Genomic DNA, 288,358 nt, shown 5'->3' on the forward strand with positions numbered 1-288,358 from the left:
AGTTGACTAAATAGTTTAATTGGGGCGAGTTGACTAAATAGTTTAATTGGGGCGAGTTGACTAAATAGTTTAATTGTGGCGAGTTGACCAACCGCTGGGGCGAGTTGACCAGCTTCTTTTTTAAACGCGACGGCATGTTTTTACTATTAGAGTAGTTTTTGATCATTGAAAATGTATCAAACATTATTCCAGGCGCATGTACACAGGGAGGGTTTCGCTGATTGAAATCCCTCCCTGCTCAAGCAGACTTTCATTTTACTCAATATATTTTCATGGAGAGCATGACTCGATCCCCCTATAGACATCGGTCGCCACAGTCTATCAGTTTTCATGAAGAGCATGACTCGATCCCCCTATAGACATCTGTCGCCACAGTCTATCAATTTTCATGAAGAGCCTGACTCGACCCCCCTATAGACATCGGTCGCCACAGTCTATCGATTTTCATGAAGAGCACGACTCGATCCCCCTATAGACATCGGTCGCCACAGTCTGTCAATTTTCATGGAGAGCACAACTCGATCCCCCTATAGACATCGGTCGCCACAGTCTATCAGTGTTCATGGGGTTCAAACCAGTGACGGATTTATAAGAGGGCAAAGGGGGCAATTGCCCCGGACCCCCCTGCCAGAGCAACCCCCCCCCCCCCACCCCGATTAAGGACTTCCTTTATTTAAAAAAAAAGTGCCCCGGGCTCCCCCAAGGTCCAAATCCGGTCCTGGTTCAAACTAAGGTTTGCAACTTTAATTACATTTTCATTTATTTAACCGGCCCGTAGTAATTATCGGTATAGTGGGTGTGGTGGGGGCGCAAGTCAATTTTAAAAATCTTTTGACACTTTCGTCTTTCCTACGGGCATTCAATGGTTTTCTAATGGTACTAAGTTCAAAATTTGATATGTTTGATATGAGGGATTTTTTTTTTTTTTAGCTTACATGGTATTTATATGCAAATTCACCGTTTCCCCTCTGTAGCCTACAAGAAATTCTAAGTCAGGCCCATAAATAGCATTTCGAGTGGGAGGGTTCGACTAGGTATTTACTGAGGCATATTCCCTGGAAAATTTGAAATCTCCGAAAGCCTAAAACGCATTTTCCTGGCATCTGGAACTTAAAAAATTATAATTTAAAACAACGATTTTTTTACTATTTTGTAGATTGTAGGCCTATTTTTGTTATTACGGCTATTTATTTATTTTTGTATTATACAAGATAATGAAATTCTACCACACAACAGTTCAGCGTATTGACCCGAAGTATATTTTAAATATTTTCGGCAATTGCTTATTATAACCTTAGTAATAGAAAAGGTACGTGTACACCAGAAATATGATCAGTTCCTTTAATAAGGAACATATTTGTGAAAAACGAAACACATTACATTTTAAAAAATTGTATCATCACGAATCACCGCCAACACATGAAGCCCGTGTTAAGAGTAGGTCTACAGGTGTAGTCCCCAAACGTGTTCAGCAAAAAGTATTGCATCCCATTTCATTTGAGTCACCGATTCGTCATATCATCAAAGTGGCATCTACATGTTGATCATAAAACATTTTGAAATACTTGTCAATAACCGACATGATAAAGCAACGTCTATGCCAAAATGACAGTAGAATATTGCTTGGTATATATGGAAGCCAGTGTCGACTTGAATCTCTATATAAAGATAAGGAGTTTTTGGCAGAAGCTACCTTTTGATCAACCTATTAGCTTCATTTTCAATTTTGACGAACCATTCTAAATTATGCGTCCACATTTAGAGGCTTCCATCTCACCCAGCACATCAACAAATCCAAGAGCGAACAAAAAACCGTTTAAAATGAAGCAGCATAAACCATCTTGCCAGACAGCTTGGACACACATACTCCGATATCCTACCAAGGACACACGAAGAACAGGAACCCTTGATAGATGTAGAGGATTGGATATCATCATTAAAAGACATAATCATTGTAGAGGATGTTCCAGGAATCACCAGGAATGGAGAACAGTCAGATGCCATCCAAAAGTATCTCCAACTGGAAATGCATCAAGACAAGTACAACATCTCACAGTGGACCCAGGTCTACACAGATGGCTCAGCTCAAGAGACAGTAAAGAATGCTGGTAGTGGTGTCCGCGTAAGATTTCCTGATGGACGAGTAACTTCCAGATCATACCCAGCAGGAAACAGTCAACATACTTCAGAGCAGAAACAAATGCCCTTCTTGAAGCCACCAGAATCATCAATTTGGAGAATCCACTTCCATCAGATGTTATGTTCCTGACAGATTGCAAATCCATCACTCTGAGCATACAGTCACCTGAAGAAAACCTAGTAATACAAGTTCAACAGGGGCTGGCTGACCTTTCTTTACACATGCAAGTTGTAGTCCAGAGGGTTCCAGCACACTGTGGTATTGCAAGGAATGAACATGCTGACAGGCTGGCAAAGGAGGGAAGCACAATCGAACACTCAAATCATCCAATCTCCTTCAGATAGACAAAAACTATAATTAAGAGAAAGTTCCGACACACCCATGCTACAACCAAGGATCCAATCCATCATCTGGAAAGATACCAAGAGACAACCATTTTCAGGCTAAGAACCGGTCAATGCCATCTCAGATCCCATATGTACCGCCTGAAACTGGCAGACACTGATGAATGTCCATGTCAAACAGGACCACAGTCCCCAGAGCACACCCTGCAATTCTGCCCCCTCTACGATGAAGCCAGGATAAAGCACTGGCCGAACAGAGCTTTCAAGCTTTTAACACCACAACCAGACTCCAAATCTAAAGCATTATCTTGTTTTAACTTTGCTCCAGGGTACTAGTAAAGAAGTATATTGTGTTTAATGATACCACTAGAGCACATTGATTTATTAATCATCAGCTATCTGATGTAAAACATTTGGTAATTCGGACAGTCTTACAGAGGAAACTCTTTCCATTAGTATCAAGGGATCTTTTGTATGTACCGTCTCACAGACCAGATAGCACATAACACCTTTGATGTACAAGTTGTGGTGCACTGGCTGACAAGAATAACCCAATAGGGCCAACTGATGGGGAATGATCCCAGGCCAACTGATGGGGAATGATCCCAGGCCAACTGATGGGGAATGATCCCAGGCCAACTGATGGGGAATGATCCCAGGCCAACTGATGGGGAATGATCCCAGGCCAACTGATGGGGAATGATCCCAGACCAACTGATGGGGAATGATCCCAGACCAACTGCACATCAGGTGGTCACATAACTACTGGGCTATGCCCCCCACCCCTGTACTATTACAACATAAACAAACACAAACCAGTAACAAAGATGTTTTATTGTCAGTGTGAAAGATGATAAACGTGATAATTAACAACATGGACATGACAGCCATAATGTGTTTTTTTAACAAAGCAAGTAGGGGGGATCTTTAAAATTGAAATTACTAGTATACAAACTTTCGGTCATCATACATATTTCAAGCATGATACAATTAATGTCTGCTATGTTTGAAAATATGAATAATTGTTATGTGAATTAATAACTGTATTTAAAAAGTTGAAAATTGAGTTTTTATATATACAATTTTATTCAACAGCATATATAAATTATAATTGTACATTATATTCAATAAATATATATTAAAACGGTTTTGCATTGTCCAACATTTTGATAATATATTATATATCTCCTTGTGGTGCAACAAACATGTTTATAATTTTTCAAAGTTTCATTATGAATTAAAAATAAATAATTCATTACGAAATACAGTATAAAAAATGAAATATTTACTATATAAGCAGCCCACATGAATTGAAATAAGATTTTAGTGTTTATCCTGAACCAGTAAGATTTGCCCAGAAACAATAAATGTCACTACAAATATTATGGAGGGAGGACAACACCCCCCCCCCAAAAAAACCCCAAAACAAACCCACAACCCCCCCCCCAAAAAAAACCCCCAACAACAACAAAACAAATCAGACCTCTATAAACAAAAATAAATATATAATACCCCCACCCCTGCAAAAAAAATTAAAAAATTATTATTATTATTATAATTTACAATCAAAGTATCCTGATTCCAAGAGGCGTTTATGACATTCTGTTGGTAAATTCTACCTAAATGAACTATAGAAATGTTTTAATATTTCTTTCTTTCTTTCTTTCTTTCTTTCTTCAGCCTCACCCATATGTTAGTAAAACGTCAATGTGTTTCAATTAACATACCGGTAAAAATTCACTTGAAATGTGTTTTAATTAACACACTGGTAAAAAATCACTTCAAATGTGTTTTAATTAACATACTGATAAAAATTCATTTCAAATGTATTTTAATTAACACACCAATAAAAAACCCCAACAAAACCCCACAACACCCCCCCCCCCCCCCCCCCACTTCATATGCATTTTAATAATAATTAACAAGCTTGTAAAAAAAAAAAATCAACTGGGAATGTCTGAATTCATAAACTGGTAAAAGTTCGCAAAACCAAATGTGCTTACAAAATACAGGACAAGCATAATACATGTAATGACAAAATAAACACTTTTATAAATAATGAAAATCGTCTCAATACGCTATAGGTATAAAATGAGTTAAGACCACTAGAATAAAAGCAGCACCAAGGCCGGAGGTATATCGTAATAACGTAGCTCTTCTGCATCGACTGCAAGCTAGCTAACACTAGAGCATGTATATAATAAAACATTAAAGAGACGGTCCATAAGTTAGCTGCCATTGTAACATGTCTGGCGTGTTGGCGCACCTCAACAAATACCGATTAACATAGACTGATACAGTCCTTAGCTTATCAAAAATCATGGCCAGTGAAAAAATTGCACACTTCAAAATGCTTAGGCGAGTAAAAAAATCAGACTCATCAAAATGCTAAGGCTAGTGAAAACCAAGCGTAATAAAGTTATGAAGTAATGTGCGATGTTTTTCGTACTCGCCAGATTGAAATTGTGTGCGCTGTACCAGTGCGAAAGCACTCGCACACCTTAAAAGACAAGGTCTGCTAACATTTTCCATATTAAAAAACACATGTGTTAAATATATTTTCTTATTTAGAATATCAGTGTCTTTACACGGAAGGTGTTTCTGGTCGTTGAAATGTTTATAACTAGCCCAAAATGGATTTTACCAGGCTCCCAATATAATTTAGTTTTTTCAATAAAGATAATTTCAAAGTAAAAGTTAAAAGTTGCAGTCCGTAGTTTCAACCCATGAAAATGGACACTAAGTCTGAATAAAGTTACAATAGACTGAAACTAAGAGTCTGTGATGTTGAAACTAAGAGTCTGTGATGTTGAAACTAAGAGTCTGTGATACTGAAACTAAGAGTGTGATGTTGAAACTAAGAGTCTGCGATGTTGAAACTAAGAGTCTGTGATGTTGAAACTAAGACTCTGTGATACTGAAACTAAGAGTCTGTGATGTTGAAACTAAGAGTCTGTGATGTTGAAACTAAGAGTCTGTGATGTTGAAACTAAGAGTCTGTGATACTGAAACTAAGAGTGTGATGTTGAAACTAAGAGTCTGTGATGTTGAAACTAAGACTGTGATACTGAAACTAAGAGTGTGATGTTGAAACTAAGAGTCTGTGATGTTGAAACTAAGAGTCTGTGATACTGAAACTAAGAGTCTGTGATGTTGAAACTAAGAGTCTGTGATACTGAAACTAAGAGTCTGTGATACTGAAACTAAGAGTCTGTGATACTGAAACTAAGAGTCTGTGATGTTGAAACTAAGAGTCTGTGATCCTGAAACTAAGAGTCTGTGATGTTGAAACCTAAGAGTCTGTGATGTTGAAACTAAGAGTTTGTGATACTGAAACTAAGAGTGTGATGTTGAAACTAAGAGTCTGTGATGTCGAAACTAAGAGTCTGTGATATTGAAACAGGGAATAGGGAAATACACTTAAAATATAGACTGGAGCTCATCTTCATAACCTTTAATTCTCAGAGATACATGTACATGTTTTTGTAAAAAAAGAAAAAAAGAAGCACATTGTGGTATTTTTTAAAAAACACACCAGTATGACCAGAAACACTTCAGATGTACGGAAACTGATCATCTAAACAATAAAATCTAAGTAATGTCTGATTTGAATGATAAAAACCAGCTCAAGTAACGAAAAATATGTTGAGTGTTTAAAAACCAGGGTCCGTCACTTTAATAAATAATTTTAGCAGCAAGCTGCCATTATGCAACTTTAAGATGACACATTCAACAATGGCAGCAAACTGAGGATCTCGTCTCTTTAAAAACTAGCTCACACGACAGCTGACCTACTAATGACAGACAGCTGACCTACTAATGACAGTGTCGCTCAGACCTCGTCACTTTAAATGTACACATTGTATGCTGTTATTAAGCCAACACTCACTACCGTAGGGCCTTTAAAAAAGTGTTTTAGGGAACTGGCAGACATTTTCTTTTAGGGTTGGGTAGGTAATTTTAGACAATAAAATAAAGTAAATTTTGTTTTGTTTAACAACTCCACTAGAGCCCATTGATTTATTAATCATCGGCTATTGGAAGTCAAACATTTTGTAATTTTTTACTTACAGCCTTAGAAGAAACCCATGCACTTTCACATAGACAGGACAGCACATACCATGGCCTTTGACATACCAGTCATGGAACAATGGTTGGGACAAAACAAACCCCAGGGCATCTAGATTATGGTAGCCCCACTCCCATGGCTAGTGATATTCAGTTTTGACTTAGTAAATAACTACTAACTCCATGCCCGATGGTTAGTGGAAAAAGAAGTTGCTCAATTCTGCATTTAAGTCTATTTTGTAAAAAGGAATATCCTGCACCCCTCTTCCCTCAATTTAATGGTTTTTAAGCTCTATCCCCATCTTTAGGTGACATATCTGATTATTCCTATTAAAAAAATTGTATTTACTTATAGTAGGACTAGTGAATTTTTAATTGTGGCTAGTACATTTTTTAAATCACTGATCCCATGGCTATAAAATTTTTATTAAAATTTAGAAGCCCTGACTTAACCCCCAAAGCCTGAGAACTGGCCCACTGAGGTGGTTCAATCCAACGACACCAGCACCTCAGGCGAGCACTCTATCCACTCAGCTGGATCCCGCCCCATTGAGGCAATAGGTCATTTAGCAAGTCAGCTGTCATGTGACACTACTTTTAAGTTAAGTACCTTCTACAGTTGTGTCTTGTAGTAAATCGTTTGTAATATACTATCAAATTGTATTTGAGAAGGCTTAATCAAAACAATTTGAACTGTCCACTACAAAGAAAACATATTGTGACAGAGGCAAAACCATTACAATAAAAGCATGTTTTAATGTTGTATGACTAATCCAGATGCCTTGTCCAATCAAATCAAGTGTAACAAATTATTGCAAGTCTAATTGTACGAATGTACTTTAACATCACTAGAATAACATGGCACCAATGCCAGAGGTATATTATATACAAATAGCTCTTTTGCATCATCAGCAAGCAAGCTATACACTAGAAAAATATAATAAATATTATATATGAGTAGGTTCTTTTATAAATATGTGTGTGTGTATATATATATATATATATATATATATATATATATATATACACGTCTAACATTTGTTTCCTGCAATCCGATTGGAATCCAAGTACATTTGTTACCTTTATTTGCACCCATAGACCGTCATTACAAATTATATGTGTATATGGAAATAAGAATAGTTTAAAAGTTGGAAAAAGTACAAAATAAATGTAACGTTTTAAAGCCCAGTTGGTTACATTTTAATACACCATTACGGCTCGAACTAAGAATTTGTCTCCTACGGCAATACTTAAAAAACACTGTGGCCCACCGATGGCAATTGTTGGTTTTTTCAAAGTTACTTTTGCAGCAAATCAACATCACTGAAAGGTTATTTTGCACTTCAAAAGCACAAATGTTAAATACTAGCAGATAATAGACACCAGGTATATACAGTTTGCCACCATTGACGAACTTTACCAATGGAATAAATTTTTAACCAGTGGAACAAAAGTGTCATTGGTGATGCTCTTGGCAAACAGCAATTTATATCGCAACGATGGCAATTGCCATCGGTTCTGTCGTTAAGTTTCAGCCCTGCACCATTGGAACCCAAATAAATGCTACAGAGTTGATTAAATTTAAATAATTACATGTATATTTTTAATCACATAAATATTAACGGTAGGATTGGTCGGCTTTTAATACACCTAAGTTTATTACACTGCTGGTTAATGCTGTTTTATATATAATGTAATTACAAAATATTGTTTCTCCAAAAATGTGTAGAGTTGGCTAAAAATGATTAACTTCATCCAAAATTATACATTTAATAATACATGTTCAGTTAAACCCCTTAAAACATCATTGTCAGGTAAACCGGAATTCCCTCAAAACCAGATGGTTTTCAGTCCCTCTTTGGGTATCAGTACAGAATGTAACCTCTCTACACTGGATACCCATTAAAACTGTACTTTTTACTTGATCCTGTGGGTGTCCGGTTTACAGGGGTTTCACTGTACATCCATACAAAAAATAACAGAAGAAATAACATGCCAAAACGAAAAACCAGTAACAAAAACATATATGTAGGCCTACATACATAAAGAGTAAAATGGAATGTTATGCATGAAAGAATATTAAATAAAATACTAGTACATGTATAATGAATAAATTAATCATAAATAATTATGACAGTTCACAGAATTGAACAAATGCATTTAAAGAAACCAAAACAATTACCAGGATGTTACAACCTGGCTGTGTCAACAACTACACAGAAGCACCAATATATCCCCAAACACTACACCATGGACCAAATAAATAAATGGAAAAAAAAATTAATTAAAAAAACAAAAAACTACAACATCTACCACCAAACAGTTCCGACAAAAGCAACAAAATGTTGAAATATCAGATATTTGATTATGCCATAATTATTGTCTTGGCACCCATGTTATAACAGGGATCGAAATAATGCTGTCCCAATTGGTTTTGTACCGGTCAACATAATCACTGACTGGTAGATTTTATTGCCCGTCACACCAGCAGTTATTTTATGTTGATATTCACAGATTAGTTTGAGTCTCATGTTTGGTGTGGCAGATTTAGATTCGGCCTGGCAGAACTGGTAGCCTGCCGAACCAAATATCCGGCGAACCGAATATCCGGCAGGAATTTTAGCCAAATTTCGACCCCTGCTATAAGATATCCAATGCTAGGGTAAGCATTAAATTGAAAATAAATGTACAATACGACAGGCAACACAAAATAATATAACAACAAAAAGTAATAACTATGAAAAATAAGTTATAATAAAGTTTTATGCTTAATATGCATGCATGCAAGAAACATGCTTAACACACATGCATGTACATTACACGACAATTGCACAGCGAGGCAAGGTTGTGAGAAAATATCCACTATTCTTTGACTAGTACTACCAGAAAGTATCGGACACCAATACATATTTCCTTATTATATATCCTTATTATATTACATATTACTGACATTGTTACCTAGTATTATTATATTATATACCAACATTATATATTGACGAGACATACTGGTGTTATGCAACATCAGCATTATGTGATATATTTTATGCTTTGTTAAATATTGATTTCTCATTATGTTACATAAATGTACAACAGTGTATAGTGAAGGAGAGAAAATTAGGAATCACATAAATAGCAAATAGTTTCTGCAACCAAAACCACAATCCAGTGTCAGGAATTTAACCTTGTTATTAATAGTTAATCCCATATTACTGATATTTAATCCCATATTACCATATTACTGATATTTAATCCCATATTACTGATATTCAATCCCATATTATTGATATTCAATCCCATATTACTGATATTCAATCCCATATTACATCTTTCTTTTATACAGACAAATGTATTACTGAGCATGTAGTGAATTAAATTCCGTCTACAACACAATGTGTTTCCTTATTTTCTTCCATCAGTATATTCATTCTGATTATATGTTATACTTAAAGGTTCAGAGTGGAGCAGGGGGGCTGGGGGCTCTATTAAAAATATTACTGATAGTAAATCTTAAGGCAGAGATGAATTTTACTTGTAGAATGCAGGAAATTGCATTTCAAGAAATCTATTTTTCAAACGTTTATGGGGGAGCATTGCCCCTGAACCCCCTAGAAACTGTTCTTCAGTCAGCCCCCCCCCCTCCCCCTCCCCAATGTCTACTTGCTTCCCTGTGCTTGAGGTTGTTAATAAGTTATGTGTTGACACTTTATATAGTGATATTATACACACTGTTATTAAGTTTCATGTTACATATCAGTGTTATATGCTAATAGTATGCTACATACTGACATATGCGTACAGTTACATGTTTGTTACGGCTATTACTGTTATTAAGTTTCATGTTACATACTAATGGTATGTTACTGTTAGTTACTAACATTATGCTACATTTAAGGATGTTACCATATTTCATTCATATAATTATGTCGATTTACAACTGTAGATGAAGATGACGTTACTGTTAGTTACTAACATTATGCTACATTTAAGGATGTTACGGTATGTCACATATATTCATATAATTATCTAGATTTACAACTGTAGATGAAAATGATGTCCATGCTGATAAAACTACTACAACAATGTCACCAGAACCAGTTTTCATGTCAGTTTCCAGAGGAGGATCCAGGGGGTGGAAGGGACTAGGGGGGACAGGTGACCCCAAGAAACATTCAAGAAGCCCATTTTTTTTCTTTATCAATCGGGATGCCCGTTGACGAGTTGATCCATATGCCCTTTCCCCCGTTAGTTTCCCCCCACCCCACTGCAATATATTTTCTGGATCCTCCCCTGGTTCACAAATTGATATAAAACAATAATCTGAAGTAACGTGAGCAGTAGGGTATGGGAATTTGTTTCTCAAAGATTGAGCATATTTGTAAATCACAGAATCTTTTAAATATTTCCACTCATTTTCAAGTCATATATAAATATATACAGGAATTTGGGTTATTTGATGATGAAACTGCCGACTTAGAAACAAATGGATGTGAAAAAAGTTACATAATGTTCAAAAGATAAAACAGCCCTCGTAATGTAGCAGTGCTGCTGTAAAAAGCTCTTGCAAAACTGATTTGCATATTGACGCTTGTATCGCTACGACGTATTTACTCTGTTATTATTTTAGGGCTAACTCTGAACATCAAAAAGGCGCAGAAACCTGGTTGTTGTAAAAAAAACATCAATTATTACTTGAAATTATTTCGCCATATTAAAATAAAATTAGCAAATTTGTCAAGTGCCAGAGCTGTAATAATCTGAAGCACATGTAAACTGTCGTCGCAAGGTTCGTCTGAGGGATGCTGAAATGTGGTTCCCTGCAGAGTGTGATAAATGTTAAAGAATGAAACGTTTGTCTTCTTACTTTCTTTTTGAGGGGAGCGGGAGAAAAACAGGTTCAATCTTACAGTGAATTGGCTAGTATGTGAACTTGTTACACATTTTATTTTGAAGAAAAAGAAGAAGAAACAGATTATTACCCATATGGTTAAAAATACCTAGGACGCCAAGTGGGACATAACACTTCTACATCATGCGATGACGTTCAGTTGAGTGATATAAATTAAGACTGATTATGGGTAATAAATAGGATGTTAAACTCGCTTTAATTTTGTATCATGTTTATGTCCCTTGTAAAGCTTGTAACAATTGAAAATTATTTCATTCGGGACATAAACATGATATGAAATGAAAGCTCATTTAATATCATACAATACGAAAAGTACTAACTAGGTAATAAATAGAATTGTGCCAGTTATATGATGCTATACTAATTTTCCAGTTAATTAGTAAAATGACTGAAATATTTGGCCAATTTGTAAAAAATTACCTGAGTGAATTACTCAATTTACTGATTTTAGGCATTGACTGTAAAGAATATCACCTCCAGAAACAAACTAAAAACATGAATATAGCACCTGTTGGCTCTAACTAGGTGGATACGTAACACAGTGAATTTGTATTGGTGAACAGCAAGAAGCAAAAGTTAATTAAAACTTGTCATAATGAAGCTAAGATGTAATTTAACCTATCACAATTTTATTTCAAAAATCAAAATGTTTATCACATGTTTTCTTGTTAACAATAGTAAAACAGTGGAATGTACATGTATAAGACTAAACACTCATCAACAATATACAACTTAAAGAGCCTAATTCTTATTTCTTTGTGTGAACGATGGGATTTAGATCTGATGATTGTGCTGGCAACTGTGGAAGTTATCTGGAACAATAAGTTTAGGACCGTGTCTTGTTATTCAACATTTGGATTGCAATATGACAAAAGTGCAATATTTCTGTCTCTTGGTTTTTTTTCTCCAAAACAACATGATAAAAGTGTAATATTTTATTTCCATGACATTTGATGAGTACAATTTTTGTCACTCTGTTGGAGTTTTCAAAACCGAAAGTCTTATGTATTATTTCAAAATCTTGTTTTGTTATGTGAATTACATCTGTGAGTATCCTATCCTAAAAGATTATGGTCCTGTGATTCAATTATTCAATCCAAATTCATTAAAAAATAAACAGATTTTCGATTTGATTACCGATATACGTACACATGTACTTTTAATTTACCAGATACTGTAACCACTTGGTGGTTTGTGTGATTTTACAACAGACACAATAAGGGTGAATCTAGTTCAATAAATGGTTTTAAAATGATGATTATTTCATGAGTGAATCAGTTGCTAATTAATATTTGCTCCATAAAATAATTAAAACAAACAATGGAAATGTAAGCAAGAAATCAACTTTTGCACATGTATTTGCTTAATATCTATTCTCTAACTCTAAACAGGTAATAAACTTGCATTCTGATATATTTATATATATATCGTGGTTACTTATGCAATAAATATAATATGTACAGCTCAACAATAAGTAAATATAAATATCAATATGGACCTATTTACAAATTTATGCAAATATAAATATTTGATACCAATATATACATTAATATTATGTTACAATAAGTTAAAATAACTTGCATGTAGCACCAGAAATGAATACCATTATGTAACATTTCAGGCACACAAAAAATATTTAAAAAGAAAATAAATTTAGGGGTCATTCATAATTTATTAATATTTTCCCCACGAGCATGCAGACCATACTCTCTCTCTTTTTTTACAATCTCTTCCTCCTCCTGGAAGCGTGAATGTAAAAAGTTGATTTTTTTTAAGGAATACTTAATCACAATTTGTGTTTGTTTTAAAAGCACCTGACATATGGTTTGTACATTCATGAAAATTTTCATTGTTGTGATACATTGTTCTGTTAATAGTATCACAACAACTAAGCTACAAAGGTCTACATTTTTTGTCTGTTTTAAATCATTTCTCATTTTACTGATGAATTTAACTATTTACAACATTAACCGTCATAAATTGTATGAAATCGTGTAGTGTCAAGAAAGTGACAATCGTACATCACTCACACCCCACGACACCCTGCCCTAAGTTCATAATTTTCTCTAACAGGCATATAAAGATTAAAGGGTTCGACGAATACACTAGCCCTTGGTCCCGGCTACTGAAGGTTTGGTCTTGGCCAGTGGAAATTAACAAATGTGTTACTGTATTACAATCAAAACTTCTGTAAGGGCTAGCTTAGTGACCTTCTCAAACACTGATAGCGATACAGTGAGTGTAAACACATTGAGAAATTCGTTGTTGTGGATATAAATAATACATATCACTTTAATCAGTGGTATTGTCAGGGCAGTGCACATGCTTTTCCCCATCTGACCGGGAACAAATTATTTCAAAGAAACACACACTAGGTGTTTGTTTCTAAAACAAAACATTAATCTAGGCTACTGAATGTGTGTCTCTCTCCTTTTCTTTTTAATGTATGCATATACATATGCTTCTTTATCAGTGTCTCTCTCTCTCGGTCTCTCCTGGCCTTTATGTAGGAAGGTGTCTAGTAGACTGTGATGAATGACATTTTAAAAGAGGGGGGGGGGGGGGATCGATTCATGCTCCCACAGAAAATACATTGAAAAAAAAAGAATAAAATTTGCTTGGAACAGGTGTGGGTTTCGACCCCCAAAACTCCCCACCTCTGCTCTCTCACTCTGTCTTTGCACTCTCGACTCACTCCTTACCTCTCTTCTCATTATCTCTCTCTCTCTCTCTCTCTTCTCATTATCTCTCTCTCTCTCTCTCTCTCTCTCTCTCTCTCTCCTTCCCTTCTGGCTCAGCCACTGCTATATTATACACACACACACACACAGATATAGATATATATATATATATATATATATATAACTACAACCTAATCCATGATGTTTTCTTCCTGTAAAGCTGCCTCTGGACTCGGGCTGTCAGCTCCCATAGGTTCGTCATTACGTGGACTCTCGGTCCCCGTGGGCTCGTTACTGAACGACGAGTCATTGCTGGGGTCGATGATGGCCAGGCTCCCGTCCATTGTGGCCGCGAAGTGCAGCTTGAAATGCTTGTTCAGCTCGTACTTGCGGACAAAGTCTTTCCCGCACAGCGAGCACGAGTGAGGCTTGGCCCCGCTGTGGATGCTCTGGATGTGCCGCTTCAGGTGGTCGGAACGGGAGAAGTGCTTGCTACAGATGTCGCAGCGGTGCGGTTTCGTTCCCGTGTGGATCTGTAGGTGACGCTTCAGGTGGATGTTCTTGGCGAACGAGACGCCGCAGGTGGGGCAGGGAAACGGCTTCTCGCCTGTAATAATGATGATAAGTTTTAGGTAAATAATATCTAAAGAAATTTAATTTCTTCAATAGTGTGGATCTAGACTAGGCCTATTTCGATGTTGGAGTCTGGAGATGATAAAACAATTTCATACCAGGGCTAGCTCTGGCACATGCCAAATTTGCCAATTGCGAATTGGTAATGTAGTTGGCAAATTTTATTTTAATTTGGCGAAAAAAATTCATGTAACAATTTAAAAATTTTTACAAAATAACTGTTGATTTCTGCAATTTTAAGTTTAATAGACAACTTAGCAAAATTCAGAGCTAGCCCTGCATACATACCCTTTCATTGGGGTATAAAGCATGCACACACCGTGTGAATTTGTGAAGTCGTTCACACAAGATATTTAGTTTTTGAAATTAATTAATTCAAATTTTTATAATATTTTAGATCTGTTAATATTGATTAAAATTAGGAAAACAAATCTATTTGTGGCCAGATGTCAAGTATTTATGTCCATTATTCCCAATGGCTACGATTCATATCCCAATATCTGCTGACTTTTGTTGTTGGTCAAATTTATTATCAAATTAGCTGTCACAATTAGCTATTGATTCCTGAATTTGACCGCAATGTTCCTCCACTGTTGTCAAGTGAAAATACTCAAAAGTGTTGTATGCAAAACGGCGGGAAATATGAATTGAGGAATGTACTGTATACAGTGTACAGTATGTTGACTTGTGTGACGTCGAGCGACATATCTCACCTGTAGTATCCAGAAGGTTAAAAGATATTATACTAGTATATTATACTATACAGGCCTGCGCAAATTAAAAATTTGCATAACCGGAAAAGGGGTTATGCCAAAAAGATTTTGCATAATCTATTTTGGTTTGCATAACCTGGTTTTTTTCTTTATAATTAAAAAAAATATATACTTAATTTTGAGAAACAAGAGACTGGCAATGTATATGTATACAAATGTTTAAGAAATTAAAAAAAAAAAAAAATGATTAGAACTATTGTAATAAATTACCAAAACATAGTGAATGTCAGGCTTGATCTATTATATAAAACTCATCGTCATGTGTGCATAACTACGTGTGAATTAATAAGAATTCATTGCAAGGCAATTGCTTACCATTAATTTTATAATATTAGTCTTTTATGTGTATATAATGTCATGACATTCAGTCGTGAGTGGAAGACTCTGTGCCATCTTCCTCATTTGAGCAACAGTGGATACTGATACTGTCACTGTCATTATCACTGACGCCGTCGTCATCGTCACTATCCGATTCGGAATTACAGTTAATAAGAGGGTCACTGTGACTCTGGTTTACCCTGGTTGCTGATCCAGTTTGAGATTGTAATGACCATCACAATATCGACATTTTTGATTGGTTAAATTCGGCTATAATGCCTTCCAACAAGCAATAGGAATGCACCTACTTCGCAAGATATTTATACAAACTTGACTGGTTACGTTACACGCTACGAAAAAGCACTGCGCCAGGAAAGAGTCTAATGTTTGTACTCGCGATAAAAATATGTTGGTACGTTGCCTAGATTAATCATTCAGTAAATTTTACACGAAAGGTAAATCGGTTATGCCAAATAAAATTGCATAACCGATGCACAAACGAAACGGTCGTTTGTGCAATTTGTGCAGGCCTGCTATACATATGCATATGTGCAGCTTTAAATTTCAGGCTACCAAAAACATGTTGCTGGGCTACCGGAACATGTTGCTGGACTACCGGAACATGTTGCTGGACTACCAGAACATGTTGCTGGGCTTCCACATTTTAACGTAATTTTAACGATAATCTCTATCAAGAAATGAACAAAACTCCCATTGCTATGACTGGACCAATCAAGAGAAGTTCTGCCAGAGGTTATGAAGAGTAAAATTACGTACCCTAGAATCGTGGTAATTAATGGATATAAAAAAATTCTAAAGATTACAGTAAGACAACTGGGCCCAGATTGTTTAAGCTGTCTTAGTGCAACGATATCTTAAAACAGTTGTGGGCTATGGCATGCATTGTACTATTGTAGTGATGGCATAGCTTACAACGGTTTTACAATATCTTAAACTAAAATTGCTTCAAAAATCTGTTGCCTGATGTTTAAATTAAAGTTCATGAAGGAAGAAAATGGTTTATTTCACGACACACTCAACACATTTTATGTACGGTTATATGGTGTCGGACATGTGATTAAGGACCACACAGATATTGAGAAAGGAAACCCGCTGTTGCCACTTCATGGGCTACTCTTTTTGATTAGCAGCAAGGGATCTTTTATATGCACCATCCAACTGATAGGACAGCACATACCAGTTGTGGTGCACTGGCTGGAACAAGAAATAGTCCAATAAGCCCACCGACAGGGATTGATCCTACACTGACCATGCATAAAGCAAGTGCTTTACCCCTGGGCTACGTCCCATACCTTTGAAGCACATGAAATGTAGTTTTCAGTTTCAAAAGATTTCAAACTCATAACGATGTAGATGGGGTACTTATGATCTGTTTTGTTTCTATTACCTACCCTCAAATTATTTTTCTCGCGGAAAGCCTGATTTTAACCGTAATCAATGTAACAGAGATTTAATAATTTCCACGTACCTGTGTGAGTTCTGATGTGAACCTTGAGCACGCAGTAACTGACGAAACCTTTTCCGCAGAACTCACAATTGTACGGTTTTTCGCCCGAGTGTATCCTCATGTGACCTTGAAGATTGGACTTGGTGCTGTACTTCTTGTAGCAGACCTCACACTCGAACCCGAACTGGGAGTGAATCTTTATGTGCTTCCCCAAGTTCTTCTTGCATGGGAAATGCTTCCCGCAGATTGGGCACGGAAATCCCTGGAATGGCAAATCGGAATGCTTCGGAGATCCGTCGCATCGGAGGTAGTTTGGTTTGCTGGAGAAAATGTTTGTTGTATTCGCGACTGAGTTTGCTGTCGTCGTCGTGGTGTTAGTGTTTGTGGTGGGGAATTCTGGGATGTCTGCTGGGGCGGAGGAGGGCACGGAATCCTCACACTCCTGCCGGTGGATGTTGAGCTCGGTCTGAGAATCGAAAATCTCGCCACAGATCGTACAGATGATCGTCAAGCCGATGGGAATGCTCAGCCCATTCGTCGGCACATAGCTGTCGTCCAAGTGGTTCGCGTAATGTTTCGGCAGTGGGCTGTTGGAATGTCGGTAAGTCGGACTGTCCAAGTAGGACAGCGGGCTATCCATGGTCTTTGATGGAGAATTGTCGTCGTGGTTCGAAATGGCAGGACTGGCGGCATTGCAATCTAATGAAACAAAACAAATATGAAGAGTAAAGAATTTGTATTTTTTTATTTTGTAGGTATATATATTTTGTATTAATAATCTCAACAAGCCAGTGCACCACAACTTGTACATCAAAGGCCGTGGTATGTGCTATCCTGTCTGTGTGATGGTGCATATAAAATATCAATTGCTACTGATGGAAAAATTTAACGGGTTTCCTCTGAGAATATATGTCAAAGATTACCAAATGTTTGACATCCATTAGCTGATGATTAATAAAGCAATGTGCTCTAGTAGTGTCGTTAAACAAAACAAACTTTATCTTATGACACAATTTGACCAATATTCTTGGATTTTCTGTTACTATTTTTGGTTTGTTAAGTACTAAATGACTAAAAGATCAATTGCTACTGATGAAATTTTTTAGCTGGTTTCCTCTCTGAGAATATGTCAAAGATTACCAAAATGTTTGAAATCCAATAGCCGATGATTAATAAATCAATGTGCTCTAGTGGTGTCATTAAACAAAACAAACTTTATCTTATGACACAATTTGACCAATATTCTTGGATTTTCTTTTTGTATTTTTGGTTTGTTAAGTAGTAAAAATATTTTTAAAATATGTTAAAAGCACAAAATAGCAGTAACAGGGTTCGACAAATCCACTATCCCTTGGTCCCGGCTAGTGAATATTCGGTCTGTGCTAGTGGAAATTATCAACTGTTATCTATAATGCATAGGGCACTAGCCAAAGCTTCTGTGAGGACTAGTGACTTTCTCAAACATTAGTCGAACACTGAGTAACTGGCTGCATTTTACTCCATGAATAACAAAGAGTACTGGTGAGGTACATGATACAACCGTCATGAGCTTGATGAAAAGTAGGTCACAGTGACCTAGTTATAGCACATATGGGACAAATCACCCTCCCAAGTTGTACTTGCTATACATGTTTTGATGATCCTATAAGAAAGATATGTCATGTAAACAAAAAGTTTATATATAGACAGACGTATCAAAATGAGATGTTTCTGAAAATGTTACGTAATGTTACCTGACAAATATCCCTTCCCTCCCCTTGTAACATTTTAAAATTGATACCATGATACCCACTCCCTCTAAGACTGTGGCTTGTGTTTGGACATATAAAACCATATTATGCTAAAATTATTTCATTGCGGCTGGCCTCATGCATTTTATAGACACGCACAAAGACGCTCACAAAGAAACTAATGTATTTCAATTTGTTTTAGTCGAACACATACATGCCGCATCCAGTGTGTATGAGCCTTTACATAAATTTTGAATAGCTCCCGATGGTACCCCAGCTGAGTTTGACCCTGTGACCCAAGCACTTCAGACAAGTACCCTACTGAATAAGCTAAACTGCACCATTGCATATTAAAACGTATTCATTTCTTTGAATGTGTGTTAAAAATAAATAACAAATTTAACCACAAGTAACCAATTAACTCACCTTCCATGTTTAAAGACATCAGCAAATCTTCAGGTAGAAATTCTTTTAACTTGTCGACAAGTTTTGGAAAGTAGTATGCTATCTACAAAACAACATATTCTAATTACATGAAAAGAAATAATATTTGACTAAGTTTATTAACAAAAAGTATTCACAGCTCACCCTGTCAGGGCCGTACCCTCCAGGGGTGCAGGAGGGGCAATTGCCCCCCTAAGAGTCTCACTTCTTTTTTTTAATTCTAGAAAACAGCATACACATCTAAAGGTTTAATCTGTATAGTGTTTCATTTGCTTATAAAAAGTAGTGCCCCCTACTCCTAGGATTTTGATCAGGGTACAACCCTACCTGTACATGGCCAAATTCGTCATTTGCTGTTTTGGCTAATAAAATAGCTCTTAAATTAACCACATTTTAATAATTTTCAAGGAAATACTTGACATACATGCACATATCTGAAAACTGGCTAAACCAAAATTTGTTCCAGTGTAAGCCCTGATACATGATGTGTGTGTATTTACATTTAGGATACTTCCCTCAAATCCCCCGACCCAAAAATATACCCCATCTATCATTCCATTAGGGATTACAACATTCCATCAAAACTAACTACCATACCTCACCGGTACTTTGTCATGTAGACGTTAACCTAAAACTGATTACTTTCTGATGCATAATCGCAAGTTAGTATCCATTAGATACCATGTATCTTACATTTTGTTTGAAAATATATTCAACTTGCTTTTATTCATTAGATATGTTTTAAAGATATGTGGTGGACTTAAGCCAGTCTAGCGAAAGAGTGGCTGTTAGATGCTATCTATCTATACTGCAGGGGATGTGAGAGCTATGCGGAAACGCGTAAATGCGCTTTTCCATTTCGTCTAAAAAACTAAAACTTGATGTTCAATACTGGTGACCACACAAAGTTCATTTGCTTGTTTTCACGGTTTCAAGTTTATGATGTGTGCCTTATATTATAAGTTATAACTAATTTAGATTTGTTAGCATTGAATGCAATTTTTGGCAGTTCCAGGGGTTGCAAACAACAATTTTCCTTCAGGGGCCCTTCAGTGGTCCCTGGACCCTGGCCACAGTAAGCTTTTTTATTCCAGCCCCTCTCACATCCTTGAGACTGTCACAGGGCTCGAACTTAAGAATTTACCACCCACAGCATTTTTTTTTTAACTGCCGTAGGTAAAACGGCCCACCGACAGCAATTTTTAGCCTACCTCTAGTAACTTTTAATCAGTATTTTTTTCAGGAAATAAATAAGACTGAACGATTATTTTGTTGCATGTAGACATATTTCAAATTTATGTTAAATACTGGCAGATAATGTACACCATTTATTAGCATTTTGCTGTTGTTGAGGAGTTTTGCCGACGGCAGTATTTTTTTATCCAGCGGCACACAATTGCCACCTATGATGCTCCCGACCCACAGCAAATTATATCTCAACGACGGCAATTGCCGTCAGTTCCATCGTTAAGTTCGAGCCCTGCTGTCACAGGTCCTTATGTGGTATTCTCTATATTATATGGGTGCATAAATACATTACATAATATATGGCATATTTTCGAAGGCATTATCAAGAAAGTGATTTAATTTTTATAAACGTTGAAGAACTAAATATATGCAATGGTACAAATGTACCTCTGGTGCAAACTTCTGTCTATCTTCTGTCTGGTGTTCCACCCACTTCCTGAGAGCACCTATGACCTGGGTGTTGTCTAAAATTTCTTCCTGAAGACACGATAAAGACTGTGACACACTATAGATCGGCAACTCCAGGAAGGAATCTTCTGCTAAAATCTGAAAAAGATGCACATCACAGATGAAAATAACTGGACAAATGTAGGGGCTCTATATTTATCGCTTTACCTCTAGTACAATCAAAATATACCTAAATATAAAGGTTTTTACCTCATCAAAATGTTTCTGAATGTTAGTTGGGGCACAGTATTTATTGCCGTAACTCTATAGTCTAGTGCAATCAAAAATATACCTGAATATGAAGGTTTTTACCACATCGTAATGTTTCTGAATGTATGTTCAGGCTTTGTATTTATTGCAATCAAAAATATACCTCTTTTTTTTCTTTTCTTTTTTTTAAATAGTTTATTGTCCCAGAAATATGTTATGATAGTGTCAGTGTTGGGGCCCTGATTTCACTACCTTACAAAGTACATAGCAAACAATATATATATATATATATATAAAAAGGAGCAGTAACAAAAGTGGAAAAAAGCTTGAAAAGAGAAAACTTAAAATGAAGTTATTGATATACTTTCAAACTGGCGTCATACTTAAAATTATACACATAACAAAAGTATTAAGTGTCTCAGTTGTGGCCTTCTAGAACTTTTAACCATGGTCCCCAATTGTCGTCGAATTCTGTATGTAAAAAGTTTTTATAATATATGTATTTTTCTATTTGTAACTTATCTTTAATAAAATTGTTGATACCAGTTTCATTTAGTGTACTCTTTTGTAATTTTGATTTGTATATGTAATATTTTACGTTAACAATTAACCAGTTTACAAATATATGTTTACTATTTATAATTCCAAATAAAACTGTGTTCCTATTCAACTGGGTATAATCACCTTTTTGTAATGACCATTTCTCTATATTACTCCAGAGTTCAAAGACTTTAGGACAGTCATAAAATAGATGCTGCAGTGTTTCTGGTTCATGTGAACAAAAGTTACACATACTAGAATCAATCAGTTTTATTTTATGTAAAAAGGTATCAAAAATATACCTTAATATGAAGGTTTTTACCTCATTGAAATGTTTCTGAATGTATGTTCGGGCTCTATATTTATTGCAATCAAAATGTTGAGGGTCTATATTTATCATAGGCATCAGGGGTAGGGGGGGGCTTATTAAATGAGAGTTCATATTGTGCCCCCCCCCCAGTTTTAAAGTTGGGGAGTTGGCCCCCCTGTTTCCTTCGCCTGTTTATTGTAATCAAAATATACCTGAATATGAAGGTTGTTACCTCATCAAAATTGTTTCTGCATGTACATTGGGGAGATGCCCCCCCCCCCCCCCCCCCCCCCCCCCCCCCGTTTCCGATGCCTATATTTATTGCAATCAAAATATACCTGACTATAAAGGTTGTTACCTCATCAAAACTGTTTCTGAATGTTTGTTGGGGCTCTACATTTATTGCAATCAAAATATACCTGAATATGAAGGATTTTTTTTACCTCATCGAAATGTTTCTGAATGTACGCAGCACTCTCCTGCTCGAGATCGTGACACGCACACTGCACTGCCACCTGGTGGATGATCAGGCAGTTCTTCACGTGGAGCTGTGACACGAGAAAGTCACAGCACAGGTTACTAATCTCGTCGAGCTGGAACGTGAATGCCGTCGGCAGCAACATCAACACGTTCTCCTCCGTGATGGAGATCGCCGATGTGTAACAGAACTCGATGATGTTCTTCGTCGCCTCCCCGTCAATGTCGCTGAGGATAACCTCTGCCGGTCGGTTCGCCCGCGGTTTGTCATCGAGGAGGGAATGGAAATACGGCATGCACGCCGACAGGATGAGTCGGTGAGCCGGGATTCGGTAGTCTCCCACAATGATGAGAACGTCGCAGAGCTGTTCGTTTCTCCGCAGTTTGTTGATTTCTCCGATGAGGCAGTCGGCATGGTTCACCGACGTGTAATGCAACAAGCTGTCCATCTTCTCGTGTAGGTAGCTTTCACTTCATACAGCCCTAAAGATTATATATATATAAAGAAAACGGTTTAGTCCATCTTCTTGCGTAGGTAGCTTTCACTTCACACAGCCCTAAAAATTATATATAAAGAAAACGGTTTAGTCCATCTTCTCGTGTAGGTAGCTTTCACTTCATACAGTCCTAAAGATTATATATAAAGAAAACGGTTTAGTCCATCTTCTCGTGTAGGTAGCTTTCACTTCATACAACCCTAAAGATTATATATCAATTAAACGGTTTAGTCCATCTTCTTGTGTAGGTAGCTTTCACTTCATACAGCCCTAAAGATTATATATAAAGAAAACGGTTTAGTCCATCTTCTTGTGTAGGTAGCAGTGTTCGAGATTGACAGTATCCCGATATCCCAGGGATACCAGAATTTGATTTTGGATACCAGACTTCAAGAACCCAGTATCCCACCGGGATGCCATATAATGTTGTTTTTGTTTTTTTAATCCTGCGTTTTTAATTTTCACTAAAAAAAATGTAAGTCGTCATTTTCTGGTAAGTAAACGTATTTTCGAGCTTGTACCCAGTCTAATGCTATGCCATAACAATGCCCCCCCCCACCCCACCCCAACTTGTACCCAGTCTAATGCTACGCTGGAGCAATAGCGGTGTAGCAATAGACTGGGAACTGCTAAGTCGCTATTGTTTTTGTTGGATGTTTTCTCACTTCAAATTTTATTTGAGGTATCGATTCCGCATCTGCAGAAAATTGATACAGGTATGTTTATCATCAGTAATGTCAGAAACACTTATAGATTACTGCTAAATATTAATTTATATCCAAATTACTCAAAAATAAATGCAGCAAATCTTTTTGCTAATTCCGGTTGATTGCTAATGTCACAAATTCCGTGCTTTTGATTGCGATGTAGCAATAGACTGGGAACGAGGACATTGTTGTCCAAGTTTGTTATGATGTTATTTATGAATTTCATTTATGTGGAATACTAAATTCTCAGGTGGGTTACCAGATTTTGAAATGTTAGTATCCAACTGGGATACTGCCCAAAATGTTTAATCTCGAACACTGGGTTGCTTTCACTTCATACAGCCCTAAAGATTATATATAAAGAAAACGGTTTAGTCCATCTTCTTGTGTAGGTAGCTTTCACTTCATACAGCCCTAAAGATTATATATAAAGAAAATGGTTTAGAAGATAATTAATCAAACAAAAGAAAGGAATGTTAGTGAAATTTTGTTTTGTTTAGCAACACCACTAGAGCACTTTGATTTATTAATCATCGGCTGTTGGATGTCAAACATTTGATAATTTTGACAGTCTTAGAGAGGAAACCCACTCCATTTTGTTTCCATTAGTAACATGGGATCTTTTTTTAATGCACCATCCCACAGACAGAATAGCACATACCACAGCTTTTGATATACCAGTCGTGGTGCACTGGCTGGAACGAGAAATCAGGGCTTGACCTTAGCAGTAGCCAGGGGTGTTTTGGCTACCAATATGTTGCTGGGGCTACCTAGTATTTAAACCCAGTAGTCTGCTGGGCTATTAGATTTTTTTTGGTACATCCAGTTACTCCGCAATCAACAAGACACTAAAATCCTTAAAACACCCACCTAAAACAACATGATTATATAAAAATAAATGATTTTGCTTTTTACTCTTTTTCTTTTAATTTATTAAAATTATGGGGCTACCATTTTTTACTGAGGGCTACCAGATTTTATAACCTGGCAGACTGGTGGGCTACCACTGCAAAAAGTTATGGTCACAGCCTGGAAATAGCCCAATGGGCCCACCAACAGGGATCAATCCCAGACTGACTCTGCATCAGCCATGCTAAAATACTAAACCATTCAAACAAACTGTTCAGAATGATGATGAAATAGTTCAAATATGCAATTCATGTACCGCATTGACGAATTCAGAGTTCCGAACTGCACAAGTGTAACATTCCGAAAACGGGTTATAACGAAACCAGAACTGTACCAAAATGGCACCAAACTGGACAAAAATCTATGGCTATATGACTTAACGGAACCAGAAATTTTAAAATGTCTGGCTGAAACAGCATTACAAGTTGTGGATGATGATATCTTCAATGAAACAACAGCCGTATTAATCATTTATTTCTTTGTAACACTGTTTTTCCTAATACATTGAAATGCAGTTATATTTATACCAGTCCATCCCATCATCCAACACAAATGTTTTTTTGTAAATAATTTCAGTTTGATTTGATGCAAGAAGGAACTAAAAGTTTTTTGGTAATAGCAAAAATATACTTTTTTGTGTGCAATTTAGAAAACAATTGGCTCAGAAATAAATACATCAATCTTGATGAACTAAGAAATAAATAACTTGTAGTAAAAATTAAAATTCCATAGTATGAAAAAAGGCGATCCTTGGGACGCACTATAATTATTTTTTTTTAAAGAAAAGAAAAAAGGTACCATTTTCACCTAATCTCTTCCGTTTTGGCCAACTAAAATGGTTCTGTTTTAGCCTCATTCCCCAAAAACAGAGCCGGTCAAAGGTCAATAGTTCCTAAATAGTATTTGTTCAAAAGCATGTGGTCAGTGTGTTTATAATAGATTCTTCTGTTAAATACTTGCGGGATGTCACTTGAATTTAGAAATCTACATGAAACAAATGTGAAAAAGTTAGTCTTTACCAGAATATTTCAAAATTTTATGATTTGTCAATCAAGGTTTGGGTTTGATTTCGTTCATTTGCCATGTTATGTTGATCACTTACCAAGCATCTTTAATAATATTTTTGCCATATATATATATATATTCTAGCCAGTGCACCACGACTGGTATATCAAAAGCCATGATATGTGCTATCCTGTCTGTGGGATGGTGTACATATAAAACATCCCTTGCTACTAATGGCAAAATGTGTGTGTGTGTGTGTGTGTGTGTGTGTGTGTGCGTACATGCGTGTGTGTGTGTGTGTTAACAGTAATATATTGTTCTATACTATAAGCTGGCAGACTGGTAGAAATTCTGGCGGGTTAATAAATTTTAGTTGACTCTGGTCCGACGGGCTAGTGAAATATTTTCCATAAATTCTGCACCCCTGTTTTGGGTTTTGGGGTGGGGGTGGGTGGGGGGGGGGGGGGGGGGGGGGGTTGTTTCATTAAAATATGACTACCCAATGTTATTACCTTCTTTTTTTTTTGATGCTAGGAAATTGTGTTTTGACAATCCCACAGCCCAACCCCCAATTCTAAATATATCAACAACAGGAAATAAGCTACATGGGCAATCATCCTTTTGATTTCATTGACAGTTTGTAAAGAACAATAAACACAACAATGTAACACTAATACATTAACATTCTGTAAATTCAATATATATTATCACATTTATTCGATAAAATATGCCTAAAGTAAAACCATAGCAACAGTAGATTTCCATTAATCAGGAAATGTGAACATACCTGCCACGTCTTATAAACAAACATATTTCCTCAGATTATCAACAAAATCGGGAGGGGGCATTTACCCTTCTCCGATCGTTTTTTCTTTGGTATTTACAGCTGTAAAATGATTTTTTTACCGAAATGTTCTCCCGACTAATAATAATTTGCTGGTAGATATAATTTCGAACAAAATGGCTGAATGTTTTACCTGTACGGGAGGATCGCGGCGGATATGCTTCATTTAGTGGGCGAGGAGGATATCCCGTTTGCGTTCTACGTCATCAATTTTGTAGGTCGAGAGAAAGTGTTTTGTTCAAAACAAAATAGAAATCTATGGAATACCAGCGGTAACATGTTAATAGCAAATTTTTGAAAGTTAAACTTTATTTTGTTTAACGACACCACTAGAACACAGTGAATGATTTATTAATCATCGGCTATTGGATGTCAAACATTTAATAATTTTAACATATAATCATAGAGAGGAAACCCGTTACATTTTAGCGAACAGTAGCAATTAGGCCTAAGGGATATTTTATATGCACCATCCCAGATAGAATAGGATATAACATGGCCTTTGATATACAAGCAGGGTTGGAAATTAACATGAAAACCGTGATCACCAGCAGGACCAGTTCAAGAAAAATCTTACTGGCCCTTCTCAAATTCAACTAGCCTTCCATTTATCGCATTGAAATTTAACTGCATAGCCAAAATCAAAACGAATGTTTTTTGTTGAATAATAAACACGTGCTCACCGTATATAGTGCGTTTGCGTTAAAAGAAAATCGGTGAACCCATACCAACTTAAATAAAAAATTTAAAAAGAAATCCCCAGTAAATGATTTCCTCGGGAGTGGCTGTTCTTCTGTAGACGAGGCACTAGATGGAATCATCCACCATTTTGCCAAATACCCATTCGACTCTGCGTTACGCAGAGATACGGCCTTGATCGTGTATTACGGTTTTGTCATTCAGATTATCTTGGATGTTCCATCAATTGCCTTAAAACCTGTATCAGAAAAAAAGAGTTAACCTATGCAGTTTGATGATAATTTGTAAAGAAAATGTGTTTTAATTTACACTGAACTTTAACCCTGAATCAAATGTTATTTGAGATGGTATGGGCTTAAAACTTAATAAATGAATATTTCCATATGAATTTTATCTTTATTCATTATTTTGGCACTGTCAAAATATAGAACCTGTTCTGTGTCTTCTGTAGTGTGTTTTGTCACATTCGATTTAGTATCAGTGTGTTTCTTTTCTTTAACTAGTACCATACTCGCCAGACTAACATCGATGGTAGCCCAACGGACTATACCTTTGTAAAATACTTGGGGGGAGGGGGTATAGGGGCCTCGAACTCCCTGCTACAAGAAAATTTTCTTTTTTTAAATGTATTTTCTGGGGAAGTATGACCTGACTTCCCTAAAAACCCTCGCTCATCACAATCTAACCCGCCCCCAACCCCAGCACAATTTCTTGCACACGCGCAGCTAGACATTTAAAAAAAAAAAAAAAAAAAAATTATTTGCCCAACATAGATTTTAAACCTAATTTGGAGATGCTCAAATAATTTTTTTTTTTTTTTAAATGTTGTCCATCTGAGAAATTTCATTTTGTTCAAAATGGCCAAAAACAAAATGGCGGACAATTTTTTAATAAGTATTTAATGGTATCCCAAGGATCATTTTAGGATTTTTTATAGTGTTAACATATATGTGTAGACATTTAATTTATAAAAATCTATGTTGAAAAATAATAAAAATCTGATAATTTATAGTTTTATGGACATAAAATAGACATCCATGTCTTATGAAGGGCATTATTTACGTATATAAATGCGACAAAGTATTAAAGAATACCATATAAATAAAATGAGTCCAGCGTATAGGCCTATGTGTGACATGATCCAAGATGACCACTAGTCTAAATCATAATTATTTGTATTGGGGGAAAGGTATCTTTCAAAACATAATCTGTTTAATAATATATTATTGTACCTACATTTGATTTTTATTCCATCAAATATGATGCTAGAATTTACTGAAAGCAACAAAGTAAAACAAAAAGAAAGTTTGTTTTGTTTAACAACACCACTAGAGCACATTGATTTTGTTAATCATCGGCTATTGGATGTCAAACATTGTGACACAGCCATAGAGAGAAAATCCGCTACATTTTTCCATTAGTAGCAAGGAATATTTTATATGCACCATCCCACAGAAAGAATAGCACATACTACAGACTTTGATATGCCAGTCACACTGGCTGGAACGAGAAATGGCCCAATGGGCCCACCGGCGGGGATCGATCTCAAACCGACCGCGCAGATTGATTTATTAATTATCGGCTATTGATGTCAAATATTTGGTAATTGTTAAACATAGTCTTAGAGAGAGGACACCCGCTACATTTGTTTCCATTAGTAGCAAGGGATCTTTTATATGCACCATCCCACAGACAGGATAGCACATACCACGGCCTTTAATATACCGGTCGTAGTACACTGGTTGACACGAAAAATGGCCCAAATGAGCCCACCGACCCTAGACCGACAGCGTATCAGGCATATGTTTGGTCCTGAAGGTTTTGATTTGGACCGGCACAATTTGTATACGCTTACCGGACCTAATATCCCACAAACCCAGTGGTATATATATATATATAGCTATCGCTGTCTAAGACAGATCTCCGTCGGTGGAGCTATTGGACTATTTTCGTTCCACGACTGGTATATCAAAAACCGTGGTACATCCTGTCTGTGGGGTAAAAAATATTCCTTGCTACTAATGAAAAAATAGCGGGTTTCTTCTCCAAGACTATAGGGCCTATGTCACAACTATCCGAAATGTTTGACATCCAATAGCCGATGATTAATACATCTTCTCGTCTCCAGCAACAGATGTAATATATAGGCCTAGTAATTTAATAGAACATAGATGTTTTTAGTTTTATGATAAAAACACCAAAATTGTTTCATGTTCGGACACTGCAATTTGCCCCGTAGTTGGAGAATCACAGAGCACTAATGAACTACAATACAACTAATAGGAAACTAATCACGTGTATACAATTGTCATCAAGCTATTGCGTGCATGTTTATGTGTGTGTTCATTTGCTGCTTTTTTTTGCTTTTTTTTTTTTTTTTGCTTTTTTTTTGGATGTTATTACTATCTTACTTCTTCTGCGTTCAAGGTATAGTTGATCATGCTTTACATTTGGAGTCCGGCTGTAGCGATAAAAACCGTTATCTCTGTCAAGTCTTCTTTGGAACCCCAAAGCTTGACCGCCAGTGTTACTCCGTCCGGCCAGTGCTTTATCCTGGCTTCATCGTAGAGGGGTTAGAATTCCAGAATTGAAGGGTGTGCTCTGGGGGCTGTAGTCCTGTTTGACATGGACATTTATCAGTGTCTGCCAGTTTCAGGCGGTAAATATAAAATTTGAGATGGCAGTGACCGGTTCTTAGCCAAAAATGGTTGTCTCTTGGTATCTCTCCAAATAATGGATTGGATGCTTGGTTGTAGCGTAGGTGCATCGGAACTTTCTCTTAATTATAGTTTTTGTCTATCTGAACGAGATTGGATGATTTGGCTGTTCCACTGTGCTTCCCTCCTTTGCCAGCCTGTCACGTTCATTCCCTGCAATACCACAATGTGCAGGAATCCACTGGACTACAACTTGCATGTGTAAAAAAAAAAAAAAGGTCAGCCAGCCCCTGTTGAACTTGTATTACTAGGTTTTCTTCAGGTGACTGTATGCTCTGAGTGAGGGATTTGCAATCGGTCGGAAACACAACATGTGATTGAAGTGGATTCTTCAAACTGATGATTCTGGTCGCTTCAAGAAGGGCATTTGTTTCTGCTCTGAAGTTTGTTGACGGTTTTCCTGCTGGGTATGATCTGGAAGTTACTCGTCCATCAGGAAATCTTACGTGGACACCACTACCAGCATTCTTTACTACCTCTTCAGCTGAGCCATCTGTGTAGACATGGGTCCACTGTGAGATGTTGTGCTTGTCTTGAAGCATTTCCAGTGTGAGAGACTTTAGGAAGACATCTGACTGTTTTCTCTTCCAGGTGATTCCTGGTACATTCCATACGATGGTTATGTCTTTTGATGATGTTGTCCAATCCTCTGCATCTATCAAGGATATCAAAGTATATGTGTCCAAGCTGTCTGGCAAGATGGTTTATGCTTCTTCGTTTTAAGGTTTTTGTGTTTTTTTGTTGTTGTTAGGGGGGGGGGGGGGGATTCTTCTTCTTTTTCTTTTTTTGAGGGGGGGGGGGGGTGTTTGTTCTTGGAATTGTTGATGTGCTGGGTGAGATGGAAGCCTCTTTAGTTTCCCGGCCGTGATTAAGATTTTCTCCTCACATCGTGTGTCTTGTGGCAGCAGTCCTGTTGTTTGTTCCAGTGCACTAGCTGACTGGAGTGGTTTTCATGCCACCTGTTATAAGGCGGTCAGTCTGTTGGTGTTTGTCTTTGCAGCGGTTGCCCAGGCTGATGATCCGTATCCCATAACAGGTCTGACAGTCCCTGTGTACACTTGTTGTAGTATCTTGCTGTTTTTCCCCCGATTTGGTGCCTGCCAACTTTTTCATGAGAGAGACTTTTCTTGTGGCTCTGTTCTCAACCTCCTTTCTGTTCCACGTTAACCGTTTGTCTAGCTTGACTCCGAGATAATAGCCGATATGTATTTTTGTGCTGGGGTGTCAAACATTCATTCATTCATTCTGAGATAAGTTAGGGTGTTCTCCTGGGGTAGATCTTTTCCACTGACATTCAACTTGAAGGTTTACTGTCCTGTTTTACTTCATATCTCTCTCTCTCTCTCTCTCTCTCTCTCTCTCTCTCTCTCTATATATATATATATATATATATATATATATATATATATATATATATATCTATCACATACGTAATTAATATTATTTATGTTCAACATTATTTGTAAGATATTGATTCAAATCAAATCAAATCATTTATTTATATATGAATCATATAAACATGGCATGGTATACATTGGACAACATACGTAACTAGGATATAAAATGGTAAGATCAGACACATAGTAATAGTAATGATGACAATGATTATATACGTGTAATAGTTGTAAATGTGTGCAGTGTGTATCTGTGTTTATTCAAGTTGATGTTGTAGTAGAGGGTCTGGTAAGTTCATTTTGACTATGGTTGAACATTTCATAACAGAATTGGCCAACAGTTGGGAGTTACTTGTTCTGGGCTGTCAAGAAGGAAAACACATTTTTCCAGTTCAGACAGAAATGTGAACTCAGAACATATTTGACCGACTTTATAATATAGTATTTTTCTTAAATGCATATTTATTGGACACCGAGTCAAAAACTTAATCTCATCTTCTGGTTCTTTTTGGCACAGCCGGCATATACGGTCATGTCTATGGATATTCCTATAACGTCCTATCTCTATTTCCAGTCTGTGAGCACATAAACGTCGTTTTGTGAGAGCTTGTCTAAAATCGGTGTGTTTTTAAAAATATATTTCAAGTAATTTGCCATTTCATATTTGTTTTTATAATACGTTTAAATATTTGCAGCTTTTCAGAGTTCTGTAGCTTAATTTTAAATTGTTCCTAATATCTGTCATCAAGGATTTTGTTTACGTAGCTAGAGTGGTTTTGGGTGAATTTTAGCGTTAGTTAACAGACTTTTGTCAATGTTGTTACTATCAAGCATATCTTGTAAATAAGTATGCCAGCCTATATTGTGTTTTGTTTGTAGCTCTTTGCTACAGGATACTGCATCATATAATATAGATCTTGATTCTTCTACATTTTCTAGGTACATAAAATATTTACAAATATTTGTATGTATGTTATTTATAAGTGGGTAGCGCCCCAGTTCACTCCTGCAGGCAATGTTAAAACTGTTTCGTGGGACTTGAAGATTAATTTTACAGAATTTTATATGTAACTTTTCAAAGGGTTCAGACTCTAATATGTCAAAGAATTTGTGTTGGTTGTGTTTCTTTAGTTTGTCATGCAGTTCCGTGCCTCATACTTCCGAGTTATAGAGTAGAATAGGTTTAATTAGTGTATCAAACAGTTGATTATATATATGTGGGGGTGGATTGACACCCGAGAAAGCTTGGTGTAATCTGAAGAGTGCTTTTGATCCCTTATAACTGAGTACAGTTTTAGTTTCAGTAAAGTTTCCAGCTGAGTTTATAGTGCAACCCAAATACGTGTATGCATTTGTTTGAGAAATTGTACTGTTATCTAGGTAGAGTTTAGTAGTTGTGGGGCTTTTCCCTTTTAGTATGATCATAAAATTTGATTTTGAATGGGTTATTCACTATCGTGGAGAAACGTTTTCCTAGACAGCTTGTTATAGTTATTCCTCGGTAATTTGTCGGGTCCATTTTGCATCCTTTAGTCCAATAGTTTGGAAATATGCCAGTTTTGTACCCCGCAATAAACAATTTAACAAGAGAAGAAAGTAATACTGATTTTCCAAATTTTATCATTTCATTAGATATTAGATCAAGCCCGCAAGAATTGTTATTTTTTAGGCATGTAATAGCTAGTAAGACTTCTTGGGTTGTAATATGGCCGTCAAGGTCAGGGAATATTTTTTGTTCATTTTCCCGTTTACGAAGTTCTTCTTTGAGTAATTGTGGTTTTTCATCCGTGTGAGAATTGGTGTCATTGTTTAAGGATTGGAAGTGATTTGTCATACGTTTTACAAGTTCGTTAGGGAGATCGATGTCATCTTTGTTTTTGTTAATAATGTTGTTAATAATAGACCAGTATTCTTTTGGGTTATTATTTTGTATGTCCTCCATTTTGTTATATAATTTTTCTTTTAGGTCCCTCTCTACCTGTTTGTTGGCTTTATGTATTTTTTTCTTTGTACTCATTAATCTTGTTCGCAGGTTAGCATTAAATGGATCTGGTTTTAGTTGCCTAGCTAGGTCCCTGAATTGTGTTTGGAGTCTAGAAGTTGTGATTTTATGGGTTTTCTTTTGGGTCCTTTTAGAATGATTAATTTTGTTGGCGACATTCTACACGCTGCAGTAAGCACGATATCATTTAATGAGCCAACAGCTTGGTTAATGTTATGGACAGATATTTCAGTATCCATAAAGTTTTGTATTTTGCTAAGCGAGTCAGGTGATAAAAGTTCTTGTTGATACATTGTACTGTTGTCATCATTGATTTTATGTTTGTGTTGCATTGGATGCAATATCGTCTCTTCTGTTAGTATTGGCATTTGTTTGCATTTCATAATCACAGATAATTGGGCAGTGGATGGAATGGGGAGACATAGCCTTAACATTTAAACTTATAATATCGCAACGTCCCTTTTCTTCACAGATGACATAGTCAACAGCGCTTGTTCCTTGTGCATTAAAGCATGTTAATTTACCTAAATAGTCACCAGGACTTCTCCCATTCAGAGGTGGAGGCTTGTTGTGCATAAGTTTATGAGATGTCTGCCATGTGAGTTAATAGACGTGTCTTGTGAGTTTCGTTTTTTTTATATAAAATCTGGAGTATATCCTTCAGGAAGGGGTAGGAAGTCATCTGTATCATGCGGTATATAGTCTTTAAGAACTGTGTTTGCATCAGCAGTACGAGCATTAAAGGGACATTCCTGATTTTGCTGCATTGTAAAATGTTTTCGACTAATAAAATATTTCTACAATAAAATATACATATTAAATATATTTTCTTGTTTAGAATATCAGTGTCTGTATATTCAATGTGTTTCTGGTCGTCTTAATATTTGTAAAAAGCCCAAACTGGATTTTGTCTTCAAATAATTTCGTACGTACGAAAAACAAATATTTTAGGAAATAAATGAAATTTAATCTAGTACGATCGGAAACCAATCTAATTAAAATTAGCTCCACTAATAGTGGAGCTAATTTTAATTAGATTGGATCGGAAACACGTTTAATATACAGCCACTAATATTCTATGCAGAAAACTATATTTGATATGTAATTACAATCGTTAAAGGCATACTGTCACGGATTTAAGGACCTTATTTCTCTTAAAATGGATAATAACTAGAAATTACATTAATTGTTGGAAACCAAATCTAGCTATTGCATCACCTTAACTGAACCATGATGGAGTGAAATCCATATCAACCCTCTCGGCAATTTTAGTTTTTGAATTATGGACCTTTGCCATAATTCAATTATTTTTTACAAAATATCATTAATAAATGGAGTATGGTGGTTATGAAGATGGTTGAATAAAGTGCATTTTGGGACAAATCAAATTATGTTTGTTCAGGTAATACTTTGTTAGACCATTAAATAGGTTAGTGGTCTGTGACAATATGCCTTTAAAACGTCTCTGTTAGTCGATAACATCTTACAAATTGCAGCAAACTCAGGAATGTCCCTTTAATATCTCTCATTATTAGTACAGTGCATCCCTGACATTATCGACATTCCTGGGCCAATAATTTTTTTTAACTATTTAAAAAATAAAAAATAAAAATTAAATGCATGTGTTCAAAGTTGAAACTAAGTCTTAGACAAAATAATGCCTATGCCCTATAATAATGTTGAAAGAGGACCGCGGTTTTATTATTGTCCGTTTTCAATTATGATGTTTTTTATTTTTTTATGATGGTCCTATCAATAATCTAGTTCCAAATAAGGCAGCGAATGGGTTTTCCTCGTGATGTCACAGGTTTTTCAGATCGAGGCTATTAGGGAATCGCCGTATTTGTTGAGTAGTGTCACCGTGTGTGTACTTAAGTTCTCAACATCTGTTTAAACTGCTGCACACGCCGAACCAGTAACAATGCAGGTAAGAACAATAAAACAACCCGGTCGCATTATAACAAAAAATGGTCATGAAACGTATAATATTAACGCCAAAGGGAATTGGTGATTAATTAAAGGGAAGGAGGAGTGAAAAATGATGCTTTGATTCTTGGTAGTCGGTGACCGAAAACCAGTCGTACTTGTATGTTTTGTTTAGTTTACAAAAGCAGCCCACGCTGTGGTTTTTTGAAATTTAATGTATGATATATATTATTTGTGTGCTATTCCTTTGTGTTTGTGGACGACTTGTTAATTCTGTAGATCGATCCTTCGATGGAGCTGCGAATTCCAATATTTGCAAGAAAATAGACTGATCATCAATTTCGTTCCACTGTCTATCAGGCTACTTAATGTATCATCAGGATTACTGAATTATGAATACTGTTGTTTGAAATAAGTACAGCCCCCACCACCACTTGAGGCTCAAACATTTACAGCTTTTTTGCTAATTATAATATATATACTGTTATAAATAAAAAATAAAATATGCTTGTGCCCCCCCCCCCCCCCCCCCCCCCCCCCCCACCACCACCACCACTTGAAACACTGAAAATTGATTAGCAACATCTGTGTTATGTTTTAAAATTGTGTAGTGGTCTCTGAAACTTGCATAGCGAATCGCGACATAATATTGAACAAAATGTCACTTGTAGATGAATGCATACTGAAAATATAAAATAACTGGATGTATGGACATGTTACATGTATTTATCATATAATATCTTACATTTTCAGTGCAATCAAAGTATGTGATATTTTTAAGATCACATACTAAGAATTTGATAACTTTGCAAATTAGATGTAAATTAATCGAGGTCACGGCACTAGGTTTATAGACATTTAAGCAAACGTACTTGTGTGACACCATAATTGATGTATGCATAAAAACATTTCAATGGCAATTTGACACTGAAAGCTGTTCAGCGTTCAGAAAACAAAAACATGTTAAGCCCTAGTTTGTTTCCATTCAAAAATACACCACGCCACATATTCTTACGTCATTTGAATATCTAGTAATGGCGGACTGGAATTAAAGTTGCGTGTACAGTTTACAAAAACACGTTGTATTAAGCTTGAGATTATATGATAAAGAGATTATTACCCTCGTGTATTTTGGTATCGTCAATATCATATATTAGGAATAAAAATAATGTATTATGCTCGCCAGAGGCTCGCAAAACACGAGGGTAATAACCTCTATGTACATTGCAGGGCATAAAATTTGGCACGAACGATTTTGTTGTTCGTCTGTCGGTTATGCAGAACCAATATCGACTCGAACGACGGATCGTTCGTGCAAAAACTATAACCGCTCGTCATTAGAAGTGTCAATAACATTTAGTAACATAGTCACATGTTCTCTTTGATCATTTCGCTACGTGCGGAAAACGATACGCGGTTTGGAAATTAAAGCGGTTTATGAGTATTTATTAAACATGACATCACCTTAGCCCAGCATTTAGTTATAGAGTTGTAAAATGTCAGGACCTAATGCGAAAATATGCAAAAAGGACACCGTTAGTGAAAAAAACATTAAAAAAATTGTGGTTTTCCGACTATTTCGCAGTTAATACAAACGAGAATGGTGATGTATGTAAAGTTATAAGCAACGTACATACAGAGCATTGAACAGCAGTTTAAAATACATTGTTGATATGTATATATATATTTTTTTTTTTTAAGGTATGTAATAAATACCGAACCTCACATACGTTATTTTTGCTTCCTATTTATTGCACACGTTTATTGTGAGCAAGAACATACCACGAGGCCGGTAAATATTCTTGCGCACAATAAACTTGTGCAATAAATAGGAAGTGAAAAAAACATATGAAGTTCTTTATATTTATTTACTTTTTGACACTTGTGTGGTTACGTTGAAATATATGCATTAATTCTGAAACGTGTATTAATGAAAACCAGTACAACCCTTGCTAAATCAATTTATTAAAATATGACATACACAGCGAAGAAAATAGTACGTTTAATAAGGGACTTAAAAATAACGAAGTGGAAATTAGAACATGATGAAACACTGAGTTGCAGCATCGATTGGATCGATCGAGGATTTGCAGAACTTCGGTTTTTCCGTTCAGACCCGGAAGCTCAAAGCTTCCGGGAAATCCCCATTTCATTCAGACTATTGTTTGGCGCCAACAAGTACTCCCCTGTAACAGAACGATAGGGTAGTGTGCTGAAATGTAAATGGCAGCTTTCAAGTTAGTCCCAGCATACCAAATCATAATTTAGTATTTATGATAAGAATTTGGAGAAAAGCTACGAAAATCGCCCATCTTAGATTCTCATTTGATTACCTTTTCATTTGTATCTGAACCACTGGAGAAAATCGTTAGTGCAAACACTAAAACCACACGAACGACATATCGTTTGTATGAACAAATAAAATTTTATGCCCAGTGTTGGGAGATTTGCTAATTGAAATTAGGTAGCAGCATACATGTAGCTCCCTTTTGTACCCGGGTGCGCAAAGAGTTCGCTTGTCGGTTTTGCACAAATCCATGTTTGAAGCCTAATTATTTGGAAAAAATAATAGGAAATAAATTCTTAAGCTTAGTGATAGCCAAGGAGTTACTTTTTTATTTGGAGACTGATAACTAACACTTTGTCTTACTTTACCCCCTTCTATTACATGATAATGGTTTCACTAACAAAACTGCGGTATGTTTTTAACAGGATCCAAATGAGGACACAGAGTGGAATGATGTTCTGCGAGCGAGAGGAGTTATCCCCCCTAAGGAGGTGGAGGTTAATGAGGAGGACATTGTTAACATGGTGGAACAGTCCATTGAGGATAAGAGTCAAGGTACACGTCGGTGGGTCCACTGTGCCTATGTCCCCCGTCCCAGTCAGTGCACCACGACTGGTATATAAATCAAAGGCTGTGGTACATGTATAGATCTGCTAGTCTGTGGGATGGTGCATATAAAAGATTCCTTGCTACTAGTGATAAAACCCTTTCCTATTTGACGGACCATTCAAAAATGTGCCCAATTTCCTTCATTCAAATTGCGTACCTTTTTTCCTTTGGCATTAATCCTACAGGACATTCCAAATTCTATAGCACTGACCCCCCCCCCCCCCCACACACACACACACACACACCTGTTACCAACTCTGGTCAGGCTGCTGGCACTCTCTTGCACCTGCCAGTGCAGGTGGTCCCCTCTCCCACCTACCCCAACCCTGTCGTGTCCTAGACGGAGGAGCTGGCTAAGGCCAGCGCTGTGCCCATGACAGGTGTGCGCTACAACAGCTTGCTCTGAATGTGGACATAAAACCCTCTAAGCTGACCAGTGGTTCCAGCAAGAGCTAAAACTTGGCCAACGAAGTCAAATAATTCAAAAAGCTCCAAATTACTTTTGATGCATCGTTCCAAATTATGCACCAAAATTACCTCACAAAATTATGCAAACTAATTAATTTTTGGACTCTGTTTCACACGAAGTGCAGGCGGCCCCCTCTTCAATATGGCACTAGCTGATGATTAAAGGGACAGACCCTAGTTTCACGCGAAGTGCAGGCGGTCCCCTCTTCAATATGGCACTAGCTGATGATTAAAGGGACAGACCCTAGTTTCACGCGAAGTGCAGGCGGTCCCCTCTTCAATATGGCACTAGCTGATGATTAAAGGGACAGACCCTAGTTTCACGCGAAGTGCAGGCGGCCCCCTCTTCAATATGGCACTAGCTGATGATTAAAGGGACAGACCCTAGTTTCACACGAAGTGCAGGCGGCCCCCTCTTCAATATGGCACTAGCTGATGATTAAAGGGACAGACCCTAGTTTCACGCGAAGTGCAGGCGGCCCCCTCTTCAATATGGCACTAGCTGATGATTAAAGGGACAGACCCTAGTTTCACGCGAAGTGCAGGCGGCCCCCTCTTCAATATGGCACTAGCTGATGATTAAAGGGACAGACCCTAGTTTCACGCGAAGTGCAGGCGGTCCCCTCTTCAATATGGCACTAGCTGATGATTAAAGGGACAGACCCTAGTTTCACGCGAAGTGCAGGCGGTCCCCTCTTCAATATGGCACTAGCTGATGATTAAAGGGACAGACCCTAGTTTCACACGAAGTGCAGGCGGTCCCCTCTTCAATATGGCACTAGCTGATGATTAAAGGGACAGACCCTAGTTTCACACACGAAGTGCAGGCGGTCCCCTCTTCAATATGGCACTAGCTGATGATTAAAGGGACAGACCCTAGTTTCACACGAAGTGCAGGCGGTCCCCTCTTCAATATGGCACTAGCTGATGATTAAAGGGACAGACCCTAGTTTCACACGAAGTGCAGGCGGCCCCCTCTTCAATATGGCACTAGCTGATGATTAAAGGGACAGACCCTAGTTTCACACGAAGTGCAGGCGGTCCCCTCTTCAATATGGCACTAGCTGATGATTAAAGGGACAGACCCTAGTTTCAACCCGTGAAAATTAACACTAACTTTATTTAATCTACAAATCTGTGACACATTTGGATAAAGTTGTAATTGAGTGAAACACGAGTCTATGACTTTGAAATGGTGAAATGCGTTTTTAAAAATATGATAAATGCATTTTGTGATGTTAAAAACACCAAGAAGACCAAAAACACTAAAGTAAAGTATGATTTCAATATGCCTTAGTGTTTAAAACCTAGGGTATGTCCCTTTAATAAAACAATGTGCTCGAAGAGGAGTGTGACAAATGTTAAAACATTGCCAATATCAATATCAAGCAGTATTATCAGTAGACTCGACTTTAAATGTATGCCTGAGCAGGGCTTCTAGATTATGGTATCCCCACTCACATGGCTAGTGATATCCAATGTTGGGCTAGTAAATAACTAATATCGCCATGCCCGACGGCTAGTGAAAAAACAACAACAAATTTTGCAGTTAAGTCTATTTTGTAAATGTGAATATCCTGCCCCCAACCCCCAAATGTTAGTGTTTTTAAGTTTTATCTCTCTCTTTTGGTGTCACATTTGATTATTACTAGTATTTAGTCAAATTGTATTAACTTAAAGTAAAGTAAGGCTAGTGAATTTTTAATCATGGCTAGTAAATATTTTAAATCACTGATCCCATGGCTAGTGGATTTTATAAAACTTCTAGAACTCGTCTGATTTATATCCAACCTATTTTGCGTTCGTTAGATATATTGTTAGTGCTTTACTAAATGGTGGGAAACATTTTTTAATACCAAAAGTTTGCTATTTTGAAATTTGTTCGGTATGGTAAATTGGTATTGACATGATACCAATACCAAATGGTATACCGCCCAGCTCTAATAATTAAGTAATAATCTACTTCAGGTCGAAGTCTTGACGAGATGACACTTCAGGAATTAGATGAAAATGAAGACAGCGTTGATGAAGAAGAGGAGAGGTTATTCGAGGAATACAGGTCAGAGTTTGAGAGAGTTATCTCCCTTTTTAAAGGAAAAATTCAGCCATTGCATTGCACCAGCACTAAATATTCTTAAGCACAGAACCAACCTGGCTTAATTTAACTGGGTCTGAGGGGTAGTGAAGTATGTCCCGAGTAAAATAATGTTCAGTTGTCAAAGCTTTAGCAAGTGACAATGAAAATAATTTCACGAGGGACATAAACATGATACGAAATTTATATATATTAATTTATATCACTCAACACGTTTGGTTGGCATTCCTGTGAGGTTGTAGTGCACCAGTCCATGACATGATCGTGTGATGTTGTCAAAGTTTACGTCTCACTTGGCGTTCTAGTGGGATGTATCACTTTGATATGTACCAAGATATTTTTAACCATATGGGTAATAATATAGCTTTTAACTATTCAACATTATTAATTGTATTGTCTCTAAAACTTGTTCTAGGATCGATCCCCATCGGTGGATCCATTGGGCTATTTCTCATTCCAGCTAGTGCTCCACAACTGTGTAACAAAGGCCGTGGTACGCACTATCCTGTCTGTAGGATGGTGCATATAAAAGATCCCTTGCTGCTAATCGAAAAGTGTAGCCCATGAAGTGGTGACAGGCGGATTTCCTCACTCAATATCTGTGTGGTCCTTAACCATATGTCTGATGCCATATAACCAAAAATAAAATGTAGACAAAACTCCAACAAGAGCCTTATGTGTTGGAAAGATGCATACCCGGACCACCAACACACACTTACACTTTAACAAATGAAAAACGCGTAATTTTAGAATTAATAAAAAAACATGATTATTCCTGCTAACTGGGGGCAGCCATTTTGTTTTGTTTCTGTGATATCCGGTGGTATAGCTTGGGGCGAAGTGACGTCAGCTCAGGTCCAACTTCTCTATTATGCACAGTGTAAACAAAAGCTCTAATCTACGACAAGGCGCTTCGCTTTCATCAACCTGACTTGTAAAACAACATAAATGACTGGATAGTATAATAAACTATTTAACTAAATATATTTTAGTTTGCATCAGTATAACGAAATGGAGTTATAGTATTTTTTTCTTTTAAAAAATCCAAAGAAAAAATGCATATTATTAGGCCTATTGGTAGGATACGTTCGAGCAAAAGCAAAAACAACCACTCATGATACCCAAGTGATAATTTTCTTTTCTTTGGGACTACATAATTGGTCAGTTTTGTGATTTTAGATGGAAAAGTCTACTTAATTAAGGGTTTTACAGAATTACTTACAGTAATAAAGCAAAACGGCTGGTAAAGTCTATTACGATTTGAGGTTATCACACAATACCCTGTGATCTTAATAAAAGAGGCACGTCTTTTTAGTGTGTCTAGACACAGTGTCTGGGGACCGTCTAAATATACACCTGCCAATCAAGAACCACAGTTACAGGCCACGGAAAAAAAAAACCCAGTTAATTAAGAAAACACTCCGACTATTATTTCAGTATGTGGGTTAATTTATATACAAAATATAATACAGTTATTTCAACACTTTGACAATGGTGGTTTATTTTGTATTGAAAAATAAACCACATATACATGTTGCTGTTACTGGGATTGATATTACTACAGAACATTGCGATGCATCCGCAAAAATCAGGTATGTTTTGGTTCTTCAGTTCGAAGACTAATTCTTGACGTGACACGTTAGGTGTTACGTAACCATCAGCTCGCCAGAGGGCGTATTCACTGGGATGGTACAAAATGGCTGCGCCCGTTATATATAATAGCCGTCACATTTAACCGTTTTATTAATTAACTATATGATTATACTTGTTTATATTAAGCAGTAATGTGCATTATGTATCGTTGAATATGCATACCAGTCCAAAAGCCTTGCTTTAGCATTCCTTTAAGTGCATCGTTAAATAAAACATTTCCTTCCTTCCTGAAACTTGTGTAGCAATTAAAGACGCAATACTGATCAGAGTGTTCACAGACTGTATGCGTGTGATGTTTGCTTTCAGACGTAAGAGGATAGAGGAGCTACACGAAGCTCAGAGGAAGGCGAACTATGGCAGCGTGGTGGAAATCTCTAAAGCAGACTGGGTGACACAGGTGAACGAGGCGGGGAGCGGGGTGTGGGTCGTCATCCACATCTATAAACAAGGGTCAGTATAGACATGGATGGATGGATGGATGGGTGACACAGGTGAACGAGGCAGGGAGAGGGGTGTGGGTTGTCATCCACATCTATAAACAAGGGTCAGTATAGACATGGATGGATGGATGGGTGGATAGATGGGTGACACCGGTAAATAAGGCAGGAACCGGTTTGTGGGCCGTCATCCACATCTATAAACAAGGGTCAATATAGACAGGGGTGGGTGGGTGGGTGGATGGGTGGATGGATGGGTTGGTTGATAGATGGGTGACACCGGTAAATAAGGCAGGAACCGGTTTGTGTGCCATCATCCACATCTATAAACAAGGGTCAATATAGACAGGGGTGGGTCGGTGGGTGGGTGGATGGATGGGTTGGTTGATAGATGGGTGACACCGGTAAATAAGGCAGGAACCGGTTTGTGGGCCGTCAAATCTATAAACAAGGCAGGAACATGGGTTGGATGGATGGATAGCCGTCATCCACATCTATAAACAAGGGTCAGTATAGACGATGTATGGGTGTGGTGATGATGGACAGATGAGTGGATGGATGGATAACNGGTGTGGGTCCTCATCCACATCTATAAACAAGGGTCAGTATAGATGTCGATGTATGGGTGTGTGGCCATTTTTAGATGGATGGACAGATGAGTGGATGGATGACACAGGTGAACTAGGCGGGATGTGGGTCCTCATCCACATCTATAAACAAGGGTCAGTATAGATGGGTGGGTGGATGGATGGATGGGTGGATGGATAGGTGTGGGATCCTCATCCACATCTATAAACAAGGGTCAATATAGACAGGGGTGGGTGGGTGGATGGATGGATGGGTGGATGGATATAGGTGTGGGTCCTCATCCACATATATAAACAAGGGTCAGTATAGACGGGTGGATGGGTGGGTGGATGGATGGATGGATAGGTGTGGGATCCTCATCCACATCTATAAACAAGGGTCAGTATAGACGGGTGAATGGGTGGGTGGATGGAAGGATGGGTGGATGGATAGGTGTGGGATCGTCATCTACATCTATAAACAAGGGTCAGTATAGACGGGTGGATGGGTGGATGGATAGGTGTGGGATCGTCATCCACATCTATAAACAAGGGTCAGTATAGACGGGTGGATGGATAGATGGATGGATGGATAGGTGTGGGTCCTCATCCACATCTATAAACAAGGGTCAGTATAGACGGGTGGATGGATGGATGGGTAGATGGATGGATGGATAGGTGTGGGTCCTCATCCACATCTAGATGGATGGTCAGTATGAGTGGATGGATGGATGGATGACACAGGTGAACTAGGCGGGGTGTGGGTCCTCATCCACATCTATAAACAAGGGTCAATATAGATGGATGGGTGGATGGATAGGTGGGGATCGTCATCCACATCTATAAACAAGGGTCAATATAGACAGGGTGTGGGTCCTCATCCACATGGATGGATGGTCAATATAGATGGATGGGTGGATGGATAGGTGTGGGATCGTCATCCACATCTATAAACAAGGGTCAATATAGACAGGGGTGGGTGGGTGGATGGATGGGTAGATGGATGGATGGATAGGTGTGGGATCGTCATCCACATCTATAAACAAGGGTCAATATAGACAGGGGTGGGTGGGTGGATGGATGGATAGGTGTGGGTCCTCATCCACATCTATAAACAAGGGTCAGTATAGACTGGTGGATGGATAGGTGTGGGTCCTCATCCACATCTATAAACAAGGGTCAGTATAGACGGGTGGATGGGTGGGTGGATGGATGGATGGATAGTTGTGGGTCCTCATCCACATCTATAAACAAGGGTCAGTGTCGATGTATGGGTGGGTGGGCATTTTTGGATGGATGGGTGAACGAGGCGGGGTGTGGGTCATCATTCACATCTATAAACAAGGGTCAGTGTAGACAGGGATGGAAGAATGCAAGGATGCACAAATATATGCATGGAAGGTTTGGTTGGTTTGTGTGAATAGATGTATGGATGGATAAACAAACAGTTCAATGGATTGATGGATTGATTGATGGATAGACGGATGGATGCATGAATGGATGAATATATAGATGAGTGTATGGACAGTTTGGTGGGTCTGTTGGTGGGTCTTGGGTGAATGGATGGATCAGATTGATGGACAGACAAATGCACAGTTCAACATTGAATTTATTTGTTTATATTCTTATATTATTATTATTTCTTTTTTCTTTTACAGCATTCCACTGTGTACATTACTGAACCAATACCTCTCGATCCTAGCAAGAAAATTCCCAGCTACAAAGTTCCTCAAAAGTGTCTCCACAGTATGCATACCGAACTACCCCGACAAAAATCTACCAACAATATTTATCTACTACGAGTCTGACCTCAAAAAGCAGTTTGTTGGACCTCTTGTGTTTGGTGGAACAAACATAAAACAGGATGGTGAGTGTTGTGTTATTTCCCTCTTTTGGTGGGGGGATCCCTAGCTTAGTACAGTGCTCGACCGAGCTGCTTTGGTGGGTTTCATCTTTAAGATTATATGTTAAAAGTACCAAATGTTTGAGTAGCCAATTATTAATAAATCAGTATCTCTAGTGGTGTTGTTAAACAAAACAAACCTTGGCCTATCCATTTGCTGTTTGGGTTTTTTCCCCTGACACAACCAATGTTGTTAAAAAAAAGTTGGCATATTCAATCACTTTTTTTGGTGGTGGGGGGGGGGGGTTCTTAACCCAACCAGTTCCCCACAACTGGTTTATCAAAGGCCATGGTAAGTGCTGTGTTGTCATGGAAAGTGCATATAAAAGACCCCATGTGCATCTAATTTTCCATGAGGACTGTGAAGACTACAATTATCAAATATCATCAATAAAGTTATTTTTGTTTACGACACCACTTGTGCACATTGATTTATTAATCATATGCTATTGGATGTCAAACATTAGCTAATTCTGACATATGATCTTAAAGATGAAACCCACTACATTTTTTTCATTAATCTTCAGAGGAAACCTGCTACATTTTTCCCTCAGCAGCAAGGGATTTTTTGTTACATGCATTCTCCCACAGACAAGACGGCACATACCACAATTTTTTATATGCTTGTCATTAAAGATAAATCTTGTTTCGTTTAATGTCACGTCTGGAGCACCTGTTTATTTTCCTCTTCACCGTCAGAAATATAATAACCATATGCAGAGACAGTCATAAGGGATGTAAAATGCATACAGGACTTTTATTTTGAAGGGGTGCGATTGCAGCTCCATATTTTAACTTTAGAAGTGCAATACATTGTCCCCATCTTTCGTGCATCCAGCTTCTAAAATTGAATTTGACTACCAGGGTTTGACCTTAGTGGTAGTCCGGGCTGTTTTGGCTACCAGTTTATCGCTAGGGCTACCAAATGTCTAAACCCTGTAATCCGCCGGGCTACTAAATTGCTATAAATGTAGTTTTCATACGTGTATATTTCACAATATACTGCTCATGATTTAAAACAAAAACACCCTAAAACTAAATGTTTTAATTAAAAAAAAAAAAAAAAAAATTATTACAATTATGGGCTATAAATGTTTACTGAGGAATACCAGATTTTACAACCCGGTTTCCCTGTGGGCTACCACTAAAAACAGTTACGGTCAAGGCCAGACTACATTTAATTGATTTGACTGTATATAATCGAAGTCATTATTTTTTCATTTTGGTAATATTTGTTTCTGTTTTCAGAACTGGAGTGGATGTTGTCACAAGCTGGTGCTGTTAAGACGGAGTTGGAGGCTCCACCTAAGAAAGAGATCAAAGACGTTATGAACATTGCTATCCGACAGAGCGCAATAAATCAGGGCGATAGTGACGATGACGACTAAACAATTTTTTTTAATTTTTTTAAAAACACTTGATGCAGTTTTATTAATGTTTTTAAAATCAGGAAGCCAGATAAGGTTTTGAGGTATTTCATCAGAATGCCAAAAATCAGAGACGCGGTTGCTATGACTACACGAAGCTGCTGGCGACCGCAAGTCATTTAGAACCTTTTATCATCAATTTTACCCATGAAAGGACCAAGTTTCCTGGCAGCTCGTTTGAAATCGCATATGAAGTACAAATACATTTGCAGAATGATTTGCAAAGTTCCGTCACTCTTTACTGCTTAAAATGTTTGTCAGACCGTAACAGCAGGTCAGAAATGGACATTAGTTTGGCATTATTATTCTGTTGGTCAGGGGAGATAATCATAAGTGTCAGGGGAGATAGGGAGATAATCATAAGTGTCAGGGGAGATAATCATAAGTGTCAGGGGAGATAGGGAGATAATCATAAGTGTCAGGGGAGATAATCATAACGTTTCAAGGGAGGTAATAATAACATGTTTCAAGGGAGGTAATCACAAGTGTCTGGGGAGGTAATAATGTAATTCGAGGACTGTTTATTCAATGTAAATTATTGGACATGTTTATTGTTTATTGTAATATTTTGAGATTATGCGGTGAAAAAGGGAGATAATTATACATGCATGTTATGTGATAATCGGAGTAGTCCGGCAAAGGAATTGGTTATGTTGGTCAAGGGACGTAATCATAAATGTGCAGGGGAAAGAAGATAGAATATTTTAATTGTTTTTTGTTGTAATTTTATATTCTCTTGCGATTATCTTCTATCATGCATTCATGGAAGACGGTCGTACATGAAATTCAAGGGAGACAACTAATGGAGTCAGATGTTGTCATAGGCACATGAAGCAATAGGATTTTTTTAAAAACTGCTTGTAATATCAAGGGAAGGATAACATGCATGTTGTGGAGAATAACTGTAATCATGTTTATGTCATTTATTCAGTCTATGGTGGTAAAACTATTTATTACAGTCGTACTTTAGAATGTAATCATTCAAGAAAGCTCATTAATTTGGTGAACATCAAGATTCAACATATGGTGGTTTGAGAAAGCTCATAACTTGATGAATATTGTGTTTTAGCTTTCAACTGATTTTCTTTGTATATTCATGTTTGCCTTTAATCATTCAACAGTACCGTAGCACGATTCACAATGGAATGAATTTACTGTTAGTCAATGTTTTTTTGATATGTGAAGTATTTCATTGAACATGATTGAAAAAAAAGCTAATTTATACAAAGTTTTATTAGCTAACTACTGAATGTTGTAGCCATTTTGTATAAAAATTAACAGTTTGGAGGCTAATTTGGCAGTGGGCAGGGTGAACCCTGCTCTAGCTTTGAAAACTTTGGTGGTGCTATTATTAAGCCATCACAGATAAGGTTGGGAAGTGTGGGGTTCGAATCTCAGTACTGGTTCCAGCCCAGAGTAATTGTTGATGGCTCAGTGTGGAGACGTAATACTTTACCAGAGCTAGCTGTGCCGCTTGCAAAATTCGCCTGTCACGCATTTTTAAGAACAGTTGGCGAATTTAACAACTGGCGAATTTTATTTTAATTTGGCGACAAAAATAAATAAATTCCAACGCCATATAACCGTAAATAAAATGTGTTGAGTACATCGTTAAATAAAACATTTCCTTCCTTGGCATGGAAAATAATTATGTAATGACTGATATTTTGTTTTAAAAATAACATTAGGTTTTACATTTTTGAGATAATTTGGTGAAAATGTCTCGTCACCCAGAGCTAGCCCTGTTTTACATGAACTGTCCTTCCATTCAAATGTCAGTTACCCAACTTTAAATTCATACAAACTGCCAGTCATGTGAACTCTCTCTTACACTTTCTCAAATTAAAAGTTAAAAACTTAAATTTCATTAGAAATTTGTTTTGTATAATCGGTTACCTAGGTAGAAATCATTGGGATATGGTAAAGAAATATTTTGAAATGTTGTCTCCATTGTAAGGCAACTAAATAACTGACCAACTTTATTATCGACATGGTTCAACATAACCTAGGTAATAAAAGCCATACAAAGCACACATGAAATAACAAGTGTTATGACGTAAGTTTGGGAAGCAACGTCATAACCCAGTCGCTATGCATAAATTAGTGAATGGAAACTGTCACAAATACTGTTTACAATAGGAATAGTTTTGTTTTATTATCCATATGGTTCAACATAACCGAGTTTAATAATAATCATACGAAGCACACAAGTAATAACAAGTGTAATGACGTAATTGTGGGAAGCGACGTCGTAACATTATTCTTCCACAAGACTAGCTCAGACTGTGCATGTGAAATATGATGTAATTTTGTTGTCTCTTTCTAGTTGTGGTTGAAACATTTTGTTATTCATAAAAAAAAAAAAAATGAATATGAATAATAATAAAATTATTACACTCGCGTGTGAATCATACTGATTTTACGAAACTTGTGTCAGGATTCATGTATTGTCTGAGCGAGAGCAAAAGTCCTGACACTAGTTTCGTAAAATCAGTAGTACGACACACAAGCTTGTATAATAATCTCTATTAATGACATAATTTTGGGAAGTAACATCATAACAGTCCCCAGTACTAGTTTAGACTGTGCATGTGAAATATATTGTCATTTCATCGTCTCTTTGTAGTTGCGTTTGAAACATTTTGAGACGGCCCTTTTTATTCATAAAAAAAAAAACAACAGTAATAATATGAATAATAAAAAAATTATAACACTTGCCTGTGAGTCGTACTGATTTTATGAAACTTGTGTCAGGATTCATGTATTAACATCACTCTCGTTCGAGCAATACAAGAATGCCGACACTCGTTTCGTAAAATCAGCACAAGACAAAAGCTTGTATAATAATCTGTTATCTACCAGACCAAGAAGATAGCTGAAATGAGTGCCTGGACAATATGTGCTATAATCACGTAAATAAAACCGAATGATGAGATCATAATTAACTAGTCTTTGGCAATCTTATATACGAGTATATATGACGTTTGTTACAGACTATGTAATGTTTCCAAGTTGGGAAATATTAAAACTGGGTTGAAATCACATACTGTCATCTCGAATGTTTAGGTTTTTGTTGTGTGTTTACACTTTTACTATATACTGCTCCCCCTACCCTCCCCCCCCACCCTGCACGGCCCTCCCCCACCTTAATTAAACTGCCAGCAAACATTCCACATTGACGACACCGAGTGGAAAACTCAATTCAGAGTACATAATTACTTACAAACTTGTTTGGCATTCCATAAGCCAAATTTTTCACATCTTACCAGGAGACCAGGTGTTTAAACCATACATACTACACAAAGAGAATAGTACATGAGTGGCCGGTAGATACCATTTAAAACCTATTTAACAAGTGAAAGCGAGTCGGATATACATTTTTAAACCGGTAAGATAAATAGAATGTAGTATTCTATTTCTTACATCTACTAAAAAAAACCCAGTTTTATAATAATTTTAAAATGCCTTTTTCAAATAAAACATATTGAGCACTTGTAGTTAATTTATGCATCATAGACCAGTCAGTTTCAAGTTAACTTATATGTCAGTGATTGATTGTGCTTTTTTTCATTGGATGGTTTGGCATTGGTGACCTGGTCATCATATGTATATGTGTTAACAGTATGGGTTATAAAACAAATAATCAATGATCTTCTCACCAACAGGTGTGTAAGAAAAACAAATGTTGTGGACTATTTACCTTTAAAATTTTCAAAGCTATCTTCCAAAATTTCTGTTACAGAAGTTCTGTGGTGCATCAGTTTAAGCATTGTAGTGCATCAATGAAACGTGCGTATGTCATAAAGCATATTGTAAAAAATATGCTTCTGATGTAATGAATTTGATGCTACAACAAGAATTATATCTGATCAGAAACGCATTGAATACAAGGACACGAATATTCTGAACCAATATATATATATATATATATATATATATGTGTGTAATTTTAGTAATTCAAGAGGCTTTATAAGTAGGAAACATTTTATGGTATCAACAAACTCAGAAAGTTTCTTTGCCAATAGCTTTATTATTAATATTGTTATATAGCAATAGTATTACTTGAAGGTACAGCACTTAGTCTTTATGAACACCTCTGAAAACTGAAAATCGTGGAAACATTTTTCAAATAACCCATTTTATTTTGTGTAACATACATTTACAACAACCATGTCAGTGTTCAACAAATGTTTGAGAAAGTTACTAGTCCTCACAAGCTTTGGCTAGTGCCCTATGTATACTCTTCAAAAAAAAGTAGGGAAACTCTAATAAGAATTTACAATGGCCAAAATTGTACAGTATATTAGCTGTGTGGAATGGTTATATGATAATAGTGAATTAATTGGGCAAACATTACAACCGGTAGTTCAGTATTACAGTAGGTTTTATGACAACCAAATATCTTGAAGGACGATTGGGGTCAGAAGTCAAATTTGAAAGTTCAAAGAATAAAAATGACTAAAAACAAAACAGTAACAACTGTATGATCAATAGAATGAAAAAGATTGACAGAAATAATGTTAAACAGTGATTAATGGACCTTCCTGGAAATTGTCAAAATCGAGAGTGACACCTCACACACGTGTACGGGGCAACTGCGTGATGCATGTGCAAATTATGGAATGTCTTTCGGTGTGTTGGTAAACAGACCTGAATGTTCGTTATTAGGATGTCTGTGGTCTAATAGTTGATATTAATATTTTAGGTTCCCCTACTTTTTTTGAAGAGTATATTATAGTAATTCAGTAATTCACTACCCCAGAGCAAAAATCCACTAGCCGGGACCAACGGCTTAGTGGATTTGTCGAACCCTGGGTGTAAACGGGGCTTTAGATCTCACTAATTTGGGGGCAATAGATTTGGGTTTTTTGTCATTTCTTCTGAGCACAGTGACGTCTTTTTAACAGTAATGTTATTAACAACTGTTGAATAATTGTGGATATTCAGAAATGCTTTCCAAAGTATTATAATTTTATTAAAGTTTAACATTTCAGTGGTTTTGAAGTATAAACATTTTGAGGTCTGCAAGTTTTTACTTAATTTGGGCACAAATTAGTTTTGGCATACGTATTTTTGTGTTCAACATTTGTTGCCTTAAATATGGTGCAATCTATAGTACTAGTAAATCATGAGTTTAATACACACACAAAAAAAAAAAGTTATGCAAAATTAGACTTGTACAAGCGATATACAGATGGAATGATTGTTCGAACTATTTTTAGAGACCTGCACTACAGTGTATGTCATCATAGACTTTCGATGTAACCTCTACCAAACACTTGTATATCACCATGTATTAATTTGTGTATCATCAGCCAATGCTTGTATACAATTAAACGGTTTTTTTACCATCTTACCCGATGCTTGTTATATATTTTACAGGGGCGTTGGAAGTGGTACAGCCAGTACGACCATGGCGGTACCACTTTTTGGGCCAGAAACCTTTTTTGCTCATCATATACATTGCTTTCATGGCCGTACCAAGTTTTAATTGCTTCCGACGCTCCTGTTTTACCAAATGCTTCTTGTATACTTTACATAAAGCTTGTTTTATTAGCTGATTGTGTATCATAGAATCACAGTCTATGATCAGGGTGGGTGGAGGCAAGCTGATTTTTGCTTGAATTGAACAAAAATGTCTTAAATCTGGATAACAACGTTAATTCATATTTGCATTACTACGTTACTGTTATATGACTTCAGACTTGGTCGAGGACCACACAGATAATGAGAGGAAACCTCTAGCTGCCATTGTTTTGTTTTTAATTAGCAGCATTAACAGAATAGTACATACCACAGCCTTTTGTTACACCAGTTGTGGACCACCGACTGGAAGTAGACATTTAAGGATTTTTTATTATTTCTTTTAACGACACCACTAAAGCACATTGATTTATTACTCATCATCTATTGGATGTTGACCATTCTTAGAGAGGAAACCCATTACATTTTTCTATTTCCCACAGACAGGATAGCACATAACACAGCCTTTGATATACCAGTCGTTGACACTGGCTAGAGAGAGAGGAAGGAGAAATGGCCCAATGGGTCCACCGACGGGGATTGAACCTGGACCGATTGTGCATCGGGTGAGTGTTTCACCACTGGGCTATATCCTTTCTCAGATAAAGAGTGAAGAATTTCACTGCTGCCATATCTACGAATAAAACCGCAAGGAATATTTCAAATGCATTATGCATAAACAAAACAATACATACCTTGGCCTTTGATGTACCAATTGTGGGGCACTGGTTGAAATAGATTAGTTGACTGGTTGAACCTCAGGCCAGCACCCTACCACTGAGATCAATGAACCCATCAAGGGTTATGGACAGGATACCAAGTGATGTCACAGTTTGAAATTGAATTGCATTTTTATATTGACAAACAACTGGCTACTTTACTGAATAGCATTGAAAACGCACTACCAAGAAATGTTTGGATTTCGAAAAGAATATGTTTTGTGTTGTGTTTTTGTGTGTGTGTGTGTGTGTGTGTGTGTGTGTGTGTGTGTGTGTGTGTGTGTGTGTGTGAACAGCAATAGATGGATGATTGATAATGACAACAAACAAAAAAGGATGCACAACCATTTATTAGTTTTATTTCATCTACGTATGAAAGACACGTGGGGTCACAATGAAAAGTCAATAGCGCGTATGACCACCATCTGTAAGCAACACAAGCCATGCAACGTCTTCTCATTGATCTGATAAGTCTGCGAATAGTGTTCTGGGGGATAGCATTCCACTCATGCTGTAGTGCGTTTTCCAGTTCTCTAAGGTTATTCATTGGTGAACGACGTGAGATGCTTTGACCAAGGTAATCCCAAAGATGCTCTATTGGCGATAAATCAGGGGACAGTATTGGCCATTCAAGCAAAGGGACATTATTGTTCGCTAGATACTGTGTTGTAACACGTGCTGTGTGCCTCCGGCGTTGTCTTGCTGAAATGTGTGTATATCCCGATGCTGATGAAAGAAGGGAATGACGTGATTTTGCAAGACGTTATCCCGGTAGTAAATGGCATTCATTCTGCCACGGCTGTTCGGTGATGATAACTGATCCCGCCTCGCACCATGACACTCCTTCCACCCCATCGATCCGTCTGGACAAGGCAGTCATTATGGTAAAGTTTTCTACGCCTACGCCACACACACGCAACCGACCATCAGCATTCCTTAAATGGAAACGGGATTCGTCAGAGAATAGCACACCATGGCAACGTTGTAATCTCCATTGACGATACCTTCTAGCCAAACGTCGGCGCTCATTTCGATGTTGATCAGTCAGGATAGGTCCAACATATGGTCGTTGAACACGCAGCCCAGCAGGGCGAAGACGGCGAGTCACAGTGTCTGCGCTGATAACCCCTCGTCGACCTTGAACAGTTGGTGCAGTCCTGATAGTTGGCACCGTTCGATCACGAATATGGAGGCGAACAATATGGCGATCTTGTCGTGGTGTCGTAACACGTCGCTGGCCTGGACGTGGACGGTCCCTGGTGGTTCCTGTCTACTGGTATTCCTGTGGAGTCTAGTGATTGTTGAATGGTGGCATCCAAACCGCTGTGATATGATTCTAGTTGAAATGCCGACTTGAAGCATACCTAAGGCACGTTCACGTTCCTCAGCTGTCAACCTTGCCATCACTTGTTTGACATTCCCTCAAAGACTACTTCATAAATGAATGTGGCTTTTCAGAGACCATCTTTTATAGCCTCAAGCAGCATGATTTGCAGATTCAATTTACGTTTTTCATGCTATGCATGCAATATGTTGTGTTTTGGTGTTGTGTTTCATGGAGTGTTCAGGCAATCGTTTCTGTAAGTTATTCGTCGTCATTGATATTTTTAATGCTGATATACGCCCCATTCACATTTGTTATCATCAACCGGTGGTGCGTTTTCAATGCTGTTCAGTATATTTTAATGGAGGAATGGGATTTATCTCAGTCGGTTGAGTGCTCGCCTTAGGTGATTGCGTCGCAGGGTCGAACCACCTTGGTGGATCCATTCAACTGATTGGTTGTTTTTCTCATTACAACCAGTGCACCACAATTGGTCACGGCTGGGGTACGTGCTTCCCTGTCTTTAAGAAAGTGCATATAAAAGATCCCTTGCTACTAATGAAACAATGTAGCAGATTTCCTCTTCAGGGTGTATACTACCAAATCAAATCCCATAGACGACAATAGTAACATATGTGGCTAAAACTCCTACCTGCAACGTATCAACCGACATAAACGCCACGGATATAAATACTACCACCCCTCACACTTAAAGTGAATCAGAAAAAAATGGGGGTCAAGCTGCTCGTTTCTGAGATAACGGGTAGCGTCTATGACTACCCTAGTTTCGCACAAAATTTTAGTACTTTTTTTTACAGGTACCCCATACATGTTTCAAGCACAAGGCTACTTGACACATTGGTACTAGATGAAATACAATTGCACATTTATTTTACCCAGATGAAACTATTTTTTTTTTACAACCAACACACTCACATTTATAACCAATCACAGGACTTGTGGTGTTCACTTCTCTATCAAAAGTTGGGTGCACTTCGAACTTTGACCCAGCCGGAAGTTATTTGGTATAGTACTACCTTCAGACTGTCAGAGTTACCAAATGTTTGACATCCACATAACCGATGACTGATTAATCCGTGTGCTCGTGTTGTCGTGAAACAAAATAAACAAAGAAACTAGTTTAATGGATATGCAATAAAGACATATGCAATTTATATTTTTCACTGAAAATTCTCAAAGAAACAATTTGAATATTCAAATAGATTAGCAACTGAAACATGACACTTTCAAATTTGAGAATTTATCTTTAAACGTCCTTCAACAATGGTTAAATTTTGTTTTGTTTAAAGACACGACTGGAGCACACTTATTTAATAATCAATGACAATTGGATGTCAAACATTTTATAATTCTGACACATCTTCAGAGGAAACTTGCTACAATTTCTCCCCATTAGTAGCAATGGATCTCCAATTAAGGTTTAAGCACGCTGTCCATAGCACAAACCTCAGCTATCTGGGTTGTCTGTCCATGACAGTGGGTTAGTGGTTAGTGAGAGTTAAGAGGGTGTAGTGGTTTTATACCTACCCATTGAGTCGTTAAAACTCGCTCTAGGAGGGAGCCGGTACCGGGCTGCGAACCCTGTACCTACCAGCCTTATGTCCGATGCAGCAAATTCATGGTAGTGTGAGTGCGAATAATTTTAACATGCCACTAGAGTTTCGAGCATGTCCGTCCCGGGGCCTGTCTCTGGATAGCCAGTGACTTGCTCCGGGACAACAAAATTAAGGGGATAATTTTGAAATTTACATCCAAAAATTAAATAGTGGGAATTCATGGTGGTGTGTAACCTAAATGGTACCAAGGGAGATAACTAATATCCCCAGAATTCAATAAACAAAATGTCAGCGTCCATTGTTTACGGCGGCTAGCATTATCTGGATATTATTTCGATTTGTAGTTTTACTTGGTAATTTGTTGTATTTAAAGGCTGATCAAATAATAAAATTATAGTCTACTTTTGTTGAATTCATCCTCTTATTTTAATCCATAGCATGGTTGTCACGGTAACAAAATTGCAATCGCGTACAAAATATATTGTCGAGTATTGTAACTTCGAGTGTATTGTAAATTCGATTTTCACAATATTCGGGAAGATCTTTACATTCTTCGAGTTAGTTTTTAATCAGAATATTACATAACAGGTAAATAATTTTACAAACAAGTTTAACCACCAAGTAACTCTTATAAACAGTATTGTCAATAACCACCAAAATCGCGCATTCCTCCAAACAACAAACGTTACAATTTAAAACGTATAGTGACAGCCCGTCCCACTTGCAAGAATTTTTAGGTTTATTTTGGTAAATAATTTCATTTTGGTCTGACGTAAGCAAAAATATAAATGTGTTTTTGGAAATAAAAAAACCCACAAACCCAAACTATTTTTGTATGCAATTTAGAACAATCGTCTCAGAAATACATAGCTTCTAGTAAATTCCATAGAATAATTAAAAAAAAGACGTTTCCTTTGGGAAGGACTATAAATGATAGTATAAGTATCTTTATTTGTGTATGGATGTTGAAGAAAAATATTTGTATAAATAAAATCAGAAGCAGGTTGTTGGGAGGTGAGATTTGTGTTCTTAAAGTAATAAGTATAAATCATTAAATTAATTATTCTAGGCTGTATGAACTGTGCATGAGGAGACATTGAAGTGGGGGGGGGGGGGGGGGGGGGGGCTGGGTTTGAGTGAGGAGTGTCCAAGATGAAAATAAAGTATATATATTAATTGTTTCAGCCTGTGTGAATTACAGATTGGGGGGTGGGGGAATGTTATTTATTAGTGTTGAGGCTATTTAGACTATGGGGGGTAGGGGTGGTGTGGGGTGAAGATGTAGAGTCAAATAAACCTTAAAAGGACTAGTATAATTAATTATTTCAAGGTGTATAAACTACACACTGTGATGAATGAAAAGTTACATGTGTGTTTGTGCTGGGGCAGGTACATGAAGATGCTATTCACAAAATGAAAATAATTATTTATTTTCAGATTGTGTGAACTTTATGGATGACGAGGAGGCAGAAGTGGGTGCGTCGGGGCAGGTGGAGTCTGGGTTCAAACCCCGTGAAGATCTCATCGAAATAATCATGACTCTCGGATTTAGTCGGAATGCAGCTATCAAGGTAGATTCATGCAGTGATTAAAATGTGGTTAATTTGAGGATAATTTGATGCACCAAATACTAAATGTAGAAACTTTGTTTAAAAATTATATGTTTTTCACTGTCCCTTTTTAAGGACATAATCTAGATCTAAATTGAATACCCCTCTTCTTCTTCTTCTTTTCGTTCCTTCTTGTAATGATATCACAGGGAGATGTTTGCTGTCAGGATGAATCTCACGGTGATACAGAGGGATTCTTGGTTTCCATAAAGGGTTTTTTTCTGTGATTTTCGGTGTTGGCCAGTGAGCATCTCTGAGTTGACTGTGTTGTTGGCAGTATTGTAGGATGTGTTCAACAGTTTCTGCGGCTTGTTCACAGGGACAGATTGGACAGGGGACAAGGTTAATCCTGATAAGGTGGGAACGCAGTCTGCAGTGTTCTGTGCGCTGTCTGAAGATTGTAACTTGTTCCCCTCAGCTGAGATTATTGCTTGTCTGTTGGATTGAAGTTTGGGTGCTCGCTTTGACATTTTATAATTGGATTTTTTACTTGGTCCCATTGGTTTTTGCTGTATTAAACAGTTTTTCTCAATTTCTCACCAAGACTCTGTGTTAGAACACTCATCTATGATGACTTGAGGTGCAATATATCATACATGAATGATCTCAACTCAAGGTGGGTGGTTTTTTCCCTTCCTTCCAAACCAGTGCCTCTGAACAGGTATAACAGGTGGGACCTAGCCCAGAGAAGAAGAAGTTTGTTTTGTTTAAAGACACCACTAGAACACATTGATTTATTAATCATCAACTATTGGATGTCAAACATTTGATAATTTGACATATAGTCTTACAGAGGAAACCGGCTACATTTTTCCATTAGTAGCAAGGGATCTTTTATGTGCACCATTCCACAGACAGGATAGCACATATCACAGCCTTTGATATACCAGTCGTGGTGCACTGGATGGAAAGACAAATAGCCATAGACGGGGATAGATCACAAACCGACCGCACATGAAGCAAGCGCTTTACCACTGGGCTACGTCCCGTCGCCTAGTCCAGAGATAAACTGCTAGCCTGATGCACGATCAGTCTAGGCCCATATGGTATTTATCGTTCTAGCCAGCGCACCATGACTGGTATATCAACGAATCAAAGGTTGTGGTTTGTGCTGTTCTGTCAGTGGGATGTTACATATAAAAGATCCCTTGCTACTAATGAAAAAATGTAGCAGGTTTCCTCTCAAAGACTATATGTCAATAATTAATTAATAATTAATCAACTTGCTCTAGTGTTGTTGTTAAACAAAGCAAACTGTTTATTTACAGGGTTTTTTCTACACAGGTAACTTCAATGTATAACTTTAACGACAGGTATATAAAAAAAACTGGTATGTGCTGTCTTGTCTGTCTACATATCTGAATTACAATAGCCTATAATAAATCCACTTGCTCTAGTGGTGTCGTTAAAGCGCTAAGATCACCTTAAAGCCGCACACCCTAGTTCCATCCAGCGAAAATAAATAATAATTTGGTTAATCTACAAACCTGTAACACACTTAGATCACGTTTTATCAAATGGAGTGAAAAAGCAGGTTTTATATCGATAAATACCATGGGAATCCCCATGTCCCAATTGCTTGAAATAATTTTGAAAGTTAGTATTCTGATGTCACCGGTAGATGTCGCTCGAAGCACAACAATGCCTACGTCACGACAAATTTCACAGACTTGGGGTGCGTTCGTTTCACCTCTCCTGGACATGTTCCAACTGTTCTGTCCTGGTTGTATCCCCTCTCCAGATATCGTAAGACTTAGCAAAATTATTGGTTTTAAGGGTTTGTAACGTTTTGTATTGAGACACTTACTGGTCTGAACTTTATTGTTACTGAAAATGTTCACGAACTGTGAAGAAAAATCTCACAAATGAACAACAACAAATCGGATGTTGATTGCGCGAACCGTGCACGAGAAAACAAACCGAACCAAAATGATAACGGTCACGTGATATACCAACGTCTGTGACATTGAAATGGAAATATCCCCTCTAAAAATAGATTGGACCTCGCTTGCTTAACGTTTTTTTCTCGACAACACGTCTTGTGAAAAAATGCAAAAAATGCATTTCGTGGTTTTACAAACATCAGGATTACCAAAAAGCACTTCAGGTGAATGGAAATGTGTATTCTAAATAATAAAATGTAAGTAAAGTGCAATTTTATTTGTGAAAAATGGGGTTTAATAGCAAAAACAACACCGTATTGGTTAACAAATAAACGTAACTAGGGTGTGTCCCTTTAAACACAACACGCTATGTTTATTTCCAGGGTCTGTTCTACACAGGTAACTTCAATGCGGAGCTGGCGGCCGGGTGGCTGTTTGAAAACCAGGACAAGAATCTCGATGGGCCGTTGGAGGTGAGGCTATGTTAGACGTACAGATAAATAGCAGGCCAAAACAAATACTAGTATATCCTGCTAAGAAAAAACATGGTCTGCCGAAAATATGACAGCACTGTGTGAGAGAATGGTTTTCAGGGCCATATTTTTTAAGGGCCACATTTTAAGTATGTAACCTCCTTGAAATGACTGCAAAATGGTATTTCAGATTCTCTAGCTCTCACTTGATGTGCAGTTGGTTTGGGATCGATCCCCATCGGTGGGCCCATTGGGCTATTTCTTGTTCCAGCCAGTGCATCACGACTGGTATATCAAAGGCCGTGGTATGTGCTATCCTGTCTGTGGCAAAGTGCATATAAAAGATCCCTTGCTGCATTAGGAAAAATGTAGCAGGTTTTCTGTCTATGACAGAGTCAAAATGACCATGTGTGTCATTCAATAGCTGATGATTAATAAATCAGTATGCTCTAGTGGTGTCGTTATTCAAAACAAACTTCAGATTCTCTAGATTTCAAAATTTCCTGGTAGCATGCCCCTGGATCCCGTAGTGTCTTGAACTGTCCATGCTTGTTCTAAGAATTCCCCACCACCACCCCCCACAAAAAACCCCATCTTAGCTATGGCCTGGATTTGGATGATATGTGAAAGATTAGGACATTTGGAATGTATTTTAGAGCATTGTACAATTAAAATATAACGAACCACAAGCTAAACAGCAGATGAGATAATCTAACATACAACTCTCTTGAATGGGAAATAGCCGATGATAAGATAAAAAAATCAATGTGCTCTAGTGGCGTTGTTAAATAAAACAAACTTTACTTGAATGGGAAGGAAGGAAATGTTTTATTTAACGATGCACTCAACACATTTTATTTACGGTTACATGGCGTCAGACATATGGTTAAGGACCACACAGATGTAGAGGAAATCCGCTGTCGCCACGACATGGACTACTCTTTTTGATTAGCAGCAAGGGATCGGTTATATGCACCATCCCACAGACAGGATAACACATATCACAGCCTTTTGATATACCAGTCGTGGTGCACTGGCTGGAGCAAGAAATAACGCAATGGGCCCACCGATGGGGATCGATCCCAGACCGAACGCGCATCAAGTGAACACTTTACCACTGAGCTACGTCCCGCCCGTCTCTTGAATAGTGACATCAACTTGAGAAATGAGCAACCCACTGCAGCAGGTTTCCTCTCTCAATATCTGTGTGGTCCATAACCATATGTCCGACACTATATAACCGTAATTAAAATGTGTGGAGTGTGTCATTAAATAAATTCTTTCTTAAACTTGAGATTTGGGGGGGGGCAGGTGCAGAAGATACATTTCTACTGCTTTTCACAAGCCACAATTTTGAGCCCTAAAAGTTTATTTAAACCATCTACAAACATAGAGAGAAAACAATTGCCGAGTACCTACCAGGTATAAAATAACATTGATGCTCTCGCTTCTTACCGTACCGTAATTCTTTGTTCTTCAATTGTCGTTTCATATCAGGATGACCTTGAGGGTTCGGAGGATGATAGTGACATTGAGTACATGGGTTCGGGAGACTTCTACAAGATGGTGTTTGTCGTGAACTGCCAGCTCGAGATGGGCGTCGGGAAGATAGCGGCACAGGTCGCGCACGCGGCCCTGAACCTGCATCGTAAACTTCTCAGCAACCAGCAGACGTATGGACAGATGCTGCTCAGCTGGGAACAGTATGGGTGAGTTCTGTTGTCACTAACAGTATGGGTTAGTTCTGTTGTCACAAACAGTACGGGTTAGTTATTTTTTATCTCTAACAGTACCGAATGAATGAATTAAATTGAATGTTTAACGACACTCCAGCACTTACAGAATAAAATTAATATCTTGAGCCAATAATTGGTTATTCCCTACATGTATGAATGAATTAAGCTGTAACTTGATGATGTCGTGACATAGATTTAATAAACAAGCATTCATTAGAACACCAAGATGTTTTCTTTTCAATAACAGTGTTCGACACAGTTTTGAGAAAGTCCCTTGCCCTCACAGAAGCTTTAGCTAGTGCTGTATGTATTATAGTAATAGTTGATGACTTGCCAAACCTTGCAATAATCTAATTATAATATCTGTATTAAGGGAAACAAAGATTGTCCTAAAGGGAGAGAACTCAGCTCAGTTGGCCGATCTCGCTGCAGTTGCGGCTGCCAGTGAAGTTCCTTACTACATCGTGGAGGATGCAGGCAAAACTCAGGTAAAACGAGAATAATATAGTAATTTTACAAACAATTTTTTATACGCCCATCTATGATGGGTCATATTATGGTATGGCATTGTCTGTCCGTCAACTTTTTCTTGTCTGGACCATATCTTACATACAGATGTATACAGGATAATCAAACCTAACATGCAGGAACAACCTGGGATGGCAGTGTCACATACTATTACTAGCTCACTGTGACCTACTTTTCACGGTCTACTGCACATAACAGTAAATCCTTGTCCAGACCATATCTTGCATACAGGACCATCAAACCTTACATGTAGGAACAACTTGGGATGATGATCTGTCACATACAATTACTAGGTCTTTGTGTTACAAATAAATCAAATAATCTATCTCTATTCTGAACATCATACGGTTTTCCATAAAACTCCTGACGGGAGTATCATGTACCTCACTGATACTATTGTTACACATATAATGAAGATATTTTGTCATTAAACATCGCAATTTGACTGGTAACCTATAAAAGACAACCCAAAATATATGTCCCTGTATGAAGTGTCTGTTTATGACATTTAAAATTACTGAATTGTACTTAAAGGTGCAGTCCCTAGTTTGAGCCCGTGAAAATTAACACTAAATTTAGTTATAATCTACAAACCTGTAACACATCTGGATACAGTTATAACAGAGAGAAGCTAAAGTCTGTGATGTTTCAATAGGAAAATACAGTCTAAAAATAGACTAGAGCTAGTCTCGATAACCATTACCAAAGGCATTTGGGCGTATTACCAAAAACTCGGATGACCAGAACCATTTGAGGTGTACGAAAATGAATATTCTAAATAATAAAATGTAGGTACTTTTAATTTAAATTATCAAACACAGCTTTTATTGTGGAAAATGTGTCGTGGTGTTTCAAACTAGGGTTAGTCATTTTAAAAGGTGTCTCTCTTAAAGAGAAATGTACAGAGGATATTTCATGGTTTTTTGGGTTAAATATGATTTATATCTTATCTCGTGAAGTTTGAAATCATATCTCATGAGTCGCGCAATATGATTGCAAACTTCATGAGATGAGATATAAATCATATTTGACAAAAAACATGACATTTTTTATTTATTTTATGTAAGTTTTAGCAATTTACCTTTATTTTTAAAATGCCAGCAGCAAAATAGTTCCAGCTATTTTACAGTGAAGATAACACTTTCTACAGTGACAATAACACATTTTAGAGTGAAATTTTCACTCTAAAATGTGTTATCGTCACTGAGTGACTGATAACACTTTTATTTCACCGATATTTTAAGATATTTCACTAAATGTTATATAATAAAATATGCTTCCATCATCCCCGATTCCATGTTTTATTTATTACAATTTCTTAATTCTGAAGATTTTTTATTTGCCCTGCAAAAGTTACATGGCAACAATAACTCACTTTGTTTTTTTTTTGCTCAACATCAAGTTTTAAAATTTATCTCCATTTCTCACAAACTATAAATCTTATTTTTCATAGCTTGGCATTAACAATGCTTCCATTTTTTTGTTTCTAAAATAGCTGGTTAATCGTTTGTACAAATGGTCCCAAAATATATCATTATACAAGTTCTTGTATATATGGGTTTATGACTTTGCATACAATAAAAGAATTGGGGGGTGGGGGGGGGGGGGGGGGGGGGGGGAGGTAAAAAAACAAAAATGAGAACTTTTAATTCTTCATTTTCAGATAGCACCCGGATCAACCACAGTGCTAGGCATCATGGGAAAAGTGGAAGCAGTTGACCAAATCACTGGAAAACTAAAACTGTTGTAGCAAAAAAGAAAAGAAAGTAGGAGGACAAACATTAGAGAAGTTGAAGTCGGCCATTCATTGTGTACAGGTTTTTTTAATGCAGGGTGGTGCTTATTGGGTTGGGGTGGGCTTGCTATCATTTTTGCTCAAAGCTGATTTTCATTTACTTACACAACAAACAATTTTTATTTTAGGATATACATGGAAAATAAATTATTTTTCTGAATTTGCAGGGCTTGCTCTGGGCGATCAAAAATTATTGTCAAATTATCCCAAAAATCCAAAACCTATAGTTATTTTCCAACAAAATACCAATTATTGTTTTCTGACAAATTGAAATAAAATTCGACCATTGTTCTTAAAATTGGCGAATTTGCGGGGTAGCAGAGCTAGCCCGGATTAAGTAAAACTTGAAAATGAAAACTTGAAAATGAAAACTTGAAAATGAAAGTTATCATGAGCAAGAGAGACTAGTATGCAGTTGAAAACACACTAGTAGTAATATAAACGAGAATAGTATTTATTATAATGCACTAAAACAGAAATGTTATTATTACTTCATGATCTCTCAGCATAGTGTAACATGAAATATGTGTACGATTCATTGTGTGTGTGTGAGAGAGAGCGAGATTATTATTGGTGTAATATTAAATGTGTACGATCATTATGATGCACTATTTTAATTGTGAGAGAATATAATGGAGAGAGAGAGAGAGATGCTATTTGTGCCTAGTGTAAAACAATGTGACTCTGAAACGTATATCAGCCTGGGGGTGGGGATGTGTGGGTGCATTGAAGCATTGTACCGACGTATGTCAGCCTGGGGTGTGGGGGTGTGTGGGTGCATTGAAGCATTGTACAGACGTATGTCAGCTTGGGGGTGGGGGGTGTGGGTGCATTGAAGCATTGTACTGACGTATGTCAGCCTGGGGTGTGGGTGTGTGTGGGTGCATTGAAGCATTGTACAGACGTATGTCAGCCTGGGGGTGGGGGTGTGTGGGTGCATTGAAGCATTGTACTGACGTATGTCAGCCTGGGGGTGGGTGTGTGTGGGTGCATTGAAGCATTGTACAGACGTATGTCAGGCTGGGGGTGGGGGTGTGTGGGTGCATTGAAGCATTGTACAGATGTATATCACATTGTATTTTGTTTGTGTATGTTACTATGTTGACTGTTTATGGCCTGCTATCAATGTATGCACTGCAGTGTCTCGATATCTTGTTATTTTCCATGTGTTCGAAAACAAAACATCCATCAGTACAGAAGTTTGTCATATGCGTCACATTATACAGAATTTCCTGATGCTTGCTGGAAACACTTGTTAAAATCCATATATGGAAATTTAATTTTTTTTTAATTTACTAAAACAAACCTTGTAATAGAAATTTTAAATAAAGTGTTAACAGTTTTGAAAGTCCAATTATTAAAACGTATTCATAAATTTGCTAAAAACTATTTTGAAAATGCATGGATGGAGATGTATATTTTTTGAAGTTTTGTTGTATAAAACAATGCATGGATGGAAATATTAATTTTTGTGTGTAGAAACATGTACATGGGAAGTGGGTCAGTTGTAGAACAAATGTTTGTGTATAACATTGTTTTAAGATGTTTTCACAGCAGGCATCATCTGTCATGCGGTGTATAGCATACTTTTTGGGGGGTTAAATTGGTGTATAGTGTACTCCTTTTTTTAAAATTGGTGTATAGCGTAAAAAAAATTGTTAATCGGTGCATAACGTACATTTTTTTTTAATCAGTGTACAGCGTACTTTTTTTTTTTAATTGGTGCATAACGTACTTTTTTTTTTAATAGGTGTATAGCGTACAATTTTTTTTTAATCGGTGCATAACATACTTTTTTTTTAAATCGGTGTATAGTGTAAAACATTTTTTAAATTGGTGTATAGCATACTTTTTTTTTTTAATCGGTGTTTAGCGTAAAAAACCCACAAAAAAACGGTGTATAGCATACTCTTTGTTTTTAATCACTCACATGATATTCAACATAGTCGTTCTGATGTTATTAAGACTCGGGTTTAAAAGATGAAAACACCAACAACATTAACACACACATGCAGCATAGTCGTTCTGATGTTATTAAGACTCGGGTTTAAAAGATGAAAACACATCATTAACACACACATGCAGCATAGTCGTTCTGATGTTATTAAGACTCGGGTTTAAAAGATGAAAACACATCATTAACACACACATGCAGCATAGTCGTTCTGATGTTATTAAGACTGGTTTAAAAGATGAAAACACAACAACATTAACACACACATGCACACTTTGCTTACATATATGCCGAGCACTTAAATTTGTAATTTTATATTTCGCTACTGTGTTTTTATTTTGTTCATAATTGTTCTTTGTTAGTCATAGTCGGAGGAAGACGCCAGCAATAGATGAGTGAGGGGAGGGGGGGGGGAAGGACTAACTCTGGGTGAGCAGAACATTTCGCCAAATCATCTATTTCAACTTCAAAAATGACAAAACCCCAGTTATTTTGTAATAAATAACAATTATTTCATGAAATTTATTAGTCAAATTAAAATAAAATTCGCCAATTGTTTTTGAAATTCGCATTTGGCGCGAGTGCCAGAGTTAGCCCTGGTCAGGGGCAGCTGTGTATCATCGGCTTTTAGCCTCTCACTCCACTCTCGGGCGTCGACCTGTATGTTGGCTATTTCAGTCAGTTATTTATAGGTTAAAATGTCCATTCTTTCACATCATAAAATGTGAAATAAAACCATATTTCATTTAGCATCTTGTTATTTCTTTCTTTAGAACCCTTGGATGAAATTAATGTTTGTTTAACCCTTATACATCCAACTGGGACCTACATGCCACGTAATAACTTTATTTACAAAATGTAAAATTTATAAACATTTTCCGGAAGGAAGTAAGTTAATGTTTTATTTAATGATGCACTCGGCACATTTTATTTATGGACATATGGTTAAGCACAACACAGATATTGAAAGACGAAAACCTGCAGTCGCCATTTCATGGGTTACTCTTTTTGATTAGCAGCAAGGGATCTTTTATATGCACCATCCCACAGACAACATAGTACATACCATGGCCTTTGATGTACCAGTCGTGGTGCACTGGCTGGAGCGAGCAATAGCCCAATGGGTCCACTGACGGGGATCGATCCCAAACAGACTGCACATCGAGTGAGCGCTTTACCACTGGGCTACATCTCGCCCTTGTTCTTTAGAAAAACATTTCACTTCATAATGGACATAACCATGCAGAGGTGGGCGTTTTTTAAAAACATTTCACTTCATAATGGACATAACCATGCAGAGGTGGGCGTTTTTTAAAAACATTTCACTTCATAATGGACATAACCATGCAGAGGTGGGCGTTTTTTAAAAACATTTCACTTCATAATGGACATAACCATGCAGAGGTGGGCGTTTTTTAAAAACATTTCACTTCATAATGGACATAACCATGCAGAGGTGGGTGTTTTTTTTACAAACATTTCACTTCATAATGGACATAACCATGCAGAGGTAGGCGTTTTTTTACAAACATTTCACTTCATAATGGACATAACCATGCAGAGGTGGGCATTTTTTAAAAGCATTTCACTTCATAATGGACATAACCATGCAGAGGTGGGCGTTTTTTAAAAGAAATGTTGCATTTGCAGACATTCAATGGAAAATAATACCCACAAATCTTGAAACTGTGTGGTTATCTCCTAAATGACAAACAAATTTGTTTAATGACACCACTAGAGCATATTAATTTATTCATCTTTGGATGTCAAACATTTGGTAATTTTGATTGTCTTAGAGGAAATCTGCTACATTTTTCCATTACTAGCAAGGGATCTTTTATATGCACTATCCCAGACAGGACAGCACATACCACGGCCTTTGATACACCAGTCATGGTGCACTGGCTTCAACGATTTAATAGTCCAATGGGCCCACCGATGGGCATCGATCCCATGCTGACCTCACATCACTTCTAAATGACAAATGCAAAACCACAAAAATTATCAGAAAACCAAGGTATATGTTAATATTTATCATTTATTTGTCCTGCAATGTTCATCATGCATAGCACTGGTCATTTTAGCATTCTCGTACATGCAATGCAGAATGCATATTCTAGTATATTATAGTACACAATAAATACATGAAACCTACATCAAACCTAGATAAAACCTAAATTTGTATGCACAGGAAATAGGAAATGCAACAGTTCAGTGTACCAGACTTCAATTCATACCCATCATCCTGTTCACAATATGGAACTAATCTACTTGTAACCTCCATATAACGTCCACCTGTCTATAGAGACCACCTTGACTAGAGACTACTTTGCCACACATCTTCTTAGTTCTGACCACCCCGGACATCACTAATATAATACGACAATTAAAATGCTCTTGTGCTGTTATTCTGATCACAGCTGTGTTTATGTTATGAAGTATGGCTTTTAAAATCGGGTTACTTGGACAGTCGAGGCAGATTAAGGCAGACAGTAAGTAGAAATGGTCGAGGCAGACAGTAAGTAGAAATTGTTGATGCACAGTAAGTAGAAATAGTTGAGGGAGACAGTAAGTAATAATGGGTGAGGCAGATAGTAAGTAGAAATGGTTGATGCAGACAGTAAGAAGAAATAGTTGATGCAGACAGTAAGTAGAAATGGTCGAGGCAGACGGTAAGTATAAATGGGTGAGGCAGACGGTAAGTAGAAATGGTCGAGGCAGACGGTAAGTAGAAATGGTTGAGGCAGACAGTAAGTAGAAATGGCTGATGCAGATAGTAAGTGGAAATGGTCGAGGAAGACAGTAAGTGGAAATGGTCAAGACAGTAAGTAGAAATGGGTGAGGCAGACAGTAAGTAGAAACAGTTGGGGCAGACGGTAAGTACAAATGGTCAAGGCAGACATTAAGTAGACTGGAGAAACAGCTGAGGCAGACGGGAAATGGTTGAGGCAGACAGGGTTGATGAAGACAGTAAGTAGAAATGGCCAAGGCAGACAGTAAGTAGAAATGGCCAAGGCAGACAGTAAGTAGAAATGGTTGATGCAGACAGTAAGTAGAAATAGTTCAGGCAGACAGTAAGTAGAAATGGTTGAGGCAGATATGAGATACAGCCGAGGCAGGTCATATAGCAAGTCCTATCTTGTTCAGCTGGACCCGGCACAGCTTGAGAAAATACATTTTGAACCGAGACGACTGGCTGAAAGGTGCTTACTCTCTTCTGTGTGCTCGTTTCTGCCATACAGTGAAGTACAGTCAAACATCTCTAACACGATGTTCAAAGGAATGAACCTAATAGCATAATGTAAGCAAAACCGTTGTTAATAAAAATCATGCCATGGGAGCTTTTCTAGACCTTGAAATGGCCTGGTGCGACGAGATAACCGAGTTGAGATTCAGACATCCAACTGTATATAAATATTTTCAAATGGTGAACGCGGATTATTCAGTAGTAATCGGAAGAGTCGTCCAAAGACAAGACGTTCTTAAACTTCTGTAAGTTGACCATGTCAATCGGAGAATCGTCCGTTTTTGACGAGGTGAAAGAGTCGACAGGAGTGTGTGAGGTGTCTTTTCGGTTGTCCGAAGCCGTGTTGCCGTGGAATTCTGAAACAGAAAAAACCCCTCGTCTCTGCTATTATGTCTTACTATAAAGGAAATGTCAAGCAGTAAGTGTATTACAATGGGTATCGCACCCTTCCACACCAAATACAAACGGCTGTTCTACAAGTGATCATCTACACTGGACAAATCCTCACCTCCAGGCCATTCTAAAATAACAAAGCATTGTTACATGCTATAATTAGGCCATTGTCACATGTCAGTCAGGCCATTGTTACATGTCAGTCAGGCCATTGCTACATGTCAGTTGGGCCATTGTTACATATCACTGTTAAGCCACTGTTAGATATCTCTATTAGGTCATTGTTATATATCAGTTAGGCCATTGTTACATGTCACAATTAGGCCATTGTTACATATCAGTTAGGCCATTGCTACGTGTCACAGTTAGGCCATTGTTAGATATTAGTTTGGCCACTGTTCGATATCAGTAAGGCCATTGATAGATATCACAGTTAGGTCACTGTTACATATCACAGGTCATTGTTTTATATTAGTGAGGCCATTGTTATATATACAATCACAGTTAGGCAAATATTATATACCACCATTTTCACAAGTTACACACCACGGTTATGCAACTGTTACAAACCAGTTATGTCAATATTACACACCACTGGTGGGCAATTGTTACACCCCACAATGTGGCTATTTGTGACAAAGAAAGAAATGTTTTATTTAACGACGTACTCAAAACATTTTTTATTTACGGTTATATGGCGTCAGACATATGGTTAAGGACCACACAGATTTTGAGAGGAAACCCGCTGTCGCCACTACATGGGCTACTCTTCCGATTAGCAGCAAGGGATTTTTTATTTGCGCTTCCCACAGGCAGGATAGCACAAACCATGGCCTTTGTTGAACCAGTTATGGATCACTGGTCGGTGCAAGTGGTTTACACCTACCCATTGAGCCTTGCGGAGCACTCACTCAGGGTTTGGAGTCGGTATCTGGATTAAAAATCCCATGCCTCGACTGGGATCCGAACCCAGTACCTACCAGCCTGTAGACCGATCGCCTACCACGACGCCGGTCATTTGTGACAAATAATAACAGGCATAAATGACATACATTTAGGCTAACCGTTACCTACCACAGTTAGGCAGTACTTGTGACCACTTGTAGAGCGAGATGTGAATGGGCTGATTGACCCACGCGTTGCGTTCAGCATCGCGCACTGTGGCTCGACACACCGGGTCGGGGTGGAGTAACCAGGAAATCAGAAACATCAACGCTAAAAAAAACAAAAAAACTTAACTCAAGACAAAACATGCAGTTTGAAAAATAAAAAGAGTTAAAATAGGAATTTCAGACAATTAAAAGTCTTGGTTATCATAAAGTGGTCTGCTGTTGCTCATAGATGCATAGATGTTGTTCATCTCAAAGCAAGGAAAGATCAAATAAAGTTTATTAAATTTAAAAAAAAAGAGGTTTTAAACTGTTCACATGATCTGCAGACTTTAAACAGTGGATTAGTGTTAACTAAATATGATACTAAATTAAACGGTAGATTTAGTGTTAACTAAATATAAGCCTAAATTAAACGGTAGATTTAGTTTAAATAAAACCAAATATGAGTCTAAATTAAACAGTGGATTTACTGTTAACTAAATATGAGCCTAAATTAAATGGAGGATTTAGTGTTAACTAAATATGATATTAAATTAAACGGTGGATTTAGTGTTGACCAAATATAAGCCTAAATTAAATGGTGGATTTAGTGTTAACTAAATATGATATTAAATTAAACCGTGGATTTAGTGTTGACCAAATATAAGCCTAAATTAAATGGTGGATTTAGTGTTAACTAAATATGATATTAAATTAAACGGTGGATTTAGTGTTGACCAAATATAAGCCTAAATTAAATGGTGGATTTAGTGCTAACTAAATATGATATTAAATTAAACGGTGGATTTAGTGTTGACCAAATATGAGCCTAAATTAAATTAAACAGTGGATTTGGTGTTGACCAAATATGATACTAAATTAAACGGTGGATTTAGTGTTAAGTGAAACGAATTAATTACTTTAAATAGTGGATTCTGTGTTAGTAAACTCACATCTGGACACTTTAAACTTTAAACAGTAGACTCTGTGTTAACTAAAAGTAAACTCACATATGAACACTTTTAAATGGTGGATTCTGTGTTAACTAAAAGTAAACAACTCACATCTGGACACTTTAAACGGTGGATTCAGCGTGCCCTGTATCGTCTCCTCGATATCAAAGAACGGGTTCTCACCAAACACCAGGGTATATAGCGTCACACCCATTGACCACACCTCCAGTTCCGGCCCTTTGTACCTGTAAACAAGGGAGATAAATCAATATACAGCGTCACACCCATTGACCATGCCTCCCGTTCTGGCCCTTTGTACCGGTAACCACCAAGGGAGATAAATCAATATACAGAGTCACACCCATTGATCACGCCTCCCGTTCCGGCCCTTTGTACCTGTAAACAAGGGAGATAAATCAATATACAGCATCACACCCATTGACCACACCTCTCCCGTTCCGGCCCTTTGTACCTGTAAACAAGGGAGATAAATCAATATACAGCGTCACACCCATTGACCATGCCTCCCGTTCTGGCCCTTTGTACCTGTAACCACCAAGGGAGATAAATCAATATACAGAGTCACACCCATTGATCACGCCTCCCGTTCTGGCCCTTTGTACCTGTAAACAAGGGAGATAAATCAATATACAGCGTCACACCCATTGACCACACCTCTCCCGTTCCGGCCCTTTGTACCTGTAAACAAGGGAGATAAATCAATATACAGCGTCACACCCATTGACCACACCTCCAGTTCGGGCCATTTGTACCTGTAACCAAGGGAGATAAATCAATATACAGCATCACACCCATTGACCACACCTCCAGTTCCTGCCATTTTTACCTGTAACCAAGGGAGATAAATCAACATACAGCGTCACACCCATTGACCACACCTCCAGTTCCTGCCATTTTTACCTGTAACCAAGGGAGATAAATCAATATACAGCGTCACACCCATTGACCACACCTCCAGCTCCAGTGGAAACCGCCATCATTGAGACATAAATTGCTGTAGGCAGAGAGCCTCACCAACTGCATATTTGTGCCATCGGTAAAGCTCCTCGACAATGGCAAAATGTATACACCTACAGTCCGTCCCACATGTAACGCCCTTTTCAATACTGTGCAATTTGCTACAAGTTATCTATGTCTGAGCCGATTAACTTGTAAATTGCACACACAAATAGTATATTTTTGTTATTTCCAAAACCTGTTTGTTTTTCTTCTTATGTCAAACCAATCTGAAATTATTTACAAAAAACATGTTTAGTGTACATTATCTGCCAATATTTAACATTTGCACATTTTAAATAAGTCTACATACAGCAAAATAACATTTCAGTCATGTTTATTTGCTGAAAATGTCACTTTAAAAAACAAATTGCCATAGGCAGGCTTAAAATTGTAGTTGGTGAGCTATTTTGTGGGAGACAAATTCTTAAGTTCGAGTCCTGATTAGATTTCTTTAGTCTAGACATAAACGAAGCCAACGTACTTGTTTCCCAGGAGCACCTCCGGGCTGCAGTACTCAATGGTCCCACAGAACGTAGCAAACAGCTTGCCCGGTTTCAGGTAGGTGGCAGCACCGAAGTCAATCAGCTTGATGTTGAACTTCTCCGACACGATGATGTTTTCATCCTTGATGTCGCGGTGCACGATGTTTTTAGAGTGGAGATACACTACCGCCGACACCATCTAGTGGTAGTGGAGGAGACGAGGAAGAAAATCAGAAATCAGGAGTCAATTTCATAAAGCATCGTAAATTTACGTCTGCGACTGGCAGTTATACCAGTGGTTAGTTTACATGTTTGGCATCAATTTCAGAGAAAATTACATCATTATGAAAGATGGAGCATTTAAAGGATAAAAGAAAATGAAATATGGGTATTTCAAACAGATTTTCTTCAAGCAGTCAGGTGCATTAGTAATTTTTTAAAATGTAACTACAGTTTCATCAAATAGTGAGGCATGAGTGGGTAGATAAAATGTGGGCGAAGGGGGATTATCATGAAATACTCAGGGGTTTTTTCAGGGGTGGAGGTTTTTAAGAAGTGTCTACTAAACCTGTTTGAACATGTAACCAAACAGAGCATTGTGAATTAACAGATCACAGTTAGGCTTTGGAGGCATAGGGTGATGGGGGAGATCTAAACGTATACTGAGTCTTAGTATAGAAATGGACAGATGAAGAGTGGGGGAGATTTTAAAAACAGGTAGACACAGGGGGAGATTTCAGCAAGTACTGGGTATCGGTTGAGGGGGTGGACAGATGGATAGGGAAGGGAAATTTTTAAGTGAATGGTTACCAACCTGCCTGAACATGAAGCTGCATAGATGTTCATCAAGTAGCGCCCCTTGGTCAGGTATGAGGGTGGGTAGAGAGATGGGGAGAGATTTCAGAGAGTACAGGGTTGAGGGGGTGCACCGATGGATATAAGGGGTGGGTGGGTGAGCTTTTAAATGAATGAAGCTACACAGAGCTTTGTCAAGCAGTGGTCCTCAGTCAGGTAGGGAGGGTAGGTAGAGAGATGGGGGAGATTTCAGTGAGTACTGGGTCTGGGTTCTGGGGGTGGACAGATGGATGGGCAGGGGATTAAGGGGTTACCAACCTGTCTGAACATGAAGCTACACAGAGCTTCATCAAGTAGTCCTCAGTCGGGTAGGGAGGGTAGATAGAGAGATGGGGGAGATTTCAGTGAGTACTGGGTCTGGTTTCAGGGAGTGGACAGATGGATGGGCAGGGGATTGAGAGGTTACCAACCTGTCTGAACATGTAGCTACACAGAGCTTCGTCAAGCAGTGGTCCTCGGTCGATAAACTCAAACAGATCCATCCCACTCCCGTGTTTTTCCATCACCATCTGTATGAAGTCGGTGTTCTGATACACGTCGAGAACCTGCCGAGAAAAAACAATGTCCGTTTAACACAGAGCTCAGTACAATTTAGCCAGCAGGTCTGGCCTGCAGGAAATAGAGCAGCAGAGACGATGGGAAGGTCTAGGGTGGTGTGTGAGAAATTAGGACCTCTGCGGGCATCATGGAATTAACATATGACACAATCACAAGCTAAATAGCAGATGAGATAATAGATCACAATTCTGTCTCCGGAAAATAACCCAAGATCAGGGTTTGACAAATCCTCTAGGCCTCGGTTCCGGAGAGTGCATTTTTGCTCTGCGCTAGTGGAAATTACCAACTGTATCACTATAATACATAGGGCACTAGCCGAAGCTTCTGTGAGGGCTAGTGGAAATTATCAACTGTGTCACTATAATATGTAGGGCACTAGCCGAAGCTTCTGTGAGGGCTAGTGGAAATTATCAACTGTATCACTATAATACATAGGGCACTAGCCGAAGTTTCTGTGAGGGCTAGTGGAAATTATCAACTGTCACTATAATACATAGGGCACTAGCCGAAGTTTCTGTGAGGGCTAGTGGAAATTATCAACTGTATTACTGTAATACATAGGACACTAGCCGAAGCTTCTGTGAGGGCTAGTGGAAATTATCAACTGTATCACTATAATACATAGGACACTAGCCGAAGCTTCTGTGAGGGCTAGTGGAAATTATCAACTGTCACTATAATACATAGGGCACTAGCCGAAGCTTCTGTGAGGGCGAGTGGAAATTATCAACTGTCACTATAATACATAGGGCACTAGCCGAAGCTTCTGTGAGGGCTAGTGGAAATTATCAACTGTGTCACTATAATACATAGGGCACTAGCCGAACCTTCTGTGAGGGCTAGTGGAAATTATCAACTGTATTACTGTAATACATAGGGCACTAGCCGAAGCTTCTGTGAGGGCTAGTGGAAATTATCAACTGTATCACTATAATACATAGGGCACTAGCCGAAGCTTCTGTGAGGGCGAGTGGAAATTATCAACTGTATCACTATAATACATAGGGCACTAGCCGAAGCTTCTGTGAGGGCTAGTGGAAATTATCAACTGTATCACTATAATACATAGGGCACTAGCCGAAGCTTCTGTGAGGGCTAGTGGAAATTATCAACTGTATCACTATAATACATAGGGCACTAGCCGAAGCTTCTGTGAGGGCTAGTGGAAATTATCAACTGTATCACTATAATACATAGGGCACTAGCCGAAGCTTCTGTGAGGGCTAGTGGAAATTATCAACTGTATCACTAGTAATACATAGGGCACTAGCCGAAGCTTCTGTGAGGGCTAGTGGAAATTATCACTACTGTATTCTGTGACAACTGTATTACTAATACATAGGGCACTAGCTGAAGCTTCTGTGAGGGCGAGTGGAAATTATCAACTGTATAACTGTAATACATAGGACACTAGCCGAAGCTTCTGTGAGGGCTAGTGGAAATTATCAACTGTATCACTATAATACATAGGGCACTAGCCGAAGCTTCTGTGAGGGCTAGTGGAAATTATCAACTGTATCACTATAATACATAGGGCACTAGCCGAAGCTTCTGTGAGGGCTAGTGGAAATTATCAACTGTATCACTATAATACATAGGGCACTAGCCGAAGCTTCTGTGAGGGCTAGTGGAAATTATCAACTGTCACTATAATACATAGGGCACTAGCCGAAGCTTCTGTGAGGGCGAGTGGAAATTATCAACTGTATTACTGTAATACATAGGACACTAGCCGAAGCTTCTGTGAGGGCTAGTGGAAATTATCAACTGTATCACTATAATACATAGGGCACTAGCTGAAGCTTCTGTGAGGGCTAGTGGAAATTATCAACTGTATCACTATAATACATAGGGCACTAGCCGAAGCTTCTGTGAGGGCGAGTGGAAATTATCAACTGTGTCACTATAATACGTAGGGCACTAGCCAAAGCTTCTGTGAAGACTATTGGAAATTATCAACTGTGTCACTATAATACATAGGGCACTAGCCGAAGCTTCTGTGAGGGCTAGTGGAAATTATCAACTGTATTACTATAATACATAGGGCTTCTGTGAGGGCGAGTGGAAATTATCAACTGTGTCACTATAATACATAGGGCACTAGCCGAAGCTTCTGTGAGGGCTAGTGGAAATTATCAACTGTGTCAATATAATACATAGGGCACTAGCCGAAGCTTCTGTAAGGACTAGTGACTTTCTCAGACATTTGTCGAACACTGCCAAGATTGTTTAGGACGCACAGCTACCTCTAGCACTCGCTAATTTTTGCAAATATTTAAAAACAATTGGCAAATTTTATTTTAATTTGGCAAAAATAATTTCATGTAATAACTGATATTTTGTTAAGAAATAACAGGGTTTTTACAATTTTTGAAGTTGAAAGGATGATTTGGCGAAATGTTCTGCTCACCCAGAGTTAGTCCTGGGGAGAGGTTCAGCAGGTCAATTTTAATTTTACCTGCTAGGTAAAAAAAACATGGAAAATATTTTGCATTCGAAGATCGCTATTTTGAGCCCTGAATACGTTGTGGTGAACTTTGCAACCTGCTTGCTTATCAACCCCACTTTCCTTACAAAATCCAGTTTGAGCCCTGAATACGTTGTGGTGAACTTTGCAACCTGCTTGCTTATCAACCCCACTTTCCTTACAAAATCCAGGTAAATTAACAACCTCAGTTGCCTAAGCAAACCCCATTTGTGCTTCAATGTTGAAGAAGAAAAATACCCATCATTCACTCTAACAGTGTTTAGATGACCGAGGGCGAGATAACGTTTGGATGACTGAGGGCAAGAAAATGTTTTGATGACTGAGGGCAAGATAATGTTTGGATGACTGAGGGCGAGAAACAGTCCGACTTACTCTGACAATGTTTGGATGACTGAGGGCGAGAAACAGTCCGACTTACTCTGACAATGTTTGGATGACTGAGGGTGAGAAACAGTCCGACTTACTCTGACAATGTTTGGATGACTGAGGGCGAGAAACAGTCCGACTTACTCTGACTGAGGGCGAGAAACAGTCCGACTTACTCTGACAATGTTTGGATGACTGAGGGCGAGAAACAGTCCGACTTACTCTGATAATGTTTGGATGACTGAGGGCGAGAAACAGTCTGACAATGTTTGGATGACTGAGGGCGAGAAACAGTCTGACTTACTCTGACAATGTTTGGATGACTGAGGGCGAGGACTTACTCTGACAATGTTTGGATGACTGAAGGTGAGGACTTACTCTCACAATGTTTGGATGACTGAGGGCGAGAAACAGTCCGACTTACTCTGACAATGTCTGGATGACTGAGGGCGAGGACTTACTCTCACAATGTTTGGATGACTGAGGCGAGGACTTACTCTGACAATGTTTGGATGACTGAGTGCGAGAAACAGTCCGACTTACTCTGACAATGTTTGGATGACTGAGGGCGAGGACTTACTCTGACAATGTTTGGATGACTGAGGGCGAGGACTTACTCTGACTTACTCTGACAATGTTTGGATGACTGAGGGCGAGACTTACTCTGACAATGTCCTGACTTACTCTGACAATGTTTGGATGACTGAGGGCGAGAAACAGTCCGACTTACTCTGACAATGTTTGGATGACTGAGGGCGAGAAACAGTCCGACTTACTCTGACAATGTTTGGATGACTGAGGGTGAGGACTTACTCTCACAATGTTTGGATGACTGAGGGCGAGAAACAGTCCGACTTACTCTGACAATGTTTGGATGACTGAAGGCGAGGACTTACTCTCACAATGTTTGGATGACTGAGTGCGAGAAACAGTCCGACTTACTCTGACAATGTTTGGATGACTGAGGGTGAGGACTTACTCTGACAATGTTTGGATGACTGAGTGCGAGAAACAGTCCGACTTACTCTGACAATGTTTGGATGACTGAGTGCGAGAAACAGTCTGACTTACTCTGACAATGTTTGGATGACTGAGGGCGAGAAACAGTCCGACTTACTCTGACAATGTTTGGATGACTGAGGGCGAGAAACAGTCCGACTTACTCTGACAATGTTTGGATGACTGAGGGCGAGCAAGAGTCCGACTTACTCTGACAATGTTTAGATGACTGAGTGCGAGAAACAGTCCGACTTACTCTGACAATGTTTGGATGACTGAGGGCGAGGACTTACTCTGACAATGTTTGGATGACTGAGGGCGAGGACTTACTCTGACAATGTTTGGATGACTGAAGGTGAGGACTTACTCTCACAATGTTTGGATGACTGAGTGCGAGAAACAGTCCGACTTACTCTGACAATGTTTGGATGACTGAGGGCGAGAAACAGTCCGACTTACTCTGACAATGTTTGGATGACTGAGGGTGAGGACTTACTCTCACAATGTTTGGATGACTGAGGGCGAGAAACAGTCCGACTTACTCTGACAATGTTTGGATGACTGAGTGCGAGAAACAGTCTGACTTACTCTGACAATGTTTGGATGACTGAGGGCGAGAAACAGTCAGACTTACTCTGACAATGTTTGGATGACTGAGGGCGAGAAACAGTCAGACTTACTCTGACAATGTTTGGATGACTGAGGGCGAGCAAGAGTCCGACTTACTCTGACAATGTTTAGATGACTGAGGGTGAGGACTTACTCTGACAATGTTTGGATGACTGAGGGTGAGAAACAGTCCGACTTACTCTGACAATGTTTGGATGACTGAGGGCGAGGACTTACTCTGACAATGTTTAGATGACTGAGGGTGAGGACTTACTCTGACAATGTTTGGATGACTGAAGGCGAGGACTTACTCTGACAATGTTTGGATGACTGAGGGCGAGGACTTACTCTGACAATGTTTGGATGACTGAGGGTGAGGACTTACTCTGACAATGTTTGGATGACTGAGGGCGAGAAACAGTCCGACTTACTCTGACAATGTTTGGATGACTGAGTGCGAGAAACAGTCTGACTTACTCTGACAATGTTTGGATGACTGAGGGCGAGAAACAGTCCGACTTACTCTGACAATGTTTGGATGACTGAGGGCGAGAAACAGTCAGACTTACTCTGACAATGTTTGGATGACTGAGGTGAGGACTTACTCTCACAATGTTTGGATGACTGAGGGCGAGGACTTACTCTGACAATGTTTGGATGACTGAGGGCGAGGACTTACTCTGACAATGTTTGGATGACTGAGTGCGAGAAACAGTCCGACTTACTCTGACAATGTTTGGATGACTGAGGGCGAGGACTTACTCTGACAATGTTTGGATGACTGAGGGCGAGGACTTACTCTGACAATGTTTGGATGACTGAAGGTGAGGACTTACTCTCACAATGTTTGGATGACTGAGTGCGAGAAACAGTCCGACTTACTCTGACAATGTTTGGATGACTGAGGGTGAGAAACAGTCCGACTTACTCTGACAATGTTTGGATGACTGAGGGCGAGAAACAGTCCGACTTACTCTGACAATGTTTGGATGACTGAGGGTGAGGACTTACTCTCACAATGTTTGGATGACTGAGGGCGAGAAACAGTCCGACTTACTCTGACAATGTTTGGATGACTGAGTGCGAGAAACAGTCTGACTTACTCTGACAATGTTTGGATGACTGAGGGCGAGAAACAGTCCGACTTACTCTGACAATGTTTGGATGACTGAGGGCGAGAAACAGTCAGACTTACTCTGACAATGTTTGGATGACTGAGGGCGAGCTTCCGACTCTGACAATGTTTGGATGACTGAGGGCGAGCAAGAGTCAATGTTTGGATGACTGAGGGCGAGCAAGAGTCCAACTTACTCTGACAATGTTTAGATGACTGAGGGTGAGGACTTACTCTGACAATGTTTGGATGACTGAGGGTGAGAAACAGTCCGACTTACTCTGACAATGTTTGGATGACTGAGGGCGAGGACTTACTCTGACAATGTTTAGATGACTGAGGGTGAGGACTTACTCTGACAATGTTTGGATGACTGAAGGCGAGGACTTACTCTGACAATGTTTGGATGACTGAGGGCGAGGACTTACTCTGACAATGTTTGGATGACTGAGGGTGAGAAACAGTCCGACTTACTCTGACAATGTTTGGATGACTGAGGGCGAGAAGCAGCCCGACTTCGAGTGGTATCTTGCCATACTCGTCGTGGTCCACCCAGCACAGCGACAGAACCTTGGCACGACGGATGAACTTGACGACAACCTGAAACAAACGTTTACCTCAATAACATGTTGTCAAGTGTCTTAGCTCAGTACAAAATCTTTAATCAGAGGTAATTCACAGAACTGTGTTCATCTGCCTAAAGTAGGTCAAACTTGTAACAAAGAAGAAAAATGATTTTATCTTGTAAAGAAAATTGCAATACTTTTTAAATTTTGCAATTGGGACTAGGCATTAAAATGTTATGGTAGTGTTGACAGTCAAAATACATGACTATTTTTATACAACTGCTTTAGAAAAAGAAAGAAAGAAATGTTTAACAACGCACTCAACACATTTTATTTACGGTTATATAGCGTTGGACATATAGTAAAGGACCACACAGGAAACCCGCTTTTCGATTAGCAGCAAGGGATCTTTTATATGAACCATCCCACGGCCTTTGAAATACCAGTCGTGGTGCACTGGCTGGAACGAGAAATAGCCCAATTGGCCCACCGAACGGGATCGATCCCAGACCGACTGCGCATCGAGCGAGTACTTTACCACTGGGATATGACCTGCCCCAATATAACTACATTAGAGCCTTTTGGACAACCAGGTACACTGGTTCACACCAACTGTTGGTTTACAGGACATATATCAATCAATGGAAGTAGAATGAAAGAGGCATGTCAGACTAATTTTTCATGCTGAATACAATGACGATAATCTTATGCCGAACATTTCAATTTCGTAATTGTCGAATTAGCTTAATTTATGCAAATTTAGACAATATTTTCAAACATTTGGCCATGACTTAATTTAAATCATTGCTGATGCAACAAATTAAGTTTTCTTTTTGGGGGAAAACAAACCCAGACTGGAATTGAGGGTAGCATGTGTAAAAATGCTTCCCTGAAATTCAAGATGGTCGACAATTACACTTCCGTCCCCAAATTTAAACCAAATTGGAAATGACTGTAGCATACGAAAAAGAAAACAGGGTACCCGAAATTTCTACTGTTCCAGTAATTAAGACTTTCCTACCTCTTCACAGTCGGATTTGCGCCGTCCGAGTTTGACGAAGCCGAACGCCCCCTTTCCGATGGAGTCAAGTGTCATATAATTCTCGTTGTATTCGCCTTTACCGGGATCATCTGCAGCGTCAACAACGCACGGCGTCGGTCTCGGCTCCTCCGGTTCCTCCAACTTCGACTCAGAGTTCGCCTTGTCAGCCAACAGCTGAAATATTAAACAAACATTTAAGACACGTTTAAGATAATAAGAACAGTGCCATGACTAAATAACAAGCATAAGTGTATCTGTAGACTGCATAAACCTACAGCAGCTGAGGGAGACTACCTGGACAACTACAACAACTCTCCAGAAAAAGCTGTATGGCACAAGATATATATATATATATATATATACACTGACCTCTCCGAGACTGACTGATGATTTGTCTAAGGTGCTGTTGAGACTTGACGCCAGCGTCAGGTTCGCGAACGACCTTCCCCCTTCTCCCGGTTCCTCCGGGTCACGTGATATCCACATACAATACATGATGCTGCCATCCTCCAGTTCAACCGGTTTTACCTGGAAGATGATTGCTGGAAAGGAAAAAACCAAAATAAAAACAAACCCTGGTGCAAATCATAAAAAAAACTAAAACCTGTTGACACATGCTGCTAAAAAAAAAAAAAATAATAATTACAAGAGCATGTTGTTGAAGTCTACATCATAAAAATTATAAGAAAACCCCCCACTAGTCAATGTTATTAAAATTAAAAGGAAAAACACCCTCACTAAATTAAATGCAGAGAGAAAAAACTGAATTAATTAATTTTACATAACAAAGAAAGTACCAAAGTGTGTTATATTATGCTGAAAATTATGCTTTATGCAAACAAAAAGGGCTAAGTAAAAACAATTTGCATTATATTAACTCATTAATGAGCTATGCAAATTTTGAATTAGTGCAGGCCTGCTCAAAATTCCAAATACTGGCATCAATCAATTTTACTTCAGGACTGCTAACAGCTGAATTGAATTATTACAGTGGTCAGTTTCTACTTACGTAAACGTTGTCCATCTCTGTGGCGACAGAAACCAGAGAAGCTTCCACCGGGGAACTTGTGCGACTGTTGTGGTTGTGTGTGCGACGTCTGAGTTCCTGACGGCCGCACGCCAGACTCCGTTACGTTGCTATCAGCCCCGTCACCCCCTGACTGAACATCGTTCGCATACGCAGAGTCTGAACTGTAGCAGGACTTATCGGCGTGACACGGCCGGGACGTATTTCCCGAAGAACTAGAATCAGCACAGGGGTAGGAATCCAACTCGTCTCGACTGAAGTAACTCGACTCGTCATGGATAAGTGGGTCACTCGTTGAATGTATTGCAAAACTGTGATTATTATTTGAAAATAACGGAAGGAGATTTGTCGCTTTTTCGCCGAAACACGCAAACGACCCTTCTCCAGAATCTGAACTAGTTTCCACACAATTGACTAAATTATTATGCATCACTTGTTTGTGGAAGTCAACAGATGTTTTCTGTTTTCTATTTTTATCCGTCAAATCTGCAGCCAACGTTCTAGCATCGCTGGTGCTGTCGTCGCTGCTGATGTCAGCATTTATACCGTCCTGGCCAGAATTTACGTCATCCGAATCGGTACAACTTTTCTGACTTGACGAGTCTTCCAGTTTGATAGATGACATAAACAATTCGTCGGTACCGGTACTGACATTCGACTGGTCAAGGACAGAGTCCTGGGAACTATCTGCGTTCGAGTCTTCTTTGTCGGCGTCGATCTCGCGTGAAAGTCTTTCAAAGAAGCGTTCATTGTTTGCTTGCGTACACAGGGCCTGGGAAGAGTTCTCACATTCTGAGTTCTCACTGAGGATATTAATAACTGAAACTCTACATTCAGAGTTCTCACTGGGAATACTGTTTTCTGAAACTCTACATTCAGTTATGGGATCTTTGGTTTGATCTTCTATCAGCTGTTGAGGAACTGGCTGTTTTTTATCATCAAATCTGAAAGAATAAAGACTCCTGTAATCAGACACACTGTAACAGATAAACAAACTGTTCAGAGTTTGCTGCCATTGTTGAGATGTTGCAGATTTACAGGTGTTATAATGACTAAAATTACATAAATACATTTCATCTACATAAAATATTATTTCGTACGTACGAAAAAATTGTAGTGTTTTTTTTAGGAAATAAATGAAATTTAACATAGTACAAATATTAGAATGATCAGAAACAAGTTTAATATACAGCCACTAATATTTTATGCACAAAAGTATATTTGATATGTAATTACAGTCGTTAAAAAATCTCTGTTAGTCTATAACATCTTAAAAATTGCAGCAAACTCAGGAATGTCCCTTTAAACTTGCATAGTGAATTGCAATGTGATATGGAACAAAATGTTTCCTGGGTAACGTCACCGACCATTCTCGATTTATTTCGATGCAGTTAATATATTTTAAAGAAGGACCCTCCTCCTCAGTGTGAACAATGTCAGTTTAAACTGACTGTGCGCCACGTTTTGGTGGAGTGTGATCATCTCAAGCTGACGAGAAATGATATATTTGGCAACAGAAATATTTTTGAATCATTTAAATTCCACCTAGAATTAATTTTGAAGTTTTTAAAAAACTCTGATTTCTATACAAAGTTTTAGAATATACTTACCTCGATTTATGTAGTGTATAATACTTTTCACCACAGCTCCTTACACTATGGTTTTACATAATTATATATAAATAATATTTTCATATACACATGTACTTACCATTTGTGACACCCAATAGCCGATATGTATTTTTGGTGCTGGGGTGTTGTCATGCATTCATATTTCGAGGAGGTGAGACGTAGCCCAGTGGTAAAGTGCTCGCTTGATGTGCGGTCGGTGTGGGATTGATCCCAGTCGGTGGACCCATTGGGCTATTTCTCGCTCCAGCCAGTGCACCACGACTGGTACATCAAAGGCATGGTATGAGCTATCCTATTTATGGGACAGTGCATATAAAAGATCCCTTGTTGTTAATCGAAAAGAGTAGCCCATGAAGTGGCGACAGCGGATTTCATCTCTCAATATCTGTGTGGTCCTTAACCATATGTCTGATGCCATATAACCGTAAATAAAATGTGTTGAGTGCATCGTTAAATAAACCATTTCCTTCCTTCATATTTCGACGTTTGACTAACTGACCTGCTATGTGAAGAGACTCTAGATCTTGGGGTGGATGTCACCTCGGGGGAGTCTAAATTCAGTTCTTGAAGTTCTTTCAAGACTCCATGGTGATCATCCAGCAGTTCATCACCTGAAACAGAAACACAGCTCACAGAAGACTCAACCACAATAACGGACCATGTCAAATTTGAATAGTAAAGGAAAGGAATGTTTCTTTTAAAGTGACAGAACCTATAGTCCTTCCCACAGGGAACGCCTTTTTTATACTATGGAATGATTTGTTTTCTTTTTTAAACCCAATGAACGTAAAAGAAATAACAATCCTCAAATGAACATGTTTCTGCAGAGTTGGTTTGGGTTTTCAAACCCAGCAATATATATTACCAAAAGCTGTTTTGTTTTTCTTCTTTCAACATTATCCAAATAAGTAAAATGCCTGCCATAATGAAATACCGTTGACGTTTGTTGTTACAATTTCATCACCGAGGGGAGGGAGTGGCATGTCATCATCTTCGAGATCCAGAATGTCGTAGAAGTCAGGAATAAGTGTTGAAATATCCTGCAAGAAAGACAAGTTTTATTTCAGAAATGTTACTCATGTTATCATTTGTGTAACAAAATATCAACAAATCACATAAGTTTGACATGGTTCTTTTTAACTACCAAACACTATTAGGTTACATTTCATTGGCAACATTTAACCTGGCAATTTCTCTCATCAAAACTGTTCTCTTTTTGTCGTGGAGCATACCTTTATGCATGAAACTGGTGATAAATATCTTTCACTCATGGAATGGAATACCTTTATGCATGAAACTGGTGATAAATATCTTTCAATCATGAAATGGAATACCTTTATTCATGAAACTGGCGATAAATATCTTTTACTCATGAAAAGGAATACCTTTCTTCATGAAATTGGTGATAAATACCTTTCACTCTTGAAATGGAATACCTTTATTCATCAAACAAAAGTACTAGCTTTATTCATAAAACTGGTGATAAATACATTTTACTTGTGAACAGCCTTCACTATGACCCCCTTAGGATGTGAATTTATATAGTATCAATATAGTAATATCTTAAATGGCACCTCATAATCTAAGTCAAAAGAACTAGCTTTATTCATAAAACTGGTGATAAATACATTTTACTTGTGAACAGCCTTCACTATGACCCCCTTAGGATGTGAATTTATATAGTATCAATATAGTAATATCTTAAATGGCACCTCATAATCCAAGTAAAAAGACCAATTAATCACTCTCCCTGAATTGTTTTCATGGGGAGGTCTGCTTGAAACAAAAGAGCTAGCTTTATTCATGAACTTGGGTATAAATACTTTTACTCATGAAACAAAATAGTTAGCTTTATTCATGAACTTGGGTATAAACACTTTTACTCATGAAACAAAATAGTTAGCTTTATTCATGAACTTGGGTATAAACACTTTTACTCATGAAACAAAATAGTTAGCTTTATTCATGAACTTGGGTATAAACACTTTTACTCATGAAACAAAATAGTTAGCTTTATTAGTGAAATTGGTGATAAATACATTTTACTCATGAATGGAATAGAAACCTTTATTCATAAAACTGGTTACTCGTGAAGCAAAACAGCCAACTTTATTCATGAAAATAGGACAGTGAAACATGTCTAAACAGGACACTGAACAAGCTGGAATCCTGTCACAACCAGTCAAGTTTCACAGTTCCGAATTGTCTAAATTCTAAAAACATGACCCTTTGAACACCGGATCCTGTCTAAATCGGATACACATTAGGTCCCCGACATGATCCGGTTTATCCAGGTTTCACTGACTGCACCTACCTTTCCGACCAGCTCGTCCTTGTTGAAGCCAAACAGCATCCTGGAGAAGTTCTCGTTGACGTTGTGGATGGTGCCGTCCGGCAGGAACGTTATCATGCCGCTGATGTTGGCAAACACCCAGATCATGCCCACAAACACCTCATCGGGCTCATGTGACTTCAGTATCGACTCTGTAGTGTCAAATAACAACCAGAGGTCAATCATTATCATCTCTGTAGTGTCAAATTACAATCCGAGGTCAATTATTATCATCTCTTTAGTGTCAAATAACAATCTGAGGTCAATTATTATCTCTATAGTGTCAAATAACAATCAGTGGTTAATCATTATCATCTCTATAGTGTCAAATAACAATCCAAGGTCAATTTTTATCAACATTGTAGTGTCAAATAACAATGAGGTCAATTATTACCAATTCTAGTGTCAAATAACAATCAGGTCAATTATTACCAATTATGTAGTGTCAAATAACAATCAGGTCAAGTATTACCAATTATGTAGTGTCAAATAACAATCAGGTCAAGTATTGTCAAGTATTATCAATTCTGTTGTCAAATTTGAAATAATCAGGTCAATTATTAAAAATTATAGTGTCAAATAACAATAGGTCAATTATTACCAATTCTGTAGTGTCTAACTTGTAATCAAAGGTCAATTATTATCAAATCTGTAGTGTTAAATACAAATCGGAGATCATTTATTATCATCTCTGTTGTATCAAATAACAGTCTGAGGTCAACTATTACCAACTGTACTGCCAAATAACATTTGGGAGTTCAATTGTAATAAATTTTGTAGTGTTAAATAACAGTCAGAGGTCTATTATCAACTCTATAATGTGGTGCACTGACTGGAACGAAAAATAGCCCAATGGGCCAAATGATGGGGATCAATCCTAGCCCGAATGCACATCAGGCTGGTGCTTTACCACTGGGCTACTGGACAATAAGAATGAGAGAAAGTAAAAACCTGTATCTGGAGGGGACAATAAGAATGAGAGAAAGTAAAAACCTGTATCTGGAGGGGACAATAAGAATGAGAGAAAGTAAAAACTGGTATCTGGAGGGGAAAATACGAATGAGAGAAAGTAAAACCCTGTATCTGGAGGGGAAAATACGAATGAGAGAAAGTAAAAACTATCTGGAGGAGACAATAAGAATGAGAGAAAGTAAAAACCTGTATCTGGAGGGGACAATAAGAATGAGAGAAAGTAAAACCCTGTATCTGGAGGGGACAATAAGAATGAGAGAAAGTAACAACCTGTATCTGGAGGGGACAATAAGAATGAGAGAAAGTAACAACCTGTATCTGGAGGGGACAATAAGAATGAGAGAAAGTAACAACCTGTATCTGGAGGGGACAATAAGAATGAGAGAAAGTAAAACCCTGTATCTGGAGGGGAAAATACAAATGAGAGAAAGTAAAACCCTGTATCTGGAGGGACAATAAGAATGAGAGAAAGTAACAACCTGTATCTGGAGGGGACAATAAGAATGAGAGAAAGTAAAACCCTGTATCTGGAGGGGAAAATACAAATGAGAGAAAGTAAAACCCTGTATCTGGAGGGACAATAAGAATGAGAGAAAGTAACAACCTGTATCTGGAGGGGACAATAAGAATGAGAGAAAGTAACAACCTGTATCTGGAGGGACAATAAGAATGAGAGAAAGTAACAACCTGTATCTGGAGGGGACAATAAGAATGAGAGAAAGTAAAAACCTGTATCTGGAGGGGACAATAAGAATGAGAGAAAGTAACAACCTGTATCTGGAGGGGAAAATACAAATGAGAGAAAGTAAAACCCTGTATCTGGAGGGGACAATAAGAATGAGAGAAAGTAACAACCTGTATCTGGAGGGGAAAATATGAATGAGAGAAAGTAAAACCCTGTATCTGGAGGGGACAATTAGAATGAGAGAAAGTAACAACCTGTATCTGGAGGGGACAATAAGAATGAGAGAAAGTAAAAACCTGTATCTGGAGGGGACAATAAGAATGAGAGAAAGTAAAAACCTGTATCTGGAGGGGACAATAAGAATGAGAGAAAGTAACAACCTGTATCTGGAGGGCACAATAAGAATGAGAGAAAGTAACACCCTGTATCTGGAGGAGACAATAAGAATGAGAGAAAGTAACAACCTGTATCTGGAGGGGACAATAAGAATGAGAGAAAGTAACAACCTGTATCTGGAGGGGACAATAAGAATGAGAGAAAGTAAAACCCTGTATCTGGAGGGGAAAATACAAATGAGAGAAAGTAAAACCCTGTATCTGGAGGGACAATAAGAATGAGAGAAAGTAAAACCCTGTATCTGGAGGGGACAATAAGAATGAGAGAAAGTAAAACCCTGTATCTGGAGGGGACAATAAGAATGAGAGAAAGTAAAACCCTGTATCTGGAGGGGACAATAAGAATGAGAGAAAGTAACAACCTGTATCTGGAGGGGACAATAAGAATGAGAGAAAGTAACAACCTGTATCTGGAGGGGACAATAAGAATGAGAGAAAGTAAAAACCAGTATCTGGAGGGGATAATAAGCATGAGAGAAAGTAAAAACCAGTATCTGGAGGGGATAATAAGAATGAGAGAAAGTAAAAACCGGTATTTGGAAAGGACAATAAGAATGAGAGAAAGTAACAACCTGTATCTGGAGGAATGTTGCGCATGTCCTTTGACTCGTCCGCCAGGCTCACCATGATACTGAGAGGAAACAAAGCGCCGGATTTAGTCTTCCCCGTCGCCTGCTGTTTCTTCACGTCCTAGAGAAAAAAGGAAAGGAATATTTGTTTAACGACACTTGAGCATATTAATAACTTAGGATATTTGGAGTTTAACATATCATTATTGGCCTAGACAGTGAGGAAAACAAAGAAATTGTTGACAACGCTTCAGCAGATTTTAAAACTAAGGCAATCTTGTGTTCTGTATATTATATATCGAGACTGAGGAAAGGAAAGACTGCTTGAATGATGCTACAAAGACAACTATACATACACACATACATACATATATACACACATACATACATACATACACACATACACTGTCAACCTAGACATACATACAATATATAGATATTCATCCATCAATACATACATACATCAATACATAGTCAACCTCGACATACATACAATATAGATATTCATACATCAATACATACATACATACATCAATATATCAATACATACATACATACATACATACAATATATAGATATTCATACATCAATACATACTAGCCAGTGCCAGGTCTGCCCACTGTTTCATGCACGTAAGCGGAATCGACCGCATAACTTGTAGACCTCATGCATATAGTTGAGTTAAAGAGCATCCTTTTTATGGATGTCTCAATAGCTCAAAAGGTATCGCGGCAAGTCTGCAAAGTTGTGGGCGATTCGGTGCCATAGGTTCGAGTCCCAGCAACGGCACGGGGGAATTTGTGAGGCCAGAAAGGATTTGATTATCCCCTGCGCCAGTGCGTTAATATCTATGCATGTAACAGTCAACCGTGAAATACATACAATATATAGATATTCATACATCAATACATACATACATACATAGAGGATTCGTCACGATTATTTTTTAATATGGGAAATATCAACCGAGGCTTCGTTAATCTGTATTTGTCGAGGCTCTGCCAGACAAATACAGATTAACAGGCCGAGGTTGATATTTCCCATATTAAAAAATACTCGTGACGAATTCTATTTATCATATCACTGTCAATTTTGTTTATTTTCCACTTAAATGATTAATAAACAAAACCCCAACACTCGGACGTAACAATCTGTTATGACGTATGAATACATGTACATGTCAATCACTCAGCTGATAATCGGTTTGTCAATACACCTTGAAGGTTATCTATGCTTTCTGAAACTAGGTTAAAAGCGGAAACAAAGATTGTAGCTATTTAAACAATTTAATACTAATTTAACAGTTTTATATATAAACAATGAAATTGTAATAAAATAATTGACAATAGACAAATTTTTCAAAATAACTTTTCGCGGCATTTTGCTGAGTACTACGTCATTGTCAGACATAGGCCCATCTACGTCACTGACCTATTTAAGGGCTTCATCAAGTTCAGTCTGAGTCTGAATCACTGTCGAAAATGATTCTTCATCATTTTAGGGGGACAACAGGACTTTTAGGCTGAGCCACATTTATTACGATGTTGCCCCCACTGACATTGCCTCCAAACATGGTGTTCACACCGCCGTAAATATTGATGATGTTTGATTGTTTAGAATTTAAGTGTTGTCGGATTTCCTTCGAAGACGAACACACGGGAACCAAACTTGAGTATTCACCAGATGTAGATGGCGCTGACAGAATGTGCGACAGTTCTTTGTGTTGGTCGTGATTTATATGGCAGTATGCATTAACTGAATGGATATTTTTGTGTCCTGTTATCTGCATGATTTGATGAGCAGGAACGTGATTGTCGTTCAGTTTTTGGACCAGATATTTGCGCGCAGAGTGGTTCGTCAGGCGTTTAGTGGTACAAATATTACCACTCGAACACATGGTTTTTATCAGTCCAGCAAGTTTATTTCTACCAATGCATTGCCTGAGGAACCACTGTTCTCCTGCTTTTGGCATACCGAGTGTGTGTGTAGCAATGTAGAATGGGTCGTCAGCTTCACAGAAGTTTCGCGGTCGCTTTGAAGAATAAAACTTGAAAACTTCAACGGGACATCGAAGGGGATTTTGTGTGTTTGCCCACATTTTTGGAACAACGTCTCTGCAATCGCGGGGATTTTCGCCAGGGCGGTTTATTCCCTGCCTCATGGACAGCTGTAAATATTCGTGACCATCATCGTCATGCAAAATTGAAACGTCACCCCAACGCATGTTATAGTAATCGTTCACTCCCCGGAGGCCAAAATGGATGGCATTGAAAAGCCAGAGACAGTTTATTACACTCATAGGCTTGTTAATACCAATGACACCATTTTCCCACAACTGTTCAATCTCGTTGTCATTAAGTGGGTCGGCATGCAGAGACAGATTGCCCAGTCCGGATTTCTTCAATTCAATTTTTCGGGATTTTAGGACCTCTCTGGACTGAAAATTCAATGGATGATGTTATTGAAAATCCATATCGCCTACGTTTCAATGTTCTTTCGATACTGCTTTGGAAAGAGGTAAGACTGTTCGGTTCGTAATGTCCCCCGGTTTCTTTTCGTACACTGATGAAAAACTTGCACAGAATTACATCGAGTTCTTTGGGGGGCATTTCATGTATTGGTCTGGACTCATTGATTGATTGTAGATAGTTTTCAAAAATAGACTTAACTGCAACATTTGACAAATTTTGTTCACTAGCCGTCGGGCATGGCAATAGTAGTTATTTACTAGCCAAACACTGAATAGCCATGGGAGTAGGGCTACCATAATCTAGAAGCCCTGACATTACAGTACGAAAATAAAATATTCCAGTGCACTTCATATAATAATTAACTTAAAAATATAAAACTAATTGTTGTAGAAATTATTTCTAGGACCTGTTCTTTAGATGACATTTTGGACACTTGTCTTAAAAAAATCAATAAATGGAAAGATTGATTTTATTGAAACTTGTCAGAAAAGCCCATCTACAGCAGGACTCACGTGCCAGAACCTATTCATCTCCTGCTCACCTTGCTGAACGACTGAGAACTGGGCTGCTTGAATGTGGGAATCAGATGTCTCATCGACAGCCCGCGGATCTCATCTGGTGAAGGGTAACCATGGAGACTGGCCATTCTCTGGTCACAGGACAAAACGGATCCCTGAGAGGAAAGGAATGTTTGTTTAACAACACATCAGCACATTCTTAAAACTATGACTGCTAAGAGTCTAATATTATTATTTCTATGCTTGTTCAAGAGGAAACAAAACGAGCACCAGTGAAGTACATGATATGCCTGTCGAAAGTAGGCTGCAGTGACCTAGTTATAGGGGCGTTATTCTATATTAAATAAAGGTTTGATGATCCTATATGAATGCAAGGTTTGATGATCCTATATATGAATGCAAGGTTTGATGATTCTGTATGAATGCAAGGTTTGATGATCCTGTACGAATGCAAGGTTTGATGGTCCTGTACGAATGCAAGGTTTGATGGTCCTGTACGAATGCAAGGTTTGATGGTCCTGTATGAATGCAAGGTTTGAATGCAAGGTTTGATGGTCCTGTATGAATGCAAGGTTTGATGGTCCTGTATGTATGAATGCAAGGTTTGATGGTCCTGTATGAATGCAAGGTTTGATGGTCCTGTATGAATGCAAGGTTTGATGGTCCTGTATGAATGCAAGGTTTGATGGTCCTGTATGAATGCAAGGTTTGATATTTGATGGTCCTGTATGAATACAAGGTTTGATGGTCCTATATGAATGCAAGGTTTGATGGTTCTGTAGGTAGTACTAAACCAAATAACTTCCGGCTGGGTCAAAGTTCAAGGTGCACCCAACTTTTGATAGAGAAGTGAACACCACAAGTCCTGTGATTGGTTATAAATGTGAGTGTGTTGGTTGTAAAAAATAATAGTTTCATCTGGGTAAAAAAAATAAGCAATTTTATTTCATCTAGTACCAATGTGTCAAGTAGCCTTGTGCTTGAAACATGTATGGGGTACCTGTGAAAAAAAAGTACTCGAATTTTAGTGCGGAACTAGGGTAGTCATAGACGCTACCCGTTATCTCAGAAACGAGCAGCTTGACCCCCAATTTTTTCTGATTCACTTTAAGTGTGAGGGGTGGTAGTATTTATATCCGTGGCGTTTATGTCGGTTGATACGTTGCAGGTAGGAGTTTTAGCCACATATGTTACTATTGTCGTCTATGGGATTTGATTTGGTAGTATACACCCTATAGCACATATTCAGTGCATAATAAAAAATATTATGATTTTGTCATTTTATTTAATTAAACTATACTGGTTGATTAATTAGCTATCACTTGACCATGCAAGTTCACAATGACCTTGACCTTGACAATAATCTCTGTACATGGCTCTGAATGGAGTTTGAATCAAAGTTAGTACTGAAGAAAAGTTGGTTTTGGCCTATAATTCATACTGTAAAGATTTCAATCATTTCTTTTTACATGGTATTTGACTTGCCATATACAACTGCTCTTAAATATGGTATTATATATAAGTAACCTGAACTAAGATTTTAATAGCAATTTATTTTTATATTAAAAATAGCATTTGCCAATAGTGGGTTAATGTCTTTAGTTTCCATTAACATTGTTAATTTTTTATGTATGAAATTCTGAAAACTCAAATTTGTAAAGAACTTGATTTTTATTGTCATTTTGACATATTTATAGGGTGCTAAGTTATATTTTAGACAAATTTGTAGTTTTATGCAAAATTTAAAGTAAATTTGAAGAAAAACTTTACCAAAAACATAATTAAATTTGTTGTCACTATTGTGCCTTCTGTTCTTATTTGTACATAACAATAAGGTTGTTAAACATATACTTAGATCTCCAGATCATTTTTTTCTTCTTAATAATCACTTAGTTAGCTCTCATGAAAAGCATTTTGAGTTTATACTAGATTCAGAACCAATTTTTTCAGATTTGATTATCTGCCTTGGATTAAGTTGATAATTTATTTTATTGTTAAAGCTGTATTACCTAATGTTACTAGCTAAATAAAATGCTGGATTACAGATTGTAGGAATACATCTAATATACATATTGTATTCATCCTGATTAGAAAATAATGCAAGAAAATAGATGTTCGGGTAATTTTGTCATTTAAAAATAGGTTTTTTTCAGTAATTAATCAAAAATAAATGTGTGAAAGCTGCATGATAATTCCAGATATCACAACTATTAAAACCTCCAACTACAGTAGACTATAAATAAAATATAGTCAGGAATATTGGTGGCTGCCAATGGTTTTGATGGTTCATTATGAAAATCAGCATGGCCGATGGATTTGAAATTCCCACACCTGGTAACTTGAAGACACCCACACCCAGCATACAGGATTTCCTCCCAACACTAATGTTCAGGACATTAAGTCATTACTTCATACATGTACAGTCATGTTTGTGTTTCCTTCCTCAGACAGTGTCTTTTTTTAATACTGATATTTCTTTGAGGTGCCTGTTAAGGTCTTCATAATCTAGGGGTCAATCAAGTGCATGTGTTTTAATGGAATTCTTTAAAGGGGTAGAGGTACTCTGACTATCTTTGTTGTCTCTACATATATACCTGAGTACACATACCCAACTGAAAGTAAATATCTTCAGGAGCTTTTATTTTAGAATATTTTGTTGTTTAATATGACATATTGCATTTGTACAAAACTATATGCAATATACATGCTTTTTGAGGTATACATTATATTAGGTTGCACTGTAGAAACAACAGTTTCAGTGAGGTTGTCAGTTTATGTCAGAATACACCAGATCCTGGTTGTCATAAACACACATAGCTGGACACTTTTTGAAAAATGTATGTTATCAGTATAGGTAGTACTAAACCAAATAACTTCCGGCTGGGTCAAAGTTCGAGGTGCACTCAACTTTTGATAGAGAAGTGAACACTACAAGTCCTGTGATTTGTTATAAATGTGAGTGTGTTGGTTGTAAAAAATAATAGTTTCATCTCGGTAAAAAAAATATGCAATATTTCATCTAGTACCAATGTGTCAAGTAGCCTTGTCCTTGAAACATGTAAAAAAAAAGTACTCGAATTTTGTGCGGAACTAGGGTAGACATAGACGCTACCCGTTATCTCAGAAACAAGCAGCTTGACCCCCAATTTTTTCTGATTCACTTTAAGTGTGAGGGGTAGTAGTATTTATATCTGTGGCGTTTATGTCGGTTGATACGTTGCAGGTAGGAGTTTTAGCCACATATGTTACTATTGTCATCTATGGGATTTGATTTGGTAGTATACACCCTGTATGAATGCAAGGTTTGATGGTCCTATATGAATGCAAGGTTTGATGGTCCTGTATGAATGCAAGGTTTGATGGTCCTGTATGAATACAAGGTTTGATGGTCCTATATGAATGCAAGGTTTAATGATCCTGTATGAATGCAAGGTTTGATGGTCCTGTATGAATGCAAGGTTTGATGGTCCTGTATGAATGCAAGGTTTGATGATCCTATATGAATGCAAGGTTTGATGATCCTATATGAATACAAGGTTTGATGATCCTATATGAATACAAGGTTTGATGGTCCTGTATGAATACAAGGTTTGATGATCCTATATGAATGCAATGTTTGATGATCCTGTATGAATACAAGGTTTGATGATCCTATATGAATGCAAGGTTTGATGATCCTGTATGAATGCAAGGCGTGATAATCCTGTATGAATGCAAGGTTTGATGATATTGTATGAATGCAAGGTTTGATGATCCTATATGAAGAAAATAAATGATTAATAAATAAAAATTCAAAATTTGACCTAGTTTGACGTAATATATTTGATTTTAATGTGACAACAGTACACAAATCAGAACATCATTTAAAATACAAATCCACAATTTGACCTACTGTATTTTCCCATGTATTATGCGCACTGATATATAATGCCCACCCCCAATTTGAACATTTATTCCAAGAAAAAACATAAACCACAATATAATGCACACCGCTTTTTTAAACCACAAAATCGATGGTGAATGCAAGATGTACAGTTTTGCACCTGTCATCAAAATGAACTAAAAGTGAAAGTAGCAGTATATTCAAGAAACAAAACTTAAGTTAGGTGCTTTTGTACATAGACCTACATATCACACAAAACATTGGCTAGTACTTGCATACTTACATGTCACACATGCATAAAGCAAGACAAAAGCATATACCCATACACTGTAAATGATTAAAGGTAGACTAAACTCCAACAAGAGCCTTATGTGTTGGAAAGATGCATACCCGGACCACCAAAACATACTGACACTTTAACAAATGAAAAACACGTAATTTTAGAATTAATAAAAAAACGTGATTATTCCTGCTAACTGGGGGCAGCCATTTTGTTTCATTTTTGTGACGTCCGATGGTATAGCTTGGGGCGAAGTGACGTCAGCTCAGGTTCAAATTCTCTATTATGCACAGTGTAAACAAATGCTCTAATTTACGACAAGGCGCTTCGCTTTCATCAACCTGACTTGTAAAACAATATAAATAACTTAATAGTATAATAAACTATTTAACCAAATATATTTCATTTTGCATCAATATAATGAAATGGAGTTATAGTATCTTTTTCTTTTAAAAAATTCAAAGAAAAAATGCATATTATTAGGCCTATTAGTAGGATACGTTCGAGCAAAAATGACTACTCACAATACCCAAGTCATAATTTTCTTTTCTCTGGGACTACGTAATTGGTCAGTTTTGTGATTTTAGATGGGAAAGTCTACTTAATCAAGGGTTTTACAGAATTGCTTACAGTAATAAAGCTGGTAAAGTCCATTACGATTTGAGGTTATCACACAATACCCTGTGATCTTAATAAAAGAGGCATGTCTTTTTAGTGTGTCTAGGGTGTCTAGGGACCGTCTAAATATACACCTGCCAATCAAAAACCACAGGTACAGGCCACGGAAAGAAAAGACCAATTAAGTAAGAAAACACTCCGACTATTATTTCAGTATGTGGGTTAATTTATATACAAAATATAACAGTTATTTCAACAATGGTGGCTTATTTTGTATTGAAAAATAAACCACATATACACGTTGCTGTGTTACTGGGATAAATATTATTACAGAACATTGCAATGCATCTGCAAAAATCAGGTATGTTTTGTTTCTTCAATTCGAAGACTAATTCCTGACGTGACACGTTTAATAAATAAATGAAAACAAAAATATAGCATATTACATTTGGTTATCGTGTCTAACGTGAATGCGCAAGGTTTCTAATTTTATAGTATCATATATTTCCGGTTTGATGAAAATGGCCGAATTAAATCTCATGGAAATTTAAAAAAATGACGATCTATTTTTCTGCACTTTTAGGCGAGATATGGATGCTTTTGTACTTTTATTTTACATTTAGTACAACCATCACAAGTGAAAAGCGATTTTAAAGAGTGTTTTGGCGTTTTGTTTTAATGAACACTGTCAATAACCTGTAAAGTACTGTAAACTACCGATCAACAATTTTTTTTATGGGTGATCGCTAGACATTTTTTTGAAAGATAATTTTTTTCTGTAGTTTTTGGAAAAAAAGTGTGCATAATACATGGGAAAATACGATAGTTGGACTGAATATCTTTCATCAAATTCATGGTTGTCCTTAGACAATATAGGTCAACTCAGATAACCAAATGTTTGAATTAATGAATGTTTAACAATACCCCATCACAAAAATACACATCAGCTATTGCTGACTGCTAACTTTGAATCATGATAACTTGACAAGACTATCTGTCAAATTCATAAATACCCTTCACCATAACTAAAGTTGTGGGTGACCACTAATTTAGAACCCTGAAAGTAACAAAAAACTAACCTTGTCAGACAACACATATTAAAAAACAAAATGGTGGTCGCTTTGGCAATAAGAAAAAAAGAGTTTATTTTGTTTAACGACACCACTAGAGCAGATTGATTTATTAATCATCGGCTATTGGATGTCAAACATATGGTCATTTTGACAGTCTTAGAGAGGAAACCTGCTACATTTTTTCATTAATAGCAAGGGATCTTTTATATGCACCATCCCATAGACAGGATAGTACATACCAGTTGTGGTGCACTGGCTAGAACGAGAAATAGCCCAATGGGCCCACCGATGGGGATCGATCCTAGACCAACCGCACATTGAGCGGGCACTTTACCACTGGGCTACGTCTCGCTCCCCTCTTGTCAAAGACGACACATATTAAAAAACAAAATGGTGGTCGCTTGACAGACTATCTTTGTCAAATTCATAGTCGCCCGTTTAGCAATAAAGTCGGGGGCAATCACTAATTTAGAACACTGAAAGTAACAAAAAACTAACCTTCTTGTCAAAGATGACACATATTAAAAAACAAAATGGTGGTCGCTTTGGAAATAAAAGTCGGGGGCGACCACTAGTCTAGAACCCTGAAAGTAATAACAAAGACGTGAACGAACCTTCTTGTCGAAGACGACAGTTCCAACGGACCGGTCGACTGGTTCCATGACACAGAGGCAGCGAGTTTCGGCCTGGTAGTCAAGTTTCTTCACCCACAGAGAAACGGGGAGGACGAGATCGTTCGAGTCAATCGCATCAACCTGCAGACACAACAACAACACACAGTTAGCAGCTCCAATTAACGCATCTCGCGTAGTCACAGTAACCAATTTAAACTGGAAATAGCGTACTGACATCATTACTCATAGTTTGCAGAATGTTTGTTGAATTACTTATTTCCCAGGCTCCGTATTCATAAACATACTTAAGTCAATGTATGATACTTATTTATGTACTTTAAGTATGTATTTAGGTATCATACATTGACTTAAGTGTGTCAGGTCACCATTTCACGTTGGATCATTGTTTTTAAAATATTTAAACAAATTAATGCTTTCTAAACTTGATATTCATGGTTGAGTTGTTACATTTTTTATGTTGTTGCATAATGTGGACTATGTTTTTCCACATATGATTAAATGAGTTTGTAGGTGAAATTTATGTCTATGAATCGTTCTAGAATAAACAAACCTTAGCTTACAACATCAATGCATTCTTACTTTAATTAAATGGGCAAGAAAAATAAATCAATCACTGTTGTGAAGTGTAGTTAAGGCAATTCCAACCCTTAGGACAAAAAACATTTTCCATTTGTCCTGACAAGTGAAAATCTGCTCAGGCTAAAAAAATGTATCTCAATGGTTGGCTGGTGGACAAGTGAAAAGATTCAATGCAGTTTTATTTTGAACAACCAAAAACATTGTCCTTGCACTTGAATAAAACAAACTTCTTATTTGGACATGTGAAAATACTGGACGATGAAGTAGATTTCAATAGGTCCTTTTCTGGTGGACTACCAAAAATTTAAGCATTCATGCATGCTTTGCAAAAAGTAAGTGACATTCACAACCCCGGCAATCGGCAAAAATATGCAAGCTTATATGTGAATGTCTTTGCCAAATCACACAGTTCGCAGATGATTTTGTTTATTCATACCCCAATGAACATAAACAAAGTAACAGACAATCCTTAAATATATAGAGGATACTCCCTGAGTGTCTTGTGATATCATAATTTATCAGCACGAATTGATAAAAGTATGAAATCCGAGGCTATACTTTTATCAACTCATGCTGATAAATTATGATGTTACAAGACACGAGGGGGGTATTCTTTTTATCATCCATTATCATTCTTTTCATTTGCGACAGTTGTAAATAATGTCAGTAATGTGGGTTGAATGTCAGCGGTAGGCTCGTTAACTAGCAGAACGGCAGTGGTGTGACATCACTAATGGTAGGTTTAGCACTGAAACAAACACATTGACGTAGCAAAAAATGTCTTGTGATTAAAATTTGACCTATCAAGATTATAAGAAGCGATATCTCCTGCGAAAATATCACAAATTATAGTGCCAGCGATATCTCCAACAAAAGCCTTTAATGGATGATAAATCCATTTATCCTATAACTTATCCATGTCATAAACCCATGTGATGATTTACTTTCTCTCATCCTCAGGTATATAGAACAGAGCTATCCCATGAAAGAAAGCCATGTAAGAAATTTCTATCTTACATGAGATATCACGCGCTTGCGTTTAACATGATGTCAGTGGTAATATATGACGCCATATTAATGTGAGGTGGTGAATGAGGTCAGTAGACAGTTTTAAATTAATATTCTGTAATTAAAACCTTCATTTTAAAAGCTATCTTGTTAATTTATGGTGTTAAATATTATTTAACACATGAAAAAAACACGGTAAATACGATAGTGCAGTTTATTTATGACAAAATGGTCAAATGAAAAAGTTAATTGTTCAGCCATCTTTGTCTGTTCATGTAAAATAATGGTTTATTTACCGAATGAATGAGAGAAAAAGACTCCATCATATGTGGTCATGTGGGATAGAAAAAGTACACCCTCGGTGGTGAAAATTTTGACCATGGGACTCGGCAAGCCTCGTCCCAGGTTGAAATGTTCACCACCTCGGGTGTACTTTTTCTATCCCACGTGACCACATATAATGAAGTCTTATATTATTAACCCGGTTAATAATGGTATGCAAATTTGCAAAGTCTCTAGGTAATGTTTTTTGCTGTGGATGGGGCATTTGCTTACAAGCCAACAAGACCTGTGTACCTGAGAGTAACGTTTTCAAAGCTGTAGTTAAAATGTGTGACGTCAAACAATCATATTACTGATGGCGGCGACTTTAGTACTGTGATTTACTAAAAATTTAATTAAAATGTTATTTTAGCAGTGTTATAGGATAAATAGAATTCGCTACTTGTGTTTTTTAATATGTGAAATATCAACCTCGTCTAGTTAATCTGCATTTGCCTCGACAAATACCGATTAACATAAGACTCGGTTGATATTTTCCATATTAAAAAACACTTGTGACGAATCCTCTGTTTATTACACACCAGTGTAAGATATAACTCATGTCACAACAATTACTCAATATCTAACTAGTGTAATATTGGCACGTGCAGACTCGCGGTGCAGAGCCTCGACAAATACCGATTAACATAAGACTCGGTTGATATTTTCCATATTAAAACCCACTTGTGACGAATCCTCTGTTTATAACACATCAGTGTAAGATATAACTCATGTCACAACAATTACTCAATATCTAACTAGTGTAATATTGGCACGCGCAGACTCGCGGTGTAATTTTTCAATTTGAATGACATCACTTTGCATCTCCCTGCAATAAAATAAAATGGGTGCATGACGCATCCTTCTTCCGAACACTAGAAAACATTGAGTGCAAAATTGCTATTAAAAATGTTTTGTTCAGAGATTATTAACGTATCTAACCGTGTTTGTACAAAATAGTATAATTTAAAAGTGTACCATTACGAAATATCATGAATTGAAATTGCGATAAGATAGGCCTATCGTGTATGAAGCCAAAACGATGTAACCTGCCACTCTTTTTCACTGCTCTGTGCATAAAATGTCATTGTCACATCTAGTCAATCCCATTCACTCAGCTCAATTTTTGCTGGTCCGATCAACAATTCAGTCATTATTGTGAACTTCAAAACCTCATTACTAACAATTAATGTAAGCTTCAGGCCAAAATCTAAACTGTACATTGCTGCCATCTCGTTTACGTGTGACGTAGATCACTTGCTGACCCAATTCGTAGAAAAATAACATGTAGCAGATCTCAACATCCGCTTACTTCTGCGCTGCAGCTTGTTTACAGTTGGTTTGTAATTAATAAAATACTAAACTAGCTTGCCTGTCATACCATTTTTATGAAACTCGCTTTAAAATTCGCTCGTCAGATACCAAAACTGTCCACTCGTTTCACAAAAATGGTATGACAAGCAAGCTCGTTTACATTTCTATATTTACATCATTTTGACAAACAATATTTTGTTTGCATTTTGACGGAAACTTTGTCATACTGTAAATCATCAGTACACCTTCATGGCCAACTTTGAGATATGAAAACCGGCATTTATCGCGTTTTGAAAATTACTTATTCATATATAGAACAAAGTACAAAAATCATAGCATAGAGATACTGGAATTCTGTGGTTAAAATTAAAAACATGATGTACAAAATTATGCTAAATAAGATAACAAATTATTCACTAGACTTACCAACTACACACATTAAATGATGCAATATTCTGTATGACGAAAAGCAAACGCAGAAATATCTACTGCCATATGACAACTTGTGTCACACAACTTACCATTACTACAACTGATCAGAATGAAAATTAAACATCTACAGCCCATTGCCCGTGGAAATGATTAACACCTTTCTTGAATGACACCAACACTTATGCCGGTGTTGTCTTCACAACAGCAGTGTGTGTGACCAACAGCAGTGTGTGGGACCAACAGCAGTGTGTGGGACCAACAGCATTGCTGGGCTCGAAAGTAACAGCGGTAACTGCCGTCGGTGACATATAAACTGCGGTCGGTTGGAGGCATCACCGATGGCACTTTTGTATCGCCAGATAAAAATTACTGCCGTCGGTAAAGCTCATCACCGGCGGCAAAATGTATAGATGTGTATAAACATTATCTGCCAGTATTTAACACGGGCGATTGGGTCCTGGTTTGAGTTAATGGGCGTTTAGTTAGTACCACTCAATGGAACTACTCATACGCGTACCCTGTGTTGTATAATATACGTTCTCACTGCATTTTGCCTCCTCGTTTTCGTGTTAATGGCAGCCCATTTGTTTTTCTGCGCCTCTCTTTATTTTTCTGCATTCTGTTATAATTTATAGCACCCAGCTCCGCTATTTCAAAATGCACACTTTTTTCACACTGAAAAATATCGATCAGTCTACACACTGGACATCAAAGGAAATAAGCTGTGTTGTGTACGAAAGCGCAACTGACGAAATTGTTCAGTAGCTTACGGCAGTGACCGCAACATAGTTGAACACTATTTTGTAACAGTATCCATTTGTATGTTTGATACACACAATAACAGTTATGTTTTATTTTAGCAGTAGAAGGAAGGAAATGGTTTATTTAACGACACACTCAACACATTTTATTTACGGTTATATGGCGTCAGACATATGGTTAAGGACCACACAGATATTGAGAGACGAAATCCGCTGTAGCCACTTCATGGGCAGCAAGGGATCTTTTATATGCACCATCCCACATACAGGATAGTACATACCACGGCTTTTGTTACACCAGTTGTGGAGCACTGGCTGAAACAAGAAATAGCCCAATGGGTCCACCGAGGGGGATCGATCCCAGACCGACCGCGCATCAAGTGAACACTTTACCACTGGGCTACATCTCGCCCCCTTTAGCAATGGAAACATTTAATATAAAACCACTTATTTGGAGCCAAATTTCTCACGTGATTAGAACGGTCATTCTGTGTTTGTGCCCACTAACTCGTGTCTGATATTTTATCCTCAGTTGCAGATTTAATTGGTCGTAACTGATGATTTGTACTTACTGTCATTTGTTTATTCAGCAATTCTTTATAAAATCTTAGAAACGGTTAAAAACTGGGGGGTTTTGTGGGGTTGTTTTTTTGGGGGGGTGGGGGGTGGATAGCACTGCTGATAAAAACAACTGAAGCGCTAGAGTTCATTATTAAAATCATTTATCTTGGGTGCCAAATATATATACACCGCCTTTACAAACACGAAACTACTTTTATTAGCTGGCAATATCAATGCGATCGATTCATTCAATGGAAATAAAAAGAACAGAAAAATGTTACCCCACAGCAGGGGATTACTTTAAAAATTTATTATTTTTCAGAAATCTTTAAATCTTTATTAAAATAATAATATTAGAACTTTGATTGGTTTAGCAAAACGAATATACGTGAATGTCAGACCGATACTTCGTTTTAACGTAACTACATTTTAACTAACAGTACACAAAAGATAAGGCAGCTTGTACATCGAACCAACTTTTCAGTACCAGATACGGAGGGGCAAAGTAAGGGATAGGTATTTCCACAAAGTCGACCAACACACAACGATATACGGTAACAAAACATTCCCTTCTTTTTTGCTTTTCACTTTTTGGGGTTTTTTCTTTTTTGAAATGCTAAGGTGGTGGGCCGCACAACCTCCCTCCTTTAATTTTCACCCAGCAAGAACACTGTATACAATTTAATGTCATCCATACAACAATTTTCATGTCATATTCACCTAAAACTTGGGCAACTTCATCTAAGAAACACCAGTTTTCGTTAAATGTTAGTTTATGCTAGTAGTCCATGATTCCATTTATAATATATTCTTGTTTATTGAAGTTTATTGACATACATTGAAGAAATTTGACTACATGTACATACAGAAAACTAACCTTTCAGTCAAGTTTATTTGCTGCAAAAGTCAGTTTACAAAAAAATGGCGTCAGCATACTCAAATTGCTGTTGGTGGGCCCTTTAACCGATGGCAATTTGGTTTTTTTAATTGCCTTGGGTGATAAATTCTTACGTTCAAGCCTTGCAGTGTGTGTTACCAACAGCAGTGTGTGTTACCAACAGCAGTGTGTCTTAACAACAGCAGTGTGTGTTACCAACAGCAGTGTGTCTTACCAACAGCAGTGTGTCTTAACAACAGCAGTGTGTGTTACCAACAGCAGTGTGTGTTACCAACAGCAGTGTGTCTTAACAACAGCAGTGTGTGTTACCAACAGCAGTGTGTCTTACCAACAGCAGTGTGTGTTACCAACAGCAGTGTGTGTTACCAACAGCAGTGTGTGTTACCAACAGCAGTATGTCTTAACAACAGCAGTGTGTGTTACCAACAGCAGTGTGTCTTAACAACAGCAGTGTGTGTTAACAACAGCAGTGTGTGTTAACAACAGCAGTGTGTGTTACCAACAGCAGTGTGTCTTAACAACAGCAGTGTGTGTTACCAACAGCAGTGTGTCTTAACAACAGCAGTGTGTGTTACCAACAGCAGTGTGTCTTAACAACAGCAGTGTGTGTTACCAACAGCAGTGTGTGTTACCAACAGCAGTGTGTCTTAACAACAGCAGTGTGTGTTACCAACAGCAGTGTGTGTTACCAACAGCAGTGTGTCTTAACCCCTAGACACAAGTAAGAGTAGCATTCATGACAAGATGAGAGTAGCAAATGATATTTGAGCGTAGCATGGCCGAATGTCATAAACAACAGCAAAAGAAAACACCAAATAAAACCAAATAACTGTCATAGTAACTGCAAAGACTGGGTCATGCTATTTTTAGCATAGATAACGCTTGTCGTCGGTTAAGGGATATGGACATACCCGAAATGTAACGAATGTTGTCAAATCAGTCAGGCAATTTGAACAGGATTATGAATGCAGGGTATGCACTAGGGATTTTTTTTGACTGGCCAATCGGGCCACTCACAGCAACACTCTGACTCACCCGTACAACTTTTGAATGGCCCGCGACCAAATTTCGTTTAAAAAAAAAACTTACTTAAATTGCACTTTAAAAACATACAAACAATAATAACAACACAAAAGAAGGAAACCGAACTTGTTTTAGTTTTATTACAAACTGTTGTAATTAAATTCTAATTATTATGTTGTCACAGGAACCACACAATCAAACATCTGGAATGTTTTACCAAGGTTCGGTCTACCTACGAATACATTTACATGGCCGAGGTTTTCCAAATACATAATCAAAACCAGCCGAGGCATTCCGAATGGTTTTAGACTGCTCGATATACTGGGGAAGTGGTCGCTATTATATCCCATATGGCTTTGGTTGTGCAGATATTAATAGGAAACCAGTTGAAAACAAAAATTAAAAAATAACTTTCTGATCTCTTACAAACATTAGTTATTTGCATTTTGATACATACACATGTAATAAAATATGTGGAAATTTTCAGTAGCCAGGCGGGTGACACATGATAAGGTTTTGACATGCCCGACACTATTTTGACTCGCCACGGGCGATCAGGCAACCGTAAAGTGCACACCCTGTGAATAACCTTTTTTTTTTCTTTTTTTTTTTAAACAGTATCCAAATGCAATAAACCAAAAATTAACTGTTGTGCGATGATGTGATCAGTACTAAATCTGAATGCTTATGTTCTTATTTCAAGTTAAAATTTAAATTAATCTATTCCTAACTGGCATATGTTCACATGCAATTTTCTATATTCACGGCATGCAAGCATAACAACTTACATAACTAAAGAACAGTTTTTTGAAGGTTTTATAGTATGCGATACATCTTACTGTACATAACTGTTTTACAGTGGTTCTTAATCCGCAAATTATACTTTTATATGTTGGAATAAAAGTTTTTTTAAAAAGCCACAGAAATGAGGAATTCAGTTTTTAGTTACTGTATTCCAAGATTACATCCAATTTTTTGTATAATTGCCAGAAATCGCTTGCTTTTCAACTGTACTCTGTAGACCTATAATTTGTGATAAAGATGAAACTTATATGCTTGGCAAATAAAACATAATTCGTTAGTAGAAACTTTGGTCAAATACACTAATCATCCAGTTATATTTATCTGGTGCAAAAGTTATTACTGGTTTTCATTAGCGTATCATACTGGATTTTTTTCAACTGAGCATAACAATTTGGATATGAGCGTAGCAAACGTCGACTAAGAGTAGCAAACTACGCCAAAAACATAGCAGTTGGCAGCTCTGAGTGTGTCTTTAACAGCAGTGTTGTCTTAACAACAGCAGTGTGTCTTAACAACAGTACACAGTCGAATTACCGACAAGTTTTAGTCACATAACTACGTTATGAAATCTCGACAACAAAGCCATATACACTTTCCAGATTGTGTCTTTGCACAAAACAGAGTCAAAAGCAGGCTTCGAGATATGAGATGATTGACCGATAAAATCACCTGCCACTATCCTGAATTTGGATCTCTGCATAAAACAGAGTCAAGAGCAGACTTCGAGATACGAGACGATCGGATCGATAAATCACCTGCCACTATCCTGAACAAATTTGTTTTATGAATTTTTTTTTTTTTTTTATCTGCTGATTAAAGTGGGATTAGATTTAATATAAATTTTCAAGTAAATTCAGTGCCATGAATGCCATATAGTGCAAGTCACTTATCACATGTCATAGTATGTTGATCTGTTAGTATATTAATCCTTATTTACGTCTAGCTCCAGCCTGTGCACCACGACTGGTATATCAAAAACCGTGGCAAGTGCTATCCTATCTGTGGCATGGTGCATATAAAAAATCCCTTGCTACTAATGAGAAAATGTAGCGGGTTTCTTCTCTAAGACTATATGTCGAAATTACCAAATGTTTGACATACCAATAGCTGATGTGCTCTAGTAGTGTTGTTAAACAAACCTTTTTTCCTTTGTTTATGTGTAGTGTAAATAAATTAATTAATTAAAAGTACTTCGTCAAAATGAAGGTCTTTTTCCCCAAGATAACTAAAGATATTTGTTAATCTTTTCACCAGTAATACAGGGTTAGGGTCAGGGTTCGAAATTTACCACACCAATAACATCAAGTGCCGTCGTTGTCCTCCTAACTCTTCACTGTGACCCACAACTTGACTCCTGAATGTTCTTTTATTATATAACACGAAACTGTTCACGCTAGTTCATTTTGGAATAAAATAATGTTCACCTATATTTTAACAAGCATGAAAGTATCCAGGGCACTGTTTTACTAAGCGATCTTAGCGCTAAGATCACCTTAAAGGAGACCGGACACCAAACCATATATACGGCGTAATGAATTGTTTGCCGTCATCAACCACAACACGCAACTACCGCGCTCCACTTATTGACTAAGTTAAGCGTGCCCGTCTTGGTTGGGATTTTTTTTGGCCAATTTCTGATGTTTGCCGGAAACTGTCGACAATTGATGAGCTAGACCCGTGACGTCATTGATGAGAGGAAAACTGAAGAAACTACCAAGCAGCATGGACGAACTTAGCGATTCGAGTGACGAAGAATTGTGTCCAGCTTGTGCTAATGGCATCAAACCGTATCAGTTTGAACCACTTATCAGAGACTTTGTCCCTAATCCTGGAAATGTTGTCTTAGATGAATCAACTGCCGACGAAGACAAGGAAGCCACACGGTCATAGACTAGCATACAAACATTTTTTAAAAGATAATTGTTTATGACATTTTTAATGTAAACTGAAGCAAATGGACCTAATTAGAAGAAAAGCACACAAAATGTAATAATATTTCATCATAAATCTTGTTCAGCATAGATGTAAATATGACACATCAGTGGATATTCCAGAGGCCGATTTTGCAAATTTGCAAAAAGCATCCCCATCTCACCAAAGCAAGATATAATAATTTAACAAAAAAAATTGTTCTTTTAACTAGTTACCCTCCAAGTTTTAATGTGTTTGGTTAAACCGTGTATTTTTAATTATTAAGAAAATGTGTTACCAGTCTGCCAAAACTGTCCACAGCCGGGTACAGAAACACAAAAATGTTCGAACATATTATACTGTTGCCACATACTGACAATCACTTTACAACTAATATGTCTTATCAACAATATTATTATGTAGTCTTTGCATTTATTAATATAAAATACAACAGGCCTCACTAGAGACTGTATCCCCCCCCCGCCCACTTCAAATATCGTTCCTACAGGCCTATACAAATGTAAATATGTAGAGGGTGAAGTTAGGAACCAGTTCCTTTTATCTTTACGATTTTGTAATCATGATTTCAAACCAACTGTTTCAAGTAGTTTGCTCCACATACTGGAGGGGGGGGGGGGTGCGCCCCCAACTTGTGAGCTTTTCTTTACCACATTAAATTTTGCCATTGTAACCAAAATCTGATGTAGAGTTTATATATTATAGAGTGTATATATTGGGTGGTTATAGGTTTGAAATGGGTTTTTTATTGAACATTTTATTTCATGCACTTTTATAAATTTTAAACAGCAATTATGTTACTATAATCTATCGAAAAAAATAAAGCATATATATATACATTAATTTCTGAGATTTTTTAGTACATACATGTAAGTTTACCCTCCGCACCCTCTGGCAGAAACCCAGGGTAGGTATTAAAATAATTATTTGGTGTAGAGTACTTTTAATATGACATACAGAAAGCATTAAAAAGTACACTTTTATTATGCTTTAATAATCGACATTAGCTTTAAAATTATTTAACCATCATTCCTTTGGCCAGAGTACATATGTTGTTCCTGCCAAAGTGCTAGCATTTTAATTTTAATGACAATATACTGAACTGACGATAAACATTGTTAACTAACGTAATAATTCACGTTTTGAAGGTGTTTTGTTATGAGGTTAACAAACCAACTAGATCAAGAGACGTTAGTATGGAGTTGTTATGGGCTGTCGGTGAAAATTAATTTGGTAATTATAGGTAAATAATTGCAATACCTTTATTTAATGTATATCTTAAGTACATACTTGTTTTAATTTTCACATTGTAAATGTACCATAACCTGCTGTATTTAGTTGGTGTAAAGCCCATTCGACGACAATAATGCGTCCATGTTTTAAAACAACTTTCGGGTTTTTTTGGAAATCGAAACCATGATGTTGGCCATTTCTTGGGATGCATTGCTGTTACTGTTGCAGTTAAACACTGCACAGTTAACCATCATATAATTACGTCGACAGTATATAATAACACTAATTATCTTGTAAATTAAATTTCCGATAAACCTGGAGACAAAAAAAAGAAAGAAAATAAGACTAAAAGGCACAACCAAAGAAGCAACACGTGTACCGATATTGCTTGGTAACTCTCACCGATGACGTATTGCCTCGCTCTCGTTCAGATCTATGCATAATCCCGCCCACTTCTGTTTTTACCCCAAACCTAAGACGTGCAGCTGACCGGTGCCTCACAGCGAGCCGGGCGTTAGAGTAATGTGGTCTTTGACGCTAACTTAATCCATTACACACTACATGTCTTTTGGTGTCCGGTCTCCTTTAAATACATACGGTAGCTATGCACTTAAGGTGATCTTAGCGCTAACATCACCTTAAATGCATAGGTAGCTATGCACTTAAGGTGATCTTAGCACTAACATCACCTTAAATGTATAGGTAGCTATGTACTTAAGGTGATCTTAGCTCTAAGATCATCTTAAATGCATAGGTAGCTATGCACTTTAGATGATCTTAGCACTAACATCACCTTAAATCCATACGGTAGCTATGCACTTAAGATGATCTGAGTGCTAACATCACCTTAAATGCATAGGTAGGTTCCATTTACTGCTTGTGAGAACACACGATTTAAACATAAAACATAAACATACCACTATTCCGGAAAGGGAGACAACTTCCCCTGTTGGCTCGAGATGCGACTCGGCCAGTGTTTTCTGGTCGCGTGGTTTGAGGTGTATTAAATCCTTCAGCTTCATCCCCACCAGATCAGACTGGTCGTAGCCGAACAGTTCACACGCCATGTCATTCGCTATCAGAATCTGGAAGATAAATCACAGTACAATGTTACAAAATGTCTGGTCATAGCCGAACAGTTCACACGCCATGTCATTCGTTCTCAGAATCTGGAAGATAAATCACAGTACAATGTTACAAAATGTCTGGTCGTAACCGAACAGTTCACACGCCATGTCATTCATTATCAGAATCTAGAAAATAAATAACAGAATATTACAAAATGTCTAGTCGTAACCGAACAGTTCACACACCATGTCATTCGCTATCAGAATCTGGAAGATAAATCACAGAAGAATGTTATAAAAAAAAAAAAGCAAATGAAATTATGCAAATCCCGTCATGATTGAAGTTTGTTTTGTTTAACGACACCACTAGAGCACATTGATTTATTAATCATTGGCTATTTGATGTCAAACATTTGGTAATTTTGACATATAGTCTTAGAGAGGAAACCTGCTGCATTTTTCCATTAGTAGCAAGGGATCTTTTATATGGCCCACTGACGGGGATCGATCCTACACCAACCGTGCAACAAGCTTTACCACTGGGCTACGTCCCCCCCCCCCCCCCCAACTTGGTATCTAGTGTAGTGACGGTGTAATATGAGAAATTAACTTGGTATCTAGAGTAGTGATGCAATATGAGAAATTAACTTGGTATCTAGAGTAGTGACGTAATATGAGAAATTAACTTGGTATCTAGTGTAGTGACGGTGTAATATGAGAAATTAACTTGGTATCTAGAGTAGTGATGTTGTAATATGAGAAATTAACTTGGTATCTAGTGTAGTGACGGTGTAATATGAGAAATTAACTTGGTATCTAGAGTAGTGACGGTGTAATATGAGAAATTAACTTGGTATCTAGAGTAGTGACGTAATATGAGAAATTAACTTGGTATCTAGAGTAGTGACGTAATATGAGAAATTAACTTGGTATCTAGAGTAGTGATGTAATATGAGAAATTAACTTGGTATCTAGAGTAGTGATGTAATATGAGAAATTAACTTGGTATCTAGAGTGGTGACGTTGTAATATGAGAAATTAACTTGGTATCTAGAGTAGTGACGTTGTAATATGAGAAATTAACTTGGTATCTAGAGTGGTGAAATATGAGAAATTAACTTGGTATCTAGAGTGGTGACGTTGTAATATGAGAAATTAACTTGGTATCTAGAGTAGTGACGTATCTAGAGTAAATATGAGAAATTAACTTGGTATCTAGAGTGGTGACGTTGTAATATGAGAAATTAACTTGGTATCTAGAGTGGTGACGTTGTAATATGAGAAATTAACTTGGTATCTAGAGTAGTGACGTGAGAAATTAACTTGGTATCTAGAGTATGAATATGAAAACTTAACTTGGTATCTAGAGTTAACTGATCTAGTAGTGATGTAATATGAGAAATTAACTTGGTATCTAGAGTGGTGACGTTGTAATATGAGAAATTAACTTGGTATCTAGAGTAGTGATGTTGTAATTAACTGGTATCTAGAGTAAATTATGACTTGGTATCTAGAGTGGTGACGTTGTAATATGAGAAATTAACTTGGTATCTAGAGTAGTGATGTTGTAATATGAGAAATTAACTTGGTATCTAGAGTAGTGATGTTGTAATATGAGAAATTAACTTGGTATCTAGAGTAGTGATGTTGTAATATGAGAAATTAACTTGGTATCTAGAGTGGTGATGTTGTAATATGAGAAATTAACTTGGTATCTAGAGTGGTGATGTTGTAATATGAGAAATTAACTTGGTATCTAGAGTGGTGACGTTGTAATATGAGAAATTAACTTGGTATCTAGAGTGGTGACGTTGTAATATGAGAAATTAACTTGGTATCTAGAGTAGTGACGGTGTAATATGAGAAATTAACTTGGTATCTAGAGTAGTGACTTTGTAATATGAGAAATTAACTTGGTATCTAGAGTAGTGATGTAATATGAGAAATTAACTTGGTATCTAGAGTAGTGACGTAATATGAGAAATTAACTTGGTATCTAGAGTAGTAACTTTGTAATATGAGAAATTAACTTGGTATCTAGAGTAGTGATGTAATACAAGAAATTAACTTGGTATCTAGAGTAGTGATGTAATACAAGAAATTAACTTGGTATCTAGAGTGGTGACGTTGTAATATGAGAAATTAACTTGGTATCTAGAGTAGTGATGTAATATGAGAAATTAACTTGGTATCTAGAGTGGTGACGTTGTAATATGAGAAATTAACTTGGTATCTAGAGTAGTGACGTGTAATATGAGAAATTAACTTGGTATCTAGAGTGGTGACGGTGTAATATGAGAAATTAACTTGGTATCTAGAGTGGTGACGTTGTAATATGAGAAATTAACTTGGTATCTTGGTATCTAGAGTTAACTGGTATCTAGTGTAGTATGTAATACAAGAAATTAACTTGGTATCTAGAGTAGTGACGTAATATGAGAAATTAACTTGGTATCTAGAGTAGTGATGTAATACAAGAAATTAACTTGGTATCTAGAGTAGTGATGTAATACAAGAAATTAACTTGGTATCTAGAGTAGTGATGTAATACAAGAAATTAACTTGGTATCTAGAGTAGTGATGTAATACAAGAAATTAACTTGGTATCTAGAGTAGTGACGTAATATGAGAAATTAACTTGGTATCTAGAGTAGTGATGTAATACAAGAAATTAACTTGGTATCTAGAGTAGTGATGTAATACAAGAAATTAACTTGGTATCTAGAGTAGTGATGTAATACAAGAAATTAACTTGGTATCTAGAGTAGTGATGTAATACAAGAAATTAGCTTGGTATCTAGAGTGGTGACGTTGTAATATGAGAAATTAACTTGGTATCTAGAGTAGTGACGTTGTAATCTATCCTAGTGTCCTTGACCTTTCACGCAAAGAGTTGAAACATGAACTCATTCAAGATGTCCTGATCCTATTCCTATGCCTGAAGTTCCATGTAAATTGGATGAGAAATGAACTTGTTAGTGGTGATGGCTTAATTTTTATTTTAGTAACGGTGACCTTGACCTTTGACAGAGGTGAAACGTAAACTCATTCAAGACATCACGATCCTATTCCTACATAAGAAAACGGGACAAGAAATGAAGTCACTAGAGTGATGACATATTTTAATTTTTAGTACTAGTGACCTTGACCTGACGCAGAAGAGGCAAAATGTGAACTCATTCAAGACATCATGATTCTATTCCTACATATAAAGTTTTATGAAAATCGTATAAGAAATAAAGACGCTAGAGCAGTGAAATCGTCATATTATGTACAAGTGGTAAACCTTCTTCAGTCCCATCTTGGACGAAAGAACTAGCCACTGCCAGAACCTGTGCCCAAGACAGGCATATTCCCCAACAGCTGGCTCTCAAAATGCATGTTCAGGGCTCACACTGCCAGAACGAAGTTTGCTTTCGCCAGTTTTCAGATCTAGAGTAGTTATTTGTCAAAAGTGGTTAATTTAAATAACTTTTCTTTAACCAAATACAAAATGTTGTATCCACATTGTATGAAAATTGGCAATGGGCAGAGAACATTTTGTTCAGTATCACATCACGATTCGCTATGCAAGTTTCAGAAATTGCTACACACTTTTAAAACTTTGAACAGTAGTTTCTAATCAACTTTCAATTGACTAGAAATATCACTAGTCAAGATTTTGAAAATAAAATATTCGCTGCAGAGTGTGCCCTGCACGTTAAACCATCTGACATCACTTGACTCACCTCCGACGTCTTGGCATTGATGGTGCATATCGCCTTGTTGGGGTTGCGCACGGTGGTGGGGAAGGCCACACCGCTCTGGCCGCCGCCCACGTAGTTGTAGAACGACCAACTCTCATTGAGAGACTGTCCACTCAGTGAGTCACCGGCCGTGGAGAACGAACCCTTACACAGACCGGGAGAGAAACTGAAGTCATTGAGACCATCACCTACAACAAAACAAACGTCCATCACAGATAACTCTTACACAGACCAGGGGAGAAACTGAAGTCATTGAGACCATCACCTACAACAAAACAAACGTCCATCACAGATAACTCTTACACAAACCAGGGGAGAAACTGAAGTCATTGAGACCATCGCTTACAACAAAATAAACATCCATCACAGATAACTCTTACACCGACTAGGGGAGAAACTGAAGCATTCAGACCATCACCCACAACAAAACAAACATCCATCACAAATAACTCTTACACAGACCAGGGGAGAAACTGAAGTCATTCAGACCATCACTTACAACAAAACAAACGTCCATCACAGATAACTCTTACACAAACCAGGGAAGAAACTGAAGTCATTCAGACCATCACCCACAACAAAACAAACGTCCATCACAAATAACTCTTACACAGACCAGGGGAGAAACTGAAGTCATTCAGACCATCACCCACAACAAAACAAATGTCATTAATACCATCGCCTACAACAAAACAAACGTCCATCACAGATAACTCTTACACAGACCAGGAGAGAAACTAAGTCATTGAGACCATCAACTACAACAAAACAAACGTCCATCACAGTTAACTCTTACACAGACCAGGAGAGAAACTGAAGTCATTGAGACCATCATCTACAACAAAACAAACGTCCATCACAGATAACTCTTACACAGACCTGGAGAGAAACTGAAGTCTCCCTAGTCCCCTCATGTCGGACCGGCAGGGAGACTAATAAACCCAATCAGATATAAAATTATGGACTTTCACTACATTAAATTATTTCACAAAATTACAATAAAATTAGGTGTTTTTTAACATTCACAACTGACAAATTTCATGAGTGACAGAATTAAACCAGTACACATTTCATGAGTGACAGAGTTGGCCCAGTAAACATTTCATGAGTGACAGAGTTAGTCCAGTAAACATATCCTGAGTGACAGAGTTAGCCCAGTAAAAAAACAAACAAATACCAATGCTGATCTTGGGAGCAGACAACTCTTGCTGATTAAGCTTCGGCTTGGAGACTTTCGGGTAGGACTGGTTCAGCTCAAACGACTCCTCAGCGTAGGAGGGCAGACCCATCTGTAGAGCCCGGTCCTTCCTGTGGGATCGAACTCGGTCCAGCGGGGACGGGTAGGATGGAGAGCCAAACGCCAGTCGGCCTTCCATCTTCCCTTCTAACAATGTGCGGCGAATGTCACAGGTCGTAGAATACACATTGGATTTCTGAAGAAAAAAATAGCACGAGTGATAATTCAATACAAGAGTGCTAGTAATATTATCAGTGTTAATGTCATTCACCCTTCGAGAAACGTTCAATGAATATACACAGTGGCACTAGCAGAATATTCAGTAATAGCAAGATATAAAATTCAATACAATGTTAGCAATATTCAGGCATCGAAATAAGTCGAGATTGGTTGTTCAGGTTACCGGGAGGTAACCACATGTAAGAAAAGTCAAGAACGGTGTTTCGTTCTCGATAGAAATTTCAACATTAAGGGTAGTTTTGTTTCTGAACGTAAACTAGGGAATGCATTCCAGACTTCCGCGTTTCATTTTCTTTTAAGGAATTGCACCGATGTTTGCGCACACTTGTGCAATTGCATGCAATTATAGTCATTCCACGTTTAAGCAGCATCCACTAGATGAATTTACCTCCGCGTTTTGTTTTCTCATACGAAATTGCACTGATGTTTGAGTGCACTTGTGCAATTGCAAGCAATTTCGGCAATCCACGTTTAAGCAGCACCCACAAGATAAGTTTACTTCTGGATTTGGTTTTTCATACCTATGTTTGCACACACCGATACAATTTCAGAACGTCCGCATTTTAGCAGCGTCATCAACTAGATGTGTGCCGAATAGTTTGCAAGAACATTTAATTTAAACGTAGAATTACCGGAAAACAGTATATTAACGATGGAGTTGATGCACATGGGAACGTTAAAAAAAATGAAATTTCAGTAATGACTTTTTGTTTGAAGTTGATGATAATAACAAAATATCCAAACTACATGTAGTGTGTAAAATATGCTCTCAGTCTGAGAACATAACAGCAATAACAAAGGAGGCTAGGGTAAGGCATTGAATTTAAATGTAATGTTAACAGGAAATAGTTTATTAATGATGTCGATGGGAGTCCATTGACATTGGGACTTTTAAGAAATGGAATTTCAGTAATGACTTTTTGTTTGAAGTTGATGATGATAACAAAATATACAAACTACAGTGTAAAATATGCTCTGAAAACATAACAGCGATAAGAAAGGAAGGAAGAAAATGTTTTATTTCACGACGCACTCAACACATTTTGTTTACGGTTATATGGCATCGGATATATGGTTAAAGACCACACAGATATTGAGGGAGGAAACCTGCTTTCGCCACTTCATGGGCTATTCTTTTCGATTAGCAGCTCAAGGAATCTTTTATATGCACCATCCCATAGACAGGATAGCACATACTATGGCCTTTGATGTACCAGTCGTGGTGCACTGGCTGGAGTGAGAAATAGCCCAATGGGCCCACCGATGGAGACAAAATAGAGTTGATTTATGTGAAGACAGTAGTCAGAGCCCAGCCTATTGAATCTTTTTTTTAAATGCCAAAAGATGAGCAATTTTGGTTGAGTCTCTGCAGACAGCATCAAGCATGCTATTGATGGTGCTTTCCACAAGTATGGCATTACTGGTGAAAAGTATACAGCATCAAGCATGCTATTGATGGTGCCTTCCATGATATTTTTTTGATCAGAAAAAAGTCACAAGGATTGCACAACAGTGCTCTCCAATGAATACCAAAATATTCTGGTACACGGATTCAGGTTCATAATATAGTAATACAGTTGATAACATTCACTAGATCAGGACCACAAATCCACTAGATGGGACCGAGGGACAGTCGATTTGTCTAACCCTGCCAGTGTTCAGTTGCTGGTATATTAAAGGTAATGCCCAATCACTGGTATGTTAAAGGCAGTGCCCAATCGCTGGTATGTTAAAGGCAGGGCCCAATCGCTGGTATGTTAAAGGCAGTGCCCAACCGCTGGTATGTTAAAGGCAGTGCCCAATCGCTGGTATGTTAAAGGCAATGTCCAATCGCTGGTATGTTAAAGGCAATGTCCAATCACTGGTATGTTAAAGGCAGTGCCCAATCACTGGTATGTTAAAGGCAATGCCCAATCGCTGGTATATTAAAGGCAATGCTCAATCACTGGTATATTAAAGGCAATGCCCAATCACTGGTATGTTAAAGGCAATGCTCAATCACTGGTATGTTAAAGGCAGTGCCCAATCACTGGTATGTTAAAGGCAATGTCCAATCACTGGTATGTTAAAGGCACTGTCCAATCACTGGTATGTTAAAGGCAGTGCCCAATCACTGGTATGTTAAAGGCAGTGCCCAATCACTGGTATATTAAAGGCAATGTCCAATCACTGGTATATTATGTTAAAGGCAATGCCCAATCACTGGTATGTTAAAGGCAATGTCCAATCACTAGTATGTTAAAGGCAGTGCCCAATCACTGGTATATTAAAGGCAATGCCCAATCACTGGTATATTAAAGGCAATGCCCAATCACTGGTATATTAAAGGCAATGCCCAATCACTGGTATATTAAAGGCAATGCCCAATCGCTGGTATATTAAAGGTAATGCCCAACCGCTGGTATGTTAAAGGCAGTGCCCAACCGCTGGTATGTTAAAGGCAGTGCCCAACCGCTGCTATGTTAAAGGCAGTGCCCAACCGCTGGTATGTTAAAGGCAGTGCCCAATCGCTGGTATGTTAAAGGCAGTGCCCAATCGCTGGTATGTTAAAGGCAGTGCCGAACTACTGGTATATTAAAGGCAGTGCCCAATCACTGGTATGTTAAAGGTAGTAGAATGTACTGTCGTTTGTGGAAAGATCCCTTGCTGTTAACAGAACAATGTAAGAGTTTTCCTCTAAGACTATATCCTGCCAGAATTAGCAATCACTTGACATGCAATAGCCAATGTGTTCTTGTGGTGTTGTTAAACAATGCAAACTTTAACTTTTTTTATGCTTTAAAATGTAAAGTAGTGTAAGTAAAAAGGATAATAAAAAAAAGAAGCAATACCTTGAACCGCTTGTGACTGGCTATCTACTTTTATGCGAGTACATAATCCACACACCTACATTCATATAGCCCAGCACAGACTAGACGTAAGTGGATACAGTGGCCAGCTGAATCTGGTACAAGCTTTGCCAGGTGATTAATAATTGATAGTGTAATGAAGTGTCTTCGAGCAGAATTGATCTGTAGATAGCATGCAGACCTCAGCCATGGACTTTTTCTGCAGAATGATGTCCGGTCAGGAGGAACATTCAAAAGAAAGGAATGTTTGTTTAACAACACCTCAGCACATTTTTAAACCAGGACTATTTGGTGTTTTAACATGTGGTTGTTCTGACTAACCTGAACCAGACTGTTCTGCAGAATGATGTCATCACGAGGAACATTCAAAAGAAAGGAAAGGAATGTTTTGTTTAAAGACACCTCAGCACATTTTTAAACCAGGGCTATTTAAAGGGAGGGTAAACTCAATTAAGAGCCTTATGTGTTGGAAAGATGCATACCCGGACCACCAACACATACTGACACTTTAACAAATGAAAAATGCATAATTTTAGAGTTAAAGCGGCATTATCCGGAATATTTTTATTATTTAAGTATATAGAACAGAAAATCCAATTACATTTGGTGCATATATGACGCCACACTCCCATTGGTTTCACTACGCTGGCTTATCCAGGTCAAAAACAAAGCCAGTATTTTGAAAGTGGGACACTTTTGACGGGCTCCTACCAACAAGAGATCACGTGAGATTTCGCATTTTTAAAAACAAATTTAACTGTCTTGATTGAGGGGTCATCTCATATCTCCAAAACATATTTATATCCATAGAGATATGGTACAATGCCTTTCAGGGGTCGGTGGGTGGAGGATTTGCCTTGAAATTTTGACAATGGCCAGCTGTTGGCATACGCGTTACATGTAAGGGGGTGTTACTAATTATGTAACGCTCTAGAGTAGAGGCACTGATTTTCCGCGATCACGGAATCGCGGAAATACCTATCTGAAACGGAATTCCCGTTTTTTTCAAAATTACAAAATGCTTTCTGCCAAACGATGTCGCACTTTGCCCGTTCAAAAGATAACCCCAGATGCAAGAGTTTGTGCAAGTTCACTTTCCTGATAATAAACTATTTAACTAAATATATTTCAATTTGCATCAGTAGAATGAAATGGACTACATAATTGGTCAGTTTTGTGATTTTAGATGGGAAAGTCTACTTAATCAAGGGTTTTACAGAATTACTTCCAGTAATAAAGTGATGTCCATTATGAATTGAGGGGCGTCCTCGTGGCTATTTAGTATTTATCTTAATAAAAGAGGCACGTCTTTTTAGTGTCTAGACAAAGTGTCTGGGGACCATATAAATATACACCTGCCAATCAGGAACCACAGGTACGGGCCACGGAAAAAAAAGATCAATTAACCAAGGACACACTCTGATTATTATTTCAGTACATGGGTTAATTTATGTATAAAACATAATACAGTTATTTCAACACTTTGACAATGGTGTCTTATTTTGCATTGAAAAATAATATATACTTGTTGTCGGCTTACTGGGATGGATATTATTACAGAACATTGCGATGCATCCAGAAAAATCAGGTATGTTTTGTTTTTTCAGTTCGAAGACTAATTTCTGACGTGACATGTTAGGTATTACGTAACCACCAGCTCGCCAGAGGGCGTATTCACTGGGATGGTACAAAATGGCTGCGCCTGTTATATATAATAGCCGTCACATTTAAGCGTTTTATTAATTAACTATACAATTATACTTGTTGACATTAAACAATAATGTGTGTTATATATCGTTACGGCCAAATGCCGTAATTGTCCCTTCCTTTAACATAATTTGACACATGACTGACAGAAAGGGGAAAACCACTGCTGCCACCAAATAGGCCACTCTTAATGATAAGACAGCAAGGGCAGCACATACCACAACCTTTAATGTAGCAGTCATGAACCACGGGATGCAAATTCCAGTCCACAGAGGAAGATGATCATCCTACGCAGGCTTTCAGCCAGAAAACATTATGAGTGTACGTAATAAAAACAAAACATATTATATGTGCCCCATCTATAGTCCGTCCCATCCTCCAACAAAATGTTTTGTAAATAATTTCAGTTTGATTTGACGTAAGAAGAAAAGTAAAAGTGTTTTCGAATTAACAATAAATTAACATTTTTGTGTGTGCAATTTAAAAAAAACATTCGGCTCAGTAAAAAATAGCTTGTAGTAAATTCCATAGTATGAAAACAAAGACATTCCCTGTGGGAAGGACTATAGGTGGTTATGGGTTTGAAATCTTTTGAAATTGGGACACTGCATTTCATTTACTTTGATGAGATTGCCCGATTCAGCATCAATCTTTACTGCTGAAAGTTGGGCCATCATTAAAACCCTGGAACAGATTAAGGATTCATGTGCATCCAAATATATTATTTTTACAGACTCACTTTCATGTCTCCAAGCTTTACAATACATGAAATTGGAGCTGGTACTCTCGAGTGCCTAATAAACATAGGGGCTGAATAAACATAGGGTCTGGAAATTTGTCTAAAATCAATTAAAAGTAGGGTGCGGAATTAGCATAGGGTGTGGAATCTTTTTTAAAAACCAATAAGAGTAGAGTGCGGAATTAGCATAGAGTCTGGAAATTTAGCTAAATTGTAAAAATTGACTAGTAATGAAGACAGAATTTGGTTTCATGTAAAAATAAAAATAAGTGTTTTGGAAATAACAAAAATATACTATTCAAGTATTGTTATTTAATTTAGAAAACAAGCGGCTCAGAAATAAATAACTTGTAGCAAATTCCATAGTATCAAAAAAATGTGTTCTCTATAAACATGTTTTTCTATTATCTAACTGTTACAACTGTGTTATTGTCACACACAATTAATTAAAACTGTGTGTTTGTACGTTTAAATGAAATTATGATAATTAATGTGAGGAGAGATTGCAGCTTTGAAAAAAAATCCATAAAGTTCCAGGCTTGAAAACCAAAACAATCAGGGTGGATGACAGCTCGCTAGATTCATCTCCTATATTTAATTATAACAAGACGTAATTTCATGAACTTAATTTTTACCTGTAACATTCTTTATTTTTAAAGCATAGGTGGGGACACTTATGATGCCTGGGGCTGGCATGCATAAATCTCAGCTGAAGATTCACAAACAACTGTGGTCAACGGCCATGCCAGCGGTTAGGGGATGTAACTCTGTCTAATTTTTATCGCTAATTTCTAATAGACTATTTGCAATTGAAAATAAAAAGGTTGAGTGGAATTTGTAATTAAAATGAGTGGAATTTGTAATGTAAAACAAAATATATGTATAAAAAGTGGAAAGAATGTTGATAAAGTTTGGGCCAGTTCCCCTTATCCTAAAGGAACTGTACTTTATCTACTCTAGTATACATAGCTTAAAAAGTCATATTTACCTTTAAGAATTCGGTACTCCCATCTTCAATGTTTGGTGAAAAGATGAAGTGTTGAAGTGTAATTGATTAATTTATATAATAAAGTGCTTGCAAGAACTGTTGCATCGATTTACAGGCGAGCACTCAATCGAACGCATCCTTGGAATTTACCCAACCGAATAAAACCGAACCGAGCCAAGCGATAAAAACAAAATGGCGGTCAACAATGTTCGTAAACGTGTGTTTACATTTTGTTGTAGAGTAACATACTTTGTTGTGCCTTAATGGTTCAAATGATCAATTAAGCAGAAAAACAATGTATGTATATTAATAAATAAATGTATTATTTGACCACAAAAGTCGGCATTTTATTTGACAACTCGGAAAATTGGGAATTCCGGAATTCTGTCCGCAATTCCGTGATCGCGGAAAATTGGTACCATTTGATAAATTAAGAATTGTAATAAGCGTTGGGTGCCGAATTAGCGTAGGGGGTTACATTTTTTTTTAGATGTAATTAAACGTAGGGTGCTGAATAAGCGTAGACACCAATATTTTTTCACAAATTTAATAAACATAGGTGTACGTTTATTTGGCACTCGAGAGTAATACGAAAGTGTGTCTTTTTATCAATTGCCAATAAAGGGCTAATGAATTTTTAATTGTGGCTAGTAAATGTTTTTAATTACTGATCCCATGGCTAGTGGATTTGATAAACATTCTAGAAGCCCTGTGTGGGTTGTCATTATGCCCTTCCCATACATTCCATATCATATACGTATCCTTCCTTGTCCCATAGCATTAACTCTTTTACTGATCCCATGGCTAGTGGATTTGATAAACATTCTAGAAGCCCTGTGTGGGTTGCCACTATGCCCTTCCCATACATTCTATATCATATACGTATCCTTCCTTGTCCCATAGCATTAACTCTTTTACTGATCCCATGGCTAGTGGATTTGATAAACATTCTAGAAGCCCTGTGTGGGTTGCCACTATGCCCTTCCCATACATTCCATATCATATACGTATCCTTCCTTGTCCCATAGCATTAACTCTTTTACTGATCCCATGGCTAGTGGATTTTATAAACATTCTAGAAGCCCTGTGTGGGTTGCCACTATGCCCTTCCCATACATTCCATATCATATACGTATCCTTCCTTGTCCCATAGCATTAACTCTTTTACTGATCCCATGGCTAGTGGATTTTATAAACATTCTAGAAGCCCTGTGTGGGTTGCCACTATGCCCTTCCCATACATTCCATATCATATACGTATCCTTCCTTGTCCCATTGTATTAACTCTTTTACTGATCCCATGGCTAGTGGATTTTATAAACATTCTAGAAGCCCTGTGTGGGTTGCCACTATGCCCTTCCCATACATTCCATATCATATACGTATCCTTCCTTGTCCCATAGCATTAACTCTTTTACTGATCCCATGGCTAGTGGATTTTATAAACATTCTAGAAGCCCTGTGTGGGTTGCCACTATGCCCTTCCCATACATTCCATATCATATACGTATCCTTCCTTGTCCCATAGCATTAACTCTTTTACTGATCCCATGGCTAGTGGATTTTATAAACATTCTAGAAGCCCTGTGTGGGTTGCCACTATGCCCTTCCCATACATTCCATATCATATACGTATCCTTCCTTGTCCCATAGCATTAACTCTTTTACTGATCCCATGGCTAGTGGATTTGATAAACATTCTAGAAGCCCTGTGTGGGTTGTCATTATGCCCTTCCCATACATTCCATATCATATACGTATCCTTCCTTGTCCCATAGCATTAACTCTTTTACTGATCCCATGGCTAGTGGATTTATAAACATTCTAGAAGCCCTGTGTGGGTTGTCATTATGCCCTTCCCATACATTCCATATCATATACGTATCCTTCCTTGTCCCATAGCATTAACTCTTTTACTGATCCCATGGCTAGTGGATTTGATAAACATTCTAGAAGCCCTGTGTGGGTTGCCACTATGCCCTTCCCATACATTCCATATCATATACGTATCCTTCCTTGTCCCATAGCATTAACTCTTTTACTGATCCCATGGCTAGTGGATTTTATAAACATTCTAGAAGCCCTGTGTGGGTTGTCACTATGCCCTTCCCATACATTCCATATCATATACGTATCCTTCCTTGTCCATGTCAAATAAAACAAGTCTAAAAATAACCACATTTCTAAGAAGTTTTCTTTTAAAATCTCTTTGAGTTGCAAATTCCGTCAACAACCACCCAGGAGGCTACACTGTAGGAGACTGTGTCATGGACGCAGCAGTATGTGTGATCACTAAAATGTGATTAAATTCTATTTCAAAACAAGTGGAAATACCACGCTCACATACGCACTCAGCCATGGGAGGTGAATCGAAGGTACCAACTACACAGCTGCCAACACTTAAAAACGGGAAAGAGTAATAATTTTTGCGTGAATTGTGACCCGTCGTATAAACCTTTTGCTGTGTAAAATATCCAGATATTTGTTTATGAATTGTTTTATCGCTGGCCTCAACGATGTCCTGGTGTTTCTTCGTTTTGATGTGCCTTTGGCAATCATTTTTCCCGCCATGGGCAACAGAAAAATCAATACGACATAAAGTGCAAAATGCACTAGTATTACTAACAGAACTGGCCTTCAAAACAGGCCACTCATTGCTGTAGTCCTGTTTATACTTCTGTACTACTTTTGGCTTTTTCTGAGCTTTGCACAGTTCATATGGCTCTGATCGTTCGCGTTTTTTCGACATCTTTACAAAATGGCGTCGTTTCACAAGCTACGTCTATCCCGAAGTGCGCTGCGCGCACAAAAAAAACTTCCATGCGCATTTGCGGCTAGTTGGGCGAGTCCAATTTATGTGATTTGTAGGGGTGGTAGGTTATTACCAAAAAAAAACACCCCAAAAAACAGGAAAACGCGGATTTGCCGTAATCTTTCAGATTACAGGCGTAATGGCGTAATGATTCCGCATAAATCTTAATGGTTGGCAGCCCTGCAACTGTAATTGTATTTCAAAACAAGTGGAAATACCGCGCTCACATACGCACTCAGCCATGGGAGGTGAATCGAAGGTACCAACTGTAATTTTATTTCAAAACAAGTGGAAATTAATACCACACTCACATGTACGCACTCAGCCATGGGAGGTGAATCGAAGGTACCAACTGTAATTTTATTTCAAAACAAGTGGAAATACCGCGCCCACATACGCACTCAGCCATGGGAGGTGAATCGAAGGTACCAACTGTAATTTTATTTCAAAACAAGTGGAAATACCATGCTCATATGTACGCACTCAGCCATGGGAGGTGAATCGAACGTACCAACTGTAATTTTATTTCAAAACAAGTGGAAATACCACGCTCACATGTACGCACTCAGCCATGGGAGGTGAATCGAACGTACCAACTGTAATTGTATTTCAAAACAAGTGGAAATACCGCGCTCACATACGCACTCAGCCATGGGAGGTGAATCGAAGGTACCAACTGTAATTGTATTTCAAAACAAGTGGAAATACCACGCTCACATACGCACTCAGCCATGGGAGGTGAATCGAACGTACCAACTGTAATTGTATTTCAAAACAAGTGGAAATACCACGCTCACATACGCACTCAGCCATGGGAGGTGAATCGAACGTACCAACTGTAATTGTATTTCAAAACAAGTGGAAATACCACGCTCACATACACGCACTCAGCCATGGGAGGTGAATCGAAGGTACCAACTGTAATTGTATTTCAAAACAAGTGGAAATACCACGCTCACATACGCACTCAGCCATGGGAGGTGAATCGAACGTACCAACTGTAATTGTATTTCAAAACAAGTGGAAATACCACGCTCACATACGCACTCAGCCATGGGAGGTGAATCGAAGGTACCAACTGTAATTGTATTTCAAAACAAGTGGAAATACCACGCTCACATACGCACTCAGCCATGGGAGGTGAATCGAAGGTACCAACTGTAATTGTATTTCAAAACAAGTGGAAATACCACGCTCACATACGCACTCAGCCATGGGAGGTGAATCGAACGTACCAACTGTAATTGTATTTCAAAACAAGTGGAAATACCACGCTCACATGTACGCACTCAGCCATGGGAGGTGAATCGAACGTACCAACTGTAATTGTATTTCAAAACAAGTGGAAATACCACGCTCACATACGCACTCAGCCATGGGAGGTGAATCGAACGTACCAACTGTAATTGTATTTCAAAACAAGTGGATATACCACGCTCACATGTACGCACTCAGCCATGGGAGGTGAATCGAACGTACCAACTGTAATTGTATTTCAAAACAAGTGGAAATACCACGCTCACATGTACGCACTCAGCCATGGGAGGTGAATCGAAGGTACCAACTGTAATTGTATTTCAAAACAAGTGGAAATACCACGCTCACATACGCACTCAGCCATGGGAGGTGAATCGAACGTACCAACTGTAATTGTATTTCAAAACAAGTGGAAATACCACGCTCACATACGCACTCAGCCATGAGAGGTGAATCGAACGTACCAACTGTAATTGTATTTCAAAACAAGTGGAAATACCACGCTCACATGTACGCACTCAGCCATGGGAGGTGAATCGAACGTACCAACTGTAATTGTATTTCAAAACAAGTGGAAATACCACGCTCACATACGCACTCAGCCATGGGAGGTGAATCGAACGTACCAACTGTAATTGTATTTCAAAACAAGTGGAAATACCACGCTCACATGTACGCACTCAGCCATGGGAGGTGAATCGAACGTACCAACTGTAATTGTATTTCAAAACAAGTGGAAATACCACGCTCACATACGCACTCAGCCATGGGAGGTGAATCGAACGTACCAACTGTAATTGTATTTCAAAACAAGTGGATATACCACGCTCACATGTACGCACTCAGCCATGGGAGGTGAATCGAAGGTACCAACTGTAATTGTATTTCAAAACAAGTGGAAATACCACGCTCACATACGCACTCAGCCATGGGAGGTGAATCGAACGTACCAACTGTAATTGTATTTCAAAACAAGTGGAAATACCACGCTCACATGTACGCACTCAGCCATGGGAGGTGAATCGAACGTACCAACTGTAATTGTATTTCAAAACAAGTGGAAATACCACGCTCACATACGCACTCAGCCATGGGAGGTGAATCGAACGTACCAACTGTAATTGTATTTCAAAACAAGTGGAAATACCACGCTCACATACGCACTCAGCCATGGGAGGTGAATCGAACGTACCAACTGTAATTGTATTTCAAAACAAGTGGAAATACCACGCTCACATGTACGCACTCAGCCATGGGAGGTGAATCGAACGTACCAACTGTAATTTAATATAAAGCATTGGTTTGTGCTAGGGCAGGACGTAGCCCAGTGGTAAGGCATTCGCTTGATGCGCGGTTGGTCTAGGATCGATCCCTGTCGGTGGACCCATTGGGCTATTTCTCATTCCATCCAGTGCTCCACAACTGGTATAACAAAGGCCGTGGTATGTACTATTCTGTCTTTGGAATGGTGCATATAAAGGACCCCTTGCTGCTAATCGAAAAGAGTAGCCCATGAAGTGGTGACAGCGGGTTTCCTCTCTCAATATCTGTGTGGTCCTTAACCATAAGACTGATGCCATACGGCCATAAATAAAATGTGTTGAGTGTGTTGTTAAATAAAACATTTCTTTCTTTCTTTCTTGTTTGTGCTACATAGACCCATTGATAACGGTTGTTGAAAAATAATTATTATTATATTTTTTTAAAGGGGAAGTTATTTTTTGACAACCGTTATAAATACTCAAATCTCATTGTTAATCACTGATGAAAGTACTATTCTCAGGTCATCATTTAAATACTTCTTTGTTAATTTACTATTTCATATGATGGGTATTACACATACCTGTGTAATACACTGTGTTATTCTTTACTGTACTGTACAGGTTGGTATACAGTTTAAACACAGAGCTGAGCCGTCTATATCACATTTCCACTTTTATTAAAAGGCATCCATATCCCATTCTGATAACCAGTCTCTGATATACTAGTTGTGGAGCCATGGTTGGCAGTGTTCAAAATAAGCACTCGGTGGTTGTCCAGTGGACAAGTATAAATTTTCAGTGCAGTTTCATTTTTAGCAATCACAAACATCATCTTGATACTTGAATAAAATAAACCATTTGTTTGGACAAGTGAAAATATTGGCAGACAAGTAAGAATTCTAGATGTTTTTGTCTGGTGGCCTAGTAAAAAATTCTGCATATTTCTATCACTGGTTGGGACAGGAAAAACCCAATGCCGGGTCCGCTGAGGTAGTTCGCTCCTACAACCCCAAGCTCCTCAGGTAAGTGCCAGTGTTTCCCCCAGGATTTTTGTTCAGAGGGTTGGCAAAATAGTTTGACGTTAACCGAGCCCCCAAAGGGTGCGAAAATGCTAGGGGAGTTTGGGGGGCATGCTCCCCAGTTATGTTTTTTTTAATTTCCAGTTGTTTTTAGATGCATTATGGAATACATGAGGGTGTCATGTACATGTACAGGAGATATTTTAAGATAGATTTTAATAATAATGTTTATTATTATTAAATATTTGCAATAAAAAACAATAATTTTAAAAAGAAGTATAAAAGTATTAGACTAAGACTGAATTACTGATTGTAATATGTATTATTAGTATTATCTGTTATCTATCTATTTATCTAAAAGTAAAACCCAGGTCTTCTAGAAAAATTTTGAAAATCCACTAATCATGGGATTGGTGATTTTAAAAATTAATTATCCATGATTGAATATTCATTAGCCCTACTTCTGTATGTATATCAGGGGTTCTAGAATTAAAAAAAAAAATTACTTCCCATACTGACCAATGGATAATTTTTTTACTGGTCATGATAAAACAGGACTCAAACTTAAGAATTTGTCTCCCACTGCAATGTTTAAAAGAATTACAATGGGTGAAACAGTCCACCGACGGCAATTTTGAGCCTGCTTATGGCAATGTTTAAAAGAATTACAATGGGTGAAACAGTCCACCGACGGCAATTTTGAGCCTGCTTATGGCAATGTTTAAAAGAATTACAATGGGTGAAACAGTCCACCGACGGCAATTTTGAGCCTGCTTATGGCAATGTTTAAAAGAATTACAATGGGTGTAATAGTCCACCGACGGCAATTTTGAGCCTGCTTATGGCAATGTTTAAAAGAATTACAATGGGTGTAATAGTCCACCGACGGCAATTTTGAGCCTGCCTATGGCAATGTTTAAAAGAATTACAATGGGTGAAACAGTCCACCGACGGCAATTTTGAGCCTGCCTATGGCAATTTTTTTAAAAGTGACATTTGCAGCAAATAAACCTGACTGAAAGGCTATCGTGTTATATGTAGACATCTTTTAAATGTGCAAATGTTAAATATTGGCACATAACGTACACCAGGTGTATACATTTCGCCAATGTTGAGGAGCTTTACCGACGGCACAAAAGTGCCATCGGTGATGGTCTCTACCTACGGCAACTTATATCTCAACGACGGCAATTGCCGCCGGTGCCGCCGTTAAGTTCGAGCCCTGATAAAAAATTCACTTGCTAAATTGAAATCGAAAGTATTGACATGTAGATCAGTTTTCCTTTTTACATACGATTGATGTTGTTTTTGTTTTTTTGTTTTTTTTCATTCGATCATCATCATGATGGTTTATTATTTTTCCCCTCACTGGCCACCAGGCTCTAACAATGTACATATTTGTGGAATACTAGTATATTTATGACTACTAGCATTTGCAGGCGAATTAAGCACAGAAATGAACCGGTAAAGAAATTCACGGGGTCGATGTGGGGTCCTTCCGACTCCTAGGGGAAACACTGAAGTGCTCTAACCATCAAGTCAACTGTTAGATGACCCACTGAACCTTGCTGAACTGTGTGCAGAACATGTCACTGCTAATTTTTAAGTGTTAACACATATAACACCTTCGAGGAGAGCTGGGATTGTCTCAAGGGAGTGGTGGGAAACGACATAATATACTGTTTATATCTGGTGTATCTGCTACGTTTTTTCTATGCATATTTTGTGTACGGTAAATAAAAAATATTATTTTGTGGGTGGTTGGTATATAAAAAAAAAGATACTGGCCTCACGCTTCCAACTTGAGATCAATTTTTGAACAACTCTAACTTAAGTTTGAGCTATGGCTTCGCAAATATGAATTCAAAATGAATTTGGTGAATATATTTTATAATATAATCACCAAGTTTAAGCTCATAACAGAGGTCGAAATTGGCTTAAATTCCTGCTGGACACTCGGTCCGGTAAGCTAATAATTGGGTCAAACTAATGTGTGAATATGAACATAGAGGGGATCGCAGGCAAAACAAAATCTTCATGTGGCCCTCTGTGATGATAACCGGTAAAAACTGGTCAAGACAGCATTACTTTGATCATTGTATGATTTAACAAAAGCAGTTTAATAAGCAGAGATACGCTGTTTTAAAGCAATCTATTTCGTGAAAATTATTTAGTATATTTAAAATAAAATAAAACATTTTAAATAAAAAAATTAATTTTAAAAATAAAACCCTAAAATCATAGAAAAGATGAAAAAGCATATCTCTGTGTACATTGGGGCGATGGGGGGGGGGGGGGTAGGGGTAGGATTTAGCTTGGCTGAGTGCTCGCCTGAGGTGCTTGCATCGCAGGATCAAACCACCTCGGTGGAGCCATTCAACCAGTGCATTACACCATCAATGTTTGTATACTTGACATACAGATACCAGTAAAAGTTTCTTTGTTTAACAACACCACTAGAACACATTGATTTATAAATCATCGGCTATTGGATGTCAAATATTTGGTAATTTTTACATAGTCCTAGAGATGAAACCCGCTACATTTTTCCATTAGTAGCAAGGGATCTTTTATATACACCATCCCGCACACAGGATAGCACATACCACAGCCTTTGAATGCATCAGGAGAAAGCTTTACCACTGGGCTATGTTCTGCCCCTACATGTACCACCACAAGTATCTACGTGTAAACCAACGTACTGATGTTAATTCATAAATTAATCAAGCTCGCTCGCTTTCTGATGCAGTCGGTGGACCCATTGGGTTATTTCTCGTTCCAGCCAGTGCACCAAGACTGGTTTATTAAAGGCTATGGTGTGTACTATTCGGTTTATGGAATGGTGTATATAAAAGATCCCTTGCTAATCATACTGAAAAACAAAGCAGGTTTCCTCTCTAGACTATACATCAGGATTACCAAATGTTTGACATCCAGTAGCCAATGACTAATTAATCAATGTTCTCTAGTGGTGTTGTTAAACGTAACAAACTTTAATTATTATTTTTTTCTCTCACATCACAAAGTCATCGTAATTAAACTGTTGACAATCTATCGTGTTGCACAGCAAAATGGACCACAACAAAAGAGAAATCAACTGATTTAAATGCACTGTTATAACCCGACATGCTGAGTCAGTACCGACACAAATCTTACTTACAAAAGCAAAAAGCACCTGATCCATCATTCTCACCTTAATAGCCCAGTGGTTATGATATTGGGCTTAAAGTTAACAGGGAACATTTGATTGAATATCGTATGTGATTTGTTATGTACACAAGTTTCAGAGATTGCTACACAACTTTAAAACATTAAACAAGTAGAACTCAGCTAATCAAAATTTTATCAGGTGACTAGAAGTATTTTGACAAAAAACATTTCCCTGTTAAAGCTGTCAGGTAAAAAAAATTTTTTTACATGTATGTTTTATAGAAACCACTAGAACACATGGATTAATTAATCATCGGCTATTGTACGTTAAATATTTGATGATTCTGATAGTTAGTCATCGGAGGAAATCCGCTTCATTTTTCCTAATGCAGCAAGAGATCTTTTATATGCACTTTCCCACAGACAGGAAAGCACATACCATGGCATTTGACCAGTTGTGGTGCACTGGTTGGAACGAGAAAAAAAAACAATCAGTTGAATGGATCCATCAAGGTGGTTCGATCCTGTGATGCAAGCACCTCAAGTGAGCACTCAACTGAGCTAAATCCCCCCTCCCCTCCCCTCCCCAATGAAAGGAAACCCTGCTCCCACCATGCCATAGGTTACTCCTTTTAACTAGCAGCAAGGGATATTTTATATGCATTAATTATCCCAGACAGGATAGTATATACCACAACCTTTGTACGACCATGCAGTGGTGGAGCACTGACTGGAATAAGAAACAGCCTAATGGGACACAAGAAGAAACATGGCACATTTTTACCATTAGCAGGTCTTTGAGAATTGAAAATTTGCATTAAATCATTCTTGCAATTTTCTATGGCATTACTAGTAGCAGACTGGTAAAATTAGTGTGAGTAAATCATACTTGGGATATTTTTTCAGGCCACAGTTAAATTAATTTATTACAATATATATATATAAAATTAGATACATATATCAGGAATTTTTTTATACAAAAATTGGGAACTTTCAGTGCCACTTTCTTTTGGGAATGGGGGGGGGGGGGGGGTCTATGTCAGTGTTCGAGATTAACAGTATCCCGATATCCAGGGGATACCTGAATTTAATTTTGAATACCAGACTTCAATAACCCAGTATCCCACCAGGATACCATAAAATGGTGGGGGGGTTTTTAATCGTGAGTTTTTATTTTTCACTGAAACAATGAAAGTCGTCATTTACTGGTGAATTTAAGTAACAGTATTTTTCGAGTTCGCACCCAGTCTAATGCTATGCCGTAACAATATCTTCCCCAACTCAATTAAGTGGGATACTAAATTCTCAGGTGGGATACCAGATTTCGAAATGTTAGTATCCAACTGGGATACTGCCCTAAATTTTTAATCTCAAACACTGTATGTTCGGACCCACAGAAAGTCTCGATTGTTAAAGCTGTAGTCACTAGCATATTTTTATTATTTAAGCATTTAGAATAGATGATCCAGTTCTGTTTGGTGCATATTATCACATCGCTATAGTTTTGCGTACTGGCCTCGGTGGCGTCATGGTTAGGCCATCGGTCTACAGGGTGGTAGGTACTGGGTTCTGATCCCAGTCGAGGTATGGAATTTTTAATCTAAATACCAACTCCAAACCCTGAGTGAGTGCTCCGCAAGGCTCAATGGGTAGGTGTAAACCACTTGCACCGACCAGTGATCCATAACTGGTTCAACAAAGGCCATGGTTTGTGCTATCCTGCCTGTGGGAAGCGCAAATAAAAGATCCCTTGCTTCTAATCAGAAAGAGTAGCTCATGTAGTGGCGACAGAGGGTTTCCTCTCAAAATCTGTGTGGTCCGTAACCATATGTCTGACGCCATATAACCGTAAATAAAATGTGTTGAGTGCGTTGTTAAATAAAACATTTCTTTCTTTCTATAGTTTCGCAATGCTCGCTTATCTACATTATCTAGGTCAACTACAAACGCAATGGATAGCTTTGTTTTTCTTCATTTAGCAGGATGCCAGTAAAACTGGGACTTTACGTGATTTGCGCAGGTGCTGGGCTTCTCACATGATTTTTAACAAATTTAACTGTCTTAATTGAGGGGTCATCTCATATCTCCAAAAGATATTTATATCCATATAGGTATGGTACAACATCTTTCCAGTGGTCGGTGGGGGATTTCTCTTGAAATTTAGACAGTGGCCAGCGGTTGGCATACGCGTTACATGTAAGGGGTGTTAATAATTACATAACGCTCTAGGGGTAGAGGAAGAGGGTGTTGTGTTCCATTTACGCAACATTTTTCAAGACTATATGTTATTTGTATTCATTACTTAGACCTAAAAAGGTATTTTTTTAAATGCGCAGTCGGTCTAAGATCGATCCCCATTGGCAGGCTTGTTCCAGCCAGTGCGCCATGACTGGTACACAAAATGCCATGGTATGTGATATCCTGTCTACCCTCCTCCCTGCACATGCACCAGTTTCCTCTTAAAACAATATGCTCTAACACTGATGTCGTTAAACAAAATGAACAAACTTTGCCCTTTCCAAACAAAAGAATATTTATTTGAATTTGTCGATTTTAACACATGTAAAAATTAAGAAGTGAAAACATTCATTGTCTACTTTATATATTTATTAAAAAATATTATACATGATCAATGAGTTACTAGTATACAAACTAAACTTTGAAAGTTCTTCTAACACTTTATAAAATGTTAATTCTGAAATAGGAAGGTACGATGTCGATATTACACTGTCAACATCAAACCGGTTTTAACGAAAGACTCTACTACCGTATCCTCAACCGAACGTTCTTCGTACAGCACAATATTTCTCATTTCATTTTTTGAGACGAACCCTACAATTTCAAATCCGCAAACGCATGTGTCAACTGAAACTGACAACAGACTATCATTTGTGCTTTGCCGAGCAATGGCGGCACAGGTGACAAATTGAGCGTATGCTTTTGACGATCTCCCTTCATAGCGAAGACACACAAGTGTTTTAAAAGTGCATTTTAGCTTGTATTTCATATTTGTACATGTTATAATATGTTAACCAGAGACTAACTTTAACATAATGATACATTATCAACTACTTAATAAAATCAAGTTTTGGATGAAACATACAAACACATTTTTATTTAAATTTTATTATTGGAAGTAGTACAGGGCTCGAACTTAAGACGTTTTCTCCCACTGCAATTTTTAAAAAGAATTGCCATGGGTAAAACAGTCCACCGACGGCAATTTTGAGCCTGCCTAGGGTAGTTTTTAAAAAAGTGACATTTGAAGCAAATAAATATGACTGAAAGCAGGGCATAAAATTTTAATTTTTCAGACAACCAATATGTTGTTCATGTGGTTTTAGTGTTTACACGAACAATTTTCTTCAGTAGTTCGGATACAAATGAAACGGTTAATGGGCAACAATATTCTAACTAGAATCTAAGATGATTGATTTTCGTAGCTTTTCTTCTATCATAAATACGAAAATACAGTTTTTGTGTGCTAGGACTAACTTAAAAGCTACCAGGCGAAAATAAAAATTAGGTTTGTTTGTCCTAACCTGACCGACCTATGAAAATCGACCTGTTTCAAAATCTCTGTTGGGGAAGAATTTTTGTTGTCAATAATATTTAACCAATTTTAATGTAGGCTTGACCAAGTATAATATTGATCAGTATATGATATCTGTCAAACATTTTAAAACCTCGATATAATTTAATAAACATTTATTAACATCAGTTTGGATTCATTGGAAATTATAAATGCTATTCATAGTAACGAGAACACGATTTTCCCGCGATGGTGGCACGAGATCTAGCGCACCGTGGTGCATGTTCATAATACAAGGTAACATCAATCTAATGGTAGCAGTATATAATATAATGTAAGAAACTACCCATAAAGGTTCTGTGACATACTTCAAACACCGAATATCGTGACGTAAGGACTGAGAATTTCAGCAAACTTTCGTAAATTGTAAATATGTCGATGGCGTGCTAACGCAGGTAGCATTTTATAACGAAAGTAAACGGTGGTTGTGAAGGAAATAGCTGAACACGTTGAATGATGGAGAAAAAGCTGGTTAGAACATTACCATCAAGCACATATGACGTACACTAAGGTCAGGGATTTCCCACTACACGCAGTTTTCCAAAACAATGATATTAGTCAACACATTTGTTTGGAATTTCTGATGAGTGATTATAGCTTTTGCACGAACGATTTGTCTATGTTGATATTCAAATTTTGGTTTTGCATAACCTACAGACGAACGATAAAATTGTTCGTGCAAAATTATATACACTGCAATTTATTTTTCTTCTACCTGCTAAACGAAATTTGAAATAATTACGTCATAGGCACTGTTTCTGCCAGAAAGAAATGTTTGGGTATGGCACTATGGAAGTGAATGCAACCAGTGTCAACAGGGAGTATGGGGCCTCCCACAGAAACAAAATGGGTTAAGTTTTGGGTCAGGGTTTAGAAAATCATACAGTAATGATAAGAGTAATTAATTTTGTCAAAATGTTAACTTAAATAAAATATGCAAAAACCCCGAACCGAAATCCCAAATGATTTTATGCATGTAGTATTTTACATTTAAAACATGTTTGAGATAAGATATTGTTTGAAAAATCAAGAAAAAAAGTAGGATACATGTTTATTTTGTTGGGGAATGGGGAGACGGAACTCTTGCTATGGCTGAAACTCAGGACAGTCCCTTTAATTTTTGAACAGCATAATATGATTTTGTGCATGTAGCAAAATGCTCAAAAGGGAACGTGTAACTATAATACTAATTTTTTCGAGACTTCTAAACACAGCTCCGATATTTTTGTTTAGTTTTTTTGTATTACCACGGTGCAGACTTTGTATCGATTGCGATGCCGATTTCAAACGGTTACATTGTATCTTTCTCACACCGGCCATGTAGGCTTATTTTATTGCACGAACAATCCATCATTTATGTTGATATTGGTTTTGCATAACCGACAGACAAACGACAAAATTGTTTGTGCCAAATTTTATGCCCTGTGAAAGGATATCTTGTTGTATGTAGACATCTTTAAAATGTGCAAATGTTAAATATCGGCAGATAATGTACACCAGGTGTATACATTTCACCATTGTTGAGGAGCTTTCTACCTATGGCAATTTATATCTCAACGACGGCTGTCGGTGCCAACGTTAAGTTCGAGCTCTGTAGTATTTCCGAATGAACGTGGGAACATGGCAAAACGTTACCAAATGTACCGGTAAAGGTTCACTTCGCCAAATTTTATCAAACTTCTCATTTTTCTTCTGACTAGGGCAAAATAAGGCACTGGTTACAGCTATCTACTAAATTATTTATCTTTGACAGTAGTTTCAAACTCACAAACATCAGAAACAAGACTGCCGACAGCTATCAACCTGTCAATCAATTATATGGCAAGGTAAGCTCTGGCACTCACCAAATTCGACAACTGCGAATTTCAAAAATAAATGGCAAATTTTATTTTAAACTGGCTAAAAAAATAATAATAATTGATATTTTGTTTTAAAATAACTGGGTTTCGGCAATATTTTAAGTTTAGTACATAATTTGGCTAACCCTGAGCTAGGCCTGCACGGGGAACCACTACATTCTAAAGTTAAGTACTGTAACTTTAAAACTACAGGATCATCAGAATTTTCTTCCTCGTGCAAATACAAACGTAATCAAGCAACACGAAACATTTCGCATTCAAACCTTGATTAAGAGATATTTCTAGTCAATACAAAATTGATTAGCAACTACTGCTTAATGTTTTAAAATTGTTCAGCAATCTCTGAAAACTTGTGTAGCAAATCGCGACATGATACTGAACAATCAGTTACAAAGGTGAAGTGTATTGGTTATCTAAAATGTTAAAATACTGTCCCCTGCAACCGATTCCCAAACATAACATTACCTGGCAGATCACTGGAGAAGACCATGGATGTATATTTTCAACATGATCAGGTGACCAAGGTCGTGTGTCATCAGGAAGGCTGCGTCGAGCTGCAGAATATTTTGCTTTCGGTGTCGACATCATAACGCATCTACAATAGTAAATAATACATTATTATTTCACACGAACTGCCGTTCTGGTTACGTCATGACCTGTAAGCGTTCAGAAATTAAAACTTGCAAACTTCACGATTACAGAACGTTTATTCACGCAGACATACTACTAGCATTTCGACAAATGTTTTAGGCTGAATTTTAGATACTTGATGCGCAGCAAACCAGTAAACAACGTTATACTGCAACAGTTGTAATTTGCAACCAGTCTACAGTAAATGTTCAGTATAGAGTCGAGCCAAAAGTTTTACAGAAATGTGCTCAGACCGCTGGGGAAGGTTAAATTATCTGCTGCTATTTTATCTCTAAAGGAATATATGTAGACATAATATTGGATTGCCTATAATTTTACATATATGTTAAAAACAGTTTTAACGTAAACAGGAATCCAAAAGTGTCACAAAAATTGAAAAATACTAACATCACATAATGAGCTTTAAAAAACAAATATTTAGAACGTCACTGTAGTATAGAAGTACCATCGATAAAGTGATATGAAGTAACATAGCCACTGCAAAACGTAAAAAAAATAAAACCCTCCAAATGATTATGTATATATATATTTCAAAGGTGTAGCGCACAGTAGGCATGTGCGTAATGCAAAAACAAAATCCGGGAAGAGGTCGAGGCTGTGTAATTGTTCTATAAAATATTTTCTTAAAATTGACTCGAAAAAAAAAGATAGAAAAAAAATGCCTCTGAAAAGGCTCAGAATGTATCTACAGGCGTCCTGAGTTTCATACTTTTCACTGGGGGAGGCCCCCCGAATCCCCCCGCTCAGGCACGCCTTTGGCGTGTGTAATGCTAAGAACATTTCTGGCTACGAACCTGTATTTTGTTTCAGTACTGGGGCTGATATTCAGTTCTTTTATAATATTGTTAACTTTAGCAAGCATTAAAGACATTTTTTTTTTTTTTTTTTTTTTTTTTGTGTAAAATGTTTTCTTTTGTATTTGTTTTAACTTTGTTTCAGCTAAAAAGTATGTATTTAAAATATAATTTCAACGTAATTTTGAGGTAACCTATCAGACGACCCACGGGTTACGCAAATATAATTCACGTAACCGAACAATTGGTTACCTAGGTAAAAACCATGTGAACCGACTTCCGGTTACCTCAGATTTTGAAATATTGTCCCCTGTTGTATTAATGCATCTTTACACACCTATCCCAATAAAAATAAAAGTTTGTTTTGTTTAACGACACCACTAGAGCACATTTATTTATTAATCATCGGCTATTGGATTTCAAACATTTGGTAATTTTTACATAGTCTTAGCACCACCCACCAAATAGGACTGCACACACCACAGCCTTTGAAATACTAGTCGTGGTACATTGGCCGGAACGAGAAATAGCCCAATGGGCCAATCGACAGGGATTGATCCTAGTCCAACTGTATAGTACGATACATTGCAAAATTTTAGGAGAGTTCAACCCATACCCCTGTATATCAAAGGCTCTATAGACTAACCATAACCATTGAAAGTGGGGTTGAACTCAAGCCAAATTTTTAATTTTATTATTAAATTTATTGCATACAAAACCAAACCAATTGTACTGGTCACAAATACGAGTAACATATCTTAAGTAGCAAAACGTGGTTCGAATCACAACCTAGTCCTAAGGTCGAAGACAGTTACTTCTCAGACCCTTATTTTGACACAATAAATAAAACATAGCCAATGGTTATTTTTTTAATATACAATATATTTGACAAAATGTACTTTTTATTTTGGAAAGATATCCGCCTGGTTCTCCCCCCCCCCCCCCCTCCCATATCAATCTAAAGAGGGTATTGATAGGGCTTAATTATGGAATGAATGAAAGGTGCAGGGGGGAGGGCAGACTGGGCGGATATTTTGCCGATTTGGGTAGGCTGGTGAAATAGGAAAGTCATATTTACAAAACAGACATAAATGCAGCATTTGACAACTTTGTTTTTTAATAGCCGTCAGACATGATGATGGTATTTATTTACTAGCCAAACATTGAATATCACTAGCCATGGGAGTGGGGCTACCATAAATAATCTAGAAATAATCTATAAGTAAAACGGTATAAGCCCTGGAAAAGTGACTCACCGACTGTGGTCGACCTTAGATCTATTCCTGATTGTCTATCTGTTGGAGGGTTCTGGATAGGTGCTGCTAGTTAACAAATTTCAGGCTGAGAATACAACCCCCACCCTAGTTCAGGGTGCACATTATGATTAAGCCTAAGTCAATATTTTTCTTTCTAGTCTGTTTGACTACCCCCACGGTGGGGCCCACCCCTGTGATAAAATGCACCACAACCGCTAGTTGGACTCGGAGACCTTTTATTTAACGCCTAAAGGTGTTTTGATAGTCGCAAGCGAAGCTCCTGCACGGACACATACCCCCATCACATCGGGCTCGCACCGTAGCTGACAAAACTGTCACTGAGCCGACTACCAAGTTGCTGGCGGTGACACTTCACCCTGCCCACCTTTCTTAAATTTTAAAAATTCGATTAAACAGCTAAAGCGATTATATCAGAAGCAAACTATCGTCATAAGTATTTTTAAATAATACAAACGTAGCTATAACAATAATCTGGCGCAATGAATAATCTAAACAAAAATTATAATTTAAAATTGAATTTTTACCCTTTCAATTCGTCCGCCATTTCCTCAACAACGGTGCGCGCGCACCTGCACAGTGTTACGATATATTTGTTCCCTCCGGAATTTAAGGGAGGGAACTAAATAATTGTGAATAAAATAATTAACAAACAAAAATAAAAACATATCAACTGTTAAATTATTTATGGCAAATTGAACAATATTAGGGATAATATGTTACATAAACAAATAAATAAATATAATGAAAATTGTTTTAAAAAAATTAGAATAAAATTATTTTGTAAAATAGGCATAGGTTGTGGGAGAATGTCAGGGGTCACCTTCCCCTCCCCAACTCGGAAGATTATGCATGAACAGCCCCCCCCCCCCCCACTCTTCAGATGTTATAATGATAAAAATAATAAAATGGAGAAGAAAGATTACATGAATGTATCTTTATAATGTTCTCCCCAACTTTGAAGATTATCATTATGCATAAACAGCGTCTCCCCCCCCCCCCCACCCCTTTCAGATATAATGTTAACAGTAATAAAATGGACAAGAAAGATTATATGAATGTATTTTTATAATATATAATATAATTATTGCAGCAATACTGATAATAAAATAATACCACCTGCAGGAACGGGTGGGGAGGGGGGGGAATGGAGGGGGATAAAAGATGATTTGAAAGAATACGGAGAATAGGATATGAATTAATGTAAGAGAACAAGAAGAAAAAAGTCATCAGGACTGATGTGCCAACAAATGTCGTGGTACGTGCTTTCCTCTCTGATTGATTGATTGATTGCATGCATGGGTGGACGGACGGACGGACGGACGGACGGACGGTGGAGTCATTCTTCAATGTATTCATCCATGCATCCATCCGTCCATCCAATCATCCTTCCATCAATCCATCTATGCAATCCATCCATCCATCTATCCATCCATTCCTGAATAGGAAGGAAGGAAATGTTTTATTTAACGACGCACTCATTTAACACATTTTATTTACGGTTATATGGCGTCAGAAATATGGTTAAGGACCACAAAGATATTGAGTGAGGAAACCTACTGTCGCCACTTCACTGGCTACTCTTTTTTGTTATACCAGTTGTGGAGCACTGGCTGGAATGAGAAATAGCCCAATGGGTCCACCGACGGGGATCGATCCTAGACCGACCGCGCATCAAGCGAACGTTTTACCATTGGGCTACGTCCCCCCCCCCCCTTCCAATCATGGATGGATGGGTGGGAGAATGGGTGGATTGATGGACGGATGGACAAGTGGACGGACGGATGGGCAGGCTGAAGGGTGGATGGATGGAAGGATGAAGAGATGCTTTTAAAATAACAATAACAAAATTACCAAGAAAGATTCTATGCATGTATTTTTTTTAAATATATGATATAATTATTTCAGCAATAATGATAATAAAATAATACCATCTCTTGAATTGTTTATGCAGGATTTTCACGTAACATGATCAGACACAAAACATATTTTTTTTTTAAAATTTATACAAATATCTTGAAATTCATCCAAAGTCAATGATAACGTGAATCCAAATTCATTATTACGAATAAAAACATTCTGTCACAGGCGCCTTTTTACTTCTGCACCTAATGTATAATAGACTGTTGCCCTATTGCATTTCAACCCTATCGAAATTTCACAGCAGCGTAATACAAATAACACAGTAGGAAACATTCGATATTCAATGTAAACAAGTTAGTGCTCGCTTTCAGTGTAATTAACCGGTTTGTTAATGGCATATTAAGTATCTAATATGTCGAAGATAGCAAAAAATACAAAGAAGAGCACTTGGACTCCTCTTACAAACCAAGCAACTAACAATAAGGTATTAAAATTGAAAATCAGTTGTTGTTTTGACAAGTATGATGTTACGATTGATGTGTTTACGTTCGATACCTATTCTCGTCAGCATTACCGAGTCCTATATCATATATGGTATAGGAAGGTTGTGGTATGTGTTATCTTGATGTGGGGTGGGGGAAAATATCCGCCCGGTCCCCCTCCCCTAACCCCAACCCTAACCTCAACCCTAACCCCAACCCTAACTCTAACCCCTAACCCTAACTAAAAATAATAATGGGAGTGACCAGGCGGATATTATACCATTAAAACTACCAAATGTTTGATATTTAATACCCAATGAATTAAATGATTAATAAATCAATGTGCTCTAGTGGTGTTGTTTAACAAAACAAACTTTAACTTTAAACTGAATCTTTAATGTCATGGTAATGCTATACAGACTGCATGAATTTACCATTATTAAAGATTGGAGTCTAGACTAAAACATTTTTAATTGTGGCCCTTGGTTTGTGTTAAAAAACAAACAATGAAAAATCTTTAACATGGCAACAAACAGTATAGTAGTCAGGGGCGGCACAGACGGTATGGCTGGTATGGCCATGGCCGTACCACTTTTGTGTGTGTGGGTTATATTTGCTATATCTGTGAGAATATCCTTGTAATAAGTAATTTGAAAGGCAAGTCTGGCTACCACAAGCCTTACCACTATTTTTTACACTGTGCTGCCCCTGGTAGTCATATGTGTATATTTGACATGGCTTCTAGATTATGGTAGCCCCACACCCATGGCTAGTGATATTCAAGGTGGGGCTAGTAAATAACTACTATTGCCATGCCCGACGGCTAGTGAATTTTTTTTGTCAAATGTTGCAGTTAAATCTATTTATGTAAATATGAATATCATTCACCCAACCCCAAACCCCCAATGTCAGTGTTTTTAAGCTCTATCTTCCTCTTTAGGTGACATATCTGATTATTATTATTATTTAGTAAACTTGTATTAACTTAGGGCTAGTGAATTTTTAATTGTGGCTAGTAAATTAAAAAAATCACTGATCCCATGGCTAGTGGATTTTACAAAAATTCTAGAAGCCCTGTATTTGATATGAAGACTACTGGTTGATGTTGATACACATGAGTTTATTAAAACTGTAGTTGTGTTTGTATTTTGCATTAGATTCATGAAAATTATGTTGTAAAATGATATTCTTGTAGTGATAACTATAGTGCCGTTTCTTTTATTTCTTAAAACAGATTTTCGAAGAGAGAAGAGTGCTCATAGGAAAATGGGTAAGTTCACAAATCATATAATAAGTCTCATCATTAAATATTTTTGAATGAATGAATGTTTTTGTGACATGTTTTTGTATGAAACATCATCCTTCTTTGGTGGGGGGGCAGGACGTAGCCCAGTGGTAAAGCGCTCGCCTGATGCATGGTCAGTTTAGGATCGATCCCCATTGGGTTATTTCTCGTTTCAGCCAGTGCACCACAACTGGTATATCAAAGCCTGTGGTATGTGCTATCTTGTCTGTAGGATGATGTGTATAAAAGATCCCTTGCTACTAATGGACATTTTTTTAGCAGCTTTCCTCTTAAGACTATATCAGAATTACCAAATGTTTGACATCCAATAGCCCATGATTAATAAATCAATGTGCTCTAGTGGTGTCGTTAAACAAAACAAACTTTAACATTAACTTTAACTATATATCTATATATCTATAATCCATCTTATCCTACAAAAATGTTTTAGTAAATAATTTCAGTTTGGTTTGACATAAGTAAAAAATGGAAAAGTGTTTTGGAAATAACCAAAAAATACTATTTGTGTGTGCAATTTAGTAAACAATTGGCTCAGAAATATTCCATATGAAAAGAAGGTGTTCCCTATGGAAAGGTTTGTCGGATTGAATTTCCATAAAACACAGTGGACCCATTTTCTGATTTTTGTTTTCCTTCTTCCCAACCTGTGCCCCCTGACTGGTACATGTATATCAAAGGCCATGGTATTTGCTGTCCTGTCTGTGGGAAAGTGCATATAAAAGATCCTTTGTTGCTATTGGGGAAAATGTAGCGGCTTATTGCTGAAGAGTATGTGAATTACCAAATGTTTTAACTCTAATAGCCAATAATTAATTATTAAATGTGCTCTAGTGGTGTTGTAAAACACATTTTTTAATTCAACTCTTTTTCATTTTTCTGTGAAATATGTCAAGATATATGAATCATTCCATGCCAAACCTAGCTTTTAAATGTTTTCATGATTGACCGTGACATATTTTGCTGCAAAAATTCCTAATTTTAATACCATAGATTATGAACATTTTATGAACTGCAAATGAATAATGATTTCAGCACTTTATTCTCATAATAATATGGTAAAAGAATGAACACATTAATGTCATTCATAAAATGGAAACACACACAAAAACATTTTGGATTCATTGTAAATTATCACCTTGCAGTAAGTGCTCAACTTCATACTAGTTATTGGGCCTTCATGGCCATTTTCTTCTTTGACAATTTATGAAATGTTTTTCTATTATTTATTTTTAAAACAATAATAATAAAACTTGAAACAAAACAAAAATCTCATAATGTTGGTCAAATTAAGTCACAGTGACAGAAAACATTTAAAGATTGTCTGTTATTTATTTTACGTTCATCGGGTTATGAACCAACAGTAAATATATCCAGGGCTTCTAGAATTTGTACAAAGTCCACTAGCCATGGGATCAACTGGTGATTTCAAATGTTTACTGGACACAATTAAAAATTCACTATCCCTACTCAGTGTTTCTGCCAGAAAGAAATTGTTTGGTATGGCACTATGAAATTGAATATTTACAATGTGTGTGCTGAATGAATATGGGGTATGAAAGGCCTCCTCCAAAAAGAAAATTGGTTAGGTTTAGGTTTAGGGTTAAGAAAACCATACAATAATGACAAGTCATTAATTTTGTCAAAAGGTAAACTTAAAATAATAAAATCTGCAAATAAATTTGGGTATGGTGCCATACCCATTTTACCCTCTGGCAGAAACCCTGCTACTTTAGTTAATACAATTTTACTAATAGTAATAATCAGATATGTTACCTACATAAGGAGATAGACATTAAAAAGACTAAGATTGGGGGGAGGGGGTGGGGACAGAATATTCATATTTAACAAATAGACTTAAATGTAGCATTTAACAACTTGTTTATCACTAGCCATCAGGCATCTCAGTAGTAGTATTTACTAGCCCCACATTGAATACCACTAGCCATGGGAGTGGGGCTACCATAATTTAGAAGCCCTGTGACGTCTGCCAATGGATATGATGTAAATTTAATGATTGGAAAATGTTGGAATGACCACCACTGATTTAAATTTCAGTATGACCGATGGACGGATGACCAGAGGAAGAAGATATTGGATGATCTGGTTTCCAAGAGCAAGAGAAAACAGCTGGACTATGCTAGAGATCTCATAAACCGCAGAGTCACAGAAAGACATTTAGACTTCACACGCACACTGCCAAGAGTTATCTCCCTCTACATCCTCTCGTTCCTGGATCCACGGAGTTTGTGTCGATGTTCACGGGTAAGTTATATCTGTATTTATTATATACTGAGTTTTACATTCTACATTTGTATGTTTTAGATCTATTGGTACTGAAAATACAGTATTCCACTTTACTTTTGTCATTGAATTGGTTAGGTTTATTAGTACTGGAAATACTAAGTTTTACATTCTACAGTAAATGTATTGTTCATTCTACATTTGTAAATGTATTGCTTAGGTCTGGTGTTTTTCATTTTACTTTTGAAAATATATTGTTCAGGTCTGTTGGTACTGGAAATTCTTGTCGGAACTTGACCAGCTGTGGATGCCGAAGTGTTTACGACTTGGGTGGATTTTAACGTTTAGCCCGAGCCCATATGAGGGAGGGGTATGGAAGAGAAACTACGTGGAAAACATCAAAAGTCTACAGGTGCTGAGACCAAAGGTAAAATCGGGCAAGTTAATAAGGCAGCTTTTAGAATGTTAAAATTTTAAAAACTTTAAAGATTAAAAGGAGAATTTAAAAGAATATGTGTGTATACAGAACAAAATAAGAAACGTCCGCTAACTTTGCTGGAACATAACTTGATGAAAACAAACTGGGGGAATAATTGTTATATATGCGTTTAAAGAGTGTTCCATGATGCATCGTTTGGTGCAAAAATCATGGCCATAGGTTAACAGAAACTTTGAGAAATTTTGACCATGTGTGGTAGGGGTTAAAAAAAATTCCACCCACTTAATAACGGGTATGACCACCTCTTGAATTGACCACTGCAGTGCATCACAGGTGCATAGAATTGACTAAAGTGTTGATTTCTGCCTGTGGAATATTGTTCCATTCCTGAATGAGCGCTTGACGAAGTTCATTGACGTTAGCGGGTGGGTTGGGACGCCGCCTCAGTCGTCTGTCCAGACATGCTCGATGGGGTTGAGATCAGGACTTTTAGCGGGCCAGTCATCAATAAAATCAATGTTATTTGTCCTAAGAAAATTTACAGTGTCTCTAGCTGTATGAGAGGTGGCATTATCATGCTGAAAAATCGAGATGTTGGCTTTGTTATGGAACAGAGGAATGATGTGATGAGCGAGAATATCATCGCGGTAACGTTGAGCATTTAAATTGCCATCAGTGACGACTAGTGGTGAACGATAAACATGGGCAATGGCTGCCCAGACCATGACACAACCCCCACCCCCGAAACGATCTCGTTCAAGAACACAACAGTCAGCATAGCGTTCATTTCTCCTACGGTAGACGTGCACCTGCCATCACCACGTTGTAAAGAAAATCTGGATTCATCTGAAAAAAGAACGGTATTCCAGCATCGCCGTATCCAACGAGTGTGTACACATGCCCAATTAAGACGATTTAGACGATGACGTTGCGTTAAAACGCATCCGATGTAAGGACGTCATGCATGTAAACCGTTCTCCCGCAGACGATTACGAACAGTTTGCCCACTGATTCGGTTATTATGAAGCCCATGTGTGTTAGCAGCAGTAGCAGTGGCAGTTAGGAATCGATTGCGCAAATGCGTGTTCATGATATAGCCAATTTAACCACCTATTGTAACACGCGGACGTCCACGACGTGGCAAGTTGTTGGTGCTTCCTGTTGTTCGAAATCTTACACGAAGATTTCGTATCGCTCAACTAGAACTCCCAACATGCCTTACAACGTCTTCTGTTGACATGCCAGCATCAAGCATGCCAATCGCCCGTTCGCGTAAAGTATTGGGTATTCTTGGCATACTAAAAATGCTACAATGTAAAAAAACGTTAATTTTTTTTACAAATTTTGAAGCGTTTTCGTTCACTTGACAACAATGTCAGTAAGACAAGTAAAACAAATTGACCAAATACTACACGGGACATGTCGAACCATGCATGCACGTGCAAATTGAATTTCACGTTGTCGACGATTAACAGTGCAAAAATAATCGATAAAATTCAAGGCTAATACTACCTATATAATTTCATTACACAATGAATTCTTTAACACAACAAATACTATATGTACAAATTGGAAGTTTCTTTTTTTTGTTCAGTATATATATATATAAAAATGAGACAGAACATAGCCCAGTGGTAAAGTGCTCACTTGATGCACAGTCGGTTTGGGATTGATCCCCATCAGTGGGCCCATTGGGCTATTTCTCGTTCCAGTCAGTGCACCATGACTGGTATATCAAAGGCCGTGGTATGTGCTTACCTGTCTGTGGGACGGTGCATATAAAAGATCCTTTGCTACTAATGGAAAAATGTAGCGGGTTTCCTCCCTAAGACTATATGTTAAAATTTACAAATATTTGACATCCGATAGCCGATGATTAATAAATCAATGTTGTCTGGTCTTGTCATTAAACAAAAAGTACAAACATATTTAAACAGATATGCAGACAGACAGATGTGCAAACGCAGAGATATGCAGGCAGGCAGACGGAGAGACATGTAGACAGACAGAGATAGATGTGCAAACATAGACTGACAGACACACAAACAAGCTAATAGATGGACAGAAATACACATGCAGACAGAAGAAAGAGAAATATATCCACAGAAACACAGACATACGCACACACATATACACACAAACACACATACATACACATACACACACATATACATACACACACATATGTACACAGATACACACACACACAGACAAATAGACACACACACAGACACACACACACACACACACACGTACAGACAGATTTAAAAACAGTAAGACAGACTGTATTAGTTAATTTTTCGATTTTTGCTCTGAGAAACATGCCATATACATGTACTGACTGAGTTAAAAACATTTAAGATGTACAGTAGTTAATATTACAAAACAGAATTATAAATAGCCTGAAAATTCATATCACGTAAAAGCCTTGGTTATTTGAAAATATGTTTCAGTGTTACAATAACGGCCAAGTTCTTTCTTTATTAATGTTTATGTCAAATTTACATATTCTCTAATTGTTTGTTTTAAATTAAGATTGAACCATGGACGCCTGAGGTGGTATAATATGCATGTTTTCTATTGTCAGGGGTAGAAATTAAGAAATATCAGGGCTAGCTTTGGGTCAGCAGAAAATTTTGCAAAATTGTTTTTTAAACTTCCAAATTTTATAGATATCAAGTTATTTTGTCACAGAATATCAATGATTACATAAAATTATTTTGCCAAATTAAAAACAAAATTCACCAATTGTTTTTAAAATTCGCAATTGGCGAATTTGGCGAGTACCGGAGCTAGCCCTGAATATGTCTGCTGTTCAGGGAGACTGGTAGTTTAGAGAAAGTTTATAGTCTCTATCAAAAATAAACTAGCCACTCCCTCCCACTAATTATTGGTTGAAATCATGTGATTGACACATGCAATATTTATGGCCCATTCTGAGAAGACAACGCTATGCAATTTGTATTACATGTATTCGGTATATCAAAGGCATGTGGTATACGCTGTCCAGACAGTGGGAAAGTGCACGTAAAAGACCCCTTGCTACCAGTGTGTGTTATATCCCCTCTCACACCACAACCAGTGTTCCAAAACTGGTATATTAGCTAATGAAAAAAAAGAAGTGGGTTTTCTCTAAAACTACATATCAGAATTACCAAATGCTTGACATCTAACAGCTGATGATTAATAAATCAATGCTCTAGTGGTGTCAGTAAATACAACACACTTTAATTTTTTACATACAGATATGCCAACTATAAAAATTATGAACTATAAAGTCAAAGCAACTGTGGAATATATCTTGCTGGCTTCATGACATGGCATAAGTTAAAGGTACATACCCTACTTTCAGCCCATGAAAATTAAGACTAAGTTTAGTTAATCTACAAACCTGTAACACATTTGGATAAAGTTACAAATGAGTGAAACATGAGTCTGTGACTTTGAAATGGTGAAATACCCTCTAAAAATTGACCAAAACTCAACTCCATAACTGTTACCTCTATAATATAATATAAGAAATGCATTTTGTGATATTAAAAACAACAGGATGACCAAAAACTCTTTGAATGTACGGAAATGGATAATCTAAACAATAAAATGGAAGTAAAGTATGATTTCAGTTATCAAAAACGGCTCTAATAGTAAACACAGATGCCTTAGTGTGTAAAAAATAGGGTATGTCTCTTTAAATTATACTCACCCTGTAAATGTACTACTCATGTGGTTTAAGGGGATTTGGGCCAGCCTGTATATGGGGAGGGGCGTTTGACAGGTGGGTATGCACCCCACACATACACCCCAATTTACCAAAGGTCCAAATGTTTTCTATCAGATTTAGATAATATTACATAAACATTGTTTGGGGGTTTTGGGGTGGGGTTTTTTTTTGGCCATTGTTGGTCCCTCACGAGGAATTCGCACCCCCCATTAAAAATCCTGTGTATGGCCTTGTTGGGTCTTACTTTCTAGCCCTGATTATGTGTGAATGTTAAGCATTGTGACAAGTATTCACGTATCATGATTTATCTGTAACACTTTTCTTTTCTCTTCATCCTTAACCTAACCTCTGATCTATTGCATTTCCTCCCGATTCCTCCGGAACATGACGTCCAGGCTGAATGGAAGATTTTAGCCATTTCATTGGCTGTTGGGATGTTTGGACCAGTCTAATGGCATAGTGCGGGGCAGGGGGGAAATGTCATAGGTCAGAGGTCAGGATAAGTATTCATTAAAAGAGAACACAATCAAAGTTTTTTACATTCTTGCAGAGTTTTGTTTCATGTCTGGCCTTTATTTTACTTTTATCTGCTTTTCTCTTTCCACGAATAAGGAAACACTGCTTGTATGACATTGCCACGATTTATATTCACCACACCGATATATCACACTTAGATTCCATCCTGAACTTGTGTTGACCTTTTTAACAGATACTCTGATTTTATCACATATTAAAATTTTTACTTGCAGGTCTGTGATATTTATATTTCACAGCTCTTTATACTGTGTTTTTACTTGAACTTTTTTTTTATATTGATATTGATCTTCACATCATTGATGCATTTACCTTAGTTTGACACCCAATAGCCGATATATTTTTTCATGCTGGGGTGTTTTTAAACATTCATTCATTCATTCATTCATTCATTCCATTCATTCCATTCCATACATCACATATATCACAACAATGTTTTAAATTTATAGTGATAGAACACTTGCTTGAATTTAGTGGGTTGCAGGATTTGTAGGTGTTTTTTTCTCCATCCTAACCAGTATTTCTCCACTGGTATATCAAAGGCCATGGTATGTCCTGTCCTGCCTGTGAGAAGATGCATATAATATTTAAAAACACAAAACACATTTTGGAAAGCAATTTTAGTGCTAAAATCACCTTAAAGAAGGAAGGAAGGAAATGTTTTATTTAACGACGCACTAAACACATTTTTATTTACGGTTATATGGCGTCAGACATATGGTTAAGGACCACACAGATATTGAGAGAAGAAATCCACTGTCGCCACTTCATGAGCTACTCTTTTCAATTAGCAATAAGGGATCTTTTATATGCACCATCCCACAGACAAGGTAGTTGCCTTTGATATACCAGTCGTGATGCACTGGCTGGAACGAGAAATAGTCCACCGACAGGAATCAATCCCAAAATTGCCTTAAATGCAAGATAGTTACCAAACAAGGTGCTTTTAATGCTAAGATAGCTTCAAAAATCCCTAGCCTAGACGCTAAATACTTGGCCACTGAGATTTTCATAACTGCTTTATTGGTAGGACCTGTCTATAGGGCAGCAGCGATTATTTCCGCAGTTTCTTTTTCAACCAAATGTCAAAATAATTATATTTTCAACACCATGTAGCCATAGTTTTAAAGGGGTGGGTCGTAGCCCTGTGGTAAAGCGTTTGCTTGATGTGCTGTCGGTCTAGGATCAATCCCCGTCAGTGGACCCATTGGGCGATTTCGTGTTCCAGCCAGTGCTCCACAACTGGTGTAACAAAGGCCGTGGTATGTACTATCCTGTCTGTGGGATGGAGCATATAAAAGATCCCTTGCTGCTAATCGAAAAGAGTAGGCCATGAAGTGATGACAGCGGGTTTCCTCTCTCAATATCTGTGTGGTCCTCAACCATATGTCTGACGCCATATAACCATAAAATAAAATGTGTTGAGTGCATCGTTTCCTAGAGAAAACTAGTTTTGCACCGTTTGTATTTAAGTTACTTATTCACAAGATTGTTTCTTTACATATTTTCCATTCTGTAAATATATAGACCTAATAATGTTTACTTTTTGGAAGGAGTAGCCTGCATAATACTAATGTGGGTTTAAAACATAAGTAATATATTTTAAAATGAGTTTTAGCATTATTCATAAAAAGATGCATACCATTTCATCAGATTCCTTCGGGTGCAAATAAACGGTGGACACCAATTAGTGGTTAAAGTCTCAGCCAATGTCTGTCTGTTAAATGGCGAAATGTCAGTATTTTGACCCTAATTTAATTAAATATGTGACATTTAAAAACATTGTTATAGAAAAATCATGTTAAATATGTGACATTTAAAAACATTGTTATAGAAAAATCATGTTAAATATATTTCTCCTGCAACCACCATTTCTGTTGACAGAATAGGATGATGGATAAAGCAAAGTCATATCCGTATAGTAGCAGGATATGAGTTGTGACATCACTCATGTAACGTCACATGCACAGCTACATGCACATTACAAAATTGCTTCCTTGACCTCTAGGTCATCATACAATGTGGCCGAAATAACAGAAATAATAGCTTCTCCCCTTAATTTTTATGGTCTGCAGGATAAAGATAATAAGTAGTTAATGAAGTCGGATATCTGCTTTATCCTGTTCAGACCGAATTAAAAATGTATCATTCTTACCAGGAATGTTACCTTCACAGGATAAAGCCAATATCTGATGTCATTAACTAGTTATTCTCTCTCTCTCTCTCTCTGTCTCTCTCTCTCTCTCTCTCTCTGTGTCTGTCTCTCTCTCTCTCTCTGTCTCTCTCTGTCTCATTCTCTCTCTGTCTCATTCTCTCTCTGTCTCATTCTCTCTGTGTCTCTCTGTCTCAGTCTGTCTGTCTCTCTCTCTCTCTCTCTCTCTCTCTCTCTCTCTCTCTCTCTCTCTCTCTCTCTCTCTCTCTCTCTCTCTCTCACTCTTTAGTATTTCTTTACCTTTCAGAGTTATAGATATCAGGGCTAGTTCTGAGTGAACAGAAAATTTTGCCAAATCATCTATTTAAACTTTAATAATTTAAAAAACCGGGTTATTTTCTAATAAAATAACAATTAGTACAGGAAACTTATTCGCCAAATGAAAATAAAATTTACCAGTTGTTTTGAAAATTTGCAATTGGCGAACCTGGCGAGTGCCGGAGCTAGCTCGGGATAGGAACAATGAGTGATTTTTTTTTTTTTCTCCAGGAAACGATGCACATCGACCTCGCCAATATGCACATGGACAAGAGGAACATGAAGGAGAAGAAGCACAAATCAAAAGAGACACACACGTTGCCATGGCGAGGGTCCGACCCAGTTCCGCAGGACATCTGGCGTTACAACGTCCTGTCCAATGAGGACGATGTGCACACAGTCAACAAGTGGTGAGTCGTCAGTTACAGTGGTGTTGTAAACATTCCTTTCCTTTCCTCATAGTCTCAGATTAAACAATGTGCTGAGGTGTTGTAAACAAACATTCCTTTCCTTTCCTCATAGTCTCAGATTAAACAATGTGCTGAGGCATTGTAAACAAACATTCCTTTCCTTTCCTCGTAGTCAGAATAAACAATGTGCTGAGGTGTTGTAAACAAACATTCCTTTCCTTTTTACTTAGTCTCAGATTAAACAATGTGCTGAGGCATTGTAAACAAACATTCCTTTCCTTTCCTCATAGTCTCAGATTAAACAATCTGCTGAGGCGTTGTAAACAAACATTCCTTTCCTTTTTACTCATAGTCTCAGATTAAACAATCTGCTGAGGTGGCGTTGTAAACAAACATTCCTTTCCTCATAGTCTCAGATTAAACAATCTGCTGAGGTGTTGTAAACATTCCTTTCCTTTTTACTCATAGTCTCAGATTAAACAATCTGCTGAGGCGTTGTCAACAAACATTTCTTTCCTTTCCTCATAGTCTCAGATTAAACAATCTGCTGAGGTGTTGTAAACATTCCTTTCCTTTTTACTCATAGTCTCAGATTAAACAATCTGCTGAGGCATTGTCAACAAACATTCCTTTCCTTTCCTCATAGTCTGAGATTAAACAATCTGCTGAGGTGGCGTTGTAAACAAACATTCCTTTCCTTTCCTCATAGTCTCAGATTAAACTGTGCTGAGGTCGTTAGTCATCAGTTAAGGTGGTGTCATAAGCCAGCCTTGGTGGTGTAGTGGTTATACCATTGGACTTGAGGCTGGTAGGTACTGGGTTCGTATCCCACCGGAAGCAATGGAAGAAAAATTTTTAATGCCAGAGTAAGTACACTGCTAGGCTCAATGGGTAGGTGTAAGGCCATATACACCGAGTTTCACCCACTTCATGGATTTTATTTTGGGTGTGTTTCCAGAATGTATGACCCCACATGGGGGATGATTACCCGGCATGCTAGGACCCGTGTACCCCGGGCTCGGGCGATACTGAGATAGCTCAACCAGAGCTGTGGGATCAGTGATTTAAAAAAGTTACTAGCCATGATTAAAAATTCACTAGCCCTACTTAACTTTAAGTTAATAAAATAGTAATTAATAGTAATAATCAGATATGTCACCTAACACGGAAATGGAGCTTAAAAACACTAACATTGAGGGTTGGGGTGGGTAAAGGATATTCATATTTACAAAATACACTTAACTGCAACATTTGACCAAAAAACATTTCACTAGCCATCGGGCATGGCAATAGTAGTTATTTACTAGCCCAACATTGAATATCAATAGCCATGGGAGTGGGGCTTCCTCTCTCCATAATCTACAAGCCCTGCTCAACTAACAGCAAGCTAGAGCATGGCCCTGTCAAGTAGTCCCATACCAAAATGGAAATACTGTGTTGTCACCACTCATCTTATCATCATTCATGTTTGTAATGTCCAAGAAACAAAAAATGTCTTCACTGTCTTGGTCTTTCAGTGTTTATGTCATTTTTTTTAAAGATAAATTTCCTGTGCTCTCAGAGGTATCATTAAACAAACGTAGATCTAGTGGTAAAATGCTCACCTGGTGTTCAGTAGGTTACAGTGCCCTGCAGCTAGTATGTTAAAGGCTGTGGTATGTACTGTCCTGCCTGTTGGAATGGGAATATGGCAGCACCTTCACTCCTCTTTCTGTCTCTCACTCTTTCTCTCTCACCTATCCACCCTCACTCTCTTTAAGTTTCCCTCTTTCTTTCTCTCTCTTTCTCCCTTCCACCCTCTCTCTCTTTATGTCTTCCTCTCTTCCACTTTCTCTCCCTTCCACCCTCATTCTCTCTTTAAGTCTTCCTCTCTCCCACTTTCTCTCCATTCCACCCTCACTCTCTCTTTAAGTCTTCCTCTCTCCCTTATACCCTCCATCTCTGCTGAGGTGTCGTTAAACAGACATTCTTGTCCTTTGTTGAGGTAATAAACATCACTTTCCTCTCACTCTCTCTTTAAGTCTTCCTCTCTCCCTTATACCCTCCATCTCTGCTGAGGTGTCGTTAAACAGACATTCTTGTCCTTTGTTGAGGTAATAAACATCACTTTCCTCTCACTCTCTCTTTAAGTCTTCCTCTCTCCCTTATACCCTCCATCTCTGCTGAGGTGTCGTTAAACAGATTTTCTTGTCCTTTGTTGAGATAATAAACATCACTTCCCTTTCAGGAGAAAGATGAAAGCATACGGGTCTGCTGTTGATGCATTTTCTAAGAGTATGCGGCGAAGTAAAACAGCGACCGGTCAAAGTCTAAACAGTTTTACACGTCGCTCGCAATCACTGTCTGTAAGTATAATACATGTGTATAGGTATATGTACAGTATTTTGAGAATAACTGGGGTAGGACGTAGTCCAGTGGTAAAATTGGATATAAAATAAAATAAAACTAGACATGAAAACAGAATTTGCTTTTCCTTTAAAACCCTTCACAACAGTTTTCTCATTTCTCTTTTACAGAAACTTCACGCGTCAGTGACTTCAATGACCTCTCCCGACCGACCTCAGTGGGCCATAAAGACGTCCCAGCTGATTGGTCGACAGAACGGCGAGGTTTCCGCTGTAGTCCGGCCGAAGCCAGTCAGCACGCCGAAGACCCCGAGATCTGCACGAGCTTTAACTTCCACGCGGTCCGAGAGAGATCCTCCAAGTAAGTCAATAAAAATAAAAACACATCCAGTTTGACTTCTGCTTACAAGAATTTTTTCACAATAGACCAGTAAACTTAAAAACAGCACCAAAAGCATTTGCCATCTTTGAAATATAAATTGTTGGGAGTCGGGAGGCATCACTGGTGGTGCATTTGTGCCACTGGATAAAAATTATTGCTGTCAGTAAGGCTCGTCAACAACAGCAAAATGTATATACCTGGTGTTCATTATCTGTCTACATACAGCAAAGTAACCTCTCAATCATGTTTATTTCCTGTAAAGTCTTCTTTTTTTAAATTGTTGTTGATGGGTCATTTCATTCATGGCAGTTTAAGGGAGACAAATTCTTAAGTTTGAGCCCTGCAGTAAATTCGGCGTTTGGAGCAGGATGTAGGTCAGAGATAAAGTGCTGGCCTGATGTGCGGTTGGTCTAGGATCGATCCCAGCGGGGGGGATGAGGGGGTGGGGTGACATAGTCCAGTTATAAAGTGCTGGCCTGATGTGTGATTGGACTAGGATCGATCCCAACGGGAGGGATGAGGGGGTGGGGGTGGGAAAGTGCTGGCCTGATGTGCGGTTGGACTAGGATCGATCCCAATGGGGGGGGGGGGGGGGGAGAGGGTGGGGGTGATATATCCCAGAGGGACTAGGGGGTGGGGGTTGGGAAAGTGCTGGCCTGATGTGTGGTTGGACTAGGATTGATCCCAGCGGGGGGGATTAGGGGGTGGGGGTGATATATCCCAGAGATAAAGTGCTGGCCTGATGTGTGGTTGGTCTAGGATCGATCCCAGCGGGGGGATGAAGGGGTGGGGGTGATATAGCCCAGTGGTAAAGTGCTGGCCTGATGTGTGGTTGGTCTAGGATCGATCCCAGCGGGGGGGATGAGGGGGTGGGGGTGATATAGCCCAGTGATAAAGTGCTGGCCTGATGTGTGGTTGGTCTAGGATCGATCCCAGCGGGGGGGATCAGGGGGTGGGGGTGATATAGTCCAGTGATAAAGTGCTGGCCTGATATGCGGTTGGACTAGGATCGATCCCCATCAGTGGGCCCATCGAGTTATTTCTTATTCCAGCCAGTGCTCCATAACTGGTGTATCAAAGATTGTGGTATGTGCTATCCTGTCTGTGGGTTGGTGCATACAAAAGATCTGGCTTGGAATCTCAACTCATGCATTGTTTACATTTTTTTAAATGATGGGAAACATTTTGTTTTCAAATTTTAAATAGCGACAGTTGCTGTAAACTAATTATTTATATATTAATTAGCAACTACTATTTAACATTTACAATTGTGTAGCGATCTCCGAAACTTGCTTAGCAAAATATTCCCGGATTTTTTTTTTTTTAATCTTGGGTCAGTTTTATAAAACAATTTGATCATGGCTTTTGTGATTGTTTCATATTTTTTTAAAATAAAAATATTAAATGTTATTTTCAGCCACAGATCTGTTTCCCGACAAGCCATGGGTGGTGCCAGACCAGATGGAATCCGATGAAGATTAAAGGGAAGTAATCCAGTTCCGCTTAACATCCAGCGGTTTTACATGAACAGTGTTGAAAACACCTTCACTTAAATCATTCCATAAAAAGATATATTATTATGGCATTAGATGAAAGCAGAAACAAATATTACAAAATAAAATAGTTATTTTAATTATTATTGCATTTAAATGGAAACAGAAAGACAATTAACTTGTTAATACATGTATATCAAGTTTTCATTTCAAAACAGGGCTCGAACTTAATGCAGGCACTGACAGCAATTACTCTTAACTGCAGTGTAAATTACTGTGGGTCAGGGGACTGTGTGTGGGTGTATGTAATTTTTGTTTGGCATGCTTCCATCAGAGAACTGTTCAAGCACGCCTGTCGTGAGCACAACCGCTGACTTCGCCAGAGTTTTGTCCATATCAGGGGTCAGGAGTCTTTACTAACAAAAGTTTTATTTGTGTCGATGAATGAAAAATATAGCCATCAGTGGAAGGGATATTACTGGTTTTTAATTGTTTATTTGTTGCAAACATTACCGATTTAAAATTGCTATAAGTTGGCTGAAAATTGTCATATTTCAGAATTTTGCCGGTGGCAAAAAACTTTCATAATTGCTGTAGGCAACACATTCCTAAGTTCGAGCCTTGTTATTAATGTTATATTATTATTATTACATTTAAGCAAAAAGAGAAAATCACTGGTTGATACATCATTCCATAATAGTTGTTTATTATATTACTGCAATTATATGGAAACAGAAAAATTGCTTATTAATACATGTACTTTGTATGTCAAGTATTTTTAAATATAAAAAACTTGTAGAACCAGTTTTTTAAAAATAAAATGTTTTCAGTACTTAAAAAACACTTTGTCTTTAAGAAAGCAATTTCTGTACTTCTTGAAACAATGTTTTACTTTGTTTGAAAGGATCTTTTGTAGTGTTTACTTTTATTTTACAACTATGAAAGATACTTGTTCTTAATATCTTTTTATAAATGGAAAGAATATTGATAATAAAAATGTATTTTTTATGTTTTTTATTGCTGTGATAAATGTTTCATCTACCTGCATTCCACTCTATTATATATGATATTTATTTTTATATACATGTATTATATTGTAAATGATCCGAATTGTATGATGTAATTAGATCAATTATATGTAAATGTATGGAGCAAATGTTTATAGTCATCTTTAAATGGGTAGAATGTATATTATTATTATCCAATTAAGTTTCAAGCACGCTGTCCTGGGCACACACCTCAGTTGTCTGTCCAGGACAGTGGGATAGTTGTTAGTGGTTAGTGAGAAAGAAAAGGGTGTAGTGGTCTTACACCTACCCATCGAGTCATTGAAACTTGCACTGGGTGAGAGCCAGTACCATGATGCGAACCCAGTACCTACCAGCCTTATGTCTGCTGGCTTAACCACTGTGCCACCAAGGCCAGTTGTATTACCGGTATTGGTTTTGACTACAAGGATTCCACTATGAGTGTTTGTTGGTATGGGTTTATTTTGAGAGTGTTGTATCCATTTAGGATGCCATGGAATATTCTGAATTTAACCACAACACTACCACTGGATTCATCCATGTATGTACCGTACATGTGTGTGCATATGTGCGTACAATGACGAGGGTAGAATCGGAGGAATAATTATTGTCTCTTTCAGGATTGTTTGTCATTTCTTTTACATTTATTGGGGCATGAACAAAACAAAAATCACCCGTAAAATGTGTGAATCGGTGAAGCCGTTTCTCACATAAGTTTGCATATTATTTTTTTGTTTTTTGATACCCAGATGAATGTAAAAGAAATAACAGACAATCCTTATAATTAAATTTGAATCATACTTGCTAATAATAACACTAAAAGTTTATACTTTATTTTGGTCCATAAACAATAACACTTTACAAGACAACTTGTCCACATAAAACGACGTCGTCAGATATGACGTTCCCTGACGACATAATTTTTAAGTTCATCAAGAAATTAACAAACTTCCATTGTTATGTCTGAACCAATGGGATGACATTATATTGTAATGAATGTAAGGGAAAGTTAATTATTTGTATATAGTCCCATACTGCAGTGGTGTTTTTTATGGGGGTGTTTTTTTTAGAGAAAATGAACAACCATACTATTATTGTGTTACCGAAAAAAGAAGAAGAGTGAAATGGAAAGACCGAGAAAAAGAAACACGTGTATTTTAATTCATATTGCTAACAAAAACTGCACTGATTGGCATTTAATTTCTTGTTTTTTTAAGGCAGCACAACACTGGATTTTAATTGGTTGCTTTTTGCTTTGTGTAACATTTTAGAAAAATACATTTAATAATAATTTAAGATTTTCTATCTGTTTTGAAAAATATAAAGGTTGTCTAAATCTGTTACTTAGCATTTACTTTTTACATTTTATACTTAATATTCTTTTATTGAAATTGATACAGTGTATATTCAGTTGGCATAAAAAAAAGATTATTTATTTGTAGTTATTGAAGAGATGAACTTGAGATACATAAATCTAGGTCAGATAGTAATAGCATTATTTAAAAATTGTAATGATCTGCTGTGATCCCCCCCCCCCCCACCCCATTCTTTCACTGTCACCATGATGTAATTTGACTAACCGAAAATTTAAAATTTACATTAACTTTGTTTTAACGACACTTTACCTGCTACATTTTTGTAGTTTATATAAACCATTTATGTGTCACCAAAATCTTTTTTACAAGTAACCCATTTCATTTTGGGTTTATTAAAATCATGTATTTGACATAAATCTAATGTCTGAATGAATTAAAAAGGAGATGAAAAAAAAAAAAGTACCAGGCAAATGAAATTTTCGTGCTCAGAATTTTCAGTTAAAACGTTTTGCTTAACACCACTTGAGCAGATTGATTTATTAATCACGGACTACAGGATGTCAAACATTCAATAATTCTGACATGGTCTTCTAAGAAAACCCGCTACGTTCTTCTTCCGTTAGTAGCACGGGATCTTTTATTATCTGCTTTGTCTTATTGTGGTATTGCATTTTCTGTCCGTCCATGTCAGTCCGTAAAATGTGCATTTCAGGGCCATATCTTTTGTATCATTTCATATTGGATCATCAAATGTTACATGCAAGTACAACTTGGGATGGCAGTGTGTCGCATACCGTAACTAGGTCACTATGACCTACTTTTGATGCATTACTGTACATTAAAGAAAATCGTTGCCAGGGCAATACTTTCCTTGTCAATTCATATAAGATCATCAAACCTTACATGCAAGTACAAGTTGGGATGGCAGTGTGTCACATACCATAACTAGGTCACCATGACCTACTTTTCATGCATTGCTGTACATTAAAGAAAATCGTTTCAAGCAATACTTTCCTTATCAATTCATATAAGATCACCAAACCTTACATGCAAGTACAACTTGGGATGGCGGTGTGTCACATACCATAACTAGGTCACCATGACCTACTTTTGATGCATTGCTGTACATTAAAGGAAGTCGTTGCCAGGGCAGTATCATCCTTATCAATTCATATAGGATCCTTGCTCGATGCGAGGTTGGTCTGGGATCGATCCGCGTCGGTGGGCCCATTGGGCTATTACTCGTTCCAGCCAGTGCACCACGACTGGTATATCAGAGGCCATGGTATGTACTACCCTGTGTGTGAGATGGTGCATATAAAAGATCCCTTGCTGTTAATCGAAAGAGTAGTCCATGAAGTGGCGACAGCAGGTTTCCTCTTTCAATATCTGTGTGGTCATTAACCACATACCTAATGCCATATAACCGTAAATAAAATGTGTCGAATGTGTCGTTAAATAAACAATTTTCTTCCTTTATATAAAATCATCAAACCATGCATGCAAGTACAAATTGGGATGGCGGTGTGTCACGTACCATAGCTAGGTCACCACAACCTACTTTTGAGAAACACATCATGTACCTCACTTTACTCTTGAATGCCTTTTCCCACAGACAGGACAACATACACCATGTCTTTGATATACCAGTCCAGGGTTTCTGCCAGGAAGACATTTTTGGGTATGGCACTATGGGAATTGAATATTTACAATGCGTGTGCTGAATGCAACCACAGTTGATGGGGTATGGGAGCCCTGCCCCAGAAAGAATTTATTTATTAATTTTTTATTATTTTTTAAGTTAACCTTTCAACAAAATGAATGACTCTTATTATTACTGTATGGGTTTTTTCTTAACCGTTAAGAAAAACCATACATTAATAATAAAGAGTCATTCATTTTATTGAAAGGTTAACTTAAAAAAAACTCCATATGTATGGTGCCATACCCATTTTACCCTCTGGCAGAAACCCTGCAGTTGTAAGGCACTGGTTGGAACAGGAAACATCCTAAGGGTCTGCTGAAGGTGCTGAAGGGGGGAGGAGGGACAGTGTTCCACAGACAGGTAAATACCACATACTCGGAATCTTTAGAGATCAGTAATTTTTAGTATTGGGTGATAATGTTAGTAAAACGAGGAGTAGATCTCTAGCTGCTAAATAGATGGGTTTTTTTTACAAACTTCAATAGCTCCTACAGTGTTATGTATTATACATGTAGTGTCATGTTTAAAGATGGAAATAAAAACTGTAAACCACCGTTCTGTCTTCTCTTGTGTGTACTGCGTTTTAGTGGTGTCCCAGTGATTGATTATAATAGAAAATTAACAGTTGGACTATACCAATATGATGATCGATTATAAAAATCCAAAACTGATTGGGGGTTCCGTCCGTAGCCCAGTGGTAAAGCGTTCGCTTGATGCGTGGTCGGTCTGGCATCGATCCCCGTCGGTGGATCCATTGGGCTATTTCTTGTTCCGGCCAGTGCTCGAAAAGAGTAGCACATGAAGTGACGACAGCGGATTTCCTCTCTCAATATCTGTGTGGTCCTTAACCATGTCTGATGCCATATAACCGTAAATAAAATGTGTGGAGTGCATCGTTAAATAAAACATTTCCTTCCAAAATCGATTATTGCGGGGGAATGTTAACTGTAATAGCTCCTACAGTTTGAATAATGCATTGATTATTTTTATTTGTAGGCCTACCTAAGTAAAACAGATATTAAATACACTTGTCCCTGCCATGTTTTATATTGCCTGTCGTCCCATAACATGCCTCATAGACAGTAGGTGCCCCAACCCCAATATAAAATCATGGCTATGCTAACGATTAAATGATTTTTTTTTTAATTCTACCAGCCCTTTTATCATTCTATATATCATAAACTTTACTGGCATAGGAAGCGGGGAGAGGATGTGTCCCACAGACAGGACAGCATACACCATGGCTTTGATATACCAGTACAGAGTTTCTCCCAGGAAGAAATTTTTGGGTATGGTGCTATGGAATTGAATATTTACAATGTGTGTGCTGAATGCAACTGCAGTCGACATGTATGCCCCCCCCCCCCCATTTTTTTTTTTAGAAGCAGCAATGGTTTTTATATAAATTTTACATGTATTGATATGTATGTTTGTGACCTCCCCCCCCCCCCCCCCCACCTTTTTGGACCTTCCTACACTCCTGCAAGTATATAAAAAGTGCAAGTATATAAAAAGACGAACAACAGTGTGTACATTGTATTCAAAAATACATTTACTAAAATTCATTTAATGTACCAATTCATTATTCACAATAAAGGTACCAGCAGTATTAAGTTTAAGCTATATTAAACCATAAAAAAAAGATTAAACCTACACACTGTGATGTTGTTGATGACATCCCAGCACACTTTATTTGGTAGGTATTAACCTGCTTGTATCTCATGGGTTCAAACACACTTACTGTGGGCACAGCCTCTTAATTAAAATCAGGGATTGTTCCCACAGTAAGAGGGGCAACACACTGTTCAACCAGCACATATTTCATTTCATTTCAACTTATTTTCGTGCTTATATCCAATTACGGTTCAAGCATGCTGTCTTGTAAACAAACATTCCTTTCCTTTCCTCATAGTCTCAGATTAAACAATGTGCTGAGGTGTTGTAAACATTCCTTTCCTTTTTACTCATAGTCTCAGATTAAACAATCTGCTGAGGCATTGTCAACAAACATTCCTTTCCTTTCCTCATAGTCTCAGATTAAACAATCTGCTGAGGCATTGTAAACAAACATTCCTTTCCTCGTAGTCTCAGATTAAACAATCTGCTGAGGCGTTGTAAACAAACATTCCTTTCCTTTCCTCATAGTCTCAGATTAAACAATCTGCTGAGGTGTTGTAAACATTCCTTTCCTTTTTACTCATAGTCTCAGATTAAACAATCTGCTGAGGCATTGTCAACAAACATTCCTTTCCTCATAGTCTCAGATTAAACAATCTGCTGAGGTGTTGTAAACATTCCTTTCCTTTTTACTCATAGTCTCAGATTAAACAATCTGCTGAGGCGTTGTCAACAAACATTTCTTTCCTTTCCTCATAGTCTCAGATTAAACAATCTGCTGAGGTGGCGTTGTAAACAAACATTCCTTTCCTTTCCTCATAGTCTCAGATTAAACTGTGCTGAGGTGGTTAGTCATCAGTTACGGTGGTGTCATAAACCAGCCTTGGTGGTGTAGTGGTTATACCATTGGACTTGAGGCTGGTAGGTACTGGGTTCGTATCCCACCGGAAGCAATGGAAGAAATTTTTTTAATGCACTGCTAGTCTCAATGGGTAGGTGTAAGGCCATATACACCGAGTTTCACCCACTTCATGGATTTTATTTTGGGTGTGTTTCCGGAATGTATGACCCCACATGGGGGATGATTACCCGGCATGCTAGGATCCGTGTACCCCGGGCTCGGGCGATACTGAGATAGCTCAACCAGAGCTGTGGGATCAGCGATTTAAAAAAGTTACTAGCCATGATTAACAATTCACTAGCCCTACTTAACTTTAAGTTAATAAAATAGTAATTAATAGTAATAATCAGATATGTCACCTAACACGGAAATGGAGCTTAAAAACACTAACATTGAGGGTTGGGGTGGGTAAAGGATATTCATATTCACAAAATACACTTAACTGCAACATTTGACCAAAAAACATTTCACTAGTCATCGGGCATGGCAATAGTAGTTATTTACTAGCCCAACATTGAATATCAATAGCCATGGGAGTGGGGCTACCATAATCTAGAAGCCCTGCTCAACTAACAGCAAGCGTAGAGCATGGCCCTGTCAAGTAGTCCCATACCAAAATGGAAATACTGTGTCGTCACCACTCATCTTATCATCATTCATGTTTGTAATGTCCAAGAAACAAAAAATGTCTTTGTCTTGGTCTTCAGTGTTTATGTCATTTTTTTAAAGATAAATTTCCTGTGCTCTCAGAGGTATCATTAAACAAGCGTAGATCTAGTGGTAAAATGCTCACCTGGTGTTCAGTAGGTTACAGTGCCCCGCAGCTAGTATGTTAAAGGCTGTGGTATGTACTGTCCTGCCTGTTGGAATGGGAATATGGCAGCAACAGATTTCCTCTTTCTGTCTCTCACTCTCTTTCTCTCTCACCTATCCACCCTCACTCTCTTTAAGTTTCCCTCTTTCTTTCTCTCTCTTTCTCCCTTCCACCCTCTCTCTCTTTATGTCTTCCTCTCTTCCACTTTCTCTCCCTTCCACCCTCATTCTCTCTTTAAGTCTTCCTCTCTCCCTTATACCCTCCATCTCTGCTGAGGTGTCGTTAAACAGACATTCTTGTCCTTTGTTACGGTACTAAACATCACTTTCCTCTCACTCTCTCTTTAAGTCTTCCTCTCTCCCTTATACCCTCCATCTCTGCTGAGGTGTCGTTAAACAGATTTTCTTGTCCTTAATAAACATCACTTCCCTTTCAGGAGAAAGATGAAAGCATACGGGTCTGCTGTTGATGCATTTTCTAAGAGTATGCGGTGAAGTAAAACAGCGACCGGTCAAAGTCTAAACAGTTTTACACGTCGCTCGCAGTCACTGTCTGTAAGTATAATACATGTGTATAGGTATATGTACAGTATTTTGAGAATAACTGGGGTAGGACGTAGTCCAGTGGTAAAATTGGATATAAACAAAAATAAAACTACACATGATAACAGAATTTGCTTTTCCTTTAAAACCCTTCACAACAGTTTTCTCATTTCTCTTTTACAGAAACTTCACGCGTCAGTGACTTCAATGACCTCTCCCGACCGACCTCAGTGGGCCATAAAGACGTCCCAGCTGATTGGTCGACAGAACGGCGAGGTTTCCGCTGTAGTCCGGCCGAAGCCAGTCAGCACGCCGAAGACTCCGAGATCTGCACAAGCTTTAACTTCCACGCGGTCCGAGAGAGATCCTCCAAGTAAGTCAATAAAAAAACGCACACATCCAGTTTGACTTCTGCTTACAAGAATTTTTTCACAATAGACCAGTAAACTTAAAAACAGCACCAAAAGCATTTGCCATCTTTGAAATATAAATTGTTGGGAGTCGGGAGGCATCACTGGTGGTGCTTTTGTGCCACTGGATAAAAATTATTGCTGTCAGTAAAGCTCATCAACAACAGCAAAATGTATATACCTGGTGTTCATTATCTGTCTACATACAGCAAAGTAACCTCTCAATCATGTTTATTTGCTGTAAAGTCTTCTTTTTTTAAATTGTTGTTGATGGGTCATTTCATTCATGGCAGTTTAAGGGAGACAAATTCTTACGTTTGAGCCCTGCAGTAAATTCGGCGTTTGGAGCAGGATGTAGCCCTGAGATAAAGTGCTGGCCTGATGTGTAGTTGGTCTAGGATCGATCCCAGCGGGGGGGATGAGGGGGGGGGGGTGAAGTAGCCCAGTGATAAAGTGCTGGCCTGATGTGTGGTTGGTCTAGGATCGATCCCAGCGGGGGGGATGAGGGGGTGGGGGGTGACATAGTCCAGTTATAAAGTGCTGGCCTGATGTGTGATTGGACTAGGATCGATCCCAGCGGGGGGATGAGGGGTGGGGTGACATAGTCCAGTTATAAAGTGCTGGCCTGATGTGTGGTTGGTCTAGGATCGATCCCAGCGGGGGGGATGAGGGGTGGGGTGACATAGTCCAGTTATAAAGTGCTGGCCTGATGTGTGGTTGGTCTAGGATCGATCCCAGCGGGGGGGATGAGGGGGTGGGGTGACATAGTCCAGTTATAAAGTGCTGGCCTGATGTGTGATTGGACTAGGATCGATCCCAGCGGGGGGGATGAGGGGGTGGGGTGACATAGTCCAGTTATAAAGTGCTGGCCTGATGTGTGGTTGGTCTAGGATCGATCCCAGCGGGGGGGATGAGGGGGTGGGGTGACATAGTCCAGTTATAAAGTGCTGGCCTGATGTGTGATTGGACTAGGATCGATCCCAGCGGGGGGGATGAGGGGGTGGGGGTGGGAAAGTGCTGGCCTGATGTGCGGTTGGACTAGGATCGATCCCAGCGGGGGGGATGAGGGGGTGGGGTGACATAGTCCAGTTATAAAGTGCTGGCCTGATGTGCGGTTGGTCTAGGATCGATCCCAGCGGGGGGGATGAGGGGGTGGGGTGACATAGTCCAGTTATAAAGTGCTGGCCTGATGTGCGGTTGGTCTAGGATCGATCCCAGCGGGGGGATGAGGGGGTGGGGTGACATAGTCCAGTGATAAAGTGCTGGCCTGATGTGCGGTTGGTCTAGGATCGATCCCAGCGGGGGGGATGAGGGGGTGGGGTGACATAGTCCAGTTATAAAGTGCTGGCCTGATGTGCGGTTGGTCTAGGATCGATCCCAGCGGGGGGGATAAGGGGGTGGGGTGACATAGTCCAGTTATAAAGTGCTGGCCTGATGTGCGGTTGGTCTAGGATCGATCCCAGCGGGGGGGATGAGGGGGTGGGGTGACATAGTCCAGTTATAAAGTGCTGGCCTGATGTGCGGTTGGTCTAGGATCGATCCCAGCGGGGGGGATGAGGGGGTGGGGTGACATAGTCCAGTTATAAAGTGCTGGCCTGATGTGTGGTTGGACTAGGATTGATCCCAGCGGGGGGATGAGGTGGTGGGGGTGATATAGTCCAGTGATAAAGTGCTGGCCTGATGTGTGGTTGGACTAGGATTGATCCCAGCGGGGGGATGAGGTGGTGGGGGTGACATAGTCCAGTTATAAAGTGCTGGCCTGATGTGCGGTTGGTCTAGGATCGATCCCAGCGGGGGGGATAAGGGGGTGGGGTGACATAGCCCAGTTATAAAGTGCTGGCCTGATGTGCGGTTGGTCTAGGATTGGTCCCGGTGGGAGGGATGAGGGGGTGGGGGTGAAGTAGCCCAGAGATAAAGTGCTGGCCTGATGTGCGGTTGGTCTAGGATCGATCCCAGCGGGGGGGATGAGGGGGTGGGGTGACATAGTCCAGTTATAAAGTGCTGGCCTGATGTGTGATTGGATTAGGATCGATCCCAGCGGGGGGGATGAGGGGGTGGGGGTGGGAAAGTGCTGGCCTGATGTGCGGTTGGACTAGGATCGATCCCAGCGGGGGGGATGACATAGTCCAGTTATAGAGTGCTGGCCTGATGTGCGGTTGGTCTAGGATCGATCCCAGCGGGGGGGATGAGGGGGTGGGGTGACATAGTCCAGTTATAAAGTGCTGGCCTGATGTGCGGTTGGTCTAGGATCGATCCCAGCGGGGGGGATGAGGGGGTGGGGTGACATAGTCCAGTTATAAAGTGCTGGCCTGATGTGCGGTTGGTCTAGGATCGATCCCAGCGGGGGGGATGAGGGGGTGGGGTGACATAGTCCAGTTATAAAGTGCTGGCCTGATGTGCGGTTTGTCTAGGATCGATCCCAGCGGGGGGGATGAGGGGGTGGGGTGACATAGTCCAGTTATAAAGTGCTGGCCTGATGTGTGGTTGGACTAGGATTGATCCCAGCGGGGGGATGAGGTGGTGGGGGTGATATAGTCCAGTGATAAAGTGCTGGCCTGATGTGTGGTTGGACTAGGATTGATCCCAGCGGGGGGATGAGGTGGTGGGGGTGATATAGTCCAGTTATAAAGTGCTGGCCTGATGTGTAGTTGGTCTAGGATCGATCCCAGCGGGGGGGATGAGGGGGTGGGGTGACATAGTCCAGTTATAAAGTGTTGGCCTGATGTGCGGTTGGTCTAGGATCGATCCCAACGGGGGGGATGAGGGGGTGGGGTGACATAGTCCAGTTATAAAGTGCTGGCCTGATGTGCGGTTGGTCTAGGATCGATCCCAGCGGGGGGGGTGGGGTGACATAGTCCAGTTATAAAGTGCTGGCCTGATGTGCGGTTGGTCTAGGATCGATCCCAGCGGGGGGGGATGAGGGGGGTGGGGTGACATAGTCCAGTTATAAAGTGCTGGCCTGATGTGTGGTTGGACTAGGATTGATCCCAGCGGGGGGATGAGGTGGTGGGGGTGATATAGTCCAGTGATAAAGTGCTGGCCTGATGTGTGGTTGGACTAGGATTGATCCCAGCGGGGGGATGAGGTGGTGGGGGTGATATAGTCCAGTGATAAAGTGCTGGCCTGATGTGTGGTTGGACTAGGATTGATCCCAGCGGGGGGATGAGGGGGTGGGGGTGATATAGTCCAGTGATAAAGTGCTGGCCTGATGTGTGGTTGGTCTAGGATTGATCCCAGCAGGGGGATGAGGGGGTGGGGGTGAAGTAGCCCAGAGATAAAGTGCTGGCCTGATGTGTGGTTGGACTAGGATTGATCCCAGCAGGGGGATGAGGGGGTGGGGGTGAAGTAGCCCAGTGATAAAGTGCTGGCCTGATGTGCGGTTGGACTAGGATTGATCCCAGCAGGGGGATGAGGGGGTGGGGGTGAAGTAGCCCAGAGATAAAGTGCTGGCCTGATGTGCGGTTGGACTAGGATTGATCCCAGCAGGGGGATGAGGGGGTGGGGGTGAAGTAGCCCAGAGATAAAGTGCTGGCCTGATGTGTGGTTGGACTAGGATTGATCTCGGCGGGAGGGATGAGGTGGTGGGGGTGATATAGTCCAGAGATAAAGTGCTGGCCTGATGTGTGGTTGGACTAGGATTGATCCCAGCGGGGGGATGAGGTGGTGGGGGTGATATAGTCCAGTGATAAAGTGCTGGCCTGATGTGTGGTTGGTCTAGGATTGATCCCAGCGGGGGGATGAGGTGGTGGGGGTGATATAAGTCCAGTGATAAAGTGCTGGCCCGATGTGTGGTTGGACTAGGATTGATCCCAGCGGAAGGGATGAGGTGGTGGGGGTGATATAGTCCAGTGATAAAGTGCTGGCCTGATGTGTGGTTGGACTAGGATTGATCCCGGCAGGGGGATGAGGGGGTCGGGGTGATATAGCCCAGAGATAACATGCTGGCCTGATGTGTGGTTGGTCTAGGATTGATCCCGGCGGGACGGATGAGGGGGTGGGGGTGATATAGTCCAGTGGTAAAGTGCTGGCCTGATGTGTGGTCGGTCTAGGATCGATCCCAGCTGGGGGGATGAGTGGGTGGGGGTGATATAGTCCAGTGATAAAGTGCCGGCCTGATGTGTGGTTGGACTAGGATTGATCCCAGCGGGGGGATGAGGTGGTGGGGGTGATATAGCCCAGTGATAAAGTGCTGGCCTGATGTGCGGTTGGACTAGGATTGATCCCAGCAGGGGGATGAGGGGGTGGGGGTGAAGTAGCCCAGAGATAAAGTGCTGGCCTGATGTGTGGTTGGACTAGGATTGATCCCAGCAGGGGGATGAGGGGGTGGGGGTGAAGTAGCCCAGAGATAAAGTGCTGGCCTGATGTGTGGTTGGACTAGGATTGATCTCGGCGGGAGGGATGAGGTGGTGGGGGTGATATAGTCCAGAGATAAAGTGCTGGCCTGATGTGTGGTTGGACTAGGATTGATCCCAGCGGGGGGATGAGGTGGTGGGGGTGATATAGTCCAGTGATAAAGTGCTGGCCTGATGTGTGGTTGGTCTAGGATTGATCCCAGCGGGGGATGAGGTGGTGGGGGTGATATAAGTCCAGTGATAAAGTGCTGGCCCGATGTGTGGTTGGACTAGGATTGATCCCAGCGGAAGGGATGAGGTGGTGGGGGTGATATAGTCCAGTGATAAAGTGCTGGCCTGATGTGTGGTTGGACTAGGATTGATCCCGGCAGGGGGATGAGGGGGTCGGGGTGATATAGCCCAGAGATAACATGCTGGCCTGATGTGTGGTTGGTCTAGGATTGATCCCGGCGGGACGGATGAGGGGGTGGGGGTGATATAGTCCAGTGGTAAAGTGCTGGCCTGATGTGTGGTCGGTCTAGGATCGATCCCAGCTGGGGGGATGAGTGGGTGGGGGTGATATAGTCCAGTGATAAAGTGCCGGCCTGATGTGTGGTTGGACTAGGATTGATCCCAGCGGGGGGATGAGGTGGTGGGGGTGATATAGTCCAGTGATAAAGTGCTGGCCTGATGTGTGGTTGGTCTAGGATTGATCCCAGCGGGGGGATGAGGTGGTGGGGGTGATATAAGTCCAGTGATAAAGTGCTGGCCTGATGTGTGGTTGGACTAGGATCGATCCCAGCGGGGGGATGAGGGGGTGGGGGTGATATAGTCCAGTGGTAAAGTGCTGGCCTGATGTGCGGTTGGACTAGGATCGATCCCCATCAGTGGGCCCATTGAGATATTTCTTATTCCAGCCAGTGCTCCATAACTGGTATATCAAAGATTGTGGTATGTGCTATCCTGTCTATGGGTTGGTGCATATGAAAGATCTGGCTTGGAAACTCAACTCATGCATTGTTTACATTTTTTTAAATGATGGGAAACATTTTGTTTTCAAATTTTAAATAGCGACAGTTGCTGTAAATTAATTATTTATATATTAATTAGCAACTACTATTTAACATTTACAATTGTGTAGCGATCTCCGAAACTTGCTTAGCAAAATATTCCTTGAATTATTTATTTTTTAATTTTGGGTCAGTTTTATAAAACAATTTGATCATGGCTTTTGTCATGGTTTCATATTTTGACTCATGAATGCATTCTTGTGTCAAATCTTTTTTTATTGTTTTTTTTAAATAAAAATATTAAATGTTATTTTTAGCCACAGATCTGTTTCCTGACAAGCCATGGGTGGTGCCAGACCAGATGGAATCCGATGAAGATTAAAGGGAAGTAATCCAGTTCCGCTTAACATCCAGCGGTTTTACATGAACAGTGTTGAAAACACCTTCACTTAAATCATTCCATAAAAAGATATATTATGGCATTAGATGAAAGCAGAAACAAATATTACAAAATAAAATAGTTATTTTAATTATTATTGCATTTAAATGGAAACAAAGACAATTAACTTGTTAATACATGTATATCAAGTTTTCATTTCAAAACAGGGCTCGAACTTAATGCAGGCACTGACAGCAATTACTCTTAACTGCAGTGTAAATTACTGTGGGTCAGGGGACTGTGTGTAATTTTTGTTTGGCATGCTTCAGAGAACTGTTCAAGCACGCCTGTCGTGGGCACAACCGCTGACTTCGCCAGAGTTCTGTCCATATCAGGGGTCAGGAGTCTTTACTAACAAAAGTTTTATTTGTGTCGATGAATGAAAAATATAGCCATCAGTGGAAGGGATATTATTGGTTTTCAATTGTTTATTTGTTGCAAACATTACCGATTTAAAATTGCTATAAGTTGGCTGAAAATTGTCATATTTCAGAATTGCTGTAGGCAACACATTCCTAAGTTCGAGCCTTGTTATTAATGTTATATTATTATTATTACATTTAAGCAAAAAGAGAAAATCACTGGTTGATACATCATTCCATAATAGTTGTTTATTATATTACTGCAATTATATGGAAACAGAAAAATTGCTTATTAATACATGTACTTTGTATGTCAAGTATTTTTAAATATAAAAAACTTGTAGAACCAGTTTTTTAAAAATAAAATGTTTTCAGTACTTAAAAAACACTTCGCCTTTAAGAAGCAATTTCTGTACTTCTTGAAACAATGTTTTACTTTGTTTGAAAGGATCTTTTGTAGTGTTTACTTTTATTTTACAACTATGAAAGATACTTGTTCTTAATATCTTTTTATAAATGGAAAGAATATTGATAATAAAAATGTATTTTTGTGTGTTTTTTATTACTGTGATAAATGTTTCATCTACCTGCATTCCACTCTATTATATATGATATTTATTTTTATATACATGTATTATATTGTAAATGATCCGAATTGTATGATGTAATTAGATCAATTATATGTAAATGTATGGAGCAAATGTTTATAGTTATCTTTAAATGGGTAGAATGTATATTATTATTATCCAATTAAGTTTCAAGCACGCTGTCCTGGGCACACACCTCAGCTGTCTGTCCAGGACAGTGGGATAGTTGTTAGTGGTTAGTGAGAAAGAAGAGGGTGTAGTGGTTTTACACCTACCTACTGAGTCATTGGGACTTGCACTGGGTGAGAGCCAGTACCAGGATGCGAACCCAGTACCTACCAGCCTTATGTCTGCTGGCTTAACCACTGTGCCACCAAGGCCAGTTGTATTACCGGTATTGGTTTTGACTACAAGGATTCCACTATGAGTGTTTGTTGGTATGGGTTTATTTTGAGAGTGTTGTATCCATTTAGGATGCCATGGAATATTCTGAATTTAACCACAACACTACCACTGGATTCATCCATGTATGTACCGTACATGCGTGTGCATATGTGCGTACAATGACGAGGGTAGAATCGGAGGAAATAATTATTGTCTCTTTCAGGATTGTTTGTCATTTCTTTTACATTTATTGGGGCATGAACAAAACAAAAATCACCCGTAAAATGTGTGAATCGGTGAAGCCGTTCTCACATAAGTTTGCATATTATTTTTTGTTTTTTGATACCCAGATGAATGTAAAAGAAATAACAGACAATCCTTATAATTAAATTTGAATCATACTTGCTAATAATAACACTAAAAGTTTATACTTTATTTTGGTCCATAAACAATAACACTTTACAAGACAACTTGTCCACATAAAACGACGTCGTCAGATATGACGTTCCCTGACGACATAATTTTTAAGTTCATCAAGAAATTAACAAACTTCCATTGTTATGTCTGAACCAATGGGATGACATTATATTGTAATGAATGTAAGGGAAAGTTAATTATTTGTATATAGTCCCATACTACAGTGGTGTTTTTGGGGTGGTTTTTTTAGAGAAAATGAACAACCATACTATTATTGTGTTACTGAAAAAAGAAGAAGAGTGAAATGGAAAGACTGAGAAAAAGAAACACGTGTATTTTAATTCATATTGCTAACAAAAACTGCACTGATTGGCATTTAATTTCTAGTTTTTGGAAGGCAGCACAACACTGGATTTTAATTGGTTGCTTTTTGCTTTGTGTAACATTTTAGAAAAATACATTTAATAATAATTTAAGATTTTCTATCTGTTTTGAAAAATATAAAGGTTGTCTAAATCTGTTACTTAGCATTTACTTTTTACATTTTATACTTAATATTCTTTTATTGAAATTGATACAGTGTATATTCAGTTGGCATAATTTTTTTAACATTTATTTGTAGTTATTGAAGAGATGAACTTGAGATACATAAATTTAGGTCAGATAGTAATAGCATTATTTAAAAATTGTAATGATCTGCTGTGATCTCTTCCCCCCCCCCCCCCCCCCCATTCTTTCACTGTCACCATGATGTAATTTGACTAACCGAAAATTTAAAATTTACATTAACTTTGTTTTAACGACACTTTACCTGCTACATTTTTGTAGTTTATATAAACCATTTATGTGTCACCAAAATCTTTTTTACAAGTAACCCATTTCATTTTGGGTTTATTAAAATCATGTATTTGACATAAATCTAATGTCTGAATGAATTAAAAAGGAGATGAAAAATTAAAAAAAAAAAAAAATAGAGTACCAGGCAAATGAAATTTTCGTGCTCAGAATTTTCAGTTAAAAGGTTTTGCTTAACACCACTTGAGCACATTGATTTATTAATCACCGACTACAGGATGTCAAACATTCAATAATTGTGACATGGTCTTCTAAGAAAACCCGCTACGTTCTTCCCTTAGTAGCACGGGATCTTTTATTATCTGCTTTGTCTTATTGTGGTATTGCATTTTCTGTCCGTCCATGTCAATCCGTAAAATGTGCATTTCAGGGCCATATCTTTTGTATCATTTCATATTGGATCATCAAATGTTACATGCAAGTACAACTTGGGATGGCTGTGTGTCGCATACCGTAACTAGGTCACTATGACCTACTTTTGATGCATTACTGTACATTAAAGAAAATCGTTGCCAGGGCAATACCTTCCTTATCAATTCATATAAGATCATCAAACCTTACATGCAAGTACAAGTTGGGATGGCAGTGTGTCACATACCATAACTAGGTCACCATGACCTACTTTTCATGCATTGCTGTACATTAAAGAAAATCGTTGCAAGCAATACCTTCCTTATCAATTCATATAAGATCACCAAACCTTACATGCAAGTACAACTTGTGATGGCGGTGTGTCACATACCATAACTAGGTCACCATGACCTACTTTTGATGCATTACTGTACATTAAAGGAAGTCGTTGCCAGGGCAATACCTTCCTTATCAATTCATATAAGATCACCAAACCTTACATGCAAGTACAACTTGTGATGGCAGTGTGTCACATACCATAACTAGGTCACCATGACCTACTTTTGATGCATTACTGTACATTAAAGGAAGTCGTTGCAAGCAATACCTTCCTTATCAATTCATATAAGATCACCAAACCTTACATGCAAGTACAACTTGTGATGGCGGTGTGTCACATACCATAACTAGGTCACCATGACCTACTTTTGATGCATTACTGTACATTAAAGGAAGTCGTTGCCAGGGCAGTATCATCCTTATCAATTCATATAGGATCCTTGCTCGATGCGAGGTTGGTCTGGGATCGATCCGCGTCGGTGGGCCCATTGGGCTATTACTCGTTCCAGCCAGTGCACCACGACTGGTATATCAGAGGCCATGGTATGTACTACCCTGTGTGTGAGATGGTGCATATAAAAGATCCCTTGCTGTTAATCGAAAGAGTAGTCCATGAAGTGGCGACAGCAGGTTTCCTCTTTCAATATCTGTGTGGTCATTAACCACATATCTAATGCCATATAACCATAAATAAAATGTGTCGAATGTGTTGTTAAATAAACAATTTTCTTCCTTTATATAAAATCATCAAACCATGCATGCAATTACAAATTGGGATGGCGGTGTGTTACGTACCATAGCTCACCACGACCTACTTTTGAGAAACATATCATGTACCTCACTTTACTCTTGAATGCCTTTTCCCACAGACAGGACAGCATACACCATGTCTTTGATATACCAATCCAGGGTTTCTGCCAGGAAGAACATTTTTGGGTATGGCACTATGGGAATTGAATATTTACAATGCGTGTGCTGAATGCAACCACAGTTGATGGGGTATGGGAGCCCTGCCCCAGAAAGAATTTATTTATTAATTTTTTATTATTTTTTAAGTTAACCGTTCAACAAAATGAATGACTCTTATTATTACTGTATGGGTTTTTTCTTAACCGTTAAGAAAAACCATACATTAATAATAAAGAGTCATTCATTTTATTGAAAGGTTAACTTTAAAAAAACCCCATATGTATGGTGCCATACCTATTTTACCCTCTGGCAGAAACCCTGCTGTTGTAAGGCACTGGTTGGAACAGGAAACATCCAAGGGGTCTGCTGAAGGTGCTGAAGGGGGAGGAGGGACAGTGTTCCACAGACAGGTAAATACCACATACTCGGAGTCTTTAGAGATCAGTAATTTTTAGTATTGGGTGATAATGTTAGTAAAACAAGGAGTAGATCTCTAGCTGCTAAATAGATGTGGGTTTTTTACAAACTTCAATAGCTCCTACAGTGTTATGTATTATACATGTAGCGTCATGTTTAAAGATGGAAATAAAAACTGTAAACCACCGTTCTGTCTTCTCTTGTGTCTACTGCGTTTTAGTGGTGTCCCAGTGATCGATTATAATAGAAAATTAACAGTTGGACTATACCGATGTGATGATCGATTATAAAAATCCAAAACTGATTGGGGGTTCCGTCCGTAGCCCAGTGGTAAAGCGTTCGCTTGATGCGTGGTCGGTCTGGCATCGATCCCCGTAAGTGGACCCATTGGGCTATTTCTTGTTCTGGCCAGTGCTCGAAAAGAGTAGCCCATGAAGTGACGACAGCGGATTTCCTCTCAATATCTGTGTGGTCCTTAACCATGTCTGACGCCATATAACCGTAAATAAAATGTGTGGAGTGCATCGTTAAATAAAACATTTCCTTCCAAAATCGATTATTGCGGGGGAATGTTAACTGTAATATCTCCTACAGTTCGAATAATGCACTGATTATTTTTATTTGTAGACCTACCTAAGTAAAAGAGATATTAAATACACTTGTCCCTGCCACGTTTTATATTGCCTGTCGTCCCATAACAACTCGTAGACAGTGGGTGCCCCAACCCCAATATAAAATCATGGCTATGCTAACGATTAAATGATTTTTTTGTTGTAATTTACAATCTTGAAGTGACACAAACATTTAAATAATTCTACCAGCCCTTAAACTTCCTTTTATCATTCTATATGATAAACTTTACTGGCATAGGAAGCGGGGAGAGGATGTGTTCCACAGACAGGACAGCATACACCATGGCTTTGATATACCAGTCCAGGGTTTCTCCCAGGAAGAAATTTTTAATGTATGTGCTGAATGCAACTGCAGTCGACATGTATGGCCCCCGCCCCCCTTTTTTTTTAGCAGCAGCAATGGTTTTTATATAAATTTTACATGTATTGATATGTATGTTTGTGACCTCCCCTACCCCCCCCCCAACCTGTTTGGACCTTCCTACACTCGTGCAAGTATATAAAATATGCAAGTATATAAAAAGACGAACAACAGTGTACAATGTATTCAAAAATACATTTACTAAAATTCATTTAATGTACCAATTCATTATTCACAATAAAGATACTAGCAGTATTAAGTTAAAGCCATATTAAACCATAAAAAACCCAGATTGAACCTACACACTGTGATGTTTTTGATGACATCCCAGCACACTTTATTTGGTAGGTATTAACCTGCTTGTATCTCATGGGTTCAAACACACTTACTGTGGGCACAGCCTCTTAATTAAAATCGGGGATTGTTCCCACAGTAAGAGGGGCAACACACTGTTCAACCAGCACGTATTTCATTTCATTTCAACTTATTTCCGTGCTTATATCCAATTACGGTTCAAGCATGCTGTCCTGGGCACACACCATAGCTATCTGGGCTGTCTGTCCAGGACAGTGGGTTAGTTGTTAATGGTTAGTAAGAGAGAAGAGGGTGTAGTGGCCTTACATCTATCCACTGAGTTGTTAAAACTCGCTCTGGGTGTGAGCCGGTACCGGGCTGTGAACCCTGTACCTACCAGCCTTATGTCCTACAACGACACCGAGGCCTGTAGCACCTATTAATGTCTATAAGAAAAATATACTGTACAAAGGGACATAACTTTGGATGAGCTGTGTATGCCAGGGCCTGTGCTTATAAAACGTTTTTAAAGTCCCGACTCACTCTCTAATGACGTCACACACACATACAATTTGTATGGCGTTGTCATGACATCAGTGTCTCAGACTCTATTAGAATCTCGAGTCTAGACTCTAAAAGTTTTATAAACACGAGGTCAGATCACTTCATTATCTCTCAAATAATTTTCTTCCCATCATGCTTTGTGCACTTTGTTTCGACCAACAAATTTGTTCATGAAATTTTCAGCACCGACCAGTCGGATCACTTCTACCATGCCATCAACAGGAAGCAATCTGAAAAATCACAACAAAAACATCTGATTGACACATCTGGTTTTGTCTCTCCCTGACAAGCGTCCAAAAGTGATATAGGTATTAGACAGTAAATATAATAGGTATGTTGTAGTACTTTAATATAATGCTAGATCACTGTATTATTTTAATATTTTATAGAACTTTAATATATTTAACCAAAAAGTTTTTGCAATTTGGTAAATGTGCTTAAAGAAAAGAAAACTTTGTGACTTACAAAATAAAATCAGACACTGGATTAAAATATTCTAGTATAAAAGAAAGAAATGTTTTATTTAACGATGCACTCAACACATTTTATTTACAGTTATATGGTGTCAGACATACGGTTAAGGACCACATAGATATATACCGCCACTTCATGTACTACTCTTTTCGATTAGCAGCAAGGGATCTTTTATATGCACCATCCCACAGACAGGATAGTACATACCACAGCCTTTGTTACACCATTTGGGGAGCACTGGCTGGAACGAGAAATAGCCCAATGGGCCCACTGACAGGGATCAATCCTAAACCGACCGCGCATCAAGCGAGGGCTTTACCACTGGGCTACATCCAGCCCCATATTCTAGTATAAGACTAAATAAATTTTGTGTTTCTCGGATTTCAAGACAAAAACAAACTGCTAGAAATTGAGAAGCGGTTCTAGAAATTAGTCTAAAAAATTTAAGACTTTTAGGGTAACTGGTGGGACGTGGCCCAGTGGTACAGCGCTCGCTCGATGCACAGTGGGTCTAGGATCGATCCCTGTCGGTGGGCCTGTTGGGCCATTTCTTGTTCAGCCAGTGCACCACGACTGGTATATCAAAGGCTGTGGTATGTGCTACCCTGTCTGTGGGATGGTGAATATAAAAGATCCCTTGCTGCTAATCGAAAAGAGTAGTCTATGAAGTGGCGACAGTGGGTTTCCTCTATATATCTGTGTGGTCCTTAACCATATGTCTGACGCCATATAATCGTAAATAAAATGTGTTGAGTGCGTCGTTAAATAAAACATTTCTTTCTTTCTAGGGAAACTTTAACAGTAATGCGGAAGACTTTTGACAAACTTGGATAAAAATATAAGATTTAATTATCAAATCTGAGAATTCTTGATATATATCTAAAATACTGTAAAAACAACAACATGAAAAGCAAAAGCTGTTTATGAAGCCGATTATAAGAAAGCATACTGCACATTTTTTGTGACATGCCCTGTCAATTCTGAGCCTTATAGAACAGCCCACCCACCCCCACCCCCACCCCCACCCCCCATCTCACTAAAGACAAAAATGCCCCGAGCTTGTGCCGCCCAACTTCAGATATGGTTTCTACAGGCCTGAGCTTGACAGTCAAGTAAATTTATCCAGTCATGTAAAATAATTACATCTACAAACATTCCAGCACAGAAATAAATAATGTCAGTCTTTCTTAAAGACATCAGTACATTTCTAAGTTATATAAGCAGTGAGAAAATATTATTGTAAACAAAGCAGGCCTACACAAACTAAAGCCATGGAATTTGATCAATTGGTAACAAAAACAACAATCAGTCATCACCATTGGAGGATCCAGGTGGGGGGTGGGGGGGTAGGTGGGGGGGTGGGGGGGGTGTCACAGGAGTCCGGGTTTTTTGTCAGAGGGTAAAACGGGTATGGCAACATACCCAAATTGATTTGCAGATTTCTTTTTTTAAAGATTTCTCACTCCAGCCAGTGCACCACGACTGGTATATTAAAGGCCGTGGTATGTGTTATCCTGTCTGTGGGATGGTGCATATAAAAGATTCCTTGCTGCTAATCAAAAAGAGTAGCCCATGAAATGGTGACAGCGGGTTTCCTCTCTCTGTATCTGTGTGGTCCTTAACCATATGTCCGATGCCATATAACCATAATTAAAATGTGTTGAGTGCATCGTTAAATAAAACATTTCCTTCCTTCCTTCTTTTTTAAAGTTAACCTTTTGACAAAATTAATGACTTTATCATTACTGTACGATTTTCCTATCCCTAACCCTAAACCTAACCCATTTTCTTTTTCAGGAACACCCCCCCCCCCCCACCACCACCCCCTGTTGACTGTGGTTGCATTCAGCAAATATTCAATTCCATAGTGCCATACCCAAAAATGTCTTTCTGGCAGAAACCCTGGAGTCGTGTAGCCTCACCCACCCATTTGAAGTGCACTTTTTAATTACTTTTTAAAAAAGTCACCATCCACAATAAACGGCACTAAACTGCCCTGAATCATGCTCCTCTCGAAAATACATTAAGCCATCGGACTACAGGCTGGAAGGTACAGGGTTCGCAACCCGATACCGGCTCCAAACCAGAGCGAGTTCTTAAGAGCTCAGTGGGTAGATGTAAGGCCATTACACCCTCTTCTCTCTCACTAACCAACTAACAACTAACTCACTGTCCTGGACAGATAGCTGAGGTGTGTGCCCAGGACAGCATGCTCGAACCTTAATTGGATATAAGTACAAAAGTACGTTGAAATGAATTATTTTTAAATGTGCTTGAGCAGGCGGTGGTGGTTTCGACCCATGAATCCCCACTTTACAAAATGCTGGATCTGCCCCTGATCACAATGTATTTCATTTTATCTTATTTTCGTGCTTGTATACAATTACGGTTCAAAGCACTGTCCTGGGCCATCTATTCAGGATAATGGTTAGGGTTTGCTGAGAGAGAAGTCAGTGTATGTCAGAATTACCAATTATTACCCACATGGGTAGAGAGAAGTGGGGAAAGAAAACCCCCATTTCTTCCCCTAGATATGTTTTGACATCATAATCAGTGCTTTATTACTGGCTTTGATGTCACAACTGTTAGGCAACAACAAACAACCGTACCTATTTTTTAATCCATGTCAGTGATACATACGTCACAGCTATGACGCAACGCTGTCTCTTGTTCTGAACTTGCAAAGTTGTTTTCAATACCAGTATCATTTGAAAATCTTCCATAAAATTATAAAGATTGATAATGGAAGGAAGGAAATGTTTTATTTAATGACACACTCAACACATTTTATTTACGGTTATATGGCTTCAGACATATGGTTAAGGACCACACAGATATTGAAAGAGAAAACCCACTGTCGCCACTTCATGGGCTACTCTTTTCTATTAGCAGCAAGGGATCTTTTATATGCACCATCCCACAGACAGTACATAGTACATACCACGGCCTTTGTTACACCAGTTGTGGAGCACTGGCTGGAACGAGAAATAGCCCAATGGGTCCATCGACGGGGATTGATCCTAGACCGACCACGCATCAAGCGAATGCTTCACCACTGGGCTGCGTCCCGCTCCTAGATTAATAATGGGTGTAGGACAACATTATTTCACTCATGCAAGATAAACGGTACTGCCGAGTAGCGAGATGAGTATTCTCTAAATGTTTGACATCAACCAACTTTAAGTTTAATACTATTACATGTACTTACGTTTTGAGAATGGCACAGAAGTAGATGAGTTTTGGAATGCAAATTTGATACTGATTGGTTAAAATCGCATGCATAATTCTCTGAACAACGTCTTCTGTTTCCAAGGGAGGTAATAACGAAGGATACCTGTAAGAAAAAAAGAAAAAAATCAGTCTAGTTTTAGCTCTCTTTAGCATGTTAATTTATATGGTATCAGTATGGTAAAACCTTAAAATGTAGACAGTTTACTGATGTACCAAAACAGTTATTGACCACATCTAGACAATAACAGGCTTTATGGACCATGAAATCCGGACATTTTGACATGTTTATAAGTAAACCAAAAAACCCAAAGGTGACAAAACTTAACGGTGGAACTTTAATGTGATTTGATTGGTTGAGAACTTATGATTTGTCGTGAAAAATAGAACATGTTCCAATTGTTATGATTCCGACACAACTTGTCGTATACGACTAAAGTCGTTCCGATTTGGGTGTTCTCACAGTATGATTCAATCGCATGCGACAAGTCAGTGCGACTAATTGCATAATGAGAACACCCTTAAGGAGATGTTAGAGCTAAGATCACTTCGAGCAATGGGACCCAGGGCACTTACTTCATTTCACATCCCTCGAACATGCCGGTGTTTGTGAAGGATGGACAGACGAGGGTCGTGTGGACTCCGTCTTTACCGGAGAAGATGATTTCGTAGTTGAGTACCTCGGTGAAGCCGACCACGCCGAACTTGGATGCGCAGTAGTCGGTGAGCTTGTTGGTGCCGATGAGGCCGACCGAGCTGGCCATGTTGACGATGTGGCCGTGGTTGTGATGCAGCATCGACGGCAGGAAACACTTGACAGTCTGAAAACAAAACACCTGATAGTCTGAAAACCTTGACAGTCTGAAAACAAAACATTTGATAGTCTGAAAACAAAACATTTGATAGTCTGAAAACAAAACAGATCATAGTCTGAAAACACTTGACAGTCTAAAACCAAAACACTTGACAGTCTGAAAAGAAAACACTGAAAGAGGGATGGTGCACACTGCTACACCCATTCATCTTCTACAGCTCAGAGATGGATCTAACTTTGTCGGCAGAGCGTTCACCAGACCTTGCTTTTTAAGGTGCGTGGATGAGATCGCGCTCGTACAGTGCACATAATTTCAAGCTGACGAGTGTGAAAAACAGTGCACGTTACACTCAACAAACGGCACACGTAAAATAGATGGGTATATTTATTTCCACCATTTACAAAAATCAACAATTTTCATAGCTCATTTAGCTGATAGGAAGGTTCTTTTGTTAAAACAATAAAAATTAAAAACATGGCAGTGGCTTCCATGCAGTCGTTAAACTGGTATTTCTCTTTGTTGAACAAATCCGGAAATACTGATTTAATAGACAATTTTGTAGACGTACCAGTCAAAATCCAATCGGAGCTACATTGCCTATTTTATTTATTTTGGAGAGTGATTTTTCACTCGCCTTAGCATATTGAGGTGTGCGATTTTCCACTCACTGTCCTGTCTGGGAAAGTGTATATAACATATCCCTTGCTGTTAATGGAAAAATGTAGCGAGTTTCCTCTAAGACCTTGTGTCCAAAGTTACATAATGTTTGATAGTCAATAGCCACTGATTAATATTTAAATGTGCTCTAGTGATGTTATTAAACAAAACAAACTTTAGAAACAAAACAAAAGTTTGTTTTGTTTTACAACACCACTAGAGCATACTGATTTATTAATCATCGGCTATTGGATGTCAAACATATGGTCATTTTTGACACAGTAACAGAGAGGAAACCCGCTACATTTTTTCATTAGTAGCAAGGGCTTTTTATATGCACCATCCCACAGACAGGATAGCACATACCATGGCCTTTGATATACCAGTTGTGGTGCACTGGCTGGAACGAGCTTTAGAAACACTTCAGATGTATGAAATGTAAGTAACTTCTAATTTAAATTATCAAAAAGGCTATACTGGTGAAACATAATTTGTAGTGTTTAAAAACCATGGTCTGTCAAAATACATATATGATGGGCGGGCCAGCTGGATGTCCTTTGGCATGATGGTAACACATTTGGCATGGATAGCACACAGGTTGGTGTCTTTAAAAAGTCCAACCAAGTAAGCCTATCAATAGTTTTTACTTCAGCAAAATTTAATATGTAATGTTGATGCTAATGAACCAGATTCCACACTGACCGCACACATATTATACAAGGTTTATTGGAACATTCATTGTCCACCGACCACTGTCGTCCAAAATCTCTAACTTCAAGGATATTGGTTTTTCCTCTCTTTTATTTATTCACACACACACACACACACCCCCATTTACATTTGTATCCATCACAACCACAGGTAACGGATATTACTGTTCATTGTACAAAGAATTTGACCGATAGAAGGAGAGAATTGTTAAAAAAAAACAATTAAGAGATACCCAGATCTAGCGGGTTAAAAGTTTAAGATGACCTGGACAGCAATAGGAATGTTTTCAAAAAGTCACGCATGGCTTGGTTTTTTGTTTCTTTATTTGGACGAGTATTTCAATGTTGGACAATGGAGCATCTCGGATGGAAATAATTATGGTGCGAGGTCAACGACACAAATATTCCACTGAGTTTGGATTTAGAATAACAAGTGAAAAAATTTACAAAGTAGAGATTTTTCACTTGAGTAGAAACTACATTTTGTGAATTTCACAAGTAATTTGTGGGTGGCGGATGGACGGATTGTTGGACAAAAACATGGAGAGAAAGATAAAAGATTTTAATGAAGGATGGATTAAGGAATTGAAGAGATGGACGGATGGATAGGTGGACTGATGGATGAACTGATGGATGGATGGATGGGATAGATGGATGGATGGTTGGATGGATGGATGGATGAATTAACAAATGAATGAATGGACAGATGGATGGACGGACAGACGGATGGATGGATAGGTGGGTGAGTGGACAGTTTATAGATTATGATTGGATTGATAGGTGAATAAATGGATGGAAGGGAAGTAGGGATGATGGATGGATGGACACTTTATAGATGGGCAGATGAAATGATGGATGAGGGAGGAATTTATTATGGGAGGGAGGAATGGATGGATGGATGGATGGATGGATGGACACTTTATAGATGGACAGATGAAATGATGGATGAGGGAGGAATTTATTATGGGAGGGAGGAATGGATGGATGGATGGATGGATGGATGGACACTTTATAGATGGACAGATGAAATGATGGATGAGGGAGGAATTTATTATGGGAGGGAGGAATGGATGGATGGATGGATGGATGGATGGATGGACACTTTATAGATGGACAGATGAAATGATGGATGAGGGAGGAATTTATTATGGGAGGGAGGAATGGATGGATGGATGGATGGATGGATGGATGGATGGATGGATGGATGGACACTTTATAGATGGGCAGATGAAATGATGGATGAGGGAGGAATTTATTATGGGAGGGAGGAATGGATGGATGGATGGATGGATGGATGGATGGATGGACACTTTATAGATGGACAGATGAAATGATGGATGAGGGAGGAATTTATTATGGGAGGGAGGAATGGATGGATGGATGGATGGATGGATGGACACTTTATAGATGGACAGATGAAATGATGGATGAGGGAGGAATTTATTATGGGAGGGAGGAATGGATGGATGGATGGATGGATGGATGGATGGATGGATGGACACTTTTTAGATGGACAGATGAAATGATGAAATGTCCATCCATCAATCCATCCATCCATCCATTCCTCCCTCCCATAATAAATTCCTCCCTCATCCATCATTTCATCTGTCCATCTATAAAGTGTCCATCCATCCATCCATCCATCCATCCATTCCTCCCTCCCATAATAAATTCCTCCCTCATCCATCATTTCATCTGTCCATCTATAAAGTGTCCATCCATCCATCCATCCATCCATCCATCCATCCATCCATCCATTCCTCCCTCCCATAATAAATTCCTCCCTCATCCATCATTTCATCTGTCCATCTATAAAGTGTCCATCCATCCATCCATCCATCCATCCATCCATCCATTCCTCCCTCCCATAATAAATTCCTCCCTCATCCATCATTTCATCTGTCCATCTATAAAGTGTCCATCCATCCATCCATCCATCCATCCATCCATCCATCCATTCCTCCCTCCCATAATAAATTCCTCCCTCATCCATCATTTCATCTGTCCATCTATAAAGTGTCCATCCATCCATCCATCCATCCATCCATCCATTCCTCGCTCCCATAATAAATTCCTCCCTCATCCATCATTTCATCTGTCCATCTATAAAGTGTCCATCCATCCATCCATCCATCCATCCATCCATCCATCCATCCATCCATCCATCCATCCATCCATTCCTCGCTCCATCCACTTTTTAGATGGACAGATGAAATGATGGATGAGGGAGGAATTTATTATGGGAGGGAGAAATGGATGGATGGATGGATGGATGGATGGATGGATGGATGGACACTTTATAGATGGACAGATGAAATGATGGATGAGGGAGGAATTTATTATGGGAGGGAGGAATGGATGGATGGACACTTTATAGATGGACAGATGAAATGATGGATGAGGGAGGAATTTATTATGGGAGGGAGGAATGGATGGATGGATGGATGGATGGATGGACACTTTTTAGATGGACAGATGAAATGATGGATGAGGGAGGAATTTATTATGGGAGGGAGGAATGGATGGATGGATGGATGGATGGATGGATGGATGGATGGATGGATGGATGGACACTTTATAGATGGACAGATGAAATGATGGATGAGGGAGGAATTTATTATGGGAGGGAGGAATGGATGGATGGACACTTTATAGATGGACAGATGAAATGATGGATGTGGGAGGAATTTATTATGGGAGGGAGGAATGGATGGATGGATGGATGGATGGATGGACACTTTTTAGATGGACAGATGAAATGATGGATGAGGGAGGAATTTATTATGGGAGGGAGGAATGGATGGATGGATGGATGGATGGATGGATGGATGGATGGATGGATGGATGGATGGACACTTTTTAGATGGACAGATGAAATGATGGATGAGGGAGGAATTTATTATGGGAGGGAGGAATGGATGGATGGATGGATGGATGGATGGATGGATGGATGGATGGATGGACACTTTTTAGATGGACAGATGAAATGATGGATGAGGGAGGAATTTATTATGGGAGGGAGGAATGGATGGATGGATGGATGGATGGATGGATGGACACTTTATAGATGGACAGATGAAATGATGGATGAGGGAGGAATTTATTATGGGAGCGAGGAATGGATGGATGGATGGATGGATGGATGGATGGATGGATGGATGGATGGATGGATGGATGGACACTTTATAGATGGACAGATGAAAAGATGGATGAGGGAGGAATTTATTAAGGGAGGGAGGGAGGAATGGATGGACGGACAGACGGACGGACAGACGGATGGACACTATAGATGGACAGACGAATTGATGGATGAGGGAGGAATTTATTGAGGGAGGGAGAGGAATGAATGGATGGATGGATGGATGGATGGATGGATGGACATTTTATAGATGTACAGATGAATTGATGGACGAGGAAGGAATTATTGAGGGAGAAAGAAATGAATGGATGGATGGATGGATGGATGGATGGATATAGATATATCGGTGAATTAATATAAATGATAGATTGAAGTCAGTTTAATATGTGGGTAGATAGATAAATGGGTGGGTGGGTGGGTGGATGGATGGATGGATGGATGGATGGATGGATAACGGATGGATGGATGATGATGGTTGGATGGATGGATGGATGGATGGTTGGTCGGATGGATAGATAGATGATGGGTGGATGGTTGGATGGATGGATAGATGGATGGATAGATGGATGGATGGATGAAAGGATGGATAGATAGATGGATGATAGGTGGATAGTTGGATGGTTAGTTGGATAACAGATGGATGGATGATGTATGGGTGATTGGATGGATGGCTAGATAGATAGATGTATGAATGGAGGGTGGATGGATAGATGAATGGATAGATGATGTATGTATGGGTGGGTGGGTGGATGAATAGAGGGATAATGGATGGATGACTGGGTGGATTCATTGATTGACTGATGAATAGATGTATTGATGAAATGGATGAAAACAGATGGATGGATATGGATGGATAGATGGGAGAATTATTGGAAAAAGGGAGGAAGAAATAGATAAAAGTAAGTTTGATGTGTTGGTGGCTAGCTGAAAAGATGGGATGGATAAATGGATAGTGCCTTAATGGATGGATGGATGGATGGACTGATGGACGGATGGATGGGTAGATGGATAAATGGACTGATGGACGGATGAACGGGTGGATGGATGGATGGATGGATGGATGGATAGATGGATGGATGGATGGATGGATGGATGGATGGATGGATGGATGGATGGATGGATGGATGGATGGATGGATGGATGGATGGATGGATGGATGGATGGATGGATGGATGGATGGACGGACGGATAGATGGATGGATGGGCAGATAGATAGAGAAGGATGAAAACTTTGATAGATGGATGAATTAATTGATGAAGAAAGGGATGGGCCTTGGATGAATAGATGTATTTTATATCATTATGTAAATTTAATGGATATTAGCTGACTGAACGGATGGATGGATGGATGGACAGCCAGCATGAGAGGTATTATCATATGACCGATAGGTCAGTGAATACAGAATAATGAACTATAGAATATTAAGGATAAATTGATGGATGGATGGATGGATGGATGGATGATTGACTGATGATCAAATGGATAGACAGACAGAAAAAGAGGACAGATTACTACATCAGAATTGCTGTGATGTGATGTGTCATCCAAACAGTCATCTTTTAGTTTGTGTCACCTGTGGCTGATGGTGACAGACATACAGACAGACATATGGATGGATGGACAGATTACCACACCAACAGTCTGGGGTGTCAATTAGCCAGTCTATTTTGAGGTCATGTCACCCATGTCTGATTGTGATAGACAGACAGACATATAGATGGATGGACAGATTACCACACCATAAATTTGGAATGTCACCTAGCCAGTCTATTTTGAGGTCATGTCACCTGTGTCTGGCCGCGAAGACAGATTTGTTTACGTAATTCCCATTACATTAGATTATCTGTTCTAGTGACCCACATTTCCACACAGCTGACATGACATGTGTCACAGTACAATAGAACTACGGGATACCTGACCTCTGACCTGACAGCTACTGATGAAAGATCAAATCAAATCAGTGGACCACCATTCTCTCTCCCACAAAGACCATAATGGTGGCAGTGAAGCATATCAGTTTGTAATGATGGTGTCACTATACCGTACTGAACAAAATATATGCAAATATTTTATTTTTCACAATTATGATTTTACTATGCATTTTTGTTTTTAAAAAGATGCATTATAAATTAGTTAGCAGAGTAAAACAGGCAACTGGATTAACCTTAATTTTTTAGCTTGACTTTTGAGATTGCCCCTTATCCACAAATGTGCAAAAAAAATATAATTCAGATATCCCAATTCCATTTTTTGCTTAACCCATTATGACCATTCAAATCAAAAAAAGTTTATTTTGTTTAATGACACCACTGGAGCACATTGATTAATTAATCATTGGCTCATTTAAATTATGTCTTAACTTTAATGTGCAAATGAAAAATTTTGATTTGCGTAAGTGATGTGCAAATGAAACAATTGTTGTCATCAATTTAGAGGCCTGTTTTGAGATGGTCCTTTACCTAGAAATGTGTCAGTGTACTGACTTTTGAGATGGCCCCTTAACCAGAAGTATGTGAGCAGACTGACTTTTGAGATGGCCCCTTACCCAGAAGTGTGCCAGCAGATTGACTTTTGAGTGGCCCCTTACCCAGAAATGTGCCAGCAGATTGACTTTTGAGATGGCCCCTTACCCAGAAGTATGCCAGCAGATTGACTTCTGAGATGGCCCCTTACCCAGATGTGTGCAAGCAGATTGACTTCTAAGATGGCCCCTTACCCAGAAATGTGCCAGCAGATTGACTTTTGAGTGGCCTCTTACCCAGAAGTGTGCCATGAAATTGACTTTTGAGTGGCCCCTTACCCAAAAGTGTGCAAGCAGATTGACTTCTGAGATGGCCCCTTACCCAGAAGTGTGCCAGCAGATTGACTTTTGAGATGGTCCCTTACCCAGAAATGTGCGAGAAGATTGACTTTTGAAATGGTCCCTTACCCAAAAATATGCAAGCAGATTGACTTTTGAGATAGCCCCTTACCCAGAAGTGTGTAAGCAGACTCACTTTTGGAATGACCCTCAATCTAATTAAAATTAGCTCCACTATTACATGTGGATCTAACATCAGCCAGTTGGAGCTCATGTCCACCAATCAAAACCTTACTTACTTGAGCCAAGTCCCTTTCCCAGAAAGGGTGAGACGTAGCCCAGTGGTAAAGCACTTGCTCGATGCGCAGTCGGTCTAGGATAGATCCCCATCGGTGGGCTCATTGGGCTATTTCTCGTTCATTCTCAACATTTGAGAATTGAAAATGTGCAACAACAAAAAATAAATCGTTGTCATACTTTTCAAAGGCCTGTTTTGAGATGGCCCCTTACCCAGAAGTGTGCAAGCAGATTGACGTTGAAGGTCTGCTCAATGAGTTCATCTGGCAAGTCGACCAGTGGTTTGCCCGCTACCACTCCCGCGTTGTTGACGAGAATCGAAACATCTCCCACGTCACGTCTCACGATCTCACCAACACGATACACTTCCGATCTCACACTGAAATATAACATGTTACAATGTTGTATTAAAATCACTGAAATAAAACATGTTACAAAAATGTTTTGTTTAAAGACACCACTACAACCATTAATTTATTAATAATCAGCTATTGGATGTCAAACATTTGGTATTTTGACGTTTTGTCTTAGAGAAAAAAACCTGCTACATTTTTCAATTAGTAGCAAGGAATCTGTTATATGCACAATCCCAGACAGGATAACACACACCACGGTTTTTGATATACCAATTGTGGTGCACTGGCTGGAACGAGAAATAGCCCTATGGGCCACCGATGGAGATCGATCCCAGACCGATTGCACATCAGCCTCAGGTGACGCTTTACCACTAGGCTATGTCCCGCCCCTTGAAACATGATACAGTACTTTATTAAAATCACTGAAATAAAACATATTACAAAAATGTTTGTTTTGTTCAACGACACCACTTGAGCACATTAATTTATTAATAATCGGCTATTGGATGTCAAACATTTGGTAATTTGACATATAGTCTTACAGACAAAACTCACTAACATTTTTCAATTAGTAGCAAGGAATCTTTCATATGCACCATCCCACAGACAGGATAACACACACACACCACGGTCTTTGATATACCAGTTGTGGTGCACTGGCTGGAACGATAAATAGACCTATGGGCCACCGATGGAGATCGATCCCAGACTGATTGCGCATCAGCCTCAGGTGGCGCTTTACCACTAGGCTATGTCCCGCCCCTTGAAACATGATACAGTACTTTAAATTTTTAATATTAAAATCACTGAAATGTCATATAACAGAGTTCTATTAAAATCACTTAAATAAAACATATTATGCTTTAAAATTAATAAAATAATGCACATAATGTACTTTATTAGTATCACTGAAATAAAATAAAATGGTGTGCTTTATTAAAATTATGGTACTGAAATTAAACACATTGTGCTTTATTCAAATTATTGAAATAAAACGTACATGTGCACGTACACGTATTGAAACCACTAAAATAAAACATGTTCTGCTTTATTAAAACCACAGAAATAAAACATGTTTGTTACAGTGGGGATTTTTATATCACTGAAATAAAACATGTTCTGCTTTATTCAAATTACTGAAATAAAATGTGTTTTGCTATACTAAAATCACTGAAATAAAATACGTACTTTATTAAAATCACAGAAATACAAATGTGCTTTATTAAAATTACAACAATTAAAATCAACATACTTCTACCCCATACTTAAACAAAACATGTTTTATTAAATTGATAAAGTATTAAAATAAATAAATAAATAGACAGGCACATGGGCGTACATAGGATTTTGAAAAGGGGGGTTCCAAAACATAGGATTTTGAAAAGGGGGGTTCCAAAATAGATTGCAGAGATATTGGGCATATATTTCTATGTTGAGTAAATATAATGTCAGATATCAATGTCAGATATATTAAATTATAAAAAAAGCGATTTCGGGGGGGTGGGGGGGGTTCGATGGAGCAGTTACATAGATAAATAAATTTAACAAACAAATAAATAAATGTAATATATAAAAAATTAAATAAATAAATAGACAGGCAGATACATAGATAAATAAATTTAACAAATAAATAAATTTAATAAATAAATAAATAATTTAATTAATTAATTAATTAATTTAATAAATAAATAATTATCATTTCAACGCCAGCTCACCTGACGTCACAAACATACGGATAGCACTTTCCGCCAAGTTCGCGGATTATTGATGCCGTTTTGTCATTGGCAGCTCTATCAATATCCCACAGCACCACTCGTGAGCCACGTTTTGCAAACTCGATAGAAAGTTTTCTGCCGATTCCTTTTCCCGATCCCGTTATCAACACAATGTCCTCATCTACTTTCTTTTCAACAGGTGAGACAAAAATACGAAAGAACGCAACAACATACGCACAACAGATATTTCTCAAACTTTGAAGTATTTCACAAGTCATGTTCACGAAATTGTGCCATTTCTCCTCAAATCTGGACATAATGCTTGGTGTTAACTCGGTAACGACCTAACGTCGTCTGCTCGGAGACAGGTGAAAGCGGCATCTTTGATGTTTTTCCATTCACTTTATTACCGTAAATCAATTCGGATCGTTAAAAAGGTATGTCGTAATATACAAAAGATCACTTTTGAAAACAGTTACAAATTTATTACAACCAAAAATTATAATTTTGAAATTTATTTCACAGTCATATTAAAATCAAATAAACATCAATTATAATTAATTACAACATATTGTCGTAAATACTTGTAAAAACTAAATACTATATTCTATAGATTAGTTACAATAAATCAGATAGTCTTTATTATTGGGTTTTGTAGTGATATAAATTTGTAAAATAGTGGTAATTGAAAATAGATTATTATTTATTTATTTATTTATAGGGGGTTCTTACTTACTTAAATTACTTAATTACTTAGAGGGCGGGACGTAGCCCAGTAGTAAGCCACTCGCTCGATGCGCGGTCGGTGTGGGATTGATCCCCGTCGGTGGGCCCATTGGGCTATTTCTCGTTCCAGCCAGTGTACCATGACTGGTATATCAAAGGCCGTGTTATGTCTGTGGGGTGGTGCATATAAACGATCCCTTGCTGCTAATCGAAAAGAGTAGCCCATGAAATGGCGACAGCGGGTTTTCTCTCAATATCTGTGAGGTCCTTAACCATATGTCTATAGTGCTATAGTGCTCCCCACCATTATCAGATATTGTAAATATGTATTTCTTATATTTTTCTGTTTTTATTATAAAGCTTATAAGTTGTATAACTTAAAGCAATAAAGAACTTGCACTTGACGCCATATAACCGTAAATAAAATGTGTTGAGTGCGTCGTTAAATAAAACATTTCTTTCTTTCTTTCTAATTACTTACTCTTTTTTTTCTTCTTCTTTTTTTATTGTTTATTGTCTCCAGAAACCTAAGCAAGGTCAAGGTTGGGTGCCTTGAATCGTTGCTGTACATGGTATTATTCAGTGGCGTAGGAAGGTGCCAAAGGGGGAGGGGGCACACTTTTATATTTACACACTTTTACACTATTATTTAAAGCAAATATAAAGCAAAATATCTACGCCAGTGTTATTGTATATACATAAACTTACTTAATTACTTATTTAATTTTTATTTAATTAATTAATTTATTATTTGTTTGTTTATTTTGGCGAACATGTAATTCATGATAAAATCTTTCCATATTTCACAATAAAAATTAATGCGGTAAATATGTTTGGTCATGCAACTTTTAATCTGCCCCTTTAAAAAAATAAAAAGTTGAATTTGGGCTAGTAAATTCTATTATAATTGTAATAGGGCCTATGATATCTTAAATTATTGGCAGGTTAAAATTATTCTTCACAACAGTTGGCGACCAATTAGCTTGTGCGTAAACGTTGCTTCTGTTTTGAATCAGCAGAACGTAACCCATTGGTAAAGCGCTTGCCTGATACGCGGTCGGTCTAGGATCGATCCCTATCAGGGCTATTTCTCGTTTCAGCTAGCGCACCACGACTGAAAGGCTGTGATGTGTGCTATCCTGTCTGTGGAATGCTATAAGAATTACCACGTCTGGCATCCAATAGCCGATGTTAAATAAATCAATGTGCTTTAGTGGTGTCGTTAATTAAAACAAACTTTAACGATCATAAACAAAATTGTGTGTGACATAGATATTTGAACACATAACAATCATTCATCATTAGAGTAAATGTACACTTATCCATCACAGTACGAAAGAACACTCTCGTATCTTGCTGGCAGCTCATGCAAATTGAACAGATCCGCGGGGTCTGTAGCACAAATAAAAAAAATGATCTTTGGAAAAATAAATGTACACATCAACGCGAGGATGAAGCGCAGGGGTCGTAGCACGTGCTACATGTGCTACTAGGATAAACCGGCAATGATTAACTGAAGTGTAATATTAATAAACAGACATTATTCATTTGCTTGACTAGTATTTCTGTCACTGTCAGTGCTGTAGGGGGAATCTGAGTCCGGTATGTAAACAAGTCCTGAAAAAAGAACCCATACAAATAAACCAGGACGAAACCCCACCCCCCACCCCCGCTGAAGCAAATGGTCCGGCTTTCAGAACTAAAGCATACAGGTTTATACATACGGAGTTCCTGGTGGTGCACAAACAAAATAGAAAAAGAGTCCACTTGGTTCATATTCGACCCCTCCCCCCCCCCCCCCCCCCACCACCACCACCACCACCACCACCAGGTCCAGATTACGCAACGCTCCTGATTACGAATTGCACTGAATAGACTGGAGCTATGTTCTTGTAGTATTATTAAATACCTTCTAAAAATCGTATTTGCAAATTCTGTCAAATAAAAGCTATTGTAAACGAATAATAGTTTGTATGAATATATGTCGAATGTATCACGATAAATTGCCTAAGATGTACAACATATGTCCATACAAATAAACCAGGTAAGAAAGTTTACAAACTTATTAGTTACGTTTATTAATTTTACGTCAGACTTCTTTGGCGGATACAGGCGTGGGGTGCGGGTGCGGGGACTGGGGCGGGAGTGCGGGTGTCACTAAATTGTTCTAAAAATACGTCTCTGTGCATCTTTATTTCCCAATTTTCCGGGGAGCATGTCCCCGAACCTCCTTACAAATCATGCTACCAACGCTTGTTGCCCTTTTGTATAATTGTGTGGGCTCCCCCCCCCCCCCCCACACACACACACACACAACCACACACACGCCGTTATAAAACCCTGGATCCGTCACTGGTCACATCGATTTTTATATAAATGTATTTCTCGTTCTTACACTCCATAATTGCTATATGTATGATCTTGAATATATATTTTTTTACAATAATAATAAAACTTTCTTCTTTTTTAAATGTGTTAAAGGGACACACCCTAGTTACGGCTAGTTGTTAACCATTACGGCGTTGTTTTTCGCTATTAAACCCATTTTTTTCACAAACAAAATTGCACTTTACTTACCGTTTATTATTTAGAATATACATTTCCATTCACCTGAAGTGTTTTTTGGTAATCCTGGTAATCCTGGTGTTTGTAATACCACAAAATGCATTTTTCGTATTTCTGAAAAACGGACGCACGTTTGAGAAAAAACCGTTGAGCAGACAAGGTCTAATCTATTTTAAGACGGGATATTTCCATTTCAATGTCACAGACGTTGGTATACCACGTGACCGTTATCATTTTGGTTCGGTTTGTTTTCTCGTGCACGGTTCGCGCAATCAACATCCGATTTGTTGTTGTTCATTTGTGAGATTTTTCCTCAAAGTTCGTGAACATTTTCAGTAACAATAAAGTTCAGACAAGTAAGTATCTCAATACAAAACGTTACAAACCCTTAAAACCAATAATTTTGCTAAGTCCTACGATATCTGGTGAGGGGATACAACCAGGACAGAACAGTTGGAACATGTCCAGGAGAGGTGAAAAGAACGCACCCCTAGTCTGTGAAATTTGTCGTGACGTAGGCATTGTTGTGCTTCGAGCGACATCTACCGGTGACATCAGAATACAAACTTTCAAAATTATTTCAAGCAATTGGGACATGGGGATTCCCATGGTATTTATCGATATAAAACCTGCTTTTTCACTCCATTTGATGAAAACGTGATCTAAGTGTGTTACAGGTTTGTAGATTAACCAAATTATAATTTATTTTCGCTGGATGGAACTAGGGTGTGCGGCTTTAACAAACGAAATTATTGAGTTGTAGCCAGTGCAACACGACTGGTATATCAATGGCCGTGGCATGTGCTATCCTGTCAATGGGATGGTGCATATAAAAGATCCCTTGCTGCTAATGGGAAAATGTAAAAATTACTGAATATTTGACATCCAATAGCCGATGATTAATAACCTAAATCAATGTGCTCTAGTGGTGTCGTTAAACAAAAAATATTGAGTTATAATGTCTTAAGGGCATATAGTTGAATATGTAATATTTGCATTTCAAAATATAAAGTAATAAATATTAGGTGGGAAACATTCATTATGCAAATTTGGGGTAGGGCTTCCTTTTAATTAGAAAATAGTACGCTATAATGATATAACACTGGCGTAGGAAGCGGGGGGCGGGGGCAAGGAGGCGTGTGCCCCACACATTTTCCAGATATTTTGCTTTATATTTGCTTTTTAATAGTAAAAGTGTGTAAATATAAGTGTGCCCCCCCCCCCATTTTGGCACCTTCCTACGCCACTGTATAATATATATAATAATAAAATTTCAATTCCAATAATCGTTTTTAATAATTAATGAATATAGTCGAATAACGTAAGTAAAATGTCGTAAACACGAACTGTATATATTTGATATTTGGTGACAGTTGCAATGACCCCTGCGCGTGCTGTAACCTCACCGTGGTGCAGGGGTGTAACATTCTCTTTGAGAATGGCCAATACAGCACAAATCCCCTTGTTTTCTTCGATTTACAATTGAAATTTTGAGTAAAAGTCAGTATCTATCAGTGATATTCGTATTTTTGCACAGTTCTTTACTCTGTTTTTTATTTAAATCTTGAATTTTTATATTGATGTTGATCATCACTTTATTTGTTTGCATTACCATAGTTTGACACCAAATAGCCGATGTATTTTTCGTGCTGGGGTGTCGTTAAACATTCATTCATTCATTCATTCATCATTTGCAATGAACATTTAACTTATTTTATTTAAGGCACAGTTGAGTATTTTTATATATATATATATATATATATATGAATTACATATAAATAATAATAATAATGAATGTACATTTGATTATATAGTTATATATTACACCTAAAATATGCATGGTTTATTTATTTTATTTCATTTTATTTTATTTTATTGTAAAAACAAGCAAGTACTCATATAAAACAATCAGGAGAGTAACATATATCGCTAAACGTCATAACTGTTAGGACAATAGTATTTGAAACTAGTGCTTCCTTTTTGTCAAAAACAACATGCCCGACACGTACGTTTCTGTTTGAATGCAGACCAAATCCGCAATCATCCTTTTTATTAATAAAATACTAGATTTTAAAACGTTAACAAACATTAAACCAACATGTATTTAATCTGAAGAATATGTTAATTTTACTGTTACATACATAGATATGGGAATTGGACGGGGTTTAATCGGCGATGGTTAATTTACAACGCCTGTAAAATGTGATACAAGTTCCGTAGGCTACTGTTGAAACATTTAATCACTGTGCAAGTGGATTGCGATATTGTTAATTAGATAACGTAGAAAAAATATTTGATTTAAAAATGGTAATCGAAACTTAGATATTAAGATATGTTTATTGTGATTTTTTTTTTTCCCCACCCAATTTTGACACATTTGTGTTTTAATTTTGTTAATTATTATTTCAGCAAGAAGCCGAAGGTGCCGGAAAGCCTTCTGAAGAAAAGAAATCTAAATGCAAAAATACGTGAGAGTAAAGTCAAGGCTGCATTAAAACAGAAAAAGGTAACAATATGCTTGAGTATAACAAATGAACACTAACAATACTAACCTGTAGTTTGGGTTACTTGTCAGTTCAGGTAGACGTCCGTCACTTTTCGCACCCTTGTTTTGGCTGCGTACATAATAAATATAGAATATCTTATAATAATTTCATTTGGGTACCAGACGTTTCTCACCCCCCGCCCCCCCACCCCCAGTCATTTCGCGCGCCCCCCCCCCCCCCCCCCAAAGCCAGTTCACCCCGTCAGTACACCCGCAGGTCAGTTCGCCCCCAAATAGGATGTCAGTTCTCTCCCACGTGCATAATAACCAGTTAACTGCCACAAAGGTACCAGTTAGCCCCCAAAAGGTATCACTGTCGATGTGAATGTGTGGCCTGGACGTGTGTGTGCAAAGCTTCCTCTAGTGCAACCATACCCTATTTTTAGGCGATTTCACGCACTCCCATGTGCATTTTTAGATGTGCAGTTTGGCAGTCGTCAATATAATCACCAGTTTAATTAAGATATGTATGTATATATATATCATCGGTGCCTGGAATGATTCATGATCCGTCCAAATAAATGAAAAGACAACAATCCCTCCCCTCTAAGAACTGAGTTTATGGCGAACTGACAAATAGTTGGGGGCGAACAGGCTTACAGTTGGGGACAAATCGACTTGGGGCCGAACTGGTACATGGGGTGAACCGGTCAAACTGGGGGCGAACTGCCTTGGGGTTGAAACATCATGCATTCATTTCACTTAAAATCCATATTTTGTAAAAGGTATAATGTTTTAATCACAAGATTTTCGTCAAACACATTCAGGTGCATTAATAATGTTAAATTTTTTTTCAAAAACAATCTTGCACTGGAATTTTTCCAGCATTCTTAAAACGGAAATGTCATGTACCCAATTAATGGTTATTGTAAGGAAATGCAAAGCGATGTCATTGGAATACTGACGTCATTCAAATTCAAAATTAGCTATATTATTACAATGCTTTGCCACATTAAAATAAAAACTGGTCTACTAACCTTAACCCCTGTCAAATTTCTATAACAAGCGGACAATGCTATTTACATAATTCAGGATAAAAGTTTTAAAAGATGAAAGAAATGAAAAGTACCTTTGGTCAAATATATCATATTAAGCAATTACTTTTAAATATGTTTTATTATGTACGAAGCTAAAACAAGGGTTCAAAAAGTCGCTGTTGTCAACCTTAGCTTTTATGTCTTTGATGTAAGAGGACAGTCACTAATGCACGGGACATGTTATGTCAATACTTTTCTTAACATGCACAGCGAGTTGCTTCCCTCTATGTAGCATATTTAAAATGGCGGGGACTTTTGACGGTTTTCATTGGAAGATTTATTTTGTTAATAATGACGTAAGTACTTCAATCAGGATTTAGTTAGTATGGTAGGTTATACATTTTTGGTTTGTGTGTCCATTTGTTGCACTATTTCGGTTGAGAAACGTTTGAAACATGGTGCCGCAAGTTTTGAATACCAGCTACATATAGGGTAGGTAACAAGGTTCGGACTTAGAAGAACCACACATTCTACGTCCCTTCGGACTAGACTGTCACATGTCTTGTTTTTCCAAAGTTTTTGAGACCATCGTTATCATCAGTCAATCGTGCATTAGTCAACAGTTCTGCCCGTACTCCGCACCAAATAGTTGAAATAATTTCTGGGTTGGCAACAACTAAAAAGGATGGGTAACGGCCGGAACTCTTTCCATCCGCTAGACTGTTTCGAAGTCCACCATAGCTAAAAGCACAACCGTAACTTGTCAACTGAAAATTATTATGTAATATGGCCGAACAATGGATATTTATTTATTAATTTAATGCTGTGCAGGCCTTTGAGAGCTGAAAATTGGTGTAAAACATGAGTTATGGAAAGAGATTTAGGTAACTGTTTCTTTTTTCGCATAACTCTCGCTGCTAGTTAGGACAAGTAATACATGTTGATGTTAAAATTTAATGTTGAATCCTAAATAGCAATTTATGCAAATTTATGCAATACTTATGTGAACTTTAGAACATTTAATAAGTTGGAACTATTTCTCCTAGGCTTTCAAAGCCAATCGGAAGGTCATCTTCAAGCGAGCGGAGAAATATGCCAAGGAATACCGTGTGAAGGAGCGAGAGATGATTCGCATGTATCGCATGGCGAAGAAAGCCAACAACTTCTACGTTCCTCACGAGCCCAAGCTGGCGTTTGTGATGCGAATCAGAGGGTGAGATAAATACATATCCTTAATCAAAATTACCAATGTTTGACCTCCGATAGCCACCGATTAAAAAAAATTAATGTGCTCTAGTGGCAGGGCTAGGTCTGCCACTCGCCAAATTCACCAATTGCGAATTTTGACAAGAATTGGCGAATTTTATTTTAATTTTGTAAAAAAATATTGTTATAATTTATATTTTGTTGGAAGATAGCTATAGGTTTGGTATGTTTTTAGATAATTTGGCAAAATTTTCTGATCATCCAGAGATAGCCCTGAGTGGTGTCGTAAAACAAATTTAACATAACAGGGTTTCTGCCAGAAAATGTTTTTTGGGTATGGCGCTATGGAATTGAATATTTACAATGTGTGCACGTGCTGAATGCAACCGCAGTCCACGAGGTATGACGGACCTCCCTAAAAAAAAAAAAAAAAAGGGTTAGGTTTAGAGTTAAGGTTAAGAAAATCATAATCATAAGAGTAATTAATTTAAGTTAAAAAAATGAAATCTGCAAAACTATTTAGGTATGGGTGTTTTACCCTCTGGCAGAAACCCTGCACTAGAGCACATTGATTTTATTAATCGTCCGCTATTGAATGTGAAACTTTTGCTAATTTTGACAGTCGTAGAGAGGAAACCCGCTACGGTTTTCATCTAGTATCAAGGGATCTTTTATATGTACCATCCCACAGACAGGATAGACATACCGCACTCTTTGATATACGAGTTGTGGTGTACTGGTTGGAACGAGAAATAGCCCAACTGATGGGATCGATCCTAGATCAGGCGGGTGCTTTACCACTGGGCTGCACCCAGCCCTGAGTATGAGAGTAATGTGCTCTAGTGGTGTCGTAAAACAAAAACATCTTTAACATATCGTGATTGTCATTTTGTTTTATCCATGATTGTAACTAAATTGAATTGTATTTTAGCTGGGTTTTCTCTCGATACCTTGTTACTAAATGGGGAAAATGTAGCGGTTATCTCTTCTTAAGACTATGTCAAAATGACCAAATATTTGACATTCAATAGTCGATCATTAATAAATCAATGTGCTCTAAGTGTATCTCTTGTCCTGACAAACTGTCTAGTGCCATGTATGTATTGCAGCAATACAGATGAATATTTCTACCAGCCATAACTCAAAACACACTAGCTGTGACCGAGGACTGGTATATTTGTCGAATCTTAATAATATTAAGAGGCCTATATTGATTCTTTATGGATGTGATTACGCCCCTACATAAATTGAATCCAAAGGTATACATACCCATAAATTGAATCCAAAGGTATACATACCCATAAATTGAATCCAAAGGTATGACATCCCTCGTTTGTACAAACAACACTTTCCACACAATTCCAATTATTTTGAGGAATGTCGTGTTTCAAGTACGTAAGTTTTTCGAAAACACGAGTTTTGATATTTGTTTAGACCGCTTGTTGTGATGAACAAACAGACTTTCGTTCTACTGAATAATTTGTGAAGAAAGTTTTCATTTCTGAACAAGAGTTTAAAAAGCTATGATTGAAAATGAACACTAATCTTTACCGATTTCGAGATGTGTACATAGCAATAATGTAGGTTTATCAAATAGTGTGTATTTCCAGCGTTATGGATGAGGCATTTTGTACACACAAAAAATCTGTATATTTACAGGGCTTCTAGAATTTTTTTAAAATCCACTAGCCATGGGATCAGTAATTTTACAAATTTACTAGCCACGATTAAAAATTCACTAGCCCTACTTTACTTTAAGCTAATACAATTTGACTAAATAATAATAATAATTAGATATGTCACCTAAAGAGGAAGACAGAGCTTAAAAACACTAACATTGGGTGTTGGAGTGGGGGGTCAGGATATTTATATTTACAAAATAAGACTTAACTGCAACATTTGACCAAAAAAAATTCACTAGCCGTCAGGCATGACGATAGTGGTTATTTACTAGCCCAACACTGAATATCACTAGCCATGGGAGTGGGGCTACCATAATCTAGAAGCCTTGATTTATTCAAATACTATTTAATACACACACTACAAGAAGAAACCCGATAGCGCCCCTTTTCAATAAAGTTCCAGTTAAATATGTAGGTGGCTGGTGCTTACAGGTTTCGTCCTGTAGTGAGTGTATCATTGGTTATTATATCAAACATATGTTATGTGCGAACTCGAAAACTATCAATCTAAAGGTATTTAGTGTCAAAACATTGGATTAGAGCAGGAATCTTTGTCTACCCGGTGGTAGGCAGCCATTCCGTGTTTTCGCTATGCAGTTACCTCTGACGACAGAGAGTGATCCTAACCGTTCAGATATCAGTCTAGCTCTCGGAGTACTCTGGCTATTAGTAGCCTAGGTTTGCACATAACCGTTCAGATATCGGTCTAGCTCTCGGAGTACTCTGGCTATTAGTAGCCTAGGTTTGCACATAACCGTTCAGATATCGGTCTAGCTCTCGGAGTACTCTGGCTATTAGTAGCCGAGGTTTGTACATAACCGTTCAGATATCAGTCTAGCTCTCGGAGTACTCTGGCTATTAGTAGCCTAGGTTTGTACATAACCGTTCAGATATCAGTCTAGCTCTCGGAGTACTCTGGCTATTAGTAGCCTAGGTTTGCACATAACCGTTCAGATATCGGTCTAGCTCTCGGAGTACTCTGGCTATTAATAGCCTAGGTTTGCACATAACCGTTCAGATATCGGTCTAGCTCTCGGAGTACTCTGGCTATTAATAGCCTAGGTTTGCACATAACCGTTCAGATATCGGTCTAGCTCTCGGAGTACTCTGGCTATTAGTAGCCTAGGTTTGCACATAACCGTTCAGATATCAGTCTAGCTCTCGGAGTACTCTGGCTATTAGTAGCCTAGGTTTGCACATAACCGTTCAGATATCGGTCTAGCTCTCGGAGTACTCTGGCTATTAGTAGCCGAGGTTTGCACATAACCGTTCAGATATCGGTCTAGCTCTCGGAGTACTCTGGCTATTAATAGCCTAGGTTTGCACATAACCGTTCAGATATCGGTCTAGCTCTCGGAGTAGTCTGGCTATTAGTAGCCGAGGTTTGCACATAAACCTATTGCTACAGGGGCGGGATATAGCCCAGTGGTAAAGCGCTTGCTTGATGCACAGTCAGTCTGGGGTCGATCCCCGTCGGTGGGCCCATTGGGCTGTTTCTCGTCACAGCCAGTGCACCACGACTGGTACATCACAGGCTGTGTTATGTGCTATCCTGTCTGTGCATTGCTACTAATGGAAAAATGCAGCGGGTTTTCTCTCTGTGACTGTCAAAATGACCATATGTTTGACATCCAATAGCCGATGATTAATAAATCAGTGTGCTCTAGTGGTGGTGTTATGCAAAACAAACTATTGTTACAATTGTAAACTGCACAAACAATACTGTTCTGAATATGGTAAAATATCCGACCATCACCTTGTTAATGTTCATGTTTCAATAACGTATAATGGGGGGTAAAGGGTGAAAATCTTTCTCCAAATATACTTAAATGACAACACTCTTGTGCACATGATGAAAAACAAAATGACAGTCGATTTTAACTTCTGACTATTAGTGAAGACTTCGTTTTAATTTCTGAACAAGAGCTGAGCTGGTAGTACATGATCTCTCTTACTGAGCAAGGTTTCTGCCAGAATGTAAAACGGGTATTGCGCCATAACTAAAAAAAAAAAATTGTTAAAGAAGTTTTGCAGATTTAATGTTTTTCAAGTTAACCTTTTGACAAAATTAATTACTCTATCATTACTCTATAATTTTCTTAACCCCAACACTAAACTTAACCCATTTTCTTTCTGGGAGAGGTCCCCCATACCTTCTGTTGACTGGTTGCATTCTGGCAGAAACACTGGGTGGGTTGCTTTGTATAGTTTACAACTGAACCACACCACTATAGGTCGTATTATATGGTATGGTGTTGTACGTTTGTCATTCTGTTAACTTATTCTTGTCCGGACCATATCTTGTATACAGATGAATACAGGACCATCAAACCTCACATGTAGGAACAACTTGGGATGGCCGTGTATCGCGTACTATTACTAGGTCACTGTGACCTACTTTTTACGGTCTACTGCACATAACAGTAATTTCTTGTCCGAACATATCTTGCATACAAATGCATATAGGACCATCAAACCTCACTTGTAGGAACAACTTGGAATGGCAGTGTATTGCGTACTATTACTAGGTCACTGTGACCAAAAGTATGACATCCCTCGTTTGTACAAACAGCACTTTCCACACAATTCCAATTATTTTGAGGAATGTCGTGTTTCAAGTACCTAAGTTTTTTGAAAACACGAGTTTTGATATTTGTTTAGACCGCTTGTTGTGATGAACAAACAGACTTTCGTTCTACTGAATAATTTGTGAAGAAAGTTTTCATTTCTGAACAAGAGTTTAAAAAGCTATGATTGAAAATTAACACTAATCTTTACCGATTTCGAGATGTGTACATAGCAATAATGTAGGTTTATCAAATAGTGTGTATTTCCAGCGTTATGGATGAGGCATTTTGTACACACAAAAAATCTGTATATTTACAGGGCTTCTAGAAATTTTTTAAAATCCACTAGCCATGGGATCAGTAATTTTACAAATTTACTAGCCACGATTAAAAATTCACTAGCCCTACTTTACTTTAAGCTAATACAATTTGACTAAATAATAATAATAATTAGATATGTCACCTAAAGAGGAAGACAGAGCTTAAAAACACTAACATTGGGTGTTGGAGTGGGGGGTCAGGATATTTATATTTACAAAATAAGACTTAACTGCAACATTTGACCAAAAAAAATTCACTAGCCGTCGGGCATGACGATAGTGGTTATTTACTAGCCCAACACTGAATATCACTAGCCATGGGAGTGGGGCTACCATAATCTAGAAGCCCTGATTTATTCAAATACTATTTAATACACACACTACAAGAAGAAACCCGATAGCTCCCCTTTTCAATAAAGTTCCAGTTAAATATGTAGGTGGCTGGTGCTTACAGGTTTCGTCCTGTAGTGAGTGTATCAGTGGTTATTATATCAAACATATGTTATGTGCGAACTCGAAAACTATCAATCTAAAGGTATTTAGTGTCAAAACATTGGATTAGAGCAGGAATCTTTGTCTACCCGGTGGTAGGCAGCCATTCCGTGTTTTCGCTATGCAGTTACCTCTGACGACAGAGAGTGATCCTAACCGTTCAGATATCGGTCTAGCTCTCGGAGTACTCTGGCTATTAGTAGCCGAGGTTTGCACATAACCGTTCAGATATCGGTCTAGCTCTCGGAGTACTCTGGCTATTAGTAGCCGAGGTTTGCACATAACCGTTCAGATATCAGTCTAGCTCTCGGAGTACTCTGGCTATTAGTAGCCTAGGTTTGCACATAACCGTTCAGATATCGGTCTAGCTCTCGGAGTACTCTGGCTATTAGTAGCTGAGGTTTGCACATAACCGTTCAGATATCGGTCTAGCTCTCGGAGTACTCTGGCTATTAGTAGCCGAGGTTTGCACATAACTGTTCAGATATCAGTCTAGCTCTCGGAGTACTCTGGCTATTAGTAGCCTAGGTTTGCACATAACTGTTCAGATATCGGTCTAGCTCTCGGAGTACTCTGGCTATTAGTAGCCGAGGTTTGCACATAAACCTATTGCTACAGGGGCGGGATATAGCCCAGTGGTAAAGCGCTTGCTTGATGCACAGTCAGTCTGGGGTCGACCCCGTCGGTGGGCCCATTGGGCTATTTCTCGTCACAGCCAGTGCACCACGACTGGTACATCAAAGGCTGTGTTATGTGCTATCCTGTCTGTGGGGTGGTGAATTGCTACTAATGGAAAAATGCAGCGGGTTTTCTCTCTATGACTGTCAAAATTACCATATGTTTGACATCCAATAGCCGATGATTAATAAATCAGTGTGCTCTAGTGGTGGTGTTATGCAAAACAAACTATTGTTACAATTGTAAACTGCACAAACAATACTGTTCTGAATATGGTAAAATATCCGACCATCACCTTGTTAATGTTCATGTTTCAATAACGTATAATGGGGGGTAAAGAGCGAAAATCTTTCTCCAAATATACTTAAATGACAACACTCTTGTGCACATGATGAAAAACAAAATGACAGTCAATTTTAACTTCTGACTATTAGTGAAGACTGCGTTTTAATTTCTGAACAAGAGCTGAGCTGGTAGTACATGATCTCTCTTACTGTAGCAAGGTTTCTGCCAGAATGTAAAACGGGTATTGCGCCATAACTAAAAAAATTTTTTTTTTAAAGAAGTTTTGCAGATTTAATGTTTTTCAAGTTAACCTTTTGACCAAATTAATTACTCTATCATTACTCTATGATTTTCTTAACCCTAACCAATTTTCTTTCTGGGAGAGGTCCCCCATACTCTGGTTGCATTCTGGCAGAAACCACACCACTATAGGTCGTATTATATGGTATGGTGTTATACGTTTGTCATTCTGTTAACTTATTCTTGTCCGGACCATATCTTGTATACAGGACCATCAAACCTCACATGTAGGAATAACTTGGGATAGTGATGTATCGTGTACCATTACTAGGTCACTGTGACCTACTTTTTATGGTCTACTGCACATAACAGTAAATCCTTGTTCGGACCATATCTTGCATACAGATGCGTACAGGACCATCAAACCGCATATTGGAACAACTTGGAATGGTGGTTGGTCCAAACTGTTCATTCATCCCATTGAAATTTCACATAGTTAAAATTGAATATTACCCGTAACATATTCATTAATATAGATATGGTTTTCCATCAAACTCCTGATGGGCGTATCGTGTACCTCACCGGTTCTCTTGTTGACCAAGTTACTTTATGGCCCATGAACTTAGGAGATATATTTTGTTTTTGGACTCTTTTTGGCTATGCTTCCAGATATTGAGCTAAACGTTTATGTATAGCTTTATGATGTATTGTTATAGACCAGGTACAACTTATATATGAGTTTTTCGCAGTAGCAGTACTCCTATGATGCTTGCTTGTAATAGGGAAACCCCCCCCCCCCCAAAATAAAAATAATAAAATAAAATTCCTGCTAGGGAAAATTATGGCTTGCTGGAAATAAAACAATATAGTGTGAGAAGAGACTAATCAAGTAATGTGTTGATTTGTATGGTTAGCAATGGCATGGATTAACACACACATTTATTGGGGATGGGGAATTAGACCTGCCTATGTGTATGATTTGTGCGTAGTTTGTACGCATGGATGAATAGAAATACGCTTGTACGCTAAATTAAATATATATACGCAAAAGTTTCAAGTCCGTAATTAAAAATTGTTTTTTTTTAAAATTTGGTACGTGTTCTTGTTTTTGCATTGCCTATACTTCCGGTGGTGTAGACTGGTATGCGGTTCAAAATTATATTGCGTTTAGTCATCGATGGCACAAAGCAAGCAACATACCAGTCGACTGCTATATAATGGTGGAAAAGCAAAAATCTTCGGACGCTGATGAACAGCCAGAATTTGTTTATAACTACACATGGTGACAACTTGGGTTAGGCAGGTCTGGGAATTCTAGACATATTTTACTACATTGGCTGACTAGGTTTGCTTTGGTAATTAATTTAAATTGTTATTGGTATCCAGTTTAAGTAAATAAGGATGCAGCTAATGGGCCAAATTCATTAAGTATTGTATCTTAATGTTTACAGTTGGTACCTGGTGTATTTCGTATCTTATTTCACTCAAAACATTTCAGAATATGGTTCCTGGTAAATATATGAGAGAGAAAAAATTTGCAGGGCTAGTTCTGAATGACGATAACAGTTCTGCCAAATTATCTTCTGAACTTGGGGGGGGGGGGGGGGGGGGGGGGACGGGACGGCAAAAAACAGTCATTTTCCAACAAAATATCAATTATTACATGCAATTCTTTCGCCAAATTAAAGTAAACCCTGTCTCATCTTCGTCCACGGGTGCAGTCTCTGTGTATATCCCTGCACCCACCTGGCATCCTCGTCCTCTGCCGCTAATAAAGCTGGTCTGACCCACGGCACTAACTAACGACCGCCGGTAGTAGGGGTGCATAGTAGGTGGTTACAAGTGCCTCTTAACAATGCCAGAAGTAACTACTGAACACTCCCCGAAGTGGTCAGACTAAGCCCACAGCTAAAAGCTGATGGGGAACAGGTGTGTGGCACAGATAGCCACAAGAGACAAGCACCTGTCGCGGTTGGAGAGACAAGGACTGGGATGTGGAGGTGGACAGCGAAAGCAGTTGAAAGATAGGAGGAGTTGCCAGATCAGGAAGAAATCAGATGGAATTCAAAGGAGAGAAAGGAGGGGGGGCACTGGGATTTAAAAAAAAAATTAAAGTAAAATTTGCCAGTTTGTAGAATTTGCAGTTCGTGAGCTTGATGAAGCCTGGTTTTGCATACAAATGTAACTTGTTGTTATAATTACAAACAGACATCCGAACTCTTGTGCACGTGATGAAAAACAAAATGACAGTCGATTTTAACTTCTGAATATTAGTGAAGACTGCGTTTTAATTTCTGAACAAGAGCTGAGCTATCAACTCGAGATGTAGTTCATGGTCTGTCTTAAGGTAGCCCAGTGGTAAAATGATCGCTTGATGCGCAGTCGTCTGGTACCTATCCCTGTCTCGTTCCAGCCAGTGCACCACGACTGGTATATTAAAAGCCATGATATGTACTACCCTGACTGTGGGATGGTGCATATAAAAGATCCCTTGCTGCTAATTGAAATGAATAGCCCATGAAGTGGCGACAGCGGGTTTCCTGTCTCGATATCTATGTGGTCCTAACCATATATATATATGTCTGATGCCATATAACCATAAATAAAATGTGTTGAGTGTCGTCAATGAAAACCTTTCCTTTATTAAGATTTTGTTAAATACCATTATTGGTTATGCAGTGATAAACTCTGAATACCCATTTGGTGACCTAAATTTAATACCGTTTTTTAATTTCGATAGATAATTTGGTGAAATTTTTGTGCTGACTCTGAGCTAAGCTTGCATGAACAAAACTATCATTGTTGCAATTTTTAGAGGCCTAATGTCAGGTGAAATAATGTGCTGGGGTGTCATCAACATTCCTTTCTTTGATAACTATGCAGAGGTGACTGCTGTTGTGATGAACAAATCGACTTTCGTTCTACTGTACAATTCTGTGAAGAAAGTTTTAATTTCTGAACAAGCAAAGCTTTAAAAAATTATGTTTCAAAGTACAATTGTAAGGTAATGCATATATACATGTTTGTACATCAACAAAATCTTACAAACTGTAGGCATTCATATCTCTCTTATTTTTTAAAATCTACTTCAATAAAATATCTTTCAGCAGACCATTATTAAAACAAACAATGTGATCATTGGTTTCCATCAGAAACTGTTTTCGTATAATCATGGCATAATGATGTGTTATGTTAAATGATGACGGGTAACAGACTTTCAGTTCCGTGATTTTGCTAACTCGTTGGAAACTATCGTTTCTTTGAAATTTGAAAGCCACCTAAAAAGTGCATTGTCATGTGTATTACCCAGTAATATAGAGTTTAGTCTGTCAATCGCCAAATATGATTTAAAGTTTAATTTGGCTAATACATTTCATTACTAAATTGCCAAAAAGCTAATTAAAGAACCATGTGTATGTGTGTAGCTATTTTAGCTTAGAAATGTTACTTGCATGGATTTTCTGATCAAATTTGCCAAATTTCTATTAATTTTTGGCGTCCAGCTTAAACCGTATGAAAAACAATGTGGCAGTGCCTGTCTGTCCACCTCCACATCCCAGTCCTTGTCTCTACAATATTCTGCAAGTTACACTCTGTGCTGTGCTCCCAACGTGACACAGTTCAATTTTTATACTTGCTACATAAACCACAACCACCTTTCCAAGTCCTGTTGCTTTGCAGGTACTTGTCATTTTGGTTGTGACAGATAAAATATGCAGGAAACACGAATGATTGTGGCCTTTTTTCGTGTTTGAGATAATTAAAAATAGGCCTTTGAAAATTGTCAGGAGAGTTGCTTTTACATCGTTAAAATTTAGGACATCATTTACGTGGTCATGACTGGTTGGTACCGTTTTCAATTCTTATCGGGGCCCATTGGGCTATTTCTTGTTCCAGCCTGTTCACCACAACTGGTATATAAAAGGCTATGTTATGTGCTTTGGTTTCCTGTCTATGGGATGGTGCATATAAAAGGCTATGTTATGTGCTTTGGTTTCCTGTCTATGGGATGGTGCATATAAAAGGCTATGTTATGTGCTTTGGTTTCCTGTCTATGGGATGGTGTATATAAAAGGCTATGTTACGTGCTGTGCTTTCCTGTCTATGGGATGGTGCATATAAAAGGCTATGTTACGTGCTGTGCTTTCCTGTCTATGGGATGGTGCATATAAAAGGCTATGTTATGTGCTGTGCTTTCCTGTCTATGGGATGGTGCATATAAAAAGCTATGTTATGTGCTGTGCTTTTATGTGCTGTGCTTTCCTGTCTATGGGATGGTGCATATAAAAAGCTATGTTATGTGCTGTGCTTTCCTGTCTATGGGATGGTGCATATAAAAGGCTATGTTATGTGCTGTGGTTTCCTGTCTGTGGGATGGTGCATATAAAAGGCTATGTTATGTGCTGTGGTTTCCTGTCTATGGGATGGTGCATATAAAAGGCTATGTTATGTGCTGTGGTTTCCTGTCTATGGGATGGTGCATATAAAAGGTCCCTTGCTACTGCTGGAAACATTTAGCGGGTTTCCTCTTGTTAACGACTGGATTACCAAATGTTTGACATTCAGTAGCCGATGTACTGTAGTTGTGTTGTTAAAACAAAAACTTTACTTTTAGTTGCTTGTATAACATGCATTTTAATTTTAATTATCTCGTGCAATAGTGTAGAATAGGAATTTACACATAAGCTTATGTGTAAGCTATATATTTGGTGACAGTTCATAAAACAATATGCAAAGGATCGGACAGGATAACTTTATATATTTGGGACAGACAGACAACTCTTTGCATGATGAAACACAAAATGACAGTCAAATTTTACTTCTGAGTATCTCTATGATGACTGTGTTTTAATTTCTGAGCAAGAGCTGAACTGTCCTTTGTATATGACGAGTTGATGTATATATGACGAGTTGATTTAGATGACGAGCTGATTTAGATGACGAGTTGATTTATATGACGAGTTGATGCATATGACGAGTTGGATGAACATGACGAGTTGATATTTAGGTGTTCGACTTGAGGCTAATGCCTTGTAAGAAAATAGTGTTTCATTCTACATCCTGGCCTCTGAGAACTAAACTTATGCGTCGGTTACGCAAAAATAACCCATTTCCTTTTAGCTTAACCTGTTTGTCCATGTAAATGATATCCTAAATATAATGTGTGAACAAAATAATAATAATTATGGAAAATTACAATTGTATCAGTTACATGTGAACAAATAGATCCGGTTTTGTGATTTTCAGAGCCCCATTTTGTATGTTAATGGTTAAGACACCAGATGTTCATAGTTTAAAATCTGCAGAGGTTGTCATTGAACAAATATTCTATTCCTTTCCTTTTTTGTGTGTGTTAAGGGAGTCTTTTTAAAAGGCAGTAGTTCATCTCACTGTCAAATATTTCTTCCTTGTTTTATTTCATTTCCTCCCAGTCTGACAGTGCCTATCTTTCTGCTTGTTTTGTTCTCCACATTCCAGTCCTTGGCTCTACAGTTGTGACATGCCTTTTAGCGCATGTAACAATATTCTGCAAGTTACACTCTGTGCTGTGCTCCCCACGTGACACAGTTCAATTTTTATACTTGCTACATAAACCACAACCACCTTTTCAAGTCCTGTTGCTTAGCAGGTCTTTTGTCATTTTGATTGGACAGATAAAACAATGTTATAGTGATAGTTCTAACAGTGAAAACTTCTCCAACAATGCAGTATATATCACAGCATTCAATCCACCAGACTTTGGGGGAGCTGGTTGAGATGGGGGAGGGTTTTTTAACAAATGAAGTGATTAGTATTTCCATTTAAATATTTACTTTTTAGTTCCCTACCGCGCCAAGGTTTCATCACAGTCTGTCTCACATATTATTTTCTGGATGTTTTTTCTTCTTCAGAATCCCTTGAGATATTGAGCTGAAATTTTGTGTATAGCTTTATCGTGTACTGTTACAGATCAAGTTTGACTTTCATGGCGATTTAGCTGGTTTCCTCTGATGACCGAGTCAGAATAACCATATGTTTGACATCCAATAGCCGATGATTAATTAATCATTTTGCTCCAGTGGTGTCGGTAAACAAAACAAACTTTTTAACTGATGTGTCAGAATTACAAAAATATTGACATCCAACAGCTGATGATTAATTAATCATTGTGCTCTAGTGATGTCGTTAAACAAAGCAAACTCTTTTTTTTTATGTTTTTGTTATTGTCTCTTTCATGCCGGGGTGTCGTTAAATGTTCATTCATTCAGTGCTTGTTTTTTCTTCACAGTATCAACGGCGTTCATCCTCGGCCGAGAAAAGTCTTACAGCTGTTCCGCCTGCGCCAGATCAACAACGGCGTCTTCATGAAGCTGAACCGCGCCACGTTACAGATGCTGAAGATCGCTGAGCCATACATCACGTGGGGGTACGTAATGGAGAATGCACAAAATGTGTATTTGTGAACAAATTACACAATCATAGCCTTGCTGCTACTTGAAAAGGTGTAACAAAGGCCATGGTATGTACTATCCTGTATGGGATGGTGCATATAAAAGGTCACTTGTTGCTAATCGAAAAGAGTAGCCCATGAAGTGGCGACAGCGGGTTTCCTCCCTCAATATCTGTGTGGTCCTTAACAATATGTCCGACGCCATATAACCGTAAATAAAATGATTTGGAGTGCATCGTTAAATAAAACATTTCCTTCCTTCAATCACGCTATAGCCAAGTTAATTCTTCTTTTACAGAAATCCATGCTTTTGCAGGCCTCCCAAGAATTCAACATTTGTGTTAACCCATTTATAGGTTATGCAAAATTAGTTTCAGGTAACCCATTTTCTATTGCCAGAACCTGTTGTCCATGTAAATGATTACCTTAATTTTGCGCAAACAAAATATTAGGTTATTCAAAATTAGATTTGCGCAGATGAAACTGATTCTCACAATTTTCAGAGACCTGTTGCAGATACGTTTACCAAGTTGATACGTTTACCAAGTTGATACGTTTACCAAGTTGCTCCATTTGATCATCATTTAGGAGCGGGACGTAGCCCAGTGGTAAAGCGGTCGGTCTGGGATCGATCCCCATCGGTGGGCCAATTGGGCTATTTCTCGTTCCAGCCAGTGCACCACGATTGGTATATCAAAGACTGTGGGATGGTGCATATAAAAGATCCCTTGCTGCAGAGTGGCTGATGAAGTGGCGACGGCGGGTTTCCTCTCTCAGTATCTGTGTGGTCCTTGACCATATGTCTGATGCCATATAACCGTAAAATAAAAAAATGTGTTTAGTGTGTCGTTAAATAAAACATTCCTTCCTTGCATTTGATCATTAAGATGCTATACCCAAATTAACAATTTTAAGATTTAATTTTTTTAATGGAAAAAATTACGTACAATGGCAAGAAATATTTACTAAAACTAATAATCCAAAATAGCCAGATCCTTTTGACCCCGACATGATAGATTGTGCCAGTAAAATTTCAGCAGTAGATGTGGCGTGTCGAACAAGATAACGTTTTGCAGATCTGGGGCCTAATTCACTAAACTCTCGTAACACTGTGATCTCGCAGTGCAATGCTAAAAGACTTGCAAAGAGGATGCTTTGTTATCTAGCAGAGCCTAAGAGAGCTTATTTTCAGAGACCATCTTAGCACCATGAATTAATATCACCGTTATAAGCTATGACATCACTAAGGCATGTGCTGTAGTGATGTCATAACCTACGACGGTTTTACGATTTCGTAGCGTTAAAATAGCTTCGAAAATACCTACCCAGGAACAGACAGACAGACAACTCTTTGCATGATGAAACACAAAATGACAGTCAAATTTTACTTCTGAGTATCTCTATGATGACTGTGTTTTAATTTCTGAGCAAGAGTTGAGCTGTCCTGCCCTGTATATGATCACTGTATGTGTGTTGATATTGTAGTTATGTGACCACTCGGATCAAACAGCCTTGTTGGCCCCATCCTTCGATTTGTTCTTCCCCTTAACACAACTGGTATGTCAGTCTGGTTTGTGCTGTCCTGTCTGGATAAGTGCATATGAAAGATCCCTTTTTGCTAATGAAAAATATTGCGGGATTTATGAAAACCTGATGATCAATAAATTGATATGTTTTAGTGATGTCAACTTCTGGGTATGAAAATATGCTTTAAAAAAACCTTTCAGGCATCGAAATAAGTCGAGAACGGGAGGTTACCACATGTAAGAAAAGTCTAACGGTGTTTCATTATCGACAAAAATTTAGTTTCGTTTCCAAATGTAAACCAGGCAATGCATTCCGGACTTCAGCGTTTAATTTTCTGGTAAGGATTTGCATTGCACATGCAAGCAATAATAGTCATTCCGCATTTACGCCGTGTCCACTAGATGAATTTACTCCGTGTTATGTTTCGTTTTCTCGTACGAAATTGCACCGATGTTCATGCACACTTGTGCAATTGCAAAGCAATTTCGGCAATCCGCGTTTAAGCAACACCGATAACACAGCAATTCAATTCTAACTTTCATATAGTTGTGGTAACCTATAGGTTACCAGGCTATATTTTGTGGTAACCTGTAAATGGGTTACCAGACACAATGCTTATTTTGATGCCTGCTTTTCTTTTCTTCTTTTTTTCTTTTTTTCCAGTAGATATTGTTCCATATTATACTAAAGGTATTGATGTTGTGTGGTTTACTTACTGTTTCTAATTTGTTTACAGAATTCCCAACTTGAAGAGCGTGCGAGAATTGATCTACAAGAGAGGTTACGGTAAAGTGCACCACCAACGTATACCCCTCACAGACAATGCCATCATTGAGAAACAGCTCGGTATGTATAGCAAATGGTTCAGAATTCTCATTGCCAAGTAGAATGTGGGACAAGTCATTGTTAACAGTATATTCCTGATGACTTTGATTTTTTTATTTGCATGTTAGATGTGGTAAATATCATTAATCTGTTTATTAGGCCATACTTTTTTTCAAAATGGGGACAGGTGGATGAATTTTTATTTTATTTATATATATATATATATATATATATATATATATATATATATTTAGCAATAAAAGGTAATTTCCATCTTTATTTTTTGTCAGTTGACAGGTTCAGGGTGGGTGGTAAAGGCATGGAGAAAAAGCTTAAGTTAATTTTATTATGGCTGTATTACTGTTTATTAAGATAAAAAAAGGTGGGACAAATAGAAAAAAATGTGATAGCAACAGCTTTTCCCTCATTCAACTTTAAGGATAGAAATAGTCATGTTAGACGGCAAATATCTGTAGTTTATGATGTGCTGAGGTGTATTCAAATTTTCCTTTTCTTTCAATACAAAATACATAGTAACACACCTTTGAGAAATGAAAATTGTCTTAAATAATTTATACGGGTTATGTAAATAAGTTAAATCCAAAACAGCCTTTTTTTATTTTTGCCTAACCTGTAACGAGGATGTATGCACAAACAAAAACTAGTGTGTGCGAGCAACACATGAATGAAACTATACTCGGTGGTCAGAGGCCTGTAGTAATTGGTTTCATGTACAGTAAAGTACTCTTTATAACGAACCAGAAGGGACCATTATAGCAGTAGTTTGTTGTACCAGGGGTGGGAATTCTCCTCGGATCAGCTGTTTTCCTCTCATGGAACATTGTGTTTCTTCGCATTTTAATTGTCCTTTCCTCCAAAATGTGTCAGATGGCACAGATGGCCTCAGACCACAATTAATTTCGCTATATGTTTCTATATAGCCTTAGTGGCTATAACATTTTTATTAATATCAGCAGGCCCGTGAAGTTTTGTATGTACCTTTGCCTGCATGGGGGACACATACCCTGAAAAGGACAACCCCTGTTGTCCAGCTCTTTCTCCCAGCATATTGGTTTAAACAGACACACCCTCTAAACCAGGCCGGAGTACACCCATTTTACACAAAAAGCACTACTTTTGCATGAGCCGGAATTACCACAAACAAGTCTTCAATGTCAGCAAGTTACACATGTTTACAAACTACATGCTATCCCTTGTCACTTCAGTCAAACAGTTGCCACTTCATAGCGGTCTGCCATGAAATAATCAGTCAAACAGCAGACTACTTGCACGGTCAAATTTCCGGATTTTGGACAACCAAATGGGAAGATAACTGTAATCTGAGGCCTATTAATTAACCTAGGATTTCAAGAATTTCCAGGACCCCTCTAGATTTCCTCTTCTTTTTTTTTTTTCTTCTTTTTTTTTACAGTTTGTCAATTCTCACCCCTGCATAAGTTGGTGCTTAATATATAGGGAGATAAAACAGGACTTTACAATCAGTTCATTCTAAGCATGTTCATTATAAGTGTACTATACTATACTATACTTCTAATTTTTCTTTATTAAAACTGTTGCTTTGTGGCTAATCTGAACTTTGTTTATTTTCTTTCCCCAGGTCATTGTAACATCATCTGTATGGAGGATTTGATCCACGAGATTTTCACGGTCGGCCCTCACTTCAAGGAAGCGGCCAACTTTCTGTGGTACTTCAAACTGAACACGCCAAACGGGGGCTGGCGCCGGAAGTACAACCATTTTAACGATGGCGGTGACTGCGGATTCAGAGACGACAAAATCAACACTCTCCTCAAGAGAATGATTTAAACGTTGACACACATGGACATTAATAAATTACGGGAAAGAAAATGTGTCATTATTGTGCTTATTTTATTAGATTAGACGGGGGATTTTAAATGTTGCTTATGTTGGTGGAATCTAGCTCTGTCAGTAGTGCTTACCTGACATGCTTGCATCGTAGGATCAACAATGGCAAAGCGCTCGCTTGATGCGCAGTCGGTTTGGGATTGATCCCTGTCACTAGGCCCATTGGGCTATTTCTCGCTCTAGCCAGTGCACCATAACTGGTACATTAAAGGCCATGGTATGTGCTATCCTGACTATGGGATGGTACCTATAAAAGATCCCTTTGGATATTTCTTGTTCTACCCAGTGCACTACAATTGGTATGTCAAAGGCTGTGGTATGTACTATCCTGTATGTGGGATGGTGCATACAAAAGATCCCTTGCTGCTAATCGAAAAGAGTAGCCCATGAAGTGGCGACAGCGGGTTTCCTTTCTCAATATCTGTATGGTCCTTAACCATATGTCAGACACCATATAACCATAAATAAAATGTGTTGAGTGCTTGGTTAAATAAAACATTTTTTGTTTGGGGTGGGGGATCCCATCTAGTGCACTACAACTGGTATATTTACCAAAATCTGTGGAATGCACTGTCCTGTCTGGGAAAGTACAGATCTTTTGCTGCCTTTTTAAAGTTGCCTCTTGATCTGGACCAAGTCTTAAAATAAGGTGATGGGTGATTGCATATCACCCAATCGGTTATTTTTTTAGACACTCTTAAAAGGACATTTCTGAGTTTTGCTGCATTGTAAGATGTTTCCAATTAAAAAAAATATTTCTAGATTAAACTTTCATATTAAATATATTTCCTTGTTTAGAATATCATTGTCTGAATATACAGTGTTTCTGGTGGTCTTAATATTTCTAAGAAGCCCAAACTGGAAATAAAATGAAATTTTAACCTAGTACAAATATTAAAACGATCAGAAACATGTTTAATATACAGTCACTAACATTTTATGCAGAAAAATATATTGGATATGTAATTATAATTGTTAAGAAGTCTGTTCGTCAACATCTTAAAAATTGCAGCAAACTCAAGAATGTCCCTTTAACATGTGTTGCCTTTAAAAACCAAATGCATTTATATGAAGTTTAAAAAATGCTTTACAAATATTTTCTCGAACACTGAGGTACTCTGCTACATCCAGTCTTGGGGCAGAATTTAGCTCAACTGATCAAAGGCTGTGGTATGTGCTTTCCTGTCTGTGGGAAAGTGCATATAAAAGATGCCTTGCTACTAAAGGGGAAAAATGTAGCGGGTTTCCTCTGGAAGACTCCAGAGTCAACAAATGTTTGACATCCAATAGCCGATGATTGATTAATCAATGTGCTGTAGTAGTAACGACCTTCCATCCAGAATTAATTGATTTTTTTTTTAATTACTTTGACTTCTATACAAAGTTTTAAAATGTACTCGCCTTGATTTTATATATTGTATTATACTTTTCCCCCTACAGCTACTTGCACTGTGATTTTACATAAATATATATAAATAATATTGTCATATACCTACCATTTGTGACACCCAATAGCCGATGATTATTTTTGTGCTGGGGTGTCGTTAAACATTCATTCATTCCTAGTAGTGATGTTGAACAAAACAAACTTTAATATCTTTAAAAAAGTTTGTTTTGTTCAACAACATCACTGGAGCACATTGATTAATTAATCATCAGCTATTTGATGTCGAACATTTGGTAATTCTGACTCGTCGTCGGAGAAAACCCAGCTATATTTTTCCTAATGCAGAAAGGGATCTTTTATATGCATGCACCTTCCCACAGACAGGAAAGCACATACCACGGCCTTTGTCCAGTTGTGGTACACTGGTTGGAAGAGACTAAATCCATTTAACTGAATGGATTCGCCAAGGTGGTTCGATCCTGCAACGCGAGCACTCGACCAACTGAGCTAAATCCTGTCCCCCAGTTTTAACAAGACTACTGAATAACCATTATACTATAAAAACAAACCACAGCTACTAGGAATACATATTTTATTGCAAATATATAATTCTGTAAAGGGATATCTATAAAGTAAGTTCATAAATATTGCAGATATATGTATATTTAAACAAAAACAAAACAGACCCTCTTTTTTTTTTCTGTCTTTTTTTTTTTTTTTCCAGCCAAGGAAATTACATATTTAATCCCATTTAATATAGGGGTCACCTTTTTGCTATATACCTGTATATACAATATTTAAGGGTGGGGTTTTTGTTTGTTTTTTAAAAATCTTTTCAAAATGAGATTCATATCTGTCGAGTCTATTCTATGTAGATAGGTTATGCTGTACAACGCCCCACCCCGAAAGTTTAGAACACATTTATTTATTAATCACTAGCTACTGGACTTCAAATATTGGTAATATTTACATATACCAGTAGTCTTGGAGAAGAAACCACCATTAGTAACAAGAATCTTTTAATATGCACCATCCCACAGACATGATAGCACATACCACAGCCTTTGATATACCAGTTGTGGTGCACTGGTTGGGACGAGCTTTAATCTAGTTTACATTGGGCAGGACATGACTTTGGTAAAGTGCTCACCTGATGTGCGGTCGGTCTGGGATCCATCCTCGTCAACGGACTATTTCTCATTCCAGTCAGTGGAACACAACTGGTATATTAAAGACCATGGTATGTACTATCCTGTCTAAGTGTCAGAATTGCCAAATATTTGACATCTAATAGTCGATGGTTGATAAATCAATATGCTCTAGTGGTGGTGTTAAATAAAACAAATTTTTTAACTCGTTTAGACAGTCCATTGTACATTAATATAACAAGTAAATAATAAATGTTAAAATAAACAAAAAAGATCAGTCCAGTCCACATGTTAGTGGCCGTCCATAATTTTCAACATTTTCACAAGCATACAAACCGTACACTTTTGACCACCCCCTCCATCCCCCCCTAAAAGTACATCCTCAAATGAAAAATGTTGATCGACATTTTTCATTTTCAAAAAAAGTGTACGCTGGTCTCTTAACCCCCTCCCCCTGCATACGGTTTGTACGCTCGTGAAAATGTTGAAAATTATGACTGCCCCTTACATACCCGGTATGTGAATCATAGACTGACCATACATTGTATACCTATAGTACTTAATAGTGTATTAAGTATAAAAATACAAAGAAAGAAATGGTTATATGGCGTCAAACTTATGGTTATATGGCGTCAAACTTATGGTTAAGGACCACAAGAGTTTGAGAGGAAACCCGCTGTCGCCACTACATGGGCTACTCTTTCCGATTAGCAGCAAGGGATCTTTTATTTACGCTTCCCACAGGCAGGATAGCACAAACCATGGCCTTTGTTGAACCAGTTATGGATCACTGGTCGGTGCAAGTGGTTTACACCTACCCAATGAGCCTTGCGGAGCACTCACTCGGGGTTTGGAGTGTATATCTGGATTAAAAATCCCATGGCTTGACTGGGATCCGAACCCAGTACCTACCAGCCTGTAGACTGATGGCCTAAACACAACGCCGGTATAAAAATTATATACCTTGTTGTAATATGCATGCTACTAATAAGTAAATAATTAACATGATGTGCAGGCTAAGGATTCAAACCTGTCACACCCTAGAGCAAGAAAGGAAATGTTTTATTTAACGACGCACTCAACACATTTTATGTATGGTTATATGGTGTCGGACATTGGTTAAGGACCACACAGATATTGAGAAAGGAAACCTGCTGTCGCCACCTCATAGGCTACTCTTTTTGATTAGCAGCAAGAGATCTTTTGTATGCACCATCCCACAGACAGGGTATACCACAGCTTTTGATATACCAGTTGTGATGTACTGGCTGGAATGAGAAATAACCCAATGGGCCCACCGACGGGGATCGATCCCAGATGGACCGCACATCGAGCGAGCGCTCTACCACTGGGCTACGTCCCGCCCCTATGATGTCTAGGCTAACGATTGAAACCTGCCAACCCCTCGAGTAAGAGTAACAAATGATATCTGAGAGAAGCATGCATGGATGCTTCAAATACAAAAGGCAAAACACACTGGAGTAACAGCAAACAAAAAGGCCATGAAAACTTCCAAACACGACCAGTGTCTTTCATCCTTTCAACAAACCCTCACTCTGAGAAATTAGCCATTTGTGAACAGTGTCTTCCATCCTTTCAACAAACCCTCTCTGAGAAATTAGCTGTTTGTGAACAGTGTCTTCCATCCTTTCAACAAACCCTCTCTGAGAAATTAGCTGTTTGTGAACAGTGTCTTCCATCCTTTCAACAAACCCCCACTCTGAGAAATTAGCCGTTTGTGAACAGTGTCTTCCATCCTTTCAACAAACCCTCTCTGAGAAATTAGCTGTTTGTGAACAGTGTCTTCCATCCTTTCAACAAACCCTCTCTGAGAAATTAGCCGTTTGTGAACAGTGTCTTATATCCTTTCAACAAACCCCCACTCTGAGAAATTAGCTGTTTGTGAACAGTGTCTTATATCCTTTCAACAAACCCCCACTCTGAGAAATTAGCCGTTTGTGAACAGTGTCTTATATCCTTTCAACAAACCCTCACTCTGAGAAATTAGCTGTTTGTGAACAGTGTCTTCCATCCTTTCAACAAACCCTCTCTGAGAAATTAGCCGTTTGTGAACAGTGTCTTATATCCTTTCAACAAACCCCCACTCTGAGAAATTAGCTGTTTGTGAACAGTGTCTTATATCCTTTCAACAAACCCCCACTCTGAGAAATTAGCCGTTTGTGAACAGTGTCTTATATCCTTTCAACAAACCCTCTCTGAGAAATTAGCCGTTTGTGAACAGTGTCTTATATCCTTTCAACAAACCCCCACTCTGAGAAATTAGCCGTTTGTGAACAGTGTCTTCCATCCTTTCAACAAACCCTCACTCTGAGAAATTAGCCGTTTGTGAACAGTGTCTTCCATCCTTTCAACAAACCCTCACTCTGAGAAATTAGCCGTTTGTGAACAGTGTCTTCCATCCTTTCAACAAACCCTCACTCTGAGAAATTAGCCGTTTGTGAACAGTGTCTTCCATCCTTTCAACAAACCCTCACTCTGAGAAATTAGCTGTTTGTGAACAGTGTCTTATATCCTTTCAACAAACCCTCACTCTGAGAAATTAGCCGTTTGTGAACAGTGTCTTCCATCCTTTCAACAAACCCCCACTCTGAGAAATTAGCCGTTTGTGAACAGTGTCTTATATCCTTTCAACAAACCCCCACTCTGAGAAATTAGCTGTTTGTGAACAGTGTCTTATATCCTTTCAACAAACCCTCTCTGAGAAATTAGCCGTTTGTGAACAGTGTCTTCCATCCTTTCAACAAACCCCCACTCTGAGAAATTAGCCATTTGTGAACAGTGTCTTATATCCTTTCAACAAACCCTCTCTGAGAAATTAGCTGTTTGTGAACAGTGTCTTTCATCCTTTCAACAAACCCCCACTCTGAGAAATTAGCCGTTTGTGAACAGTGTCTTATATCCTTTCAACAAACCCCCACTCTGAGAAATTAGCTGTTTGTGAACAGTGTCTTCCATCCTTTCAACAAACCCCCACTCTGAGAAATTAGCCGTTTGTGAACAGTGTCTTATATCCTTTCAACAAACCCTCACTCTGAGAAATTAGCCGTTTGTGAACAGTGTCTTCCATCCTTTCAACAAACCCCCACTCTGAGAAATTAGCCGTTTGTGAACAGTGTCTTATATCCTTTCAACAAACCCCCACTCTGAGAAATTAGCCGTTTGTGAACAGTGTCTTCCATCCTTTCAACAAACCCCCACTCTGAGAAATTAGCCATTTGTGAACAGTGTCTTACATCCTTTCAACAAACCCCCACTCTGAGAAATTAGCTGTTTGTGAACAGTGTCTTCCATCCTTTCAACAAACCCCCACTCTGAGAAATTAGCCGTTTGTGAACAGTGTCTTCCATCCTTTCAACAAACCCTCACTCTGAGAAATTAGCCGTTTGTGAACAGTGTCTTCCATCCTTTCAACAAACCCCCACTCTGAGAAATTAGCCGTTTGTGAACAGTGTCTTATATCCTTTCAACAAACCCCCACTCTGAGAAATTAGCCATTTGTGAACAGTGTCTTATATCCTTTCAACAAACCCTCTCTGAGAAATTAGCTGTTTGTGAACAGTGTCTTTCATCCTTTCAACAAACCCCCACTCTGAGAAATTAGCCGTTTGTGAACAGTGTCTTATATCCTTTCAACAAACCCTCTCTGAGAAATTAGCCGTTTGTGAACAGTGTCTTATATCCTTTCAACAAACCCTCTCTGAGAAATTAGCCGTTTGTGAACAGTGTCTTATATCCTTTCAACAAACCCCCACTCTGAGAAATTAGCTGTTTGTGAACAGTGTCTTATATCCTTTCAACAAACCCTCTCTGAGAAATTAGCTGTTTGTGAACAGTGTCTTATATCCTTTCAACAAACCCTCACTCTGAGAAATTAGCCGTTTGTGAACAGTGTCTTATATCCTTTCAACAAACCCTCACTCTGAGAAATTAGCCATTTGTGAACAGTGTCTTATATCCTTTCAACAAACCCTCACTCTGAGAAATTAGCCGTTTGTGAACAGTGTCTTCCATCCTTTCAACAAACCCCCACTCTGAGAAATTAGCCGTTTGTGAACAGTGTCTTATATCCTTTCAACAAACCCTCTCTGAGAAATTAGCCGTTTGTGAACAGTGTCTTCCATCCTTTCAACAAACCCCCACTCTGAGAAATTAGCCGTTTGTGAACAGTGTCTTTCATCCTTTCAACAAACCCCCACTCTGAGAAATTAGCCGTTTGTGAACAGTGTCTTCCATCCTTTCAACAAACCCCCACTCTGAGAAATTAGCCGTTTGTGAACAGTGTCTTTCATCCTTTCAACAAACCCCCACTCTGAGAAATTAGCCGTTTGTGAACAGTGTCTTCCATCCTTTCAACAAACCCCCACTCTGAGAAATTAGCTGTTTGTGAACAGTGTCTTCCATCCTTTCAACAAACCCCCACTCTGAGAAATTAGCCGTTTGTGAACAGTGTCTTATATCCTTTCAACAAACCCCCACTCTGAGAAATTAGCCGTTTGTGAACAGTGTCTTCCATCCTTTCAACAAACCCCCACTCTGAGAAATTAGCCGTTTGTGAACAGTGTCTTATATCCTTTCAACAAACCCCCACTCTGAGAAATTAGCTGTTTGTGAACAGTGTCTTATATCCTTTCAACAAACCCTCTCTGAGAAATTAGCTGTTTGTGAACAGTGTCTTATATCCTTTCAACAAACCCTCTCTGAGAAATTAGCTGTTTGTGAACAGTGTCTTATATCCTTTCAACAAACCCTCACTCTGAGAAATTAGCCGTTTGTGAACAGTGTCTTATATCCTTTCAACAAACCCTCACTCTGAGAAATTAGCCATTTGTGAACAGTGTCTTATATCCTTTCAACAAACCCTCACTCTGAGAAATTAGCCGTTTGTGAACAGTGTCTTCCATCCTTTCAACAAACCCCCACTCTGAGAAATTAGCCGTTTGTGAACAGTGTCTTATATCCTTTCAACAAACCCCCACTCTGAGAAATTAGCCGTTTGTGAACAGTGTCTTCCATCCTTTCAACAAACCCCCACTCTGAGAAATTAGCCGTTTGTGAACAGTGTCTTATATCCTTTCAACAAACCCTCTCTGAGAAATTAGCCGTTTGTGAACAGTGTCTTATATCCTTTCAACAAACCCCCACTCTGAGAAATTAGCTGTTTGTGAACAGTGTCTTATATCCTTTCAACAAACCCTCTCTGAGAAATTAGCTGTTTGTGAACAGTGTCTTATATCCTTTCAACAAACCCTCACTCTGAGAAATTAGCCGTTTGTGAACAGTGTCTTATATCCTTTCAACAAACCCTCACTCTGAGAAATTAGCCATTTGTGAACAGTGTCTTATATCCTTTCAACAAACCCTCACTCTGAGAAATTAGCCGTTTGTGAACAGTGTCTTCCATCCTTTCAACAAACCCCCACTCTGAGAAATTAGCCGTTTGTGAACAGTGTCTTATATCCTTTCAACAAACCCCCACTCTGAGAAATTAGCTGTTTGTGAACAGTGTCTTATATCCTTTCAACAAACCCTCTCTGAGAAATTAGCTGTTTGTGAACAGTGTCTTATATCCTTTCAACAAACCCTCACTCTGAGAAATTAGCCGTTTGTGAACAGTGTCTTCCATCCTTTCAACAAACCCTCACTCTGAGAAATTAGCCGTTTGTGAACAGTGTCTTCCATCCTTTCAACAAACCCTCACTCTGAGAAATTAGCTGTTTGTGAACAGTGTCTTATATCCTTTCAACAAACCCTCACTCTGAGAAATTAGCCGTTTGTGAACAGTGTCTTCCATCCTTTCAACAAACCCTCACTCTGAGAAATTAGCCATTTGTGAACAGTGTCTTATATCCTTTCAACAAACCCTCACTCTGAGAAATTAGCTGTTTGTGAACAGTGTCTTCCATCCTTTCAACAAACCCTCACTCTGAGAAATTAGCCGTTTGTGAACAGTGTCTTCCATCCTTTCAACAAACCCTCACTCTGAGAAATTAGCCGTTTGTGAACAGTGTCTTCCATCCTTTCAACAAACCCTCACTCTGAGAAATTAGCTGTTTGTGAACAGTGTCTTATATCCTTTCAACAAACCCTCACTCTGAGAAATTAGCCGTTTGTGAACAGTGTCTTCCATCCTTTCAACAAACCCCCACTCTGAGAAATTAGCCGTTTGTGAACAGTGTCTTATATCCTTTCAACAAACCCCCACTCTGAGAAATTAGCTGTTTGTGAACAGTGTCTTATATCCTTTCAACAAACCCTCTCTGAGAAATTAGCCGTTTGTGAACAGTGTCTTCCATCCTTTCAACAAACCCCCACTCTGAGAAATTAGCCATTTGTGAACAGTGTCTTATATCCTTTCAACAAACCCTCTCTGAGAAATTAGCTGTTTGTGAACAGTGTCTTTCATCCTTTCAACAAACCCCCACTCTGAGAAATTAGCCGTTTGTGAACAGTGTCTTATATCCTTTCAACAAACCCCCACTCTGAGAAATTAGCTGTTTGTGAACAGTGTCTTCCATCCTTTCAACAAACCCCCACTCTGAGAAATTAGCCGTTTGTGAACAGTGTCTTATATCCTTTCAACAAACCCTCACTCTGAGAAATTAGCCGTTTGTGAACAGTGTCTTCCATCCTTTCAACAAACCCCCACTCTGAGAAATTAGCCGTTTGTGAACAGTGTCTTATATCCTTTCAACAAACCCCCACTCTGAGAAATTAGCCGTTTGTGAACAGTGTCTTCCATCCTTTCAACAAACCCCCACTCTGAGAAATTAGCCATTTGTGAACAGTGTCTTACATCCTTTCAACAAACCCCCACTCTGAGAAATTAGCTGTTTGTGAACAGTGTCTTCCATCCTTTCAACAAACCCCCACTCTGAGAAATTAGCCGTTTGTGAACAGTGTCTTCCATCCTTTCAACAAACCCTCACTCTGAGAAATTAGCCGTTTGTGAACAGTGTCTTCCATCCTTTCAACAAACCCCCACTCTGAGAAATTAGCCGTTTGTGAACAGTGTCTTATATCCTTTCAACAAACCCCCACTCTGAGAAATTAGCCATTTGTGAACAGTGTCTTATATCCTTTCAACAAACCCTCTCTGAGAAATTAGCTGTTTGTGAACAGTGTCTTTCATCCTTTCAACAAACCCCCACTCTGAGAAATTAGCCGTTTGTGAACAGTGTCTTATATCCTTTCAACAAACCCTCTCTGAGAAATTAGCCGTTTGTGAACAGTGTCTTATATCCTTTCAACAAACCCTCTCTGAGAAATTAGCCGTTTGTGAACAGTGTCTTATATCCTTTCAACAAACCCCCACTCTGAGAAATTAGCTGTTTGTGAACAGTGTCTTATATCCTTTCAACAAACCCTCTCTGAGAAATTAGCTGTTTGTGAACAGTGTCTTATATCCTTTCAACAAACCCTCACTCTGAGAAATTAGCCGTTTGTGAACAGTGTCTTATATCCTTTCAACAAACCCTCACTCTGAGAAATTAGCCATTTGTGAACAGTGTCTTATATCCTTTCAACAAACCCTCACTCTGAGAAATTAGCCGTTTGTGAACAGTGTCTTCCATCCTTTCAACAAACCCCCACTCTGAGAAATTAGCCGTTTGTGAACAGTGTCTTATATCCTTTCAACAAACCCTCTCTGAGAAATTAGCCGTTTGTGAACAGTGTCTTCCATCCTTTCAACAAACCCCCACTCTGAGAAATTAGCCGTTTGTGAACAGTGTCTTTCATCCTTTCAACAAACCCCCACTCTGAGAAATTAGCCGTTTGTGAACAGTGTCTTCCATCCTTTCAACAAACCCCCACTCTGAGAAATTAGCCGTTTGTGAACAGTGTCTTTCATCCTTTCAACAAACCCCCACTCTGAGAAATTAGCCGTTTGTGAACAGTGTCTTCCATCCTTTCAACAAACCCCCACTCTGAGAAATTAGCTGTTTGTGAACAGTGTCTTCCATCCTTTCAACAAACCCCCACTCTGAGAAATTAGCCGTTTGTGAACAGTGTCTTATATCCTTTCAACAAACCCCCACTCTGAGAAATTAGCCGTTTGTGAACAGTGTCTTCCATCCTTTCAACAAACCCCCACTCTGAGAAATTAGCCGTTTGTGAACAGTGTCTTATATCCTTTCAACAAACCCCCACTCTGAGAAATTAGCTGTTTGTGAACAGTGTCTTATATCCTTTCAACAAACCCTCTCTGAGAAATTAGCTGTTTGTGAACAGTGTCTTATATCCTTTCAACAAACCCTCTCTGAGAAATTAGCTGTTTGTGAACAGTGTCTTATATCCTTTCAACAAACCCTCACTCTGAGAAATTAGCCGTTTGTGAACAGTGTCTTATATCCTTTCAACAAACCCTCACTCTGAGAAATTAGCCATTTGTGAACAGTGTCTTATATCCTTTCAACAAACCCTCACTCTGAGAAATTAGCCGTTTGTGAACAGTGTCTTCCATCCTTTCAACAAACCCCCACTCTGAGAAATTAGCCGTTTGTGAACAGTGTCTTATATCCTTTCAACAAACCCCCACTCTGAGAAATTAGCCGTTTGTGAACAGTGTCTTCCATCCTTTCAACAAACCCCCACTCTGAGAAATTAGCCGTTTGTGAACAGTGTCTTATATCCTTTCAACAAACCCTCTCTGAGAAATTAGCCGTTTGTGAACAGTGTCTTATATCCTTTCAACAAACCCCCACTCTGAGAAATTAGCTGTTTGTGAACAGTGTCTTATATCCTTTCAACAAACCCTCTCTGAGAAATTAGCTGTTTGTGAACAGTGTCTTATATCCTTTCAACAAACCCTCACTCTGAGAAATTAGCCGTTTGTGAACAGTGTCTTATATCCTTTCAACAAACCCTCACTCTGAGAAATTAGCCATTTGTGAACAGTGTCTTATATCCTTTCAACAAACCCTCACTCTGAGAAATTAGCCGTTTGTGAACAGTGTCTTCCATCCTTTCAACAAACCCCCACTCTGAGAAATTAGCCGTTTGTGAACAGTGTCTTATATCCTTTCAACAAACCCCCACTCTGAGAAATTAGCTGTTTGTGAACAGTGTCTTATATCCTTTCAACAAACCCTCTCTGAGAAATTAGCTGTTTGTGAACAGTGTCTTATATCCTTTCAACAAACCCTCACTCTGAGAAATTAGCCGTTTGTGAACAGTGTCTTCCATCCTTTCAACAAACCCCCACTCTGAGAAATTAGCCATTTGTGAACAGTGTCTTATATCCTTTCAACAAACCCTCTCTGAGAAATTAGCTGTTTGTGAACAGTGTCTTTCATCCTTTCAACAAACCCCCACTCTGAGAAATTAGCCGTTTGTGAACAGTGTCTTATATCCTTTCAACAAACCCTCACTCTGAGAAATTAGCCGTTTGTGAACAGTGTCTTTCATCCTTTCAACAAACCCTCACTCTGAGAAATTAGCCGTTTGTGAACAGTGTCTTCCATCCTTTCAACAAACCCTCACTCTGAGAAATTAGCCATTTGTGAACAGTGTCTTATATCCTTTCAACAAACCCTCTCTGAGAAATTAGCCGTTTGTGAACAGTGTCTTATATCCTTTCAACAAACCCCCACTCTGAGAAATTAGCCGTTTGTGAACAGTGTCTTCCATCCTTTCAACAAACCCTCTCTGAGAAATTAGCCATTTGTGAACAGTGTCTTTCATCCTTTCAACAAACCCTCTCTGAGAAATTAGCCGTTTGTGAACAGTGTCTTCCATCCTTTCAACAAACCCTCACTCTGAGAAATTAGCCATTTGTGAACAGTGTCTTTCATCCTTTCAACAAACCCTCTCTGAGAAATTAGCCGTTTGTGAACAGTGTCTTATATCCTTTCAACAAACCCTCTCTGAGAAATTAGCCGTTCATGATTTTCAAACACAACTGCTCATTGGTCAACAGTTGGTGGTAAAGGCTAGGTTCTTTCTCTTTCTCCCTCCCCCTCACTCACTCTCTCTTTCCCTCTCACTCTGTCCGTCTCCCTCCCCCACTCGCTCTGCTGTCTTCCCCCTCTATGTCTGTCTCGCCCACTAACTCGGTCTCTCTCCTCCTCACTGTCTCTCCTCCTTACTCTGTCTCTCCCCTTCAGTCACGGTCTCTCTCTTCCTCTCACTCATTGTCTGTCTCTCTCCCCCTCACCCACTCTGTCTCGCCCGCTAACTCAGTCTCTCTCCTCCTCACTCTGTTTCTCGCCTTACTGTGTTTCTCCCCTTCAGTCACTCTGTCTCTCTCTTCCTCTCACTCATTGTCTGTCTGTCTCCCCCTCACCCACTCTGTCTCGTCCAGTAACTCACTCTCTCTTTCTCCCCCTCACTCTGTCTCCCTCCTCCTTACTCTGTCTCTCTCTCCCCTTCAGTCACTCTGTCTCTCTCTCTCTCTCTGTATGTCTGTCTCCATCTCTCCCACCCCCGTTTGTGTGGAAAGTTCATATAAAAGATCCCTTGCTGCATTAGGAAAAAGACAGCAGGTTTCCTCTGAGGACTACATTAATTAATCAATGTGCTCTAGTGGTGTCGTTACACAAAACAAACAAACCCTCTCCTCCACTTTCATCAAAAGAAAATACGGAGTATTATACTTTTTATACTGAACATTGCAATTTTTGTACAAGTATCAACTGAATACAGCAGATTACTCTGAAAACAGCAGTAAAAAACAACCACATTTAGAGCATTTTTGTAGCAGCGTAATAAATATTAAATGAATATTGCAGATTACCCTGGAAACCACAGTAAAAAAACCCAAAAAACACATTTAGTGCAATATTTGTTCCAGCAGCAGCTAAACAAACATCAACTGAATATCGCAGATTCTGCTGAAATTAACAGTAAAACTAAATATTTAGTTCAATATTTGTATGAGCAGCAGCTTAACAAACATCAACTGAATATCGCAGATTATGTTTAAATTAATAGTAAAAAAAGACATTTAGTTCAATATTTGTATGAGCAGCAGCTTAACAAACATCAACTGAATATCGCAGATTATGTTTAAATTAACAGTAAAAAAAAGACATTTAGATCAATATTTGTATGAGCAGCAGCTTAACAAACATCAACTGAATATCGCAGATTATGTTTAAATTAACAGTAAAAAAAAGACATTTAGATCAATATTTGTATGAGCAGCAGCTTAACAAACATCCACTGAATATCGCAGATTATGTTTAAATTAACAGTAAAAAAAGACATTTAGTTCAATATTTGTATGAGCAGCAGCTTAACCAACATCAAGTGGATGTAGCAGATTATCTCAAAACAGTTGTCAGGTCTGCATGTTATATGTGGTACAGGGCAGAAACAATTTCCATAAAAATAGAAAACCGTATTCATTTCACCTGCAGTTAACAAATACATAGTAAATACATCTTGTTTGATTCGATAACTGGAATGTGAAAACAATTTTGACTTGGAAAGTATGATCGTTATTTTGATCTGCCATTTCTGTTCTTTTATTTCTCTGAATATTCCTCGATGGCTGTTGTTGTTTTTCAGTTAAGCACTTCATCGAGTACAATTCGAGATGCGAAGGCCACCGAGAAGGCCAGGATTACCGTTGTGATGGCGTTGTAGCTGATTGCGAATCCGTAGACCTACAACAACATAAATACACTGATAATCAGTCCTTCAAAATATAAGAATAAAATATTGTTAAAATGTGAAAACTATCCAGATGAAAAAAAAGAGAAAGATGGATTATAATATGATAATACAATATTGTTAAAACTATCAAGTTAAAAAAAACTGATCGATAATAATACAATAATAAAACAGTTAAAAGGTTAAAACCATTGAGATGAAAAACTGATGGATTATAAAATAATAATAAATATTGTTAAAACTATCAAGTTTTAAAAACAAAACCTGATGGATTATAAAATAATAATAAATATTGTTAAAACTATCAAGTTTTAAAAACAAAACCTGATGGATTATAAAATAATAATAAATATTGTTAAAACTATCAAGTTTTAAAAACAAAACCTGATGGATTATAAAATAATAATAAATATTGTTAAAACTATCAAGTTTTAAAAACAAAACCTGATGGATTATAATACAATAATAAAACGGTTATAAGGTTAAAACCATTCAGATGAAAAACTGACGGATTATAATTAGGAGATAACCATATGGAGTTTTATATTTGAGCAAAACAAACACCTACATGTAGTTTTATAATGGCTGTGTCTTACCTGCATCTGAAGAGGCTGCTGATTTAAGAAGAACAGAACGGACAGTCTCTCTTCCATGGGGCAAATACACTGGAATAAAACTAAAACTCTAGTACATCATTACAGGATATTAAATGAGATTCCGTTTTGTATTATGTTTATGTCCCGAGCGAAATAATTTTCAATTGACATGATAACACATAATTGTTTACACATGTACATGTGTTAACAATTTCAAGAAATACGACTGGCTGCTTGTAGGTGATGACCAGGTCACCAATGCCATACATCCAATGAAAAAACAGCACAATCGAAATCGATTACACTGTGACGTATAGTTAAGTGCAAAGGCTGTAAATAACTTCTAGTTGAAAAAGATGTGAAAATTTGCTTAAAACCTGGTTTTTGAGGTTATATAAGAAATAGAATAAAATATTTGTGTCCAATCGTGTAACAAGTTTAGGTTTTGACTGAAAGTATACTATTTAAAACACAAGACATTGTTAATATACACTGTAGATATCATAGCCGATGATTAATTACTCAATGTGATCTAGTGGTGTCATTAAACAAAACCAACTTCTGTACTTAAGATAGAGCACTTGAGGCAATTTAACAAAACATCGTAAGTTATACCGGGCAGACGTTTACACGTGTTTGGCATCTATTTCATTACAGAAAATGGAGCATTTTAAGAAAAAAGAAAATGAAATATGTGTATTTCTAACTATATTTGTTGTACTATAATAGTAATAAGAATTGTGGCTAAGTCACAGATTTACATTTAAGTGCAAAACCAGGCTTAAGATGTTTTGTGAAATTGGGCCCTGATTTATCAAAATCATGAAAAGACTATTCTAATCATGTAAAGAAAATTCATAAAAGAGCCATCAATAATAGTTTGTTTGCTTTGTTTAACGACACCACTAGAGCACACTGATTTATTAATCATCGGCTATTGGAGGTCAAACATATGCTCATTTTGACACAACCATAGAGAGGAAACAGGAAACCTGCTACATTTTTCCATTAGTAGCAAGGGATCTTTTATATGCACCATCCCACAGACAGGATAGCACACACCACAGCTTTTGATATAGCAATCAAGATGCACTGGCTGGAACAAGAAATAGCCCAATGGGCCCAATCAATAATAGATTACCATATTTTAAACAATCAACAAATGATAATGATTATCATAAAATATATGCACCAACCTTGAGCATCCTTTGACCTTCGGCATTGACCTCTGCGTAGGCGGAGCTGATGATCAACAGGATAACGAGCGGGACAATGAACTCGAGGATGCCCATGAGCGTTGCACCGTGACTCGTCCAGTAGATGATGTAATCCGCGCACCAGATGAGGATAAAGGCAATCAGGCTGAACAGCCAGCGCTGGAGGTGACGCGACGTGATGGACAGGCGAGACTGAAAACAGCAGTTAAAGGCACATTCTCACAGTTTGTATGTGTCATATTTGGGAACAATTTTACATCTGTTTAAAGGTGCATTCTCACAGTTTTTAAGTGTCATGTTTTGGAACAATTTTACATCTGTTTAAAGGTGCATTTTCACAGTTTGTGTCATATTTTGGAACAATTTTATATCTATTTAAAGGTGCATTCTCAGTTTGTTAGTGTCATATTTTGGAACAATATTATATCTATTTAAAGGTGCATTCTCACAGGTTGGTAGTGTCATATTTTGGAACAATTTTACATCTGTTAAAGGTGCATTGTCAGAGTTGCAAGTGTCTTATTTTGTTATTATTTGCATGTTTGAAAAGTATTCAAAAGTATACTGTCAGAATTGAAAGTCATATTTCAATATTTTTGTGATGTGTTTGAAACAGTATTTAAAGGTGCATTGTCAGAGTTGCAAGTGTCATATTTCAGTAATTTAATGTGTTTGAAAAGTAATTAAAGGTGTATTATCAGAGTTGCAAGTGTCATATTTTAGTAAATATTGCCTGTTTTAAACACTATTTAAAGGTGCATTATCACAGTTTCAAGTGTCATATATCAGAATTTTTATATGTGTTTGAAACAGCATTTAAAAAGTACATTAATTATCAAAATTGCACATGCTCATTTACATATTTAACTACAACTTGGCAAAATATTCTGAGTCTGATTTTAACTTTATTACGTTAACCGTAACACCTGCATAATTTATATTTACCTCTACAATACAAATATAATACACATTTAAAGGGCAAGTACAAATGTAGTATTAATAAAACATACATATATTTTCCAGTATGAAAATAAGAGCTCATCATTGGTCAGAATCAGCGATCCATCCCATGATTCTTGGCGTTTGTCATCATCAGCACCTGGTTCCTCATCACCTGCCATCTTTAATAGAAAAAAGGTATTTTTGTTTTTTAATGCCACCACTAGAACACATTGATTAATTAAGGTCGACGACAGTCACTTTTTGGACCCTTTTTTTGACTTCGTACACAATAATCCAGTGCACCATGACTGGTATATCAAAGACCGTGGTATGTGCTGTCATGTCTGTGGGATGGTGCATATAAAAGATCCTTTGTTACTAATGAAAAAAGGTAGCAGGTTTCCTCTCTGTGACTGTGTCAAAAAATTACCAAATGTTTGACATCCAATCGCTAATGATTACTAAATCAATGTGCTCCAGTGGTGTCGTTAAACAAAACAAACTTTCATACACAATAAATAAAACATATTGAACAGTAATTTTTTGATACAATATTTGACAAAAGATACTTTTTATTTCTTTCATCTTTTAAAACTTCAAATTAATATTTTGTCCAGCATTATGAAAATTAAAAAAATACCGACCTGTAAACAGTGTTGTCCACTTGTCGTAGAAGAAATTAGACAAGGGTCAAGGTTAGTAGACCAGTTTTTATTTTTAATAATATAGCTAATTTTGAATTTGAATAACGTCAGTATTCCATTGACGTCACTTTGAATGTCCTTACAATAATCATATACTGGGTACATGACGTTTCTGTTTTTAGAATGTTGGAAAAATTTCAATGCAAAATTGCTATTGAAATTTTTTGTTTGAACATTACTAATGCACCTGAATGTGTTTGAACAAAAAGAAAGAAAGAAGTGTTTTATTTAACAACGCACTCAACACATTTTAATTATGGTTATATGGCATCAGACATATGGTTAAGGACCACACAGATTTTTTAGAGGAAACCCGCTGTCGCCACATAGGCTACTCTTTTTATGACAGGCAGAAAGGGATCTTTTATTTGCGCTTTTATTGGCGTCGTGGCAGGCCATCTGTCTACAGGCTGGTAGGTACAGGGTTCAGATTCCAGTCGAGGCATGGGATTTTTAATCCAGATACCGACTCCAAACCCTGAGTGAGTGCTCCGCAAGGCTCAATGGGTAGGTGTAAACCACTTGCATCGACCAGTGATCCATAACTGGTTCAACAAAGGCCATGGTTTGTGCTATCCTGCCTGTGGGAAGCGCAAATAAAAGATCCCTTGCTGCTAATCGGAAGAGTAGCCCATGTAGTGGCGACAGCGGGTTTCCTCTCAAAATCTGTGTGGTCCTTAACCATATGTCTGACGCCATATAACCATAAACCGTGTTGAGTGTGTCATTAAATAAAACATTTCTTTCTTTCTTTCTTTGATACAGTAATCATGGGCAATCGTTGGGGATGGGAAAACCCCAAGGAGATTGGTTCCTGTTACCCATGCACCTCAAGTCGGCGTTCTACCAACTTAGCTAGATCTCGCCCTGTGAAAGAAGAAACCCTACTACCAGAACATGACAATTTTCATAAAGGTTCAAGCACGCTGTCCTGGGCACACACACCTCAGCTATCTGGGCTGTCTGTCCAGGACAGTGGGTTAGTTGTCAGTGGTTAGTCAGAGAGAAGAGGGTGTAGTGGTCTTACACCTACCCACTGAGTCGTTAAAAGTCGTTCTGGGTGGGAGCCGGCACTGGGCTGCGAACCCAGTACCTACCAGCCGTATGTCCGATGGCTTCACCACAGCACCACTGAGCCCGGTCCTTTATTAAGCATTACTGATTAGCAGCAAGGGATCTTTTATGAGTACTTCCCCCACAGAGGCAGCGACATAAATCACAGCCTTTAACACATACTAGCTTCCAATTTTGTAGGGGGGCAGCCTAATTTTTGCCCTAATAAAACGAAAATGCCCAAACCTGGATAAAGCATTTACTGATATGAGCAATACTGCAAAACTGCTATATAGGGTTACCAATGAATCACTACATATTTTTACATGGATTACAATTAATATTGTGGATAGAATCATTGAAATACATGGTAAAATGGTTTATGGACAGCTAATTTTGTCCGAATATCTTTATCGTTTTTTCCCTGAATTTGAGGATTTGCGCCAAAACTATGCCTGTGCCTTAACCTCCAGGATAAATCTACCACTTAACAACATCCCAATCCAAGACTGAAAAAATTAGATCACCAACAAGAGTTACCTCCCCTGACTGCTTCAACTTCTCTTCATCGTCTTCTTGATCTGCGTCACCTGATGAATCTTTCGCTCGATGCGACTTCTCCGGAGAAACTCTCTCCGCTGGTCTCTGTGATGACAGAACGTCCGACGGTGTTTGTAGATCTGTTCTGTCCGAGACGGATTCGAGAAATACGTTCTGCGATGTCACTTCGTCGTTTTCCTCACTGTCATTGACTTTGTCATCCCATATGTACCAGTCTGAGAGAACGAAGAACAAACAGTCAACAACTTTTACATGATGTGCTGGGGTGTTGTCCGTAACAGAGAGAGAACAGAAATCGGAATGGGAAAAAATGGAAAAGGAAGGGAAGGAGAGAGGAGAAGAGTGGAGGTAGGGAAGGGAATGAAGAAGAAGGAAGGAAATGGTTTATTTAACGACGCACTCAACACATTTTATTTTACGTTTATATGGTGTCACACATATGGTTAAGGACCACACGGATATTGAGGGAGGAAACCCACTGTCACCATTTCATGGGCTACTCTTTCCGATTAGCAGCAAGGGATCTTTTATATGCACATACCACAGCCTTTGATGTACCAGGTGATGACTGTCCTATCATTCTATAAACATGTTTTTTTGTAAATAATTTCAGTTTGGTTTGATGTAAGAAGAAAATGTAAAAATGTTTTAGAAATAACAAAAATATGCTATTTCTATGTGCAATTTACAAATCAGTCTGCTCAGACATAAATAACTTGTAGTAAATTCCACAGTATAAAAAAGCTGTTCCCTGTGGGACAGACTATAGTTGTACTGGGGTGTCTTCACTCATTCTGTTATGGGACCTTGATGGCGACTAAATGTTTAACATCCAAAAGGCAATGATTAATATATCAATGTGCTCTAGTGGTGTTGTTAAACAAAACAAACTTTGAGGGCGACTGATCCTACAAACCACTGTAACACATCACTGAGCTACATTGGGACAATAATATAATAAATTATAATTATTATGAATTACTATTATGATGAATATTATTATTCTACCATCAGAGGTGGGCTGGCTGTGTTCAGTTTGTGGGGTGGAGTTGACACTGAGCAGTGTAATCGATTTCGATTGTGCTGTTTTTTCATTGGATATATGGCACTGGTGTCCTGGTCATCACCTAGGAGCAGCCAGTCGTATGTCTTGAAATTGTTAACACACATACATGTGTTAACAAGTATGTGATATCAAAATTAACGAGTGATGTTATCAGCAACGGGTGGGTAAGAAAATACATTATGAAAATTATGATTATTATTATTATGATTATTATGATTATGATTATTATTATTATTATTATGATTATTATGATTATGATTATTATTATTATGATGATTATGATTATGATTATTATTATTATGATGATTATTATTATGATGATTATTATTATGATGATTATTATGATTATTATTATTATCCTACCATCAGAGGTGGGCTGGCTGTGTTCAGTTTGAGGGGTGGAGTCAACACTGAGCAGGTTTTCCATCCAGTACTTCTCAAACATCTGGGCATCCACCGCCAACTCTCTCATGAACCGCCGAATACCTGTAGTAAACGAGAGTTAACCATTATCAACATTAATTGCAGGTGTGGATCCAGATACATGTAGGTGGTCAAGTGGGTTCCGACCCTCACTCAGGACATTTTTTTTCCCACTTATTTTAATGAGTGAGCGAGTGAGTGAATTCCTTAAATATCATTAATTTAATTACTTGCATATTATCCCCCATGCAAAATATTCTGGATCTGCACCTTAATTGTTACAATCATCATTCATTTCAACTTATTTGTTGTGTTTATATGCAATTAAGGTTCAAGCATACTGTCCTGGGCACACACTTCATCATCATCACCATATTATGCATTACATCAACAATACCATCATTTTTATTATCCACACCATTATCATCATCATCACCATCATTACCGTAATAGTGATAATTCATCATCATTACCATCATTTTTATTATCATCATTTACTATCATCATATAACAATCATCATCATCATCATCATCTTCTTCAAAATACTGCTAAATAATTATCACCATCACCATCATCACCATAATATTCATTACATCATTAATACCATCATTATAACTATCCATACCACTATCATCACATAGCATCATCATCAAAATACTGCTAAATAATTATCACCATCACCATTCTCACTACCAAAACCATCAAATATTTCTCAGGGCTTCTAGATTATGGTAGCCCCACTCCCATGGCTAGTGATATTCAATGTTGGGCTAGTAAATAACTACTATTGTCATACCACACAGGGCTTCTAGATTATGGTAGCCCCACTCCCATGGCTAGTGATATTCAATGTTGGGCTAGTAAATAACTACCATTGCCATGCCCAATGGCTAGTGAAAAAAAAGAGTTGTCAAATACTGTATTTAATTATATTTTGTAAATATGAATATCCTTCCCTCACCCCCTCCCTCCATCCCCCAATCTTAGTGTTTTAAGCTTTATCTCCTTCTTTAGGTGACAATAGTAAAATTGTATTAACTTAAAAGTAAAGTAGGGCTAGTGAATTTTTAATTGTGGCTAGTAAATATTTAAAATCACTGATCCCATGGCTAGTGGATTTTATAAAAATTCTAGAAGTCCTGATTTCTACACAAATTCCTTACCAATGGTATGCGTTCTGCAGACGGAAAGAAGAATGAATACTACCAGGAGATTCCAGAGAACGCAGAAGAAGGCATACACGGCCCGCGAGATGTACATCATGTGACACACCACAGGCGACAGCTGGATATTGGTGCAGGACGCATCGTACATAAGATTGAAACTACCGAACAAGTTGATGGCAACCACGAGGAAGCTCAGCACCATCAGGATCAGGGCGATGCTGACCTTCATAAACGTCTTCGAGTGCATCCGCACGGCCTCCGCAAAGTTCTTGTTGCTGAACAGCGTCCCGGCAAGTCTGTGAGCATAGATCCCGAACAGCATCCATGCAAACCCTATGAGAATGGAGACGCAGCCAATGAGGACGGTCGTCCTGGAGAACTCGCTCTTGATGTCGTAGACCTTGAACCAGAATCCGGACACGCCGAAGGCCAGCGCTGTGGTGACGGTGATGAAGTGGAGGATGGTGGCGAAGATTGGCCGGTCGTTGCGCGACGATGAGAGTTTGATTCCAAGGGAGCGGGCGATGAGGAACCAGATCCAGCGGGGCAGTCGCTGTGAGAGGACGATGTTCTTGCGGTGGAATCCGTCGTCCACGGAGCCATGTGTGAGAAGGTGTGAAATGTAGGCAGAACCCGAGTGAGACTCATAGAATCGGTCGGGAGACGTCCTGGCTCTGTAACAGAAAGTGAGATATGTGAGAAGACGTGAGATATGTGAGAAGACGTGAGATATATGAGACGTTGGTGGATGCTGAATGAGACTCGGTTCGGAGACATTCTGGCTTTGGAAAAAGAATGTGAGATAATGTAAGAAGCTGTGAGATATGTGAGAAGATGTGAGATATGTGAGAAGATGTGGGACATCGGTGGATCCTGAGTGAGACTTGTAGAATCAGGCAGATGGGCTGACTCTGAAAAAGTGAGATATGAGATGTGAGAAGATGTGAGATGAAGGTGGATTTGGAGTGAGACTCATAGAATGACCATATGTTTGACGTCCAATAGCCGATGGTAAGATAAAAATCAATGTGCTCCAGTGGCGTCGTTAAATAAAACAAACTTTACTGATGACGTGTGTGTCAGAAATACCACATGTTTGACATCCAATAGCCGATAATTAATTAATCAATGTGCTCTGGTGGTGTCGTTAAAAAAAAAAAAAATCTAAACAGTGGCTATGAGTAACTCAAGTGTTATCTGACCTCATTGTGTTTATACACTGATCAACAAAAGAAACACAAATACTGGTTTAGTTTTATTAGTTTGAATCCCACTAGTTTTTGTGTCTATAGAGGATATTCCACGAGTGTCTTGTGATATAATTTATCAGCACAAATTGATAAAAGTATGAAATCCGAGGCTCGCTGAGCATTTTTATGCTTTTATCAACGAGTGCTGATAAATAGAGGATAATCCACCGAGTGTCTTCTGATATCATAATTTATCAGCACGAGTTGATAAAAGTATGAAATCCAAGACTAATCGCCGAGGATTGTTATACTTAGTTAGGGTTAGGGTTAGTGCTGATAAATTATGATATTACAAGACACAAGGGGGGTATTCTGTTTATAATCCATTATCTTTCTTTTCATTTGCGATAATTGTAAACAATGTCAGTAATGTGGGTTGAATGTCACTATATTTGGCAGCAGTAGACTCGTTAACTAGCTGAACGACATTGGCGTGACGTCACTAATGATAGGTTTAGCGTTGAAACATACACAGTGACGTAACAAAATATTGTCTTGTGATTAAAATTTAACCAATCAATATTATAAGAAGCGATATTGCTTAGGAGAATATCACAGGAGAGGAGATATCACAAATTATAGTGGCAGTGATATTTCCTACAAAAGCCTTTAATGGGTGATAAATTAAAATGATTAAGTCATGTGAACATTTTAGGCCCATTTCGACAGTCTATTTACCAAATCAAGTGTATCATGAAAAATACACAAATGACATGTACAGTTAAACCTCCCAAAACTGGACCCTCTGTAAACTGGAATTCCCCCAAAACTGGACCCTCTGTAAACCGGAATTCCCCCAAAACTGGACCCTCTGTAAACCGGAATTCCCCCAAAACCGGACAATTTTCACGGTCCTTTTTTAAAAATAGAAAGAAAGAAAGAAATGTTTTATTTAACGATGCACTCAACACATTTTATTTACGGTTATATGGCGTCAGACATATGGTTAAGGACCACACAGATTTTGAGAGGAAACCCGCTGTTGCCACATAGGCTACTCTTTTATGACAGGCAGCAAGGGATCTTTTATTTGCGCTTCCCACAGGCAGGATAGCACAAACCATGGCCTTTGTTGAACCAGTTATGGATCACTGATCGGTGCAAGTGGTTGACACCTACCCACTGAGCCTTGCGGAGCACTCACTCAGGGTTTGGAGTCAGTATCTGGATTAAAAAACCCATGCCTCAACTGGGATCCGAACCCAGTACCTACCAGCCTGTAGACCGATGGCTAACCACGACGCCATCGAGGTCGGTTTTTAAAAAAAATAGATATAGAACTTAACCTCTCTAAACTGGATACCTCTTAATATCGGACATTTTACTTGGTCATGAGGGTGTCCGGTTTAGAGGGGTTTCACTGTATATTGAAATATTTGTTTTTCTTTTTTGGCTCAGTATATTGTTAGGTAAACGAGGATAATACTTGAGCCATGATATCAAGCGTCCTGCATGTATACAAGTAATGGAGAATGTACAAGGAAGTACAGATTTACAAAAATAACTCTTCTCTCTCATTAACCATTAAAAACTAATCACTAAGTCACAAATCTGGACAGACATCCCAGATAGCTGAGGTGTGCCTGCCAAACCTCAACCTTAAAGGGATCCTTAATCTATCACTTTTGATTATGCACACCCTCCCTCCCTCTGTATCTCTCTCTCTCTTCTCTGTTTCTTCCTCTCTCTGTCATTCTTTCTCTGTCAGAGAGAGAGAGAGAGAGAGAGAGAAAGAGAGAAAGAGCAAGAGAGAGAGAGCAAGAGAGAGATATAGAGAGAGACAGAGATGGAGAGAGAGAGAGAGAGAGAGAGAGAGAGAGAGAGAGATGGAGAGAGAGAGAGAGAGAGATGGAGAGAGCGAGAGAGAGATGGAGAGAGAGAGAGAGAGAGAGAGAGAGAGAGAGAGAGAGAGAGAGAGAGAGAGAGAGAGAGAGAGAGAGAGAGAGAGAGAGAGAGAGAGAGAGAGAGAGAGAGAGAGAGAGAAAGAGAGACAGAGAGACAGACAGACAGACAGACAGACAGACGCAGGCTAGCTCTGACACTCACCAAATTCGCCAACTGTGTATTTTAAAAAGCAGTTCACAAATTTTAGTTTAATTTAGCAAAATAATTTCAAGTAATAACATAATTGATAATTTGTTGCAAAATAACTGAATTTTTGCAAATTGTGAAGTTTAATAGATAATTTGGCAAATTTGTCTGCTCATCCAGAGTAGGAAAGAGACAGACTGAAAGGGTGGAGGGTACGGTGAGCGCAAGTGTCTGGGTATGCTTGCACTCAGCATTTATCTTGATGAACTAGGTTGAAGAGATCTAGAGGGGAAGAAATGATAAAAGCTAAAAGTCTGTTTTGAAAACATTTGGTATTTTCGACATATAGTCTGAAGAAATATGGTACATTTTTTTCATTAGTAGCAAGGAATCTTTTATATGTACCACCCCACAGACAGGATAGCACATACCATGGGCTTTAACAGTTGTGGTGCACTGGCTGGAATGAGAAATAGCCCATGGGTCCACAGACGGGGATTGAGCCTAGACCGACAGTGCATCAGGCGAGTGCTTTACTACTGGCCTACCTATCACCCCTTGAATGGGGAAGAAATGGAAAGTGTGGCAGAGAGAAAGATAGGGGGAGGGGTGGGTGGAGTGGGGTGGTTGTAATTAAAAATATAACATTGAAAATAAAGATGAACACAGTGAAAATAAAGATACATCACTGACTGCTGTTACAAAGTGGTTGAAAGTCATTTAAACATAGACCAAAAAATGCTGTATTTCTCACATGGATCTTGGCTTGAATGGACACCCCGCCCTTCCTGGTCCTGGGGGGCGTCCGACACCAGCGCCGGCGGCTGCTGCGGCATACATCGCGTGTGTTTGCTTGTACTGCTTGAAACCGACGTCTGCATTTACGACAGGGGGTGAAGACACATTCCTTGTGACGCTGTCAACGCGAGGTGGGAGAGGCGGCACCTCTGTAATATTATCCTCTTCGCTTAGCATTGCAGAGAAATATAACACCTCTGCAAACCTCGCCAAACGTCAAATTTCCCAGTCGACTAAGGAAAAGAGAGTTGTCTCCCTTAAAGCATGTGTTTGCGGTTTACAACACACAGTATATTGTGACCGACAAGCATTGTCATTTAATTTTTAATAAAGAGTACAGTTCTATTTGCTATTTTAAATATTTTACAATAGTAGTAGACATAGCACCTAAACCTGCCACTCGCAGAACACATGTTAAGGAAAATCCAACCTTCGTAGTAAAAAACAACAAAAGAATTATCCGCCCCTTATTGATTTGGAAGAGTCTATTATGTATGAGTAGGAGAGGCTGATGCTCTTTTTAAATATTATTATTCATTAGTATTTAAATTTGGCATGTATAGGTTTAGGTTTAATGCATGTCTTTAATGCTTAAACACGTAAAATAAATCATATCTTCAAAGTATTAAAAAGAATTGTTTTAATGTGTCCTAAAAACAAACTGGGACTCCTACACTTACAGATGGTTTAGTCCTGATCAAGGTTCGGGTTAATCCGTAAAAGAAGTCAGTTGTTTGGGATTGTGTTGAAACATGAGTTTTAAAACCTCTGTTTTTAGATGTGCCTCATCAACATGGTAAATATCTGAATACTGATTATCAATTTTAGTCATGAGCACTTGCATGACAGCCATTCAAGACATGGTGACATTTAATCAAGGGCGGCCAGTAAAGATGAGGTGCATTATACAGGGAGGGGATGAGGGAGGTGTGTAGAGCTTCACAGTTGGGAGGATGCAGTTACATAAGGCTACAAGACGGGACAGGGGGCAGCCTGCGGCCAACTGCCCCAAGGGCCCATAGTGATAGATCTAAACCTCAAATTCGAAAAATTATTAAGATATTTGGGCAAAATGTGCTAACTTGAGACCTTTTTACCATATATTTCTATCATTCTACACTCAAAATTAGTTGTAATCCATGTAAAAATGCATAGCAATTCATTTGCAGCCCTATATACATGTAGCTGTTTGGCAGTAATGTTAATATGAAAAACTCTTGTTATCCAGATTCGGTCATTTTCATTAAATTTGGGCAAAAGGCAGCCTATGTCCAGTTATTATTAACTCTGTTGTTAAGTTAAATCACTGATCACATTGTAATTACAAGTATCTGTATCTTATTTATTTGGAAGACATCTTATTTCTTTTGTATATGTGTTACATGTGCACTGGCTTAGCCAAGCAAGGGGGACATCCCCATCCACATCCACACCCACACCCAATTTCACCTTTTTTTTCTCTTCCACCCACCACTTTATATTGGCTTCTCCCCCCACCACTTTATATTGCCTATCACTCAATGGGTAGGTGTAAACCACTTGCACCGACCAGTGATCTATAACTGGTTCAACAAATGGTTTGTGCTATCCTGCCTGTGGGAAGTGCAAATAAAAGATCCCTTGCTGCTAATCGGAAGAGTAGCCCATATAGTGGCGACAGCGGGTTTCCTCTCAAAATCTGTGTGGTCCTTAACCATGTGTCTGATGCCATATAACCATAAATAAAATGTGTTGAGTGCGTCGTTAAATAAAGCATTTCTTTCTTTCTTTCTTTGACCAGAAAAATTCACTAGCCGTTGGGCATGGCAACAGTATAGTTATTTACTAGCCTAAAACTGAATATCACTAGCCATGGGAGTGGGGCTACCATGATCTAGAAGCCCTGTTGTCACAGTCTGGACCCCCTGCATAAATTCCTACACACATCAGGTCAGGTCAGGTCATACGACTCATAGGGTTTTACTTGCACATTCAGAAACAAGCTGTTGTAGTGCACGCCTGTCATGGGCACAGGTGCCAGCTTGGGACGGCCCCTCCGTCCAGGACAGGAAAAGGGTTTGGGGTGGGAGGGGAAAGGGACTGCCTGTGTTGGCAAGTAGCCTAGTGCAAGATAGCACTAGCAGCCTGACTGGGGTCGGTAACAGACAGAGACAATTTTGGTGCTATTGGGTTTTGAATATCCTGTAGGATTAAGTCAAAATGGAAATATTTGTGCAAGTTTCTTGTAGTAATTTTGGAATGGTTGAACCAGGGTGATCAGAAAAATTCACCTAATTATCTAAAATATGCCAAACCTGTAGCTCTTTTCCAACAAAATATAAATTATAACACAATATTTTTTAGCCAAATTGAAATAAAATTTGCCAATTCTTGTGAAAATTGACAATTGGGGCGAATTAGGCGAGTGTCAGAGTTAGCCCTGTGTTCATCAAAAGAGAAAGAGAAGCTGATGTTTAGTTGAAGTTGGTTTGCCGGATAGTAGCACACATGCCTGCTCCCTCAATAAATCATGGCTACACCAATGCACGCACAACAGCTGTTGTCGACTCGTATTTAAAAAAAACAAAAAACAAAAAAACAACAGATCCCTTTGACCACTTTTAATTTTGAAGATAGCAACAAACTGCCTTGATTTCTGGCAGACTTAAAAAAACAACTAAAAAAACTAAAACAGATCCCTTTGACCACTCTTAAATTTGAAGATAGCAACAAACTGCCTTGATTTCTGGCAGACTTAAAAAAACAACAACACACACACAAAAAACCCCAATAAAAAAACCAGATCCCACTGACCACTTTTAAATTTGAAGATAGCAGCAAACTGCCTTGATTTCTGGTAGACTTTAAAAAAAAAAAAAGCACACAAAAACCCCCCAATAAAAAACCCAGATCCCACTGACCACTTTTAAATTTGAAGATAGCAGCAAACTGCCTTGATTTCTGGTAGACTTTAAAAAAAAAAAAAGCACACAAAAAACCCCCAATAAAAAACCCAGATCCCACTGACCACTTTTAATTTTGAAGATAGCAACAAACTGCCTTGATTTCTGACAGACTTGGTGATATTATTTAGTTTTCTGCAGACATGCTAATGCTATGTTTTGTTTTAATTTTTTGCAGGGTAAAACAATCACTGTCACACGTTAAGCATCCTAACTATGGTAAGTTTAAAACATTGGAATGTTACACACCACAAACAGTGATCAACAGGGCCCACTCTGTGTACTGGAAAGTGGAGAAGGCTAATAACAGTGTGATTTGAAAGTGGGGAGGTATGCCACTGTCAATAGCCAGAGGGAGGGAAATTTAAGGGTCCTAAGGGCTCAGATCTGTTAAAGGGGCTTTGGAGGCATGCTTCTCTGAGCAATATTGAGGTGTTCAAGTACAGAATTTCCAGGATTTTGAGAATATTAATACAGAAGGGGGGGGGGGGGGGGGCTGCCCCCCATAGTGTCTCATTTGCCCCTTTACAATGGCCCTTGTTTAAGGTAAAAAGTAACAGGCAGGAAATGTTGCTCAAAATGCACTATGATCTTTCTGATAATCAGTTTTACACACTGGCGTTGCCACAATTTTATATCGGGGGGTGGGGTGGGGTGGGGTGGGGCAACCCACATATGTATGTATGTATGATTTTTTTAAATTTAATACAGTAAAAAAAAAAGTTTGATGGGTGAAGCCATGGACCCCATGCCCCCCCCCCCCCCCCCATTTGCTACACCACTGTCTAATTAAGAGTCTAAATTTGAGAATAATTTGTAAAGCGCTCACTCAATGAGCAGCTGGTCTGGGATCAATCCCCATCAGTGGGCCTATTGGGCTATTTCTCGCTCCAGCCAGTGCACCATGACTGGTACATCAAAGGCTGTGGTATGTGCTATTCTGTCTATGGGATAGTGGATATAAAAGAACCCTTGCTGCTAATTGAAAAGAGTAGCCTATGAAGTGGCGACAGCAGGTTTTTTCCCGCAATATCTGTGTGGTCCTTAACCATACATGTATGTCCGACGCCATATAACCGTAAATAAAATGTGTTGAGTGCGTCATTAAATAAACCATTTCCATCCACTTTGCTGTTAAAACATTTATTTACACTGTTAGTCTAATTAGGTGTCTAAATTTGAGATTTAATTTGTAGAACTGCATGCTTCTCGGTTTCTAGCATGTGCTTCCAGATTAAAATTTGAGAATCCAAGATTGCTTCCTGAACCACAAAGTGAATTTCGACCCATTCTGTGTATTTTGTTTTAAAGTTTTTGTTTTGTTCACTTATAGGTAAAAATAGTATATAGTCTACACATTTTATCTGGACGTGTATTGGCATGGCCGTATAACTTTTTTGGTTCATATTTGTTGAATCTGTGGAAATATTCTTCACAGGTGAATTTGAAAGAAGAAGCCATTCCACTATGTTTTAACACAGTGCCGTCCGTCCCTGAAATGTTTTGAAAAAATAATAATAATTTTGAAAGCAGATCTACCCTACTGTACCTAATATATTTTGGTACATTTTCTCAAACAACCTTTTTTTTTTTTTTTTTTTTTTTTAAAGACCTAATAATTTGTTTTTTAAATGCAGCATTAAACAAACATTCCTTTTTTTTTTTTTTTACTGTTCTTACAGAAAATTTAATACATTGTACATGTACAATTTACTACAATACTGTAACTTAGTATTAGTTACTTTATGTTTGTGTTACATTGTACTATTTATAGGTTATATTTTGTCCAGGCATGTGATTTTTTTTTTTTTGTCTTTATTTATTTTGTCAAGTTAGAATAGAATAAATAAATAAAAGTGTACATATTAACAAGCACGGCGGAACGAGGTGGGGTTGGGAGGGGGTGGGGCTGAATCAAAAATATTATTGGTAGTAAATCTTAATGAGATGAATTTTACTTGTAGAATGCAGAAAATTGCATTTCAGGACATCTAGTTTTCAAAATTTTATGGGGGAGCATACCCCTGAACCCACTAGAAACATTGCTTTCTGCCATCTATCTCAGTCAGCCCCCCCCCCCCCCCCCATGTCATCTTGCATTGGGCCTAATTAACATTGTTACATAGTTATTGTTACATAATCCTAGCAGTCATAGACAGATGGAACGTGACGGAGGGGGGGGGGGGTAGTTTTATTTTATGGTCTCCCACTAGACAATGTACTCCTCACTTTAGATATTCCTCAGTCAGCCATGAGGCAGGTGGTTGCTTACTGTGGGTTAACATGTAACATAACAAATAATTTTATACAGTGAAACCCCTCAAAACCGGACCCTCTGTAAACTGGAATTCCCTCAAAACCGGACATTTCTCATGGGCCCATTTTAAATATCTGTACAAAAGAGAACCTCTCTAAACCGGATTCCTCTTAAAACTGGACTTTTTACTTGGTCCAAAGGGTGTCCGGTTGAGAGGAGTTTTACTGTAATGGCATGGTGGCCACTTAAGATAGGTACAATGTAACTGCTTAATACAGGTTATTAGATGATTTTAAAATTGCAAGATAATCTCTTAAGTTCATACTATATTAGATGATTTTAAAATTGCAAGATAATCTCTTAAGTTCATTCTATATTAGATGATTTTAAAATTGCAAGATAATCTCTTAAGTTCATTCTATATTAGATGATTTCCAAGGATTTGTTAACACAAAAAGTTAAAATTTGTTTTGTTTAACGACACCACAAAAGTACATTGAATTATTGATCATCGTCTAAATATTTCCATTAGTAGCAAGGGATCTTTTATATGCAGACAGGATAGCAGCCTTTGATATACGAGTTGTGGTGCACTGCCTGTGCCTGTTTAAATGAGGTGGTTGTTTGAACAGGTTTTATCTTATCATATATGGGATGGGTTTTTCTTTTCAACATCATCACCTGTCGTCAGCACAAGTGCATATTCCCCTACGGGAAGTATAAGAATGTTAGACCATTCCATTGGCTGTTGGGATGTTTGAACCAGACTAATACCCGTAGTGGAATATGCACTTGTGTTGAGGACAGGTGATGTGTCTATGAAAGATAAAACACCTCAAGTTTTCTCCATTTTTTGTTACTCGTGGCTTTTGGAAGATGTCAGATTTATATTAATTTTCCTTTCAACTGAGAGGGATAAATGCATAATCTTTACCAGAGAGTGGGAGGGAGTAGTTCTAGATTTCTATCAACCACTAAAATATTTAACAACGACTTAATTTTCATTTGTTTCGCTTCAGGTCTTTTCAGTACATCTGCAGTTCACAATGAAAAGGACTATGCATTTGAGGTTTGTCAATGTGTCTTTCTGTCTGTCTGTCTGTCTGTCTGTCTGTCTATCTCTGTATGTGTGTATGTCTGTTGTCTATTTGTGTATTTTTCTGTTTATGTACAACCGTGTCCGGTGTATCGGCACGTCCGGTGATTCGGTGCACTTGATATTTTGCTTAAGTATGCTTAGGACGTTGTCATGTTGTCGGAGTTTTTAACGAATTAAAGTTCAATTCCTTTTTCAATGGTTAATCAAGTATCAACATATTTATTGTTAACGGTGCAGTTAAAAAAATAATAATAATACCATATATATATATATATATATATATATACTGAGCAAAATAAGAAACTTCTGCTAACTTTGCTTGAACATAACTTGATGAAACCAAACCGGGGGAATAATTGTTATATATGCATTTAAAGAGTGTTCCATGATGCATCGTTTGGTGCAAAAATTATGGCCATAGGTTAACAGAAACTGGGAGAAATTTTGACCAAGTGTGGTAGAGGTTAAAAAAAAAACCCACTCACTTAATAACGGGTATGACCACCTCTTGAATTGACCACTGCAGTGCATCGCAGGCACATAGAATTGACTAAAGTGTTGATTTCTGCCTGTGGAATATTGTTCCATTCCTGAATAAGCGCTTGACGAAGTTCGTTGATGTTAGCGGGTGGGTTGGGACGACGCCTCAATCGTCTGTCCAGACTATCCCAGACATGCTCGATGGGGTTGAGATCAGGACTTTTAGTGGGCCAGTCATCAATGAAATCAATGTTACAGTGTCTCTAGCTGTATGAGAGGTGGCATTATCATGCTGAAAAATCGAGATGTTGGCGTTGTTATGGAACAGAGGAATGACGTGATGAGCGAGAATGTCATCGCGGTAACGTTGAGCATTTAAATTGCCATCAATGACGACTAGTGGTGAACTATAACCGGTGAACGATAACCATGGGCAATGGCTGCCCAGACCATGACAGAACCCCCACCCCCGAAACGATCTCGTTCAAGAACACAACAGTCAGCATAGTGTTTATTTCTCCTACGGTAGACGCGCACCCTGCCATCACCACGTTGTAAAGAAAATCTGGATTCATCCGAAAAAAGAACGGTATTCCAGCGTCGCTGTATCCAATGAGTGTGTACACGTGCCCAATTAAGATGATTTAGACGATGACGTTGTGTTAAAACGCATCCGACGTAAGGACGTTGTGCATGTAAACCGTTCTCCCGCAGACGATTATGAACAGTTTGCCCACTGATTCGGTTATTATGAAGCCCAGGTGTGTTAGCAGCAATAGCAGTGGCAGTTTGGAATCGATTGCGCAAATGCATGTTCATGATATACCGGTCTTGACCACACGTTGTAACACGCAGACATCCACGACGTGGTAAGTCGTTGGTGCTTCCTGTCGTTCGAAATCTTACGCGAAGATTTCGTATCGCTTGACTAGAACTCCCAACATGCCTTACAATGTCTTCTGCCGACATACCAGCATCAAGCATGCCAATCGCCCGTTCGCGTAAATTATTGGGTATTCTTGGCATACTAAAAATGCTACAATGTAAAAAACGTTAATTCTTTTTACAAATTTTGAAGTGTTTTCGTTCACTTGACAACAATGTTAGTAAGACAAGTAAAACAAATTGACCGAATACTACACGGGACATGTCGAACCATGCATGCACGTGCAAATTGAATTTCACGTTGTTGACGATTAACAGTGCAAAAATAATCGATAAAATTCATGAATCCTGATAATACAGCTCACGGCTAATACTACCTATATAATTTCATTACACAATGAATTATTTAACACAACAAATACTATATGTACAAATCGGAAGTTTCTCTTTTTGTTCAGTATATATGTATGTATGTATATATGGCATATGTTATAATTTTATTATTATTGTACATTGTAAGATGATGATTCAAGGCACCCTAACCTTGACATTGCCAGTGATCCAGGGTAATAAAGTTAAAAAAAACCCAAAGAATTAATTAATTATGTATTGTTTTATCTTGTAGATGGCCTGTTCTAGTGTCCGATATGGGGAAGGATGCACACAGGAAGTGGGCTTGGTAAATACTGAACTTTTTCTTCTCTTTAAAACTGCAGTCTCGTCTGACCATAATGTGACATCTTTTACTAATACAAAATACAAACACACCTACAGTTTTAATAAACCTCACAATCTGGAATCACTATGTTATAACATCATTTACTAAATTGAGATACCATCACACCTACAGTTTTAATAAATTCTCAATCTCTCCTCACCATATTATAACATCATTTACAAACCTCGACATGAAAAAAAAGAAGGAGGGAAAGGGTTATAACAGCTCCCCTAACCAGTGGCATAGTGTGTGGGTTGCCAGCGCCCAGGGCAAGAGAAGTATTGCGCCCCCTAACCAGTGGCATAGTGTGTGGGTTGCCAGCGCCCAGGGCAAGAGAAGTATTGCGCCCCCTAACCAGTGGCATAGTGTGTGGGTTGCCAGCGCCCAGGGCAAGAGAAGTATTGCGCCCCCTAACCAGTGGACCATTAGCACTCCCCGAGTCCCTTGCACCAGTCCAGTGGCATAGTGTGTGGGTTGCCAGCGCCCAGGGCAAGACAAGTATTGCGCCCCCTAACCAGTGGACCGTTAGCACTCCCCGAGTCCCTTGCACCAGTCCAGTGGCATAGTGTGTGGGTTGCCAGCGCCCAGGGCAAGACAAGTATTGCGCCCCCTAACCAGTGGACCATTAGCACTCCCCGAGTCCCTTGCACCAGTCCAGTGGCATAGTGTGTGGGTTGCCAGCACCCAGGGTAGCCCAGTGGTAAAGCGTTTGCTTGATGAGCGGTCGGTCTGGGATCGATCACCCATTGGGTTATTTCTCGCTCCAGCCAGTGCACCACGACTGGTATATCAAAGGCCGTGGTATGTGTTATCTTTTCTGTGGGATGGTGCATATAAAATATCCCTTGCTACTAATAGAAAAGGGTAGCCCATGAAGTGGCGACAGCGGGTTTCCTCTCTCAATATTTATGTGGTCCCAGGGCCGTAGATAGGATTTCTTCTTCTTTTTTTTTAGGGGGGGGAGGGGGGGGGGCAAGTGAGTAGTTAATAGTCTAAAACTCCTTAAACAGTTAAGAAGAGAAGTTTGTATAATTTTGCCCCCACCCCCACCCCTGCTAGCTATGGCCCTGGGTCCTTAACCATATGTCCGACATCATATAACCGTATATAAAATGTGTTGAGGGCGTTGTTTCCTTCCTTCCTGTAGCCTACATGTGCCTGATATAAATTCACATACTAAGGGGAGCTAAAATTTACTCTTCTTACACAAGTTTGAGAGGAGTGATGGCGAGCAAGAGTAATAACTCGCCTGAAATGTCAAGGACTGAAATCATTTTAAATTAATAATGTAAAGTACTGTTTTAATAATCTCAAAAACTCACCTCACCCTCACCATATTAAAACATCATTTTTACTAATACTAAATGCAAACACACCTACAGTTTTTACAGTGCTGCCTGGTCATAATGTAATAATTAATGCAACACAACATAATAAAATACTTACCAAATGCGTTCCATATATTCGTATCACACTCCCACTCATGCAATAATCTGTATTTAACAGGACTGTAAGAATTTTGGTGCTAAGCATGTGTGTGTGATGACCGACAAGAAGTTGGCAGGCATGTCGCCGGTACAGGTGGTGCTTGAGTCACTAGACAGACACAACGTCCCGTATAAACTCTACGACCGGGTTCGATGCGAGCCGTCAGATCAAAGGTACTTAATATATTTGTCATTGCATATTTATATTGTTATTTTTTATATGTGAGGGGTGGGATGTAGTCCATTGGTAAATAGCTCACTTGATACGCGGTCGGTTTGGGATCTATCCCCGTCGGTGGGCCCATTGGGCTATTTCTTGTTCCAGCCAGTGTACAACGACTGGTATATCAAAGGCCGTGGTATGTACTATCCTGTCTGTGGGATGATGCATATAAAAGATCCCTTGCTACTAATGGAAAAATGTATTGGGTTTCTTCTCTTAAGACTACATGTCAAAATTACCAAATGTGTGACATCCAATAGCCGATGATTAATAAATCTGTGCTCTAGTGGTGTTGTTAAACAAAACAAACTTCTTCTTTTTATGTGTGTATATTATTACCAGATGTAACCTGGGCTTTGCCTCAAAATACAATCACCATGTAGATAGTCCTACCCATTAGCTGAGGCTTTATATACGGCCTCCGTACATATAGCCACTTCTATCTTCTTCTGTCTTCACACCCATTAACTGAGGCTTTACATATGGCCACCGTACATATAGCCACTTCTATCTTCTTCTGTCTTCACACCCATTAGCTGAGGCTTTACATACGGCCTCCGTACATATAGCCACTTCTATCTTCTTCTGTCTTCACACCCATTAGCTGAGGCTTTATATACGGCCACCGTACATATAGCCACTTCTGTCTTCTTCTATCTTCACACCCATTAGCTGAGGCTTTACATATGGCCACCGTACATATAGCCACTTCTATCTTCTTCTATCTTCACACCCATTAGCTGAGGCTTTACATACGGCCACCGTACATATAGCCACTTCTATCTTCTTCTGTCTTCACACCCATTAGCTGAGGCTTTACATACGGCCACCGTACATATAGCCACTTCTATCTTCTTCTGTCTTCACACCCATTAGCTGAGGCTTTACATACGGCCACCGTACATATAGCCACTTCTATCTTCTTCTATCTTCACACCCATTAGCTGAGGCTTTACATACGGCCACCGTACATATAGCCACTTCTATCTTCTTCTATCTTCACACCCATTAGCTGAGGCTTTATATACAGCCACCGTACATATAGCCACTTCTATCTTCTTCTATCTTCACACCCATTAGCTGAGGCTTTATATACGGCCACCGTACATATAGCCACTTCTATCTTCTTCTATCTTCACACCCATTAGCTGAGGCTTTATATACGGCCACCGTACATATAGCCACTTCTATCTTCTTCTGTCTTCACACCAATGAAGTTTAGTTTAAGTTAGCTGTTACTATTTAGATTGCATTATTTTAATAATACATTTAATTTAATGATGTTTAAAACTGTGTCATTTTAATAATATGTTAATGATGTTTAGTTTTAAAGTTAATTGGATGTCACTATTTAAATTGTGTCAATAAAACATTATTGATATCTAAAACTTATTTTAACATCTATAAGTTCAGTTTTAACAATTTTGGTTATGTTATTTTGATGATATTTCAATAAGTTTAGTTTTAAGTTGTCTGTCACTATTTAGATTGTATTATTTTAATAACACATCACTGCTGTTTAGTTTTAAAGAAGCCATTGATTATGCGAAGGAAGGCAACTTTGATGTGTACCTTGCTGTGGGCGGGGGCTCTGTGATTGACACTTGCAAGGCAGCCAATCTCTACGCTTCTAACCCATCAGCTGAATTGCTGGACTACGTGAATGCACCAATAGGAAAAGGGCTACCAATTACACACACTTTGAAGCCTTTAATTGCTGGTAAGTGTTAAAAGTGACTCGAGCCTCCCATGGTGTACCCTGCCACGATCTACCAGCCTCAGTAGCACAGTGGTTAAGCAATCGGACTACAGGCTGGTAGGTACAGGGTTCGTAGCCTGGTACCGGCTCCAACCCAGAGCGAATTCTTAAGGACTCATTGGGTAGGTGTAAGGCCACTACACCCTCTTCTCTCTCACTAACCACTAACCAACTAACAACTAACCCACTTTCCTGGACAGACAGCCCAGATAGCTGAGGTGTGTGCCCAGGATAGCATGCTTGAACCTTAATTGGATATAAACATGAAAATAAGTTGAAATGAAATGAAATTCCACGATCTGAATAGATCAGGCCCTTTTAAGGGCCACTACCGGGACAACCTAGGGAGACACCCAACAACAGCCATCGATAGGCTAGGTTCCAATAACAAGCTACTCTCAGCATACTAAGTTCAAAACTATACGTAGCTTCCCTTTATATTTCAGCAAACCATTCCAAAATGCACCCAATTTCCTTCATAGAGACTGCAACCTTTCCTCGGGGCTTCTAGAATTTTTTTTTAACTCTCCTAGCCATGGGATCAGTGATTAATTTTTTTTACTAGCTGTGATTAAATATTCACTAGCTCTGCTTTATTTTAAGTCAATACAATTTTACTAAATAATAGTAATAATCAGATATGTCACCTAAAAAGGGAGATGGCACTTAAAAGTACCAACATTGGGGGTTGGGGTTGGATCAGAATATTCATATTTACAAAATAAGACTTAACTGCAATATTTGACAATTTTGTTTTTCACTAGCCGTCGGGCATGGCAATAGTAGTTATTTACTAGCCCAACACTGAATACCACTAGCCATGGGAGTGGGGCTACCATAATCTAGAAGCCCTGCATTCCTTTTGATTTAATCATACGGGACATTAAAAATTCCATAGCACCAAAACTACTCCCAGCCCACTACCGACCCCGTCGGGCTGCTGGTGCTCCCTTGCACCTACCAGTGTGGGTGGTCAACTCTCCCACCCACCCCAACCCTTTTCTTGTCCTGGCCAGAAGAGCCAACCATGACAGGCGTGCACTAAATCAGCTTGTTTTGAATGTGTACATTAAAACCTATGACCTGACCTGACCTAAAAGTGCCTATACCGGCCTCGGTGGTGTTGTGGTTAAGCCATCGGAAATAAGGCTGGTAGGTACTTGGTTTGCAGCCTGCTACAGGCTCCCACCCAGAGCAAGTTTTAATGACTCAATGGGTAGGTGTAAGACCACCCTCTTCTCTCTTACTAACCACAAACAACTAACCACTAACCCACTTTCCTGGACAGACAGCCCAGATAGCCGAGTTGTGTGCCCAGGACAGCGTGCTTGAACCTTAATTGGATATAAGCACAAAAATAAATTGAAATGAATGAACGACAAAGTGCCTCTGACTGAGCTAGATCCCACCCCTTTCAAGTGCTATTTGGAAATTAGTCATTACGGGTATTTTGTTTCCTACCCTATCTCCCCATGTGACTTTTCCTTGTAATTCTACCACTCACCCCCCCCCCCCAAAAAAATTTAAATAATGCTCTTGTTACCCCAATCCTTTCATTGTCATCATGAGACAGTTTGATCAACAATTTCAAGTTTTATGTTTTCATTTTTGTTTGGTTTCTTTCGTCAATAATATACTGAGCAGCATTGAAAACACATTAGTGCTGCAGCTTAGATTATTATAAAATTCATGTACTAATGGGATTTCCATGGGCAGATCTAGGAAATATTGGTGGGGGGGGGGGATGACTGAAAAGAAAAGGGCACATCAACCAACTCAAGAAAAGGTCTACACAATTGGAAAAAAAACAAAAACAATAAAACCCTGAAAAAAGTCACTTGAATATATAGTGGGTGGGGTGGGAGATCCTCGTGGATCTACCTCTATTTGTTTATTATAAACAAGATTTTGGGCCGATTTTACAAAGCCTGTTTATGTCTTACACGCTTCGTAAATTTGGCTCAAACTGTTTGGAAATTAATTTCTGTACTCCACTTTATTGTTGTTGTTGTCAGTGACGACCACGGCTGGAACTGGGAGTGAGACCACCGGAACGGCTGTGTTCGACTTCCTCGAAATGAGAGCAAAAACAGGTAACGAGATATCCACTCATAAAAAGTCTGTCATGAAAACAAGGTTTTAAAGGATCTAGCTTAATCAAAATTCCACAAATGTGAAGCTGCCCATGATATTACATGTTCCCCACTAAAAACCAAGAAATGTATTGTATTCATCTGCTCAAAACTGGATTTTTTGGGGGTATTTCAAATTTCGAGATTTATGGTGTGATGTACACACATGTATCTGTGTGCTATTTCTCATCCCAGCCAGTGCACCACGACTGGTATATCAAGGGCCATGGTATGTGCTATCCTGTCTGTGGGATGGTGCAGATAACTACTAATGGCGAAAATGTAGTGGGTTTCCTCTCTAAAGACTATATGCCAAAATTACCAAATGTTTGACATCCAATAGCTAATGATTAATTAATCAAGGTGCTCTAGTAGTGTCGTTAAATAAAACAAACTTTTAATTTTAATCAAAATTTTCCCTGACAAAATAAATACCCCTTTTATGGTGCCAAGTGATAATCTTCCCCACTAAAGACAAGTAAAAGTAAAGTAAGTTTGTTTTGTGTAATGACACCACTAGAGTACATTGGTTTATTATTCATCTGCTATTGGATGTCAAACATTTGGTAATTCTGACATCTAGTCTTAGAGAGGAAACCCATTACATTTTTACATTAGTAGCAAGGGATCTTTTATATGCAACATCCCACAGACAGGACAGCACATACCACGGCCTTTGATATACCAGTCGTGGTGCACTGGCTGGAATGAGAAATAGCCCAATGGGCCCACCGATGGAGATAGATCCTAGACCAGCCACGCATCAAGCAAGCTCTTTACCACTGGACTACGTTCCACCCCAAATGCATTGTACCAGTATTCATCTACTAAACACTGGATTTTTGGGGGTACTTCGAATTTCGATGTGTATGGTGTGGTGTACACACATGTATCTGTGCCTGCTCATATATACAGATGTATATTGTTTACTCTTAGAAAGTGGCATGATTGTTAGTCAGGTACAGTATGTTAATATAAAGTTAAAATATGTTAATGTAATTATAAAATATATTCATGAAAAGTTAAAATATATTAATGTAAAGTTAACAGTTAAAATATGTTAATGAAAAGTTCAAATATATTAATGTAAAGTTAAAAGTTAAAATATATTAAAGTAAAGTTAAAATATGTTAATGTAAAGTTAAAAGTTAAAATATATTAATGAAAAGTTAAAATATGTTGATGTAAAGTTAAAATATGTTGATGTAAAGTTAACATTATTTCAGGTATTTCTAATCGAGCACTACGACCAACTCTTGGAATTGTGGATCCTCTTCACCTACGCACGATGCCAGAGCGGGTTGCAGCTTACAGTGGAATCGATGTTTTGTGGTATGGAATATAGTATAAAAGGGTTTTATAAATTTATTACTGTTAATTTTTTTTTTTTTTAAATGCTACTGTTTACATCATAACCATTTAGCGGTTCATGTAATTGACACAGAATGATGGTTTCTGTGAAATATTGTGCCCATTTTAAGTATGTTAACTATTAGTTTAGTAGTATATTTAAAGCCCTTCAGTGTACATGGCTGTTGTTATTTTTATTACACAAGCATGTTCCAAATAATAGTAGTAAATTTTGAATTGTATATTAAGAGTCAACTATTCATGTGAAAACATTGAAGCCTTTTCCTTCTAATAGAGTGTGTACGGTATTGTGTTTTGTAAGTGAGTCTTTTTGTCACTTATTTACAGCCATGCTTTGGAATCGTTCACGGCCATGCCTTTCTCTGAGCGCATGCCACGCCCGGAAAACCCAAACATGCGCCCCGCCTACCAGGGATCAAACCCAGTGAGTGACATTTGGTCAAAACATGCCCTTCGAATGACCGCAAAGTACCTCAAACGGCGAGTAGATTTTATGTTTTACATTTATTTAGTGAAATATGTTAAAAGTTTGAGAGCTAGATGACATTGTAACTTTAAGACTAGTTGTGCTTGTGTTTTACATTAGTAAAATATGTTAAATGATGGGAGGTGAGATTGTGGCTTTAAGACGGTAGTCGTGTTTGTGTTTTACATTAGTAAAATATGTTAAATGATGGGAGGTGAGATTGTGGCTTTAAGACTGTAGTCGTGTTTGTGTTTTACATCAGTAAAATATGTTAAATGATGGGAGGTGAGATTGTGGCTTTAAGACGGTAGTCGTGTTTGTGTTTTACATTAGTAAAATGTGTTAAATGATGGGAGGTGAGATTGTGGCTTTACGACGGTAGTCGTGTTTGTGTTTTACATTAGTAAAATGTGTTAAATGATGGGTGGTGAGATTGTGGCTTTAAGACTGTAGTCGTGTTTGTGTTTTACATTAGTAAAATGTGTTAAATGATGGGAGGTGAGATTGTGGCTTTAAGACGGTAGTCGTGTTTGTGTTTTACATTAGTAAAATGTGTTAAATGATGGGAGGTGAGATTGTGGCTTTAAGACTGTAGTCGTGTTTGTGTTTTACATTAGTAAAATGTGTTAAATGATGGGAGGTGAGATTGTGGCTTTAAGACTGTAGTCGTGTTTGTGTTTTACATTAGTAAAATGTGTTAAATGATGGGAGGTGAGATTGTGGCTTTACGACGGTAGTTGTGTTTGTGTTTTACATCAGTAAAATATGTTAAATGATGGGAGGTGAGATTGTGGCTTTAAGACGGTAGTTGTGTTTGTGTTTTACATTAGTAAAATGTGTTAAATGATGGGAGGTGAGATTGTGGCTTTACGACGGTAGTCGTGTTTGTGTTTTATATTAGTAAAATGTATTGTGGCTTTACGACGGTAGTCGTGTTTGTGTTTTACATTAGTAAAATGTGTTAAATGATGGGAGGTGAGATTGTGGCTTTAAGACGGTAGTCGTGTTTGTGTTTTACATTAGTAAAATGTGTTAAATGATGGGAGGTGAGATTGTGGCTTTAAGACTGTAGTCGTGTTTGTGTTTTACATTAGTAAAATGTGTTAAATGATGGGAGGTGAGATTGTGGCTTTAAGACTGTAGTCGTGTTTGTGTTTTACATTAGTAAAATGTGTTAAATGATGGGAGGTGAGATTGTGGCTTTACGACGGTAGTTGTGTTTGTGTTTTACATCAGTAAAATATGTTAAATGATGGGAGGTGAGATTGTGGCTTTAAGACGGTAGTTGTGTTTGTGTTTTACATTAGTAAAATGTGTTAAATGATGGGAGGTGAGATTGTGGCTTTAAGACGTGTTTGTGTTTTATATTAGTAGTCGTGTTTTTGTGTTTTACATTAGTAAAATGTGTTAAATGATGGGAGGTGAGATTGTGGCTTTAAGACGGTAGTCGTGTTTGTGTTTTACATTAGTAAAATGTGTTAAATGATGGGAGGTGAGATTGTGGCTTTAAGACGGTAGTCGTGTTTGTGTTTTACGTTAGTAAAATGTGTTAAATGATGGGTGGTGAGATTGTGGCTTTAAGACTGTAGTCGTGTTTGTGTTTTACGTTAGTAAAATGTGTTAAATGATGGGAGGTGAGATTGTGGCTTTAAGACTGTAGTCGTGTTTGTGTTTTACGTTAGTAAAATGTGTTAAATGATGGGAGGTGAGATTGTGGCTTTAAGACTGTAGTCGTGTTTGTGTTTTACGTCAGTAAAATATGTTAAATGATGGGAGGTGAGATTGTGGCTTTAAGACTGTAGTCGTGTTTGTGTTTTACATTAGTAAAATGTGTTAAATGATGGGAGGTGAGATTGTGGCTTTACGACGGTAGTCGTGTTTGTGTTTTACATCAGTAAAATATGTTAAATGATGGGAGGTGAGATTGTGGCTTTAAGACGGTAGTTGTGTTTGTGTTTTACATTAGTAAAATGTGTTAAATGATGGGAGGTGAGATTGTGGCTTTACGACGGTAGTCGTGTTTGTGTTTTACATTAGTAAAATGTGTTAAATGTATTGTGGCTTTACGACGGTAGTCGTGTTTGTGTTTTACATTAGTAAAATGTGTTAAATGATGGGAGGTGAGATTGTGGCTTTAAGACGGTAGTCGTGTTTGTGTTTTACATTAGTAAAATGTGTTAAATGATGGGAGGTGAGATTGTGGCTTTAAGACGGTAGTCGTGTTTGTGTTTTACATTAGTAAAATGTGTTAAATGATGGGAGGTGAGATTGTGGCTTTAAGACGGTAGTCGTGTTTGTGTTTTACATTAGTAAAATGTGTTAAATGATGGGAGGTGAGATTGTGGCTTTAAGACGGTAGTCGTGTTTGTGTTTTACATTAGTAAAATGTGTTAAATGATGGGAGGTGAGATTGTGGCTTTAAGACGGTAGTCGTGTTTGTGTTTTACATTAGTAAAATGTGTTAAATGATGGGAGGTGAGATTGTGGCTTTAAGACGGTAGTCGTGTTTGTGTTTTACATTAGTAAAATGTGTTAAATGATGGGAGGTGAGATTGTGGCTTTACGACGGTAGATGTGTTTGTGTTTTACGTTAGTGAAATATGTTAAATGATGGGGAGGTGAGATTGTGGCTTTAAGACAACACTTGAGTTTTACATTTAATTTAGTTAAATATGTTAAATGGTGAGGAATTTAAGGGAGATGAAATTGAAGTTTTAAGACTAATTTTGTTTGCATTTTGAATGAGTGAAGTCTGTTAATTATTTTACATGTTGGGAAAGTGACTTTTGAGGATTTAATGAAAGATGTTCTTTAAGACTATTATGAAACAAGGCTTGTCATTGGTTGGTTGTGTGTTATCTACAGGGCTGTCTACCAACCAGAAGACTGGACAGCAAGGCGTGGGATGCACTTCGCAGCTTCTTATGCGGGTATCGGTTTCGGAAATGCTGGCACCCATCTGTGGTAAGTGGACTGTAATAACAGAGCTCATCCCCCTCTCAACAAGGTTTTGGAGCCCTTACGGGTCTGTAAAACTAAGCACATTAATGTCTATAAGTGCTATATAAGTGCAGTAGATGTTAGTTGTCATTCAACAATTATGTAATGCTCAAGGGATGACAAAATTAAAACTTTAAAGTGACAGATCCTAGTTTTTAAACACTACAACATATTTTTCACTATTAGAGCCGTTTATGATCACTGAAATCAAACATTACTTATATTTTATTGTTTAGATAATCCATTTCCGTACAACTGAAGTGTTTATGGCATTCCTGGAGTTTCTAGTACAACAAAATGTATTTTTCATATTTTAAAAAAACACCATGTAAATCTGAGAAGTAATGGTTACTGTAACATTATCCATAATGTGTTACAGGTTTGTCAATTAACTAAACTCGGTATCCATATTTACAGTTTGAGACCAGAGTCGGCGCCTTTAAGATAAGTTTTATTCTGATTTTTCATGATTGTAAGTTTCACTACATATTATATATACTTATGTGTGTTTCATGTCTGTCAATATGTTTTAAATTTATTTATTTTTCTAGTCACGGCATGTGTTATCCGATCTCTGGTCTCAACAGGAAGTACTTCTCGCGTGACTATAACGACGACCACCCACTCATTGTAAGTTCGTGTGATAAACAGCTGAAGAGTTAATTTTGGAAATGTAATATGGCCTGTATACTAATTTCCAGTTTTTTGGAGTTGGTAGTGAAGGTATACTGATAGGAATACAACATTATTTTGTTTCTGTTAAAACACTATCTATATTGAAAGTTAAAGTTTCCTTTGTTTAACGGCACCACTAGAGTACATTGATTTATTAATCATTGTCTATTGGATGTGAAACATTTGATAATTTCTGCACATAGACTTAGAGAGGAAACCTGCTACATTTTTCTCTTAGTGGATTTTTTATATATGCCATCCCATAGACAGGATATCACATACCACATCCTTAGATATACCAGTTGTGGTGCACTGGCTGGAACAAGAAATAGCCCAGTAGGTCCGCCAACGGGGATCGATCCCAGACCAACCATGCCTTAAGCTAGCACTTTACCACTGAGCTACGTCCCACCCCTATCTATATTGATCCTTACATTAAAACTACTTTATGTTATGTTGCAGCAAAACCATGTTTTTCTCAAGATGATGTAAATGGATATAAATATCAGGTTCTGGAAATGAACTCTTCAAGTTTCCTAACAAGAGTGAGAAAAATACCCAGGTGTTTGGTTAATAAAGATCTGGAGCCAGTTTCACAAAACATTGTAATTAATAATTACGAAATCTCCCATCTCTACATGATCATATCTATAGACAGGCTATCTGGATTGTTTGTTTATTTGTTTATGAATTAATATATATTTTAGTTCTTTTTAATTTGAATAATACTCTGTTCTTCTTGGATTCTCGCTCCAGCCAGTGCACCACGACTGGTACATCAAAGGCCGTGATATGTGCTATCCTGTCTATGGGGTGGTGCATATAAAAGATTCCTTGCTGCTAGTCGAAAAGAGTAGCCCATGAAGTGGCGACAGCGGGTTTCCTCTCTGAATATGTGTGGTCCTTAACCATATGTCCGACGCCATATAACTGACTAAAATGTGTTGAGTGCATCGTTAAATAAAACATTTCCTTCCTTCCTTCCTTCCTGTTCATCTTGACAGGCAAATTCTGACCAATCAGCTTGTGGCATAAGTTCAGTAAATTGAATAGTATCTTATTCATTTCAACTTATTTCTGTCCTAATATCTAATTAAGGTCCAAGCACTGAGTATTTTATTATATACAGGTATAGTAGTATTTTGTCAATGTGAGTGGTCTCCCATGTTTAAGGAGACGACCTATAGTATAGTGTTGATAATGTGGTGGAATATAAATGATGATGATAACTAGTTGAACGTGCCCATATACCACTAGGGTTTTGAACACGCCCATCCCTGAGTCCGACCTCCGATAAGATCGGTGGCCTGACTTGGGAGGGGGGGAGGGGGTAGTGTTGGAAATGGGTAGAATTTTGCAAATAGCAATTAATTAAAAAGTTAGTAGAATAAATTAAAAAAAGAAAAAAGTTACGAGCCAAAAATAAAAATAATTGACTGCTTGACCGAATATTTATATAATTTGGAGCATTTTAGAATATTTAAAAAAAAGTAAGTAATTTCGACATAAAATTTTGAACGAAGGTCTAAATATTTAAAGTCCGATCTATATGTCCACGTGAGTGGCCTCGTTAAGGCCGTTAGGGTGCGGAGGTTGAGCCTACGGCGAGCTGAGGAGCGGTGTCACACTGAGGGATGGGAGTAGATGTTGCTTCATGGCCAAGTCCTTCATGACGACTTCGTAGCCGGTGCCATAGATCGTCTTGACGATTCTATGAATGGTGTGGCTATCCATATAAAGACAATTATTTCCAATGCTGGTGTTCGCATTGTTATGTTTCCAAAACTTTCAGTTTATTACAGTAAGATTGCTGTTAAATTCTGACCAATCAGAATGTTCGTCTTTTCAGCCTCACGGTCTGTCAGTGGTCATCACGGCACCAGCTGTTTTCATGTTCACGTCCAAAGCCTGTCCGGAGCGCCACCTGGAGGCAGCTGAATGTCTAGGTAAACACTGACCAATCGGTTTTCTCTTTCTGTGTCATGCTTCTTTTTTTTTCTTTTTTTTGTGGAGTGGGGTCGGACATAGACCAGTTATAAAGTGCTCATCTGATGCACAGTCAGTCTAGAATTGATCCAAGTCATTCCGGCCAGTGCTCCACAGCTGGTGTATCAAAAGCCATGGTATGTACTATCCTGTCTGTGGGATTCTGCATATAAAATAGAGTAAAGAGTAGCCCATTGCGTGGCGGCAGTGGGTTTCCTCTCTCAATATCAGCATGGTACTTAAGCTGCTAAATTTCCTGTACACACACCTGTCAGTGGGTGGGTATAGTAGAATGTCATCTGTTCTATATAAATTTTGTTTTATTTTTCATTTAGGTGTAGATGTAAGAAATGTCAGGAAAGAGGATGCTGGGATGGTTTTGTCAGAGACGGTGAGAAAAATCATGGATGACATTGAAGTACCAAACGGACTGAAGGATCTTGGGTACTCAACTGAGGACATCCCTGACCTGGTGAAAGGAACATTACCACAGGTAACTATGACAAGTAACATTACCACAGGTAACATTATCACAGGTAATATTACCACTGGTAACTTACCACAGGTAACATTACCACTGGTAACTTACCACTGGTAACTACCACAGGTAACATTACCACAGGTAACTTACGGCAGGTAACATTACCACAGGTAACTTACCACAGGTAACATTAACACAGGTAACTATCACAGGTAACATTACCACAGATAACTTACGACAGGTAACATTACCACAGGTAACTTACCACAGGTAACATTACCACAGGTAACTATCACAGGTAACATTACCACAGATAACTTACCACAGGTAACATTATCACAGGTAACATTAACACAGGTAACTCACCACAGGTAACTCACCACAGGTAACATTACCACAGGTAACATTACCACAGGTAACATTATCACAGGTAACATTACCACTGGTAACTTACCACTGGTAACTACCACAGGTAACATTACCACAGGTAACTACCACAGGTAACATTACCACAGGTAACTTACGACAGGTAACATTACCACAGGTAACTATCACAGGTAACATTACCACAGATAACTTACCACAGGTAACATTACCACAGGCAACTATGACAGGTAACATTACCACAGGTAACTATCACAGGTAACATTAACACAGGTAACATTAACACAGGTAACTCACCACAGGTAACTCACCACAGGTAACATTACCACAGGTAACATTACCACTGGTAACTTACCACTGGTAACTACCACAGGTAACATTACCACAGGTAACTTACGACAGGTAACATTACCACAGGTAACTATCACAGGTAACATTACCACAGATAACTTACCACAGGTAACATTACCACAGGCAACTATGACAGGTAACATTACCACAGGTAACATTAACACAGGTAACTCACCACAGGTAACTCACCACAGGTAACTATCACAGGTAACATTACCACAGATAACATTACCACAGGTAACTTACGACAGGTAACATTACCACAGGTAACTTACAACAGGTAACATTACTACAGATAACATTACCACAGGTAACTTACGACAGGTAACATTACCACAGGTAACATTACCACAGGTAACTATCACAGGTAACGTTACCACAGGTAACACATTACCACAGGTAACACATTACCACAGGTAACACATTACCACAGGTAACATTACCACAGGCAACTATGACAGGTAACATTACCACAGGTAACTATCACAGGTAACATTAACACAGGTAACTCACCACAGATAACATTAACACAGATAACTCACCACAGGTAACATTAACACAGGTATCTTACCACAGGTAACTACTACATAAGTAGCTAACTGTCACAGGTAACTAATTCAGTCATTAGTAGCTAACTGTCACAGGTAACTAATTCAATCATCAGTAGCTAACTGTCACAGGTAACTAATTCAATCATAAGTAGCTAACTGTCACAGGTAACTAATTCAACCATAAGTAGCTAACTGTCAGGTAACTAATTCAATCATAAGTAGCTAACTGTCACAGGTAACTAATTCAACCATAAGTAGCTAACTGTCACAGGTAACTAATTCAACCATAAGTAGCTAACTGTCACAGGTAACTAATTCAATCATAAGTAGCTAACTGTCACAGGTAACTAATTCAACCATAAGTAGCTAACTGTCACAGGTAACTAATTCAACCATAAGTAGCTAACTGTCACAGGTAACTAATTCTGACTCAACAAGCCATGGAACCAGGAGGGCTGAGTTTTTTTTATCCAACTCTATATAAATAAAGATAAAAATGTTAATAAAGATAAAAATCTGACTTGTCCTCTCCACTAGAGACTGAACCCTCCCTGCAACCCCCCGTAAAAATCTGACTTGTCCTCTCCACTAGAGACTGAACCCTCCCTGCAACCCCCCTGCAACCCCCCGTAAAAATCTGACTTGTCCTCTCCACTAGAGACTGAACCCTCCCTGCAACCCCCGTAAAAATCTGACTTGTCCTCTCCACTAGAGACTGAACCCTCCCTGCAACCCCCTGCAACCCCCCGTAAAAATCTGACTTGTCCTCTCCACTAGAGACTGAACCCTCCCTGCAACCCCCCGTAAAAATCTGACTTTTCCTCTCCACTACAGACTGAACCCTCCCTGCAACCCCCCGTAAAAATCTGACTTGTCCTCTCCACTAGAGACTGAACCCTCCCTGCAACCCCCCATAAAAATTGTGGTTCCCAATCCAGATATTGTTCCTGCAGGTTTGTTCAACCATAGGTAGACTAATTACCCCCTCCACATACACAATATTTTAAAACGCATTTCGTGATCCTCCCTCCCTCCTTAAACATTACATAATTGTTGAACATCCCCAAAGCTTTGAGTCTAGGTGTTAAAGTTTTAAGGGCACAGGGTTCAATGTGAATTCTTACTAGTTATACGAATGAATGTTTATATTGAATTCTTACTAATTATACGAATGAATGTTTATATTCCAGCACCGTGTAACCAAACTGTGTCCACGACCATTCGACGGTGATGACATTGCAGAGCTATTGGAGAAATCGATGCGGGTTTATTAAATAACATTTGTGGTAGTAGCATACAAAATTTATGAAGCTTGTGTGGAAATTGTTTTATACCTCTTGCTTTCACTCAGGAAATAAAATATTACCAAACTTGTTTCATAAATTCCCTATGGCACTCCCGCTCATGCATTAATCTATATATATTTTTAAAATGTAGTTGATTTCCTCTCTAAGACTATGTGTCCAAAACTCCAAATGTTGGACTTCCAAAAGCCGGTGATTAATAAATCAATGTGTTCTAGTGATGTGGTTAAACAAAATAAACTTTTCACTGTTCAGTCATGTCACGCAATCTTTTGACAGAACTGACCACACGTAAGAATTACCCAATGTTTGTACCTAATTAATCAATGTGCTCTAGTGATGTGGCTAAACAAAATAAGTTACTTTAGTTACGGTATCTTTAAAAAAGTGTTTTGTTGAAAGAAAGAAAATTTGTTTTGTTTAGCATATGAATTCTTTTACTCATTAGCTATTGGATGTCAAACATTTGATAATTCCGACATCGCCTTAGAGGAAACCCTCTGTATAATATTTTATACTGTACAGTGTGTTGGTACATAACTTGGGAGTTATGTACGTACATGTATATCTAAATATATTTGATACTGTACAGTGTGTTGGTACATAACTTGGGAGTTATGTACGTACATGTATATCTAAATATATTTGATACTGTACAGTGTGTTGATACATAACTTGGGAGTTATGTACGTACATGTATATCTAAATATATTTGATACTGTACAGTGTGTTGATACATAACTTGGGAGTTATGTACGTACATGTATATCTAAATATATTTGATGTTTGAATGTTTATTGTATTGTATGCTGTCCCATGGGGTGTATTGATACAATAAACATAACTGAATTTAAAAAAATAAGATTGAATTGTGAAATCCATTTTTTTTTACAAAATAAAAAGTGTTTGAACATTGAAAACATTTATATACAATGTAGTTGAAAAATTAGTTACTTGAAATAGTAATTTGTATCACATCTAGTCATGGCAAATTTATTTATGAGTGTACAGTGAAACCCTTTTAAACTGGACACCCACGGCACCAAGTAAAAAGTCTGGTTTCTAGGGGTATCCAGTTTACAGAGGTTTGCTACTTATATTTAAAAAATGAGACTGAAAAAAAAAAGGTCTGGTTTTGAGAAAATTCTGTTTTACAGAGGGTCCCGTTTTGAGAGGTTTCACTATATTTGGTCATCAAAAACATTTACATATTTCTGAAAGGCCGTGGTATGTGCTATCCTGTCTGGGATGGTGCATATAAAAGATCCCTTGCTACTAATGGAAAAATGTAGCAGGTTTCCTCTTTATCACTGTCAAAATGACCATGTGTTTACATGGGTGGGAATTCTCCTCGGATCAGCTGTTTTCCTCTCATGGAACATTGCGTTTCCTCACATTTTAATCGTCCTTTCCTACAAAATGTGTCAGATGGCACAGATTTTAACCTAGGATTTCGAGAATTTCCGGGACCCATCTAGATTTCCTCTTTTTTTTACAGTTCACCAATTCCCACCCCTGATTTAACATCCAATAGCCGATCATTAATAAATCAATGTGCTCTAGTGGTGTCATTAAACATTTCTGTCTACAACTTGATTACTTGCTTGAAATAGTTCTTTTTAGCACACCTAGTAATGCCAAAATTTAATGTGTAAATTATCTGCAAGTTCATCTGAAAATCCCCAAAACAAAATCTGAAAATCCTCCATTTCATATCACGTTTATTATACCCCAAGTGAAATGATTTTCAAATCTCGTGAGCTTTAGCGAGTGACAATGAAAATTATTTCACAAGTATATGAACATGATAAGAAATGGTAGCGAATTTAATATCCAGTTTATTACCCATAATCAGTTTTAATTAATATCACCGGTCCTGTTTGGTGGACGTTCTGGTAAGGTTGTAGTGTGTCAATCATATGACTTCATTGTATGGAACGTAGCACTTTGATTTGAACCAAATTTCGTTTCATCACATGGGTAATAAAAAAACATATTATTAAGTTTTAAACATATAATAACATCCATACCATTTTTACAAACAGTATCTATGTAAAAAAAAAAAAAAGGTTTAAAAAATCAATTACTATAAAATTGTATAGATTAAATGTCATTTTTATACAGGGGTGAAAACAAAATGCTGGAACAGCCAAGGAAGGCAGTTCCCCTGAATTATTACTAGATGGGGCAGAAGTAGCTCAGTGGTACAGCGCTTGCTTGATACGTGGTTGGTTTGGGATCGATCCCTGTCAGTGGGCCCACTGTGGGCTATTTCTCATTCCAGCCAATGCACCACGACTGGTATATATCAAAGGCAGTGGTATGTGCTATCTTGTTTGTGGGATGGTGCATATAAAATATCCCGTGCTACTAAAGCAAAAATATAGCGGGTTTCCTCTCTAAGACTATATGTCAAAATTACCAAATGTAGCGGGTTTCCTCTCTAAGACTATATGTCAAAATTACCAAATGTAGCGGGTTTCCTCTATAAGACTATATGTCAAAATTACCAAATGTAGCGGGTTTCCTCTCTAAGACTATATGTCAAAATTACCAAATGTTTGACATCCAATAGTGGTGTCATTAAACGAAACAAACTTTTATTACTAGTAATCGATACTGCAGTACATAGTCTAAAGGCACAACTGCACTTTCAATTGCTTTACCTGGGCTGTTTCATTAGTTGCCTTCATCTCTATCAAAAAGATTTAAAGTGGCGGTATCCGGAATATTTTTATTATTTAAACATATAGAACAGAAAATCCAATTATGTTTGGTGCATATATGACGCCACACTCCCATTGGTTTCACTACGCTGGCTTATTCCAGGTCAAAAACAAAGCCTGGGACACTTTTGACGGGCTCGTACCGATCTCGGTTTTCATTGGCTTATCACCAGTGTGGAATTCCCCAACAAGAGATCACGTGAGATTTTGCAATTTTTGAACAAATTTAACTGTCTTGATTGAGGGGTCGTCTCATATATCCAAAACATATTTATATCCATAGAGGTATGGTACAACGCATTTCCAGGGGTCAGTGGGTGAGGGATTTGCCTTGAAATTTTGACAGTGGCCAGCTGTTGGCATACGCGTTACATGTAAGGGGGTGTTTAAAAAGGAGGTCAAATGTACATGATGTTATAATATGGTAACCAGAGAATGTAACTTTAACTTAGTATGCCATTTGATAATTTAAGAAACTTTATTTACAGTAGTAGTGTACACTGGGATTTTTTTCATAAAATTGTCATGCGAGTTGGTATGAGTTTAAAACAATGTTTTTATTTGAGTTATAGGCTAATGTTATCGATTATAGAGTTATGTGCCCATTTAAGGTTTTCCTTCGATGTAAATAAGACTATAAATTACCTTGATTATATATATATATATATTTTTTTTTTTTTTTAAAGTGCCTTCGATTTGTTATATTCAGATATGTTTTAATTATGATGTAATTTTTGAAATTTTACTTCATCATCTGCATGTATCCTCATTGTTATAGTTCAGTGTGTCTGTGTCAACAAATCAACCGTCATTCTTTTGGCAAATAAGGGAAATTCAGGTCTTAATCTATTGAGTCACAAGGCAGGGCTTCTAGATTATGGTAGCCCCACTCCTATGGCTAGTGATATTCAATGTTGGGCTAGTAAATAACTACGATTGCCATACCAGACATGGCTTCTAGATTATGGTAGCCCCACTCCTATGGCTAGTGATATTCAATGTTGGGCTAGTAAATAGCTACTATTGCCATGCCAGACATGGCTTCTAGATTATGGTAGCCCCACTCCTATGGCTAGTGATGTTCAATGTTGGGCTAGTAAATAGCTACTATTGCCATGCCAGACAGGGCTTCTAGATTATGGTAGCCCCACTCCTATGGCTAGTGATATTCAATGTTGGGCTAGTAAATAACTACGATTGCCATGCCAGACATGGCTTCTAGATTATGGTAGCCACACTCCTATGGCTAGTGATATTCAATGTTGGACTAGTAAATAACTAATATTGCCATGCCCGATAAGGCTTCTAGATTATGGTAGCCCCACTCCTATGGCTAGTGATATTCAATGTTGGGCTAGTAAATAACTACTATTGCCATGCCAGACATGGCTTCTAGATTATGGTAGCCCCACTCCTATGGCTAGTGATATTCAATGTTGGGCTAGTAAATAACTACGATTGCCATGCCAGACATGGCTTCTAGATTATGGTAGCCCCACTCCTATGGCTAGTGATATTCAATGTTGGGCTAGTAAATAACTACGATTGCCATGCCAGACATGGCTTCTAGATTATGGTAGCCCCACTCCTATGGCTAGTGATATTCAATGTTGGGCTAGTAAATAACTACGATTGCCATGCCAGACATGGCTTCTAGATTATGGTAGCCCCACTCCCATGGCTAGTGATATTCAATGTTGGGCTAGTAAATAACTACGATTGCCATGCCAGACATGGCTTCTAGATTATGGTAGCCCCACTCCTATGGCTAGTGATATTCAATGTTGGGCTAGTAAATAACTACGATTGCCATGCCAGACATGGCTTCTAGATTATGGTAGCCACACTCCTATGGCTAGTGATATTCAATGTTGGGCTAGTAAATAACTACGATTGCCATGCCAGACATGGCTTCTAGATTATGGTAGCCACACTCCTATGGCTAGTGATATTCAATGTTGGACTAGTAAATAACTACGATTGCCATGCCAGACATGGCTTCTAGATTATGGTAGCCCCACTCCCATGGCTAGTGATATTCAATGTTGGGCTAGTAAATAACTACGATTGCCATGCCAGACATGGCTTCTAGATTATGGTAGCCACACTCCTATGGCTAGTGATATTCAATGTTGGGCTAGTAAATAACTACGATTGCCATGCCAGACATGGCTTCTAGATTATGGTAGCCACACTCCTATGGCTAGTGATATTCAATGTTGGACTATGGCCATAGACATGGCTTCTAGATATGGTAGCAATGGCTAGTGATATTCAATGTTGGGCTAGTAAATAACTACGATTGCCATGCCAGACATGGCTTCTAGATTATGGTAGCCCCACTCCTATGGCTAGTGATATTCAATGTTGGGCTAGTAAATAACTACGATTGCCATGCCAGACATGGCTTCTAGATTATGGTAGCCACACTCCTATGGCTAGTGATATTCAATGTTGGGCTAGTAAATAACTACCATTGCCATGCCAGACATGGCTTCTAGATTATGGTAGCCACACTCCTATGGCTAGTGATATTCAATGTTGGGCTAGTAAATAACTACCATTGCCATGCCAGACATGGCTTCTAGATTATGGTAGCCACACTCCTATGGCTAGTGATATTCAATGTTGGGCTAGTAAATAACTACCATTGCCATGCCAGACATGGCTTCTAGATTATGGTAGCCACACTCCTATGGCTAGTGATATTCAATGTTGGGCTAGTAAATAACTACGATTGCCATGCCAGACATGGCTTCTAGATTATGGTAGCCACACTCCTATGGCTAGTGATATTCAATGTTGGGCTAGTAAATAACTACGATTGCCATGCCAGACATGGCTTCTAGATTATGGTAGCCACACTCCTATGGCTAGTGATATTCAATGTTGGGCTAGTAAATAACTACCATTGCCATGCCAGACATGGCTTCTAGATTATGGTAGCCACACTCCTATGGCTAGTGATATTCAATGTTGGGCTAGTAAATAACTATTGCCATACCAGACATGGCTTCTAGATTATGGTAGCCAATAACACTCCTAGGCTTCTAGATTATGGTATATTCAATGTTGGACTAGTAAATAACTACCATTGCCATGCCAGACATGGCTTCTAGATTATGGTAGCCCCACTCCCATGGCTAGTGATATTCAATGTTGGGCTAGTAAATAACTACCATTGCCATGCCAGACATGGCTTCTAGATTATGGTAGCCCCACTCCTATGGCTAGTGATATTCAATGTTGGGCTAGTAAATAACTACCATTGCCATGCCAGACAGGGCTTCTAGATTATGGTAGCCACACTCCTATGGCTAGTGATATTCAATGTTGGGCTAGTAAATAACTACCATTGCCATGCCAGACATGGCTTCTAGATTATGGTAGCCACACTCCTATGGCTAGTGATATTCAATGTTGGGCTAGTAAATAACTATTGCCATACCAGACATGGCTTCTAGATTATGGTAGCCACACTCCTATGGCTAGTGATATTCAATGTTGGACTAGTAAATAACTACCATTGCCATGCCAGACATGGCTTCTAGATTATGGTAGCCCCACTCCCATGGCTAGTGATATTCAATGTTGGGCTAGTAAATAACTACCATTGCTATGCCAGACATGGCTTCTAGATTATGGTAGCCACACTCCTATGGCTAGTGATATTCAATGTTGGACTAGTAAATAACTACCATTGCCATGCCAGACATGGCTTCTAGATTATGGTAGCCCCACTCCCATGGCTAGTGATATTCAATGTTGGGCTAGTAAATAACTACCATTGCCATGCCAGACATGGCTTCTAGATTATGGTAGCCACACTCCTATGGCTAGTGATATTCAATGTTGGGCTAGTAAATAACTACCATTGCCATGCCAGACATGGCTTCTAGATTATGGTAGCCACACTCCTATGGCTAGTGATATTCAATGTTGGGCTAGTAAATAACTACTATTGCCATGCCAGACAGGGCTTCTAGATTATGGTAGCCCCACTCCCATGGCTAGTGATATTCAATGTTGGGCTAGTAAATAACTACCATTGCCATGCCAGACATGGCTTCTAGATTATGGTAGCCACACTCCTATGGCTAGTGATATTCAATGTTGGGCTAGTAAATAACTACTATTGCCATGCCAGACAGGGCTTCTAGATTATGGTAGCCCCACTCCCATGGCTAGTGATATTCAATGTTGGGCTAGTAAATAACTACCATTGCCATGCCAGACATGGCTTCTAGATTATGGTAGCCACACTCCTATGGCTAGTGATATTCAATGTTGGGCTAGTAAATAGCTACTATTGCCATGCCAGACAGGGCTTCTAGATTATGGTAGCCACACTCCTATGGCTAGTGATATTCAATGTTGGGCTAGTAAATAACTACCATTGCCATGCCAGACATGGCTTCTAGATTATGGTAGCCACACTCCTATGGCTAGTGATATTCAATGTTGGGCTAGTAAATAACTACTATTGCCATGCCTGATGGCTAGTGAAAAAAAGGAGGTCAAATGTTGCAGTTAAGTCGAGTTTGTAAATATGAATATCCTGCCCCCCCCCCCCCCAACATCCCTCAGTGTTAGTTTTTAAACTTTATCTCCCCCTTTAGGTGACATATCTGATTATTACTATTATTTAGTAAAATTGTATTAACTTAAAGTAAAGTAGGGCTAGTGAATTTTTAATCGTGGTCCCATGGCTAGTGAATTTTATTAAAATTCTAGAAACCCTGCACAAGGGGTTGTTTGAGTAAGTGGATATGGGAATCAAGAGGAACATTTGAAAAGGGTTTGAATTGGTAGCTTTTAAAACCCATTATTTAATATATATATATATATATATATATATATATATATATATATATATATATATATATATATTAAATAAGGTAAAATAAATATTTCCAAATGGGGACATTTTCATTTTCATTTGAACTTTGTACAGTTTTGCTGAAATTAGTTTTAATTATTCAAATTTTATGTATGTAAATTAGTTTTAATTATTCAGATTTTATGTATATAAATTTTCTTTTGAATGTCAGTATACATCATATCAGATCTTGGAAACTTTATATGCCATAGAAAGTACAAAAGCCATAGGATTATTTGGGGATGGAGCACCCCCCCCCCCCCCCACACTTCCGTTGCCTTTGAATAATCATGTTTCCATTAATGTATGTCAGTTGTGTCTTTTACATTTGGTATTATTTAATATATTTCAATAAAGTATTATATATTAAATGGTTGAACCAATTTTGTTTTGTTTTTTACACATTAAAATAATATCTTTCTTTACAGTCTGCTTTTGTTTTATCTGAAGAGTACTAAACACAGTCTGGAACATCCTCATCATGTAGTGTATCCCCCTAAAAAAAAACCATGGACACTGATGATACCAAGTAGAAAGTCCGGTTTTAAAGGATATTTGGTTAGAGGTTGTTCTGTGCTAATATTTAAAATGGGACTGTGAAAAACTTCACTTTTGATGGAATTCCCGTTTACAGAGAATCTGGTTTTGAGAGGTTTAAACTGTAATAGAAAAATTGACATCACAAATGAAACAATTCTTTTTTTTAATGAAGCAGTCACTTTATTTGCCACATCAGAAATGGTCACAATATGAAATAGTGTAAACAATATATATAAAGTGACACAGCCCCCCCCCCCCCCCCCCCGCTCGCTCTCTCTCTCTCTTCTTGTCTGTCTCTCTCTGCTTGTCTGTCTCTCAGTAATGTAAACTTTATGGAATGTGGCAGTATTTGTGTTCATTTTGTTATAACGCATTGTTACAAAATTGCACTTCTTTATAAATGACATAAATGGAAAATAAATCTATGGCATGTTCTGTCTAGGTCATGATCTAATGTCTAGGTCATGATTTAATGTCTAAAGCACGATATGATTTCTACAGCATGAGTTAACCATTAGAGCATGATTTAATGTCGAAGATGATCTTTTGAGTATATGTTAATGTCCAAAGCATGAATTGATTTCTTGAGCAGGAGTTTTAATGTCCAAGTGAAATGTCTATAGCATAATTTAATGTCCACGATAAATGTCTAAGACATAATTTAATGTCCAAGAGAAATGTCTAAGACATAATTTAATGTCCCAGAGAAATGTCTGTAGCATAATTTAATGTCCCAAGAGAAATGTCTAAGACATAATTTAATGTCCAAGAGAAATGTCTGTAGCATAATTTAATGTCCAAGAGAAATGTCTAAGACATAATGTAATGTCCAAGAGAAATGTTTGTAGCATAATTTAATGTCCAAGAGAAATGTCTGTAGCATAATTTAATGTCCAAGAGAAATGTCTATAGCATAATTTAATGTCCAAGAGAAATGTCTATAGCATAATGTAATGTCCAAGTTGACTGAGCACATGTTTATGTCCTAGGTTGGGCAGAACTCTTTGGTTTTGACAGAGGTTATGGTCTAGGCCTTCAGGTTGGTGTCTAAAGCATTGGCTGCTTATCTAAGGCATGAGTCGATGTCTAGAGCACAAACTGATGTCTAGGACACAAGTCAATGTCTAGGGTATCAGGTCAAACCATAACAGGTTGCAATCTAGAACACAGGTTGGTATTTAGGCCATGAGGTTGATGTATAGGGCACATGTTACTATCTACAAGGATGAGAATTTTCTGCGGATCCACAAATTGTATTGTTTTTTTTGGGGGGGAGGCTTAGAATATAGGTATATGCCTTGCACTCTGTGGAAACATCAGTTAAAGTTGAGGTCGTCGTGCAGCTGCTATCGTAATGTAGCGGCCGCCATGTTTATTTCGACGCACTGTGTGTATACGAAAATAAAACAAAACTAGCTTTGTGTGTATGTGTTTAGTACTGTTTACTACGACCACTGTGATTGGCTAAACTTGAGATGTCTGAGATATTGAGACCAATCAGCATAGCCCTTACAGTTCTAGGCCGTTATGTGCAAAACAACCGCCATTTTCGACTGTGTTTTCTGCAGTGGTAATCGAGCGTCTTGATATGTATTTTTCCATTCAAAAATGGTGAAACTGATCGCAAAGGAGGATGTGCAATTTCATGATTATTGACAGGAGTTTATGCATTATAATAATCCTTTCTATGGTATATAAGTTATTCTGTAATTCTGTGATGCAGATTTTTGCCTTGCAATTGTAAAAAACCCTATAGCTTCAGGGGGGCTTTGCCCCCCGGACCCCCTGACCAGGCCCCCTGGACCCCGGCTAATTTCAGATGAAAATACAAATTGTCTTTCTCATCCCTGTATCTAGACCACTATATAGGGCACATACTAATGTCTAGGACACAAGTCACTATATATGACACAGGTTACTATCTAGGGCATGAGTCGATGTCTAGGGCACAAGTCACTATCTAGGGCACAAATTGATGCTAGGACAAGTCAATATCTAGGACACCCATTCATGTCTAGGGCACATTCTGATGTTTAGGGCTCAAGTCAATGTCTAGGGCACAAGTTGATGTTTAGGGCACAAGTCAATGTCTAGGGCATAAGGTCGTACCCTAACAGCGACTCTGCTATGACACCACACAGAGACAGCAGCTTGAAGGGTTTGTGATTACTGATGGTCTTGGCGTGGGGGATGGAATCGGTGATCCAGAAATTCTCGAAGTGAACGTCTCCATCTGTGAATCTCTTCCACGAGTCTCCGGGAAACACTGGGTGTGTCACATAAGCACTGACTGTCTTGGCACCTTGCTTCAGTAACACCTGTAATACATACAATAATTCTATAGAATTAAATAGCTCACCTATCATACCCCTAACACTAACAAGTCCCCAGTAACACCTGCAATACATACAAGAAAAATCTCATCTATCATATCCCTAACACTAACGAGTCCCCAGTAACACCTGTAATACATACAAGAATTAAATATATCATCTATCATAACACTAACAAGTCCCCAGTAACACCTGTAATACATACAAGAATTAAATAGCTCATCTATCATATCCCTAACACTAACAAGTCCCCAGTAACACCTGTAATACATACAAGAATTAAATAGCTCATCTATCATAACACTAACAAGTCCCCAGTAACACCTGTAATACATACAAGAATTAAATAGCTCATCTATCATAACACTAACAACTCCCCAGTAACACCTGTAATACATACAAGAATTAAATATATCATCTATCATAACACTAACAAGTCCCCAGTAACACCTGTAATACATACAAGAATTAAATAGCTCATCTATCATAACACTATCAAGTCCCCAGTAACACCTGTAATACATACAAGAATTAAATATCTCATCTATCGTAACACTAACGAGTCCCCAGTAACACCTGTAATACATACAAGAATTAAATAGCTCATCTATCGTAACACTAACGAGTCCCCAGTAACACCTGTAATACATACAAGAATTAAATATCTCATCTATCGTAACACTAACGAGTCCCCAGTAACACCTGTAATACATACAAGAATTAAATAGCTCATCTATCGTAACACTAACAAGTCCCCAGTAACACCTGTAATACATACAAGAATTAAATAGCTCATCTATCACAACACTAACAAGTCCCCAGTAACACCTGTAATACATACAAGAATTAAATAGCTCATCTATCGTAACACTAACAAGTCCCCAGTAACACCTGTAATACATACAAGAATTAAATAGCTCATCTATCGTAACACTAACGAGTCCCCAGTAACACCTGTAATACATACAAGAATTAAATAGCTCATCTATCGTAACACTAACGAGTCCCCAGTAACACCTGTAATACATACAAGAATTAAATAGCTCATCTATCGTAACACTAACGAGTCCCCAGTAACACCTGTAATACATACAAGAATTAAATAGCTCATCTATCGTAACACTAACGAGTCCCCAGTAACACCTGTAATACATACAAGAATTAAATAGCTCATCTATCGTAACACTAACGAGTCCCCAGTAACACCTGTAATACATACAAGAATTAAATAGCTCATCTATCTAACACTAACGTCCCCAGTAACACCTGTAATACATACAAGAATTAAATATATCATCTATCACAACACTAACAAGTCCCCAGTAACACCTGTAATACATACAAGAATTAAATAGCTCATCTATCACAACACTAACGAGTCCCCAGTAACACCTGTAATACATACAAGAATTAAATAGCTCATCTATCACAACACTAACGAGTCCCCAGTAACACCTGTAATACATACAAGAATTAAATAGCTCATCTATCACAACACTAACGAGTCCCCAGTAACACCTGTAATACATACAAGAATTAAATAGCTCATCTATCGTAACACTAACGAGTCCCCAGTAACACCTGTAATACATACAAGAATTAAATAGCTCATCTATCGTAACACTAACGAGTCCCCAGTAACACCTGTAATACATACAAGAATTAAATAGCTCATCTATCGTAACACTAACGAGTCCCCAGTAACACCTGTAATACATACAAGAATTAAATAGCTCATCTATCGTAACACTAACGAGTCCCCAGTAACACCTGTAATACATACAAGAATTAACACTATCTAACACTAACGAGTAGTATGTAATACATACAAGAATTAAATAGCTCATCTATCGTAACACTAACGAGTCCCCAGTAACACCTGTAATACATACAAGAATTAAATAGCTCATCTATCGTAACACTAACGAGTCCCCAGTAACACCTGTAATACATACAAGAATTAAATAGCTCATCTATCGTAACACTAACGAGTCCCCAGTAACACCTGTAATACATACAAGAATTAAATAGCTCATCTATCGTAACACTAACGAGTCCCCAGTAACACCTGTAATACATACAAGAATTAAATAGCTCATCTATCGTAACACTAACGAGTCCCCAGTAACACCTGTAATACATACAAGAATTAAATAGCTCATCTATCGTAACACTAACGAGTCCCCAGTAACACCTGTAATACATACAAGAATTAAATAGCTCATCTATCGTAACACTAACGAGTCCCCAGTAACACCTGTAATACATACAAGAATTAAATATATCATCTATCGTAACACTAACGAGTCCCCAGTAACACCTGTAATACATACAAGAATTAAATAGCTCATCTATCATATCCCTAACGAGTCCCCAGTAACACCTGTAATACATACAAGAATTAAATAGCTCATCTATCATAACACTAACGAGTCCCCAGTAACACCTGTAATACATACAAGAATTCCATAGAATTAAATAGCTCGCCTACCACTTGGTATCGCTCATATAATTTATGCAATCATATGTGTTATTATTATCAATGCATGTTGGTAATAAATGTTACAGTCATGGGGCACTGGGTGCAATGACAAAATGTAGAGAACGTTGATATTTTTGTCTGTTTCACAATACTTAGCCTGACCTCTGAGCTATGCTACTTTCCCCTGTTATAAATTATAGTGTGTTTTGTTTAACTTAGCCTGACCTCTGAGCTATGGTACTTTCCCATGTTATAAATTATAGTGTGTTTTGTTTAACATAGTCTGACCTCTGAGCTATGGTACTTTTCCCTTGTTAAAAATTATAATGCATTTTGTTTAACTTAGCCAGACCTCTGAGCTATGCTACTTTCCCCTGTTAAAAATTATAGTGTGTTTTGTTTAACATAGCCTGACCTCTGAGCTATGCTACTTTCCTGTTAAAAATTATAGTGTGTTTTGTTTAACATAGCCAGACCTCTGAGCTATGCTACTTTCCTGTTAAAAATTATAGTGTGTTTTGTTTAACATAGCCTGACCTCTGAGCTATGCTACTTTCCCCTGTTATAAATTATAGTGTGTTTTGTTTAACATAGCCTGACCTCTGAGCTATGCTACTTTCCCGTTATAAATTATAGTGTGTTTTGTTTAACATAGCCTGACCTCTGAGCTATGCTACATTCCCGTTACAAATTATAGTGTGTTTTGTTTAACATAGCCTGACCTCTGAGCTATGCTACTTTCCCCTGTTATAAATTATAGTGTGTTTTGTTTAAGATAGCCTGACCTCTGAGCTATGCTACTTTCCTGTTATGAATTATAGTGTGTTTTGTTTAACATAGCCTGACCTCTGAGCTATGCTACTTTCCCCAGTTATAAATTATAGTGTGTTTTGTTTAACATAGTCTGACCTCTTCGCTATGCTACTTTCCCCAGTTATAAATTATAGTGTGTTTTGTTTAACATAGCCTGACCTCTGAGCTATGCTACTTTCCCCAGTTACAAATTATAGTGTGTTTTGTTTAACATAGCCTGACCTCTGAGCTATGCTACTTTTCCGTTACAAATTATAGTGTGTTTTGTTTAAGATAGCCTGACCTCTGCGCTATGCTACTTTCCCCAGTTACAAATTATAGTGTGTTTTGTTTAACATAGCCTGACCTCTGAGCTATGCTACTTTCCCCTGTTAAAAAATATATCGTGTTTTGTTTAAAGACACCACTAGACAAACATTTAGTAATTTTGACATATTGTTTTAGAGAGGAAACCCACTACATTTTTCCAGTAGTAGCAAGAGATCTTTTATATGCAACATTCCAGACAGGATAGCACATACCACCACCTTTGATATACCAGTTGTGGTGCATAGGCTAGAGTGGAGAAATAGCCCAATGGTTCCACAGCACTTTCCCCTGTGACTTAGACTTAAGAGAGGCCAAGAAAGACAAAAAAGAAGGTATATTTGATGTGACCTACTTTTGCACACTCGATCAATGTTCCGCCAGTCTGAATGAGGTCATCTATAATGATGATATCTTTTCCTGAAGGGTTACCTACAAAATGAAACATCAAAAACATCATATAAGAAAAAGAAAGAAAGAAAGAAATGTTTTATTTAACGACGCACTCAACACATTATATTTTCGGTTATATGGCATCAGATATATGGTTAAGAACCACACAGATATTGAGAGAGGAAACCCACTGTCGCCACTTCATGGACTACTCTTTTCGATTAGCAACAAGGGATCTTTTATATAAACCATCCCACAGACAGGGTAGTACATACCATGGCCTTTGATATACCAGTCATGGTGCACTGGCTGGAATGAAAAATAGCCCAGACCGACCGTGCATCAAGCGAGCACTTTACCACTGGGCTACGTCCTGACCCATATCGTACAAGAGACCCAAAGTACCCTTTCAGTGAATGTGTTTACGTGTACACTCCTTTCAATACACGAACGACAAGTTTGTTTTGTTTAACGACACCACTAAAGCATATTGATTTATTAATCATCGGCTATTGGATGTCAAACATATGGTCATTTTGACACAATCATAGAGAGAAAATCCGCTATATTTTTCCATTAGTAACAAGGGATCTTTTATATGCACCATCCCACAAACAGGATAGCACATACCATGGCCTTTGATATACCAGTCGATACACGAGTAAATCAGTTTGTGGGATAAAATGTAAATTTCTTTTAATGACACCCCAGCACAAAAAAAACATACATCAGCTATTGGGTGTCAAACTAAGGTAAACATTAAAATTTGTTTGTTTAGCACCACCACTAGACCACATTGATTTATTAATCATTGGCTATTGGATGTCAAACAGTTAGTAATTTTGACATATAGTCTTAGAGAGGAAACCCACTGCAGTTTTCCATTAGTAGCAAGGGATTTTTTTATCCCACAGACAGGATAGCACATACCATGGTCTCTGATATATCAGTAATAGTCCACTGGCGGGGATCGATCTCAGCCCAATGGGTATCCTAGACCGACTGCGCATCAAGTGAGCACTTTACAACTGGATTACACCCCACCCCTTTAAACTAAGTTAAAGAAAGAAAGAAAGAAGTGTTTTATTTAACGACGCACTCAACACATTTTATTTTATGGTTATATGGCGTCAAACATATGGTTAAGGACCACACATATTTTTTTAGAGGAAACCCGCTGTCGCCACATAGGCTACTCTTTTACGACAGGCAGCAAGGGATCTTTTATTTGCGCTTCCCACAGGCAGGATAGCACAAACCATGGCCTTTGTTGAACCAGTTATGGATCACTGGTCGGTGCAAGTGGTTTACACCTACCCATTGAGCCTTGAGGAGCACTCACTCAGGGTCTGGAGTCGGTATCTGGATTAAAAATTCCATGTCTCGACTGGGATCCGAACACAGTACCTACCAGCCTGTAGACCGATGGCCTGCCACGACGCCACCGAGGCCGGTTTAAACTAAGTTAAATGCATCAATGAAGGTTGGGTTTGGGGTTTTTGCATGTCTGTTAGAAAGAATGCTCATTTTCCAATCCAAACTTAATCCTATTAAAAATGAAAGTATAAAGCAAATTTTAAAAGACAACTAACTAATTATTTACCATCTTTGACTGTAACGATTTTCTTCTTTCCATCTCGCACCTTAGCACATATGACAGTATGTTCGTCTGGGAAGTACGAATGAAAGCGTTTAAACGCTCCATCATCTGGGAAGGCGAACGCCAGATTCGACTTGTACGACAGATGCTCAATCTCCCTCTGTAGTAGTGGAATGGCTGACAAAAGACTGGGGAGAAAAAAGGAAAGGAATGTGTATTACATGACAGCTCAGCACATATTAAAGTTAAAGTTTGTTTTGTTTAACGATACCATTAATTAATTAATACATACTGATTAATTAAACATCGGCTGTTGGATGTCAAACATTTGGCAATTTCTGACACATAGTCATCAGAGGAAAGCCGCTACAGTTTTCCTAATGCATCAAGGGATCTTTTATATGCACCTTCCCACAGACAGGATAGCACATACCACGGCTTTTGACCAGTTGTGGTGTACTGGTTGGACTGAGAAAAAACCTCAATCAGTTGAATGGATCCACTGAGGTGGTTCAATCCTGTGACACAAGCACCTCAAGCGAACACTCAACTGACTGAGCTAAATCCCGACCCTTGGCACATATTAAAGTAGGGCTATTTGGTGACTAACTTATGGTTATTTTTGAATTGACACTTTGTTTACAGTGAAGAACACTGCTGTGACATAACATACTCCTACTGAAAAGCAGCAAGGCGTCTTTTTATATACACACTTTCTTATAGGCAGGACAGGACATGCCATGGCCTGGTGGTTATAAAACGTTTACAGTCTAGACTCCAGGAGTCAAATGTTTAAATGTTGGTTACCGTGTTTGTAATAATTAAAGGGAAAACAGATATAATGAACAAGAAAAGCACATGTCTATTTGTTGACAGTATTATTGAAATCGATACAACATACAACTGGACAAAAAATTACCGGCTTATACACGAGGTAGATGATTTTGTACTTGATATATAGGGTCAAACTAAGAGGTTGGCTTATCCAAGGAGTCGGCTAATACACGGCAATTTAACCAGTGGTTAACCAAAATTTTCAAAACCAAGAACTGAATCAGTAATTGATATCATAATGTGGAAACTTGATTTTCAAAACCAAGAACTGAATCAGTAATTGATATCATAATGTGGAAACTTGATTTTCAACAACCAAGAACTGAATCAGTAATTGATATCATAATGTGGAAACTTGATTTTCAACAACCAAGAACTGAATCAGTAATTGATATCATAATGTGGAAACTTGATTTTCAACAACCAAGAACTGAATCAGTAATTGATATCATGTGGAAACTTGATTTTCAACAACCAAGAACTGAATCAGTAATTGATATCATAATGTGGAAACTTGATTTTCAAAACCAAGAACCGAATCAGTAATTGATATCATAATGTGGAAACTTGATTTTCAACAACCAAGAACTGAATCAGTAATTGATATCATAATGTGGAAACTTGATTTTCAAAACCAAAAACTGAATCAGTAATTGATATCATAATGTGGAAACTTGGTTTTCAACAACCAAAGGTATTCATACACTAGCAAATTTAAAGTTTATTTTGTATTTGTGCAAAAATAATTAAAAGGAAAATATTAGACAAACTCAGGGTTAGTTTAATGAGACTTAGAACAACTGGGCCCAGACTCAAACAGGAAGGAAATGTTTTATTTAACGACACACTCAACACATTTTATTTATGGTTATATGGTATCAGACATGGTTAAGGACTATACATATATTGAGAGAGAAAACCCACTGTCACCATTTCATGGGCTACTCTTTTCAATTAGCCGCAAGGGATGTTTTATATGCACCATCCCACAGACAGGGTAGTACATACCATGGCCTTTGTTACACCAGTTGTGGAGCACTGGCTGGAATGAGAAATAGCCCAATTGGTCCACTGAGGGGGATCAATCCTAGACCGACAGCGCATCAAGCGAAGGCTTTACCACTGGGCTACGTCCCGCCTAGACTCTAACAGAGACTGACACTTTAAAAAATCGTGGCAAAACTATGTATTAAAAAACAACAACTAATGTTGCAGCATATCTTAATGAAAGGTAAAGAAAACAAAACGAAAGTATATGAAGATTAACAGGTGATTTGTGTGGTACTGTGGCTGATATCCGTGTGTGTATAATTACCGAGGAATGACACTGTCGGAGAAGTAGAATCTCTCTTGTAAGGCGTGAATATCAAAAATAATCACTTGGGCCGGGCCTTTTGCCGACAGCGGGATCGCAGACAGAAGCGTGGCTAGAGTCTGCAATCAAATACAAAATGTCTGCAATAAAAATAAAATATGTTTGCAGTAAAAGAACAAAATGTCTGTAATATGTCTGTAATACAAGTACAAAATGTCTGCAATAAAACAGAGGAAACCCGCTACATTTTCCTAATACAGCAAGGAATCCTTTATATGCACTTTCCAACAGACAGGAAAGCACATACCACGGCCTTTTACCAGTTGTGGTGCATTGGTTGAAACGAGAAAAAACCCAAATCAGTTGAATGCATTCACTGAGGTGGTTCGATCCTGCAACGCAAGCACCTCAGGCTAGCACTCAACCGACTGATACTAAATCCTGTCCATAGTGTAATGAATGTAGTGGACATTTCATTATTTGTTATTACACGTAGGATGTTTATTAATTTAGTTATGTTCAACCATATGGATAATAAATGAATTTAGGCCACTAGCTGTTGCTTAATTTTAAAACATTCCTTTCTTTTCCCGTACCTTGGCTGTGGCAATCTGACCTTCTGTGTCAACACGCTCCATGGTCCCAGTAGGGAAATACGGCAGAATAAAGTGGAACGACTTTGCCAAATACCTGAAAGAAACAAATGAATATTAATATGTTAATTAGCCAATAAAACAGTTAATTACATCACAGATATTATAGACGACTTCCAATTAGTAATGTTCAATGGCGGATCCAGAGGGACTCACAAGGGTCCCTTAACCCCCCCCACCGCCCCTCCCCCCCACTCATTAGAAGTGCCCTTTTTAAAGACTTTTTGTGGGTTTTTTTTTTTATTAATCATCCACAATACACAATACAATATTGCCCTGAAAATGCATTGGAGCATCTATATAATTTTTCTTTGGAAGCTCAGCTCATCTGCCTTTGACAAACTCAAATTGCCCTTTTGAGAACTTTTTTATCCCCCTTTATAAAATGTTTGATCGGCCATGGTTTCTGATTCAGATCATATTGGTCTTCTTTGTCGTTCTACGAACTTATACTGATACTGCACTGTTTCACATCTCTATGGATCCATTCATCTGATTAGGTTTTCCTCGTTCCAACCAGTGCACCACAACTGGTAAAAGGACGTGGTATGTACTTTCCTATCTGTGGGATGGTGCATATAAAAGATCCCATTTTTCTTTATCTGGAAGAGTGTAGCGTGTTTCCTTTCATGACTATGTGTCAGAATTATCAAATGTTTGACATCCAGTAGCTGTGGCCTCGGTGGTGTAGTGGTTAGGCCATCGGTCTACAGGCTGGTAGGTACTGGGTTTGGATCCCAGTCAAGACATGGGATTTTTAATCCAGATACCGACTCCAAACCCTGAGTGAGTGCTCCGCAAGGCTCAATGGGTAGGTGTAAACCACTTGCACCGACCAGTTATCCATAACTGGCTCAACAAAGGCCATGGTTTGTGCTATCCTGCCTGTGGGAAGTGCAAATAAAAGATCCCTTGCTGTTAATCAGAAAGAGTAGTCCATGTAGTGGCGACAGTGGGTTTCCTCTCAAAATCTGTGTGGTCCTTAACCATATGTGTGACGCCATATAACCATAAATAAAATGTGTTGAGTGCGTCATTAAATAAAACATTTCTTTCTTTTTTCCAGTAGCCGATGATTAATAATTCAATGTGCTCTAGTGGTGTCGTTAAACAGAACAAACTTTATCTTTCAGTCTAAAATGGGGAATCCCCATTAAATAAAATGACGTTAACCAATTAATGTGTTTGGTTTGACCAACAGCATTAGAAAATGGCTACATCTTACCCGATATGTTTCACATATGTCTGGATTTAATATTACTAAAGGTATGTTGTTTCAAACTTACCTAGGAAATGCATACAGTACTGACAACTGTTCAAATATGACATCTGGCGAGTGAAAACTTCCCACGAAGATAACTGAAATTATAAAGGGTTTTATTAACATGAAATCATAGTAAACAAATATGAAACTGAAGTAAAAATGTATAGTTACAGTTTGTTTTATATAATGTCATTACTAATGTGCTGAGGTGTCATTAAACAAACATTCCTTTCCTTTCCAAACCAAGTGTTGAAATAACTATATGTTAAGACACCAAATAGCCGTAGTTTAAAAT

At 38.3% G+C, this 288,358-nt stretch overlaps 10 protein-coding genes across 13 annotated transcripts in view; 5 read left to right on the forward strand and 5 right to left on the reverse strand.

The window, feature by feature from the left end:
- Positions 1-14,220: 14,220 nt before the first annotated feature.
- Positions 14,221-26,877, reverse strand: LOC121377478 (zinc finger protein with KRAB and SCAN domains 5-like). Its single transcript, XM_041505488.1, has 6 exons — positions 26,833-26,877; positions 22,704-23,220; positions 21,141-21,299; positions 19,488-19,569; positions 17,353-18,030; positions 14,221-14,746 (listed from the first exon to the last, which is right to left on the reverse strand). Exons 2-6 carry the CDS (start codon positions 23,184-23,186, stop codon positions 14,331-14,333), a joined length of 1,818 nt encoding a protein of 605 aa, XP_041361422.1. The 5' UTR covers positions 23,187-23,220; positions 26,833-26,877; the 3' UTR covers positions 14,221-14,330.
- Positions 26,878-35,346: 8,469 nt separating this feature from the next.
- On the forward strand, positions 35,347-49,941 carry LOC121377064 (phosducin-like protein 3). The gene is made up of 6 exons (XM_041504923.1): positions 35,347-35,438; positions 38,150-38,279; positions 40,770-40,860; positions 42,856-42,999; positions 45,211-45,419; positions 46,704-49,941. Exons 1-6 carry the CDS (start codon positions 35,433-35,435, stop codon positions 46,841-46,843), a joined length of 720 nt encoding a protein of 239 aa, XP_041360857.1. The 5' UTR covers positions 35,347-35,432; the 3' UTR covers positions 46,844-49,941.
- Positions 49,942-56,291: 6,350 nt separating this feature from the next.
- On the forward strand, positions 56,292-65,784 carry LOC121376988 (probable peptidyl-tRNA hydrolase 2). 3 transcript variants are annotated; one of them, XM_041504809.1, is made up of 6 exons: positions 56,292-56,378; positions 57,463-57,596; positions 59,902-59,991; positions 61,489-61,700; positions 62,101-62,215; positions 63,919-65,784. In XM_041504809.1, the coding sequence occupies exons 2-6, from the start codon at positions 57,477-57,479 to the stop codon at positions 64,003-64,005; spliced, it is 624 nt and encodes a 207-aa protein (XP_041360743.1). In that variant the 5' UTR covers positions 56,292-56,378; positions 57,463-57,476; the 3' UTR covers positions 64,006-65,784. The 3 variants fall into 3 exon arrangements, with proteins under 3 accessions (XP_041360743.1, XP_041360744.1, XP_041360742.1); XM_041504810.1 differs by lacking the exon at positions 56,292-56,378 and adding an exon at positions 56,465-56,613; XM_041504808.1 differs by lacking the exon at positions 56,292-56,378 and adding an exon at positions 56,699-57,039.
- Positions 65,785-68,028: 2,244 nt separating this feature from the next.
- LOC121377400 (PAS domain-containing serine/threonine-protein kinase-like) lies at positions 68,029-140,546 on the reverse strand. The gene is made up of 20 exons (XM_041505381.1): positions 140,510-140,546; positions 137,729-137,858; positions 115,730-115,985; positions 114,535-114,740; positions 110,657-110,824; positions 98,856-98,996; positions 92,411-92,542; positions 89,402-89,519; positions 86,760-86,929; positions 85,380-85,485; positions 84,945-85,056; positions 82,797-83,758; positions 82,157-82,329; positions 81,767-81,961; positions 80,654-80,779; positions 74,456-74,590; positions 73,190-73,389; positions 71,800-71,933; positions 70,719-70,859; positions 68,029-69,607 (listed from the first exon to the last, which is right to left on the reverse strand). Exons 1-20 carry the CDS (start codon positions 140,527-140,529, stop codon positions 69,447-69,449), a joined length of 3,786 nt encoding a protein of 1,261 aa, XP_041361315.1. The 5' UTR covers positions 140,530-140,546; the 3' UTR covers positions 68,029-69,446.
- Positions 140,547-142,184: 1,638 nt separating this feature from the next.
- LOC121377468 (F-box only protein 16-like) lies at positions 142,185-161,293 on the forward strand. Its single transcript, XM_041505470.1, has 8 exons — positions 142,185-142,329; positions 143,562-143,597; positions 145,689-145,895; positions 146,137-146,301; positions 153,270-153,448; positions 155,676-155,793; positions 155,965-156,154; positions 157,593-161,293. The coding sequence occupies exons 1-8, from the start codon at positions 142,258-142,260 to the stop codon at positions 157,655-157,657; spliced, it is 1,032 nt and encodes a 343-aa protein (XP_041361404.1). The 5' UTR covers positions 142,185-142,257; the 3' UTR covers positions 157,658-161,293.
- A 16,278-nt stretch (positions 161,294-177,571) lies between these two features.
- LOC121377269 (epidermal retinol dehydrogenase 2-like) lies at positions 177,572-192,834 on the reverse strand. Its single transcript, XM_041505198.1, has 5 exons — positions 192,446-192,834; positions 190,588-190,753; positions 182,532-182,776; positions 181,936-182,061; positions 177,572-178,483 (listed from the first exon to the last, which is right to left on the reverse strand). The coding sequence occupies exons 1-5, from the start codon at positions 192,760-192,762 to the stop codon at positions 178,384-178,386; spliced, it is 954 nt and encodes a 317-aa protein (XP_041361132.1). The 5' UTR covers positions 192,763-192,834; the 3' UTR covers positions 177,572-178,383.
- Positions 192,835-197,715: 4,881 nt separating this feature from the next.
- On the forward strand, positions 197,716-217,379 carry LOC121377486 (60S ribosomal protein L7-like). The gene is made up of 6 exons (XM_041505497.1): positions 197,716-197,741; positions 198,146-198,242; positions 200,305-200,471; positions 212,997-213,134; positions 215,422-215,531; positions 217,129-217,379. The coding sequence occupies exons 1-6, from the start codon at positions 197,731-197,733 to the stop codon at positions 217,335-217,337; spliced, it is 732 nt and encodes a 243-aa protein (XP_041361431.1). The 5' UTR covers positions 197,716-197,730; the 3' UTR covers positions 217,338-217,379.
- A 13,155-nt stretch (positions 217,380-230,534) lies between these two features.
- LOC121377134 lies at positions 230,535-243,798 on the reverse strand. Of its 2 annotated transcripts, none has more exons than XM_041505023.1 (8): positions 243,331-243,798; positions 239,293-239,969; positions 238,069-238,191; positions 236,619-236,854; positions 234,390-234,500; positions 233,359-233,571; positions 232,163-232,231; positions 230,535-231,559 (listed from the first exon to the last, which is right to left on the reverse strand). In XM_041505023.1, the coding sequence occupies exons 1-8, from the start codon at positions 243,549-243,551 to the stop codon at positions 231,458-231,460; spliced, it is 1,752 nt and encodes a 583-aa protein (XP_041360957.1). In that variant the 5' UTR covers positions 243,552-243,798; the 3' UTR covers positions 230,535-231,457. The 2 variants fall into 2 exon arrangements, with proteins under 2 accessions (XP_041360957.1, XP_041360958.1); XM_041505024.1 differs by having other exon boundaries at positions 232,163-232,242.
- A 272-nt stretch (positions 243,799-244,070) lies between these two features.
- On the forward strand, positions 244,071-267,995 carry LOC121378151 (hydroxyacid-oxoacid transhydrogenase, mitochondrial-like). Its single transcript, XM_041506253.1, has 14 exons — positions 244,071-244,170; positions 246,495-246,535; positions 249,593-249,642; positions 251,663-251,716; positions 253,262-253,416; positions 254,989-255,185; positions 257,240-257,317; positions 258,583-258,688; positions 259,055-259,207; positions 262,059-262,157; positions 262,745-262,823; positions 264,718-264,814; positions 265,190-265,347; positions 267,812-267,995. The coding sequence occupies exons 1-14, from the start codon at positions 244,127-244,129 to the stop codon at positions 267,893-267,895; spliced, it is 1,395 nt and encodes a 464-aa protein (XP_041362187.1). The 5' UTR covers positions 244,071-244,126; the 3' UTR covers positions 267,896-267,995.
- Positions 267,996-276,322: 8,327 nt separating this feature from the next.
- Positions 276,323-288,358, reverse strand: part of LOC121377520 (ribose-phosphate pyrophosphokinase 4-like) — a 16,052-nt gene continuing 4,016 nt past the window's right edge. Inside the window, exons 3-8 of the mRNA XM_041505544.1 lie at positions 288,086-288,158; positions 286,743-286,836; positions 286,147-286,265; positions 284,001-284,185; positions 282,360-282,436; positions 276,323-278,388 (exon numbers count right to left, since the gene is read on the reverse strand). Of these exons, the coding sequence (XP_041361478.1) occupies positions 278,161-278,388; positions 282,360-282,436; positions 284,001-284,185; positions 286,147-286,265; positions 286,743-286,836; positions 288,086-288,158 (776 nt within the window). The 3' untranslated portion in view covers positions 276,323-278,160. The remainder of the gene's footprint in view (positions 278,389-282,359; positions 282,437-284,000; positions 284,186-286,146; positions 286,266-286,742; positions 286,837-288,085; positions 288,159-288,358) is intronic.

This window comes from Gigantopelta aegis, chromosome 7, assembly GCF_016097555.1.
Source record: "Gigantopelta aegis isolate Gae_Host chromosome 7, Gae_host_genome, whole genome shotgun sequence".
NCBI lineage: Eukaryota > Metazoa > Mollusca > Gastropoda > Neomphalida > Peltospiridae > Gigantopelta > Gigantopelta aegis.

What these genes read in the sequence shown, in the direction of transcription:
- LOC121377400 (XM_041505381.1), bottom strand. Translation starts at nt 140,529, where the DNA reads ATGGCGGACGAATTGAAAGG. An exon ending in TCAATGCCAAGACGTCGGAG is followed by an intron (nt 110,825 to 114,534) that starts GTGAGTCAAGTG and finishes TTTATCTTCCAG; the next exon opens with ATTCTGATAGCGAATGACAT. An exon ending in CAACATTCCTCCAGATACAG is followed by an intron (nt 86,930 to 89,401) that starts GTTGTTACTTTC and finishes TTGACACTACAG; the next exon opens with AGTCGATACTGAAGTCACAT.
- LOC121377064 (XM_041504923.1), top strand. An exon ending in CATTGAGGATAAGAGTCAAG is followed by an intron (nt 38,280 to 40,769) that starts GTACACGTCGGT and finishes AATCTACTTCAG; the next exon opens with GTCGAAGTCTTGACGAGATG. An exon ending in AACAAACATAAAACAGGATG is followed by an intron (nt 45,420 to 46,703) that starts GTGAGTGTTGTG and finishes TTCTGTTTTCAG; the next exon opens with AACTGGAGTGGATGTTGTCA.
- LOC121377486 (XM_041505497.1), top strand. An exon ending in TTTGTGATGCGAATCAGAGG is followed by an intron (nt 200,472 to 212,996) that starts GTGAGATAAATA and finishes TTTTCTTCACAG; the next exon opens with TATCAACGGCGTTCATCCTC. An exon ending in CATCATTGAGAAACAGCTCG is followed by an intron (nt 215,532 to 217,128) that starts GTATGTATAGCA and finishes TTCTTTCCCCAG; the next exon opens with GTCATTGTAACATCATCTGT.
- LOC121377134 (XM_041505023.1), bottom strand. Translation starts at nt 243,551, where the DNA reads ATGCTAAGCGAAGAGGATAATATTACAGAGGTGCCGCCTCTCCCACCT. An exon ending in CAGCCAGCCCACCTCTGATG is followed by an intron (nt 236,855 to 238,068) that starts GTAGGATAATAA and finishes TCGTTCTCTCAG; the next exon opens with ACTGGTACATATGGGATGAC. An exon ending in AAGGTCAAAGGATGCTCAAG is followed by an intron (nt 232,232 to 233,358) that starts GTTGGTGCATAT and finishes GTTTTATTCCAG; the next exon opens with TGTATTTGCCCCATGGAAGA.
- LOC121377468 (XM_041505470.1), top strand. Translation starts at nt 142,258, where the DNA reads ATGTCGAAGATAGCAAAAAATACAAAGAAGAGCACTTGGACTCCTCTT. An exon ending in GAGTGCTCATAGGAAAATGG is followed by an intron (nt 143,598 to 145,688) that starts GTAAGTTCACAA and finishes TTTAAATTTCAG; the next exon opens with TATGACCGATGGACGGATGA. An exon ending in TACAGGTGCTGAGACCAAAG is followed by an intron (nt 146,302 to 153,269) that starts GTAAAATCGGGC and finishes TTTTTTCTCCAG; the next exon opens with GAAACGATGCACATCGACCT.
- LOC121377269 (XM_041505198.1), bottom strand. Translation starts at nt 192,762, where the DNA reads ATGTCCAGATTTGAGGAGAAATGGCACAATTTCGTGAACATGACTTGT. An exon ending in ATCTGCTTGCACACTTCTGG is followed by an intron (nt 182,777 to 190,587) that starts GTAAGGGGCCAT and finishes TTTTGTTTTCAG; the next exon opens with ACTGTCAAGTGTTTCCTGCC. An exon ending in TTCTGTGCCATTCTCAAAAC is followed by an intron (nt 178,484 to 181,935) that starts GTAAGTACATGT and finishes GTGATTTTTCAG; the next exon opens with ATTGCTTCCTGTTGATGGCA.
- LOC121376988 (XM_041504808.1), top strand. Translation starts at nt 56,988, where the DNA reads ATGTTGAAGAAAAATATTTGTATAAATAAAATCAGAAGCAGGTTGTTG. An exon ending in GTCGGAATGCAGCTATCAAG is followed by an intron (nt 57,597 to 59,901) that starts GTAGATTCATGC and finishes GTTTATTTCCAG; the next exon opens with GGTCTGTTCTACACAGGTAA. An exon ending in AGGATGCAGGCAAAACTCAG is followed by an intron (nt 62,216 to 63,918) that starts GTAAAACGAGAA and finishes CTTCATTTTCAG; the next exon opens with ATAGCACCCGGATCAACCAC.
- LOC121377478 (XM_041505488.1), bottom strand. Translation starts at nt 23,186, where the DNA reads ATGGACAGCTTGTTGCATTACACGTCGGTGAACCATGCCGACTGCCTC. An exon ending in GACAGAAGTTTGCACCAGAG is followed by an intron (nt 19,570 to 21,140) that starts GTACATTTGTAC and finishes GTTGTTTTGTAG; the next exon opens with ATAGCATACTACTTTCCAAA. An exon ending in GATGTCTTTAAACATGGAAG is followed by an intron (nt 18,031 to 19,487) that starts GTGAGTTAATTG and finishes TTGTTTCATTAG; the next exon opens with ATTGCAATGCCGCCAGTCCT.
- LOC121378151 (XM_041506253.1), top strand. Translation starts at nt 244,127, where the DNA reads ATGAGTTTTAAAACCTCTGTTTTTAGATGTGCCTCATCAACATG. An exon ending in TTTGAAGCCTTTAATTGCTG is followed by an intron (nt 255,186 to 257,239) that starts GTAAGTGTTAAA and finishes TGTTGTTGTCAG; the next exon opens with TGACGACCACGGCTGGAACT. An exon ending in ACCGCAAAGTACCTCAAACG is followed by an intron (nt 259,208 to 262,058) that starts GCGAGTAGATTT and finishes TGTTATCTACAG; the next exon opens with GGCTGTCTACCAACCAGAAG.